Source organism: Natrix helvetica, assembly GCF_964273705.1.
Source record: "Natrix helvetica genome assembly, chromosome: 2".
NCBI classification, from domain to species: domain Eukaryota; kingdom Metazoa; phylum Chordata; class Lepidosauria; order Squamata; family Natricidae; genus Natrix; species Natrix helvetica.
In genome coordinates, this window is record NC_138552.1 from 272,440,693 (window position 1) to 272,729,050 (window position 288,358).

The 288,358-nt window shown below is 42.6% G+C and overlaps 8 protein-coding genes across 17 annotated transcripts in view; 5 read left to right on the plus strand and 3 right to left on the minus strand.

Moving 5' to 3' along the window:
- Nucleotides 1-3,790: 3,790 nt before the first annotated feature.
- Nucleotides 3,791-79,056, plus strand: HIP1 (huntingtin interacting protein 1). Of its 4 annotated transcripts, none has more exons than XM_081941189.1 (31): nt 3,791-4,102; nt 40,844-40,907; nt 41,724-41,866; nt 42,704-42,760; nt 44,669-44,749; nt 47,036-47,112; nt 47,394-47,455; nt 49,009-49,149; nt 50,118-50,175; nt 57,235-57,310; nt 63,773-63,907; nt 64,454-64,551; nt 65,486-65,558; nt 66,231-66,414; nt 67,659-67,747; nt 69,260-69,376; nt 69,534-69,635; nt 69,926-70,120; nt 70,533-70,680; nt 70,855-70,941; nt 71,235-71,342; nt 71,854-71,990; nt 72,202-72,312; nt 72,536-72,594; nt 73,258-73,351; nt 73,847-73,947; nt 74,087-74,192; nt 75,144-75,267; nt 75,518-75,579; nt 75,703-75,814; nt 76,470-79,056. In XM_081941189.1, exons 1-31 carry the CDS (start codon nt 3,914-3,916, stop codon nt 76,478-76,480), a joined length of 3,201 nt encoding a protein of 1,066 aa, XP_081797315.1. In that variant the 5' UTR covers nt 3,791-3,913; the 3' UTR covers nt 76,481-79,056. The 4 variants fall into 4 exon arrangements, with proteins under 4 accessions (XP_081797315.1, XP_081797316.1, XP_081797318.1 ...); XM_081941192.1 differs by having other exon boundaries at nt 3,946-4,098; XM_081941191.1 differs by lacking the exon at nt 3,791-4,102 and adding an exon at nt 29,809-30,102.
- Nucleotides 79,057-83,697: 4,641 nt separating this feature from the next.
- Nucleotides 83,698-106,579, plus strand: LOC309386140 (nuclear envelope pore membrane protein POM 121C-like). The gene is made up of 13 exons (XM_081941195.1): nt 83,698-84,263; nt 86,413-86,628; nt 87,686-87,853; nt 88,923-89,003; nt 92,381-92,555; nt 96,671-96,783; nt 97,862-97,932; nt 98,220-98,344; nt 98,691-98,793; nt 99,381-99,554; nt 101,381-103,096; nt 103,720-103,845; nt 104,220-106,579. The coding sequence occupies exons 1-13, from the start codon at nt 83,833-83,835 to the stop codon at nt 104,312-104,314; spliced, it is 3,594 nt and encodes a 1,197-aa protein (XP_081797321.1). The 5' UTR covers nt 83,698-83,832; the 3' UTR covers nt 104,315-106,579.
- A 420-nt stretch (nt 106,580-106,999) lies between these two features.
- NSUN5 (NOP2/Sun RNA methyltransferase 5) lies at nt 107,000-125,934 on the minus strand. Of its 2 annotated transcripts, none has more exons than XM_081941202.1 (10): nt 125,709-125,934; nt 123,345-123,467; nt 117,846-118,017; nt 116,718-116,826; nt 115,178-115,313; nt 113,579-113,694; nt 111,338-111,516; nt 110,407-110,611; nt 108,634-108,727; nt 107,000-107,192 (listed from the first exon to the last, which is right to left on the minus strand). In XM_081941202.1, the coding sequence occupies exons 1-10, from the start codon at nt 125,832-125,834 to the stop codon at nt 107,166-107,168; spliced, it is 1,287 nt and encodes a 428-aa protein (XP_081797328.1). In that variant the 5' UTR covers nt 125,835-125,934; the 3' UTR covers nt 107,000-107,165. The 2 variants fall into 2 exon arrangements, with proteins under 2 accessions (XP_081797328.1, XP_081797327.1); XM_081941201.1 differs by having other exon boundaries at nt 108,634-108,783; nt 125,709-125,900.
- Nucleotides 125,935-128,117: 2,183 nt separating this feature from the next.
- On the plus strand, nt 128,118-144,552 carry TRIM50 (tripartite motif containing 50). The gene is made up of 8 exons (XM_081940016.1): nt 128,118-128,341; nt 129,824-129,928; nt 130,822-131,347; nt 133,166-133,261; nt 137,891-138,121; nt 141,150-141,172; nt 141,888-142,012; nt 143,858-144,552. Exons 3-8 carry the CDS (start codon nt 130,943-130,945, stop codon nt 144,460-144,462), a joined length of 1,485 nt encoding a protein of 494 aa, XP_081796142.1. The 5' UTR covers nt 128,118-128,341; nt 129,824-129,928; nt 130,822-130,942; the 3' UTR covers nt 144,463-144,552.
- A 4,222-nt stretch (nt 144,553-148,774) lies between these two features.
- FKBP6 (FKBP prolyl isomerase family member 6 (inactive)) lies at nt 148,775-196,603 on the plus strand. Of its 6 annotated transcripts, none has more exons than XM_081941204.1 (9): nt 148,775-148,908; nt 150,454-150,568; nt 152,551-152,640; nt 152,930-153,132; nt 154,700-154,819; nt 156,268-156,462; nt 158,587-158,696; nt 160,169-160,260; nt 195,322-196,602. In XM_081941204.1, exons 2-9 carry the CDS (start codon nt 150,478-150,480, stop codon nt 195,516-195,518), a joined length of 1,098 nt encoding a protein of 365 aa, XP_081797330.1. In that variant the 5' UTR covers nt 148,775-148,908; nt 150,454-150,477; the 3' UTR covers nt 195,519-196,602. The 6 variants fall into 6 exon arrangements, with proteins under 6 accessions (XP_081797330.1, XP_081797329.1, XP_081797332.1 ...); XM_081941203.1 differs by lacking the exon at nt 148,775-148,908 and adding an exon at nt 148,967-149,192 and having other exon boundaries at nt 195,322-196,603; XM_081941206.1 differs by lacking the exons at nt 148,775-148,908; nt 195,322-196,602 and adding exons at nt 148,967-149,192; nt 163,449-163,961.
- Nucleotides 196,604-213,833: 17,230 nt separating this feature from the next.
- On the plus strand, nt 213,834-216,277 carry FZD9 (frizzled class receptor 9). Its single transcript, XM_081945618.1, has one exon. The coding sequence runs from the start codon at nt 213,981-213,983 to the stop codon at nt 215,775-215,777; it is 1,797 nt and encodes a 598-aa protein (XP_081801744.1). The 5' UTR covers nt 213,834-213,980; the 3' UTR covers nt 215,778-216,277.
- Nucleotides 216,278-241,170: 24,893 nt separating this feature from the next.
- BAZ1B (bromodomain adjacent to zinc finger domain 1B) lies at nt 241,171-273,722 on the minus strand. The gene is made up of 19 exons (XM_081941188.1): nt 273,395-273,722; nt 265,283-265,399; nt 263,980-264,124; nt 262,935-263,136; nt 261,965-262,086; nt 261,462-261,659; nt 258,015-259,680; nt 257,025-257,163; nt 256,396-256,550; nt 255,218-255,329; nt 253,222-253,320; nt 252,431-252,605; nt 251,716-251,901; nt 249,193-249,340; nt 248,532-248,679; nt 248,045-248,163; nt 245,318-245,472; nt 243,861-243,964; nt 241,171-243,039 (listed from the first exon to the last, which is right to left on the minus strand). Exons 1-19 carry the CDS (start codon nt 273,508-273,510, stop codon nt 242,670-242,672), a joined length of 4,476 nt encoding a protein of 1,491 aa, XP_081797314.1. The 5' UTR covers nt 273,511-273,722; the 3' UTR covers nt 241,171-242,669.
- A 14,114-nt stretch (nt 273,723-287,836) lies between these two features.
- Nucleotides 287,837-288,358, minus strand: part of LOC309387459 (uncharacterized protein C2orf72 homolog) — a gene marked incomplete at both ends in the record, with an annotated part of 666 nt that continues 144 nt past the window's right edge. Inside the window, one exon of the mRNA XM_081943940.1 lies at nt 287,837-288,358. This exon is cut by the window's right edge and continues 144 nt beyond it. Within this exon, the coding sequence (XP_081800066.1) occupies nt 287,837-288,358 (522 nt within the window).

Consider the following 288,358-nt stretch of genomic DNA (forward strand, 5'->3'; position numbering starts at 1 on the left):
CGCAAAGGGTATCACAAAATCTTGAGACACAGCAACAGTCATAAAAATGAACCAGTTGCCAGACATCTGAATTTTGATCACATGATCATGGAGATGCTGGAAAGTCGTAAGTGTGAAAAATGGTCATAAGACACTTTTTTCCAGTGCCGTTGTAACTTTGAATGGTTACTAAAAGAATTGTTGCAAGTCAAGGACTACCTGTATTAAGATATAAGCTAAGAGCAGCACCAATTGGTCTGGCAGAAAGAAACCTTGCCATCAATACCAGATTGGGAATTTTAAATTATGTGGCAGTGGAAAAATGTATTGGTTGGAGATGCTATCTTTCACAATTGGGGCTAGCTGGCCCTACCATAAAACACAGTGAAGCAGATGCAAATTCCAGAAGGAAACAGAATTGTGCTGGAGAAGAAATCCTATCTTGCTTATTTATTTATATCCTGCCCTTATTATTTTTACAAATGACTCAAGGCAGTAAACATATTGAACACACATTCCTCCTATTTCCCCCACAACTGCCCTGTGGGTGAGTTGTGCTGAGAGACCATGATGGCCCAATGTCACCCAGCTAGCTTTCATGACTAAAGCAGAACTTGAATTCATAGTTTCCTGCTTTCTAACTACATAGATGAAACTGGACCTCCAAGTCTGCTGCCTTCAGCTGCAGTGGGAAAACTGCAGCAGTACTATTAACCCAAACATGCTTTTCAAAAGGCAACTGGACTTTCTTGGGGTTTTTTGTCTCCTGAAAATATTTCATTCTCATCCAAGAAGCTTCTTGAGAACAGTTCTGAAGAAACTTCTTAGAGGAGAAGTGAAACATTTTCAAGAGAAAACAAAATCAAGAAAGTGCAGTTGCCTTTTGAAAAGTACCTTTGGGACAACCATGACCTGGATGATTGAGAATCTCCATAGCAGCACCATTAATTACCTCAGGAAGTCAAATCAAGATGATTTTCCTAAGAGAGAGCCTGTTCAGCCTCCCACCCCTGTGCAGAGTATAAATGTTTCCGTCAGAAACTCAAAACCCACCTGTTCCAGCTAGCCGGCCTGGCCTAATTCCAGCCTTCCCACCTCAGTTTTGGTTTTAAAATTTTATGATTGGTTTTATGGGCTAGTTTTAATTTTTATAAATTGTACAGGGGTTATTTAATTTAATTTTAATTATGTATATTATTGTTTGGATGGGTTTTTTAAATTTATACCTGTACACCGCCCCGAGTCCCTCCGGGGAGAGGGGGCGGTCTAGAAATCTAAATAATAATAATAATAATAATAATAATAATAATAATAATAATAATAATAATAATAATAATAATAATAATAAACAACTAGTTGTTTAGCAATAGGATCATTAGGAATTTTTTACAAGATGCTGCAATCTGGTTTGCATGATCTGCTTAGAAAAAGCCTTGGCTTTTTCTTGCCACTTAAGTGTCACAGATAATCCCTTTCTATCCTCATGGTGCTCATTGTTTTCCTCCTCTTCCTCCTTTCCTATCTACTCTGGAGAAAAAGATCAGACTTTTCCATATAATGTAATTATGCATAATAGTAATAGGCAACATTGCTTCTATGTTGTGGATATCTTCATATTTCCCTTTTCTCAAAAGTGAAAGCTGCTCCCCCAACTGAGATCTAGTTCTGAAGACTCCGATTATAATGATGGGCTATCATATTCAAAGCATACCTCCATTATATTCTAACCCCAGAAGAAAGAAAAGAGTTTTGTAATGGTGAAGGTTGAGATGCAGCCACCTCCACCTATTTATTATGCAACTGGCTTGCAAAATATGCCTTGGGGATAGTAATTTTCATGGATCACTTTTTCTAGCTGACAGCTTGAATGAGGGCCAACACCTAATCTTTAAGAAACAGGTCACAACAAAAAGATGCTTACGTGGCATATTGAAGTTCAAACAATTTAGTTTACATGTTGTAGATCCCGTCTGTGTAGTCAGTCTGATTCTACGATATGTGCTGTGCAAATAAGTACTCCATGGACAGATGAACCATACTTACAGTAAGCATGTTGTGCAAATAAGTCTCTGTGTGAATACTGGCTGCAACTTTTCAGATGCAGATAAACTCCGGATACCATCACTCCCAGACTAAAATTAGGAGAAAATAGTAAGAAATTAGACAATTGTGCCTTGTTGGGTCATTTTTCAGAGATATTTCCTTACCTAAACTGATAATCAGAATGGTTGTAGGCAAGTAAAAATACAATGGGAGCAGGAGCTACTTTTAACTTCCTTTGGGCTTCCTCATTGCCTTTTGCTCCTCAATGGGGGCAAGGGAGTGTTGGAAATCACAATCAAGTAACCGCAGGGATACTGCAACAGCTACAAGTTTGTGGATAAAAAGTGATCTGAACATCTTTGAAATTTCAATCCACGGGTTTTGCCTGATTGAAGGTTACAAACGGACAGGAAGATTTTAACTGTATATAGATAACTCACCTAAACTAATCTGATCTCCATCTCATCTCTGATTACAGGTCTCCCAATACCGTAAGACAAAGACACCAGTAATTCTATTGCCTCTTATAACACTTTGGCATTTTTTAAACTATCTTGCATTACACCTCCTTTTAACTTGGTGATAATTTTCTAGTTTAACATTTTTATTGAGTTGTAAGAAAAAGTAAGTTTTAAGAATGGTAGGGAGGAAAAAGGGGAAGAGAAGTGAGGGTAGTGGGGGAAAGGAAACATTGACTTCTGGCTGTTGCAGTAAAATAAGGCATTAAGATCAAATCATAACTTTTTGTTTTTTCATAATAATATAAACTAGCCATTTCTAAACCCAAAATCAAAGTTCCATTATTTTCTACTTCAAGCACAAAGTTCAGAAGCAATTTTTCTTTAATCAAAATACTCAAATTTGGCCATTTCAGCCAACTCCATCAACTTCTGCAACCATTGTTCCAAACTTGGTGATAATTTTGAACATGGAATTAAACAAGAAAGCAATTCGTGAGTAAAGGTACTCATCACAAATGTTTGAATGTCAGCGTAGCTGCTACTATCTCCACTTCTTTAAAAAGACGTATATGCTTATGTGAGAACTCCAACTTTCTTGAATAGGAAGATTCTCAATCATCCAGATCATGGTTGTCCCAAAGGTGCTTTTCCAAAAGGCAAACTGCACTTCTTTTTTTTCCTTTGAAAACATTTCACTTCTCATCCAAGCTGAAGAACAATAAACACTAGCTGTATCCCCAACATATTTAATCTTAAGTTCTGAATCCAGTTTTTAATAAAGTATTGAATACACTGAATAATAATCTTTCTGGGCACAGTATATTCCATAAACTAACCTAACATGAAAGGAGGTTACACAAACAGTAAATTAGTTTAGGTCAGAGGTCTTGCAACTTGGCAACTTTAAGACTTGTGGACTTCAACTCCCAGAATTCTCCAGCCAGCTCTGGGAGTTGAAGTCCACAAGTCTTAAAAGATGCCAAGTTTGGAGTATGCAAACGCAACAGCCAGATCTCAAAAGAGCCACGGGTAAGGATCTGTGGAACCAACACATCCACCACGCAGCATTTAAAGCGCTCCCTCAGTGGGCAGAGTTGGCGCACGTGCAAAAACCAGGCAGATTCTGCCGTAAACAGCCAATCCAATCCGAGCGGACGCTCCTCTACCACTGCCTGTCTCGCGACAGCATTCCTCCTTGGAGACGAGGCGTAGTGGGAAGGGTGGAGGGAAGAGAGAGGGAGGGAATACGGGAGCGGGAAAGCGAGCAGGGGAAAAAGGGAGAGAAGGGGGCGTGTCCAGAAAGTTCGCTTCTTTGGACCCGAAGCCCAATGAGCGGCGTGGCCCAGTGACTGACAGCCTTTGAAAGCCAACGGGAGGATCGGCATTGGCAGTCCTGTCAGAGCGCAAAGCGGGCCTTCTTCCACGCCGAGATGGAGCGCTCGAGTAGTTCCATCAGACGCGGCTCCAACCCGCTCGCCAAGAGTTTGCGGGGCCGCCGTCGGCTCTCGGCGCCGGTCTCGGCAACAGCCTTGAGCGGCGGAGGTGGCGCGGCCGCGCGGGCTGCTGCCGGAGGGGCCCCGGTGGAGGTTGCCGAGCGCGACGCCTTCGAGAGAGGGCAGGTACCCGGCTGCGGGATAACAGTTGCCGGGGGAAGCGGCGTGGAAGTGGAGGGAAAGTTGCCGGGGGAAGCGGAGTGGGGTGTGCGCGCGCGCGTGTGTGTAGGTGACACAAGGGGGTTCGAAAGGATCAGGGTGCGGTTGGAACTTTTTACCAACTTTTCAGCCACTTTTGTACACTTTCGGGTTTAAATGGCGCGTAACAAACTCACACGGATTTTTAAGTGGAAGGGGACTTAATTTGTCATAAACCGGAATAAAGAAAAAAAAATGAGCTTGGATGAAAATGTTTCAGTATTAACAGCTTCTGTCTTTCAATCCTTCCCTGCCTCTTGAGAAGGGGCGTTTTGCCAGGGTCAGTTTTGGGAGACTGGCTGTCACCCGTCAAAGACCTCCTTCTCCTCCTAACTAAAGAGGGAAGATGGCTAGAAATATGGTGCTAGGGAACTTTTTGATCAAAGAGCGTTTGTTTGTTTTAAAAATTCACATGATTTCCCACCCTCCACACACACACAAACAATTTAAAAAGCAAATAGCCCTAAGGCAGGGGTGTCCAAACTTGGGAACTTTAAGACTTGTGGACTTCAACTCCCAGAATTCCCCAGCCAGCATGGCTGGCTGGGGAATTCTGAGAGTTGAAGTCCACAAGTCTTAAAGTTCCCAAGTTTGGACACCCCTGCCCTAAGGCATTCTAAAAGACTGGAGGGAGAAAGCTTGTACAAGTTGTCTTTGGCTCATGACCACAATTGAGTCCCAGATTTTTGTTGCTAAGTGAGACATTTGTTAAGTGAATTTTGCTTCATTTTACCACTTCTTGCCACAATTAAGTGAATCATTGCAGTTGTTAAATTAGTAACACTGTCTTCCCCCTTGACTTTGCTTGTCAGAAGGTCACAAAATGTGATCACATGACACACACACACACACACACACACACCCCGCAACGGTCATAAATGCAAGACAGTTGCCAAGCATCTGAATGTTGATCACACGATTATGGGGATGCTACAATAGTCATAAGTTTGAAAAATGGTCATAAGTCACTTTTTTCAGTGCCATTGTAACTTCCAACAGTCATTAAATGAAATGATGTAAGTTAAGGGCTACCTCTTAACTCCTTAGTGCAGTGGATTCATTGCATGAAATTAAAGATCAGGGGGCTGGAGAAATGGATGTAACTAAAGAGACCATTTTTAAAAATGGTTTTAATCTATCTAAGAAGGTTAACAGTACAGCATCAACAAAATCACAAGATTTATTTGTGGGCATTAATGGATGTGGCTAGAAATTATAGATTAAAAATAATAGTTGTGTTGTTCAATTCTGAAACAGCACTGTAACTATTCATCTGTTGCTTCAGAAGCTCAAAACAAGGCCTATAATTTCTTGAAAATCAGTACTAGATACTGTTTTGATATGTACTGAATATATACCACCAAGCTAGGCAATGTAATGAACACTAATAAACTTTCATATGCTATAACCAATAATGTTACTTATGAAAATTAGTTGCCAAAATGGTGAAATGTATGCTTTCCGAATTCAGAGCAAACCTCGGTGGGCAAGTTAGGCCAAGGCCAAACCACACAAGAGAATTTTGTAAACCAGAGCACACATGAATACAAGTCTGTATGTGGATGACCTATTTCTGGCTAGAAACAACTGGTAATGATAAAAATAAAAAGATGGATTGTTTATCACAAGACCTTTGCTCTAAGTCTGTTTTAGGTTGAGAGTGTCTTTGTCACATTTTCCAGGTGGCTGGTCACGAGTTCTGGCAGACCAGATTTGGAAAGATAGAGTGGGAGTAGTAGTAGAAGTTACTCTTGTTTTACAGAATAACAAATAATATGACTTATGTCGTCCCCCCCTTATAAGAAACTCTTCAGAGTTTGTGTGTAAAAAAAATTAATTATGAATCAAAACTCACCTTATGCTTTCTATTCTCCTGGTACATAGAGTAGTATGCTAAGTCCTGATGGCATTTATGCTAAAAAGAGGAACCTGATTCAGAAGCGTTGTGCTATAGTTACATGACTTACTTTTCTTGTATTAAATACCTTCACTTTTTGGCTCTTCGGCCTTTGAGCAAAGGAAATAATTAGTGAGAGACCATAGAAAAACTATAGAAACATGTTGCCTTCCTAGAGATTAATTTAAAAAACCTACAACTAAATAAAATTTATAAATAAAGAAACTACAAATAAAAGTTTTTCTATAAGTGTACAGTGGTTAATTGCACACTCCTTTTTTTTGTTTTCTAAGGCTTGATTTCTCTCAACTAAGCAGGTATTCATTTACAGTGCTAACTGTTGTAAAGAGCTGGCAAGAATCTTACTTATACCAGAAAAGTTGTTGCTCATGTCTGCGGTTAATCATTCTAGTTTTCTGATAGAATACTTAATTGTAAAGTTGCAGGATCCGGAATCCCAAACCAGGTGCTCTTTAGATTTATTAGAATACAGTGTTCAGCATCTGGCACTTCTAGCATGGTCTTTGACTGTGCTGGTTGAATGTAGTGATAATCCAATATGAATTAAAGCACCAAGTTACAGAGCATTGTAGTGGCTAAACACCAATTTCTATAACAGCCTTTCTCAATTTAGGAATGTTCTTTGGGAATTCTGGAAATTTTGATCCCAACACACAGAGATTAAATCTTGTGGGAGCCTGTATATTACAGCTTACTGTGATATATGATATTAACTGTTTGGTTGGCAGCGCATCTAACTGCTGGAAACAAGCTGATTTCCTTGGGCATTGATTATTCATCCCAAATAACAAAAATGAGAGGAATTTGATATGTTTGCTGTGACATGTATTCTCTTTATATCTTGTGGTATCATTGCTGTTGTTCAGGGACTGCACAGAGGTGAGCCAACTCTCTTGGCGCCATCTGGGAAGGTAAATTGTGTGTGTGTGTGTGTGTGTGTGTGTGTATGCTCCTGAAGGAGCTCTAAAATAAAATATGAAGTGTGAATTGAGTCTGAAATTCTGACTTCCCCAAACTAAAGAAAGGAGGGATTAATCTGACTGTTATTAATGACTAGAACAAAAACCTAATTGATCGTTCCAGATTATACCATTTATAAGACATTATAATGGGAAAAACTAAAAGGGAATACTGTTGTGTGTGGTTTCTGTTTATATAGGTGCACATATAGTGTGTGGTTGTATTTTGTTTCTGTTTGTACAGGTGCACTGAATTTGTTTGTTTGTTTATTATTTTTATACTCAAGGTGGCCAACATACCTAATACTTAGATCTCCTCATCTTTTCTGTGGGGAATGTAGTGATTTATTAAACATTAGCTGATAACCCGACGTTGTCCGGGTATTTATTTATAGGAGGAAAATGTCCAGACCAAACGTAATTTCTAATGTTGCATTTTCCCGCTTACCAGAGGAAGCCCCCTTCTGCAGTAATGTGAAGCCGTTACCATGGCAACTCTACTGCGCTGTACAGTAGAAGCCATTTTACAGCAGTACAGTAGAAGTCATTTTAAGGCACAACAGACAGTATCTTAATGGAACACACAGCCCAGGGGTGTTAGGGGTGTCTTACCCCCATAGTATTTTTTTCCAGAGAGTAAGTCATCTGTGTACCAAGTTTGGTTGAAATTGCTTGAGGAGTTCCAGAGTTATGCTGGAACACACACACACACACACACACTTATAGAGAGAGATTGTTAGAAATGCAGGGATAAGCAAATTTGTGATCCCGTTGATAATGAGTTGGGTTTGTGTTATTGATGAATGCATCCCAGTACTATAAAAGAGTATCTTATAATATAATATGGTAGAAATATGTAATCATTTTAGACCCAGAAAACCTCATGAATCTGGATGATTTCCTGAATTTGGGTTTTTTTCATTTCATCCTGTACAATATTGTGAAGTCTTGATTGACATTATTGTTCCTAAGCATTTACTGCTCTCTTAGAGAGTTTTGCCAGTCCCATTTACTAGAGGGCTAATCTCAATGAGGAAGCTAGGACATCAGCTATAGTACATGTGAATTGTCTCAGGATACAGCAGATTGAGCACACAGTCTGTTTAAATAGAGAAAGCAAGGGAGAACCTATTACTTCACTGCCTTCATTGCTTCTGAACGGAACAACATGGCATTGCTTTTTCATATTATGAATCACTTCCTTTACTAAGATTTTAGAGCAGAGGACTGAAACAATTTATGATTCATCATGGGCAATAAATTAATGAATTTATTTCTGAATAAATTGGCCGTGGAATCTAATGTTGGGGGAAGTTACAGGAATATAACTTGGCAACCACTTATGTTGTTATTTGGATTCTTTGGGGCTTGTAAATCTCAAGGAAGTCAGCAAGGTGTATAGAAAAATTTGGACTACCTTCCTACTCAACATTTGCTCTGTCTAGTTGCTTAATTTGACCAAGATGAGACTGGCACCTTGAGGAAGGAGACAGATGGATAACATTTACCCAAAAGATTTATGAGATTGTAGATCAGCTTCAAATACTCCATTTACTGGAAAGATTAATGAGAAGGCAACTTCAGACCCAATTGAATGGTATTGATTGTCTGATTGCCAACTGAAAAGGGCCGTTTGAGTGTGTTACTGTCACTTGTTTTATTGTATGGGTGAATGGGAGGACAGCTTTGCTAGTTCATTCTAGTGGCTTTCAGTATGGCATATAGTATCAATGTGGAATTGCTAAGAAATTCAGAATTTTGCAAAATTCTGAAAGTTGGTGAAATTCAACTCAACTCCTCTATTCCAGGAGGCAATCAGCACACTAGCATTTTGTCTAAGTTTAGTAATGAGCCAGATGAGAACAAAGCAGTATTAAATTTGAACATGGAGATATTGTTGGTAAATTTAAAAAAATGCGCTTGGAAATTGAAGTTTTGGCTGTTTGTGGGTGGGGTGCGGATACATGCCCCCAGAAAGAGCAGTTCCATCACCCTAGGAGTTCTTCATCCTCATCTGTCACAGATTCTCAGGTTCATAGTAAGGACGGTATTTGCACCACCTATGTCCCTTTCCTAGACTTGTTGGACTTGCTTGCAATTATCCATATCCAGGCGATATTATGTATCAACTATTGCAATATATATTGCCTTAGTGTCTAAAAGTGTCAATAATTGAAACATGCAGCAGCTACGCTTGTAAGCTTGTATTCCGTTTGGTTTGCCTAGGTAAAGTATTGCATGGGAATTTCTTATTTCTAAGAATAACCTGGTTGCTGAGTTTTATATCAATTGAAATGTCCAGATGCTAAACACAAGCAGTCCTATTTAGAGCAGGTTACTATAGTCAAGCCTAAAATCTAAACTACTTACAAACTGACCAGCCAAGAGATTGCCTTTCCCATTGTGAACTTTCCTGGCTTTCGGTTCTGCAGGAAGGATTACTTAGAAGATACCCCAATTGTTAGACAACCTTATTTTTAGTATGAAGGACTATATTCTTGGCTTTTCTTACATTCCTCCTGGATTATGTAATGTGCACCATGGATGTTGCATCTTTAACTCCAGGTTTTTAATTATAGCCTAATGTTTATACTTTATATTTTACTGTTTCAATATATTGTTAATTTTGTTTGTTCATTAGAATAGAAAGATAAGATACGTAGTACATTGGATATGAAGTTAAAAATAAGAAATCATCTACAAATAAATCATAAGGTATTCATCCAAGATGGCATCTCTATTTAAATAAGGAAATATTAATTGGCCAACAAGGAAATATAGCAAAAGAGAAATGCCTTTAAAAATAGTTGATCAATTGATTAGATTTTGATTAACTAATTTGAATACCACCAAAAAATAATTATGAAGTATGGCAGTGATCTGAATTGGGAATGGGTATACAGATGGCACAGGCTTGCTAAGGGACAGTTAACAACAGTTTTATAAAGGATGAATGGTATTCTCATAGTAGTATTTTCATTTTTTGTGACTTTCACCACATGTTAATATAATGACATAATATAATGTGAAGATAAGCTACTTCATTTAAGGCTTACAGATTCTGAAAACTGAAGTTATAACTTCTGATAAAAAGAACTCCATTATTGTGGCCACTATTGACAGCCATCAATTTGTGTTCAGAAGATAATACATTAAATATTTATTATGCAGAAATAAAGCAGCTTTTAACAAAGAAGAGAGGGATGGGAGGGAAAAAACATCTTAGGGTTTAGTGCTTTTTTCCAGCACAGTTTTCTAGAAAATGGTTGGGGTTATTCTGACTTTTATCTATTTAAAAACAGACCAATAAAATGATTTTGGAGAAGCTAATACTTTACCAGAAGATGGGATTTGTGTTGTAAATGTGTTAAACATGAAGTATTTGTTATCTTTGATATGAAAGAGTGCATTGCTCACTGAGCTTGATGGTTATAGTGCAGAACTATTACAAGCACATACCAAGCGGATTTATAACAGGTCAAATTTTCAGCACACGAAATACACAGAAACGGATCAAACTGTGGCTAAGGCCAGTTTTATATTGAGTACAAACTAAAGGAAATAATTCATCTTGTTAGAGCATTTCATTTAATTTTCTTAGAGGTCTAGTGAGAGGAGAACTCTGTAATTCAAAAATTAGGTTCACACATTATGCTAGAAACCATAATATGATTAGTTCAGCTTTAGCTTTATTGCATACATGTATACCTTTTATCTGAGCACTAAAGGTGGGTGTACTTAGGGTCTCTCCACAATATTATTCTTCAGATATTTGTTGGGCTACAAGAGTATAACAGCTACAGAATCACATAATGAGCTCTGTGGTCAAGTGGTGTCTTGATACAAGTCTAACAATTACAGTTTACAAAACATAATATATTGCTTAGTGTTAAGTGTCTTTATATTCAACAAGCTATGTGTAAACAAAACATGGCTTAACATGATTAATGAACTTCAACCATTAAGCATCACAGTCACTCAAACAAATGTGCTGTTAACAGATTGAGCTGGATAGCATCTACTATCTTGTCAGGTGCCTCACCCCAAACCCCAAAGCAGATGAAAAAGACCAAAATTGAGGCAACAGCACCTCCAAGAATCAATTGATCAACACCTCATAAGAAATATCAGTTCATCAACCAACTCCTCTAAGATCATATGTGATGCAGACTACAAATGCTACAAGACAACACCATCCCCCTCCTTCCCTTTCTAAGGAAGCCTCACAGGGAAATGGAGTGAAACATCTGCTAGGAGCCTGCTTAGTATGTCAGTATTAATCCCTTAAAGTCTGGAGAATTTGACCACAAATTATGTACAGTACAGCAAACCTGGACCATCTTCTGTTCCAGAAATACATAACCTATTGTGTTAAATTGAACTATGCACAATTCATGGTTTTTAACCAGGTTTTTGAAGATGATCTTGAGAGTCCCTTGGCTGAAATGAGAATATTGTAATCATGAAAGAAAGCTACATTGCTATCGTTAATGGAAAAACATGAAAAAAATAAGAACAAGCCTGGAATTTCATGAATTTCTATATGCGGCTCTACAGAATTTTGGATTTCAAAATTGGAGCTTTATTGTGAGATTGGCAGCTGTATAAATGCAATAAGTAAATAAATAATTTTAAGCATGCTGTTGATTACTTATTTTTCAAAATTCAGGGGCATACTGTTTCTCATACAGGATATCCAGAATGCAATTTTTGGACAACTTGTTCAAAAACTGTCATGTTTCTGAAGTCTAGGATGAACAAAGAAAATAAGTAGAAATAACTTTCAGAATGGAGACAGGTATGCAAGCAATAGCATGATACATATGTTTCTTTGTTAAGCATTGAAACTAGGCTGCATTGGCTGGAGTTTGTAGTATTCTGAAATTGGTTTTATACTTCTATATTTGATGCTAAATGTCAAAATTTAAGATGATCCCAATTTTTTTGTGATAGTACATAACTAAACCTGCTTTCTTCAAGGCAGGCAAATGTTCGGTCCTGGTCACACTCATTAATTGAGTGTGTGGTGGTAAACATTGTCCCAATAGAAGACATAGCAAATGCTTCAGACAATTATTGAAAAGTGGTTCTTTCATAATATGATTTCTCCTCTCTTTTCTTCCATTACTCTTTTCCCCCCCAAATAATCATTATATGTGTTTACACTTAACCCCTATAAGTTCTGTATTCAGCCATTTGGAGTTGTTTAGTAGACTCCAAATATATTTTTTCCTTCCTGATTCTTTTTTCATTATTAATGGTTCTGATTTTTATAAATAAAAAACAGTAAGTGAATGCTGCTGATTTATTGTTTAAAGGTCAGATCCTCCTAATCGCTAAGATTTTGTGGGTTGGTAACTGAACAGACAGATTTGCTCCTCATTACATCCTTTATTGTGCAAGTAGCCTAGCTTGTGTTCTGTCCTGTGATTCCAATGAATATGCAGACACACGCTTGGCTGTCTGCCACAACTAATTACATAGATAAAGCCACCCCTTGGCTAGAAGCCTAGAAAGCTATCTTCAAGAAACCAAGATTAAACTTACGGAATGCTTTCTCAACGGCTAGTAAACTGGACTGTTGTTTCCTGCAAAGATTCCCCTCCCGTCGCTCCACCTATGAACTCTTTGGGAGGGGCCACAACCTTAGCCAGCTGTCCCTACTTCCTTCTATGACGTCTTCTCCACAGCTGTTCCTTTCTCCTCTCAGCTCTACACATACGCACATCAGGGACAACCTCCCTTTGTTCCTCCTCACTGCTCCCTGACTCAGATGCCACCTGGTGGCCAACAGGCCTCTCTAGTTCCTGCTCTGTCTCCAAACACCCTCCAGAGTCTTCCTCATCCTCCAGAGCAGTCCCATAATGGTCTGAGCTGTCAGAGTCCACCAACAGCTCAGCTGGCCGCTCCTGGGCCACAACACTTTGACATCTGTCATTTTTTCTTTTAGAGAAAGACCATTGAAGAAAATATGGTGACTAGCACAATGCACTTTGATAAGTAGCATTAAAGAGACTTTCATTTGGAACATTTCTTGTCATAAAACATAAGCTAAAAGCCAATGGCAATCCGGAGCAGCAAAAGCAATATTTGGGAACTATAGGCATCTCTGCTATCACTTTTTTCTTAAAGTTTTTTTCTCAAACATTCAGCTAGACCTTAATAACATTTTTAATGTTTTTATTTTATTTGTTTGATTTAAGCAGTGGAATTCACATGCTGTTGGCATCTGTTTCCTGACAAGTTAATCCTAATGCTTTTGAAGAAAATTAAATATAATTCATGCTTATTTGTTGTAGTCTTTTCTAATACTTTTGTTTTAGAAGCACATTAATCATCTGGAATATTTTTAGCAGGAGTATGACTTTATGAAAAAATAAGAAAGAGAAGAATTCAGATAGGGATATGGTAAAGAGAATATACCCTTTCATTACTCTTTAAAAACAAATTTTGGTAGCTCATGTATGTTCTACTTGCTGTATAGAGAAACAATCTTCATGAGATTAGTGCTTTCTAATTATTTTGAAATGCCTCCCCCCTCCTCCCCTGTAAGCATCATTTTTAGGACACATGTCTGAGGTATGTTCTTTTAAAAAATGCAAGAATTAGTTAATGCTAAATAATACAATACAATACAATAGTAGAGTTGGAAGGGACCTTGGAGGTCTTCTAGTCCAACCCCCTGCCTAGGCAGGAAACCCTATACCGTTTCAGGCAAATGGCTACCCAACATCTTCTTAAAGACTTCCAGTGTTGGGGCATTCACAAGTTCTGGAGGCAAGCTGCTCCACTGATTAATTGTTCTAACTGTCAGGAAATTTCTCCTCAGTTCTAAGTTGCTTCTCTCCTTGATTAGTTTCCACCCATTGCTTCTTGTTCTACCCTCAGGTGCTTTGGAGAATAGTTTGACTCTGTCAGGGGAAAAATGCCCTGGGGAAATCTGAGATCAATGGACCGTGGCTGATTCCCTTCCGCATATCTTTTGAGATATTGAGAAAAATAAAAGTCTTTAAAAGTATTCTAATTAATAAACAAACTTTAATAATAAAATAAAAAAAGTAAATGAAACAGAAATAACTAATGGTTACATTTTGATAATGAAAGCTACGTCTGCCAAGCTGGCAGCCGAACAAAGAAGAAAGGAATTTTGGAATGTGTAACGCGTGCGCAATAAATCACTTTCAGATAACATTTTGTTTTATGACCTGCGCAATAAAGCTTTCTTAGTTTAACTCTTGAATGTCAGTTTAGGCAGTTCAGGCCTAGCAAACTTTTTAACATTGTGACATCCCTTCTTTTGCTAGTCTGGGCTGACGTCATCAAATCATCAATTAAGGCACATCTTCTTTCGCAGATACTCGTGTTGATTTGCGGCGAGTGCTTTGTTAAGCATGTCTGCGATCTGATCATGTGTAGAAACATATTGCAATTTAACAAAACCTTGCTTAACTAATTGCTTTGTGTTTTGATAACGAATGTCAATGTGTCTGGACCTAGAACCTGTAAAATGTGACTCAGAAATATAAACCACAGATACATTATCTTCCATCACGGTGATTGGTCGAATCGGACGTGTCCAGATATCTGTGATCAAAGCATCAAACCACGTTAGAGAATTACAAGCATCTGAAACACAAGCATATTCAGCTTCAGTAGATGAACATGAAACAAAACTCTGTTTTCTCACTTGCCAGTAAACAGGACAACCATTTAGGAACATCATGTAACCAGAAGTGCTTTTGCGTGACTTCTTGTCGCTCGCCCAGTCGGAATCAGCAAAACAAATCAGCTTTGGTTGATCAGTGTGTGTTGGTTCTAGCAATAACTTCATGTGCTTAGTGTGTTTTAGGTATTTCAACAACTTCTTAATGCATGACCAATGAAATTGTGTTGCCTTACCTACGTGTCGTGATAAAAGATTAACACTAAGTGCGATGTCAGGTCTGGTCCAACTACTAATGTATAATAGTGAACCAATGACTGAACGATAAAGTGTTTGATCCTCGAACTCAGGACTTGGTTCATGTGTTAAGTTGTGAAAATCTGTTTGCATGGGTGTCTTTGTTGTGCTAGCATCTTTCATGTTGCAATGATGTAGAATGTGGTCAATTTTCTCTTCTTGTGAAAGACTAAACCCCTTCTGTGTCTTTTCAATTTGAACACCTAAATAAGTGCTAATGTGTCCTAAAGATTTTAGTGTGAAGTATCTCTGCAAACTTTTAGCAAAAAACTCATTTTCTTATTTGGACCAATATAAACAATATCATCAACATAAACAAGAATTATCTCATATGCATTGTTAGATCTTTTTGTGAACACGCATTCATCAGTTTCGGACTTAATAAAGCCCATTGAATTTAGTTTGTCAGTAAGACATAAATACCACATTAAACCTGACTGTTTCAGACCATAAAGACTTTTGTTCAGGAACCAGGTATCCCCTTCTTGCTTTCGGAATCCTGGAGGGCTTCTCACATAGATCTCTTAATCTAGGTCTGCATGTAGATACGCTGTGTCCACATCAAATTGAAAAACTTCTAAACCAAGAATAGTTGCAGTGGTTAAGGCAATTTTTACACTTTCAGTTCTGACTGTTGGTGAGTAAGTGTTTGTGTAGTCCTCAGGATAACGTTGAGCGAAACCCTGAGCTACCAGTCTGGCTTTGTATAAAGACTCACCATTTGGTTTCTTCTTGATTCTGTAGACCCATCGAGTGCCAATGACTTTCTTGTTTGCTGGAGGTTTTGCAGGTGTGAATACATTAAGTTTCTTTAAACTGTCCATTTCATCCTGCATTGCATCATACCACTTGTCTTGTTCTGAATCAGGAAGCTGTTTGATTTGTGTGAATGTCTCAGGAGGAAGAGTAACGTTGCAAATCAAAGGTACTGGTGTTTTTGTCAGTTGCCATGAATAACGTTGTGGAGGGATTCCTTTTGTGGCCCTCTTGGAGCGTCTAGGAGCAACAGACCAGTCTTCTTCTTCTTCTTCATCATCATCCTCGTCCTCACGTTCGTCGCTAGCATCAGCATCCGCGGCTTGCGAAGACGGAACATCAGTTTGTGAAGAACTGGTAGAAGGAATATCTGCCTGCGAATTGCCATCAGGCTGCGTGGCATCTGGAACACCATCTCTAGGAAAATAAACTTCAGGATCATTGGAATGAATCCTGGACCAGTCAATGTCTTCCTCAAAATTAGCAGATTGTGAAATGACAATCACATGTTTAGTATCAATGAATTTGAACCATTTTGAATTATCATCAATACCCATAAATCTTAGTCTCTTTGCTACTGTACCTCCCTTTCTTCTTTGACTTAAGGGAGTGTTCACCATAGCATATGAACCAAAAATGTGGAGGTTCTTGAGATCAGGCTTGTAGCCATACAGCATGTAGAAAGGAGTTTGATTGATTACACTGCTCCAAGTACGGTTGACAATGTAATTTGCATATTTGATTGCTTCACCCCAGTATGCGTTACTGAGATTGGCATCTTCTAGAAGACAACGCATCATGGTTTGTAGAACCCCTTGTCTTCTTTCTACGACTCTGTTATGAGCCGGTGTATATGGAGCAGATGTCTGATGAAGAATTCCATTCTTACGCATCCAGTCCTGGAAACGCTGAGACATGAATTCTGCACCACGGTCACTCTGGATTCTGGCGATGCGAACTTGGTATTGTGTAGAAACAAACACTGCAAAGTCTTTAAAGATCTGAAAGGTCTCAGATTTCTCTCTCATAGGATATACAAATCCATATCTAGAATGATTACCTACAATTGTTAAAAAATACTTTCTGCCACCAAGTGTTGGTGGGAAAGGACCCACTATGTCAGTGTGTACCAAATCAAAAATGCGTGTTGACCGGCGTGTAGCGTGTTTTGGAATTGGAGCCGCCTTGGATTTAGCCTTTTTGCAAACCGCACAATCCAAAAACACCTTACACCCCTTTAGATCCAAACCTTTTGCGAACTCCGGCATCTTTCTAAGAACACGGAAACTGGCATGCCCCAATCTTCTGTGCCACTTGTGAATACACCTGGAATGCAAAGGTTTACCAGTTAGTGAATTCTCAACATTAACAGTTTCATGAGGACCCTCAGGCTTGCTCTGAGCAATCTGTTTTTGTTTTCTCTGTTTGTTGGCTTTAGGAGCCTTTGGCACAGTAACGTTTTCTCTCTCTGGGACAACTCTCTCTGGGTCTACGTTGTGCCTTTTTGGAGTTTGCATACTTGCCTGTGCTTGCCCTTTAGGCTTTGGCTTTAAGTAATAAACACCACCAATCAGCATGGTTTCAGCAACAATATCTCCATCTTTAACTAAGTAACTTGCTTTTTCGAGATGGTGAACCTGGAACTTTAAATCTCTAGACAAGTGACTTTGACTAAGCAAATTACTGGTTGCTGAAGGTATGTAATAAACATCAGGGATGTGTGTATCGAGCTCTTCAATGTAAACAGTTCCTTTTCCCATGACCTTGCAAGTGTGGTTGGTGAAGGAATACAGTTCTCGATACTCGGGCTCTGGTTCGCCCATCTCTGTGAAAAGTTCCCTTCTGTGGGTAACGTGCACAGCTGCTCCACTATCTAAAGTCCACAAAAGACGTCTGTCGAACTTTGGATCAGGTTGTGGAACGTTGGTTATGGCCAGTGTCACAAGTGGAGCTTGTGAATCACGCCTTGGACCACGACGGCCTTGTCTTCCGCCTCTACCTCTGCCTCTGGAATCTGTTCCTCTGGGCTGGTACGTGGCGGGAGCTGGAACTCGTTGGGGACAATCCCGGGTGTCGTGTCCCACACGGTTGCAGGTGTAGCACTTTGGCATCCTTGGAGCGTAGCCTCTTCCTTGGAAGGGACGTCTGGCTGGAGCCTTTGACGCTGGAGGTCGTTGCAGATGTGGTGTAGCTAACCTGATAGCTTCGTCTTCCACTAAAAGTCTGCAAACGTGGTTAACTGTGCGTTGAGCAATAGGCACGTAGTTAATCTTTGCAACAGCATCTTTCCATTCATAATTCAATGAGTTAATGATGATGCTAATCATTTGGATATCATCGATTACATGGCCATTTTGTCTCAATTCACTTCTCATTCTTTTCAGTTTGGTCAAATGTCCACCAATTCGTTCACCAGGTTTCAACTTCGAACCATGGAACTCAGACATGAGCAAACATGAAGATTCAATTGAAACGGGCCTGTAGCAATCTTCCAAAATAGCCCATATTTCTTGGGCAGTTGCATCAGGTGGAAAGATACCTTGGATCTCAATTTCCATTGACATGAGTAAAGTCGTGATTGCTCTGTTTTCGAGGTCTCTCATTGCAGGCGTCCAGGGCTGAGGGGGAGGATTAAAAACCATGGAATGTGTGCCTTCTCTTCGAAGCAAGAGCGCAATTTCACTGACCCAGGCTTTATAATTCTCTCCTGACTCCTTTAATTTGGACTCACCAGTCAAGGGGGTGACTGTGAATACCTGCTGAGGAACAATTTGTTGCTCTGGTTGCAAATCTGGTTGTTGAACCAGGGGATGCTGGGGTTGCATCATTGGCCTTTGCGTGGCAACATCAAATTGGCTTCCTCGAATTCGCCTTTCGCTTTGCCTTTTTCCATCTAGGGAGGATTCAACGCCGCCAGGGGGTGTTGAAGACTTAACCTTTGGAGGCAAAGTTTTGGCTTCTAAAGGACTCATAGCCAATTCTTTAAAATTGTCACGAAGCTGCATCATCTTTTGCTGTAATAATTTTTCTCCGCCAGCAGATGGCAGTGCAGCTTCACTTTTTGGCTGCAGTCGTCTATACGTATGCGGAAGTTCAGTTGACTCAAAAGGACCACGTGACCTCGGTGACGTGTACATGTCTCTTTGTTCTAATTGACCAATGAACTCTGTGGGGTGTGTCTTAGGCTGTTGTTTTGAAGACAAGATGGCGTCCTCAGACATTTTGGGAGTGGGGGAGCTCCCCCTACTTCGCTTTATTTCGTTAAAGCACTCTCTCACCTCCCTAGTATATTTTTCAAACAGCTTTAATCGATATAGATAGCTTTGCATTTCTTGCTCATCATCTGGGGAGATTTCATAAACTTTGCTTTCTGCGTGGGAGGATTTTTTCTCTGCCGGCAGTTGCCGTTTAGACTTTTGCCGTTCATTAATTGTATCTTGATAATGAGGGAGGTTTACTGACCTCAGTCCGTAGATCTTGCCTTCTGTAGCTCCTTCCCCCACATCTGGCTCAGCACCTGAAGAATCTTGCTCCTCTGTGTCTGAGGGAATGGATTCTTTCGAGCGCTTTCCATGTCCGTGTTTTTTTCTTTTCTTTCTCTTCTTTGACATGGCTAATTAGCCTTAGTCGGTTATCTTAAGATAGCGCGAAGAGAAAATACAGCCATAAATTGTAGCCATCTCAGCTTGTATCATCGAACCAAACTCTGCATACCAAGTTGTCAGGGGAAAAATGCCCTGGGGAAATCTGAGATCAATGGACCGTGGCTGATTCCCTTCCGCATATCTTTTGAGATATTGAGAAAAATAAAAGTCTTTAAAAGTATTCTAATTAATAAACAAACTTTAATAATAAAATAAAAAAGTAAATGAAACAGAAATAACTAATGGTTACATTTTGATAATGAAAGCTACGTCTGCCAAGCTGGCAGCCGAACAAAGAAGGAAGGAATTTTGGAATGTGTAACGCGTGCGCAATAAATCACCTTCAGATAACATTTTGTTTTATGACCTGCGCAATAAAGCTTTCTTAGTTTAACTCTTGAATGTCAGTTTAGGCAGTTCAGGCCTAGCAAACTTTTTAACATCGTGACAGACTCCCTCTTCTTTGTGGCAACCTCTGAGATATTGGAACACTGCTATCATGTCTCCCCTAGTCCTTCTTTCTCTTAAGCTAAACATACCCAGTTCCTGCAACCGTTGTTGTTTTAGTCTCCAGTCCCCTAATCATCTTTGTTGCTCTACTCTGTATAAATAAGTGTAACATTAAAAAAAACTAATGGTATTCATTAATGTTTTTATATAATAAGGGCCCCTTAAAGATAATATATGGTATTATGATATAAACAATACATATATAAATAAGTGCTGTTTATATGGCAAGAGAGGATAACTTTTTAAAATTGTAATAGTGAAATGACATTCTAGAGCAGTGTTTCTCAACCTTGTCAACTTGAAGATGTCTGGACTTCAACTCTCAGAATTCCCCAGCCAGCATTCGCTGGCTGGGGAATTCTGGGAGTTGAAGTCCAGATATGTTCAAGTTGACAAGGTTGAGAAACACTGTTCTAGAGGAAGAAAAGGAAGGAGAAACAAGCCACTGGAATAGGCAAAAAACCATCCTGGTTATGCAACCTGCACACAGATTAGTAGGGGCCCTTTGTTGAAGCATTGCCTTAGGAAGAGAATCAGTTTACTAGCAATGGTTGAAATTATGGACTTAGATTGGGAAAATCCAATTATGGAATCTCAATGGGCTATACCAGTCATAGCAAACCTTTTCGGCACTGAGTGCCCAAACCGGAAGGCATGTGCATGAGCATGCGCCAAAGTGTCAGAAACCCTAAGATCAGCTGGCCAGTGCGCATGTGCGTGTTAACCAGCTGTTTTTCAGGTTTCCGGCATGTGCATGCGTGCCAGCCAGCTGCTCTTTGCACACGCCAGAGCACTGGAAACCTGAAGACCAGCTAGCCGGCATGTGCCTCCCTGTTTTTTGGCTTTGTTTTGGGCCGTTTTCAGATCATTTTTGGCCTGAAAAACAGCCTGAAAACAACCAAAAAACAGCCTGACAACGTTTGAAAAACGCTTGAGGTGTGCTACGTGCGCGTGCGCAGTAGGTAAAAAAATGCTGTGCATGCGCAGAAGCAAAAAACAAGGTGGCTGCGCCTACGGCGCCACCAATATAACCCATTCCGGGGCGTGGCCAGCCAAGTTACTACCTACTCTGCTAAACCAGTAGGAACCCACCTCTGAAAGATTGCAGGTAGCTGTTTAAGCTGTAAAATTGATAGCCTATCAAAGCAATAATTTACTCCTAGCTTTAATAGGGTTAATTAATGGGAAAAGATCTATTAAGAGATATAGTCTTGAAAACTAAAGTACCTCCACGTTGGGCACAGCGTGCTTCTAAAATTCAGGTTCAAGTGAACAGTTGCAGAAGAGTGATACATCTCTTTTTCATTTACAAGCACCCCAGAGTTAGTGACCAGTGTGAGAAAATACTGGAGTAAACCTTGTACAACTTAAGTTTTCTAATGTTCTTATTTAAGAGTTTACCAGGCATTAGTTCCCTTAGAAGACCAGCAGGATATTTACATTAACATTTGAAAAACATGCATAATGTATTGAAAAATAAGAATTTTGATATTCATTTTGAAGTACATTATGTGCCTTAATATGTAGACAGGATAAAGTAATTGATGAGCTAGTGCTGCATGATGGATCTGTCAAGTCCGTAATGTCCTCATGAGTAAGAGTTGAGTCTCCCATCTCAGGCCATGTATTCACAAACATGCAGAGGATTTTGCATAGTTTACTAGGGAGTTTTCAAGCAAATAAACAAGTGGCAAAGGAAAGATACATACAAACAAACAAACATGCAGGCACAAGAAATAAATTCCCCCAAAGTCCAACAAGCCAATTTTAGTCCCTCAAGTCTGTCTTTTTAAATTTTTAGGGGTACGCTTTTTAGTTGATCTTAACTTTTATTATTCTGTACAGCTGAATTTAGGTTTAATTCGCTTTTAAGGGTATTTAAGGGTATTTATCTTTTGTATCTATTTTTAATGAGATGCCTATACACCGCCCCGAGTCCCTTCGGAGAGAGGGGGCGGTCTATAAATTTTGAAAATAAATAAATAAATAAATAAGCTTGCCTTGAGAGAGAGTCCAAATCCAAAACAGCAGAGTGGTCAGGCAAAGTCCAAATATCGTAGCAGGGTCATCAGCCGATCTATATACAGAATCACAGTCATAAGATTTCAAGTTAAGACATAAGACACATGGAGTCTAGGTTAACTGAGGATTGTTGCCAATGTTAAGCAAGCTTGACCTTGTTTCTCTTCTTATCTGGAAGCAACCCTGGTGTTGCTCATTTGGAAGGGTGGGGGTCTTTCTTGCAAGGAACCTTTGCTCTGCTCTCATGTCCTCACAGAGAGCCCTTGCACTGTGAGGGGGTGGCAACTCAGACTCCTCATCTTTTGATGCCAGCGGCAGCTGTGTCTCCTGGCTGGGGGGTGCGGGTGCACAGACTCCTGCCTGAAGCTGCTCAGCTGTCAGTTTCCTCATCATAGAGTGCGGTGGCCATGACACTGAAGATCTTCTGGAGTAATAATGATGGTTATATCATGGGTAGACTACAGCATGAGTAGATTAGACATGGTTAGTTGCTGATGTTGCTATTCAGAAAAAGAAAATCTAAAGGAAACAGTGGAAACATGGAAAAACTCAAACAGTGAAAGACTAAATAAGAAAAGAATTTAAGAAAAGAAAAGGACTTTCAATCAGAACATCAGATTCAAGGTACAAAAATAATGAAGTAATAGTATCGATTTCAGAATCAAGACTAATATAGCAAGAAGTCTACTTGAGTACAATACCATTAGCGATCAAATATTATCAATTATACTTTGCCAATAGCTTTTTAAAACAATGATTATTAAGAAGGAAAATATACTTGGATTGCAGAGTTTTGGAACCTGAAAAGAAGTAGGATTTTTGCCAATCCAAGAATTCCTTCAACCCTAACACAATCTTCCAACAACTAAAATGCCTACATGCATGGACATTACCAGGCTGGGTACACAGAAATCAAAGTGGCTATATTATTGACATAAGGAATTGGAAGAGCACATAATCAATACAATATATACTATATATGCATTTTAACAGAATCACAGAGTTGGAAAGGACCTTGGAGGTCTTCCAGTCCAATCTCCTGCTGAAGCAGGAAACCCTGTATACCATTTCAGACCACGTGGCTTTCCAGCCTCTTCTTGAAAACCTTCAGTGTTGGAGCATCCACAACTCTTGTCCTGTTCTGCAAGCTGAAAAACTATCACAAATATTTTAAAAAATAGAAAAGCAAACAGAAAACTACCATCCAATCTATTAATATTAATTTTAGAGTTGTGAATAATGATTCGTTTTCAGTTGCAGACAAAAATAAATTTTCAGGTATGCTTTTGCTACCAGTTGTTCTAGCTTTTGGCAACATTCTGTGATTATATGTTCTTGATGCATAGTGTAGCCTGCTTTTAAACATGTATTTAAGTGGCTGCTTCTTTAGAATTTGGCATTCTACTTGGAAAGTCCTCATGTGGATCATTTTCTCAAGAGTGTATTAATTAGTCCTATAAGATGACCATTTCTTGTTTTCCTTGCTGGTAAGTGTAACAGTACCCTTCTTGTTTAAACTTGTTGTCAAAGAAGGAAGATATTTTTTCCATAAATAAATGTTGGGAAATAAATAAAACAGGAAGGTAATCTTAGGTTCATTCAGAATGTAGTAATAGAAGCAAATTTGGACAAACTAAGCTTTCTTTGTGGAAGAACATCATTTTAAATTCAGGGGAACTTTTTATAGTTAGTATGGGACTAAGAGGAGGCTCTTAGTGAAAGGGAAAGAGTTGCTAAATCCAAGGCTAAAAGGAGGGGGAGTAAAATTGTAATTCACTATTTGCATGCTGTCAAGTGGACTGCAGGCACTGATAGAACAAAGTTTTCTTTATGAGCTGTATTTCAGTATACCTAGTGGGCTTTCAGTAAATTTTCATTCCTAACTATTAGAAGACATTTTTTCCTGTTATCAGCAGCCTCACTACTTGAGTTTTGTTGAGAGGAATGCAAAGTGATACTTAATGAAAAGGATGGTCTGCTTTTAACATTTTGTTACTTCTGTGTGTTTTTGTGCATGCACATAGATTGATAATGAGTTGAGGACTAGCTGTAATCTCTCACATTTGCCTTTCTAGTTCTTCATGAAATATATTGGGAATATTTTGTAAACCTGATTTTAACGAAAGTCACCCAAATGCATTATGCATTTGCAAGGAAAAAATATTCCTGGATCAGACTGCCCATTTAAAATGAAAACATTATAGTTTGTTTTATTTTTCATTCTGTTGTCTCGTGTATAATAGATATTAACTGTAATATAGACAGTGGAGAGGATATTTTTTTTAAAGCAAAAAAAGTCATTTTTAGGAATTGTTTAGTAGTTTTCCCTATTTTTATTGTATAACATGAGCCATCAGAATTGTGAATTTGAAGCATTTTTTTCTGGATTTTGTACTGCTTTTTCATTCTAAATATGCTTTGGATGCAGACATTGGTCTTTGGGTCTTACAAGGAAGGATGTTTTTCCAAGAATTTTATTCTTAGCTGCCAGAAAAATAAATAATCGTGGTTCTGTGTGTTTCATTAGACCTTTCACTCAAATTTCTTGGCATATTCTTAGTTCTTCGTTCATATGAGATGGTTCTTCCTTCTCAATTTTGACTGCAAGAAAGTCTCAACTAAAAAGAAATGCCACGCCTGCTTTTCATTTGAAATTGCCCATCTGTTCCCACATTGACAGAGTGTCTAAGTCCCAGTAGCCAAATCCATTAGCTTGGTTTATCCCTTGTGCCAATATGACCTGTATAAGTCACAAGCAATGTGAATAAACAATTTTGCGCCTGAGTATGATATATTCTGCTCAGAGTTTGAATACTTTTCTGTTTTCTCTTAAGATAGGGTTCCATTAATCCAAACTGATCCTAGTCTCCTAAATCAGTTGCTGTAAAGCCTTGATAAGAATGTGCTATTTTAGTTGTTCCCTTTGGTGTATGGTATGCTAAGAAATGTATATTTTAAGAACAATACTGCAAAGACTTTCGGCTACAGGTAGGTACTACTCTGTACAGATTAACAACAGTTGTTTAAATCCGCAAGGAGGACAGAGAGAAAAGTGGTACCTTTTTTCAGGGCAGTTGAGCTGCAACTGCTGCTTTTTTTTTGGTAAATTCAGCCATGGATGAAATTGCAGAAGGGTAGACCAAATGTCCCTTACATTTGATCTGAAATTATCTGTGTCTAATTTTACACAGCCAGTTCCATCCAGTAATAAGAGAAAGAGGATTCATGTAACAATGGGCAAAATAGATTTTCCAGCTTTTTTTCTTAGCATTTAAGAGAAAGGCAGCAAAGAAAGAACAGTTCTCTCTTCCTTTGCTTCAGCCATTCCATATCCTTCATCATTCCTTAGATTGGAAAGAACCTGGCTACTTAAGAACCTTACCTCCTCAAGGTGAACAAAAAGTCTTCACTGTTATTTCCATATCTCATAACTGACAAAGGGTATCATCAGGGGTGAAATGCTACCAGTTCGGGCCGGTTCGCCCAAACCGGTAGTAAAAAATGCTAGTGGTTCGCAGAACCGGTAGTAAAATATACATTAAAATGTAAAAAAAAAAGTTCCGACAATCGCACGTCGCAGAGCTGATCTTCGGAACTTTTTTTTTAACTTTTTAAGCATTTTTTTTACTACAGGTTCTCTGGAAACGCGGGGGTGGGTGGGGTTCATGTTTGCTCCCAGGCCAAAAACAGGTATGGGGGGTTCTGAGAGAGAGTGAGAGGGAGAGGGAGGGAGGGAAAAAGGAGAGAAAGGAAGGACTACAAACCTGGCACTAGATGCAGCTTCAGGGGATAATCCAGGGCTGGAAGAGACCTGGAGGTCATCTAGTCCAACCCTGCTCCAGCAGGACATTGTTAAAGTTAGTTTCTGTCTTTTGATCCCCTAGTTACATGACTACACAACCACGCCCACCTAGTCACATGACCCCACCAAACCATGCCCACCAAGCCACACCCACAGAACCGGTAGGAAAAAAAATTAGATTTCACCACTGGGTAACATATTGGAATTGGAAGTTTTGAAGATTTGAAAGTTGTTCCTTTTTTTATTTCCCCTTAAGAGATAGTGAGAAGCAAGTATTGTTGTTTGAGAAGAGGTTTTCCTGTAATTTTTTCAGGAAACTCTACAGCGATAAATAGAATGATTTGGGACTGTTTGCACATTCTTATTAGGTCAGTTGCTGACAAGACTAAATCTGTATGATATAGTGAATATTTCAGAGAAGAGATCAATGCATTAATGGCTTATAATTTCAAAAGTAACCTGGCATTTAAGAATCATTCTTCATCATTGTCAGTTTTTCAGAAGGTCGTTCCTTGCCAGCAAAAAGTAAAAATGGAGAGGGAAAGCAGAAGAATTGAGTCAGTCAGAGTTGACTGAATTCTGAATTATGTAGTTGTATATTTTATCAGATAAATCAATTTCCGATTTCTTCTCTCCATAGTTCAAGAACAATTGAAACACAAGTTTTATAGATTTGATAAAATGTACTGCTTTTTCCAATTTTTCCACAAATCATATTGAGAAAAGGGCTCAGTGTTATAATTATGGTAGAATAACTTGCATCTTGCTTTCATTTCCAAACTCATGACAGGAAGTAATTTCCAAGTTCCTAAAAACTGGGTTTATAAATAAACATTTGCATTTTGCTATAAGCTGCGAACAGTTTGAAGCAGCTTATATATCATTTACAGGCAACTATCAGTCCTCCTTATCTGCCAATCAATTTTCATTCAAATAATTGTGCCAGTGGCTTAGAATCTATTACACAGCCTATTCACAAGCTTGATTCCTAAAACTCTGGTGCTGTCTTGCTCCCAGATGTGGTGATGATGCCTAGAGATGTGAAATATGCCTCTTAACACATTTGTTTAACCATGAACACAAAGTTCCACCAGAAAATACAGTAACTCAAGATTTATTTATTTTTTGTATTGGAGAGCTAAGGTAACTAGGTTTTACTTATTTGTCCAGCCCTTTTGATAGTTTGTAAAAAATTAGATAGTTTGTGTTGCACAAACACAATGCTTTTAACATCTGCTGTCCAATCTTAGCCTTTGTGATTTTTATTATTTTTAATAAGTAGTTTTTTATGTGTTATCTGTTTTATAATCTTACTGTATGCTGCCTAAAGTAACATTTTAGGGAGATAGGCTATATAAATTTGATGTACAATTAATTAATTAAACATTGGGATGTTTCTTCATAAAATAAGCCTCCTATATAATGTTTTGAATCAGCCTGTACTGATGAGATTTTTCGTTTCTATTTCTGGAGGAGTTGGCTGTTGGCCAATTGAGATTTAATTGTGAAGGAAATTGCATATCCACCCAAACCCCCATTCAACTTAGCTTGGCGTGGGCACTGTGGAAGCTTTCTGCTCTTGTTCAGTGTTATTTGGACAATTTGTTCCTGTTTCCTGCACATTGTAGCATCCAGCTATGCTTTTTCAATAAAGAAAATTTGAGGTGGGGGGCGTTGTTGAATACCCTAATACTTTAGTTAAAGAATCAAGTTGAGGTTGGCAATCTTTTATGAATATATATATATACTCTGTATTATTCTTTTTCTAGCTGGCTTCAAAGCTGTTGAAGCTTTTTCATTGTTTTAAGCTTATGGAATCATAGTGTGTTTCAACTTTCTCTTCTGACTAGCAAGGACAAAAATATATACTTCTGTCTTCCCTGTGATACACATATTTTTGGTTTTGACTTAGAGATTCATACAATATGCATACATAACAGTCTACATTTTCAAAGGCTTTTCTTTTTTGTAAGGCATCCTCCACCCCCTTTAGCTTTTTATTAACTTGTTCTAGTGACTTGCTGACTATTTCTGCTTGAAATAATTTTCAGGTATTGATGTTGTGGATTGCGTTAATTTAGGCTTTAAAGATTAATTAAAAAATAAGATGCTTGCAGTCAGAATAAGTAAAACCGTGTACTGTAAAAGCATCTATAACAAACGGGTATGTGCTCTGTAGAAGATACCAAAAAACAGAAAATCTTACATTTGTGCGTGTGTGTATGTGTGTGTGTATGAATTGACATATTGTACATATTACAAGTCACTCAAGATTTAAACATCCTTTTGTACATTAACATTAAATTCAAGTAATTTCTGATTTGCAAGGTGGAAATTCTATTTTATTTACAGCTGCAGGATGGTAATAATGGAAATATGTTTTTAAAGAAAGATTTAAAATAGATTGTGTAATTTGCCCCATTGGCAAAGTCTTATTTACTAGATTGTGAGAATAAACGGAGGAAGCAGGCTTACCAAATTTTTTTGGGGGGGGGAGGACGAGGACTAGTTCCTCGATCCAATTTGTTTTTGTTAGAGGTAAAATATTAATCTCAAATCTTCCAGTAGCAATGCTCAGGTATTAAAAATAGCACCCAAAACTTTTTAATAAACAATATTAAAACACATGGAATTGTACTGAATTTGCTTGACACATAACAAAAATCATATTCTTTTTGGCCAGGGTGAGAGCCTGAATCTTTCCTGTCATTTCTAGATATTTGGGGGAGGGTGGGGGGTGGAGAGAATGACTTAGCATTTAATGAGGAAGTAGAAATAAGCAGCCATGTGCAATTTTTGCAAGACTGTTTTTGCAATCAAGTGGGAAATCTGTACAGCTGGGAGCAGGGGAACAACTTTAGGGCATTGAATCTGTCACTGCAGTGCAAAAAAACCTTGCGTTTAGTAATTAGCAGGACTGTAGATCTGAATCATTATGAAAAATTCAGTGGGATAAGAGGAATTAGCCCCTGAGAGTTTTCTTACTGGGAAGACAAGAGTCCTGCTTCTTAATCGCAAGTGCTCCCCCACCCCCCAATTCTGCTCTGTGCTGCTTCAAAATTCTGGCTGCCTATCTTTTTTTCAATTTTCATCCAGTAACTTTGAAGAATCTTTAATACATTTCTGTGTTTAGTCAAACTCAGTTTCCAATGTGTAAAAATCCAATGAGCCTTTTTTTAAAAAAATTGCAACCGTGTAGGACGAAATCGGTGTTGGCACTTAGGGTTTATCTGTTGCAGTTTGTTTTATTCAAATTACACGATCCACATTTCTGTTTTCATCATAAAAGTGAAAGCTTTCGCTGGTGAAGCGAGGACAGCTCTATATTGGGAGTTAGGACGCTGTTCCAAAACAATCATTAGAGCATCCAGACCCAAGGCCTGGTGCAGCTTTGCCCGAGGCTCCCTCCCTTCAGCTTCAGAGGCCGTGGAATTTGATGGGCGCGAGGGGGCGTGTTGGAAAGAGGCGGGAATTACTACTTGACAAGTCAAACATTTCAGCGCCTTTCCTGACAGCAACCGAGGCCGCTCGGCTAATTTACGCGGTTGTGAAAGAAGCTTGTTTGCTGGGAACGGAGCATTGAACGGGACGGGGGAGGGAAAGGGGGGGGGGGTTTAGCCTTCGGACGCTCCGAAACCCAGGAGAGTCGCGCGCGCCGGGTCTCTAAGGGAGTCTTATGCTCAGTGGCCGCCAGCGGCGAAAGCCACCCACCCACCCGTCCCCTTCTCCTTTCCCGCCAGCCAGTGGCCATCCGTTTGTGTGCAAAGTGGTTGAATGTGGCTGAGGCGGCGGCGTTGTTAAACCGGGAGCCGCTCTGGAGATCCCTCCAGGCAGGAAAATCCTGCCTCTCCCCGCGGGCGCAGCAAAAAAAGAAGAAGAGAGGAGAAATCCTCCTCCTCCCTCCTTCCGCCGGGTTTGTGACGGGCCTCGCCCGGCGGTGGCTTCTTCTGCACGGTGCCTTTGTGCCGCCTGAGCATCTGCTCGGAGGAGCCCTCCCTGTCCTTCGAGCGGGGAGGGAGGAGGGAGGCTCTGGCTGGGCGGGAGCGCCAGCGCCTTTTGTCATTCCGAGCACACAGGCAGACGCGTCCTCGCTCGCTCCGGCGCTGCGCCTAGCGAGGCAGTCGCAGTCCAGCCGCCGTGGAGGGTCGCCTCCTGGTCGCCCTCACATCCGCCACCTTCGCGCTGCCTGTCTGGAAGCTCCGGTCCGGAGGGAAGCTCTTGGCAGAGGGACCGAACATGCCTATCTCGGCGCTGCGGTAGGAAGATTACGAGAGAGACCCGCCCCGCCGGCCGGGGAGGCGCGGGGCGGCGGGGCCCGGGCGACAGCAACCCTCCCACCATGGAGGTGGGCAAGATGGTAAGGCTAAAGGCATGGCCCGGGAGAGACGGGCATCCTGTAGCGGTCCCGGAGGACCGGTGGCCAGGGAGCTCAAGATCCATGGCGTTTGAACTGGCCCTGCCTGTGCAGGTGGGTGATCTTGGGATGCTCTCCCAAGTGGGGCACAGGCAGAAGCTCTGAAAAGGAGGCAGGTCAGCTAAGCGGGATGCGGGATTCCTAGCTGAGCCTCCTTTTCATAGAAAGCCTCATATGGTCGCTGAGCGGGTTTTCTCAACCCTCCCCAGCGGTTCCTTCGAGCCCTTGACCAAATCCAGGAAACCCGCTGGAGCGCTCTGCTTTCCGTTCGTTGGCACTGGAGAAAGGAGCTTGTCGCTTCCCTTCCATTTCCCGGAGAGAGTTTGAGGGAGGTGCTTGAGCCAGGGTTGGGATCACTCACCGTTTTTAATTCCACTCCTTCCCTGTAACATTTTTCTCTCGCTAAACGCCAGTCTGTTTTTTCCCCTCTTTATAAAAGAAGGATCCTCTTGGTTGAATAACTTATAATCATTCCTGGCACATCTACTATCATCCTTTCTCATTCTTTTTGCCCATGGACTTTGACTAGAAGGGGGAAAGTATTTATCGATAGATGATAGATAGATAGATAGATAGATAGATAGATAGATAGATAGATAGATAGATAGATAGATAGATAGATAGATAGTAGATAGATAGATGATAGATAGATGATAGATAGATGATAGATAGATGATAGATAGATTGATAGATTGATAGATGATAGATGATAGATGATAGAGGCATGAAGTTTGTAAGAAGTTTGCAGTTTGTTTCTACAGTGGAAGATTGCCTGATGTCTTCGTTTTGAGACACAAGGCTGCTGTGGAAAACAGAGGGAGTATTTTCTTCTCTATATCCCCAAGAGAGCATTTTCTTCTCTATGTCCCCAAGCTAGAACTGAAGTCACGCCAGTGCTGATTTTGGGACACAACATATAAATAGAGGTATTGAGATATCCCTACCCTTCCTAAGAGAAATGGGAGGAGAGTCCTCCTGCAGCTTTCTGCAAGGGTTGGAGCTGCTGTTCCAAAGGCTCCCAGAGACTTCTTGGGTTTGTGGGGGAAAGAGTGGGGGTGGGGCACAGGAATAATTTCCTCTCTTGCAATCATAGCACATAAACCGGAGAAATCATAACTGCTCAAACAACAAAAAGAAGGCAGGTTTTATAGCATTGGGGGCCATTCATGTTGTCCATCACAGTATACATGAATTGTAAAGATTACTGATTGGTGGTTAGTGACATCATACTATTGTGGTAATTAAAACTATACTCCTAATTAATATTTTAAGGATGGCTGGATACTACAGCATGGTGTTGACTAGGCAGAGAGTATCTTGGTTAAAGCCGAATGAAAGTGATTTGCTGGCATGTAGCTTCAATGGATTACCTTGGGTAAAAAAAACCTGATGCATTAAGAAGTGGAGCTAATGGAAAAGCATTGTGCTTCATATTCTACTTGCACATTCTGATATTTTCAAAAGGCAAAAATACTTATTAAATGTAGACGACAGAACTGAATATCTGTTGCTTTCTGGATATTCTGCTGTAGTTCAGTAATGCTTCCTTCTTATTAGCTGTATAATACCGGTAGTAGCAATAGCAACACGATTCTCTTAAAGCAATGATCGTTATTGGAAAGACAAACTCCAGCTGGTCCTCATACTCAATACAATTTTTTAGGTTTATAAAATCTAGGTGCAAGCTGCAAGTTTTGGGATTTTGGAATTCTGATTAAAAAACAGGTGGATCCTATAAGGTGACATCACAACGTAACACAGGAACTTACCTTAGCAACAGAAAGTCACTTGACTAATAGGATGTTGCAATGTGTGAGATCTTTTGCTGTGAAGAAAATATATTTGGCAGAGGGATGCCAGAAAGGTACTTTTCCGTTCCTATGTTTTGATTTAATCTGTATATGGACATAATGAGGAAGATGTCTGTTTTTATTTAATAGCTGGATATTATTTGAAGTAGAGATAATACCTCATTTAGCTGTTCAGGATTTCCTAGTTAGCACCAATCCCTTAAAATCTAAGGAACAAAAATACAGTAGATGGTTGACTTATCAATGTAATTTCCTTAGAGCATCATAACCTTAATCAGAGGGACCTATAGAGTTTAATGGGTGACTGGAAATATCATCCTTTAAATGATCATACTGTGTTTCCCCGAAAATAAGACAGGGTCTTATTTTCTTTCCCCCCCCCCAAAATAAGCACTTAGCCTTATTTTGGGGGAGGTCTTATTATTTTTGAGATGCAGGAGGCGGCGAGCATGGTCACCTTATGGCTGCTGCCATGTTGCAATATTTTTGGGGAGAGCTTATTTTTGGCGGAGGGTTTATATTAGCACATGTGCTGAAAAGCAATAAGCCGCTTATTATTCGGAGAGGTCTTATTTTCGGGGAAACAGGGTAGCTATAATGTTATCGGATTTAGACAAGGCATTTTATTTATGGCCACCCAATATGTGTAACTCCAGGCAGCATACCAGCCAGAGGTGGGTTGCTCCTGATTTGGCCCGGATTAGGCGAACTGGTCCTGGCAGTGGCGGGAGGCTCCGCCCACCCACCCGGACGCTTCTGTGCATATGCAGAAGTTTCTGCGCTTGCGTAGAAACGTCACGCGCAAGCACGAGCGAACCAGTAGCACCAGGATTTGCAACCCACCTCTGATACCAGCCACAATTTAAAATCTGAAACAAAAAAACCCAGCCCGCTCTCCCCTGCAGCTGTGACAGACAAAATGGAGCAAGCTACTTGATCTGCTTTGTGTCAGTTCAGGGCCCCGAAGCCCACTGACAGAATCTTGTCTTCAGGGCTCTTCAGAAAAGTAGCAAGGGAGAGGAGCAATCTTACCCCCTTGGGGAATGGTGGTCTGAAAGAAGGGAGTCAATACAGAGAAGGCTCTTTTTCTTGGTCCTACCAGTTGTACTTCATTAATAGGTGGAACTTGCAATATGCCCTATCCTCCCATTCGTGTGGGCCAGGTAGATCTAACTAGGAAGAGGCGGTCCTTCAGATAACCTGGCCCCAAGCCTTCTAAGGCTTTAAGGGTGTTAACTAGCATCTCGAATTATACAGTATGTGGAAGCAAATCAGCAATCAATGCAGCTCCTGCAGAAGAGATAACACATGCACAAATTTAGGCTTGTGCAAAACTGTGCAGCTTGCTGCATTTGTGAGCCAATTGAAGTTTCCAAATGTTCTTCAAGAGCAGCCCTGTGTAGAGCACATTACAATAATCCACACAGGAGATGACCAGAGCATGAATGACTATGAGAAGGGCCCATTGATCCAGGAATGTATGTAAGTGGCACATAACATGTCAGGGTTGACAATTTTAATCCTTCATTCTATGATAATTTTAATCGTTCATTCTATGCTCAATAGCATCATTTAGTACCATTATTCAGAGGTTGATACTAAGTCTTCAGATTAGGAGCCCTGAACCTCAAAGATAGAAATAAATATGGGAGATGCTTTCTCTAATTGTATATTTTTTTTCTTAAATTTACCTGGGTGAAGCAGGATATAAACTGTTGGTATTAGAAAAAAAACTGGTATAAGGCTAGAATTATTTTTTTCTTTAATGTAGTAATAGAAAAGTAAAAGGAAGAGCAAAAATAGTATAATACATATATAAAAAACAGCTCAGTTTTAAACACAGTATTGGACCTTAATCACATGGAGTAATATTGATTAGTCCTTCCATTTGATCAATAAAGGACCAATTTATAAATAGAAAGTGAATCCATATCATTAACCCAGCATTTTAAATATAAGGTAGTACTGTCCATCAGATAGGGAGACTTCCATCCTGACATCCTTCCTAGATCTGCCCATACTTGTCAAATAATCCTAGTCTTCAACCCTTTTGAAGAATTTTGTTGACAGAATTGGGGGGAGGAGCCAAGAGGAAATGAATTATCCAGATTTCTTTGAATCAGAATTTAGGCCTGGGCATGAGATGGAGACTGTATTGACTTTTTAGTGACCTTCAGTACATTATTTCCTACCAGGATGGGGACTATGACTTACAGTAGTTCTACACCATGGGCTATTGCAGTCAACAGTTATGGGGCAGTAGAAATTGGCATGTATATATGATGCAGTTATTTTTAATATTTAATTAACATTGTCACTAGGGGAGATCATTTTTTGGTTCAGAATATATTATTGAATAACCATCAATATGGCTATGATTCCCAGTTGTATCTAAGTCAAGGCAATGATGCAATTGAAATATTGTTCTGATGTCTCAATACTTTTGGGATCTGGATGGGATAAAATTGCTGAATTTAAATTCAAGCAAGACAGAGTTGCTGTTTGTTCACCAATGTGTTTTCTCTGCTCCCAAGTTTATTATTATATAAATCTTTTTAAAGGAAGCTGGGGAAAAACTTTGTTCAAAAAGCCATAATGATAACTCCAAAGCATATAGAAGCAAAAAAAAAATCAATATCTATGTCTTATATTACTCAGGTCCAAGACCTTTTCCTGTTTTCATACATTTCACAGCATCTATTATTTCCTCAAGAGAAAAAAATGCAGCCACATAAATTACTTACTTAATCTTTGGAACAGTTATTTTAAAACAAACAAACAAACAATCTCTCCGGTAACCTTCAACTCAGTATTAAAAAGTTAAAGTTACAATTGAATAATTTTTTAGATCAGTATCATTAGATGATGTGTTCTGAGGCCTGGTAATACTAGAGATAAGATTACTTTGTTGCTGTTTAAGTTAGGAAACTAATAATTTACTAGGGCTTTTCACTTCCTCCAAATATCTTTGCTTACTCCAATTCAGTGAATATTCTACAGCATATACACAAAGGAATGAAGTTCTAGTATAGGAAACATAAACTTTCCAGTGTTCTAGTATATCTTTCATATATGTCAAAAGTTTCTTAATTTCTTACAGTTCATTTTCCTCAATAAATTGTTTGACTGAGAAAATAATGAAGCAATGTGTTATTGAATGTATTAAGAAAAACAATCACAGGTGAAAGTAACTACCTCAGAGAAAGAAAAATAGTAGTAATTAAAACATTTATGCTAGGTTTTGAACAAGCAACCTGCTGTTTATAAGATAAGCGTTATAACTATTGTGTTCTTATGGCAGTCCTGGTAAAAGTAGCTCAGGAACATGCATGGTAACAAATACCACTGATACAGTTGAGGATGCATTCCTGCTTCTGTAAAGTAGGCAATGAACTGCTGGGTTTAGTCCAAAATGAAATAAAATGCATCGACCAAAACAGACAGGAGTGCTTGAGGCAAGGTGATGGTTGTGATGGGGGACACTTTAAAACTGCAGTGGGAAAGCCCAGGGATTGCATTTGGAACAGGAAGGATAAGTCTAGAGCAGTGTCCATTTCTGTTCTTCAAGGATCATTGCTTGCCCATCCTTTCAATGAGGCAATTGGGATTCAATCTTCTATTTTCAGAGCTAAATATTTCCAGTTCTTTCCGCCTCCTATATTAACCATGTAAGACCTACTTTGTGTCTGGATAAATTGCATTGGATTAAATGGTTAATTTGTACTTCAAACAGGTGCTATTCACTTTCCGTGGTGCTGCAGCAGGATCAGGAGCATTTCTAAAAGGGAGAAAGTGAAAGATTGATGTCTAAAAATTATACTTAGGGAGTTGGTGCATCTTTGAGATGACTTGGAAGCTGTGTTTGGTTTCTTTGTGTTCGTTAAATCTGCTTTTCTTCCTGCAGTGCAGACATTTCATTACCAGGCTTGGTAACATCATTGGGACATAAGAATGTAAAGTTTGGTGGCTATTTATCTATGGTAAACTATCCCTCTGTGATGTGAGCTAAGCCTGAATGAAAGAGGAGATCCTGAGGATGTGGGCCTCTTCCATCTGGCAAAGACTGGAGGTGCCTGGAAATGAGGGTGGATTGTGTACACAAAGAGCTCCATACTTATCAACCTTACTGTCTGGCACATGATGGATATTTATTCCATTACTCCAGTTTAGTTTAAACGGTATGAGTAAAATATTCGGATTTTCACGTCTGCTTTTATATTTAAGTTTTTTTTAAATGTCCCTTTTAGATTATTTTATTGAGATACAATGTCCGTCCTGGAAATATTTTTTTTACAAAAAAATAATTGCCAAAGAATTTGCTTTTACTGTCTTTTATAATCAGATCTGGAACATAATAAACACTTTTCCATATATTAATACCATAACATCTGGATCCATGCTGGCATTTTTTCCCTTCTTTTTCTGTCAGTTACATTGTAAGCTGGACCAGAAATATTCAGGCTGGATGATTGGGCAAGTACTGTATGGTCTATGTGTCTGTGCCCTAAATGAATTATTGTGTGGGCAAGCATTATTATTTGAGAGTACAATGACATGTAATCTAAGGCTTCAGGGGTACTTATATCCTCTCCTTTTTCAGCCTATGGACAATTCTCCTACCCTACTCAAAAAATCAGTAGTCATTTCCCATCAATTTGACGCAGGAAACATAAGATACCATGCATATAAAAGCATCCAAATGGGTAAAATACTCTTCCTCTCATTATAGCTCTCAAGCACTCTCAATAATGTTAATATTGCCTCCAAATGGTTTCCTACATCACATTAGAAAGTTGGAAGAATAGAGAAGCATCCAGTTAGCTTATCGTGCATTTCCACTGCATTGCTCTTAACCACCCAGTTATTAACCAAGCTGTCAAATCAAAATTCAAATTTTTAATTTGTTAGCCGCTCCCTCTCCACAAGGGACTCGGGGCTTGACAGCTTGTGTGCCAGCCAGATTTGGCATTGGAGAGAAAAATTCTTCCTTTTGCAGGATTGGAATTTCCACCTGTTCTTTGATGAAAGCCATGTTATAATTTAAGTGTGCCTTCTATCAGTTCGCTTGGACAGTTGGAAAGATGGCAGAAAGGATTTGGATTATGCTGAAATGAAACCTGGAAGTAGAACCAAGCTAGAACTGAAGAACAGTCCTCTACATCTGAGGTTCCACAGTCTTTATTCTTAATAGTTTAGGTACTCTGTATTCTATAAAAGGAAGCAGTGTTCACTGTTTATTGTCTCTGAACTTAAATGTAATCTGCAGGTTCCCCCTTTCTATTTCTGAGTCTACAGATATCCTCAGAAGATGTAATTAGCTGACCCAAGATTGTCTACTTCTAAAGCCAGTCACTTACGAATTTAATCTTTGTGTAGAGCCAGTAGTAAATGTATCCTTCCTTAAGATAACTATGATTTTCAGCTTAGAGATCATGAGCATGGATTGGAAAGTAAGCCATCCAATGCTGCTGTGGACAACTTTTTGGTGGCTGAGACAGATTCCTTTTTCATCTGGCAGCCAAATTACTGTGGGTAGGAAATGGTTTGGTGATGCAGATGGTTGGGTTTAGCCTTCTCAATGCTATTTGTATCGGGAAATCAGGAGGAAATTGCACTCAGTTTATTTCTGCTTTGCCACTGAATTTTCAGGGGTTTCAGAGCATTAAAAAAGGGGGGGTTGGCTTTTCATGAGAATCCCCTCTAGGATTCAGGAGTGACCTTATATTTGGGTTCAGAGTTGCGTCTCAAATTATACACACGTTACGTCTAGAAACTCAAAAAGATTTAAACCAAACAAGGTTTTTCCCCCAAGATCTTATAATTAATAATAGCAACGCTTCAAGATGTTTCTGTGAAAAGAAAGAGGCAAAGTGCTGGCATTGTGACAGCAGAGATTTCCATATTTGTGTTATACTAGGATCTTTTATATGGCTTTTCTCTGTTTGGCGGGGGAGGGGTGGAATAATTGAAGAGAAGTAGGAATATCCAGTGTTTGTTTTTCTATTGCTATCTAGCTGGTGAAGGGGAGGGCACTTGTGTGTGTCACCTCGCACACAACATTGTGCATGTTGCAGCTGATAAATTACCTTTTTTGGAACCTGTTCCATACAGAGTTGTTGAAACAAGAAGTGCTAAAGAATGAAGTTCTTTTGGCTGAAGATTGACCATTTCCCTCCTTTGTGAGTTATGGAAGCTTTCAACCCTGAGAATGTCCAGTTCTGTATACAAATCTAGGAAAGAGAAGGCTGGCTCTTCAGCTGGTACAGCAGGAAGGAAATGAGGCTTCAAAATTCGCCCTTGCACCCCATAGTTCCTCCTCCAGTTGAGTCAGAGAAATCTTATTCACAATTCTGCAGCTGTGATTAGAATTCCTCCAAAGGAAAGCTTTTTCAAAGTTGCATTTACAGTATTGGCTGTCGACTTGGTTCGCCAATGCAGCTTCCTTTTTCCTTCCTTCCTTCCTTCCCTCCCCCTCCAATTGATAATGTTCCTTTGTAAGATGTCAGGGGAGGTTTAAATACTTCATAACAAGGCAAAGGATCAAGATCTCTGTGGTTTTAAAAAGAGAACTTGATGACTTTCCAAAAAAATATTTCGTCTGAGTTTAAATCTAGACTCCACTTGGGAGAGCCAGGAAAAAAAAAACATTCTTAGCTTCCTAAGAGGCAGGATCCGGTTCTCAAACATTGCAAATGCCCAAGGGAACGTTTCAGATTCCCTGCATAAGCACAGTGGCCCAGCATTAGGAGGGCTTTCGTTAAATGTTTTAGTTTTTCAGTGGTTAGATGCTAAAATAAGAAAGATTTCTATAATGTTCACTTTGGATTTCTGAGTCATGACTATTTTCTTCCTATGTCAGAATCCTAGAAGTTTGTTAAAAATGGGAAGTTACCCTCCATTCCATTTACTTGGTTGTAAATTAATCCATTATTAATCTTTCCACTTCTTCTTTGGTTTATAACCACCTATGCTGTCGGTCACATGTTCAAATCATTTTTGAATATCCCAAAACAAAAGATTGCATCTCCCAGTGTCACAACAGGACATGATGGTCCTGATATCCTATCTTTGTCATTTTCTGAGGCCTTTTGCTTTGGGCCATTCAGAATAGATTCTCCGTACTGTAGTTTATAGCACAGGAGGTAGTGAGTAAAGACATTTTAAAGGGATTTTAAGTGTTGTAGCAATAAAAGGATGCAAATTGAGGAGAACCCTGTTATGCACAAGGATACTGTTAATGTTTTCTGCCTTTTTGTCTCCTGAGTTATACATACCTTAAAGGGGCATTTTCACTATGGAAATCTGATTTAGGATGTACTGTGTATTGTCTATGTTTTCCTTAAATGTCAGGAAACTATGCCATTGTTTTTTTAAATCATTCTTTTGTAAGCAACTGCTTAGGATCTATAAAATAGATCTGGTTGTGCTCTTGCTACTTCTGCTCACCAACTATGACATAAATGATTGAACAGTCTGTTTTGATCCAACTTAGAAGCAGCAGATATCAAGGCTTGGGAATCCATTTGACCCTAGACTACACCCTACTGATCTGTGAATTAATCTACTGTGAAACAATAGATATCCAACGTGACAGTATGATGTTTAAAACAATGTATTTTTTTACAAAGGATGAAAGCAAGCTCCAGTTCCTTTTATGATATCCAAATATGGAGGAAAGTAATGGACAATGCTGAGTCATTTGGGGTGACAGCCTTAGTTCTCTTTGACAGGATACAAAGATGGCAAAACATATAATTACTCCTGTGTTTATCTCCATCGAGAGACCTCACAAATAGGAGAGCTGTTTTCTAATTGTTGAAATTACTTGTTTTTTTTCTAGGCGCTATATACACTAGTGAAAAATACCCTTTCATTCCATATTTGTAAAATATTAAGCCACTTTAAAGTGAGGTGATTCTGAGATTATCCAAGATTTCTTTTCTTGGTGGAAACAGTTACCAATGAATTAAAAAAAACATCAAAATAAGGTTACAGTATTTTATAAAGGCAGTTTAAATTTCTTTGGAACTGCTTTCAATTGTATCTGAGCCCAAACCTGCTGGCTTACATATAAGCAAAATTGAGAGACTTTCTCTCATATCTCGGCATAGTTCTCTTTTCACCCAATTCCTTGCTTTCTAGTGGCAGTTTTCAGCACATCATTGGACTACCAGTAAGTAAGCAGGTCTTCCTACATATTATAGCATATAAACAGACGAGTGCAATCTACTATGTGGTTCTTCCACTTAAATATGCCATAAATATGAAGTTGGTGTCAATTGGTTGTCATGTTGCATCCCCAAAATATTAGTATTTATTCATCAGTTTTGAACCGAACACAGCTAACTTTATCTTTTTTACAAATGGAAAATATGGCCTATAAATTAACAAAGTTGGAACAGTTAGAGCAGGGGTGTCCAAACTTGGCAACTTTAAGACTTGTGGACTTCAACTCCTAGAATTCCCCAGCCAGCATGGCTGGCTGGGGAATTCTGGGAGTTGAAGTCCACAAGTCTTAAAGTTGCCAAGTTTGGACACCCCTGAGTTAGAGCAATAATTACTATCGCCCTGACAAATATTTGCCTCTATGCTCTTGCACCAGCCAAGATGGGCTGATTTTGCCTTCTTCCAGCCTAGGAATTCTTTTTTTTTACTCTGACTGGAATCTTTGCGTTGTTCTAAATCTAAACAAACATTTCTTGGCACTTGCTATATATGGCAGCCTGCAGTTGCTTCCCCAAAATGTGTCCAGGAATTTGCAGATTATGGAGGGCTTGATGTGAGGATGGGTTTCTGTCTCAATATGATCATATTCTCTCTTACTAACATTTGTCCCCTCTTCCTTCTCTCTCTCTCTCCTCTCTCTTTTAAAGACTGTCAGCATCAACAAGGCCATTAATGCTCAGGAAGTTGCTGTCAAAGAGAAACATGCCAGAAATATCCTTTTAAAAATTAGAGCTCTGGAAAAAGGATGCTGAAGCTGGAAAGGTGGGATATACCTGGCTAGAGTCAAATTCCATCATGATGTGCCTGTGACAGACTGGGATGAAATACCTGCATTATAGTTTGAAAAGGACTTGCTCCTAATTTTTCTTTGTAGAAAAGTACATTCTGTGACAGTGTGCCCCCAACCCCCCAACACACCCGAAAAAGAATATGTGAGCAAGGTTTGAGTTTTAAGACAAGTACACGTTTAAAACGAGTACAAAATTTTTCTCCGAGATTCTTAGCTTGAGTATAGCAAATCTTTACCCTGAGAAGTCATCAGTTCCTGGAATAGCTGAGATATTTTCTCATATCTGGAAGGATAATTGACAACTCCTAATGAAAGAAACTCCAGCTTGGTATGGATGACATAATAACTACAATAGATCAGAGCTTTTGTATCTTCAGGCTAGTTTCCCATCTGGAGTTCTGTAATTCTTATCATGTTGCTGGAGAATGAAAGAAAAGGATATATCTGTGGATTCAGTCCAGTAATATTAAGATAGATCTGGTAGAACTTGATTTTCCAGGCCTCACTTCCATCCTGCTCATTGACACTCTTTCTTCACGTTATTCTATACCAGGGGTGTCCAAACTTGGGAACTTTAAGACTTGTGGACTTCAACTCCCAGAATTCCCCAGCCAGCATGGCTGGCTGGGGAATTCTGAGAGTTGAAGTCCACAAGTCTTAAAGTTCCCAAGTTTGGACACCCCTGTTCTATACCCTTTGTGCTGCTTTTCTCTCATTTTCCTTAGCTTGTCTCTCACCATGCATCCTGGGAACACACCACGAAAAAGGAGCCCACACCTTCTGGTCTGTTGTAAACCGCCTACCCCTTTCCAGCAATGCTGTCCTGTGCTGGAAGTTTTGCCATGTCTTCCACAAGCTTCTCCGTGATGGACACCCAAATGTAAGGAGATATCCTTTTTTTTTCTCTAAAATTTTTGGTTTTTTTTTTTAGTAAGATGAAATAAGTAGCATATCTCAATATAATGTCACCAATAAAATCCTAAATAAACCTGGTAAAATCTAAAATGTGTAATAGAAATGTCTTTAAAAGATAGTAAGGGCACCTTTAGATCAAATAGGAGGAATATAATGATTAATTTTTGAACTTGTTTGTTATAGAATACGTTCAGATTTAATATAATAATTTCTTAATGTAAAGAGCCATATTGTTTTAACAGCTTGTTTTGTTCCACACAAACCTCATTTTTCAATTCTTGAGACTTCACTTTATGACAGTTGCAAATACTAATACAATAAAGACATAATGTTTAATCATGGTTAATGCTAACTAATGTTTGTTGTTTTACTCCAGATTATAGTTCTAAATTCCAAATCCAACAAAAAGAACATTATTTAACACATTGAACAAAACTATCCCTGATGATACCAGGAAACATCTGTACAATGAAAAGTACAAAGCTGGTGTTCTGGTTATTTTCCTATGTGCCAATTAAACATTTAAACATACCCATTATTGCAAGATCTAAAACCACTTTCCATTTTATAAGTTATAGCCAATCCTTAATAGTAGCTCAGATGTGGGTATATAATAGGCATATAATAGTTCTTGAAGCAAAGCCAACCACATTCTTCTCTCTACATGCCCTCCCCTTTTCTTTCAGTTGACAATACTAGACAGTCGATTAACCTCTTAGATTCATTTTTTTTTTCTGGTGGTTCTGTTGACCTGGAGGCATTTGAGAGCTGCTCAAATAGCCTACTTCCCTTCTTTTTGCAGGTCTTGAAGGATTCCGTGAGATACAAGAGTGAGCTCAGTGATATGAGCCGCATGTGGGTAAGTATTATTTGTGCCTACAAAGAACTGCTTCTCTTAGTAATAAACTTACCTTTCAAGTTCTTTTTCATTTTGAAATCAGGAGAACACAGAGTTGTTTTAAGCCATTTGGGTAATGTAATGTATTTTCTGAAAATTTAGGCTAGAGAAAGTCCACAGATCTGTGAGCTGAATTTAGACAAATGTGGCAAACTTTGGCCATGTTGAGGATGGAAGATATGGCATTTTTTGGTGTGTTTGTTTTGCTATCTTTTTTGTTGAATCCATACCGAATGGGAAGCAGTATTTGCATTGCATGTACTAGCTGCTAATAGTTTCCTAACTTTACTGGTCTGCTTAGCTTTTTCTTGCTGGCCAGTTTCTTGATTGTTTAGTAGCTCTGAAGAAATGCTAACTCGGCTGAAGGAAGGGACTACACCAGTGCTTCTCAAATAGTGGGGCGGGCCCCCTAGGGGGGGGCGCGAGGCTCCGTAAAGGGGGGCTCAGCTCAAATTATTTTATATATTTTTGTTTTGCAGGTTAAAGTTTTTTTTAATATTGTGTTCCTTTAAATCCTGTGCTCCTTTAAATCTTTTCTGCTACAGTTAATAAAGCTATTCTTTGTTGTAAATTGATCCACATTTCTTTCTTTTTTTATTCTCTTATACGTTAATAAGGATACAGTGTTATGCAGAGGTGTACTTATAACAATTTTATAGACAAATGATACTATTTACAGTCGCCCGGGGCGCGCGAAATGTTTTCTTCTTCCTAGGGGGGGCATGACAGAAAATAATTGAGAAGCACTGGACTACACATAAGAGTGTGTGTGTTTTCCTTTAAGGGACACTGAAATCTTAGGATTGAATAAATTTTGTTAATTTTTTTAACATTTAGAAAGAAATGGATTAATTTATTATTAACTGTAATAAAAAAACAAACTGATACTCAAAACCTCTCTTCCCCTCCCTGCTCTTAGCAGATGTGTTAGAGGTCTCTGTTTGTGCCAATTTAGCATGTAGACTTTTCTCAAGCGTTGGAAGTGATAATTGCCTTCTGGATATTAGCTGCAGCACTATTTCACAGGTTTTTATTTTTATACCTAAATAGGATACTATATGGAGAATTTTTAAAATGTATAGCTTTATTTTAAAATATACTGTTGTAGCTTTAACAGCTATTTGCACAAGAATTTGATGGGTGAAAGGTAGCTAAGTGGAGAATATGTGTATCTTTTTCCTCTGAAAAGGGGGAAAGTATAAATACGGAGGAAATTGACTCATTGATGGCAGCAGTAGACCCCCTGCTTCTGAGTTTCCCCCCAAATGCTGGTAGTTTGTAAGGTTCTTAAAAAAACTATTTCTGCATGGCTGATAACTCCCTATTACAATAAGAGTGTTTTGGTAGATATGGATATGGCCTAATCAGCACAACATTTGTGGAGATCAGTGATAGACACTGTCAATGATGCCGTACCAGCGTGGATAAGAGAAGAAAAAGTAAAATATACATTTAATATATGTGTCCTGAAATAATGGTCAAGGTGGTTATGATACATTTTACACAAAGGGCTATGAACTACGTTCTCCCCAGTTTAAAATATTGTGCAAGTAAAGCTATTAAGACAGAGTTCTCCAGCCTTTCCGGCTTTGCAGATCATTGGGGGTTGGGGGGGGGGGGTTCTGCACGAGGGGTGCACAAGCTCATGCTGCTCCATTTGCACGAGTGGCAGGCAAGTGCATCCACCACTCATGTAAGTGGAGCACATACATTGACCTGCTGCTTGTTCAAGTGGGGATGCACACGGGCTTGCTCACTGCTTCAGCCGCCCGGTTTTAAATTTTCCCTGGCCCAGTAATGGGGCTGGGGGTTGGGGACCCCTTTATTAAGAGATTAATCCAGCCTTGTTACTTAATTTTTTTTCCTTAGGGCCATTTGAGTGAGGGTTACGGGCAATTATGTAGCATCTACCTCAAATTGCTGAGAACCAAGATGGAATTCCACACAAAAGTAAGTTTTTCTTTATTGCTTCCGCACTTATCTTGGAGAACAGGGTACCTCACCATTTTCTTTTTCTCTGCAAAGCCCTTTGGAGAGCTATAGAGACCATGGGATAAACAGTAGCCTGAACTTGGTGTCCAAACTAGGTTAGAAGTAGGAGCAACTTCCCTGATGAAAACCATAGAGTTAAACTAATTTATAAATAAGATTCCAGAGTTTTTAAGAGCATATCATAGGCTTTATGTGTATCATTCATTTTGAAGAAAACAGAATATTCTGGAATATGTCTGTGTAATTTGTAGCCCTGGTTGCTTTTATTGAAGGATATGGTAATCGGTACTCTTTTGACTGCTCTGAAGATTTGTAGTACAGTACTAATTTATTGATCCCATAGATCAGGGGTGTCCAAACTGGGGAACTTTAAGACTTGTGGACTTCAACTCCCAGAATTCCCCAGCCAGCCATGCTGTTTGGACACCCCTGCCATAGATAATGTGCTAGACTAGAGACAGTAATTTTTAAAAATGTTATTTTAAAAAAGATTAAAATGAACACACACAAACACATATACCCCGATATAAGGAGGGTGGAGTACACAGGATTAAAAAGCATAAAAGACACACCAAAGTCTAATTTAAAATTTAAAAAAGCCATAAAAATATAAAATGTATATAAAAGTCTAAAGAAGAGTCTAAAAAATCTAGGGGGAGAGGTAGGAACGTTAGATGGATTTAGGGCAGGGGTGTCCAAACTTGGGAACTTTAAGACTTGTGGACTTCAACTCCCAGAATTCCCCAGCCAGCATGGCTGGCTGGGGAATTCTGGAAGTTGAAGTCCACAAGTCTTAAAGTTCCCAAGTTTGGACACCCCTGCCGTAGATAATGTGCTAGACTAGAGAGAACTGTCTACTACATTCTAAATCTTGTTTTTTAATCTGATGGTTGTTTTTACAGTATACTCCAGCATCTGATACAGGCTGGTCTTGCTAGCATTTTAATATCAGAATTGTCTAATCAATATCTCTGCCTGCTTGAGCAGGATTTCTTCTTTCACAGACAGAGAAACTTTCCCCCAAATTTCTCACCGTAGTATTGCCTATTCTCATGATTAATACAGCCAAATATATTTCCCCCTATATATCTTAGAGGAAGATATGGATCAGTCATTTCAGATTCTCTGATCTGTAAGCGTTGTGACTCCAGGTATGTGAATTTAGATTCAGAATGGTTGATTGTAGGAGGATAAAGAGGACTATGATACATCCATGTGTATGTGTATTCCTTTCTAAATAAAGCACATATGAGTGAGTTATGCATAGCAATGTGTTTGGATCTCCCCCCCCCCATACACACACACACACACACACACACACACATTATCTGTCTCTTATCATTGGTATATGGTCCTCTTAATGTTATCCTATAGGTTTTCCTCCACTTCTTAACTTGCATTGTAGTTTATATTATGATTAGCTCCAGGCCATCCCAAGGCTGTATCACATTTGGGAGTGGAGATGGCAGCAGGTATTTATAGAATGGAATGTGGCTATTTGGAATAGGAAGCTTGGATTGTATGAGCATCTTCATGAAGGCAGGCCTCTGATTTATAAGCCTTTCATAGGCTAGCAAAGTGCAGTTCACATGTTTGTGTGAGAGAAGGTAATTCCCTCTTGTGGTTGGAGGATCCCTGTGAATAGAAGAACAGTAATGAATTACTGCTTTTGAATCTCTGGCAAAGCCCCAACATATCCAGCTGCCTGGATTATTTAATTCTTTTGAGATTCTGTTTCCTTAAAGCCTGCATTGTAGGCGAGTCTTTGGTGTCACCGTTCCCTTGTTTCTTTTGGAGTTGCTGTTTATGATTCCCTATCATTAAGAAATGTGCTTTTTTGTCTCCTCTGCATTCCAAAATGAGATTCAATTTAAGAAGAGTGAGGGAAGGAGATATATATGCTTCTTCTATATATAAAGCCTTATACTGTAAACCAGTGTTTCTCAAACTTGGCGACTTTAAGTCCTGTGGACTTCAACTCCCAGAATTCCCCAGCCAGCTATGCTGGCTGGGGGATTCTGGGAGTTGAAGTCCACAGGACTTAAAGTCACCAAGTTTGAGAAACACTGCTGTAAACTGATTAAATTGCCAGGCAGAGTTTTTCTCATCCCAATCATCCTCTTTGCTTTTGGGGCACCGGAACTCAGATGAATCTGAAACAGTAATATGCAGGAGCATATTATCCAGGCCTGCCTTGATCCAGAGCCTTAGTACTGTTCTTAATCTTTGTTTCCTTTTATGTAGAATCCCAGATTCCCTGGAAACCTCCAGATGTCAGACAGACAGCTTGATGAGACGGGCGAGAATGATGTGAATAACTTGTAAGTGCTACTTGGTGGTGCGAATTATGGGGCAGTTGTGGATTTAAGAAAGCACAATCCGTTTGTGGGGTTCTTTCTCAGGCAAACCAGAAAGGTTAAAAATCAGGTTGTATGCAGCACCTGTGGGCTCTTCCAGAGGTTTCCTTCTCAATATTGTTGGATTGCTGTGTAGAATATTGTTAGTTCTCTCTTGGAGAACAAAGCCACAAAGTGATTCTGCCAAGTTGAACCTTCGTTATATTTTGTAGGAGTCTCTATTCAGTCTCTTCTTTCCATTTTAGTTTCCAGCTCACAGTGGAAATGTTTGACTATTTGGAATGTGAACTCAACCTATTTCAGACAGGTAACGTTTCACAGAGGACAACAATTTTAAATATTATAGCAAGATACTTTCCAGAAATTGTTTGTTCACTCTTTGTAAATTCTTACACACACACATTTTAATCTCTCTAATGGGGATTATGTCTTATAAGAAATTATCCTAAACTTTCTTCTGTTCCAGTGTAAATAAACAAGCCATTCAGTTGATGGTAGAGAAAACCGAGGTTAGGAAACTAATTATGTTACATATGAACCCCAATTCCCAGCATCCACAACAAGATGATCAATTCTGAGTTATCCTGAGAAATTTAGGGGCATTGAGAGGGTTGTGAATTCATCATCCTGACTAATATGAAAAAAAAATCATGTTTCTGCTCATTGGTTAAATGTAACCTAAACAATAAAATCCATATATCATGAGGCTAGGCAGTTGGATTATACAGGCATCTTGTTTGGCTTTTTTCCACATAACCCAAAGTCTTTTTCAGCTGCAGATATTTGTGATGCTTCTGTGCTTGTTCTGCAGATAAGCCTAGCATCAAAAAGAGAATATTTTAAGTTCATTAAACTGAAGGAAAAACTGTAACATCAGTGTTTCATAATTTTGTACACTCCAGAATAAGAGGAGTAAATACGTCCTTTCCAGATGTCTTAAGACTATCAAGTAGGCTTCAGGCCGGGAAAAGGGTCCTTCCCCTGCTTCTCTGTCTCCTCCTGCTACTAAGATGGGTACCTTGCATATCTTGGTTCATGACACAGAATTTGCCTACTTCTGATGTGTGGCCACTATCTGTCCCTTTCCTCATTCGTTCACTCTCTTGAGCAACAACAGTTGCTGCAAATTACTTAGCACTCGGAATCTCACGGAACAGACTTTTGCTCTCTGCTACTATAGGCAGTGAACCGTGAAAGATGTTTTAATAATGTATAATTCTTGACTTTAACTGTTTAGGAATTAAATCAGTTCTTCAGTTTTTAATGTCAGTAAATCCTTGCTCTTGGTTGACATTTTTAAAAGCTCTTTCTGCTCATTGCTTGCACCCTCCTCGTGCTGCATAATTTCCAGGCCCTCGTGTGATAAATTTTTTTTTGTATTCTCATTTTTTGCTTTCCTTGTCATATACATTCAGTTCTAGGGCAGATTGGGTGGCCCAGGGTCAATGACTTCCATGAACCTGTTTGTGTACCCCAAGTTTATAATTGAGACTGATGTACTTTGCCTTGGAGAGCTTTGACAGCTAAAACAAGTGTCCTTAACATTTGCAGAGAGGTAAAGCAGCCCTAAGATCTCTAGCTGTTTCCCCCTCCCTCCAACACCCTAAGTCAATTTTTCCCTTGTTTTTAACTTCACCTTAAACTTTTACTCTCTTTTTTGGGAGCAATTTCCTTCAAATTTAACTTTGTTAACTTTTATTATTACTACTCTGTAGATTCTGTGGCCCTCTTTAGAATATTGTTATTTATGGCATTTCTGGAGGGGTTCTCCCCCCCCCACCCATGTGATTAGAACATGAATGTATCCACCCTGTCAAAATAATTGAAATAATCCATGGTGCTGGTATGGTTCCCCTTCAGTGTTCAGTTCCTTGGATATGTCTCGCTCTGTGTCGGTCACAGCTGCCGGGCAGTGCCGCTTGGCCCCTCTGATTCAGGTCATTCTAGACTGCAGCCACCTCTATGACTACACAGTAAAATTGCTGTTCAAGTTACACTCCTGTAAGTACAAATTTATCTATCCCTTTTTGTCCTGAATTCCATCACCACTTTCATTCTTTTTAGCTACTGTAATTAGGATGACCAGGACACTCTCCATCTGATCACCTACAAGGTGGTATTACTATACAGTAAAAAATGTCCTTAATTCATCATATTTTGGTTTTGTTTTAATTTTCAAATTGTTTCACAAACATGTTTTAGAAATACGGTCTCACCTGAGATAGGCCAGTATTATTGTTTTCATATTGGATTTGTTTCTTTACTTTTTTAAAAATTTCAGTGAGGGCAGAGGAAAGGTGATAAAGTAAGATATATAATTAAATATGATGTGAATCATTCATTCAATCATTCTGAGTGTCCTAGAACATGAGTTATAATAGGTGACAGTGATGGTTTTTACCATATGCAGTATATCACAGAATAAACTGAGAGACCCTCGATCTGTGCTTAAGAGAAAGGGTTTTAAAGGCAGAGGATGTAAAGATCCGTTGTAGCATCGTGCAACCTGAAAAGATAGGCATTGTGTGTGTGTGTGTGTGTGTGTGTGTGTGTATGTGTGTATGTGTTGTATTTGTGCTGATAAATAAATAAAGGGAGACTAGTATAGATCTATTTCAAGCTATTTAGCTCTCATCAGCTAGCCATACCCTTACTGGGATTTGAACCTGGGCTGTGTTACATATTAGGCAGATTTGTTAGCCACTAAGCCACAGGCTCTCCTCCTTATCAGCTGAGCCAGGGAAATAGGTATGTATTTGTGTTACAACCCAGGGGTTGTAACACAAATACATATGTTTCCCCTCAGTGTTCAGTTCCTTGGATGTTTCTTGCTCTGTGTCGGTCACAGCTGCTGGGGCAGTGCCACCTGGCCCCTCTGATTCTCTTGTTTGCATGTCCAAACAGATATGGCTAGCTGAGCCATCCAAATATTCTGCTGTTCACTCTTTTTCTTAATATCTTTTCTCGAGGTCTCCCAGCTGATACACTCCAAGGCCACAGAGACCGTTTCCTGGAGCAGTTCAAAAAGTGAGTGGGGGGGGGAGTTGTTTGTTGAGATGAGGAGGGAATAGGAAATATGTCTGTAGGAAAGTGGTTACTATGCATTTAAATTCAGTAGGCTGTTTATACTCAGCCCGCTGAATATAAATAGTCAGATGTTCTGCCTGATTGTTGAATATGACACAGTTCTCAACTTTGCAGGAGGCAAGGTGTTAGAAGGAGTGAATTTGGGGAAAATATTATGTGAAAAGTAGAACTAAACATAGAATCAGAACTAAAACACAGCATTTTTCCATTTCAAGATAATTCCTGCTCTTGCTTCAGCTACCCTACCAATCCAAAAGATTGGATAAATTGAATAAAGAATTATCTAGCAATCCATTACCGGTACTCCTCAGTTTACAACCACAATTGAGCTGAAAATTTCTGTTACTAAGTGATACAGTTGTTAAATGAGTTTTGCCCAGAGGTGGTATTCAGCAGATTCTGACCAGTTCTGGAGAACCAGTAGTGGACATTTTGAGTAATTCGGAGAACCGGTAAATACCACCTCTGACTGGCCCCACCTCCCATCTATTCTCTGCCTCCTGAGTCCCAGATGATCAGGAGAAAATGGAGATTTTATAGTATCCTTCCCCTGGAGTGGAGTGGGAATGGAGATTTTACAGTATCCTTCTCCTGCCACGCCCACCAACCCATGCCATGCCCACCAAGCCACATCCACAGAACCGGTAGTAAAAAAAACTTGAATCCCACCACTGGTTTTGCCCCATTTTGTTTGTTGCCAGAACTGTTAATTGAATCACTGCAGTTGCTAAGATAATAACACGGTTGTTAAGTGAATCTGATTTCCCATTGACTTTGCTTGCCCGAAGGTTGCAAAAAGTTATCACATGACCACAGTCACTGCAACCATTGTAAATATGTCAGTTGATCACATGGACATGGGGATGCAGCAACGGTTTTAAGTGTGAAAAACAGTCATAAGTCACCTTTTTTTAGTGCTGTTGAACTGTAGTAAGTCGAGGACTACCTGCGTTTTCTATGCTACACACACTCTGGCCACTGGATTTGAAGTTTCTAAACAGATTTCTACTTTCTGATGCTATAAATCTTTGAGTATAAACAAACTGATGTTTTGAACCATTGATGTTAACAATGGTCCTTAACAAATTGATGTTTTGAAACCACACAAGATCTGATTTATACTCATGATATTATCTATATTTGGTTATTGAGTGTAAAGTGGTATTGAGTTCACTTTTTTTATCACAAAGTTTCCAGGGATCTCCTGCTGCAGTTATGCACTCTCATTAGTAACTGGAGAGAATTTTCCCCCTACTCCTAGCTCCTGAGTCCAACTTACACGTTGTACAGCAGCTGCAATAAAGCTATTCTTCCCCATAGAGGTTCAGCATCCTGTTCCTAAAACTGTTCCAATCTCTTTTCATATCTGCATTATTTAATACTTACGTCCCCTCCCTCCCCCAACAGGGCAGAGTAATGTGCAGTCTTGGTCATAGCCAAGTACTATCTGGATGAAAAATTGCTGTGTGCTGCCCTACCACCTTTGTAAATCACAAGGACGTTGACATTCCCTCCACAGCAATTTCAGATTTATTGATTTATTTTGGCAGACCATAAAAATGTATATAAATAGAATTGTGAGCTATGTTGCGTACAAGTGTCCCATATAAATAACTAAATAATATGTACAAAAAAATAGAGGTCGTAGAAAGGAAGGCTTATTTCTTTCTGTGTGCTATGGTAAGGAGATTTTTATTTTTCAAGACCAGTGGCAATGCAGGGAGAGGACACCAAATTTAAAAATATTTTACTTTCTTCTATTGGTCAGCTAGAAGGAAAAAGGGAGAGCACTCATTGGATCATGTTCCCTGTGATCATTCAATTTACAAGTAAAGAGGTCTGTAAAGGGGGCGTGCATAAGCGCACCAGCGTGCCTACCGTCCCTGTCCTACTGTCCCCCATTTCTCTGTATTTACTTCCTTTGTTCATGTTTATGTTGATACCTATGCTTGTTATCTTGCACATGTTTGGCAAACAAACAAAATAAAATAAAATAAATAAGTACCACAAACATTGATAAATGTTCAGCGTAGTTTATTGTTAGGACGATGTTGACTATGCATTTAATTTCAAATTGCCTCGTGAGGGAATGAGTTGTGTAAATTCTGGTGGTGTGGATGTGCTCTTTCATAGCACTATCTCACTGGTGTCAAACTCGATTGTGTCACGTGACGTATCGCATATCGTATTTTTTTTTGCCTTTGCAGAGCAGGGGGTGGGCATGGCTTATGCGCCACCAATCCGACCTGCTGGCCGCCAGTTTGACAGGCCTGTCACTATCTGATTAAGGAATCTCCTTTGAACTGTCTTCAGAAGGAATCAGCCCTGTCAAAATAGACTGCATACTAGTTCCCAGTTGTGCTAGTCCCCTGATCAACACTACTTCTCATTTTGATTGTATTTCTGTTTTCTCCTCATTCAGCTCCTTGCAGCCATCAAATCAACAGTTAGGACTTTTTATTTTCTATTAACAAATGTGTGCCTTGAAGTTATATCTTTATTTTCGTCATTGACCAGCATATAGAGAGTGGGATACAAACAGTAATTTTTAAAAATGTTATTTTAAAAAAGATTAAAATGTACACACACAAACACGTATACCCCGATATAAGGAGGGTGGAGTACACAGGATTAAAAAGCATAAAAGACACACCAAAGTCTAATTTAAAATTTAAAAAAGCCATAAAAATATAAAATGTATATAAAAGTCTAAAGAAGAGTCTAAAAAAATCTAGGGGGAGAGGTAGGAACGTTAGATGGATTTAGGGCAGGGGTGTCCAAACTTGGGAACTTTAAGACTTGTGGACTTCAACTCCCAGAATTCCCCAGCCAGCACTGGCTGGGGAATTCTGGGAGTTGAAGTCCACAAGTCTTAAAGTTCCCAAGTTTGGACACCCCTGATTTGGGGGAACATAAAAGTTAATATGCAGCAAACTCAATCTGTCACAATACAAAGCACTTTTAAATAAATGCTCGTTAAGATCAGTTTATGACACAGGCTTCCTCTGATGGATTTTAAGCATTGCTGTGCAAAACTTGGCAATATTATATGTTGTAGCAGGATTAATACTATCTCTTCAAGCAGCCGGTGGGTATAGCATTCTCCTGTTTGTCCTGGGTTCTCCCTCCCCTTACAGCAGTGCTTCTCAATTATTTTCTGTCATGCCCCCCCTAGGAAGAAGAAAACATTTCGCGCCCCCCCCCCGCGCGACTGTAAATAGTATAATTTGTCTATAAAATTGTTATAAGTACACCTCTGCATAACATAGCACACCGGTCTTTCCTCGTCTCCCACCGTAGTCACATGCTTCCTTTCCTCTTTCCCTCTTACTTGTCTATCCTTCCTTCCACCCTCCCTTCCTCCTTCCCTTCCTTCCTGCCTCCCTTCCAGTTCCCTCCTTCCTCTTTCCCCCTGCCTGCCTGCCTTCTTTCCTCTTTCCCTATCCTCCTATCCTTCCTTTCTCCCTCCTTCCCTGCCTCCCTTCCAGTTCCATTCTTCCCTCCTTCCTTCTGCCTCCTTCCTGCCTGCTTGCCTTCTTTCCTCTTTCCCTCTTGCTTGTCTATCCTTCCTTCCACCCTCCCTTCCTCCTTCCCTTCCTTCCTGCCTCCCTTCCAGTTCCCTCCTTCCTCTTTCCCCCTGCCTGCCTGCCTTCTTTCCTCTTTCCCTATCCTCCTATCCTTCCTTTCTCCCTCCCTCCTTCCCTGCCTCCCTTCCAGTTCCATTCTTCCCTCCTTCCTTCTGCCTCCTTCCTGCCTGCTTGCCTTCTTTCCTCTTTCCCTCTTGCTTGTCTATCCTTACTCCCTCCTCCCTTTCTTCCCTCCCTCCCTGCCAGCAGCTCCTCCAGCATCCCAGCTGGAAGCAGCAGCACAACAGTCGCCGTTACCAGGGGCGAAGGGGTGGCGGTGGCAAGATCGGGCGACCGCCGCCCCTTTGTCCCTTCCCCAACAGCGGCTGTTGCGCTTCCGCTTCCAGACGGAATGCTGGCGGTGGAGCTGCTGGCGGGGAGGCGAGCTACCTGCATAAAGACGCCGCCGAGGGCATGGCAGAATATATCCCGGCTTGAAGTGGCAGCGCTGGGGACTGCTCAGAGACTCATCAGAGCCGCGGGCTGGAGCTGTGCAAAAAGTCTGCTTGGGCTGGGGGGGGGAGGGAGGGAAGCCTGGGACAGCCATGCTTCCCTCCCTCCCACCCCCGCCCGAGCAAGCTTCTTGCACAGCTCCAGCCCGCGGCTCCAATGAAAATCCACAGCCCGAAGTGCTGCCACTTCCAGGCGGGATATATTATGCCTCGCCCACGACGACGCCGTTGCACCCAGATGGAAAGGGAGCCTTCGCGCCCCCCTTTATGGAGCCTCGCACCCCCCCAGGGGGGCGCGCCTCACTATTTGAGAACCGCTGCCTTACAGTGATGATGAGGGGAGGTAGTACAAATCAATTTTGACTCCTGGCAATAGCCCTAAAGTGCTTGCAGGTTTTTTGGCAAGGTTTTTTGAAGTAGTCATTTCTTTCTTCCTAGAACTGAGTGAAAGTCACTGACCCAAGGTCACTCAGTGGGTTTTGTGCCTGTCAGGAACTCATACCGTGGTTTCTAGCTTAGTGCTTTAACCCCCCTTATGGCTTCCCCCCCCCCCTTATTTTTATAGGATTTTAATAAAAATCAGAAATTGTATGCTTATTTTGTGGTTTCACTTTCTTGACACCCTCTTTATGGTTCTAGGTTATCTGGATATGTCTTGGAGACCTGACCTTTTTTTCATTTCTTATACGTGTCCTTTTTTCTTTCAATATTATTTTTGGCTGCTTCTTTCCTTATTTTTCCCCTTAATGGGATTATTTTCAATTATGCTTCTAGTCTAGTGTGTTTAGAACTTCTCATACACCTTGAACTCTTTCATATTTAGTTTCTCTAATTCTACTTGTGACTGCTGTTTTTATTAAAGTCCACATTTTCCTATACTTCTTTTTAGTTCTACTAAAAATCAAGAACTCCAGCATTACATGGTAACTTTCCTACATTATTTCTGTTACTTCCGTGTTAGCATAAAGACAAATATAGCTGATACTTCATTTTCCGAAATAGAAAATGATTAACAAGGCAACTCAGGAATTTCCTGGAGGGACAAACTTGGCAGTGTGTTTCCCAACTGGTCAAAATAATTAAAATCTTTTAGCACTACTGCGTTATATATTTTTGAAAGATTTTCAAAATGATCATTGAAAGGCTTCCTCCACACCTTATCCTTAACTGGGCATACTTGTATGATAGCAATTGCTTGATTCATTCCCCACTTATTTTAACCTAGATACTCCCTCCAATGCTGCCATATAAATTTACTTGGATGTTTAAGCTGGACAAGTCAAGGGTTTATTTTAATTATTTCTGTTCCTTTTGAAACAAATAGTATCCTTTAACTCTATTTGAATTGTGGGCTCATCCCTCTAGGATTTGCCAATGACAACTCTTTAATTTCTTTAATTAAAGAAATTAATTTCTCTAACTAATTAAATTAATGCTTTAATTTTTAAACTATATGCTTTTGTTCCTTTATGGTTGAGTAAGCCAATGCTGAGAAAGGCACTGGTCACCAAGAAATAGTGGCTCTTGCTTATATTTGGAATTTTTCATTCCTATGCTAAGCTTGCCAGGGCTTTCCCAACCGAGCAAGGCCTTGGGTTCAAATTTATGTTGAAAGAAGAACCCAAGATAAACACTATTGGTGGATTTGTAAACAAAATTATCCAGGGTATATGGACAATGATCTCCTACTGTTGTTGATTGCAACAGCTGACATTCAAGCTATAGTTCCTTTTAATTTACTTGAATATCATTAGGTGATTTTAGTGATAATATGAAAGAGGGACAGTAATATCTATTTATATCATATGCTATAGTATTTATGTTTATACCACATGAAAGTAAGAACAATTAATGAATAGAACAGTTTGCCTCCCAAAGTTGTGGGTTCTCCATCGCTGGATGTCTTCAAGAAAAGATTGGACGGCCACTTGTCTAGCATGAAATACGTTCTCCTGTCTTGGGCTTGAGGGTGGACTAGAAGATCTCCAAGATCCCTTCCAGTCCTATGATTTTGTGATTCTATTTATTGATATATGCATGTACATATTCAATTTATATGGTCGCACACATTTCAAACAAGAGTTTTTGGAGGACCTCATAATAATTTTTAAAAAGCAAAACAGAACAAAACATGCAAAATAAATAGGTGGAAACTGAAATAAGAATAACAGTCATAGATGCAAATACAACACCAAAAACTCCACAAAGTCTAACATACATTGTTATGTAGATTATGGGTTCAATTCATTTTTTCATTGGCTACTTTCTAAATGATCTTGAATCTAGTACCAAAACCCCCCAGAAATTTGGATTCAGTTTAAATAAATACAAAATTCTATCAGTAGGACAACATTGGGCCCCAGTGTTGTTATTTGCTGAGTACGATGAGTTGTCTTGCGAATCTAAATATTACTGAAGACACACCTGTTCCGACTGGCTGGTTTGGCATAATTTACAACGTCTACCCCCCCCTGGCATATACTTTTTACTGGCTTTTAGAGGGATAGTGTATAAATTGTATGATATTTTAAATTTTATATTGTTTATTTATTAGCTGTACAGTTTTGGTCTATTTTATCCTCCTCCTATGCATACATGTATTTTATTTGGTGTTTTTTAATACGGACTGTACACCGCCCCGAGTCCCTTTCGGGAGAGGAGGCGGTATATAAGTGCTAATAATAAATAATAAATAAATAATAATTACAGTGAGTGATAGGATGGGTCAATATGCCTCTACTGCAATTGCTTTGCATTGTCATTTCTACATTGCTGCTATTTGATGTCTCTTCTCTGACCTTGAATGACCATCCTGATTCTGGATTGCCATTTCATTTTGCTTCCCTCTGAGTCTGACAGACTGCCCAGATGATCGTTTAAAGTTTGCTAGACTTTAATATATCTTTCCTTAAATTTTGCAGACTGAAGGATCTCTTCTATCGCTCCAGCAACCTGCAATATTTCAAAAGGCTGATTCAGATCCCACAGCTGCCTGAGGTGAGGATCCATGACTTTCTGTGAATGTCATCCATAGAGTTGATGTTCTCACTTTTGTTCATAGTATTTATGCTGTTAGATATTAACATATATCGGGATAAGTCTTCCCTCTGGTCCGCTCCTACAGCGGGAAACAGGTATCCCTCTGATTGGTCGAGGGGCGTGCCCAATCCCTATAAAAGGGGAACCCTCCGACTACCAAACAAGCTGGATCACTATTACTACTAATAAAGAGCTGTTAAGTCACTTCGTGTCCGCAGTCTGCCTCTCGTTGCCCCGATCCAACATTGGCGACGAAGGTGGGATCGAGAGACAGATAGGACGAAGAACGCTACCTCCAGAATCTCCGGATTTGATCCAGCCCAGGAATTCGGCAGCAATTCCGACAGCCATCTCAGATCACCGCAGCGCGGCAAATTCAAACAGAGAAGATGGCGATGCATGCTCCCCCCGCTCCTTTCGACCCAGCAAACGACGAATGGGAAGCCTTCATGATTCGTTTCGAGTGTTTCCTCGAAGCGAACGAATACACGGGGATCACTGATGCGAGGAAGAAAAACATCTTCCTCGGCTACTGCGGAAAAGAAGTCTTCAATACGGCCAGAGACCTCACCGCGCCTACTCCAATACAAGCAGTATCATGGACAACGTTGCAACAGACTCTGCAAACTCACTACGCGCCAAAACCTTCCCGCCATGTCTGCCGCAAAGAATTCAACATGAGGACTCAGAAGGCGGGAGAATCCATTAATCAATATGTTGCAGCCCTACGAAAAGCAGCAGCTCACTGCGAATACAGGGATCTGGAAGAACACATCTTAGAGCAACTCATCTGTGGGTTAAGAGACATTTCGCTGCAAAAGAAGCTGTTGGCAAACCCGAATTTAACCCTACAGACAGCGTTAAACGAAGCAAGAGCATCAGAATCAGCGGAGAAATCATCTGTAACCATACAACGAGGGGCCAACATAAACCAGCCAGCAGCAAGACAAACCAGAGTGCACTACGAGGACGCAAGCCCTGACTACGAGAATCCCGAGTTCGAGGACAGTCACCTGATGCAGAGCAGTCACTTGAGGCCTGGGGGGAGACCCGGATCCCGTTTGCCGCCCTGCGCAAGTTGCGGAGGAAATCACCCCAGGTCTACTTGTAGGTTCAGGAACGTTGTTTGTTCGCATTGCAACAAACTTGGGCACATCGCACGAGTGTGCCGGAGCGGAGTCCCTGCCTCACGGCAGCCACCCATGTACCGCCAACAGAAGCCCAACCCAGGGGCTTGGCGAAATCAAAAAGGGCGCCCAGAGAGAAATCCACAAGTGTTTACCCAGAGAGAACATTTCCAAAGAGCTGAACGAGCGTATCCCCAGAGAGATTACTCACAAGGAGTTGAGCGAGCGTATCCCCAGAGAGAATACACACAAAGAGCTGAACGAGCGTTCTATCAAGACGCTCAACGAGAGTATTTTCAGGATGTAGACGATGAGATAGAGTTGACCCAGAGAGAGGAGTTGCGAACGTATCTCACCACAATACATCAAGTCCGCCCTAAGCGGCCCAAAAGGCTGAGAGTCACAGTCCTCTTGGAGGGCTCACCCTGCGAGCTAGAAGTCGACACAGGATCGACCCTGACGATCATTTCATGGGCATCCATGAAACAGGCTATCCCTAGCCTCAGAAAGAGCCAACTACACGCTCCAGACGTCCTGCTACGAGACTACCAGGGGAACCAAGTCCCCATCGTGGGCCAAGGCACGTTCCACATCTGTTTCAAGGACATCGAAGCCCAGCTGCCCGTGACCATCGCCAGCGCGCCATTGCAGAACCTTCTGGGGCTTGATTGGTTTGAAGCCCTGGGGTTAGAAGTCACCGGGATCAACGCCGTAAGAAACAGCAGCGCTGAACAGATTTTTAAGGAATTCGAGGATGTGTTCAGCCCCGGTCTTGGTAAGTATGTGGGTAAACCAATATCATTCAATTTAGACCCTAAAGTGGCGCCAATCCGACTTAAACCGAGACGAGTGCCTTTTGCACTCCGCCCTAAAATAGACAAAGAGATAGATAAGTTAGTGGAGCAAGGAATCCTTGAGCCGGTAGATCACGCGCGCTGGGAAACGCCCATCGTGACCCCAGTCAAGCCAGACGGATCAGTCCGCATCTGCGCGGACTATAAGTGCACAATTAATGTCGCGCTACAACAGAGCGCATATCCTGTGCCAGTAGTACAGCACTTATTGCACTCGTTGGGGCCAGGAAAGGTATTTGCAAAGTTAGACATGGCACAAGCTTACCAGCAACTGCCAGTTGATAGCGCCACAGCGGAGGCCCAAACGATAGTGACGCATAGAGGAGCATTCAAATGCAACCGGCTACAATTCGGCGTTAGCATTGCCCCAGGATTGTTCCAGAGCGTCATGGAACGACTGTTGCAAGGGATACCAGGAGTCGTCCCCTATTTTGACGACATCTTGGTGTCAGCTGCAAACGAGGAGCAATTAAACAAAAGAGTCAGATCTGTTTTGGCCAGAATCAGAGAAAAGGGTCTCCGCCTTAAAAAAGAAAAATGCCAAATTAACGTGCCTAGCGTAGAATTCCTGGGTTATAGAATCGATGGTCAGGGAATACACCCCACTTCAAAGAAAATTAAGGCGATCCAGGACGCCCCCACACCACGAAATCAGACCGAGTTGCAGGCCTTCCTCGGATTACTTAACTTCTACAGCGTTTTTCTGAGACAGAAGGCGACCGTTGCTGAGCCACTACACCGTCTACTCCAGAGGAACGCACCATGGAAATGGGGACGATCCGAAGCTGCAGCTTTCGCCGGAGTAAAGCGTCTACTCACCACTGACTCATTGCTTGTTCAATACAGCCAGACCCTACCGCTGGTATTGACCTGCGACGCATCACCTTTCGGAGTTGGAGCAGTCCTCAGCCACAGGATGCCCGACGGAAAAGAAGCACCCATCGCGTTCTACTCCAGAACTCTTTCATCGGCCGAAAGAAATTACAGCCAAATGGACAGGGAAGCGCTGGCTGCCGTCGCGGGAGTAAAGCGTTTCCACGAATACCTCTACGGCCGCGATTTTGAACTGATCACAGATCATAAACCGCTGTTGGGACTTTTGGCGGGAAACCGCCCCACTCCGGTCTCCCTTTCTCCTCGCATGACCAGGTGGACTGTTTTCCTGGCTGCATATTCATACAAATTGATACATCGACCGGGCTCCACTCTTGGACACGCAGACGCACTCAGTCGTTGCCCATTACCTGACATTCTGCCAGACCCCACTCCAGAAGTACCGGTATTGCTCATTGACTGTTTGGATTCGGGACCGGTTTCTTCCTACGATGTTGCAAGGTTCTCCTCTAAAGACAATGTAATAAAGCAAGTTCAAACTTGGGTTTGGAGGGGGTGGCCAAAGGGAAATGTGGGCCCGGAATTCAAAATGTTTTGGTCGAAACGAGACGAGCTCTCAGTACTACAAGGATGTTTGTTGTGGGGGGATCGAGTTGTTATTCCGTATGCTTTACGTAAAAATGTATTAGATGCTTTACATATGGGTCATCCGGGGATTGTTAGAATGAAGGCGTTAGCAAGAAGTTACGTGTGGTGGCCAAACATGGACAAAGAAATAGAGGAGTGGGTGGCCACTTGTGACCCATGCCAGGAATCGAGACCAGCACCCCCGGAAGCGCCCGCCACAGAATGGGAGAAACCCAAGGCACCCTGGTCGCGAATACACATCGACTTCGCAGGGCCATTCCAAGGTCAGACTTTCCTTATAGTTGTAGATGCATACTCAAAGTGGCTAGATGTAGTCCTAATGACTTCAACCACGGCAGAGGCAGTCATAAAGGTTCTACGGCGACTCTTCGCCACCCATGGCCTGCCAGATCTCCTCGTATCCGATAACGGGCCCCAATTCACGGCCATGCACTTTGAAACATTTTTAGCAGGGTTGGGAATCCGGCATGCCCTCATCGCGCCATTCCATCCAGCATCAAACGGACAGGCGGAGAGAATGGTGCGATTCGCAAAAGAGGCCCTCGCCAGGATGGGTCCAGGTGATTGGCAAACACGCATTGACCATTACCTCCTCATTCAACACATTACCCCGAGCGCAACGACGGGTAGGAGCCCCGCTGAACTACTCATGGGCCGTCGCCTACGGTCTCACCTAGACCGGCTCCACCCGAATTACTCTGCCACGGCTCCCCCAGACTCTACAAGTAAGGTCCAGTCTTTCAGAGTAGGGGATTCAGTATATGCTCACAACTACACGGGGGGAACATTATGGATGCCGGCAAAGGTCATAGGCATCACGGGTCCACGATCATATTTGCTAGAGCTAGAAGATGGGCGGAATTGGAAAAGGCACATCGATCAACTGCGGGGTCGCCTAACACACTCCAACCTTAGAAATGAAGACGAAAGTTTCCTGTCTACGGAAAGTCAGCCACAAGAAAACCCCAGCATAGGAAACAACGACGCCGGCGAGCCAAGCGTGGAACAAGACTACACACACGTAGCAGAGCAACCCCCAGACAGCGCAGCTGAACAAACTCCTGAACACCCGAGCAACGAAGGCACAAGACCTCCAGAACGGGAAATAGAAAAAGCACCCGATCCTGCAACTACTTCAAACCAACCCGCACCCAGTCCTGCAACCACTTCAAGCCAACCCGAACTACGACGTTCCTCCCGAGCAAGACAAACACCCACCTACCTAAAGGATTATGTTACCTACCGCAACGTCCCATCTAGGAGGGGAGGGGTGTTAGATATTAACATATATCGGGATAAGTCTTCCCTCTGGTCCGCTCCTACAGCGGGAAACAGGTATCCCTCTGATTGGTCGAGGGGCGTGCCCAATCCCTATAAAAGGGGAACCCTCCGACTACCAAACAAGCTGGATCACTATTACTACTAATAAAGAGCTGTTAAGTCACTTCGTGTCCGCAGTCTGCCTCTCGTTGCCCCGATCCAACATATGCTGAGGCTGCTTCAGCTATGACTTAAGGGAATTGTATGTCATAACTGAACTATGACAGTTGGAAGTATGAATAACAGAATAAAAGGGATCTTGGAGGTTTTCTAGTCCAATCCCTTGCTCAAGCAGGAGAACCTATACCATTATAGACAAATGACTGTCCCAATTTCTTCTTTAAAAACTCCTGTAATTGAGCTCCCACAATTGCTGAAGGCCAGCCATTCCACTGGTTAATTGTTCTCAGTGTCAGGAAATTTCTCCTTAGTTCAAGCAGTTCTTCGTTTTCCTTTTGTTCCTTCCTGTGGCTAATGTTGCAGTAGAACTTAAATGCAAGTGAGGTTGCTCTCTAGATATAATTTGTAATCCACAGATGTATTGAAAATGACAGATGAATAAAAGATGAACAGTAAAATCTCAGCTGAAAAGAAAAAAATAGTATCAACTGAAAGTTAAAAAATGAAATATTAGCTTGTCTTTAATGTAAAAAAATTATAGAAAATTAGTAATTTGCAATAATACCGAAGAGGTTCTTTCCTGTGTAGTCTTCATACTTTGTAATCCACAGAAGAAAGTGGAGTGATAATTGCAGATAAATAGAATCTGCAGTGTCTTATTGTAGTTTAGGGCACAGTTTAACAATCCTCATAAATCAGTTTATAATCTCATAGATTTGCAGTCTTGCTTTATGGTTAGTGTTTAATTTAAGCAGACCCTTGTAGTGTAAACAAAGTTTGGAATAAATGATCATTCAGTTTTCTCAGGATCATTCAATATATATAAAATTCATATTCAGGCCATTCAGGATTATTTAATTCATATAAAATACAGTTCAGAGATAATAATCCTTATAGATCCTTATAAATATGCAGCACTTGTGGTTGGAGAGAAAAAAACACCTTTGCAAACAGATTTGCACCTAATTCATTTGCAATTATATCTTTGAAAGTATGCACAGTTAATGGTAAAAAGAATTATCCGGTTAATATTGAAGAATTAAAAAGAATACTGTTTATATAGAGAAAAGAAGAGATAATAAATGCTGTGATTTGTCTCCTCTCTCTCTCTTCAACATGACCATGGGGAGGGCACCTCTCTTCCCACAGAGTGCTGACAGTCACACTACTCAGCTGAACTCACCAGAGTAAAGTTTTGCATCTAAGTAAAACTTTGTTTCCCACAAAAATCATCTTTTCTCTCCAAGCCCAGTCTTTTCTCTATTCACTCATTTTCTTGTAGGTACAATTCTATGCTTGCTTGAGGGTTTTTTTTTTTTTTGAGGCTTTTGAAGAGATTATTTCTGGTTATCGGTGGAGAGAGAGGTTGTTACTCCTCTGCTCCCCATTCCAAGTAGTCCTTGGAATGCCAACATGAGCAATGAGCAATAACCTTGGGCACTACAGTACTGACTTACCATATGCGCTAAGCTTCTTTAATGCAACAGTTCTGTATCATTCTTTGTTCCATGCACTAGAATCCCCCCAACTTTCTGCGGGCCTCAGCGCTCTCTGAACACATCAGCCCTGTTGTTGTCATCCCATTGGAAGCTTCATCCCCAGACAGTGAACCCATCATGGATCTTGTTGAGATGGAAACTTCCTCACAGCAGGTGAGCGGAAAGGCAGAGTTCCTTTGAAGAATAGAAAATCTAGGCCCATTCTGGCTATGATGATGTGGAATAGTATTTCAGTTTAGCAAACTCTGTCATTATTCAGCCTTTGCTTGTCTTGTTAAGAGATTTTCAAGAGTTGGAAAATCAGTGCTAAGACTTTTTTTCTAGGCTTTTCTGCTTTGGGTAATTGATGGAAAGCTGTTTTCTATGAAATAGAAAGATCTGATTACTCTCTCAAGAAATTGGGGGCAAGCAGAATAGAGAAATCAAGTGGATTTGAATGGTTTTCCTGGTGTCAAAATAACAGGGAGATTATCTTCCATGTCCCTGATTTAAAAACTATGCCTGCTCTCCATTATCTGTAAATTGAGCTCCTACATATGCTGGAGTATCAATAATTGTTGTTTCCTTTCTTTCTTTCTGATTAGTCACTCTACTGAAAATTCCCTGATTTAAGTCAAGGCCCACTTTCCCTGGGTTGGGATAGTGTGCAAGGCAAAATTATCTTTTCATGAAGCTAACTGCTTCCATCTTATCTTTCAGAGTCTCTTTGACAACAAGTTTGATGACATATTTGGCAGTTCTTTCAGCAATGATCCCTTTAACTTTAACAGCCAGAATGGGATGACCAAGGATGACAAGTGAGTGATTATTCATTTCTTACTATGCCCTTTATTGATTTAGAACGAAACTTTACTTTCATTATTGCTGAACAGATGCTTTTTTCATATACATAGTGCAATGAAACACCCCAAATAGCTTACCAGGAAGTATCTTCATAATCTATGCTTTATGTATGGGACAGTAACAATTGCAAGATCTCCTTTTGGGATGGGAGTAGAGTAATTTCTAAATGTAATTGCACATACGTTCTCTGTTCCTCTCTGCAGCATGCGAAAGTGGAATATGTTTCTAAAATACAAACTAGTAACATAGAAATTTGTTTTGTTTTGTTTTTGTTTGTTTTGTTTTTATTGGATTTATATGCCGCCCTTCTCCCAAAGGACTCAGGGCGGCATACAACATTAAAAAACACACATCCCAAAAGTTAAAAAGAAATGAAATACATATCTAAAAAAAAAAGTTTTGAGTTTATGTTTTCTTGCTTCAGAATGTGGATTTTTTTTCTTCTGCACAGTATTCTTGGCACTGGCCATGCTCTAAATCCCCCACACAAATGGCATTATGGTGAAAATAATAACATCATAGCCAAGCAGCCGTAAACTTTATTGCCTTTGATAGAGAACTTAATGTGTTTATTTCGAAGCATCAAGAACCTCTTCTTAAAATATGGTGGTGTAGTGGTTAGAATGCAGTACTGCAGGCTACATCTGCAGTTCAGTTCAGATCTCATCGGCTCAAGGTTGACTCAGCCTTCCGTCCTTCTGAGATCTGTGAAACTGCTTAGAGAGGTCTGTAAAGTCTATGAAGTGGTATACAAGTCTAAGTGTTATTGCTATTAATTCCGCTCCTTTTTTCATCTGCATGTGGTCATGAGGTCTCACTTTGCTTTCCTCCCATCCAATGTAAAAGTATTTATATCCAAATTGCACAAGTGTTTCTCCCTCCTTCCAGGGACCGGTTAATTGAACAGATGCACAGAGAAATCGATGCCCTTAAGGATGAGCTCAAGAACTTCAAAGCTGAGGTAAATTTAAAGTCTATTACTACAGGGATGTTTTTTCTAAGCCCAAATACAGAAACTCACATTCGCTTTGGACTCTAGTCGGGAGGTGAAAGTATGTAGGAAAACCAGAAAAACACAAAATCCCAGGAGATGCAGAAAAGAAGGATCTGCTATCCTTTGCTTTAATATCCAGAAAGAAGTCATAAAGCATTCCAGAAATGCAAAATGCTCCTTAAGCAAGAACTGAAGATAGACTTTCATTTTTGCTGTCATAATAGCAATCAGAAGCAAGGGCTCGGTATTTCCTTTTAACCTTCTCTGCTCTGAATTATATTAGGCCAGGATGAATTAATCCATAGGCATGCAGGCTAAGAATATAAGAATACAGTCAGACCTCCCTCACAGACCATTGTTCCAAGGCAGTAACCAGAAATATTGGTAGCATTTACCTTCTTTCTATTTGTCTGTCCTGCCAACCTTTTTACAACAAAGTTTTAGAGTTGCTCGTTTTAAAAACGAATGGTGCCAGAGTCCAGAGTCAAGGACCAAGCTTCAACTTGATATCCAGTCTCAATTGATTTGTTGTGGTGGGTGCTTAACTCTGCATAGCCAGAATAGCGTTTGCTTCAATACTGATGAGGTTTTCTCAGTGATCTTTCTGTTTCACCCTCTCTTTAAACATGGTACCTGCAGAGTCACCGCCTGGTGATGCAGCTGAAGGGACGTATCAGTGAGCTGGAAGCTGAGCTGGACGAGCAGAAGCACCTAAAGCAGCAGGCACTGGATGAGAGTGACTTCTTGCACACAGAACTGGATGAATGGAAAAAGAGGCACGAGGACACAGAGAAAGCCCAGCGAAGCCTGACAGAGATTGAGAGTAAGCTTTGAAAATAATTATAGAGGGATAGAATCAAGATCACGTGAAGTGTTAATACCACTTTATAATGCCTTGGTAAGGCCACACTTGGAATACTGCATTCAGTTTTGGTCACCACTATGTAGAAAAGATGTGGAGACTCTAGAAAGAGTGCAGAGAAGAGCAACAAAGATGATTAGGGGACTGGAGACTAAAACATATGAAGAACGGTTGCAGGAACTGGGTATGTCTAGCTTAAGAGAAAGAAGGACTAGGGGAGACATGATAGCAGTGTTCCATATCTCAGAGGTTGCCACAAAGAAGAGGGAGTCAAACTATTCTCCAAAGCACCTGAGGGTAGAACAAGAAGCAATGGGTGGAAACTAATCAAGGAGAGGAGCAACTTAGAATTGAGGAGAAATTTCCTGACAGTTAGAACAATTAATCAGTGGAACAGCTTGCCTCCAGAAGTTGTGAATGCCCCAACACTGGAAGTCTTTGAGAAGATGTTGGATAGCCATCTGTCTGAAACGGTATAGGGTTTCCTGCCTAGGCAGAGGGTTGGACTACAAGACCTCCAAGGTCCCTTCCAACTCTACTATTGTATTGTATTGTATTGTAATTTGACAACTGGGGCCTTTTTTTCATCAGTGACAGAAAGACTGCAGTTTAGGCATCATTCACAAATTGCAGATATGTGGCCTCCTCACCAGAACAGTCATTTTACTAGAAAGCAGTTAAAATTAGTTTCCTATAGAAGCCACATAGACCGTGATAGCAAACTGATACATATTTTGGCTGTAATTTTTAAGGAACATTGCAGAATGTACTAGAGTAGGCAGACTAATAATCTGTCAGCCTCCTTAACAAATACTGTAATAAGCTGGCTGCCTGGCCTCAGTTTATAGAAGCAGGACTTGTATTTGGATTGAAAATCCCATAATAACCACCCAGAGAAGAGTTTAATCAGTCCCCAGTTTTCTTTGGGCTATCCAGATGTGGCACTCAAACTGTACTGAGGCAGGGCTTCAGTTTTAGAATTGATCTTCCAGTTTAGAATTGGATCACGGGAGAGAGGAGGGTTATTCAGATATTCCTTTGGCAGAGGGGCTGAAGGAAAAAGGGCCCAGTCCTCCCTAGTTTTGGGCTGACGTGAGAGCTGCACTGGAGGGAGGTGGTTGACTCAGCTTGTGTTATGAAGTGATCCTCCCTCCCTCCCTCCTTCCTTTCAGTCACCGGCCAGGTCCTGTGTGTTTCTGTTATAGGGAAAGCACAAACCACAGAGCAACGCTATGTGAAGCTAAAGGAAAAGTACAGTGAGCTGGTGCAGAATCATGCGGACCTCCTGCGCAAGGTAATGCTGTCTTACTTCCCTCCATTGTTCAATGCTAAGAGAAAACTAGGGGTCATCTTGCCTGGCTCTGCACGTTGAAATAGGATTATTCACTGATTGCAAAGCAAAAAGCCTTTGGAATGAGTTAAGGCTAAACCCTTATTAACAGTTGACATACTGGCACAAAGAGATTTGAGACTGTCTGGGTCAGCTATATGCTTCTTTGCCATCCTCTGTAGAAATATACACTAAGTCATATATTTTTCATTCACTTAGACCAGTTAGATTCGGGCAACGAGAGAACAGACTCCGGACACGTAGTGACTTAACAGCTCTTTATTAGTAGTAGTAGTGATCCAGCTTGCTCTGTGGTCTGAGGGTTCCCCTTTTATAGGGATCAGGTACGCCTCTCGACCAATCAGAGCGATCCCTGTTTCCTGCCGTAGCGGCGGACCTGAGAGGAGACTTGCCGCGATATATGTTAATATCTAACACCAGGGGTCAGCAAACTGCGGCTCTGGAGCTGCATGTGGCTCTTCCCTCCCTCTGCTGCGGCTCCGTCACCGGTCGGCGCCTCAATTTTGAGAGGAGCTTCCGGGGCAGGGAGGGGGGGAAGCACAGTGTGCCAGGAGAAGACTCTATGGCAAGGGGAGGGTTTTCCAGTTGTCTCCACAATTGATAGGGCTTTCGGTTATGACAGGTAGAGGAAAAAGTACGCCGCGCTAGGAGGAGACTCTATGGTGGGGGAACTGAACTTCCAGTCAGCTTCAGAATTGAACAGGGGGCTTCTGGTTAGGAAACTCCCAGTGGCTCCCAGTGTTTTCTGTGGGAAACGGGTCCAAATGGCTCTTTGAGTGTTTAGGTTTGCCGACCCCTGACTTAGACAACCAATTACAATTTTAATTAAATCTGTTTAAGGTAGTCTAGAAAAGTAACAGTCAGGCAAAGATGGAAAGAGGGAGGAATATATTTTTCAACTGGGCTAAGTAAACTTATTTGGTGTGCCTGCCATTTGGAAGAGATCTGCAAAATTTTCCAAGTATTAATCAGAAATTAAAAGGACTCAAGAAAAAAGCTTTGTTGAATAACTAGGCTTCTCCAGGAATCTTCAGTGTAACACACCTGCTCCAGCCAGAAGACTTGCTAGAATTCCAAAAAATAAAACCTTTTACGTGAGGAGGCAAGGAGAAATTCATTTGTTTTCTGCCTTTATTATTTTTATAAATAACTCAAGCAATGAACATGCATAATACTCCTTCCTCCTCCTATTTTTCTCATAACAACAAACCTGTGAGGTCAGTTGAATTAAGAGGAAATGATGGGATCAAAGTCATCCAGCTGGCTTTGATTACCTAGGCAGGCCTATAACTGATGGTATCCCAGTTTCTAACCTGATGCCTTAACTACTAGACCAAACTGGACACTCCCTTCAGAGTGTCCCATAAGGTAGGAGGACTCCACTTTATTAGGACAATGATGGCCAGTGGCTAAAACCTCCCTTTTTCCCCCTTGCCTTCCTGTTCTGTCCTTTAGAATGCTGAAGTCACCAAGCAGGTGACTGTGGCAAGACAGGTCCAAAGTGACACAGAGCGTGACAAGAAAGAGCTTGAGGACTCCTTTCAGCGGTTGAGTGAGCAAGCCCAGCGAAAGGTAAGGAGATGCCAAGAGAAGTAGCAGGATCGTCATTTTCATTGAAAGAGAAATGACATTTAGGGTGACAGTGGTAGGAATATCAGAGAATGGTAGAGGGGGCTGTTTGAGAAGAGCACACAATCATTTTTTGATGCTCCTATCATTTTCTCTGTAGACACAGGAACAGGCAGAGATCTTGGAAACATTGAAGAGAGAGCTCATTGCCAGCAAACAGGAGCTTCAATGTCTCCAGAGCACTGTTGATTCCACTGCACAGGTGGGTCTTTCCTTACTCTTCTGTGATAAGTATAGCCGTAAAAGAGCAAGACCCCAGCAACCATCTGAAGAGTAGAAATGATCAGAAACAAAAACCAGAGGCATGTGGAATGAAATAGAAAATTAGATCACTCAGTTGGAGAGAGAGGACCAAACGCAAATAGCCAATGGCATCCTTGGAACTAAATAGGGTTACAGCTGCCATTTTGTATGCTTTCTTTGGAACTGGTATGTACTCAAAGGGAAAAGAAGATTCCACTTCTCCTCCACTCTCTTCCCTTGCCTGTCTAGTCTGAAGAAGAGCACACCACTCATCTGGCTGTCCTGAAGCAAGAGAAAGACCTTCTCACAGAGACCATGGCTCAGCGTGATCAGCAGATGGCAGCTTTGGAAGCTGAAGTGCAGCAGTTACAGGCTACCCTTGAAAAGGAAAAGGAATACAGCAGTAAGACAATCCAGGAGTTGCAGAACCGCTTGGGGGAAACAGTAAGTTGGCTGTGATTGCATGGATAGTATATTACTGGAAGAACCAGCTTTCCTTCAAACCATGGAAGATCTGAAATGTTCTCACCCTCTTCTCAGTTGGGATTTTAGGTTCTTTCCAGACCCAGGAGAGAAAATGGTCACCAATGTTTTCTTCAACATTCTAACCTTTCAGTGATTTTTCTGACTAATTGAGCCTTGGTTTTGAAATGCACCAATATTTTAGTCCCGTTTCCTATTGTGAAGTGAGTGGAATGTGCATTCCAGGCCATATAATTTTAAATGCAATTGTATAATTTTACCTCTTCTATGAGCCTCACCAACCACAACCCATTTAATTTGCAAACTGTCCCAACAGACGATACATGTGGTTCACTGATACTTTGTATCACTGTGTCTCTTCATTTGCTCTTAGGAAGGGAACACACAGGCTCTTCAGCAGGAGCTCCTGGACAAACAGTTCGTGCTCCTTCAGTGTGCTGTGAAAGAGGCTGAACAGATAGTACAGGATGCTCTCAATCAACTCGAAGATCCCACTCATATCAGTAGCACAAGCTCTGCAGGTTAGCAGGCAGGGTTAAATGGCGTGTAGAGCCAGTTGCTGTTTCCTTCATTACTAAATGTCTGGTTTTTAATTTAAAAATGGATATAGTTGTGTGTATATATCACATCAAATTGTGCTTCAAGTCGCACTTCTTAGAAGAGCTTATGTAATGTATGCTTTTGTTGTTGCATAGATTACCTTTTATCAAGGACCCGTGCAGCATCTGAATGTGTGAAGCGGCTACAGGAAGCATGCAGCCAATACCTTTCTGACCAGTCAGGTGAGACATTCATAACTACACCAGTTTGACAGCCAGTGTACATATCAAGCATGCAGATAGAAAGCCCTGACAACATAGACAATTGATGCATTCCTGGATTTTTAGACTCTTTTGTCTGTAACATTTTGAAAATGGAAAATAGAAAAAAAAACATACATCACAGAGGCATTAAAAAGCCTAGGTGAGCCTAAGTATCACCCTTCATGCGTTTCACCCTTATCCATTTTGGCTCAGAAGGTTCAGGGTTTTGTTAACATTCCCTTAATTTGCGTGCTCTCTTTTTTTGGACCTAGATGTGAGCAGTTTGTTATCATGTGTGCCTCTTTTTGCTCACCTGATTGGTGATGCCATTCTGCAGGCTAGTGCCACATCGCACACTGCCCCCATGGAATCCGCTGATTGTGAGTATTCATGGCAGAGGGCCTGATTATTGAAGGGGTCATCTGTCTTCCATTGTTTCTTATACAGGCCTGTCAAACTCAGTAGACTTGGCATGCTTCAGGTTTTTCCATTAAGCAGTTTTGCCTGATAGAACCTGGAAAACATTCCTTCTCTGTCACAGCACCTGCCTTCTGGAACATCTCTTTTGAGAAACATTTGGTCCCCACCCTGGCCATGTTCAAAAGAACTCGGAAAGCATGGCTCTTTGAGTGGTGGGTCCTGTGTGTTATATTGTTTTTGAATGGATGTTCTTCCAGATGTTGTGTTTTTAATTATATATCAGACATGATTTACTGTATGCTAGCCAGTCATCGTAGACTGGGGAGATACAGACACACTTGCTGATTGCATGCTTACTTGCATGCATGTAGATACACACATATCCATATCTATGTATATCAGGGGGGAGAGAGATATAACCACCTTCTAGGTCATACCAGTGAGAATAATCCTTTCCTTGCATGCTTCCAGTGCTGTTGGAGACCAGCAAGCAATGTGGGAATGAGACCTTGCACTACCTGGGAATGCTGAAAGATAAAGCTACCTTGGGAAGTGCTGATTGCGCTGCTGTCAGGAATTGTCTCAACCAGATCACTTCAATTGGACAGGTGGGATACCCCATGGCATAAGGAAGAATGAGAAGCGGGATTCCTTGTCTGATCCAGGGGCAGCTATCCAGACGAGTGAGCCTACCGTATTAGCCACTGAAAAGAAATCTCTCTTTGGGGAGTTTTGAGCTCCTCTTTTGCTACAGAAGAAGATTCATGTGAAGACAGGGGGAACAGGAGGATCAGTTGTGCATTTTCTTTCAATCTGCAGGATCTGCGGCCCAAAGGCCTGGATGTTGAAGAAGAGAAACTGGGGGATCTAGTCGATGAAGAGATGGCAGCAACGGCAGCAGCCGTGGAGATAGCAGCTTCCAGGATTGAGGTGAGATGCAGAAATGTTAGATGCTCACTCTGCCCCATCCCCTTATGTGAAATTACTTTAGAAAGGGAATTTTTAGATTGAGAAATTAGAGTTTATTTGCAGTTCCATGTCCTGGAAGAATGGGTTCTGGAGTTAAGGTTTAAATGGAAATGATTTTCCATTGTTTGAGATATTGGATGTGTTAATCTGAACTCTGACCCGCTCCTCCCCCTTGTTAAAACAGGAGATGCTGAACAAATCACGAGCAAGGGACAGAGGAGTCAAGTTTGAGGTCAATGAGAGGTTGGTATTAAAGGCTGGCACTGATGCCTTCAGATACTAGGTACCTCCTGCAGCTTATAAAGAAGTTTGAACCTGGTGAATTTAAATGCTGGGGAAATTATGGGGGAGAGGGAGAATGGCAACATCTGTCATGCAATTTCCCCACACATGGCATTGACAGTATTTGAAAACTAGATTGAATTGCTTTGTCCATTTAGCATCACTTATTCCAGTGCTTGTATAATGGATTGCAGACCCACATGTGCCCTTGCAGCCTCCTCCTCATATTATCATTGGGACACCAAGGAAATGTCAAACAAACGACAGCTGTGTGTGTCTCCCTTGCCAAACTCTAGCAGCTTTGAATCTCTATCAGAATGGGAGAGAAGGACTAATGCAGACTTCCTATAGGTTAAAGCAGAGACTTTTTAAAACATCACTGACTCATTTCCCACTCACATACACACAGCTTTACCAATTGCATTTTTTAGGATACAAAATTCTAGAAGGGAAAGATAAGCCTCCCGTAGTCACTCTAGTTGAAGTATGGAAACTGTGTTAATTGCATTACTAAAGTGATGCAAAAAAAAGTGCACAAAGCCATCAGAAAAATGCTTTTGGGAATCCTACAGGGGGATTACTCTGTTTGTCTTCTCCTGCTATCATTGGTTTTATATCTTGCAGGATTTTGGGGTCCTGCACAGACTTAATGCAGGCCATTCACGTTTTGGTGTTGGCTTCCAAGGACCTCCAACAAGAGATTGTGGAGAGTGGAAGGGTGAGTCTGTACCAGTCTTGTAACAGGGTAACTTTCACTTCCCACCTGCTGTGCTCTACTGTCACCACAACATATTTCTATGAAAAAAAGATACCAGCAATTATGGTGGTGTTGATTAAAGGTAAGATAGGCAAACATACAAATTCTCGCTTAAAGACAGAGCTAATGAAACCTTCTGCTCTTAATTCATTTATTGAATCATGTAATAAGATTGGGTGGCAGATTTAATATTTATTAATATTTTAATTTATATTAGACTTTTTATCCCATCTGTATTTGGTCAACACAAGGTGGCACACCTATCAAATACTTACATTTTTCCCCACAACATCATCCCTGTGAGATGGGTGGGGTTGAGAGACAGTCACTGGCCCAAAGTACTTGTCTGAGGGAGGGCAGCCTCCTCTTTTCTAGCCCAGCTCCTTAGCCACTAAACTGGTTGGCTCTCTATATTTCACTTACAACACTTAGATGTGATTCCATTTTTTTCTGCAGGGAGCAGCATCCCCCAAAGAATTCTATGCCAGAAATTCCCGTTGGACAGAGGGCCTGATTTCTGCTTCCAAGGCTGTAGGCTGGGGAGCAACAGTGATGGTGTAAGTTTCTGCAGCATGGCCCCAGCCAATTGTGGCATTGTCATGTTACCGCACAAACATCTGTGCAGTGTTGCTTTGAATCATGGCTAGAAGAGTTAGAAGAAAAGGATTTACTCTCCAATTGTATTTGTCTCCATAGAGATGCTGCTGACCTTGTAATTCAAGGGAACGGGAAGTTTGAAGAACTCATGGTTTGTTCGCATGAAATTGCAGCAAGCACAGCTCAGCTTGTTGCTGCTTCAAAGGTAGGCTTTTTCACAGAGATACCCCATGGAATTTGGGGTTAGGGGATGCAATTAATGACTATATATAGTAATGAGATTTTCATGGGTGAAGGAATCATTTCGTGAACATCAAAGGACATTTAGCCTGGGAGCAAACAATTCCTTTAGTATGCAATAGTTTCTCTTTTTTAAAAAACCTATTGTTAGAAACAAATTGAAGAAGTTTGGTTCTGATAGTTTCTTGGCTTATGGTCTTATAATTCCATGCCAATCTTTTATGGAGTAGCCTTCCATTCTCTAGTTGTGATGACCAACCTCCAGAACTTCCATTAATGGTTATAATGACTGAGACATTCTGGGAGTAGAAACCCACATGTTCCGGATGTTGCTTCCTGACAGTTAGAACAATTAATCAGTGGAACATCTTGCCTCCAGAAGTTGTGAATGCCCCAACACTGGAAGTCTTTAAGAAGATGTTGGATAGCCATTTGTCTGAAATGGTATAGGGTTTCCTGCCTAGGCAGGGGGTTGGACTAGAAGACCTCCAAGGTCCCTTCCAACTCTGCTATTGTATTGTATTGCCAAAATTGAAGTTAATTGCTGAATAAAAACTGCATTAGAGTTCTCTGGAAACACATTTTGGGTTTCTTGAAAACATGGAATTTGAAATAGATAGATGAAAAATGAGAAAAAGTGGGGTGGACAGAAGCATTTTTTTGTTATTTTGTTTTAGATAATGGTATTGCCATAATATCACTCCATTTGCTTGTGATTAGTTATTGAATATTCTTTCCAATACCTCCCTGTCTCACATCTTTGTCTGCTAGAGTTTTTTGGTTTTTTTTAATAGGTTTTGAAGTTTCCTGTGAAGACACATATTATGGAATGACTATTTTTTATCCCATTTGTACCATATAAGTTGTATTTTCTTACCTGGAAAGAATTATCTGAATCTCCAATTTGGTCTCACAGGTAAAAGCAGACAAAGACAGTGTAAATCTCAGCAAGCTTCAGATTGCCTCTCGAGGAGTCAATCAAGCAACAGCCAGAGTAGTGGCTTCCACTAAGTCAGGAAAATCACAAATACAGGAGAAAGGTAATATTCTTTACTGCACAAGTGGATGACAAAAGTCCCTTTCCTTTCTTGAGAAGTAATTGTGTAAGGGTGAGTGGTAAAAGATCTCTGGCTAAATAGAATTACTTTTCATATTCATCCAGTGGCTTATGGTCCATTGGCACAATTATGCATGCCAGCTATGTGACAAGAAACCTCAGCCAATTGAGTGAGGGAAGGGCTGGGGAACGGCACCTTTTAATGAGAATAATAGTGAGATATTCCCCTACAGATAGCATGGACTTCTCTGACATGACACTAACACAGATCAAACGGCAAGAAATGGACTCTCAGGTAAAGTGGGGAAGTAACAGAGAAGGAAGAAGGCTTGGCCAATTGGAGAAGAGACAAGATAACAGTATAGGAAGGGATCAGAAAAGGGCCTGGTGCTATGGAAAGTAATATCTTTCCTGCTAGGTCCGAGTCTTGGAACTGGAGAGCCAACTGCAGAAGGAACGCCAGCACCTGGGTGAGCTCCGTAAGAAGCACTACGAGCTGGGAGGCGTAGCTGAGGGTTGGGATGAGAATGGTAAGTAAGATCTGACAGCTGTCTCCCTGACTGGGTGATTCACAAGCTCATGTATTGAATTTGGGGCTCCAGAAACAAGGCTTCGTTTACTGCTTCAGCCGCAAGCTTTCTTCTCCAGTTGCAATGTTTTAGCTGTTCTTGCAATTCTTATCTTCTCTGGTATTGTGGAAATTAAGAGGAAAAGGAACATTATTGACATTTCTCCCTTAACTCTTTGAACACTTTGAGATGACACAGACCAGTGATCCAGAAGTAATTCATTCCAATCCGAAACATCTCCTAATTCCAAGACCATAACAAAAGGAGCAAGTTAACAGGCATGGGGACTGAGTCCTTGAACGTGGCCTAGAAACATGGGATGAAATAAAGTCAGACTTTCATTTGTCTAAGCTAAAGCTGGGGAAGTAGATTGTGACTGAATGGTAGGATTCTTTGCCTACATAAGTAAAGACGATGATTTCAGGACTACAGGTTCTGAATAAGGACTTTCATGGGAAACTGTATAAATGACGCCCTTCTAACTGCACACTTCGGGTTTGCAATCCTTCCATAAATATTTCAGTTCCCTTTGCTCACAAAGAGACTTGAAACCTATGTGAAGACCTGCCCCCTTTCTGATAGATCTGAAATGATCATTGTTCCTCTTGTTCTTCAGGAGCAGATTAGGATCTCTGAGAAAGCAGGCAGAGAAGAAGACCCTTCCGTTGGTGTGACTACTTCTGAATATGAATGATGAACTCATTTGAATATACCACAAAGCCTGCGCTCATCAACAATGCATTCATACTTGGGGCTGGCCCTGCAGGGCCCTCTGTTGACTAAGAAGAGAGCCGCAAAGCTGTGGGGGAGAAAAATAGTTTCCTAGCCACAACAGTATCCATAGCATTGCCCTGCCATAGCCATAAAACACACATCCTGCATCCATATGTATGTTACAGCATTTCTGCAGAGTTGGGTTTCCTCTTGCCTCTTCCCAGGTCACTTCCTTATATTTTGCACAGCCTCTGTTTTGTTAACTTTGGCTCTACACCAGACCAGGGATAGTGCTGATCTTGCTGCTCATTCTCTTTGCTTGCCTTTTCTCAGACCCAGGAAGGTGGCAGGAGGTTGGTTGAAAGACTGAGTCTACCCATACACATAAAGGTACCAGTCTCTCTGAGGGCCACTTCAGTCTCTACAGAAGAGGGATTTATGTGACCTGGTCTGCCACATCTCAGGAACTGCGACCTTCTCCATTTCTCATTCTGCTGCCCCATCCTGCCTTGCTCCAACAAAGTGGGACACTGTCCACTGCCTCAGAGTAGTTCACTGTGCTTTGAGCAGCAATAAACAACTGAGAATCTAGAAGTAGGAATTGCTAGTGGGGAAGGGAGGCTGCAGGGGTCCAAGGAACTGACTTTATATTTGACTATTGTTCGGGGCACCAGCTGTTAGTCCACATACCAGCCAGTTCGCCTTTTAACCACCTGTACTCCATGAGCAAAGCGAAAGCTGCCTAGAGCCAGATGACTTCAGCACAGCTTGTTAGCTTTCCTTCAACCATCTAAGAAATGACCAGTAGTACGAGGGCAGCTGTGCCACCTGGAAGGTGAACTGGATTCTTTTATAGATGATGTGGTTTCTCTTCCCACTGCCTTCTATACCACTGCCTTCCATGACAGCTGTCTCAGGCACCTCATGATCACTGTGAGCCTCTAAGGAAAGAAAAAGCAGAAGAAAGAAGAATAATGATGCTGTTGCCTATAAATTGGATATTTCCTTTCATTCTTGCTTTTGCTGTATAGGGAAGGGCCTGAGGACTAAGCTCTTCCACCAGCATCAGGCAAAATGCTATACCAAAGGAAGTCCTGAGGGAAGAACATCTGTAGTCTGGCATTAGATTAGTAAAAACTGTCTTAGTGGTTTTCAGATAGGGAACATTTTATTTACTCCCATCATACTTGTGTGGACTAGTACCATTGTCAGCCAGACAATAGAAAAACGAGCAGCAAAACCTATACTGTCTCCTAAGCGAAGCAAGACTGCTGAGGGAACAATCAAACCAAGTCTGCTCCATATCTCGGATGGGGCAATCAGCCTGAAGCCATGTATCTTTCTGGTGTTTTGGGTAGGGCTGCCCTACACCTGATTTCTGCAAGCTAGCTGATGTATGTCAGACATACGGGTGGGAGCCTTCAGGATGTGATCCAAGTAGAATAATTTGGCTAACTCGTGTTGCCTAAAATGTCTCCGAAGTGGTGCTTATGTTTAGCAGGTGCTGCCTAGGGGCCTGGTTTTTTTTTTTTTTTTTGAAAGTTCAACATTAGAAGAAGCCATGAGAAGGCTACTGAGTCTGGTGTCAGCCATTTTATGGAGACTAGAGGCCGTTTTGTCTTTGCCTTCAACTAGAGAAGCTCATAAATCTGGTTCCTGAATGAGCTGCCATGGCCTTTGGCATACCTAACTTCTTGCCAACCTCTTAACTCTGTCTCCCAACTCAGATAAGCGTATCTATTGCACACTGCCATTTGGGGAGGGGCCAAAAAGACCTAGGGCTTCTTCTCTTCTTTCTCAAAGGGTCTGTCTTCTCTTCTCCCCCCCCCCTAAAAAAAAAGTTCCTAAAAGCACTGCATAGGCCAACCAGCCTATCAAATACTGGTGCCTGTTATGCCCCAGGTCGCCTTGCCATATGGCTGGCAGCCCAAATACCAAATAGCACTTCTCCCACCGCCAGCTTGAATGAGGCCAATCAGCTGCCTGTCTGCCTCGCTCCAAAACATCAGGTACTATCCTGTTGCCACAGCACATGAGGCATTTCCTATGGCGCTGAAATGTCCTTGCTCAGCCTTTCCAGGGACATCCCTTCAACATCTGGTGCCCTCCCCAACTACCTCAGGTTTTCAGGCTGACTGGCCATGCATGTGGAGGACAAAAAGGAAGAAAACTAAGAGTGATTTAATGTGAGACTTGGATAAGAACGGTTTTGTTGTGGTAGAAAAGTGATTTCCTCAGTGCTTGCTCTTGGTTTTTTTTTTTTTTTTAACTTTTCCTAAATTGAGCAGGTGGTAGTGAACAAACTTCCATTGGAACAGTTTTCCTTAAAGTGACAAAAAATGCTACCTTGGGCCCAATCTCCAACAACTGACCGGGGCAGCCAGTTCTTTTCTTTCCAAGAAAACTTTTAATTATTGTATTAAATACATTTTTCTTTGTATAATATGTTACATGTGTGTGTTCAATTTTTAAATAAATATTTCAATCCACTCGTATTGGGTTTTAACTTTTGGAAGTGTTAAGAATTGCAGTTCTGTCTTTAGTATACTTTTTAACTAACTTATGAATCCTGCAAAATGCCAAAAGCAACCAAATTTAAATTGGCTGAACCAGGATACCATATAGATCAGAAAGGCACAAGTTGAAGGTCACACATTGCCCTGTAAAATCTTAGCCATAGTTTTTCAGTTTATCCAATTGCATTTTTAATGTAATAGGTGGAAGAAATGACTAAATAGATTTCAGACATACATTTAATTGTTATTACATATTATCAAATGTTTTTGTTCTGACCCACCGATTTTCAAGGTTGACCTTCAATACATTACTCAAAAACCAAGGGCAACCTCTAGCCTATAAAAAGTTGTATTCATCTGAGAAAGCGAGAGTTTCTCATTGCAGATTGCAATGCCTATACCTAAACATTTATATTGACTTTGTGCAATTGGGGTCAGAATTATGTAAATTCATAGCAGCTAATTTTGTTCTCCTATGTTATAGCATGATGGAAAGCCAGCACCCATTATAATCCCCTGGATACCTTATCCTTGACTGTGAAAAGTGAAGTGCAAAAGCATTGCCTGACTACCAGAATAGAAATAGCTTGTACAGCTTTAAAATATTGATTCAAGTTGTGTGTGGTTCAGATGAGGAACTGAACCTTGCTCTTGGGCTAAGATGAATGCAAAAAGATTGTAGAGAAACAATGAATTCTTCATTTTCTATTTTCACAGGAGAATAATGGGGGCACACCCAATTCTCTGGAAGGGATCAGATGCAGTGGTGAAATTCAATTTTTTTACTATCAGTTCTTTGGGTATGGCTTGGTTGGCATGGCAGGGGAAGGATACTGCAAAATCTCCATTCCCTCCCCACTCTGGGGCCAGCCAGAGGTGGTATTTGCCAGTTCCCCGAACTACTCAAAATTTCCACTACCGTTTCTCCAGAACCTGCTGAATGTCACCCCTGATCAGATGAAATGAGCCATATAGGGGTGATGAGAAGTGGTAAGCTTTATTGACACACTGATCTTCAACAAAGCCATCCAGAGTAGCCCCACAGTGAGATGAGCGGCAAATACATTCAACAAATAAAGCACCAGGTTCCAGTGGTATCCACCCAAGGACCTTAAGCTGAGATTGTGGACTTTCTAATTAAAATATGCATCCTGTCTCTATGCTCAGCCTCTGTAGCTGAAGACTGGAAGGTGGCCAACATAGCATCAACTTTTAAGAGCTCAAGGAAAAATCCAGAAAATTATAGGCCTGTCAGGGAATATCCCTCCCAGGGAAGATTGCTATTAAAGGTAAAATTGTAAAACATTTGGAGGCAGGTTTTGCTCAAGGGTACCAGATATGGTTTTATTAAAGGGAAGCTTCTGCCTAATTATAATATTAAAATTTTTTGAGGGTGTTAATAAACGTGTGGGTAGGAGTTTGACTTCCCAGTAAATTTAATAGCCATGCAATAAAAAGACAGCTTCTCTTGTGAATAAGCAACTGGCTAAAGAATACAAAATAATAGGAATAAATGAAAATTTAAATGGAGGATGTAAGTAATGAGGTCTTCCCAGGGTTCTGTCCCAGGACTTGCTTTTTAACCTGTGTAAATAATCTGGAATTAGGCATGACTAGCAGAATGTTCACAGTAGTAAAAGTAAAAGACAGCAAGCAACTCCAAGGGATCTCTGCATATTGGGCATCAAAATGGCAGATGTCATTCAACACTGCAAGTATATAGTGATCCATACAGGTGCAAAAAATACTAATTATTCATAAAACTAATGAGGTCAGAGGTAGCAGTGACTGATGAGGAAAGTAATGGTAAACCAGTGAAGGTAACAACACTACATTTGCTGTAAAAAAAAAAGGCCAAGAGTATGTTAAATAATAAAATATCACAATGCTCTTATAGCAGGGGTGTCCAAACTTGAGAACTTTAAGACTTGTGGACTTCAACTCCCAGAATTCCCCAGCCAGCCATGCTGGCTGGGGAATTCTGGGAGTTGAAGTCCACAAGTCTTAAAGTTCCCAAGTTTGGACACCCCTGTCTTATAGAAATCAATGGTAAGATTATATCTGGAATACTGTGTGCAATTCAGGTTGCCAGGCATAAAAAGACGGTTCAGAGAAGGACAACAAAGCAGGGGCTGGCTGCAGGAGGACACTGCTTATCCTCATATTTTACTTCCTGCTACTCTTTCTGAAATGCCTACTAGTTGTCAAGTCTAAATGAAACTCAGTCCTAAGACAGCCAGGTCCTTGCTCAACTGACAAATGTCCATTTATTTGCCACAATTCAGTTATATGCTAGAGAATTTCAGCTCTCTAAGCTTTTTATGCCATTTTATTACAAATAAAAATGGTTGTTTCTATTTAAGGGCAGGAATATAATTGTCTCTGTATCCCAATTCTTAAGAAGGCCAACAGGGAAAAAATGAAAACAATTCCTTCTACTTAACTATGCTTTTTCAATTAAAAAAAAACCTGAAATTCAAAATGCAAAACAAAAGTTCCTCAAAGAGGGAGATCTTCGCATCCTTCTTCAGAATTTAAACTTGGTTTCCTCATAGTGTCGCGATGTACCATGGCTTGCACAATTCTGATTTCTGTAGAGGTATAGACCCATCATGACCAGTGATGGGGTTCAAAATTTTTTACTACCGGTTCTGTGGGCATGGCTTGGTGGGCAGGGCATGATATTTGAATACCTTTTCCAAGGATTTTGTGCTCTCCCAAGGACTAGTCTGTTGTGTATTTCTTACCTTCTTGTTCCTTTGCCATTGATGGTTGATCTTAAAATGCAGAAGCTATCCACCACTTCAATATCTTCATTGTCAGTCTAAGGCAGACTGTCCTACCTGTAGTCATTAGTTCAGCCTTTATATTTTAGTTCCTTTTTTTTTACTTTGCTCCATGACTTTCATTATGAGGGCTTGCAGACCCTTTATATTTTTAGCTATCAGGGTTGTCTTTTGATGTCATCAGCTGTCATCAGCAAAGCATTAGGGTTTCTTCCTCCAACTATGCTCATCTTCTTCCAATCCAGCTTCGCTTAATATATATTTTGAATATAAGTTGAATAAGCAAGAGGAGACTATACAACCTTTCTCCTTTGCCAAAGTGAAGTCAGGTCTTTCCCCCTATGTCCTGTCCGTACTGGGGCTTCCTGATCTATATCTGTTTCTCATAAGGACAATGAAATATTCTGGGATTCCCAATTTTCTGAGCACTTTTCACAGTTTTAATATGATTGATACATTATTCTTGGGCTTTCCCAATTATCAAGTGTGCCTCAATAGCAATGTCTCGTGCTCCTTGGCGTTTTCTCAAACCAGTTTTGAACATTTTGCATGCTGAACCTTTACACATTACTTTTCTTTGAGAATTCTTGAATTGCTGTCAGAGTGCCTTTCATATCAATAAATTCTCAAAAACGTCAACTTTGCGAACTTTTAATAAAGTGCTACAGCAATATCATAAACTGCTCTTTATACTAAGGTAAAGCGCCATCAGCAGGTATACAAGAGTATTCCCCATCGAAAATAAGTGAGAGATAGAAGAGGTACATCAGCACTCCTTGATGATGGTGTTACCTAGTTAGGGTAATGAAACGTCTGGAGAGAAAACAAAGCTCAGAGAGCAGCAAGGATCCCCTCAAAAGAGATTCTGCTTGTGCAGTCCATTTTAGGGTGACATGAATGGTTCCTTCCCTTCAGAAGTCCCAAAGGTGCTTTTTTCAGAAGACAACTGGGCTTTCTTGTTTTTTTCTTTTGAAGATGTTTCACTTCTTATCCAAGAAGCTTCTTCATGACGGGATGATGGGGAATGGAAGGATTCATATTTCTTGCAGACAGCTGGTCATCTGCATCCTTCTAGAGCAGGGGAATTCTGGGAATTGAAGTCCACAAGTCTTAAAGTTCCCAAGTTTGGACACCCCTGTTCTAGAGGGTCCCTGAAGCTCTTGAAGGTTTATCTGTGTCCTCAGGGTCACCAAACGGCCAAGTGCTTCAACAACCCTGTTAGTTGCAAAATTGTGTCCGACCCATTAGGACCCTATGGACAACGTTTCTCCAGGTCTCCTATCCTCTGGAGTCCATTTAAGCTCACGCCCACTGCTTCGGTGGCTTTGGTGACTCCATCCAGCCACCTCATTCTCTGTGGTCCCCTTCTTCTTTTGCCCTCAAATCTTTCCCAACATTGGGCTCTAAAAGGATGCAAAGGACCAGCTGTCTGCAAGGAATATAAATCCTTCCATTCTCCACCATCCTGCCAGAGCTGAAGAAGCTTCTTGGATGAGAAGCGAAACGTCTTCAAAAGAGAAAACAATAAAGTCCAGTTGCCGCCTTGAAAAAAGCACCTTCGGGACAACCATGACCTGGATGACTGAGAATCTCCACACAGACTTCTCTTCAGAAGGAAATGGGAGGAAAGAGAAGCCGCCTTTTGGACAGTTAGCTGGTTCAGACATCAGTCAGTGAACGCTCTCCCCCCCCCCACTCCTCCCTCCCTCCCTTCAAGGTCTCTCTCGCTCTCTACGCCGCCCGCAACCGCCTCTCCCCGCTCCCCGTCTACGAGACGCCCCGCCTCCAGGAGCCACGCCCCCTTTCTCTTCGCGCTAATTCCTTCAACCTCCAAGGCCACGCCCACGCCCAGCTCGCCTGCCCGGCTGCCCGTCGCTCGCTCTCCTTTCGGCGCGCGGTGCATGCCGGGCAAGGGAAGGGGAACCGTGAGAGGAAAGGAGGGGAGGCAGCCGTCGCGGCCTCGATGTCTCGGGGCGGCTCGGCGCCCGGCTGGGGCTGGTGGCCTCCGTCGCGGCGGCGGGGGCGGCAACAGCAACGGGCCAGGAAAAGGGTGGGCGCCGGCTCCGGCTTCCCAGAAGGAGCCTGGGCCTTTCCCGTGGCGGTGCTGGCGGTGGCGGGACTGGCGGCGGCGTCGCTCTCTTTGCTGGTGCTCGTGTTGGGCCTCTCCGGGGCTGCGCTCTCCCTGATCGTGGCGGCGGCGGCCGCGGGATCCTGGATAGTGTCCTCGGGATTAGGCGGCGGCGGCAAGGACCGGAGGGGGACCCCCTTGCTGACCCACCGTATCTCCTTTGCCCCCAAGAGCAGCGAAAGGGTCCTGGCCAACGGGGGCCCCTCCATGAGCTACTCCTCGCCCGGGCTGCTCGTGCCCGAAAGGAGGCGGGGGCTTGTTTGCGGGTAAGGGAATTCATTGTACTGGAGCCCCTCGGCCTTTCCGCCTTTTTCTTTCTTTCTTTCTTTCTTTCTTTCTTTCTTTCCTTCTTTCCTTCCTTCTTTCTTTCTTTCTTTCTTTCTTTTTTCTTTCTTTCTCAGACGAGCCCTGCTGGGGTTTTGCATTGCAATCTGTGCATGCTCGTGTGTGCCTTTGCTGCCGGAATGGAGCAGCCTTGCCCGGGTTCTTTGGGTCCTCCATTCACTAAGGCTGCACTATTATTACTATTAGTCTTCTCGCCGTTCCTATCACCCATCTCCTCCCACTTATGACTGCAGGACTGTAACTTTGTTGCTTGTCTCCTTACGATTTATATTGATATTGATTGTTTCCTGATTGCTTATTTGTACCCTATAACTATCATTAAGTCTTGTACCTTATGATTTGTGACAAATGTATCATTTCTTTTATGTACACTGAGACCATATGCACCAAAGACAAATTCCTTGTGCGTCCAATCACACTTGGCCAATAAAGAATTCTATTCTATTCTACTCTACTCTATTCTAGCCCCAGCCCTATTCTATTCCTATTCTATTCCTATTACTATTCTATTAGGGAAGAAGAGCATAAACTTGACCCAATAGATGCTTCTCCTTCCTTTGGGTACCTGGCAATATTCCCGTAACATCGCTTACACTTCCTTCAAACTTGGTTTAGGGAACCACTGGAGAAAATCAGGCTAGAACGATCTGCTTCTCTTCTCCCCATCTGCTTCTACCCAGTATGGGAAAATATGGCTGTGTACATTCAAACTGCATGCACATATTTGCCCAGCTCTTATTTGAGTGGGTATGTGTATATACAAATATAAATACACACACAAACATACATACACAGAATTCTTACAGCATATTTTGGACCAGCCAGTTGAGCTTAGTATTTGAACCTCTCATATACAGAACGAGTCGAGTCGTTTCTTCTATAGAAGTTGGATTACTTTTTGCTGTTTCTACCCAGCATTCTTTTTGTTCTTTCTGCTTTGTATCTTCTCCCATTTTATGGGCTTCCTGTAATTAATGGGTTGTTGGGTTTATGTGTGGTTGTTGTTTTTTTGTTTTTTGTAATTGTTACAATTTCATTTGGTCCCCCAGATTAGAGCCAGGTTTTCATCCTATCCTTTCCCCTTTACTGAGGCTCTTTTCCTTCCTCTCGGTACACGTTTCATTCTGTTTGTCAGAGATGGTTGCTGTTTTGGCTGACCTTGGTTTTAGGGAAATGAAAAGCAGAGATTTGGAAAGATGGGGTGCTTTACACTGCCTGGGGATAAAGAGGAATAATTTAATCGTAGCTTCTTCATCGTACTATGAATGTTTTATCTCTCAGTTCATTCCAATATTAAGCTTAGATTGATTTCACCGCGTTCTCCAAGATGCTCTTTTGTCCTTTTCCCTCATCCACTACCGTTGCCTTATGAGAGCTCTTGTCAGTATCTTCTTCCATCTCTGCTCTGGGTTTCCCTGGTTCCCTTGCTGCCGCATGTGTCTCTGACATGTTTGCTACCTTTCTCATATTGCATTCAGACAGATGTGATGGAAGGGAGAGTGCTGGAAGTCTAAGTGGATCTTGCTAGTAACTAAGAATCAAGGTTTTTCTCAAGGTTGTAAACAAGGCTGAATGTATTAACTGAGGTAAACAGCTATATTATGTGGGCACGACAGATGTTCTGTCCTTATTGTAAATCAGTATTCTCCGGTGATTCAGTTTTCACTTAAATTGGATAATTAGATAAAAAATTCAACTGAAAAATAAATAAATTAATTCCATGGCTGAAGTTTGCTGCAAACCATTTTGAATACATCATGATCTCACTTTCTAAATTTATTGATCTTCATGCTGAGAATAGTGTGATAGATTTTCTATTTGCACTTTAAAATAACTTTATGAACTGATGGGAAGTGATATTGCCGAATGAGGAAATAGGACTTAAAGCATTTTGATTTTCTGTGTCTATCCTTTGCTGACAAGAGTAAGAAATGAATATAATGGATATAAAGGATGCTGTATATTTGGTCAGGTGTATTTGCTGCTGGCATTTTATACAGAAACAGTCTTGCTGCTTATATCATTTCTCCATTTTCTTTGATTACATGTTTTATTCTCTATTCTTTCTAGGGATCACCTGAGTCCATCAACTCGTTTTATGCTGAGTCCTCGGAGGCGCTATCCTATCCAGCAAGCCCAATATGCTACGTTGGGAACTCTGCCTTCAATTTGCTGGGATGAGTATCGGCGGAAAAACAGGCTGTCCATTCACCATTCTAGCATGGCCCACAGCCCTGTAACAGTGAAGATTGCTCGGCCAGAAAGCAGCATTGGCCGTTCTCCGCTGTGAGTTTGCTTCAGTAATTGCTTTTGGGTAGTTTTTAAGTTTCCAGGCTTGACTGAGAAAGGGTCTTCTCTTGGAGTGATCTCATTTCTCATTTCTCTTCCTGATTTATAGTGTTATATGTAAATGTTGTGGAAAGCCTGGCAATCTCTTAAGCTATTTCCTTGTGGCCCAGTTACTTAGGACACATCTTGGTTAGCTGATTGGTGGAACTGACTGAGCTATTCCTCTTCCTGTCCTCAGCCTCCATAATTTTTGGCCCTATAATGACTTCTTAACCACTCATCATATTGCTTTAGAAGTGTTTTGTGAGGTCACAAGTAAATCCTGAAGTAATGTGAACAGGCTGCCTATATTCAGCCAGTTTTCAACCTGAATCCCATTGGATAGGTCCTGTGGGCATGAGGAATGGGTAACTTAGTTTACAGAATTTACAGAATAACAGAGTTGGAAGGGATCTTGGAGGTCTTCCAGTCCATCCCCCTGCTTAAGCAGGAGACCCTAAACCATTTCAGACAAATGGTTGCCCAGTCTCTTCTCAAAAACCTCCAGTTTTTGGAGCACCTACAACTTCTGGTGACAAGTTGTTCCACTGATTAATTGTTCTCACTGTCCGGAAATTTCTCCTTAGTTCTAGATTGCTTCTCTCCTTGATGAGTTTCCATGAGTTGCTTCTGGTCCTGCCTTCAGATGCTTTGGGGAATGGGTTGACTACCTCATCCTTGTAGCAGCCCCTCAAATATTGGAAGGCTGTTACCATGTCACCCCCAGTCCTTCTCTTCATTAGACTAGGCCACCATCCCTTTAATGCTTGTGGACTTCAATTTCCAGAATTCCTCAGACAGAATTCTGGGAGTTGAAGTCCACCAGTCTTAAAGTTGCCAACTTTGGAGATTTCTGGATTAGATGTTTCCAGTTCTTTCAATCGTTCACGATATGTTTTGGTGAATCCCACCTAATCTTCAACCACCATGCTCTACCAGGCTAAGTTCCTGGGGCATCATATGGACAGTAAGAGGAAATTCGTATTATTGTGACCACTGTCATTTCATCTGACAGGTTGGAGCAGTTGGTTTCTCCTGTGGCTTTCTCTTCAGCATCTAATACTATCCTGGATCCATGTGCAAAAGAAACTGTCTTGAATGCTCTCAAAGAGAGCCGGAAGAGAGCTGTGGAGGAAGAAGAAGAGGACCAGAACTTCCCAAATGGTCAGGAGAACAAGAAGAGGTAATTACTAATGGTCTCCTTCTGCACACTGCAGAACAAGACTCCAGAAAGTTAGCACAGTAGTTAAACGCTTTGGTTAAAGTTGAGTGGAACTCAACATTAATATGAACAAAACACTTTCTGAGATGGATCAAAGCAATACACAGGGGCATGTTTTAGTATTTTAATCCTCAGATCAAGACAAGTATTCTTCTATACTCCTTGTAAAAGTTTTGCATGAGAGGTCTTGTAGGGTCTACACTGCAGCAACCAGGTAACAGATTTGCAGCAAACATAGTTTTGTATGTAAACAAATTGCGACCAGGACTTGTTCTACGGAGCCACAGGGCTTAGAAGAATCAGAATGCTTGCGCCAATACTTCTTCCAATTCCTTCTGTAAATTACTATCAGATTACCTCACACTTTATTTGACTTCAAATACTTTGTGACCATATTGCCACCATGCTAATAATTGAAAAATCTGACAAAGGCAGACAGGAATGAATATACAAAATGTGCACCTTATTATGATTTGAGACATCTAATATCAAACGTTCTCTGTAACAAACATCTGGACCAATCATTTTGGCCCATGTTTTTGCAGATATTCTTCTTTATTAGGAAACCAACCAGTTATTTTGGACACAGGTAACTTATTTTCAGAAATTGCAGTTTTATTTCTTGATCTTTTGATATCTTAGGACATTTATATAAAGCCAATGATTTGTTTTGTAGACTTCATACGAACTATTTTCAATAAGACAACTATACTCGGAGAATTTTTTCCCTGCGATGAAAGGTACATGCCATAATGAGTACTGGAACTGCTACCTTTGCTCATGGCATTTTAAGTTTGAAAACAACTTAAATATTTAAAGTATTAAATAACTTTTCCAAATTGAAATCTCTGATTCATCTTTGAAAAATTGCCAAAATGTGTTTTTCCTGTGATCAGCCTCCCTATTGATAGAATTGAACTTCATTATAGTGAACTAGTTGAACCAGAGATCTTTGGGAATGAGGTCGACAGAATACGTTCTTGTTCCCACCTGAAATCATTCTTTTAATCTTTTTTTTTATTCCTTGCAGGCGCCATGATAGTACTGGAAGTGGTCATTCTGCATTTGAGCCCTTGGTGGCCAATGGGGCACCTGCATCTCTTGTGCCCAAGTAAGTGCCAGGAGCTTTGCTGAGAATTGAGAAATGTTTTCCTTTTATAGTGCTAACAAATGATCCTATATATATTCTTGGAGGATATATTTAAACCCTTTTCTCCCCATATGTTACTTCTCCTGCCAGTTGAAGGATTCATTTATAGTGTGCGTGTGTGATTCAGTTAAATAAATTAGAGAGGAAGCAGACACTTTTAGGAAAGGTGGTAGAGAAAATGGTGACATTGCAACTCCAGAGGATCTGGGAAACGGATTATCTGGATCCTTTCAGTCAGGTTGCAGGCCTAGATACAGGACTGAAACTGTATTGGTCGCACTCCTGGATGATCCCTGATGGGATGGAGATGGTGCTTCCATCTTTATTCTTCTTGACCTTTCAGCTGCTTTTGATACCATCAACCATGGTGTCCTTCTGGGCCAACTTGAGGAGTTGTGGTTGAACAGCACCATTTTGTGCTGGTTCACCTCCTTCCTTCAGGGCTGGTCCCAGTTGTAGGTGTTAATGGGGAGTGAGAAGTTCAACTCATGGGCCCTCCTTTATGAAGTGCTACAGGGTTTGGTGCTCTCCACTCCTTATCAACATCTACATGAAACCGTTGGGTGAGATGATCTATCTCCATGGGGTGAGGTATTACCAATATACTGATGATACCCAGTCATATATCTCCATCCTGGGTGAATTGAGTGTTGCAGTGGACATTGTTTTACAATGGCTAGAAGCCATTAGGAGGATCTGGATGGGGAAACGGCAGATTTCAGCCTAACCCTGGTAAGTCCGAGTGGCTGCAGGTAGGCCTCTCTGTACCCAGGAGTTTATCATCTTTGGTCTTGGATGAGATTGTACTATCCCAGACAGACCTGGTGCATAATGTGGGACTCATGGCTCATGCTTGAAGAGCTGGTGACCATGGCTGGAAAGGTCTTTGCCCGACTCCATGTTGTGTGCCAGTTACGCCTTTTCCTGGACAGGGAGTCTCTATCTCTGGTCGTGCCCTGATTGAACTATTGCAATGCACTCTAAATGGAGCTCCCTCTGAAAAGTATCTGGAAGCTTCAGCTGGCACAGAATGCAGCTGTCAGCGTTCCAAGTAATGTACCCATAGAAAACAAAACTCAGAGGCAGGCAAAGAACAGTTTATTGGATACTTCATATTGGCTCAACTTATGGAAGCCGACTCTGGAATTTCCTGCAGCTTTCACCTAATTAAAAGTAAAAGTTTCCCCTTTCCCCCCCAAGTCACTGGTCATGTTGTCCAATCCAGGTGCTGGCCGGTTGCTGGGTTAGTTGCTCCTCCTCTGGCCAGCCACCTGTGAGAATGTCTTTTGTTCCTACAGGAAAACTTTATTGTTTTGCCTACAAAACCTCATCTAACTTATTTCCCCCCTTCCTCCATTGTGTGGTAACCCTGAGGCCTCCAAGATGGCTTCAGCCAGGTTCACTTCAGGGTTGACAGCAACTGCACGAGCCATACTGGGTGCCTGAAAAAGAGGACATATAAACACCCTTGCTCTGCGAACTGCACTGGGTACCATTTTGCTTCTGGGTCCACTTCAAGGCCTTAGTTATCATCTATAAACTCTGCATGGCATAGGACCAATCTCATCAGTTCATCCCATTCAATCAGGCAGGCAGAGAAGGTATTCTACAGACCCCGTCAGTGAAAGAATTTTGACTGGTAGAGTCTAGGAAGAGAGCCTTATCTGCCATTGCCCCTGATTTATGGAGCATCCTGCTCTCAGAGATGAGGAAAGACCCCAAACTCTTGGCCTTCTACAAAGGGATCAAAACTCTGCAAACTTGCGTGGGGGGCACTGAGGACCACGCAACCATGGGACTGGCTAGTATCTCGAGACCCCCTCCCTCCTATAATAAACCAATAATTTTAAAAGGCAATCTTAGGTTTGATTTTTAATTTTAATGTTAAGTTTTCTATGTCTTTTTACTTGCCAGTTATATTACATTGTATACCACCCAGAGTCCCTCTTTGGGGGAGATTGGGGGAGTTTAGAAACATGAAAGATAAATACTGTATTTTTCAAAGTATAAGGTGCTCCTTTTTCCCTCAAAAAAGAGGCTGAAAATCTGGGTGTGTCTTATACATCGAATACAGCATTTTTTGCATCCCGAAGCCCCACCCCCTTCACCAAAATGGCCGTGCAGAGCCTTTTAGGGGCTTTCAGAGAGCACCTGGGGGCAGAAATGAGCAAAAAACAGCCCGGTTTTTTTTGACGCCCAGCCCCCAGCAGCACTCTATAAGCCTCCATAAGGCTATGCATGCAATATTTTTTGATGAAAAACGGGCTGTTTTTTGCTTGTTTCCCCCCCCCCCCCCCAGCACTCTGCAAGCCCTCCCAAGGCTATTCTTGCCTTTAAAAAAAAAGGGCCATTTTCATGAAAAACGGGCTGTTTGGGGGAGGTTTGCAGAGTGCAAAAACTTTTTTTTTCCTTTTGGAAAGCTCTTTAACTGATTGATGAGAATTACATTGATCAAGTGCTGTGCCAGCAGAAACAAAGTCTTAGGTGCTGCAGATTGTCAGTGATTTCCTTCTCCAGCACATGGATAAATACACCTGGAAACATCTACCTACCTACTCTCTCCCTACTTACCTACTATATTTCTCTCTATCTCTCTCTCTCTATTTCTCTCTCTCTCTATCCCTCTACCTACCAACCTACCTACTCTCTCTCTCTCTCTCCCTACCTATCTACTGTATTTCTCTTCCCCTCTCTCTGTTTCTCTCTCTATATCTCTTTATCTACCTACCTAACTACTCTTTCTCTCTCCCTCCACACCTACTGTATTTCTCTTTCTTTTTCTCCCTCTCTATCCCTCTATCTATCTACCCATTTTTTTTAAAAATTTGACTCTTCAAAACCTTGGTGCATCTTATACTCTGAAAAATACGGTATATAAATAAGATTTTAAGTGCCTGGCTAAAGAGATGTAGCTTCACAGATCTTTCAAAGGTAGGAGTGTGAGCTGAGCACTTTTCTAGAAAATATATAAAACATATAAAAATATATCTGTGAAAGATAAAATATATAAATAAGATTTTAAATACCTGGCTAAAGAGATATAGCTTCACTGAGCTCTTGGGAGAGTGCAATCTGTACTTTGAAGTTATAGAAGAGAATGTGATTTCTTTTGAGTTGGATAAATGGGCCTCTGAAAGCTGGAATATAATTCTAAGGGCTTTTTCCTGGAGACATTTTTTTTTAGATTTGGGCTCTGCTGGAAATGTATTTTGTAGTCTTTATGCTTGAAAACCAAAAGAAGCAAGAAAAGTTTCTTCATTACACTTTGGAAGCTGTGCTTCTGCAAAATGCATCTAATTATCTTGCAGCAAACCTATAACCGCTGTCTCTTTTCCTAGGCCTGGCTCTCTGAAGCGGGGACTTATTCCTTCCCACTGCCTAGAAGATTGCTCCTCTAAGAGATCGCGCACTTCTTCCCTCAGTTCTGTGAATAGTCTGTCTGTGAGTGGTATACCAAGCTCTATCCGCAATGCTATTGCCAGCTCATACAGCTCCACCAGAGGTCTCTCACAGGTACATTGTTTGATGATTAACTCCTTTTTTTTTTTTTTTAGATAAATGTTTATTTATTTTTCTTTAAAAAGACAAGACAACACATAAGGTACAAGAGCAGGGAAGTAAAAAAAAAAACACATTTTCATCAAGCATGTCGTTTGGTTACAAGTTTTTGTGCGATGGTTTTTACAATTAAGGATGCGTTCACTAATTATCCATTAAATATAGTTAAATATTTCATTGAGCATTGCATGTTCAAGTTACCATAGTATTCTTTCTTTTATGACAACCCTTATTTCTTTATCTCTACAATTATGTACTAGGTAGCAATAGGTCTTTATAAAATTGTATCACCATTCTCTCAAAGATAAAAGTGGAGATTAAGTCAAAGAAAAAAAGAAACTCATTACTTCATATAAGACATTTCTATTTTCCATTAATCTTAAAGTTTCCAATCATCCTCAACTCCAAATTTAATTTCCCATTATTATTTGTCAATCCATGTAGTCATTAAATATTTTAATCTATATTCACATCCATTGTTCATTACATCATCATTATTCCATTTTATATTATAAAATAGTCACCAGCCATAATCATACCTAACGATTTAAATCATCTCACTCTTATATATTAAATACATTATTATTCTTATCTCGTATAAGTAAATGGTCTATTTCATAATAAAGGCTTAATATGTATAGAAAGAGAAAAAAAAAAGAAAGAAAAAAGAGAGAGATTTTTTCAAAACATTAAGTATAACTTTCTATTATTATTACATATAAGATAGGGTAAAGAAAAAGAAAAGATTCACTTCCAAGTTTTTTTTATCCAACCATTGATAAAACAAGTCCCATACTTTATAAAATTGCTCATCCTCTAATTCTCTAATTTCAAATGTAAGTTTACTCATTTCTGCACAGTTCATTATCTTCCGAACAATTTCCTCCTCTGTTGGTACTTTCTCATTTTTCCAGTATTTAGCAAATACAATTCTAGCAGCTGTTAAGACATTTATGATCAAATATTTCAAGTCTTTATTGTATGTTTCTGGTATTATTCCCAATAAGAAAAGTTCTGGTTTCAAGTCTATATGTTTATGTATCATTTTCTCCAACCACATGTGTATTTTAGTCCAGTATCTCTTAGCTTCAGGACAAGTCCACCACATGTGGTAATATGTGCCCGGTGTATGTTGACATTTCCAGCATTTTTCAGACTTATTCTTCGACATTCTTGCTATTCTCGATGGGGATAAATGCCACCTATAAAACATCTTATACAAATTTTCTTTATATGCAGTTGACATTGTCATTTTATAATTTTGAGTCCACAATTTTTGCCATTTTTCTAAATCAATCCCATGTCCAAAGTTTTTTCCCCAGGCTAACATAGTTCCTTTCACTTGTTCTTCATATAATTTCACCTCTAATAAATAATCATAAAAAATTTTAATTAATTTTTCATCGTTACCTGTTAAAATTTTATCTAATTCAGTCAGTTTATCATAAAAACCCTCATTTTTTCGATCTTCATTGTATCTAGAATGTATTTGCACATATGAGTACCAATTGAGTTCAATACCTTCTTGTTTCAATTCTTGTATAGATTTAAGCTCACCCTCTGCATTCAATAATTCAGCATATCTAACTGCTTCTTCCCTTTTAAATATTATTGGATATGAAAAGGCTTCAATAGTTGATATCCAGACTGGAATTTTCAAGTAGTGCGACCTCTTAACCTTCTGCCAGTTTAATAACAGAGCCTCTCTTATAGAATGGTCTCTAAAGTAACCATGTTTTTTAGTTCCTTTATACCATAAGTATGCATGCCATCCCAACAGCAAGTCATGACCTTCTAGATTCAAAAGCCTATCATTTCTTAGCATTATCCATTCCTTGATCCACATCAGACTAGCTGCCTGATAGTATAACTCCCAATCAGGTAAACCCCACCCTCCCCTTGATTTGGAATCTTGTAACAATTTACATTTTATTCTTGCTTTTTTCCCTTGCCATATAAATTTCAACACTATTTTATTTAATTCTTCAAAATATCCTTTCCCCAACTTAATTGGAATAGTCTGAAACAGGTATAACAGTCTAGGTAAGATATTCATTTTAATTGTTGCGATTCTACCAATCATTGATAATTGAAGATTCTTCCATTTCGCCAAGTCTGTTACAATTTGTTGCTTCAATTTAATATAATTATCTTCTTTGAGAGTGCTGCACTTGGCTGTTAGGTGAATCCCCAAATATTTAACTTTATTTGTGATTTGCATTTCCAAATTTTCCGCCAATTCTTCTTTTTGTTTTCGGGGTATATTTTTTGTTAAAATCTTTGTTTTGTCTTTGTTTATTTTTAAACCTGCAACTTTTCCATACGCCTCGATTTCTCCTATCAGTTTAGGTGCAGATTGAAATGGCTCCTCAAGGATGAAGACTAAGTCGTCAGCAAATGCTTGCAACTTGTATTCTTCCTTTTTAATGGTCATTCCCTTTATTTCTTCCTCTTCTCTAATCTTTCTATTTAGTACTTCTAATGTTAAAACAAAAAGCAGTGGTGACAGTGGACAGCCTTGTCTCGTACCTCTTTTAATTTCAATTGGATCCGTCAGCTCTCCATTTATCATTATCTTGGCTGATGATTAACTCCTTTAATGCATGAGATACTATAGGTATTTCCCAGAACAAAGATGTGATGAGAACTTGCTATTCTCTTCTCTTGAACAAAACTTGATTAATCTGCACACAAATATTAGTCTCTCTGTGTTCTCAAATTAGAAGAATAAATACAGTGATAAAGGGATTTTACTCTTAAAATGTAAAAAAATGACTGCAGATCAGTGAAGTTTAGTTTGCCAGTTTTCATAAATTATTGTAAAATGATCTATGAATACAATCAAACATTTTTATGGGATCTGATATGGAGTATGAATGGAAGTTATCAGAAGAGGGTCTGGAGTTGCCTTCTTATTTGGTGGATTTATCAGAGGTGGACAAACCTTGCTACTGATTTATATGCTGAAAGTTACACTACTCCATTAAACCCTTTCACCCAGTCTGATAATGGTTATCCAGGGTGTTTACTAAGAGCCTAATGACTTTGACAGTCCCAGTTGACAGCTGAATCTGCAGGACACATATGAATATCCATACCTGAATAATATCTTCACCACATATCCATCCAAATAATAAAATTGGAGTATGTGCAGCCTCTCATGAATTGTTCAAAGGCCCTTGATATACTACCTACCAGTCATTGCAGAAAGTTATCAGGGATCTCACAGGCAACAGACAGAATTAGAAGAGCCCGTTAGAATCAAACAGCCAGAAAATCTGGCAATGTAGCTGACAGTTCCACAAAACCTGAAGGTAGCCAGCTGCTATGACTACACTCCGGCAAACTCATCAGGGGAGTAAGTCTAACTTTCTCCTCAAAACAAACAAGCAACTGAATGCTGATCTATCCAGGCAGAGACCACCAAGAGACTGAAACAAGGAGATAAGTTGAGTTGGGGAACCTAATAAGAGCAACAATATTACAGTAACCAGTGGGTAGGGTTTTAAGAATAAAAACAGCATGCCACTTTTATTCTTTTCCATTGTTGTTGTTGTTGTTGTTGTTATTATTATGTGGTTAATCTTTGGTGAGATTCACAGCCTTTGGGGCTGGTTGGTAGCTCAACAGCTCAAGTTCTAACCAAGGACCAACTGTTAAGGTAACGTTGGAGGATATAAGCTGTTGTTGTTATTATTATTATTGTTATTATTATTATTATGGTTTTTGGTTTTTTTAATAAAAAGTTTTTTATTTTGAAAGGGGAGAATAAAAAACTTTTTATAAAAAAACAAAACAAAATAATAATAATAAAAAAGAACAAAAATGGCTTGAGGAATTCCTAAGCAAGTTTATTATAACTGTATAGGTTTTAGATGGCAGCATTTAATCATGGAAAATTCTTTTTGCCATTCACCTCCTGTTTAAGTTGATTTCAAAAAGGATTACATTAATTTGATTTTCTGTATATATAAATGTTCTGCTTTAAACCTACCAAAAATAAGGTATTGAAAAGATTGTTCTTGTTTTTTTAATACGTAGTACTTCATGCTTTATTTTCTCTCCTTTAGCTATGGAAGAGAACGGGACCAAGTTCCTCTCCTCTTTCCAGCCCAGCATCCTCTCGGTCTCAAACACCTGAAAGGCCTAACAAGAAAGCAAGATATCCCAGCTCCAACATCACGTGAGTGCAGCTTTTCTTTACCGTTTTGATATTCCTTAGACTTAACGGTTATCAGTAGCTGGAAGGCTCAAGTATGACGCAATTCTTTTGAGTCCTCTTTCTGATAGATACTGTTGTTTCCATAAACTTGCCTTTTTTTTGTGCTTTCAAACCAATGTTGACTTCTGGCTGCCTGCAGAAATCCATGCAATTTTCTTGGCAAGATTTAAAAGTGGTTTGACAGTGCCTGCTTGCTAGGGCTGAGAGTGTGTGACTGGCCCAAGGTATCCAGTTCAATTCATGCCTAAAACAGGACTCAAACTCAGAGTTTCTCAGTTTCTAGCCTGATGCTTTAACCACTACATCTGCAGTCGGCTCTCTCTAAATATATCTACAGCATATGATTCCTCCCTTCTCTTGTTTAATTGGCAAAGTTAACCAAGACATCTTTCCTGCATTTAAACATCTCGTGAAGGTCAGTTTTCTTCAAGAAAGGGAAGGTTTTTGCATGTGGTTTTTAATAGGCAAGATCCTGTCTGGGCTTTTATGGGGGAGGAGGGTTTATTTATTGAAAAGAGAACTGACTATTAAATAGAAAGTATTTTCCATGACATTTTACCAAACCACATTTCTGAACTTTACCTAACCCAGGGGTGTCCAAACTGGGGAATTCTGGGAGTTGAAGTCCACAAGTCTTAAAGTTCCCAAGTTTGGACACCCCTGACCTAACCATTAGATAAATTGAAAGGGTTAGCAGTGATTGAGGATGTGCAATGATTTGGGTTGTTGTCTTGCAATCTGTTGCTTGACATTTTTTGTTACTAGGGGGTCTTCAGAGCAACACACTCGGGTGACTGCTTTCATAAGATGCCTGCTTGCATTACCCCGAGAATCTCCTCAAACCAACATCCAAAGGGCAGATGGCCAGCTACTGTCCATAAAATGAATGACAATAGTATATGGGAGGAAGAATGGTAGGGATGAGGGAAGCAGATCTTCCCCCTACCTCTGACTGTCCCTCTGCAAATCTTCGAGCCAGAAGTTCAAAAGAAGAATTGCTTAAGCATTCTCTTTCACTTGCTTTCTCCTGTTGCTACAGTGAAGAAGAGCCTCAGAAATCCAACTCGCAAATGGCTGTGACAGCAGACAAAGAGACACAGGAAGAGAAGAGTAAGTTCTGGGGATGGGATGGGCCAAGAAAGATTGGAGGGAGAAATAGAGGGGCAACTTTGAGTCTGGGGTGTGAAGGGAGGATCCTAAAACAAAAAATAGGTAAATGAAAATTACATTGCCAGCAAGGCGGGAGAATGCCTCTGTTTTGGCTTTTTTGAAGCCTTTATGTTCATTTTTTTAAGCCTTCAAAGGTGTTGTGTTTAGACATGGATCATTACTACTGCAGAAGCCTGAGCGGCTTCTGATTGGGTAGCCACATGCATAACGTATCAACTTGGTCTCAGTTTCAGAATCACCCTTGAAGAATAAATGCAACTATGTGAGTTCACCATCGTCCTCAGGAAGCAACGGCAAGCGGAAGCGGAAGATTCAGCTACTTTCAGCTCATCATGGAGATAATTTTGCCTTGGTATGACTCTTCAGTGACTTCTTTCTTTCCCTCCTCCTTTTTTCCAGGAATAAGAAACGTGCACTTAGTTGAGTTGGCGTACGGAAGACATCATATGGCAGGTGATAAAGTATCCAGCCAAGAAGACAAGATAGTTAGATTGAGTTTTTGACTTTAGTCAAACACGCCACATGGCTTGATGCCTGAGAAAAAAATGGGAAGTAAAGTAAAGCCATGTAATCTTTAGGTTTATTTATACATTCCCAGAGCTAAGGGAAGAACACCTCTGTCTTTTGTTTGGTGCTATTTATGAAAGTGCTGTTTTGCGCCTTCAGAACAAATGATTAAGATCTTGTTTTCTTGGCAGCCTCCACCACCTCAGCTAGGCTATACAGTCACCCCAGAAGACTTGGATGCAGAGAAGAAAGCAACACTACAGTGGTTCAACAAAGCCTTAGAAGAAAACATTGGTAGGTGTTCTCATTGTCTGCCCCAGGTTGCCCTTTGGGAGTCTGCCCACCCAAATAAGAGATTTATACAAACTAAACAGGAGGCGCAATGGCTCAGTGGTTAAAGACACAGAGCTTGACAGCTGGAGAGCTGACAACCTGGGTTCAGAGACCCAACGAAGTGAACTCCTGTTACTTGCCCCAGCTCTTGCCCATCCAGCAGTTTGAAAGCATGCAAATCCCAAGTAGATGAATAGGGACAACTTTGGTGGGAAGGTAACAGGGTTCCGTGCATCTCTGGCATATAGCCATGCTGGCCACATGACCACGGAATTTGTCTTTGGACAACACTGGCTCCCTCGTCCAAGAAACAGGTGAGCACCGTGCCCTAAAATAGGTCACGACCGATCGGGAAATCTTTACCTTTACAAACGAAAAGTGGGTAATGATAGTGGCTCTCCGTGCAGGTCTCAAAATGTCTTCTTTCCTTGTTCTGTTGGTTCTTGCTAGTCACAGATTCATTGGTTGGCTTTAATGTCAGCAGATGCTAGATGGTGGATTCTAGTGACTTTGAAATTGCCAGAAAGCTGTGATGGTTTTCCCAACAGATTCCGCCCCAAGCCCACCCGTGGAGACCACCTCTTCATCCCAAACTTTGAACTTTCCCCTGATCTCCACCAAACCAACGCCTGTGTCATTGCCCGTCTCTACTGCTGCAACCAATCCCCTTCTGGAGAGCTTGAAGAACATGCAAGAAGGAAAGAGCTCTTCAGCACAAGCAGGTGAGCAATTTCAGAAGGAAAGGGGCATTCATTGCCTGCCTTTGGAGACCATTTGAGTCCTATAAAAGGCCTGTGCTCTGAAACTTGTGGGTCTGAAGCTGTTCTTCGGTATTTGGCAGCTTCCTATAGAATTGTATGTTGATGAACGAATGCAAGGGGATGAGGACTAAGAGTCCTGTAAATAATCTAGGCCTAATCTGATGACTCTCGAGAGGGTTAGGATTAGAGTTTTGATTTATGTTCATTAAAATATGGGGTGGTTAAAACGTTTATTCTGAACAAGTGCCAGAATATAGAATCTTGCTTCCCTCTCTTCCTTTACAAAGAGCCAGAAGCAGGCTGAACTTCATAGCCTTAAATCTTATCTTAATAAAAAAAAAAACAAATGATCCCACAAATTCATGAATTCCTTGTATTTATAATGGAGGAACTATTCAGCTAACATACTTGACTGACAGGGCTGTTCCTTTCTCCTCTTTAGCCAAAGTGAAAAGGCAGTTTAAGATGACAAGTATGCATTTTTCCATACAGGAAAAAATGCTTGTTCCTCACCACCTTCATAAGGAAAAATGTTCTCTTTCTTTTAAAATATTTTCTCCAGTTATTAAGAGAAAAGGACTAGAGATCTTCTCGCCCACCAAAGTTTCTGGAGACCAGAATGCCGTCTTGACCTGAGCTCAGTTCTCCACTCAGATGTTGGAGATACTGTTACACTTCAGGCCTGGCAAATTGCCAGCTTTGAAGCAGCGCTTTCTACTTTTGAGAAAGTCCCTCCTCCGGGGACCTATTCAGTCCATTCACTGGTTTTCTTTTAAATGACTGGAATATATTCTTTTTGGGAGACATTGAGAGCAATGAGGGGTCCTTGGTGCTCTCTGATCTTCTTGCAGACATTTCATCACCCAAACTAGGTAAACACCAAGACGCCACCTAGTTGGGTAATGAAACATCTGCAAGAAAGCAAAGAAGCTCAGAGAGTACCAAGGACCCCTCATTTCAATCCTGAGCTACAAATAATCTCTCTTATTGGTACATTTAGAGCAGGGGTATCCAAACTTGGGAACTTTAAGACTTGTGGACTTCAACTCCCAGAATTCCCCAGCCAGCTGGCTGGGGAATTCTGGGAGTTGAAGTCCACAAGTCTTAAAGTTCCCAAGTTTGGACACCCCTGATTTAGAGTAATTTGGAAAATCCTTAAATAATGTTTTTAATGTTCAGTTTTATAGCCTTTTAATCAGATTTTTATCTATTATTTCTTTCTGCTTATTATCTGAAGAATTTCTAATTAGATATAACCCTGCTAAGCTAGTTCCTGAATGCCAAACAGCTGACGGTTACAGACCATTTTCTAGAGATTAACAAACAAAATGGCCTACGTCCCACAAGAGAGGATAAGATAGATTGTGAAATGTTTATCATGCAGCCTAAAGAAATGTACTCCACACGCCCTCCACGCTGGACAATAAATCTGGAATATTTTTGGCATTTTTGATATATCCAGAGATTTAATTCTTTGAGAAATTTAATTCTTGAGTTAATTCTTGAGTTTAATTCTTTAATTCTCCCCTGGTTGTAGTGACAGGTTCGATTGTTTGACAGGGTTAAAGAGTGGAAATATATCCCCCTTTTTCTCTCGTCTATAAAAAAGCGAAACAAATTCTGTTCTGCAATAAATACAGAAAAGGAGGAGAGAAATTAACATTTTTGTATCCCAGATTATCTGGTGTAAATAAATAAGTTTTCTTAATGGTTTACTGTGGAACAGTTTCTCCTAACTGCACTGATGTACTGCTTTTTCCCTTCTTCCCCCCCCCCCCCCCCCCCAGCCAAGACCGTTCCAGGGACTGCAGGGAGCCCTCAGCTGCCAGCTTTCTCTGCCTCACTGGATTTGAGCTCCTCTGTGACAGTGACATCCCCTAAGCCTCTGGCTCCCAACGTACCTGTTTCCCTCTCCACTGCTCCTCCTCCTCCTCCTCCAGGCGCTTCCCTGCCCATCAGTAGCGCAGGCAGTTTGGTGACAGCTTCTTCTGAACCGGGCCACACTCCAGCCAGGCCCTCGTCTTCTCCAAAGCCCAGCATCCTCTTTGGGATCCTCACCAGTCCTCCAGCTGACAAGCCCCCAGCTGCAACCACGCCATCGTCTTCTGCGCCCTGCACGGCGCCTGTGTTCAAGCCAGTTTTTGGCAGCCCAGCAAAAAGTGAGACCTTTAGCTTCTCCACAAGTGGCACCACTGTGGTTTCTGCCGCCGGGCAACCTGTGCCTTCTTTGGCACCTCCTGTTGTTCCCAGTGGCATATTCAAACCCATCTTTGGATCACTGTCCACACCAGCAACTGCTGTCCTGCCTACAACCACTTCATCGTCTCCCTTCACATTCAGCCAGGCCCCTCAGCCAGCAGCATCGTCCGGCCTCCCTGCCATCAACGCCTCGAGCAGTTTAGGGCTCCCTGTTCTCCCAGAGGCCCCCGTTACCACCTCGGTGTCACCCCCTGGAACAGCAAGCGTGACATTTGTCTCCATGAGTAAACCTGTGTTCAGTTTTGGGCCGGGCATCCCATCCTCTGCCACTGCCCCCAACAACAGCAGCAGCAGCAATAGCATTCCCACCACTGCTGTCTCCACGCCGGCATCCCAGCCCTTGCTATTTGGGGCTGCCCCCAATGCCAGCACAGCTGCCATGCCCCTTTTCCAGTTTGGCAAGCAAGCTGCTCCCCCAGGCGCCACTGTCAATCTCTTGGCGCCCTCCAGCACCGCTAACTCAGCTCCCGCTGTTACTGCTGCTGCCACCGCTGCCACCACGGCCAATACTGGTTTCAGCATTTTTAGCGGCGGCAGCAGCAGTTCCACGCAGGCTTCTTCAGCACCATCGGCCACCACACAACCTCCACTGACGTTTGGATCTTGCACCTCTGCGTTCAGCAGTACCTTTGGGGCTGCCTCCAAACCACCCCCTCCATACCCTGCAGTTACAAGCCAGCTGGCTTTTGATTCGGGTGTCTCCGAGGGCCAGCAGGCAGCTCTCAAGCCTCCGGCAACCCGGCCCCTGAACTTTGGGACGCCCTTCAGCTTCAGTGGCTCAGTAGCCCAACCTGCAGCCCAGCCAGCCTTTGGCAGCTCCACGCAGGCCCCTTTTGGAGGGGCTGGCCCCATGGCGTCTTTTGGAGCCAAAAGTACTTCCCAGCCAGCCTTTGGAGTCGCATCGTCCATCTTTTCTTTTGGGACACCCACCACATCCAGCACTCAGACTACAAGCAGCAGCAGCGGGAGCTCTGTGTTTGGAAGTTCAGCCCCGGCTCCGTTCACCTTTGGGGCATCGAATCCCCCGGGCGTAGCAGGCAGCGCTTTTGGCATTGGCGCCAGTGCTGCAGGCACAGGAGTGTCCACGGTCGGGTTCGGTTTCGGGAGCGGGCAGAGCGGAGCTGCAGAGGGAGTGACACCCTTTGGAACTTCCTTGGCACAAAACCCTCTGGGTGCCCAGAACCAAAACTCTGCCTTTGCTTTCAGCATCCCAAGTACACCTGAGAGCAAGCCAGCATTCGGAGGTGAGTGTCCCCTTTGCTTGGCCTCTTTCTTGCTCAGTGCTCCTACTTATTCTTCCGGGGGTGGGGGGGGGGTGTTTGCTGGTGTGGTTTTTTTTTTCTTTCTAGTTTTGCTATTGGGCTATTTTGATTCTGGGACGTGGTCTAGAAGTCCTACCTTGATATTTGAAGCCATTGAGAGTAGGAAAATTCGTATTTCAGCTCAGGAGGACGCATGCAGAGATTTTTCAGCTCTGACCAGATTCTGTTTCCATTCTGTCTCCTAAATCCAAGTCTCATTTCCTTCCGCTCTGTTTGTTTCCCTGCGCTCACTAGAACAAACATTGCTTCAGGTGCATGATGAGACTTGAGCCCAATTTAGGTGGCCATTTCTGGGCCGAGGATACCTGTATCCTTGGCTGATTTTGGGAGGGAAGTACACTGGAAGAGAGGGGAGAGGGCTGACAACACTCCTTTGGTGTTCTTGTATTGGGATAAAACAATAATCTTTTGTGTAAAACATTCAGAGAAAGTGGTTCCTGTCATTCAAGTGTGCCTGACGGTCTCAGGCAGGGATTGGTGATCTTGTTTTCCATAATGTGACTTCATTCTCTAACAGACACTTTACTTTGCTATTTGGTGACTAGGAACTCCCACGCCTACATTTGGACAAAGTACACCTACCCCAGGTGGCGGCACAGTAGGGAGCTGCAACCTTTCCTTTGGAACACCCATCACCCCCACCTTTGGAGGAGGGACACCTACTGCTTTTGGTAAGGATTTGGAAGTGGATGGGCAGGGGGTCCATTCCGTTACAAGTCCTTTTGCAACACTTAGAATGCAGGGATCAGGCAGTAAAATAGTTAAATCACTGCAAACAATTTTTCTGTTTGTTTTCTGGATCTGGGGATGAGAGGATTTTTAAAAAAATGCATTATTAATACAAGGAAGGATTAACATCATATAGTTCTAAATCCAAAATATATTATAGATGTGGATGGCACATTCTTCGAAAGAGGCCAGAGATTAAAAATCACTCATGAGTAGCAAGTTATGCAACCCCACAAGTTACTGGGCGTGCTTTCTATGCCCAAACAGCCTCTGTGAAAAGGCTGAAGGGAGACTTTTTCCTTTTCTGTCCCTCCAGGGCCGGCAACAGGCACCTTCTCCATTGGAGCAGGATCCAAGACAGGAACTCGCCAACGGCTGCAGGCCCGGAGGCAGCACACACGTAAAAAGTAACCGGGAGCAGCTTCCTGCCTGGACTTCAACTCCCAGTTGATCTGCTGACAGATCCTCCTCATACCGTACTACCCAAGGAAGACTTATTCAGCTGGACTGTCCTGGGAGTCTCTTTTCTATAACAATCCCAGGAAGCTATTCTGGATCAAAGAGTGATTTTTACCCCTTCAAACGGGATAGGAGAAACTTAAGCCCTTTTTACTTGAACAGTCTATGGCTGAGTCTGGATGAAAAATTTGTACATATCCTCTATTTTCCCTTCTCCCGGTGGACCTCTCCCATTAATCTTCCCTTTTTTCCCTTTGCTCTTAACTTCATTCCTTTTTGGCTGCTTAGCGAAGGGAGGTAGGGTGTCGGGGAAAGTATTTGGCTTGCAGCCATAGAAACATTTCTGATTGAAACCAACTGTTAGCCCCCATCCTCAGTTTCTTCTTTCTTTGGAAGCCTTTTCCAGAGAATCTTCAGGGCTTCCCTTGGATCAAAATTCACATCAAAACACGGTCCCCAGTAAAGACCCCTCTGTCCCATTGGGATAGCCACCCTGTCTCGCCAAAGCTTTTTGGCTTCGTGTGGTTTTAGCTCCTAGTTGGGACGTTCAATCATCGTGAACAGCAGAGATGTGGTTGGATAGCATCATGAAATGGAGAAACGTCTTGGTATCAGAGGTCCAGGGGGAATCTCCCTCACCGGATCTGCTTCTTCCATGACTGTTTGGTGAAGAAGACAGTGCCATTCACCCTTACAGCTTTTCATTTAGGCAGCCTTTCCTTTCCCTCTGCCCTCCTCTCTCTCCTCCCCTTCAAATGTCTGTGTTTTGCTCACAGTATGTTTGTGTTCTTTTTTTATTGCTCTGTGAATTGAGTTTGGAGGAAGAAATGAATTGTGTGTGTGGCGGCATGTTGGTAATGCCGGACTTGTAAACATTTTTCAGGGTACCTGTCTCCAACGGAGACGAACCCTGCCTAATTGGGTGTGGACAGTCACTGCATGGTTACGTGTGCTGAATGAAGCGCGAAGACTTCAACTTTGGAAGGCTGGAAGTGCCACCTTGAGTCGGGACCCAAGGCCTTCCGAGGAAGACCTGCCTCCCTGATGCTTGGTGGCTCCAGGACCTTGTGAAAAGTCCTCGTTCTGTGCTGAGCCTTGGAGTAGGGAGGGAAATGTGTTTCTAAGGTGGAAGAGTAAAATCATAAGCCCTGTGGGGCTCTGGCTGAAATCTGATTTTCTTTTTCTTTTCTTTTTTTCCAACTTCAAAAGAGCTTGAGTCACAGCAGTCAGCCGTTGCGGGAGACAAAGCAGCTCGGCAACAAAAACGGTTCTCCTCAGCCAGTTTTGTTCTTGGAAGTCAGGCCAGCTGCCAGTGGTGTGAATGTGTGCGTGAGCCTGCCTAATTCTAAATTTAAAAAAAAAATATTTAAACATTTTTTAACAAAGTGAAACTTTATTTTTATATTTAAGCTAAATTGCCTTTAAATTCCTTCAAGCTTGGTTCATAGAGGTGTGAAAGTACAAAGTTGTTCATTAGCAATTTTGCCTGTGTGCCGTTACGAGACAACAGGGCTTATAGGGAAGGTGGGGGGGGGCATCTGCTTTCTTGCCAAACCCCCCCCCCTCCTTTGGGCTTCACAGGTCAGTGTTTCATGTGTTTGTTGAATAATGTGAGTGTGGCTCCGTCTGTTCCATGACGCTTGAGAGCTCTTGCACGCTTAAGTGGGGCTGGGAAAGTGAATCTGGTATCGGTGCTTGTCATTTGGAAGGAAGGCAGGTGATGTGTGGCTTGTAAGAGAGCGGCCACTTCAGTGACTGCTTGAGACAGTGACTAACTTTGTTGGGGGGAAAGGGCCATCTTCAAGAATCCCATCCAGTTAATATTGACTGGTTAACTAATATTCTTAATAATAACGGCTCATATTTCATCTCTCTACGTAGGGCAGTGGAAGAAGGGCTGGGTGGGTTAGTCCTCTGCCAGCAATGTGGGGAGGTGTTTGCTTAGAGCCCCCAGTCTTCAATGAACCAGTCATTTCTCCAGCTGGGAAGCAGCTGCCCCCCACCCCCATCCATCCCTATAAAGGTGGAGCACCTTTTGTTACCGAGATATTGCTGTGTGTGAATGAAATGAAGTACGTAAAAATAAAAAGAATGGGCTGGCTTTTTTAAAAAGTTGCAATGGAGACTTGGATCATTCCTGTCAAGGGTTTTAGTGTGACTGTGCAATTTTTTTTTCCTTGCTTATGTTGATTTAAAATAAAACTGCTTGAGCCAGAATGTTTTTTACTCTGTTTTCTTTTGGCCAAATAGCCTCCTGGAGTGGCTTGACAGATCAATAAAAGATGCTAGTCTCTGTTCCTGTGGTTTTCACTTTCCTTTCATACCCGTTTCCTATAAACATTGAAAAGGGCCCCCTTCCCACAGGATGGGGGTGAACATTTCCAGCTCAATTTCTCTCAAGACCTCCATACAGGTGGTCTTCCATAGATACACACACACACACCCCACCCCACCCCCCACTCCAAGGTAATTACAGTTCCGGTGGCTCCCCAGAGTCCTGACTGCATTTTCGGCACTCGGCGGCTGCCCCGCATTTATGGGTATTGCAATAACCTGCAGTCACATGATCTTGGTTTACAATATTTTTGGCCGAACCTGATATTCTGCAAGTTCCCATTTCAGTATGTCCACACTGACTTGACTGAAAAGTTGACTTTTATTTCCATCCAAGTTCTTTTCTCTTGCAAACTCCATTGATAAAGACCAGTAAGCCGCGGAAGAATTTCACTTATTTGGAAGAGCCGTTTGTTTCTTCTTTTTTCGTTTTCTGGTTGCTGGATTGGGATTTGTTTCTAATTTACTGTCAGCCTCCGGAAGCAGCACTGCAGAACTACAAGCAAAACCCACAAAGAACAGAAAGCTATTTCCTATCAATCAAAACGCAATCGTGACATAAATATCTGAAACATAGTAAGACTTGATTCAAAGGGTGCAAAACCATCAAGCAAAATAACAGAACTCTGGAGATAGAAGTTATGCAGAGTAGGAGTAACATGAGGGGAGTCTCTGGCCATGCAAATTGAACTTTAGTGCAGAGACGATGTGAAATTACACCCAGGACTCTCCCAGGACTGAGTGGGAAGAAAGGCAGATGGATGTTGGCTCCCTATTTCTAGAAATAAAATCTTGTTTCCAGCCTGGAACATTTGACAGTCTTGTATTATATGGAAATTACTGTTTTTTCCTAACAAGATGTGCTTTGACAGAATCACCTCTGCACCTGGAAAAAAACCCCTCCATTTCTATGTGTGCTGTTTCTGACTGACCCGTTCAAGATTGGCACAAGGCTTATTGGGCCCCATAATGCAGGTTTTTAAACAGGTACATTGAAGCTTATCTCAATAGTGAAAAGTAGGATCCCGTTGCCAGGGTTGAGGGCAGAGAGCCACAAACCTCATAGGTTTGACCTCCAGAATCATTTTAAGACATTCTGAAAGGTGGGAATCATGCCTTTTTTGTTAATAACACAGAAATATAGAGCATAAGGGACACGGTGGCTCAGTGGCTAAGACGGTGAGCTTGTCGATCAGGAAGGTCAGCAATTGGGCAGTTTAAATCCCTAGTGCGCGTAACCAAGTGAGCTCCCGTTACTTGTTCCAGCTTCTGCCAATCTAGCAGTTCGGAAGCATGTAAAAATGCAAGTAGAAAAATAGGGACCACTTTGGTGGGAAGGTAACATGTAGTCATGCCAGCCACATGACCACATCTTCGAACAGCGCTGGCTGTTGAAACAGATGAGTGCTGCCCTTTAAGAGTCGGGAACGACTAGCACATATGTGCGAGGGGAAACTGTACCTTTACCTTATAGACTATAGGGAACATATATAGAGTATTTATGCTATATAGCATACAGGTAATCCTTAACTTACAACCCCAATTGAGCCAAAATTTCTGTTGCTAAGCAAGACAGCGTGAGTTGTGCCCGATTTTGCGACTTTTGCCACAGTTGTAAAACAAATGAAAAACAATTGTTAAGTGAATCACGCAGTTGCTAAATGAATCTTGCTTCCCCCATTGACTTGGCTTGCCAGAAGCCAGCTGGGTAAATGACAAACGGTGACCCCAGGACAGTACAACTGTCATAAATACATGCCAGATGCCAAGCACCCAAATTTTGATCACATGACCATGGGGATGCTGCAATAGTGTGAGAAAACTGGTCCTGAATCGTTTTTGTCCATGCTGTTGTTAATGTCTAACGGTCACTACGCAAACAGCTGTAAGTCAAGGACTGCCTGTACAACACACACACTCGCAGAGCATTCTTTCACCTTGCTGCACATGCTTTGTGCTTCCTTTCCAACACTGCTACAAAGAACCCATTGGTCAGTGTTTCTTCTGGCGACGCTCGGAGAAAGCACTTGGCTTCAGGAAAAACAGGTAAGCCACGAGGGGTCCAGGATGGCAGGACTTCTACCAACCTCCAAGGAAGAAAAGCAGAGAAGGCCTTTCAGAAATCAGTGCTTCCCTGTCCTTTCTATGTGGCTGCCTTACTATCTTGCAGCCACACACGGGAAGTAAACTTCCATCTTTCAAAATTGTCTAATCAGCAGCACGGTGGCAGCTAACTCAGTGATGGTTAACCTTTTTGGCACCGAGTACCGAAATTAGAGCGTGCAAGTGCCGGGGCACCGGAACCCAGAAGAGAGCAGCTGGCCGGTGCGCATGCGTGTGGCAGCCAGCTGCTCTTCCAGGTTCTGGCGTGTGTATGCACACCAGACAGCTTCTCTCTTCCAGATTCTGGTACGCATATGCCAGAACCCGGAAGAGCAGTTGGCCACGGTGCACGTGCCCACAGAGGGATCTGGGTGCCACCTCTGAAACGCGTGCCATAGGTTTGCCATCACGGATCTAACACCCTGGTTGATCTCCAAAAGCTAAGCAGGGTCAGATCTTGTTATTACCAGGAAATACCAGGTAGCCTCTAGACTGGGAAATCAAACAACCATCCTAGAAAATGGCCACAGCAAAACCACTGCTCGGAATATCCCCGAAGTCGCCAGGAATTGTGTTTAACTAAGAAGCTTTGGTTCTTAATGGCTATGAAAATGGAAAAATGTCGTTCCTGTCCCCAATGGCTCCAACCCTAACAGAGAAGATAAAGAGATTGCTGCTTTCAAATGTATTTGTCATGAATTGCCAACAAGATGAAAGCACAGGAGAGATCCCGTTAGTTTGATTATGTTTGGAACATGAAACAAATGTGGATCTACACTCCAGGAGGGCATCACGTATGAAGAGGATGAGCTATCTTGATTTCCAAGGGACTTCTAGCTTTATACAGTCCTTTCCTCCAGCAATCCTTAAATAACAAGGAAGACAATTATGGAGATTCTCAGTCATCCAATACAATAGCAGAGTTGGAAGGGGCCTTGGAGGTCTTCTAGTCCAACCCCCTGCCTAGGCAGGAAACCCTATACTGTTTCAGACAGATGGCTATCCAGCATCTTCTTAAAGACTTCCAGTGTTGGGGCATTCACAACTTCTGGAGGCAAGCTGTTCTACTGATTAATTGTTCTGTCAGGAAGTTTCTCCTCCGTTCTAAGTTGCTTCTCTCCTTGATTAGTTTCCACCCATTGCTTCTTGTTCTACCCTCAGGTGCCTTGGAGAATAGTTTGACTCCCTCTTCTTTGTGGCAACCCCCGAGATAGTGGCACACTGCTATCATGTCTCCCCTAGACCTTCTTTTCATTAAACTAAACATACCCAGTTCCTGCAACCGTTCTTCATATGTTTTAGCCTCCAGTCCCCTAATCGTCTTTGTTGCTCTTCTCTGCACTCTTTCTAGAGTCTCAGCATCTTTTTTACACCGTGGCGACCAAAATGTCATGGTTGTCCCAAGGGTGCTTTTTTTCAAGAGGCAACTGCACTTTCTGGTTTTTCTTTGAAGACGCTTTGCTTCTCATCCAAGAAGCTTCTTCAACTAAGTCCAGTTGCCTCTTGAAAAAAAGCACCTTTGGGACTAGCAAGGAACCATCCCACTTTGCAGCCCAAACTCTACCAGCTGCAGGAAGGCAGAGCCCGATTTATCCACCTTCTTATACCTGAAGGCGCTTCCCTCCTGCTCCAACACATCCTGCACCACATCTTCGTTCTCTTCTTTGTGCACCGAGCACGTGGAATAAACCAGCCGTTGAAGGGCAGGGAACTGCAATGCATGTGCCAGCATTTTTCGCTGGAACCCAGCAAGCGCCTGCAGTCGCATAGGCAGGGAGGTGCTTTCCTCCTCTGCCAGGCGGTTGACCATACCTGCAACAGAAACAGACATCACACGCACCATTAGCTGTTGAAACCTGGCCTCTAGGGAGTCAGCACACTGGCAAATACGTATTGGGCTCTCAGTTTTGATACCTACCTAAAAGTACCTGTCTTTACTTAGCTGGAGAGATAGAAATTTGGCTCTGGAACCGTATCGTTCCATTTTTAAAATTTACTTGTAAATCTATGTATACAAACCCAGGTCAGCTCCGTTCTATCACGCTTAATCTGGAAACATCACCATTATATCTGAGAGTCAAATCATAAATGGCCCTCTTCCTAAAAACTATTTCCAACTGTTCGAATTAGCTGTCAGCTTCCCATCTTGGATAAAAAGGCACAACGTATGGCTTTTAGGATACTTATTCACTGTTCCAAATCCAGGCTGCAGAAAAATATAGCAATAGCACTTATATACGGCTTCAGAGTGTTTTAGAGCCCTCTCTAAGTGGTTTAGCATATTGCCCCCAACAATCTGGGGTCTCATTTTACCCACCTCGGAAGGATGGAAGGCTGAGTCAACCTTCAGCCTGGTGAGATTCGATCTGCCAAATTGCAGGCAGGTAGCAATCAGCAGAAGTAGCCTGCAGGACTGCACTCTAACCACTGTGCCACTGCGGCTCTTTGATATACCTTGATGCTCTCTCATCCATTTTCCTAATAAGCTTGTATTTAATGTAAGTCCCAGCTGGAAATCCACCTCCACCCTTCATTCACCTGAGCCACTGCATGAAGGATCCAAGAGAATGTATCTCACTTTGCTGTACTTGGAGTCAGTGGGATCTGTTGTTAAGAAGTCTTGGTGTGCCAGCTCATGGCAGGTCACCCCTGCCCGTACCAACATAGTGCTCATGGTGGCCAGCCGCTTGGCATCCAGATCAAAGGCAAAGATCCGCCTGCATTTCAAGAGACAGAAGGATGTTTTGAGTGGTCATGGGCACATGAGCATAAAATCAGATACCTCCATGGGAGAGAAAGGTGAAAAACAATAACTTCACCACAAGCAGCCCTTCCTCTCCAAGGTTTATCCAAAACTTAAGTCATCTGCAGGATCTATTTTCTCCAACCTGGCTTCTTGGAATTTTTGCTTTCTAATTGGAAGAATCAAATGAGATCTACCTCATCCTGAGATCCACAAAGACTGGAAGCTTACTACTTCAAAGTTCATCCTTCTGTCTGGAGGGTGCCCAGTGGCTATATTACAAAAGATAATAGTAGTTTTGCAGCTAATTGTTACTTTTGTCATTAAACTGCTGAAAATACTCAACTGGAAAATACTCAACTGGCTGGGTTCACACACAGTATTAATCCACAATCTGCAATGACTGCATTCATGCAACATACTAAGCCAATTAAAAACAAAATTCATATTACATTTTAGAATGATTTGTGTGAATTCAACTACAGTGACAAACCCCTCTAGAATACAAAAGTAAACTTTCTAGAAAAGTTGAGGCCACAGTAAAAGAAAATTGAAGACGATGTTAAATTTAAACAACTTTCTTAGCAAACCCAGACTTGAATTAATGCTCTTGATGTGTCATTTATAAACAAGTAAAGTGTTATGTGTTATTTGGTGCATTTTTAAAACCTCTAGCAAAATCCAGTGATTTTCTCACAAACATATGAATATTACAAAACAAGCGTTTCATCCAGTACTTTAAGAGGCAGGTAAGACAGATAATTTTTTTGTTTAAGAATTTCTTGGGGGGAGGCCGTTTTGCATAACTATGATTATTTACATGAATTAAACTGTGATCATAGTCTAATACTAAGCAAACAACTGCAAATTGTGGAGCAACCTATTTAGCCAAGCAGAGTTATCTCAGGGCTTCTCACCTAAAACCAAAAAATTAAATTACGAATGGACATTGCAAATTTGGGAGTAAAGAAAAAATACTGTAATATTTATGACAGTATGCCATAGTTTCTACAAAAATCACTAGCATATTTCAGATAATAATGTAAATTTCAACATAATTAGAAATAGTTGAATATCATTTAAAGAATACAGAGAAATTGTCCTTTCTCATACCAGTCAACCACAAGTGTTTCTTTTGTGTAAAAAAAAAATCAACTTGCAACTGGGATGAAATTTACCATATTTTTTGGAGTATAAGACACACCAAAGTATAAGACACACCAAGGTTTTGAAGAGGCAAATTAAAAAAAAAAGTTTTTGCACTCTACAGACCTCCCAAAAACGGCCCGTTTTCGTGAAAATGGGCCCATTTCCCCCCCCCACACACAAAAAGGGCATGAATAGCCATTAGGAGGCCTGTAGAGTGCTCGAGGGGTGGGGGAATGAGCAAAAATGGTCCATTTTTCGTGGAAACAGCCTGGGTTTTGTCAAATAAAGGGCACAAACAGCCTTTAAGAGGCTTGTAGAGTGCTCCTGGCGGGTGGGGGGGGGGGCAAAATTGAGCAAAAAATGGCTCATTTTTCGCCCATTTCTGTCATCCCCAGCCCCCCAGGAGCACTCTACAAGCTTCCTAAAGGCTATGCACGGCCATTTTGGTGAAGGGGGTGGGGTTTCAGAGGCAAAAAATGCTGTATTCAGTGTATAAGACACGCCCAGATTTTCAGCCTCTTTTTTGAGGGAAAAAGGTGTGTCTTATACTCTGAAAAATACGGTAATGTTAAGCAGCACCAGAGGGAGTAACCTTCAATTCACCAATTAGACCTGCAAAATTGACTAGATGAGAGGAGAAAATGGGGGGGCTGGAGGGGGGGGCGCTTGCTAATATCATGCAAACCTAGAGAACAGATGCTCCCAAAATCTATTCCAGATCTTTCTGGGAGCCTAATGCAAATGCTACTTCGGCTAAATTATCCTCATCACCCGGATCTTTGTAGAAATGACTGTTGTGCTGTGAATTGCCACAGAGGATCCTGTAGCCTACAATATTTCCTAAAACATTTCCATAAATAAATGGTATTGCCCTTCCTTTCCCTTACCCTTTGTTCTTCATGATGGCAGCCAGCTGGCTGGTTTTGTTGCCAGGAGCAGCACAGGCATCAATCACCTGGGACCCTGGGGTGGGGTTCAGGACCAAGGCAGGGAGGCAGCTGGCCTAGGGTTAAAATACACACCCCTGAGATAAATGCAGACTTATCCACATATGGCAGGCCCACCACCCTCTTTCCATATTCCCCATCCTCAATAGCAGCTTCTCAAACATATTGTCAAGAAACATTTATCGCCCACTACATTCACGCCTGTAGTTTAACAAAAAAATCTCGGCCTCGCTTTGGCAAGTAAACAGCCTATTAAGGCGAAGCTGACATGTACTGTATGTATTTCACCTGGAGAATTTACGACAAAATGAAAAGTGATAAGTTATTGCAAGAGAGCGATAGCAATAGCACTTAGACTTATATAACGCTCAACAGTGCTTTTAGAATAGAATAGAATAGATTAGAATAGAATAGAATCAGAGTTTAAAGGGATCTTTGAGGTCTTCTAGTCCAACCCTCTGCTCAGGCAGGAAACCCTATACCATTCAGACAAATGGTTGTCCAATCTCTTCTTTAAAACTTCCAGTGTTGGAGCATTCACAACTTCTGGAGGCAAGCTGTTCCACTGATTAATTGTTCTAACTGTCAGGAAGTTTCTCCTCAGTTCTAAGTTGCATCTCTCCTTGATTAGTTTCCACCCATTGCTTCTTGTCCTGCCTTCAGGTGCCTTGGAGAATAGTTTGACTCCCTCTTCTTTGTGGCAACCCCTGAGATATTGGAACACTGCTATCATGTCTCCCCTAGTCCTTCTTTTCATTAAACTAGACATAACCAGTTCCTGCAACCGTTCTTCATATGTTTTAGTCTCCAGTCCCCTAATCATCTTTGTTGCTCTTCTCTGCACTCTTTCTAGAGTCTCCACATCTTTTTTACATTGTGGCGCCCAAAACTGAATGCAGTCTTCCAAGTGTGGCCTTACCAAGGTATTATAAAGTGGTACTAACACTTCACGTGATCTTGATTCTATCCCTCTGTTGATGCAGCCTAGAACTGTGTTGGCTTTTTTGGCAGCTGCTGCACACTGCTGGCTCATATTTAAATGGTTGTCCACTAGGAGTCCAAGTTCCCTCTCACAGTTACTACTATTGAGCAAGGTACCACCTATACTGTACCTGTGCATTTTGTTTTCGTAGAACCTTAGTTTTTTCACCATTGAATTTCATTTGGTTAGATAGTGTCCAATGTTCAAGTTTTATAGCCCTCTCTAAGTGGTTTACAGAGTTAGCCTATTGCCCTCAACAATCTGGGTCCTCATTTTACCCACCTCAGAAGGATGGAAGGCTGAGTCAACCTAGAGCTGGGATTCGAACTGCCAAGATGAAATAGGAACCATTTCAAAACCGTAGTATAAAGCCTAAAAGCCTGAAACCGGCCAGAAGCTGCACTTGGAAGGAAGAGAGAGGCCATCAAAGAGTCTGACTGTGTTGGGCAACTTCATCAAGGCAGGTCAGCTGCCAGCTAAGCAGATCCACCAGCCCTTCCCTCTGGTCCAGGTGGAGAAGTCCTCAGGCCACTGTGTCCTATCCAAGCCTCACTCACCTTGTCCTGGAGAATGATGTGCCCAGCCTGATAGAGCTGGTTTTCATGAAGGTCTGTCTGAGGAGGGAAGATCAGCAGGTCACGAAGATGGAGGTCCAGCAGGAATTTCTTCCTGGATAAGATTGCTTCCTCCATACTGAAAATGATAGTAATAAAGATGGAAAGCTGTTGCTTCTTCCCCAAGCTTAAAAAACTTCTCTCCTCCCAGATGTGCAGAGCCAGAGAGCAGGGGAGAGAGAGACTTGGACAAACGGATGCACAATAACAAGCACAAATGTACCTGGTCTATTTTTGTACTATGAGGATGAAACTATCTCCCCACCAGACTCCAAATCTTTCTTCCTCTTTCAATCCGGCCCAAAAAAGAGTAAGGGGGGCAACTTCAGCATCTTATGTTACCCTTACTCATTTTAACTATAGCTACTATAACTATAGTAATCACAAGCTACTTTTAAAACAAGTCTTCTTATCCCAACGGTCATACCATAGGCAAGGAGACAACATAGATATGCCTGTGTAGTAATTGAGGCAAATTTGGCTTGAAGGAGATTTACCGTCCATGCAGATTGTCAGTCATCCAGGTTGCAGTTGTCCCAAAAGTGCTTTTTTCAAGAGGCCACCGGACGTTCTTTTTTTTCTCGGAAGATGTTTCGCTTCTCATCCAAGAAGCTTCTTCAGCTCTTGGATGAGAAGCAAAACATCTTCAAAGAAAAACAAGGAAGTCCGGTGGCCTCTTGAAAAAAGCACTTTTGGGACAACTGCAACCTGGATGACTGACAATCTGCATGGACGGTAAATCTCCTTCAAGCCAAATTTGCCTCAATTACTACACAGGCATATCTATGTTGTCTCCTTGCCTATGGTATGACCGTGATGTGCCACTGCCTACTTTTGGGTTGTTTCTCAAAACCCCTCTAGCCCAGGGGTGTCGAACTGGATTTCTTCGCGGGCTGGATCAGCATTGTAGTTCTGACCAGAATGGGGGGGGGGGGGGGGAGATGGGACTGACACCTCCTGCAGCACCTTGCCAGCCAAAGTCGGGCAGAGGGGGCACACACACTCCATTTTGGCCAGCAGAGTGCTGCAGGAGGCTGTCCAGGCCAAAAGCAAGGCACGGGGGGGGGCCACATGCACCACCGCCCCCCACGCTCTATTTTGGCTGCCAGAGTCACCGCAGGCCTGTCCTTTGCCTATTTCCAGGCCGTTTTTGCGGGGTACATTTAAGCATCGCAGGGGCCAGATCCAGCCCACAGGCCTTGAGTCTGACACACCTGCTCTAGCGTAAAAGTCCTCGCATTTCCTGGTTGTGTGTCTCATCCATTGTAACCAGGCTGGACTCTACTTAGGTTGTTTTTTTACGATAAACTGCAGATATGCCAGAATGAAAATGGATGCTTTCAGTCTTCTCCTTGTGGCTGCACATGAGAGAAGGAAAGTGAGCAATTGGGATTCCCGAAAAGTTTGCAACACTACAGTCTGCAGACAGAGAGCCTGCCTGTTCCTGAGATATGGAGCAGAAGTTGGAGGAGACTAAACTAACCGGGCTGCTTTGCCCTGGTAAGAGTAGCCCTGGCGCTTGAAGTAATCAACGACATCATCCACACATGTCTTCAATAAATTCACTCGGACATAGCGCGGCATCTGAAGTGCTGGGGAAAAAAAAGAGACAGGGATCTTCTTAAATCTTCTTTAAAGAGAAAGAGTGCAGAGAAGAGCAACAAAGATGATTAGGGGACTGGAGACTAAAACATATGAAGAACGGTTGCAGGAACTGGATATGTTTAGCTTAAGAGAAAGAAGGACTAGGAGAGACATGATAGCAGTGTTCCAATATCTCAGGGGTTGCCACAAAGAAGAGGGAGTCAAACTATTCTCCAAGGCACCTGAGGGTAGAACAAGAAGCAATGGGTGGAAACTAATCAAGGAGAGAAACAACTTAGAACTGAGGAGAAATTTCCTGACAGTTAGAACAATTAATCAGTGGAACAGCTTGCCTCCAGAAGTTGTGAATGCCCCAACACTGGAAGTCTTTAAGAAGATGTTGGATAGCCATCTGTCTGAAACGGTATAGGGTTTCCTGCCTAGGCAGGGGGTTGGACTAGAAGACCTCCAAGGTCCCTTCCAACTCTACTATTGTATTATTGTATTGTAAATCAAGTTCCTGGGTTTTCCATAATGTGTAACTGCTTTGTCTTTTGTATCCATTTTGATCCTGCAAGAACATCATCTCAAATAGCCAGAATAGAGATTGTGAGAAAACTGTCCATAGGCATTGCCCTGGTTCACACATTATTCTTAGTTTGTTTCATCATGGCCTGAGTAAGCTCCAGTTCTCTGGAGTTCAGTCAGCACAGTAACTCATAAATCATATTTTATGAACCATAATGGTTGGTTCACACAACACATGAAGCCAAACCAAATACGTCTCATGGTGATTTAACATAATACGCCAATCCAACTTCGGCTGGCTGACTAGCTGTCCTTTGTTGCAGACAGACAGCATTGAAGCCTGCACAACTGCTGCCAAGAGACAATTTGGCCAAACACTTTAGACAGACTTTCCAAAAGCTGCAGTTTTTATTCCTATTTTTTCAGTTGCAGCTGACGTAACACTGCCGTCTATTTAAATTCGACCCTCTGACCTCTTCCAAAAACTCTAAGCACCTACCTTTGTCAGAGTCTCCAGCTGGTGGCAGAAGATCTTCATTGCAGCTCACTTTTTTCTGGACCTTCAAGCGGGCAAGCTCAGCCTGGAGACGCGCATGATGCTTCAATACCAGGGCCTTCCCACGTCCTCCACCATGAAGTCCCTTGCCAATGAGTAAGTCATATACCAACACCTAAGAAAGGAGAGGAGCAGGAGAAAATAGCTTGGATCTGAGCCTAAGAGTGGAACATCTGGCTCTGCATCCAGCTGGAGTGGATTGAGATGTCAGCTGTCGTGTATCCAGGAAAGCTTTTTTAAGAAGATGCATAGGCCACACCTGGACAGCATCAGCAAGGAAGTAAGAACAGTAAGACAGAATGAAAGGCGGCAATGAAAGGCACATCTAACATTGTTTGAGTCATGGATATATTTACCGTATTTTTCACACTATAAGACACACCGGTGTACAAGACACACCAAGATTTCAAAGAGGTAAGTAAGAAAAAAAAGTTTTTGTCCTCCCTGGACCCCAGGAGCACTCTGCAGGCTTCAGCGGGGCTTGAGGAAGGCAAAAAACAGCCAGAAATTAGGGCTTTTTTGCAAAAACAGGCATTTTTGCCTTCCCCCAGCCCTGCTGAAGCCTGCAGAGTGCTTCTGGGGGCTGGGGGAAGGCAAAAACGCCTCAGTTTTTGTGAAAAATGGCACATTTTTTGCAAAAAATGGGATGCGGGGGCGGGGTTTCGGGAAGTCAAAAATGGCTGTATTCAGTTTATAAGATGCACCAATATTGGTGCATCTGGTGGGGGTAGAAGGTGTATCTTATACTCTGAAAAATACGGTACTTGTCATAGTTAAATGGTACTTTTTCTCCACAAGCTCAAGACATATTACCGTATTTCCCCCGAAAATACAACATGTCCTGAAACTAAGGCCATGCCAGATTTTCGCGGTGGGTAAAAATATAAACCCTCCCCTGAAAATAAGCCCTAGTGAAGGGGTGGGTTTAGCCAGAACAGGGGGCAGCCCTTCCCTTCCCCGGTCACCTCAGGGCTTCTTGGCCCCTTAATCAGATCAGCTGGGCCGCTCCATTCACAAAACAGCTGATTTGCGGGTGCCACTGAGGCCTCTGCCTCCAGCAAACGCCGGTCGCTTTTGCAGCCAATTGCGGCGGCAAAAGAAGCCGGAGGCCAAGCAACGCACCCCAAATGCCTCATGCCCGCCTTACATAACAGCGACAGTCACAGCTCGCAATTCTGTCCACGGAACAGGAAAAGAAGGCATGGAAATCAATACACCTGGGCCATTGGAAGAAGCCCTGTTTGGAGACGCCGCTGCTGATGTGCAGGAAATCCCCCCCACACCTGCAGATCGTCCTTTTAAAGAAGAGTTTCACCAGGATGAAGGCGACACAAACACTGCCTTCAGCCACCTCTTCGTCCTGGTGAAACTCCTCTTTGAAAGCACGATCTGCAGGTTGGGGGGGGGGGATTTTCTGCACTTCGGCAGCAGTGTCTCCTCGCAGGGCTTCTTCCGATGTCCCAAGTGTATGGATTTTCATGCCTATTAGAGATTGTTTCTCACCTGCATATTCACATTGAAGGCTCGAAACCCCATGGGGCGTTTTTGCAAACCGCTTGAAAATGGGGAGGGGGTATTTTGTCTCTTATCCTGTTTTCAGTCTGTGCTGACCTTCAGAACAGGGTGAGAGGCAGGAATATCCCCCTCCACATTTTCAAGCCGTTCGCAAAAATGCCCCATTTCGAGCCTTCAGCATATTCCAGGATTGCAGCATTGAAGGATCGGAATGGGGAATTTTTACTAGCGGCTTGAAAATGTGGAGGGGAGATTTTATTTTCTCTTACCCTGTTCTGAAGCTCAGCACAGACTCAGAACAGGATAAGAAGCAAATTCCCCCCCACCCCTTTTCCTGGCAATCGTTCTTTCCTTGGGATCTCAGCGCAGACACACATCCCCCAAATGCTCTATCCGAAGCCTTCTCTGCATCTGTGCAGAGTTCCCAAGGAAAGGATGGTGTGTGGGTGGGTGAGATCGATCCCTACCCCCCGCCCCCCAAGGCAGTCACGTCCCTCCACTAACCTGCTTTCCTGCTCCATTCTCCACTGCCACATGCAGGGCAAGAAAAGTAGTTTGTGGGACTACTTCCAACTTCGCAGGATCTTTTTTTTTCTTTTTTGCGAGAACTTGGAAGGTATTTTCTTGTATTTTTTTTTACCATAGGCACACAGCCTACTTTTCTTGTCCTGGACGTGGAGTGGAGAATGGAGCTGGAAAGCAAGTTAGTGAAGGGATGTGGCTGCCTTGGAGGGGGAGAGTGTGTGTGTTTGTGTGTTTTTGTTTGTTCTGCCAGGAAGAGGCCCCGAGGGCCCCCCCCCCCACGAGGCCAGAGCAGCACAGTCAGCTGTTCGGCGGCCAGCAAGCAGGGCAGGCGAAGGCCAGGATGCAAGGAGAACTTGGGTCATTGTGGCCACAGGCAAGCAGTGGTGGGACGGAGAGGGTGGGGCTGGTGGGCTTGCTGCTTCCTGCACCTGAAAAATAATAAGACCTCCCCGAAAATAAGGCCAACCCCTTATTTGGAGAGTCAAAAGAAAATAAGACCCTGTCTTATTTTCGGGGAAACACGTTATATGGGCATTTATCTTGAATATCATCATTGAGTTATCTGTATTTTCAAATTGCAAGCTGATCTGAGAAAGAAAGATGGGTCCAATGACTTTCTATGGCTGAGGGAGGAACTGAAGCTTCAATCCTAATCCAACACTTTTTACCACTATACTGCACTGATTATTCTACCCATTGCAACGATCTCCTCGTAATATGAACAACACATTTAAAAAACAGACGAATGAAATTGGGTTACAGGAATCCCTACAAATTCCTGAAAAATGCTTGAGGAAAGAAAGAAAGAAAGAAAGAAAGAAAGAAAGAAAGAAAGAAAGAAAGAAAGAAAGAAAGAAAGAAAGAGGGAGGGAGGGAGGGAGGGAGGGAGGGAGGGAGGGAGGGAGGGAGGAAGGAAGGAAGGAAGGAAGGAAGGAAGGAAGGAAGGAAGAAAGAAAGAATACAGAATAGAATGCAGAATAATAGGGAAGGGACCTTGAAAGTCTTCTTTTCCAACCCCCCTGCTCAAAGAGGTGACCCTATGCCTGGGATGGCGAACCTGTGGCATGGATGCCAGAGGTGACTAGCAGAGCCCTTTGTGAGCACACGCGCTATCACCAGCTGCTTTTCTGCACACGCCGGCCAGCTGATCTTTGCATGTGCCAGAGCCCTGGAAACATTGGGTTTCCAGCGCTCTGGCACACGTTAAGACCGGCTGGCTGGCTGGCATGCCTGCATGTGCCAGAAACCAGAAGACTAGGTGGCCAGCATGTGTATGCGCAACGGCCAGCTGATCTTCAGGTTTCCAGGGCTCCAGCATGTGCAAAGACCAGATGGTGCGTTAGAAACCAGTTTCCGGGGTTTCAGGATGTCAAGTTTCTTTGGACACTTGGTGCCAAAAAGGTTCACCATCACTGCCTTTGCCATTCCAGACAAATGGCTATCCAATTTCTTCTTTAAAATAGATGGAGTATTTAAAACATCTACCGCCGGGATGGCGAACCTATGGCACGAGGCCTTGCCCTGCCAGCTGGCCAGCTGAGTTCAGTCTTTTTTAAAGCCATTTTTCACACACACACCCCAGGCTCCAGAGGCTTTATAGGAGTCTGGGGAGGGCGAAAAAAGCCTCCCCTGCCCACCCCGGAGGCCCTCTGGAGGCTTCAGGACCTTGCCTGAAGCCTTCGGAGTGCAAAAAAATGGCCCTACGGGCAAACCGGAAGTTCGGGAACTGACTTCCTGTTTGCTCGTGGGGTCGTTTTTAGTCCTCTGGAGCCTTTAGGGAAGCCTCCTGAAGGTCCCCGAAGACTCCGGAGGACTAAAACCACCCTACGAACAAAACGGAAGTCACTTCTGCTTTGCTCGTAGGGTTGTTTTTTGCCCTCCAGAGGCTTCAGGGAAGCCTCCTGAAGGTCCCTGAAGCCTCCGGAGGGCCTCCGGGTGAGCGGGGGAGGCTATTTTCACCCTCCCCAGGCTCCTATAAAGCCTCTGGAGCCTGGGGAGGTCGAAAAAAGCATGCAAAAAATGGGGGGAGTGCCTCTAATGCGCGTATGCGCACTGGGGGGGTCGCGCATTACATTATGGGTGCAGCACGCTCACGCACGACTCTCCTGCACTCCCCCCACTTATGGCATACGAGCCAAAAAAGGTTCGCCATCGTTGGTCTAGAGCAGTGGTCGGCAAGCCGCGGCTCGCGAGCCACATATGGCTCTTTACACATTTTAATGCGGCTCTTCTGTGTGCCAGGCACCCGCTCCCCTCCCTCCTCTCGGGCACTTCAAAACAAGCGCCCCTTTCCCTTGTTTCTTTTCGACCCACAATGATTAGGGAGGATCCTGAAGTTGGGCGGGGACGAGAAGCGAGGAGGGAGAAAAAGAAACGGAGGCTAAGGAGCTTCCCCCTGCCCCCTCCCAGCAAAAATCTAACCGGGGAGCCGGGCGGGCAGTAGCAAATTAGCTGATCACGCCGCATGATCGGCTAATTTGCTACAGCCCGCCCGGCTCCCCAGTTAGATTTTTGCTGGGAGGGGGCGGGGGGGAAGCTCCTTAGCCTCCGTTTCTTTTTCTCCCTCCTTGCTTCTTGGGGCTCCACCAATGGGGGAGCAAGGCCCGCCTAGCGCCAGGCTTTGGGCTAACACAGAGGTCTGCAAAGTTGGCTGTTTTAAGACTGGTGGACTTCAATTCTCAGAATTCTGGGAGTTGAAGTCCACCAGTCTTAAGAGCCAATTTTGCAGATCCCTGGGCTAATATGATTGATGCCCTTGGTGGACTTCAGTTCTCAGAATTCTGGGAGTTGAAGTCCACAAGTCTTCAAGCTGTCAGGTTTGAAGACCCCTTGGGGTTTTTTTCCTAAAGGGTTAGGGATGCAAGGATCTTGTAACTTGACAGCTTTAAGACTTGCGTGCTTCAAATGCCAGAGTTTATTGAAACTAAAAACAGTGTACCATCCTATGTATTTTCGGTTTTAAAAATGTGGCTCTCAAAATAAATTTCAATCGTGGTTTTGGCGAGATTTGGCTCAGTTGAAAAAAAAGGTTGCCCACCACTGGTCTAGAGGCAAGAGAGATCAGTGAAAGAGAAAAAAAAAACAAATAACTGACATTGTCTGCTTTTTCTACATTCCACCCCATTCACATTGTTGGACTTTCCCTTATCTCGTTGTTCCACTCTCCATTTCCAAAGGCCTTATCAGGTACCAGAAAAGGGGCCTGCTGTCGTACATTCCCCCAAATCTGTCCACATGAGCAGCCCGGGGTTGAAGTCACCTACAAGCTACTGATTGTGCATTTCCAATCATATAATGATCTATGCATTTACCAAACCCAAAACAACTCCAGGTAAGGAGTTGTAGATTGTATTTTAAAAAATGGCTTCAACCTTCTCCTAAGGAATGGTCACACCTGTTCACCTTGGCCAGATGGGGCTGCAGTTTTTTTTCAGCGCGGAACAAACCAGCAGCTTCTATGATGGAATCCAGTACGGAAGAATAGCGACGTGTTTCTGAAACGAGTGCATAGAGCAGCCGTGTATTCTGCAAAAGGAAGGAATGTTGTTGATGGAATGAGGATTGATAACGATACTAAGCAAACAATGCCAACAAATCTGGAAAATCATACAGTAGACAACATATTGGAGCAGGCCAGTTTACCTACCAAAACCATAGTTTGTGGAAACTATCACACAGTATCTTTAGTTTCACATGCTGACAAAAATAAACTGTGAAAGTATGGAATGCCCTTAGCAAAATGGGAATCCCAAACCATTGGGAAAGCCACAGCCCAGATGAAACATTGTAGAAAAGTCTGACTCCAGGTCAGCAAAGGAGTGAGATGATGTTATATACTCTCTCCTTATTTATTCATTCTATATGCTAAGCATATGGGGTGGGGTGGGGGGAGATGATGTTTAAAATGGGAAGAAAAAATATCAATGACTTGCACTATGCTGATACTACTACTCTGATACCTGACAATGCAAATGTCAGACCTGGAAGCCATCTTTTACATTGGGCCTTCAGGCCTGCCATATTTCCTACTGTGGGAAAATGGGAGGGAGGATTATACAGAATGTGGGTGATATATAGTCAAAATAACATTCTTTACTGAGAGAGTCAAGGCCAGCTGCGATAATGCAACTGGGAGGATCATGTGACGGACATGTGGGTGCTGGGCAGGGACTTGAACTTTTATTTGGGTGGGGAAAACCTGGAAGCTTTCAGATTTGGGTTTTCCCAGAGGTGCCAATATGACATCTCTAATAAAATGGAACTTTGAGGAAACTCAAGCCTCGGAGTCTTCTTTCGTTAGGGGGGTTTCTTGGAACCCTGACATTAAATAGTCTGCAACCTTTTGTAAGGAAAATCAGTGAAAGTGAAAAAAACAGGATTAACGTTATTTATTTTTTTAACCTTTCACATTTCTGAACTCCCCATCTCCCTCAAAGATTAATATAAAGAAGATGAGGACAATTAAATATAAAGAAGATGAGGAGAATTAAATATAAAGAAGACAAAACTCATGTCAACAGGTACAGCAACCAGAACCTAGTTGGCAATGAAGATAGTAAAGTGGTAGATAGATAGTTCTGCTTTTTAGGATCACTCAATAGCAAAGGAACAAGCCAGTCAGTCAAGAAATGAACCACGGACTAGCACATGGTACAGCAGCCATGAAGACCTTAAAAAGATATTCAGATGCTGTGATTTGTCAAAATCTAGAAAGATCAGAATAGTGCAAGTGAAAGTTGGACTTTGAAAAAACAAGACAGAAAGAGTATTGACACTTTTGAATTTTGGTGCTGGACAAAATTCTGAAAAATACCATAGATAGCCAGGAACAACAAAAAACAAAGCATCACTGAACAAATCAACCCAGAATTCTCACATGAGGTATAATAACCAGGCTCAAATTATATTTTGGACACATTATGCCGAGCCCTTTTTGAGAAGAAGCAGCCTATTAGACACAAATTATGGATTCAATGGTATGTTGATGCGTACACAATTAGAAGACCCGATCATCCACCTGGCTCTTCAGAGTCCCTATTAACTGGCATATATTTAATCACATGAAATTATGAATGCAATTGTCTTTTAAAACAAGGGTTGAAATTGTGCAATGTTTTTAATCAAAAAGAAACTACCGTACTTCAGCCTGTAAGTATTATGGGTAGTAAATATTTTATTCCGAGTATTGTGCAAATTTGGGGAAATGGATTAATTCCATAAAGTAAACTGTGGTTGAGTTAGCCATAGTAAATGAGTGTTTGTCAAAACACAGCAGCATCTGATCTTTTCTGTACTATGATTAAACAGGGCTGGACTGGTTTACATCTGGAATGGGAGACTACCAAGGAATTACAGGTTTGTAGACGATGCAGAGAAGCTGAAAATACCCTGGAAGAGTTCAATGCAAACTACGGTACATCTGTACTGGGCCAAGAAACTGCATAACATTACCAAGTGCCGAGTTTGATTCGAGGACATTGTTAACCTGCGATAGGCATATTATTGTATATCCAACGCATTTTTGCATCATCTGTCCTCGTTTTGAGCAGAAGAAAATTTGTTTTTAAATGACACCCAAAATATTCATTGAACTCCTTCAAAGGACTCTTCCTAAAACAGACACACACGTACACACGAAGCTAACTGTCGTCCTGCAGTGTCTGTAGCTTGTAATACAAAGATAGTCTATCCTCACACGTGGAGGATCTATCCCCCCCCCCCATTATTATTTTTAACTCTTAAGTTGTGCAAAGACCGTCAACTTGCCGGGAAGTGACTGCCATAGACGAGGGTCTTAAGGGAACCTTCCCGACGCTCCAGTTTTGCCAGGATAGAAGCGGCAACACCATAAAGACCAAACGCCGCGCCGTTTCCCTGCTTGCGCTGCCGCATCTTCCCCGGGTTGTTTGGATCCGGACTCTGGGAGCCTCCGGCGCGCACGCGTTCAACAAAGAAATGAACTGCGCGTGCGTAACGCAGGGGAGGTTTTCGTTAGAGCTACGCTACCGTAGTTTTTACGTCGTCTTTACGTAGAACATAAAAAACAAGGGTAAGCTTAAAGCAGGGGTCCCCAAACTTGGCATCTTTAAGACTTGTGGACTTCAATTCCCAGAATTCTCAAATTCTGGGAGTTGAAGTCCACAAGTCTAAGTTGCCAAGTTTGAAGACTTCTGCCTTAAAGAAACGCTGAGTGAAAGACAAATCAATTCGGAGAACCGTCCCGAGTTCTCTCACTTCTGCCGACTGGGACTGGGGAATTCTGGGAGTTGAAGTCCAACGAGTCTTAAAAGTTGCCAAGTTTGGAAATCCCCCAATGAAAGGCTATCAGAACTGGTTACAACAGGGGTGTCCAAACTTGGGAACTTGCTGGGGAATTCTGGGAGTTGAAGTCCACAAGTCTTAAAGTTGCCAAGTTTGGACACCCCTGTCCTACATGATTAAAGTCTTATTTAAGGATATAAAAGCATTTCTATGAAGCAGTGGTGGGTTTCAAAATTTTTTACAACCTATTCTGTAGGTGTGGCCTGTTTTGTGGGAGTGGCTCAGTGGTCATGTGACCGGGTGGGAGTGGCCAAGTTAGAAAATGTGGTGAAACTCACTTAACAACGCTCTTGCTTAGCAACCAAAATTTTGAGCTCAATTGTGATAATAAGTTCTCTTCTTTTGCTTTCTTTCTTTCTCTCTTACTTTATTCCTTCCTTCCCTCTTTTTCTTGTGTCTCTCTCTCCCTTTCTTTCTTTCCTTCCTTTCTTTATCTTGCTTCCTTCCTTTCTTGTGTCTCTCCCTCCCTCTTTCTTTCCTTGCTCTTCCTCTTTCTTCCTTCCTTCCTTCCTTCTTTCTTGTCTCTCTCTCTCCCCCACTTATTTTCTTTCTTTCTTTCTTTCTCTTCCTTCCTTCCTTCTTTCTTGTCTCTCTCTCCAACTTTCTTTCCTTTCTTTCTTTTCCTTCCTTCCTTTTTTCTTTCTTGTGTCTCTCTCCCCCACTTTCTTTCTCTTCCTTCCTTCCTTCCCTCTCTCTCCAACTTCCTTCCTTCCTTTCTTTCCTTTCTTTTTCTTTTCCTTCTTTCTTGTCTGTCTCCAACTTTCTTTCCTTTCTTTCTTTTTCTTCCTTCATTCCTTCCTTTTCTTGTGTATCTCCCTCTCTTTCTTTCCTTCCTTTCTCTTCTTCTTCCTTCCTTCCTTCTTTCTTGTGTCTCTCTCACCCTTCCTTTCTCTCTCTTTCTTCTTTCCTTCCTTTGCTCCTTCCTTCTTTCTTGTGTCTCCCTCTCTCCAACTTTTCTTTCTATTTCTCTCTCTCTCTATCTCGCACACACACACACACACACCATTTCCCTCATGTCTGCCACTGACAACTCTCAAAGAGAAGAAGTGTAAGGACTCCTGCCTTGGGAAGGGGTTGGACTAGATTACCTCCATGTTCCATTGCATCCCTCTATGTTTTCTGTCCCATTTAGTCACAAACAGCCCAATTCACGTTGAAGTTGGTCACAAACTCCACTCATCCCATGTGCGCCCTGGTCCTACCCAAGGAGACAAGCTGTAGGGCAGATGGAAAGGGGGGAGTCTGTGGCTCCACATCTCTCGATCTTCTTCCCTGCCTCAGTTCTGGACATCTGGCTCAACTGACCATCCCGCCTCTCCGGGGCTTTGCCTTTCTCTGGCAGGCGAGCGGGGGCTGTGCCGGGGTCGTCTGCCCTGGAGCTGCAGGCAAAGGAGGGCTGGTGCTCAGGCCAGCCAAGATTGGCGGGACTTGGCTTCCCCCACGCCCCGACTCGGGGTGCCGAAACTTTGGTCCTTTTTTGTTGGGGGGGGGGGATATTAATGAATGTACATATTGCAAATGTAAATCTAAAGAAAGTTCATTAAAGTCCTTCATCATTCATAAAGTCCTTCAAAGTCATTCAGTATGGCTTTTCAGTGTCAAATTTCAGAAATATGATGAGGACTAAGAAAGGGCATATGTATATCTACATATATTATGGGAATAGGACAAGGAAATCTGTTCTACAAGGTGAACATTCAAGGAAAAGACCTGTGTGGGTTTGTTTATCTCCAATTTTCCAACAATACATTGGTCATTCAGCAATGTAGCTGGGAGTTGCCTCTACAAGTGCCAAGGATAAGCAAGTGACTGAAAAGGGGGCTGGTACTGCATTTGTTTTCTGGAGATCTTTGTCTGAACAGAGGGCCATCAACTCCAGAAGCTCTCTTTTTGAAAGAATTAAAGGCAGAGACACTTTTCTTGTCACTTTTGGCGGAGAAGTCCAAAATCTGCCATAGTAAAAGAATTATCCAACTGGACCCTTTAATGTAATGTACAGCGTTTTGTCTAGAAATACTCTGATTACAAGAGAAGGGAGGTGGTAGAAAACTAAAAGAAGAGCAACTCAACTGTGAAAGGTAGGAACATTTTGACTACTTTAATGGATTTAGAAAATATGGAAATTAAGTAAGATGTGATTTATGGATGAAGATGGATCATAATTCTTTTTCCTAGAAGAATTTGACTGAAATTTCAGCAAAAACTTCCTACAGGTAATAGATTCAGACCACTGTCCTGAACCGTTATCTAAAGTTAGATATCCTTGAATATTGGTCTGTACAATATAAAGAGGCAGTGAGACTTGCTAGGAATTATGATGCATATAACAAAACATATGTTTTGTGCCATGTGCTTTGAGCATTCAATAGTTAATATAAATAGAAAGGGTGGGATGCCTTGATAGAAAGATTATGAGCAGATCTGATCTATGTGAGTGTTGGGTTGTTGTTTTTTTGTCATCTTGGAACCCCTTGGAAGGTATCTTCTTCAACTTCCACTCCTCATGGTACATTAAAGCAGCAGTTACACCACCTCAACCTTCTTGGCACCAGGGACCGGTTTCATTGAAGACAATTTTTCCACAGACTGAGAGGGATGCTTTTACTTTTGTTCACTCACCTACTGCTCACCTCCAGCTGTGTGGCCTGGTTCCTAACAGGCCACGGACAAGTACCGGTCCATGGCACGGGGTTGAGGATGCCTGCAATAAAATGTTGAATAGCTATTTTCCTTCTTGATAATAATTTTTTCTTAATATATTGAAGTTGGTCACATTTATTTTCAGTTTAGTTTGTTCCAAGAACTGTTTTCAGTGCCAGTGGCTCTTGTGAAACAAGGTTTCATAAATAGAAACATTTGTGCATGCGTCCGTGCGTTCGTGCATGTGTGTGTGTGTGTGAATCTGTAGAGAGCAAATGTAATACAAACAGCTTCCAAAGATGTCTGTGGCTTGGTGCAAAGGACACATGCATGATTCATAGAACTGAATTTGGTCATCAACAAAACATACGCAATTTAAAACATGACCTCCTTCTAGTACCTGATATATCTGTTATGCAAAAGTACCTTATTCCTCTCCAATATTCCTTTCCAGACCTTTATACTCCCAGATTGTGTTCCAAAGTTCATTGTAACAGCGTTGCTAAAAAAGCATTAAGAGTTGTAAATTTAATTTTGCGAAGGTTTTTTTCTGGAAACATCGTATTGCTAATTAGAGCTTATAAAACTTACGCTAGACCAATCTTAAGAGTATTGTTCAACTGTCTGGAATCCCTACCATATATCTGACATCAGTACAATTGAGCAGGTTCAGAAGTATTTCATGAGAAAAAGTTTGCACTCTTCTGTACAAAATAAAATTCCCTATGCTACTAGGCTCGAAATTCTTGGTTTGGATAACTTAGAACTGCGTCGCTTGAATACAAAATGATGCGTAGTAATGCTTTACCTGTAAATTACTTTGTTTGTTTTAATCCGCAATAATACGCGTGCTAACAACTGCTTTAAACTCAATGTAAATCATTCTAAACTTGATTGTAATAATGTGATTTCTGTAATAGAGTTGTCGAAGTCTGGAATGCTCTACCCGATCCAGTTGTCTCAGCCACAAATTTTCAGTTTCAGTTGCAAATTGACTTCCGTGGACCTTACTTCATACTTAAGTGGTCAGTAGAGGGGACGTGCATAAGTGCCTATCGTCCCTGTCATTGTATTTTTCTTTTATTCTTCTTCTCGTTTTTGTTTGACAAAATCTAATAAATAAATAAATAAATATTTTGGGCTGCAATTTAAATGTCCTAAATAAACCATACATTTATCAACAATATAAGCAAAACCTATGCCATTACAGGTAGTCCTCGACTTACAACAATTTGTGTTGTAAGTTACAATAAATAGTGACTTATGACTGTTTTTCCCACTTATGACCATTGCAACATCCCAATGGTCACGTGATTTACCTTCAGATGATTGACAACTGACTCATATTTATGACGGTTGCAGTGTTCAAGAGTCATTTTGTGACCTTCTGACAAGCAAAGTCAATGGAGAACCCAGATTCCCATACGGTAACAACCATGTTACTAATTTAACAACTGCAATGATTTGCTTAACAAATGTGGCAAGAAAAGTTCTAAAATGGGACAAATTCACTTAACAACAGAAATTTTGGGCTCAGTTGTGGTCATAAGTTGAGGACTGCCTGTATTTTATCAACTCTATAGCAAAATTTCTCAGAATACACAGGCATTCGTCTTTGGCAACTATGGTAGCAGTAGCTGATGAGCCCCCAAAATAATTCTTTTAATGTTTCCAAAATGAAGAAGCAAAGGAGGCCAGAAGTTGTTTTGTTCCTCTTAATAGCTATGGAATAGCAGTTACCTGAACGTTACGCTTTCAGCTTTCTTCCTCCCAAAATCTTTGACATCCAGAAGTTCTCAAAGTTCCTTAAACTTAGTTTGTTATTACTTTCCTCAGTGTATGTTCTAGGATACCTTTTTCTTCCTGTGCCCTAAGACTGCATTAATCTCTTTATCCTTCCTTTCATGGCCTATTGCAGGAGATAAGAAGGAAGAACTACTCTTAACTTCTCCTCAGCTGCATCCTTCATCTGGTGTCTGTTCCCTCTGGGCATTCGTCTTCCAGGATTAAGACAAGGAAAGAAGGAAGAAATCAGCCAAATGGCCCGGAAATTGAGCATTGATCAACTTGAGGACCAGTTGATATGCCCCATTTGCTTAGAGTTCTTCAAAGAGCCTTTGATGCTACAGTGTGGACACTCTTACTGCAAGTCCTGTGTAGTATCTCTCTCAGGTGATCTGGAGAAGCAGATCCTTTGCCCAGTATGCCGAAAGGCTGTGGACTATAGTAGATCGCCACCCAATGTCAACTTGGCTCGAATCATTGAGGCCATTCATACCATAGGCAACTCAGAGGATAACGAAAAGTCTTGCCCTGACCACCACAATCCCCTCAGCCTTTTCTGTGAGCAAGACCAGGAAGTGATTTGTGGCCTCTGCGGCACCATTGGCACCCATCAGCAGCATAAAGTCATGCCGATCTCTACAGTGTACAGCAGGATGAAGGCAAGTGCTTGGAATGTGTATGACTGCACGGATGAAGTGAAGGCTTTTAGACCAGTGGTAGCTAAACTTTTTTCCCATCGTGTGCCAAAAGCGGGGGGAGCGCAGGGGGGTTGTGCTCGGACGTGCCCACACCCATAATGCTATGCACGTTGACCCCCCCCGTGCATGCACGTGTGACCCCCCCCCCACCGTCCCTCCCCTGCTTTTGGCACGCAATGGACCAACTTTTCACCCTCCACAGGCTCCAGAGGCTTTCTAGGAGCCTGGGGTGGGCAAAAACAGCCTCCCCCATCCTTCTGGAGGCCCTCCGGAGGATTCAGGAGGCTTTCCTGAAGCCTCCGGAGGGTGAAAAACGGCTAACGCGCAAACCGGAAGTCCGTTCCGGAACTTCCATTTGCACATTAGGTTGTTTTTTGCCCTCCGGAGGGTGAAAAACAGCTGGAAAAAAAGGCTGAAGTCAGCTGGCCAGGGCGTGCAGGCACACTGAAGCTGACAGGGCAATGCCTTGCGTGCCCTAACAAATGGCTCTGCATGCCACCTGTAGCACGCGTGCTATAGGTTAGCCATCACGTGCTTAGACCATAGGTAGAACTGAGACGACTGGCAATTTTGGGTGGGACACCTTGTGTGTGTTGATTAATGGATTAGGTGAATCTTGGTGTGATCCAAAGAAATTTTCACGTAATTAAGGGAAAGTTCTTTGTATAATTAATGGAGCACATGAATTCCAGTAAAAACAGGTGTAGCTATTATGAGGCAGAAATCTATACTTTCCTCAACAGATTTTTTGTAGCTCTCACACCATATATTCTAAGACCCTCTCTGTGTGAGTAATGTTTTCAAAGGGTGGGCATTATATAAGTGTTGGGATCATGGGTGATAGTACCCTGTGATCAAGGGCAGCAATAGAAAACAATGGATTACACTGTTACATTGAGGGTGATTCACAGAAATGTGACTGTAAAAACTAGGTGCAGCACTCCCAGTGCCTATGAGTGCCTGGTATTGAGTGAGATAAGAGATAAAACTTCCTTTCTTTTAAATGTAAGCTATGAAAAAAGGAGCCACTGAGTCAGATGAAACATTCCCTTGCAGAATTCATATTCTATAATAAGGCATTATAGTTTCACGGTAAAAAGATTAGTTGTGGATGTTTGAATATTAAATATATCCCAAAGCCTGCATATACAGTTTGAAGGATCTGATGACCCTAGCTCAGGGGTATCAAACTCAAGGCTGGATCTGGCCCACGGGATCCTTAGATCTAGCCCACGCCGCCCCCCCTGGATACAGCAAAGGACCGGCCCGCGGTGCCTTTGCCAGCAAAAACAGAGCTCGGGAGGGCCGCGTGCTCTGTTTTCACTGGCAGAGGATTGCAGGAGACTGTCCCAGCTGAAAATGGAGCTCGGGTCACCACAGGTGCCCCCGACACAAGTGATATCAAGCTGACCATGCCCACCCTGGCCATGGCCACCCCAGCTGTCCGAGGTCAAGCACAACCCTGATGCGGCCCTCAATGAAATCATGTTTGACATCCCTGCCCTAGACTGTGAGCCTCTGGGGATTTGATGATAGTCATTAATAAGATGACTCAAAATCATAGTGGAAGGTTACTTCATGTGATCTTTTTCAAATCTGAATGTCTCCTAATAGCTACCGTAATTGAGCAGTCACATTTCTTTTGCCCTTCCTTCTGAGCTTTAACAAGCATTTGGCAGTTATCATTGAAAATATATATATCAAAACGGATAAACTTAGTTTTGTTTCTCTTACATCTTTTCCCCCACCAGTTTAGCTAATGCAATTCTGCTTTTTCAGGAGGAACTCTCCATGTTGATAACAGATGTGCAACAGCAGAAGAGAAACCTTGAGGAACATGTCAGCAAATTGATGAATAACAAAACTCGCATTACGGTGAGTTTAGGCAGGCAGATCACATTATGCCAGTGACTTTCTTGGCTGCCTTTCTTTTCATCCAACTTCTATGCATCACTGAGGGTGTAATGTTATAAGGTTTTATTTCCTTTGTACATTTGTGACTGATTCCCAGATCGGTCTGGACAACTATTTGGCCAAGTTCTTGCAGTTTTCTTGGCAAGGATTTTCAGTAGTGGCTTGCCATTCCTTTCTTCCTAGGGCTAAGAGAAAGTGAATGGTACAAAGTCACCCTTCTGGCTTTGTGCCCAAGGCAGGATTAGAACTCATGGCCTCCCAGTTTCTAGTCTGATGCCTTAACTACCATGCCTAACTGATTCATAATACTATTATTACAATAAATAAGCACATTGAGGGGAAGGTATGGATTTTTCAATTAATTTTAGTTTTCTAGTGATTATCTGCTGTACATTCTTGAGTGTCTGGGGATGAGTAAGGTACCTTTGGCAGTTGTCGTGTTTACCTCAATTAAGAGGGGTGAATCTTGCTAAAATTTCAAATGCGAAATTACCAGACATTTTTCTGTTGCTCCATTACTTAGACCACCAGGCCCCAACCTTTCTGGCTCTGTAGACCGGCGGTGCCAGCGGTGGTGTGGTGGTGAGGGGATGATTTCACGCACCTGCATTTCACTTGCAGAAATGCAGCTTCATGAACTCGCCTGCCACTTGCACGGCCCGGTTCCCAACAAGCTACAGCCGGGATGGCAAACCTATGGCACACGTGCCACAGGTGGCACACGGAGCCATTTGTCAGGGCAGGCGAGGCGTTGCCCTGTCAGCTGGCCAGCGTGCATGTGTGCCCTGGCCAGCTGAGTTCAGCCTTTTTTAAAGCAGTTTTTCGCCCTCCCCAGGCTCCAGAGGCTTTATAGGAGCCTGAGGAGGGTGAAAAGAGCCTCCACCCCACCCTGTCGGAGGCCCTCCGTAGGCTTCAGGAGCTTCCCTGAAGCCTCCGGAGTGCAAAAAACCGGCCCTATGGGCAAACTGGAAGTTCGGGAAGTGACTTCCGGTTTGCTCATAGGGTCGTTTTTAGTCCTCCAGAGCCTTCAGGGAAGCCTCCTGAAGGTCCCTGAAGCCTCTAGAGGGCCTCTGGGGGGCAGGGGAGGCTGTTTCCGCTCTCCCCAGGCTCCTATAAAGCCTCTGGAGGCTGGGGAGGGCGAAAAAAGCATACAAAAATGGGGGGGAGTGTTTCTCATGTGCGCACCGGGGGGGATCGCGCATTGCATTATAGGTGCGGCACGTCTGCACACAACCCCCCTGTGCTCCCCTCATTTATGGCACGTGAACCAAAAAAGGTTCGCCATTGCTGAGCTACAGCATGGTGCCTGGCCACAGTTAGGAGAGTGGGGTGATTTAGACAGTAGCCAATTTGGTATAGTGGATCAGGCTAGAATCCTGGGAGACTGTGAGTTCTAGTCTTGTCTTAAGTACAAAGGCACCTGTGTGACCTTGGCTAGTCATGCTTTCTTAGCTTAGGAAGTATGCAACGGCAAACCACTTCTGAAATGCTACCAGTAAAATTGTAGAGATTTGCCCAGGCAATCACCAGGAGTCAAGATTGATTCAAAAGTACCAAAACGCCCATCTTCCACTGTTGCTTAACTGTTCATTTTAGGTTTTTGACACAAAACACCCTGAATCCCCAAACAAAAAAAGGTGAAATAACCCTTACGTATATCCAGCACTTTACTAAATTCTGAAACTTATCCTCCTATTGCTAACACTTCCCAGGAATGGGAGGCGGGGGGGGGCGGACCCTAAATATTTATGGTATAATATTCAATATGATTCAATGCATATTGTCTTTTTTCTTTAGTTCCTACATTCAGCTAAATCTCAGGGCTGAATGGTGAATTACATGAAAGAACAAAATATAATTGTTAGTTTTTCTGAGGAAGGCCAAGTCAAGAGGATAGGCTTAATATAGTATAATAATTTCAAACTAATCAAGTAACAGGAAAAGCCAAAGCTTTCAGGTGAAAAAAGGAATAGTTTAGTAAGTTGACCAGCATCTTTGCCAGCAGAATTCTAGATCGACTTAAAAGAAAATACCTCCCAGGAAATTAGCTCACAATAAAGTCACCCTTGGAATTCTTTTCAAAGCACCTGACATTTTGTGTCAATATTGATTTTGTTGGGTTAGTGGCAGTAGTAAGGTGCTTTTCAGTTCCTAATCTTGCTCTTGAGAACATTAGGTCACATCTGAAAAATTCTAAATAAGTGTACCACCAGCCACTATAGACATACGGTAGAATGACCAATCAGGTAGTCGCTTTACTTGTCACAAAAATTCCCTGGAAATAGCCATCTGAATTATAGCCCACCGTGGAGAGGATCCCAGAAGCAATTCTATAGAATAAAATAGCTAAGTTGCTACATATTACATTTCATCCAACAGGCAATATTTGGAAATGATTACGTGCTTTCACATAATTCCAGGAAATTCCGATAAGTAATCTGTATTGAAGTAAAGAAGTCAATATTTAGAAACTCTATATTTAGAAACAATACTCAAATGTTTTTGCATGCTTCTTGTTCCTACCTCTATGAAAGTGACTTAGTTATGGTTTCTATCTATTTTTTTTGCTTATAGTCAGATGTGCTATTCCTTTGCCTTTCACTGATGAATGAGCTCTTCTAATACAGGTAGTCCTTAATGGACCCTCTCCAAAGTTCCAATGGTAAACCCCCCCCCCCATGGTCACATGATCAGGTGCTCAGCAAGCAGTTTGCATTTATGGCAATTTTCAGTGTCTTGCAGTCACATGACATTTTACCATGTTTTCCCCCGAAACCTGGCATTTGCTTCCAGTTTTTGACAAAAACAGCCCATAGCAAACAATGGATTCAATTTACGACCATAGCATTCACTTTGTGACTGCAGCATTCAATATCTCAGGGGTTGCCACAAAGAAGAGGGAGTCAAACTATTCTCCAAGGCACCTGAGGGTAGAACAAGAAGCAATGGGTGGAAACTAATCAAGGAGAGAAGCAACTTAGAACTGAGGAGAAACTTCCTGACAGTTAGAACAATTAATCAGTGGAACAGCTTGCCTCCAGAAGTTGTGAATGCCCCAACACTGGAAGTCTTTAAGAAGATGTTGGATAGCCATTTGTCTGGAACGGTATAGGGTTTCCTGCCTAGGCAGGGGGTTGGACTAGAAGACCTCCAAGGTCCCTTCCAACTCTACTATTGTATTGTATTGTATTGTATTGTATTTTACAACTGCAGCATCTGCTTAACGATCACTGCAAAAAAGTTCATAAAATCAGTTCAGCCACATGGGTGACCCACTTTACGACTGCCAAGGGCAGGCTCCATTATAGTTGGAAGATGAGGACTACCTGTACATGTAATCTACCTCTCACATTCATTTCTATCACCAATTACTGATCGTTAATTTAGTTTGGCAGGCAACTCCAGATTCGTAGATGGGAAACACATTATGCCAAGCTGTGACTAATTTAATAATAATTTGTTTAATAAATGCGCAATTCACCAACCCATAAATCATGTGTTAAAAATAATAGTTGAAATATGCTAGGTCAAAAATTAACCAGCCACATTGTGGTTTATACTGCAACATTTGGACTCAATAATAGAGTATTCAGAAATAGGAAAACATTAGGTTGTGTTTCCATTCAGTCTTTTCTGGCCAAAAGATTAGCTCATTGGTCCTTGCGTCCCTTTTTAATGCAAACTGTGTAGCATAAGTTAAGCATTTTAGGCTGCATGGAAAAAGGAGCACAAATTGTTCCTGTAAGGAATTACAAATCCAATCTAGTCCCATAATCCAATTAATAATTGTTGAGGGGAGGAAGAATATTGAACAGGTATATAACAGGTATGTAAAAGAGGGAAATACTACTGCATCAAATTCTTTAGTTTGCAAATTGAACTTACTGTCAGGCCTGAAGCTATCTTTTCTTTTGGATCTTTGGCCTGCCACACTTTTTCTTACTCTACTATGTCTTTTCTATTGTGGGAAAATGGAAGGGGGATTGTAAGGAGTTACATACTATGTAGCCATAACAAAATTCTTTCTAGAAAGCCAAGGTCATCCTTTGTCTTTGCACCTCTGTACCTGACCGGAATTGGATGGGTGGAACTGCCAACATGGCAGTGGGAGATTGGACCATATGATGGACTTATGGATCTGGGGACAAAATCTTGAACTTTCAGCTAGGTGGGGAAAACCAGGAAGCTTTCAGATTTGGGTTTTCCCAGATGTGCCAACATGGCTCTCTTAATAAATTGGAACTTCGAGCAATACTTTGCCTTGGACTCTGATTTACATTTGGATGCTATTTGGAGCCCTGACACTTATCTCAGGATCAACGTATCTCACATTAGTTTGACATGGATGACTGATTTTGTCCTATTTCTGCCCATTAGAGTTATCATAGCTGATAGCTGCAAAGCAATTGGCTCCTGAGATAAGATTGCAAGGCGGGAGTGGCTGACAGCCTTAGATATTACATTGAGCTGGTCATCAGATTTCTCACATTTTAGTATTGTAATAATGCCCACTCCAACCCCACATGGGCCCAACTCAAACTAAGTCTTGCGTTGTTCTGGTGATACTTGTCATATTTTGTCCCAACACAGAATGAATCTGATGTCTTCATGTGGGTAGTCAGAAAGCAGTTCCAGGATCTGCATAGGTGTATCAATGAAGAGAAGGCCAGATTCCTGGGTCAGATAGAAAGGAAAACAACCCGTATCGTTGACTCTATTGAGGTTCAGCTGAAGCAGAGAGCAGACACCCTTCAGAAGCTAAAGGAGCTGGAGAATTCCCTGGAGAAATTCAACAATGAAGACCAACTGAATTTCATGCAGGTATGGTTCTCTATCTGCTAGCCGTAAATAACCAGGGACATGCTAAGGCAGTGGTGGGCAACCTTTTTTTTCAACTGAGCCAAATCTCGCCAAAACCACGATTGAAATTTATTTTGAGAGCCACATTTTTAAAACCGAAAATACATAGGATGGTACACTGTTTTTAGTTTCAATAAACTCTGGCATTTGAAGCACGCAAGTCTTAAAGCTGTCAAGTTGCAAGACCCTTGCACCCCTAACCCTTTAGAAAAAAAAACCCAGGGTCTTCAAACCTGACAGCTTGAAGACTTGTGGACTTCAACTCCCAGAATTCTGAGAATTGAAGTCCACCAAGGGCATCAATCATATTAGCCCAGGGATCTGCAAAATTGGCTCTTAAGACTGGTGGACTTCAACTCCCAGAATTCTGAGAATTGAAGTCCACCAGTCTTAAAACAGCCAACTTTGCAGACCTCTGTGTTAGCCCAAAGCCTGGCGCTGGGCGGGCCTTGCTCCCTCATTGGTGGAGCCCCAAGAAGCGAGGAGGGAGAAAAAGAGACGGAGGCCAAGGAGCTTCTCCCCCCCCCCCCGCAAAAATCTTATCAGGGAGCCGTCGGGCAGTAGCAAATTAGCTGATCACGCGGCATGCGTGGAAAGCGAGGTTTGACCGGGTGGGGCAGTGAAACTCCAGGGCTAATTCCCCATGAGAACTGTTGCCTCTGAAGCGATATTTTCCTCCAATATTTTGAAACTTTAAGCGCCCCTTTCCCTTTTTTCTTTTCAACCCACAATGATTAGGGAGGATCCTGAAGTTGGGCGGGGCTGAGAAGCGAGGAGGCAGAAAAAGAAACGGAGGCCAAGGAGCTTCCCCCCCGCCCCCTCCCAGCAAAAATCTAACCGGGGAGCCGGGCGAGCAGTAGCAAATTAGCCGATCACGCCGCGTGGGCAATAGCAAATTAACCGATCACGCGCCGTGATCGGCTAATTTGCTACTGCCCACCCGGCTTCCCGGTTAGATTTTTGCTGGGAGGGGGCGGGGGGGAAGCTCCTTGGCCTCCGTTTCTTTTTCTGCCTCCTCGCTTCTCAGCCCCGCCCAACTTCAGGATCCTCCCTAATCATTGTGGGTCAAAAAGAAAAAAGGGAAAGGGGCGCTTGTTTTGAAGTGCCCGAGAGGAGGGAGGGGAGCGGGCGCCCGGCACACAGAAGAGCCGCATTGAAAGGTGTAAAGAGCCGCATGTGGCTCGCGAGCCGCGGCTTGCTGACCACTGTGCTAAGGTATGCTGCCAGCAGCAGAAAATCAAAATTGCTAAAGACCCCTACTCAGAAATACGAAGCAGAAAGACGCATATTGGAATCTGAGGAACTTAAGAGAGATTTAGCAATTTGCACCTATTAAGAGTCCAAATTTACGTCAGTTTGTTGGAGTGTAAAGGTCTAGGCATAGGGAAGTGTTCTGACCCCCCTCCGTCCGGTAATGAACGCCGACACAGGCTTAGCTGTTTGCCACACTTTATTTACAGTACTATAATCTTGTTGGCTGAAAGCCCAAACACAATTCACAGGCAAGATGTTGGCAGCAACCCAGACTCCAACAGATACAGACAAGAGCTTCTCCAGCTTGTTACAAACGGAAACACAAGGCAGATCAGACAAGGTGTTCTCCAGATTACTATGAACAGTTGTGTCCTGCAAAAAGCCTCCTCCCAAAGTCTCCTCTTATATACGCTCTTGGTATGAGCCAAGCCACAACCACCTGTGCTTGATTATCTCTTAGGAGCTTGTCTCCGAAGCAGCTGTTGCCTTCCTTTCTCCACCCATCTTAATCTTGCGTCAGGGACAAACTCCCTTTGATCTTTCCCACTGCTCCATGCCTCAGGCGCCTCCTGGTGGCCAACCAGCCTCTCTGGTCCCTGCTCTGAGTCTGAACCCTGCCCAGGGTCCTCCATCTCTTCCATACCCGACTCATAGGGTTTATCGCTATCTGAGTCCTCAGCAACTCCAACAGATCCTGCTGGGTCACAACAGGGAAGAATAGTGTTGCCTATTAGGAGACTAAATCTATGGATGATTGAACTACAGGTACAGGTAGCCCTCGACTTACAATAGTTCATTTAGTGACCATTGGAAGTTACAACAGCACTGTAAAAAGTAACTTATGATCATTTTTCATACTTATGACAATTGCAACATCCCCGTGGTCACATGATCAAAATCCAGACACTTGGGAACTGCCTCATATTTATGACGGTTGTAGTATCCCAGGGCCGTGTGAGCACCTTTTGCAACCTTCTGACAAGCAAAGTCAAGGGGGAAGCCAGGTTCCCCATTTAACAACTGTGTTACTAACTTGATGACGACAGTGATTCATTTAACAAATGTGACAAGAAATGTGATAAAATGGGGCAAAACTCGCTTAACATATTGCACACTTAGCGACATAAATTCTGGAGTCAATTGTGGTCGTAAGTCGAGAACTACCTATGAAGGGCCCAACAGCCCTAGTAGCAGAGCAATGATGCAGAGTAGGCAGGCGTACATCACACAGGTCACACAGATTAAGGATGGGATTTTTCATTTTCCTCAGGCTTGGTAGAAGAATTTGGGGGTTTACTGTTTTATACTTTATATGAAACCTACTTTAAGTTTCATAGATTTCCTTCTTTAAAATGGCAGAGAACTCTACTGTTCACTTTTGCAATTATGGTTAGAGCAATCAATTATAGCTGATATTAAAAAGGCTGTCCAGGGTCCAGTCTTGATCTGAGTAGGCATAATTTGAGATAGTCATGAAAGTTTTAGGTGCTTCTTTACAGCCAATATTTTGAAAAGTACATGCAAATGAGGGCCTGTAGTTCTGTTGCAGTTAAGGAATGTATACAGTAAGTATGCAAGAATTCCAAGATTTACAGGAATAAATATGGATTGCAATTGCTCAGAGAAATCAATTTATTTATTTATTTTCTCCCATCTTCCTCCCCTCCAGACAGTCTTCAGTATACATTTAAATAGCACAAGTGCACTAAATCTGTCTACATCTATCTCTTTACAGAAATATGGATCTCTTCCCTCCAGGTATGTAAAATAAGAGTGTATGAAAGAGAAACAAGAGTCATTCTAAGATGTGTTGTAAAGAAAATGCTTTTACAGAAAAAGTGTCAAGGAAGAGTTGAGCAGATACACTTGTTAGCTTTTTCAAAATTCTTATTAAGAAGCATGGTAACAGAAGCCATGCTTTTTTTAAAGCAAAATATGTGTACAACATTTCACATTCTCAGCAAAGAATACCGAGACATTTCAGCAATTCCAATGTGCTGAAGTGTATTTACTCAAAAATAAGCAATGCCATGTTCACCAAAATTTAATGAGACAGATGTGCAATGGATTTCAAGCTCTTGCAAAGCTGATGGCTGTGAAATTATGAGAAATTGAAGAAGCCTTAATATTATTAATTTCCAGACTCCTTAATTCCAGAGCATATGGCTTCCAGACAAAAAGTGATTTTATGAAGTAATCTTTAGGCTTCAAGACTGGAGAGGTATTTCCCAGATCTTCTAGACAGGATTCTTCAGATATGTGCTTTCTGTCTTCAAAATTATATATTCGCTCCTGGATGTTCTCATACATACACACCTTCCTGTGGAAAGATAAAGTAACTGCTTTTATGTTCTGAGTTCTTGCTCAGAATTTTCAATCCCACCCATTAAGATAGGAACTGAATATTTTAAAAGAAGATTTTTGAAGTATTTTAGATTGGGAAAAATATTAATGGAAATTAATACGTATCCAGGTCTGAACTTCCCTATCAGCACCCAGCTGAAGGCATGTACAGTGCGGTTTCTTTTAAGCCTGACTTCCACCAAGAGGATATAAAGATGATGGTGTGGAAGCGTCTGCTCCGTAAAGTCCTTCCAGGTATGGCTGCTGTTGGAGGAGAGGAAGAGGGGAGGCCGTTTCATGACCACTTCCACATACAGTACTTAAAACATTTGTGAATCTGCATCTTCATCATGCATTACTGCTTTTCAGATATCAGAATTAAGAGGAATGGTAGACTATAACCAGTGGTGGGTTTCCAATATTTTTTAGAACCTCTTCTGTAGGTGTGGCCTGCTTTGTAGGAGTGGCTTGCCGGCCATGTGACTGGGTGGGAGTGGCTTGCCAGCCATGTGACCAAGTGGGAGTGGCTTGGCAGTCATGTGACTGGGTGGGTGTGGCCAAATTGTAAAATGTGGTGAAACTCACTTAACAACGCTCTTGCTTAGCAACCAAAATGCTGACTCAGAAACTCTGGCATTTGAAGCACGCAAGTCTTAAAGCTGTCAAGTTACAAGACCCTTGCACCCCTAACCCTTTAGAAAAAAATACCCCCAGGAGTGTTCAAACTTGACAGCTTTAAGACTTGTGGACTTCAACTCCCAGAATTCATCCTCCAGTCATGTTGGCTCAGGAACTCTGGCATTGAAGTGTGCAAGTCTTAAAGCTGTCAAGTTACAAGATCCTTGCACCCCTAACCCTTTAGAAAAAAAAAACCCATGGGTGTTCAAACTTGACAGCTTTAAGACTTTAAGATTTAGATAGGACTCTTAGAAGTGGGCGGGGCGATTGATGAGCCAGCCAATTAGTGAATGGCAGGTGGGGCAAGCGTGGTGCGGACGGGCAGAGGGAGGGAGCTGGAACTGGTTCTAAATGGCATGGTAGATTTGTGGAACCTCTTCTATAGAAGAGGTTAGAACTGGCAGGAACCCACCCCTGACTACAACTTAATATAAATGTGTATTATTACATAGTACATTAAATACATAGGTTGGGTGAATGTAATAATTGATTCGTTTTATTTGTATTAGAATGTATGACACCCAGGTGCCACACTGTTCACACACTGATTTGATTTTTAAAAAAATAAAATAAAAATCTTGAAGAACTGAAGCTTCTTGGATGAGAAGTGAAATGTCTTAAAAGAAGAAAAAAACAAAAACCAGAAAGTCCAGTTGCCTCTTGAAAAAAAGCACTTTTGGGACAACCATGACCGGGATGACTGAGGATCTCCATAGACATTTATTGGGGATGATTTTACTGTTTTTAAAATGCTTTTTTATTACTTCAATTGTTTTTATACTTCTGCTGCAGAGTCATCAATTAAGAGGGGTGGTTATAGAAACTGAATTAAAACTAAATAAATAAAAATGGTTCTGATTGGGGGGAAAAAAAGAATTAAGAGGAATGGGGTTGAGACTGTAAAGCTAACAAATGGCAATGGATTTTGAGAGTGCTATATAGGTTTCCTGAGTTCTGCAATCACTTGTCTGTTATGAAAAATTGAGGCTCATTCATATACTTTATTCTACTGAGACCAGTGCTGGATTATGACTGGTACGCTCGGTACGAGCGTACTGGTCCCTGCCGGGAGCACCGGGTACCGTTTCAGTACGGTGCTCCGGAGGGCCCACCCACCCTCACTGGTATTTGAGCTCTTTGGTGCTTCCGCGCACGGAGCATACGGCATCTATGCGAAGCTCCGCCGAGCAGGAGTGTTGCGGAGGTTTTGCGGAGCGTCGCAGGCGGTAAGTATGCTGCGTGTGTTTATGTGATGGACGCTGGGCCCCGTTGCATCATACCAGTTGCAATGGGATCCGGAACCCACCACTGATTGAGGCCTATTCTGTTCATATAAAGGAGGAGGCCTGATCACTTCAGCTGATCTTTCTGAATATTACCAAGGGTTCCTCAAAGAACTTTGATTTTTACTCCTTCTCATAGCTCCAGAAACGCTGAAGCTGGACCCGGTGAGTGCTCATCCTATGCTCGAGCTGTCCAAGGAGAATACCATGGTGAAATACGGCCTGTGCTTCCAACGGCGAGACAGCAATCCTGAACGCTTTGACTACAGCAACTGTATCCTGGCTAATAAGGGCTTCTCCTGGGGAAAGCATTACTGGGAGATTATTGTGGGCTCCAAGAGTCACTGGCGCCTGGGCATCATCAAGGGCACAGTCAACCGCAAAGGCAAACTGAGTAAGAGTCCAGAAAATGGGGTGTGGCTCATTGGCTTAAAAGAGGGCAAAGTATATGAGGCCTTCAATACCAGCAGACTGGTTTTGCCAATTTCAGCCCGACCCCAACGAATTGGGGTCTATCTGCACTATGAGAAGGGAGAACTAACCTTCTACAATGCTGACAGCCCAGATGAGCTGATACCAATCTATACTTTCCAAGCAGAATTCCAAGGCAAGCTCTATCCCATTTTGGACATGTGTTGGCATGAGCGGGGTATCCATAACAACTTACCCATTATAGTACCTACTCCCAAAATGCTGCAGACTCAGGATGACTGCACCAATCCTGATGAGCCCACCAAGTTATAATAGGAAGTTTCCATTTGCTCCTATTGCAGTGATGGTGAACCTATGGCACGGATGCCAGAGGTGGCACACAGAGCCCTTTCTGCAGGCACGCAAACCATTGTAAAGCTGCTCTTCTGGTTTCCGGTGCGCACATGCACAGTTGGTCTTCGTGGGTGCCGGAGCACCGGAAAACAGCCTGAAAATGCCCCCTAAAACAACCCAAAAAGAAACCAGACCGTTTTTCAGGCCATTTTTCATATTGTTTTCAGGCCATTTTTAAGATCAAAACCAGCCCCCAAAAACGGCCTGAAAATGACTCAAAAAATGGTCATGCGCGTGCCGGCTACCTGGTTTTCAGGTTTTCAGTTCTCCAGGGCATGTGAAGACCAGCTGGCCAGCGTACATTCACATGCCGAAACCCGCCCCGGCTGACTAGTCTTTTGAGTTTCCGGCATTGTGGGCAGGGGCAAGCACATGCACACACATGCACGCAAGTTCCAGTTTGGGCACTCGGTGCCGAAAAGGTTCGCCATCACTGTCCTATTGTGTCAAGTTACCGGGCTCCAGGCCATCTTTATGGAAGCAATAAATGCAAACCTAACTGAATAGAACTCATTCAGTGTAAATAATTTCTAGAGACTTGCTTCAGGACTCTGTTTTGTTTTTAGTGCACCTGACTATGTTAAGGGCACCCTGGCTTTAAGGGGCCAAATCGAGACTACATATTTTTTTTCAATTTATTACAGTTATAGACCAGAGACCAGAGTCTCTGGGCTGGACTACCTATAAAGCAACAGAGCGAACTCCATGCCAAAACATAGACAACGGCATCTATACTTTCCACTGTTTAAGGGTAGTTAAGTCCAAAAGGTTTAATCCAAAATTACAAGAGCTCAGTTGAAATGAACACTATATTTTCATTGTTTTCAGTGGGTTTTTGCAGAATAACTTCCTTGTGATGCATTGTTTGTGGCCTAGGGAGGAGTTCCACTGGCATTCTAGGAAATGATACTTAGACTCTATTGCTTGGAACAAACATTTCACTTTGCCTCTAGGCTGCTTCTGGGAAGCCTGCCAGGCAATTGATTTCAAAGGGCCACTTTTTTCCCTCTTTCTGCTTTTCAATCTCCTTTTTTTCCTCCACTGTTACCCATTTTAGCAAGTTTTACAAATCTGAAAGGCTAAATATGTTGGATTTTCTAGACAGTACTAGTTTACTGTTATTTAAATTAAAATGTCCAAATTAATATTTCTATTGTAGAGTTTCAAGTAAGACCATAATGAATGTAGTAAAGAAATATTTCACCAACATTGTAAAATAACTGCAAGCCAATACTTAGCACTATCACTATGCAAATATAACTAAAGGGTTGAGGTATTCATTAATTTGTATCTGTACATATTAATGCATTAAATTTGTTTACTGTGATTTTTTTTTCAATTTTAGCACCTGCTTATTATGTCTCACCTCTTCTCTTTGCTTTTAATGGTTTCTATTTGCTTTTAGTGGTTTAAAAGCCAATACTGTTTTTTAATATTTTATACTGAATAAAGTAATTTTACAATCTTTTTACTGTAGAAATATACTTTCATGTTTTGCAATACAAAATTAGAAGTTATAGAATTTCATTACAAGTTGTTTTAAGGCCTGGGTTTTCTATATTGTGAAATATAGAAAGGTAAGAAGGTGCAGAACAGGTGCAAGACTATAAACAAAGTAAAAGTATCAGGTAACAAAAAGGGTAAGTTTAGTTAAATCTACTTTATGCCAACTAATTTTCCCCTTATGTACATTTATTTGAAAACTAGCTGATAACCCGGCGCTGCCCAAGTATTTATTTATCCCAACCCGCCTTCCATAAACATCAACACAATTTCTAAGGTTGGTTTTCTCCCCTTATCAGAGGGAGCCCCCTTGTGAAGTACTGTGAAGCTGTTACCATTGCAACTCCACAGTGCTGTACAGTAGAAGCCATTTTACGGCAATACGGTAGAATCCATTTTAAAGCACAACAGGCTGTATCTTAACAGAAAATACACCCGAGGGGTGTTAGGTGTGTCTTACCCCCACAGTATTTGTTTCCAGAGAATAAGTAATCTGTGTACCAAGTTTAGTTGAAATTGCTCAAGGTGTTCCAGAGTTATGCTGGAACACACACACACACACACACACAGCGCCATTTATATATATATATTTAGATTACACAATTTTTCCTAAATTCATCTCTGGATGTTCCATTACATTTATTATAATGACATGCAACGATCACCAAAAATTCCTGCTTTCAGACATACGCACAGCAACTTTTTTGTGTGTGCCTTTGAGTCAGTTTGAGACTCCTGGTGACTGCTTGGACCAGTCTCTACAATTTTCTTGGCAAGGTTTCAAAAGTGGTTTGCCATTGCCTCCTTCTTAGGGCTGAGAGCATGTATTTCAGGGGTGTCCAAACTTGGGAACTTTAAGACTTGTGGACTTCAACTCCCAGAATTCCCCAGCCAGCCATGGTATAGTATCCCAGGCTAGAAAGCAGGAGTGTGATTTCTAGTCCCACCTAAAGCACAGAGTCAGCAAGGCGACCTTGGATCAATTACATCAGGGGTGTCCAAACTTGGGAACTTTAAGACTTGTGGACTTCAACTCCCAGAATTCCCCAGCCAGCATGGCTCCTAGCCTCAACATGTCCGGGCCCAGCTCTCCCTGCAGCAGCCGCCGCCTGCTGGAGGCGGAACAGGTGCTCGCACAACCCCCTTTTCCAGCCGGGCAGAGCTCCATGCACTGACCTAGCGGGTATCTCTAATGTGCCAAGCCGCGGAAGCTGGGGAGCGGGCAGAGCGCCACGTGGCTTGCTGCCTTAGTGATACCCCCTAGGTCAGTGAATGACGCTCTGCCCGGCTGGAGAGGGTGGTTGCTGAGCAGTTGCTTGTGAGCTTGGTCACCTCATGGCTGCTTCGCCCCTGAGGTTGTGCCCGGCTCTTCGGGAGCCAGTTCGCAAAGGAGTAGCCGCCCGGCAACTCCCTCCTCCGGCCAGGCAGAACGCCACTCCCCAACCTAGCGGTATCCCGAAGGCACCAAGCAATGTGAGTGCCTTTCTCCCCCCCACCCCCGGCTCCTGTGGCTTGGCACCTTCAGGATACCGCTATGTCAGTGAGCGGTGCTCTGCCTGGCCGGAGGGGGTGGGTTGTCCAGGGGGTTTATTTTCGGGGGTGGGCTTATATTTTTGCCCATGCAAAAAATGTGGCAAGGCTTTAGTTTCAGGACAGGTCATATTTTCGGTGAAACGCGGTAGTTGTTTGTGGCTTAGCATGTTTAATTAGTTTATGGCACAACTGCATTAGCTGTTGTTAATAGCAATTCATATATATCGCTTCATAGTGCTGTACAGTCCTCTCTAAGTGGGTTTTCAGAGTCAGCATATTTCCCCCAACAATCTGGATCTTCATTTTATTGACCTCAGAAGGATGGAAGGCTGAGTCAACTTGGAGCCGGTCAGAATCGAACTCCTGAAATCAGCAGTGAGTTAGCCCTGCAGTACTGCATTCTAATCACTTCACCACATGGCTCTTTAATGCAGCCAGTGTCACCTCTCTCTTGACATTTTACACGTTTACTTCCACATTAGCACATGGCATATATTCTGTCTTCCTTGTCTTTGCTTTCTTGTGCTTTTGAAAATAACCTTGGAGAGGTTTTTCAAACTCCAAAGGTTGTGTTTTGTAAAAAGAAAATAAGACCCTGTTATATTTTGGGGGAAACACGGTAAGTTTGTGTTACGCACATTGCACCTTAAGTGTGCAACATTTTGCAAGTACAATCATTAAACTATCCGAGATCAAAATCTCTGGCATCAAAATCCATATCCAAGATCAAAAAAAGATTAGAGTATTATGACAATCAAACCCCCTTATATTTTTATCCTGCTCTTCCCTGAAGTTTACAAACACAATATAAAGCCCTCAGTTCTTCACATAGTTTCATCTGGCAGTTTTCTAGAACAGAATAACAGCCTCGGAAGGGACCTTGGAGGTCTTCTAGTCCAACCCCCTGCTTAAGCAGGAAACCCTATACCGTTTCAGACAAATGGCTATCCAACATCTTCTTAAAGACTTCCAGTGTTGGGGCATTCACAACTTCTGGAGGCAAGCTGTTCCACTGATTAATTGTTCTAACTGTCAGGAAGTTTCTCCTCAGTTCTAAGTTGCTTCTCTCCTTGATTAGTTTCCACCCATTGCTTCTTGTTCTACCCTCAGGTGCCTTGGAAAATAGTTTGACTCCCTCTGCTTTGTGGCAGCCCCTTTTCTGCTCGTAATTTAACGCATTAAACTCTCCAGACGTCCCTCTAACCGGGACTATATGATAAACAGGACGTTTGCAACACAAGAAGAAGCCGGGTCTGACAGTTAATTGCTGCAAAGTCCCAGTTTGTAGGATACTACAGCTAACCCCCTAATTACCGATAAGCCCTCAAAGTAAAAGCAAGCGGGCGGCGCAGCTGCGCTTGTAAGACCGCGCCCGGTGGGTGGCTTGAGATCTCGACTCTTCCGATTGATCGAGGGCTGCAAAGATTCGGAGGGACGCCCTTCGCATTTGCTCTGGCGGTTAAGGCGGGAAAGGGGCAGGCCTCAGGGAGACCCAACTGCTCCAACTGCTGCTTTGGAAAGCCATGGAGATGAGGCGAAGCGGCGAGCGATATTGGCAGGAGAATGGGAGCAGCCCGCGAGGAGGAGGAGGCACCGGGGTGGGAGATATCGGGGTGAGGCGAAGGAAGGGGCTTCTTTGGTGTCGTCCGGCCCCTTTCCTCACGGCTGGCGCCACCCTCGCAGCTCCCGCGTTTGGACGAAGTCGCGAAGGAAGAAGGGCGGCTTATGCCTGACCCGTTACTTCTTGCTTTGACTGGGATGGAGGCCCACTAAAAGTGATCTGGAAAATGGAACCCGATAGTCCAGAGGTTCTCAAACTTGGCAACTTTAAGACTTGTGGATTTCAACTCCCAGAATTCTCCAGCTGGAGAATTCTGGGAGTTGAAAATCCACAAGTCTTAAAGTTGCAAAGTTTGGGGACCCTCTGCGATAGTTGCTTTGTGCCAGTCTACTACACCTATATACAACTCGCTAGCTGGCCTTGAAGCGTTTTTTTGGGGGGGCGGGTAGCCCAAATCTGGTTGATTTATCTCAAGTCACATCATTTTGGGGAAACTCCTGGGATTGAACCCTGGGACTTTGTTATGTTTTGCTGGCCCTTCTTTGCTCTAAATTATTTTATCTGACTATCTCATACCAAATATCTATGGGCAGGTAAAATTGGTTTCTTGGACTGTTCAGAATGGGTTTTTTCACATATTAAAATACCTAGAGTTTCCAAATACTGTAGTACTAATTCGTAACCAAAATTTACAAACCATAGTTAGTGTGCTCTTTGCCTCCTAAGCAAAAAAATGAACTAATGACAGTAAAGTTAATATATGAGTTGGCCAATGTTTCTCCTTCCTTCACCCAAATTCAAGGGAATGTGCTTTATATCAAAATATGTAAACTCAACTTTTTGGTTATACTTCTTGATAATTTAAATAAGTAGTTTTATTGCAATTTACTATTTAAGCCAAATGCAAAATATACAGTATAGCAATGATAAAATTTTACATGATTGGCTCAATAAGTAAAATAGGTTTTATTATTACTAATTAGAGATTAAATTATTAGGAATTTAGCTAAAACACTCTGAAAGTAGTCTGTTTCCTCAATCAAAAGGGTTATTAAACCTCAATTCCAATTCAAGAAAATAGGAATTATATAGTAAATGTTCTAAACAATCGTTGTCTGCAGTTTATTCTGATATTTTATGTACCTTCAAACAGCTTATACAAAGGCAATCATTTAGCAAATATTTTGTTAAGTTCACTTTATTAGTAAGTTCATTAAAGGCTAACTATCATGCAAAGCTCTTTCAGGATGTATTTGGTTTTGCAAAAGAGATTAATATTATGCTTAGCATATTCTTATGTTCATTGTTCCAAGTCTTACCAGTGGTTGGGTCACCGTATGCAGAATATTACCAATGACAGAGGAGTGTTGAAAGAAATAATCCGAAATGGCTCTGGTGAGACAGTCCCTCCTGATTCATCAGTATTAGGTAAAGTAGTTGTATTGATTTGTTGTGGTTTTAGGGTCTATCGAATATGGATATTGTATGGTATCTATTTTTCCTTATTTAATTCAAAGCTGGGGAAGGAAAATTAAAAGATCAGATTTTTAATTAGCAAATGAATCATGTGTTAAATTAATATTTGTACCATATGTTCTGAAAAAATATGCAAATGATCTTCATTAATTATATTATTATGCTTCCAAGAGGTTCTTATGGCTGCAATGTGCTTTAGATTCAAATGTAAAAAAAAAAAGCCAGAATATTCACATAGCACCTGTGTAATGGTACAGGTAAGCTAATAATAAAGTATATGTGCTTTTGTAGAGAACATTATAGGGGGGTTAATTTACTAAATGTGTTTGAGAAGGTGTTTGGCAGCAGTCTGACTGAAATAGTATGAGAAGTGATAACAAGTAAAATTGAGGTGTGACTTTACAGCATGCAGTCCAGATTTTTAATTGCTCAGCCGGAATGTGGGAAGAAAAGTTTATTGAATTAATGTAAGTTTATAATAAAGCTAATACCCTTCATTATGGACTATTTTGCTTTAATATGGAATTTCAGTTGCTGATTAACAATATATAAGGCAAGTAAACCATACAAGAACAATAAAGGAATGCTTAGTAAATGATTTCACATTGAGTAGAAAGTAGGTAAATTAGTTGTCTTAGTTGTTTACAGATTTATAGATATATAAGGAATGCTTGTGATAGTGTGTTATCAGATGGAACCAATGATCTACAGCAAATATTAGATTGCATGATGCAGTGAAGAGTATGGATCTGAAAAATAATACATCAAAGATTACTGTTTGAGAGCCAGTTTGGTGGGATAGTTAAAGTGCTAGCCTAGAAATCAGGAGATTGTGGATTCTAGTCCTGCCTTAGACATGAAAGCCAGCTGAGTTACTTGGGACAGTCACTCTCTCTTAGCCTAACCCACCTCATAGGGTTGTTGTTATAGGAAAAATAGGACAAAGTAGTATTACATATATTTGCTCCTTTGAGTTACTTACAAAGTTTTAAAGGAAGGATACACAATTACAATTCTATACAGTAATTGTAATTGACAAGGAAAGCTGAATGAATATTCCATTTCATATAGTCTATGACCCCAAAACTATAATAAATGTATGGGCAAAAAACCCTATAATAAAATATGAATTAGTATCCCTTGGTAAAATGTTTAATAAAAGAGGAAAAATGAATGAAGAATTTTACAAACAAATGGTCATAGGACGGTGCTGATTAGTGAATGTATGTGTGGAATAAAGTAAAAATGACAGTATATACTTGTTTCTGCCTATATGCATATATGGAAATAAGCATATGAAGAAACAAAAGATGACTGCGTGGGAATGGAATACTTATGAAGTGTGTGTAGAAAAAGCTGCAGATGTGAGGTTAAGAATAAATGGGTACTGAATGAATGTGAATGAAATACAAAATAGAGTAGCAGGTACTTTGAAGTGGTTTGGTCATATAAAGAGAACTAAAGAGGTTGAAATCACAAAACAAATATAAAGAAAGGGGAAGATCAAGAAAGTTGTGGTTGGATGGAGTTGATGAGATTAACAAAAGTGTCAAGTTTAAAGAACAAGATATAGTATATGAAGTATGTGTGGATATGGTAGAAGCAAGATGGTTTGCAAGAATATAAAGTTTTGGAGAAGTATAATGAGTATTAGTATAAAAGATGTTTTTCCCCTTTTTTATGTCTTTAAGTTCTTTTTCTTTGTTTTAATATTTCTGCATTTTGCATAACACCGTATTCTGTATTCCAAAAGGAAAAAGTGTAATGGATAATATGTTCCTTGATTAAGGAATTTAATACAATGCCAAGCATCAAGAAACTTCAAAGAAAACATAGCAAAACTATTCCTAAGAACATTTATGCCGATGAAATTAATATGTTCAATGTTTCTCAATGAAATTTATTTTGTCTCCTCTGATTCTGATTTTTTTCAGTGAAATTTTCAGGGTATTTAGAACACACGGACAGACCCTTTGATACAAATTGGTTCAAGAAAAACCCCAAACTCATGAAACTTGGTGAAGGTGAGTGAAAGATACATAATTTAGTGGATATAAATATAATTTGAATTTAATTAATAAATGCTTACATAGATATCTGATCTAATGCATTGTAACTCTTTATCCTCAGTGTGATCTCCATTGTCATGTATTGAATTATTTCCTGTTACTTGAACCAATTAGTTTGCCACATGCTCTTTTGCCATTTCTGTATTTTCTGCATGTTTCTTCTTTCTTCTGCAATCAGTTCAAAAAAAACAGTAATACAGTACGGAAATTCTGGAAATAAGGATTTTCTGTTTTGCTTTCCTAGATATTACTCTGAGGGGTTTGGAAGTTGGATTACTCACAATGAGAAAAGGAGAGTTGGCAAGATTTCTCTTCAAGCCAAATTATGCTTTTGGAACTTTGGGTTGCCCTCCTTTGATTCCCCCCAATTCCACAGTCTTGTTTGAAGTTGAGCTTTTGGACTTTTTGGACTCGGCAGAATCAGATAAGTTCTTTGACCTGTCTCCTGTGAGTATAAATTTATATCTAATAGTCTGTATTAGTATCATTCAATTACATCTTCTGAAATTAGAGGTTTTGAACTATAATTTGTACAGTCCTTGTGAAAATACCGTGTTTCCCCGAAAATATGACCTGTCCTGAAACTAAAGCCTTGCCACATTTTTCACGTGGGCAAAAATATAAGCCCACCCCTGAAAATAAGGCCCCTGGACAATCCCCCCCCCTCCAGCCAGGCAAAGCACTACTCACCGACCTAGCGGTATCCCAAGCTGCAAGAACAAGGTGGGGGGCAAAGGCGCTCGCATTGCTTGGTGCTTTCGGGGTACTACTAGGTCGGTCAGCAGCACTGTGCCCAGCTGAAGAGGGGGGGTTGCCAGGCAGCTGCTCTCTTGCGAGCAGGCTCCCAAAGAGCCGGGCACAGACTCAGGGTCTAATAGTTGTATTGCACTGTCGCAGCAGCAACACAGCAGCCATAAGGTGACCATGCTCGCGAGCAGCCGCCCGGCAACCCCCCCTTTCCTGTCGGGCACAGCGCTGCTGACCGATCTAGCGGTACCCAGAAGGCACCAAGCAAGGTGAGCCCCTGTTCGCCGCCCTCCGCCTCCCACAGCTCGGCACCTTCAGAATGCCCCTAGGTGAGTGAATGGGGCTCTGCATGGCTGGAGAGGGGGTTTGCGCGAGTGGCTTTTCCGCTCCCCCCTCACGTGACTCGCAGGCTCACAATGCCCTTGGCTATCTCTACAGTACCTGCAGAGCCAGGACATCTCCGCTGCTGGCGCCGCCTGCCGCTTAGGGGGGGGGTTGGCTTTCAAAGCACGGAGGATGGATGTCGCTCTGGGAGTACGCTCTATGGTTGTGGGCTGCAGCAATGTTTTTTGCTTCTGCACATGCGCAGAACAATTTTAGTTCAAGTTGACCCCGGCCACACCCACCCAGCCCCCCCGAGGTCAAACACAACCGTGATGCGGCCCTTGATGAAATCGAGGTTGGCACCCCTGTTCTAAGATGAATGTTACTAATTAAGCTGCATTTTTATATCTTGTTTATAGGATAAAATATCACATATGCTTATACATTTTCTTCTATCCCCTATTGTAGTTTTTTTTTTTTTTTTGCTTTTTCTTCCCTTAAAATAGTTGTGCTTTCCAGCCTTATTCATGGCAGATATCACTCATGATTAAATTTACACTCTAACTTATAAATGTCAAACAATAAAAAAGGCAAATTAATGCAAGTCAAATCAGTTAGCAATGATGCCTTAACAAAAAAGGATATATTTTTGTATTTTCCTAAATTTTGGAAGAATGGGCCAAATATACCTTGCTTGGTAGAGAGTATTCCATAGTCTGGATAAAACCTCTCCTATGTCCACAATATCACTGAGCTTCTGGTAATGGGAAATAATTAAAAAGGTCCCTAAAAACTGGGCAGATTTGTAATAGGAGAGGCAGTCTCAAATAATGTAGGGCTTTAAAGAACTAACTTGTGTAGGATTCCAGCATAACAATTTTAGCTTAAACTTATAACTATTGGGGATAGTTTCTCTAACTAGAATGTTGTTTCTCTGCATAAGGAGCAACAGGATCGATTTCCACTGGAAAAAATTATAAAGGTAGCAGAAACAGAACGTGAATTTGGCAATTACCTCTTCCGTCAGACACGTTTCATGGATGCCAAGGAGAGGTACAGGCGGGTAAGTAGCATTCGTGGAGTAGGGGAGTGAAACACAAACTACGTCTAGAAATTTAAAATTGTATCCTGCACAACAATCATCTCTTCCTATCCACACCAAAATATGAATAATTTTAAGCCTATGCAGTTCCTAGGCTGCATCGACAGAGGGATAGCATCAAAGTCACAAGAAGTGCTCCATGCAGCACAAGGGAGGCCACCTTTGGGCGACAGCGTTCTGGTTGCCATGACACAAAAAAGATAACGAGGCTCTAGGAAGAGGGCAGAGAATAGCAACAAAGATGATAAAGCAGGACTCTCAAACTCACGGTCTGTGGGCCGGATGCGTCACACTCTGGCTATGTCCACGCCTGTTTTAGCAAAGGGGGGGAAAGTCACGATACATCACGTGACACTGCCGTGACAATGCGAGTTTGACATTCCTGGTCTAGAGGCTAAACTGTATGATGAAACAGTTAAGAGAACCAGGCATGTCTAGCCTTACAAAGAGAACGATCAGGGGTAACAAGATAACTGTCTTACAGCATTTGAGGGGCAGTCCCAGGAGGAAGGGGTCGACTTACTATCCAAAGCACCTGAGGGCAGGACTTGAATCAATGGATGGAAGCTCATTAAAAAGAGATCCAATCTGGAACTAAGGAGAACTTTCCTGACAGTAAGAACAATTAAATAGTGAAACAGCTTGCCTCCCAAAGTTTTGGCTACTCCTTTGCTGAAGGTCTTCAAGAAAAGATTGGACAGCAATTTGGGAACAAAAAGTGGGGGAGGGGGGTTGAGCTAGAAGACCTGCAAGGTTGCTTCTAGCCCTATGATTCTATATACCTACGCTCTAGAAAATGCTGTTATCTGGAAGTTCTAAGAAGCCTTTATCAGACTTTATATATGTTATCTTGCAATTAACATGGTTCTGTCGTGGTCTTTTAGAAATACAAAACTCTGTGAAAAATCACATTAATTGGAGTCAGTATTTATTAAATATTGGTAACATTGACTAGAATCTGAAAAAAATGTTTTTGGTTTGGCCACTGGTGAATGTTCCAACGTCTTTTTTCCAAAGTTAATAAGATTGGGGAACAGCTACACAGAAGAAACAAGAAGATTATCATTTAAAAGGGCCTGTGTGGTATAGTTAAGATGGTTTGAAGAGAGCTCTCATTCTAGTGTATAAACCCACTGGGTGATTGGACCGTTCATTCTTTCTTAGCCCAACCAACCTGATAGAGTGCTTGTGAAAATGAAAAAAAAAATAGTGGGATCCTCTTGGCTCCTTAATAGAAGGTAGGATAAAACCCTTAATTAATAATAGATAAACATTTATTTGAATTGCCTCTCAAGTCAGCATTCATGCTACCCAACACATATGGCAGTCCCTAACAAGAGCATTCCCAGCATTTCTCTATCACAGATCTTTTCTCTGATTAATTTCATTGTTTTATTTCTACTCACCAGGCCTCTTCAGTACTTAATCGTATATGTGCCAAGGAGACTGAAAAAGACAAAGTTGATGCTGCCAGGCTTCTGGTCTTCCTGAACTTATCTTTTGTTTGCTTGAAGTTGGAACGCCCAGATCGAGCCCTCGCCTATGGTGAAAAAGCCTTAGAGCTAGATAGAAAAAATGCTAAAGCCCTCTTCAGATGTGGCCAGGTAAGGAAGGGGGGGGGGGGGGTCCTGTCCCATTTTGCATGTCTTGCAGAATTCTGAGGTGCTTTTTTTTATTAAGTCAGACTAGCTTTGCTTCCTGCTTAGAAATTGTTAGGGTGGGTTTGGGTAATGGAAACCATGAACTAAGCCTATCATTTGCTAAGAGTGTATTAAAATGTTTCAGCTTCTTCCATCATCATCTTACAGCAGGGGTGTCCAAACTCGGCAACTTTAAGACTTGTGGACTTCAACTCCCAGAATTCTGGGAGTTGAAGTCCACAAGTCTTAAAGTTGCCAAGTTTGGACACCCCTGTCTTACAGTAATTATTTGGTGTTTCATATAATAAATCGACTATAAAGACCACTGAAATTGGCACAACAATCCTCATTTTACCTTTAGTGAAAATAGGTTGTGAAAAGTTTCCCAGATTTATTCACCATGAGATACTTAAGCAGTGTCAGGGAATGCCATCAATATATGAAGAGATTTAAAGTAAATAATTTTAACAGTAAAACAATTTTATGGAGAATCTATTTTATTCTTTACAAATTACATTCTAGTATGTGATGTATAATTACTTCTGCTTTTCTTATACAAAAATCTGAATTATGTTAATATCTTTGCTTTTCTGTTTCTAATATAGTTAAAATCTGTTGACAGGAAGCCAAACAAAAGTAGTTAGGCAATAATTTAAATTACATATCTTTATATTATAATAACACAATGTTAAATCCATGTTTTAAAATGGGTACTTATATGGAGACCATGGATGCTAAGTGACTGCAGATCTGTGCTTTGCTTTTGAATGTAACCTATTTGACATAGGTAAACAAATGGTTTGAAAAAAGTTTTCTAGGCTAGAGGAGATGGGAGGAGATAATCTCACTAATTTGACTTTGACAGATTGTTGCATTGTGTCTGGCTATGTACTATTTTATGATAAGTTTCCCTTCTCCACACTGCCTAGCTGTCATTCTTTATGTGTCTGCAACATGCTCTCAAAACTGATGTGAATAATAGTCCTAGACCTAGAACAGGGGTGTTCAAACTTGGAAACTTTAAGACTTGTGGACTTCAACTCAACAACTTCAAGCCATGTTGGTTGGGGAATTCTGGGAGTTGAAGTCCACAAGTCTTAAAGTTCCCAAGTTTGGACACCCCTGACCGAGAGTGTCCATTGTATGAACTTATCATTGTGTGCAAGACTTCTTGTTTACAGTCAATAAGGCAGGATTGCAAATACCATAGTTCTAGCTTGCTATGTGAACCTGGCCAAAAAATAAATCCTTTACCCTGTGTTACTCTTTAAGAGAAGTGATTGAACTACATTTCTACATTTTTCTACATTTAGGCAACAAAAACGGAATGCACAGGTACAGTATAGATGATACCTTGCTCAGTAGTAGTGAAAGGGATCTTGGAGTCCTAGTGGACAACCATTTAAATATGAGCCAGCAGTGTGCAGCAGCTGCCAAAAAAGCCAACACAGTTCTAGGCTGCATCAACAGGAGGGATAGAATCAAGATCACGTGAAGTGTTAATACCACTTTATAATGCCTTGGTAAGGCCACACTTGGAATACTGCATTCAGTTTTGGTCGCCACGATGTAAAAAAGATGTGGAGACTCTAGAAAGAGTGCAGAGAAGAGCAACAAAGATGATTAGGGGACTGGAGACTAAAACATATGAAGAACGGTTGCAGGAACTGGGTATGTTTAGCTTAAGAGAAAGAAGGACTAGGGGAGACATGATAGCAGTGTTCCAATATCTCAGGGATTGCCACAAAGAAGAGGGAGTCAAACTATTCTCCAAGGCACCTGAGGGTAGAACAAGAAGCAATGGGTGGAAACTAATCAAGGAGAGAAGCAACTTAGAACTGAGGAGAAATTTCCTGACAGTTAGAACAATTAATCAGTGGAACAGCTTGCCTCCAGAAGTTGTGAATGCCCCAACACTGGAAGTCTTTAAGAAGATGTTGGATAGCTATTTGTCTGAAATAGTATAGGGTTTCCTGCCTAGGCAGGGGGTTGGACTAGAAGACCTCCAAGGTCCCTTCCAACTCTACTATTGTATTGTATTGTAACTGCAATTGCAATTTATGTGCATTCTGTATTCTTAATTTCCAGGCATGCCTTTACTTGACAGAGTATGAGAGAGCCCGAGAGTTTCTGATCAAAGCTCAGAAAGAACAGCCCTTCAACCAAGATATTAACAATGAATTGAAAAAGCTGGCCAGGTGATAAAGCATTTACTTGAGTGCTATATTTTTGTAACGAATTAGCTGAATTGGATACTCATTCACTTACCACTTGGATTCACGGTAATGGTTCAAATTTATTCATTGTAGCTATTCAATCCTCAATATTCTTTTAATGATTAAATTATATTGAACTGAATAAGTGAGCATACCAAATAGGCAGAAATAGCATTAGTTTGCTACAAAGTACAGGTGGTACTCAACTTACAACCATAAGTGAACCCACAGTTACAGTCATAAGTTGTGGCCGTTGTTAAACAAGTTACCGATTTTATGGCCTTTTTGTGGTGGTTATGAAGCAAACCCTTTTTTTAAACCAATGAACATTTTTGCTAGATAGCAGAAAAAAAAAGACTGAAAATTGTAGTCACAAGCCAGGCTGTGCAAATGACCATAAATGTGAGCCAGTTACTGAGCACTTAAAATGCGATCACATGGCTGCAGAGTGATGTGTGGCCATCAGAACTTTGAATCCAAGTCATAGGTTGCTCGGGGAGGTCCATCATAACTTCAAATAATCATTAAGTGACCAGTTGTTAAATGAGGACTACTTGTAGGTTAAATTTGTTCAGATGATGAAGCCTATTGAGACATTGATCAAATGCCAATAAAAATCTGTTTCAGTTGTCCAGAGCTTAGAAACACTGCTCTTAGGATATGGGAAAGTTTCCCCATCTCTTTGAAGCTCCCTGTTTGTTTCTTTACATGATTTCCCTCTCTGTTCTTTGCTAAGTGCAGGTTCACTTGGTTTTTTCCAGATACCTACAAGTGGAAAAATGCCTTTATTTGGACAGACTAAAATCCATTTTCCCCTAATACTAGACAGGACACTTTAATGCTAGCTATCCTTCTAGCATTTCAACAGAATGCCTAGAAGGAGAATTTCACTGGTTCTTTCAGCTAAAGGCATTTGCAAACCTACTCACAAGAGAACAGGCATGGTTTTGGTTGGCTTTTGACACAACTAGATTCTTTGTTTAGCAAATATTTTGCTTCTATTTTACAACCGTTAAGTGTCTTCTGGAATTTCATGCTTTTAAAGGGTCATTTATCAAGTGATCATTTTATTGGCTACTAGAAATGTATTATACAATTTAAATGATGCACAACATATTCAGCTGTTAAAGTATTTAAATTAAATTTGATATAAACAATAAAGATATATGATAACAATAACAGAGATACTAAATTTCATTAAATGATGTTCATTATATTCAGCTGGAAATCTCTGTTGTGACTCCTGATGAGTATTGCACTGTAGTCTGTTTGATTTTAAGGTTCATTAAACTAAGCGCAAAACCTGACCAGTTGCAGTTCTTGATGTTATTAGCCACGCTTACAGATTTCTCTAGTTCCAGAGTAAACATGTTTAGACTGTTTCAAAATATCTGCTTTTTAAAAACAAAAATGGATGGCACTCCAGCACTGAAACAATTTGCTTTAACTTGCAGCTGTTACAGCGATTACATGGCGAAAGAGAAGGAGATGTGCTGTAAGATGTTTGCTCCACTGAATTCTCATTCATCAAAAGCAAGCTTGGAAGGTAATGAGATTGCTTGGAGAGTTGGAGATATTGGTCTTTATGTGATTTGGGTTGCATCTTGAAGACGTACTCTCCTTTGCATACACACACCTGTTTATGCATGACAATTGCATAGATCAGACAGTGCCTTGCTCTTTGACAAGAGCATGCCCTTCATTTACTCTGCAGCTACTCAACTATTAGACATAAATGTTGTTTTGCTATCAAATCCCTATCCCACCCACCTGCCATTCTATGGCTGAAGTGTTAATCAACCCTACATAAAGAGTCCAAAATGTTTTCATTTTTTAATAGTTTCTTCAAATATCTAGGATAATTGGCAGCTGTACATTCTTGCTGGTAGTAATATTAGCCATGGCAATTTCCATAGTTTGCTATAACTAAATCCCACTTTAGACTAAGCTTGTAAACTAGGTTAGGCATACAGGTCAGTCATTGACCTTAGTTTGAACATTTTGGTTACTGTTTTTTAACTGTGACAGTTTAAGCAATAATTCTAACACCTAAATTCTCTATTTGGAATTTGATAGTGAAAGTAGAGCGAAGGCAAAGATAGTGCTAATCTTTTTTATTTAGAGGCTTGTTGTCTAAGTAAAATAATGTTTTACATTTGAGCCTGACTCCTAGATCCTTTTTGATGGTACAATTGTTGGGTGGGAATGAAAAAGATGAATTGATCAAATGATTCTCAGAATGGATGCAGGCTTTCTTCCATGCTGTTTTCTTTTTAATCAGTTGAATGTAAAGAAGACGTTACATGTGAACCATTCAAATGAAATGGCAAGATTTCAATATTGAAATTCAACTTCATTTAGAAGTCCCAGCACATAACATTTTGGAAGAAATGAAAAGTGAGGTTATACATTTCAGCTTTTTTTTCCTATTGAAATGGCAAATGCTACATGAGCGGTTTTATACCAAGTATGCAACAATGCATTTGGTTTGCATTTCTCAGATATTTTGAAAACCGTCATCCAGCTAAAGAACTGTGAACAAACTAGTACTAAGAAGTTTAAAAGGAAAATTGAACTGTCTGGATCTCAAAGACAAAATAGAACAGTATTTGAGGGAAGACTGCAACCCTGTAGTCCTTTAAGTTTAAAAAGCAGTTTATTCAGGAACATGGAATAAAGACCACGTACTCAGTAGCAGAGGTTGTATTCTAACGGTTTGGACCGGTTCACCGGAACCGGTAGCTCTGACTTCAAGCCGAGAGCGAACTGGTTCTCTGTTTCTGTGGAAGTGGGCCCACCCACCTGCCCCTGCGTTATACAAACCTTTATTTCTGCTTCTGAAGCCCAGCTGATCAGGGGCGGCAGATTGAATTGCTGCTCCTCAGCTGTTTTCCTTGCTCGTTTCCTTGTTTCCAATGCGGAAGTTCAATTTTCTCTTAAACTGCACACCCAGGCACATCGAGCTGGTAGTGAAAACCGGTAGGATCCCACCCCTGCTCTGTAGGACAGCACCCAACCTACTCTCCTGCCCATTTTTCCTTCTCACAGAATTTGAGGTACACATTTGCCTATTTGATAAGTAAAGGTTGAAAATAAAGCATGAAAACTGAGAGACAAGCCAAAACATCTTCTGGACCTCTCCATTATGTTACCCCTGATCTTTGCCACCTGGACGAGCACAAAAAAGTGTGCAAACCTTTCCCCCCCTCACTCTCTTGGGTACCATGTGAAAGAAATTTGGACTAAGATTTATGCCTATAAAGGTGGAATATAAACAGTCATTGCTGTCTGCTTGCTCCTCTTTTTCTTGTGGTATAATGTGGGACTGGCCATAAAAGACACAACCATCACTTCATTTTTTCAGTTGTTACTGAGTTCTATCTATAGGCAACTCAGAAAAGTCTGGTCGGAACTTTTTCTTGCTGGGTTGAGAGAACAAACAAAAGACATTGAAACTGCTTGTGGAATTAATTGCAATCTTCACATTCTGCCTTCATGCCTTTCTTTTTTGCTGCAAGGATTGGGCCCCTGAAGGTTGGTCCTCATCTGTCCTCTCCCTCTGAAATATTCTGCTACCCTAGGCATCTCGTGTATTAATGGGTGAGATTTCAAGTAATGAGAGATGCAGGGGGAAGAAAAAGAATAATTATTTGCTTATTCAACCTCCCCAGGTGTTGCAAAAAAATGACTGCAGTGAACAAGTTTGTATATTCCTTTACTCCTTTTCAGTGGATGGAATGAAAGCGTTGACTTGATGGGCTTATTTGCTACCATTATATATTTGGGAGGAAGAGAAGTGATATCCTTCATGACTAATTTTATCTATCTAGTACTGGAAAGATAGTAAGAAATGACAAAGGCATTTGTTTATAAACGCGGATATAGGGATTAGTAAGAGCAGAGGTAGGAATAGCCTTCTCTGTAACTTGCATGGTCATTTCCAGACTGTTCTAACCTTGCATCCTTTCCTTGATTGGGTACAGTATTAGTATAGTAGAGTATTAACTATGCTATTCATTGTTTGATTATCTCCTCTCATCCAGTTCCTTACCTTTCCTTCAAAATAAAAGTATAATTAGACCTTCAATGCAGTGATTTAACTTAACTTAACTTTATTGGATTTCTAGACTGCCCCTCTCTCAAAAGAGACTCGGGGCGGTGTACAGTCATATTAAAATAGTTAAACAGTAAATATACATGTTATAAGTATAAAATAAATAAATTAAACATGGGACTGGAGGAGGTAGTAGAAGTTCCCTGTACAATTTAGTTAAGTTAGAAATTTTTTTAAAAAAAAATTTAAAAAGTTAAAAACATTAACCTTAAAAGCTATCCCAAATAAAATATCCGCCAGGAGGTAAGAGTAGAACTATAAATGGGCCAGGCTGGCTAATCGGAACAGGTGAGTCTTAAGTTTTTGTCGGAAGGAGCGGAAGTCGATAGTAGTTCTAATATCGGGGGGGAGGTCATTCCAGAGGGTTGGGCCCATCACAGAGAAGGCTCTACTCCTAGGCGCTGCCCGTTGGCATTGCTTGGTGGACGGCACCCGGAGGAGTCCCTCCCTGTGTGAGCGAATTGGTCGCAGGGAAGTATGTGGTAGAATTTAAAGGCATGGGGTCTTGGTAACTTATTAATTTACAAAATTTCTAAAACATCGTGATAAAGTATCATTTCTATAGTTTGACAACAAAATAAATTCACTGAGATTAAGTCATTATATGTTGGTAATTTCAGAATCTGGCTGTGCAGAAGAAAGCTGAACTTAAAACAGAAGGAAAACCATTTCATTTTACCTATGATGTGTATCTTTTTTCTATATTTTTTTAAATATATGGAATATTTCATTTGAAATATTCAAAACAATGTGAACTACATGGTTTTATATGCAAATAAGCACCATGTTTGTATAAGGGATACCCTTATGCAACACATTATGTTGAAAAGAAGTCTCATTATAAAAGGAACTCTGTCTCCATTGAAACATATTGATAACTGATTACTTGGAGAGAAACTTATTTTTTCTATAATTTCCTGCTCTATAGGATTAGGTTCCTTAGGAACATGTAAGGTTGAAACAATTATGTGTTATGATTGTTTGAGAATGCTCTTAAAGAGTGATATTCATAAGTTAGAAAAATAAATATGTCTTGAGAGAAAGTTCCGGCATGTTTGGTGTCTATTCATTACCCAAATTCTTTTGGTGCAAAGCATAGCAATACAAAGGCTCTTATTTTTGCTTTACAAAAACAGTTTAAGGGGTTTTTCCTACGGCTTGAAATGGTATGTCAGTAATTGATCATTAATTTATTTCTTGGATTTCTAAACCGCCCCCTCTCCCAGAAAGGGACTTAATAGTTGCTATTCTATGGGATGGATTGGTAAAGGTAAAGGTTTCCCTCGCACATATGTGCTAGTCATTCCCAACTCTAGGGGGCGGTGCTCATCTCGGTTTCAAAGCCAAAGAGCCAGTGTTTTCCAAAGACATCTCTGTGGTCACGTGGCTGGCATGACTAAACACCGAAGGCACACGGAAGCTCTGTTACCTTCCCACCAAAGTGGTCCCTATTTTTCTACTTGCATCTTTACGTGCTTTCAAACTGCTAGGTTGACAGAAGCTGGGATGAGTAATGGGAGCTCACTCTGTTACGCAGCACTAGGGATTCAAACCACTGAACTACTGACCTTTCTTGTCAACAAGCTCAGCATCTTAGCCACTGAGCCACCGCGTCCTCACGTGGGATACTATTTATTATTATTTTTGTGAAGCTGCCTAGAATGGGGCATGTTAGAAATATAATGCATAAATAAAATTTAATAATATATAACATCACAGATTTTTCTAGCTATTCAAGCTTGGTGACTGACATGAACTCGTATATTAGCCTTGGTGGCACTGTGGTTATAATGCAGTATTGCAAGCTAATTCTGCGGACTGACGACTGCCACCAATTCGGCAGTTTGAATTTCACCAGCTGAAGGTTGATTCAGCCTTCCATCCTTCCAAGGTCAATAAAATGGGGATCCATATTGTTCGGGGCAATATGCTGACTCTGAAAACTGCTTAGAGAAGGCTATAAAGCCCTATGGGACAGTATATAAGTCTAAGTGCTATTGCTATTAGTGCTGTTGCTATATACAGTACTAGTATTCTATTGTGTTGTACTGGCAAAATGCAGTCATTTTAAAATGTATTTAAAAAGAACAATGGGTGGGCATTAAATATACTTTGCTTTGAGCAGAATTGTAGGCACACTGTAAAAGCAGTGTGAAAATTAGGGGCAGCAGGGGGCAGCAAATCCCTTCCTAATTTGGTTTTACAATTATAATTTATCTTTGCTCTAATATATATTCTCAAATATATTTACTTCCACACAAACTTCCACACTACAAAATGCTGAATATATTTCTGTGAATTTGTATCTATGAATATATCATTGAAACATACATGTGAAACTCGAAAAATTAGAATATCGTGCAAAAGTTCATTTATTTCAGTAATGCAACTTAAAAGGTGAAACTAATATATGAGCTAAGACTCACATGCAAAGCAAGATAGTTCAAGCCGTGATTTGTCATAATTGTGCTGATTATGCATACAGCTCATAAAAACCCCAAATCCACAATCTCAGAAAATTAGAATATTACATACAATCAATAAAACAAGGATTGTACATAGAACAATATCGGACCTCTGAAAAGTATAAGCATGCATATGTACACAGTACTTGGTTTGGGCCCCTTTTGCAGCAATTACTGCCTCAATGCGGGCGTGGCATGGAAGCTATCAGCCTGTGGCACTGCTGAGGTGTTATGGAAGACCAGGATGCTTCAATAGCGGCCTTCAGCTCTTCTGCATTATTCGGTCTCATGTCTCTCATCTTTCTCTTGGCAATGACCCATAGATTCTCTATGGGGTTCAGGTCAGGTGAGTTTGCTGGCCAATCAAGCACAGTAATCCCACGGCCATTGAACCAGGTTTTGGTGCTTTTGGCAGTGGGCAGATGCCAAGTCCTGTTGGAAAATGAAGTCAGCATCCCCATAAAGCTCATCTGCGGAAGGAAGCATGAAGTGGTCCAAAGTCCACTTTTCTGATGAGAGCAACTTTTGCATCTAATTTGAAAACCAAGGACCCAGAGTATGGAGGAAGAATGGAGAGGCACACACTGCAAGATGCGTGAAGTCCAGTGTGAAGTTTCCACAGTCTGTGTTGATTTGGGGAGCCACGTCATCTGCTGGTGTTGGTCCACTGTGCTTCATTAAGTCCAGGGTCAACGCAGCCGTCTACCAGGAGATTTTGGAGCACTTCATGCTTCCTTCCGCAGACGAGCTTTATGGGGATGCTGATTTCATTTTCCAGCAGGACTTGGCACCTGCCCACACTGCCAAAAGCAACAAAACCTGGTTCAATGACCGTGGGATTATTGTGCTTGATTAGCCAGCAAACTGATCTATTTTTGCTTTGCTGTTTTTATCCTTGGAATTTCCACTGAGAGCTTTTGGGACACATCCTTTTCTCCTATTGTACTTAATTTATTTATTAGATAGCTGCCCATCTCATGTATGTGGCTGTGAATTCTTCATAGTAATTAAAACAATAAAACCAAAAAATACAAACTCAGCAAACATTCAACCATATTTAAAACTTCAATCTATCCAGCTCAAAGTATATTTCTTACTTTGAAGTTTTTAAATCATACTTTAGTCCTCACCCCAATCAACATGAGCTTCAATTCTGTTTTATTTCTGCATGGAAGCTGCTTCATTAAAATTACATTTCTAACATCTACAGAACGGATACCACATTTTCTCTGGGTGAATTTATATGGTTGTTGGAAGAATATGTCATGTATATGAAGTTTTTTGAATGTCTGAGGCTAAGTTTGGGAAATTTAGATCAGAGGCGTGTAATGGCTCAGCGATTAAAGAAACTGGAAAGGTGACAGCTCGGGTTTGGGATCCGAGCACTGTGTGACAAGAGTGAGCTCCCATTACTTGCCTCAGCTCCTGCCAACCTAGCAGTTCAAAAGCATGCAAATGCGAGTAGATAAATAGGTATCACTTTGGTGGGAAGGTAGCAGTGTTCTGTGCGCCTCAGCATATAGTCATGCTGGCCACATGACCACATACGACACTGGCTCCCTCAATTCCCTCAGAAACAGAGATGAGCACTGCCCCCTAGAGCCATGATGGTGAACCGATGGCAAGGCGGTCCATATCTGCTGGCACATGATCCGTCAGCTCCAGCATGCATACACGTGCCACCCAGCTGATTTTCAGCCTTCCAGAGGGCCGGGAGAGGCCATTTTCACTGTGCCCAGGCTCCAGGAAAGCCTCCAGAGCCTGGGGAGGGTGAAAAATGGGCCTAACGGGCCAACTGGAAGTTCAGAAACAATCCGTTTCCAGCTTCTGGAGGACCCGGGGAGGCTTTTTTTGCCCTCCCCAGGCTTCAGGAAAGCCTTCAGAGCCTGGGGAGTGCAAGAAATGGGCCCAATGGACGAACCGGAAGTTCAGAAATGATCCGCTTCCAGGGGGCCAGGGGAGGCCGTTTTTGCCCTCCCCAGGCTCCAGGAAAGCCTCTGGAGCCTGGGGAAGGCGAAAAACAGGCCCAACAGGCCAACTGAATTTCCTGGAGCCTGGGGAAAGCAAAAACCCATGCGTGCATGCGTGGGGATCACGCATGCATGCGCAGATGGGCAGGGAGTATTGCATTGCTACCACAAAGGCACGCACAATTTTGGCACGTGTTTACGGAAAGGTTTGCTGTCACTGCCCTAGAGTCAGATATGACTAGACAGGTGAGTCCTTTTTTTTAAAGGAAAGATTAAAAAAAAAACTTCACTCGGTTCAATTAGCTGTGGAATTGGCCACCAGAAAATACATCCTGAAGAAACTAATAGAGACAGTCATAGAACAGCTTCCTTAAACTTTGCGAGCTGGAGAACTGGCGATATTTATTGATTTATTTTCTATCCTGTCTTTATTTTTCACAAATTACTTAAGATGGCAAACATATCCAATGCAACTTTCTCCTATTTTCCCCACAATAATAATCCTAAAAAAATGAGAGAAAGTAAATATCTCAGCTCCAAAAGGGGGGAAGAATTACCCAAGAAGCCACAAATGTGTTTAAGGGCAAAGTCCTTAAACAGAATATAAAGGCAACCGTTTTGTGAGCCCTTGGAAAAGCATCCTATTACAAGAGTTAGTGTGGGTTTGTTGCAAACAAATCATGCCAAACTTAACTTAGCTCCTTTGATAGGGTTATTAGGTTTGGGGAGATCAAGGGAATGCTGCAGACATAATATATCTCAACAAAGCTTTGACAGAATATCTCCTATTCTTAACAGAAAGGTAAATATAGATTAAAAGATATTATTGTTAGAGGGACTCACAATTGGCAGTAGGGCTACTCAAAGCATTCATTAATGTCTCAACTTCAGCTTGGAGGAAAATATTGAGAGCAGTGAGTTGAAATGAAAAGGATGAAATTTCACAGCAAGGTAAAGTTCTGCATCTGGGAATAAAAACAGGTGAAAACATAGAATGGGGAACATGTAAAAGAGATCTGAGTGGTTGACCACAAGATAAACATCTGCTAGCAGCGTAGTGCAGATTTTAGAAGCAAATGGGTTCCCCCCCTCCCTCAATATGTGTGCTATTCTCCCTGAATCCAACTATATTCGATGTGTATCCTATTACTAGGTGAGCAGGAAAGGTGGGGGGAAGTGGGACGAAGGAACAAGAAAGGAAACTTCTATCACAATTCAAGGCTGGTACTAATAAACAAGTCTTCATTTCCTTCAAAAGAAACTAACACAACCAAGTAAGAGAAAGTACAAGACCAGAACAAAGGGAACGCTCATGAGATTCAGCAAAAGAGATCATGATCTCCATACTGTATAAAAAATAGATTGTGATGTGAAAAGGCAGAGATTCTCCCACAAAGCAAGCTTTGGAAACTTCAACCTCCCTTTCATCTACTTGACCAACTGAGAAGGGTGATCTCCCTTTATCTTCTCTCTACTTTTCTTTATGGAATGAATTGTGTGTATATGAATAGGCATGCGTGTATACATATGCTGCTGCTGCTTTGTGTAATCTTGAAAGTCTTGACTAAAATCCTATATATTTTGTCACACTTAACAAACACATAAAATCCCAATCATAGAAAATAATTGCCCCATTCTGGTTTTTTTCTTCCCGTCTCCACTTGGAATATTGTCAGCAATTTGGGGGTGCTATTGTTCAGAAAGGACATTGACGAATAGGAGTGGATTGGATTGGATTGGATTTATTGGATTTATATGCCGCCCTTCTCCCAAGGACTCAGGGCGGCGTACAGCATTAAAAAACACATAGTACAAAAGTTAAAAGGAAATTAGAAACAGTCCAAAAAAACAAACCCAATGTATATAACACTCACATGTTAAAAATTAAATAAAATTAACAGGCCAGTGAGTTTAGCATGCAGAGAAGACCAGCAAAGATGATAAAGGATCTGGAGATTAACTCATATGATGAATGGTTGAGGTAGTTAAGTCTGTTTAGCCTATCAAAGAGAAAGATTGGGTGGGATACGATAACTGTATATCCAATACTTGAGGGGTTGTCCCAGAGAAGAGAGGGCTCCTGCATTGAGCAGGAGGGTTGGATTAGAAGGCCTCTGCGGTCCCTTTCAGTACTATAATTCTGTGTTCTAGAGGAGAGTTAAGATGATAAAGGGTCTAGAAAGTAAATAATTCATTAATTAAATTACTAAAGAATTTGATATGCTTAATCTTCAGAAGAGGTCATTGATAGCCATCCTCAATTCTTGGTTCACATAGAACAGGGGTGTCCAAACTTGGGAACTTGAAGACTTGTGGACTTCAACTCCCAGAATTCCCCAGCCAGCCATGCTGGCTGGGGAATTCTGGGAGTTGAAGTCCACAAGTCTTCAAGTTCCCAAGTTTGGACACCCCTGACATAGAAGAAGGATTGCCCCAAAGAGCGAGGCTAGGTGAACTACAGAGAAATAGATTCAAGGTGAGTATCAGGAGGAATTTCCTGACAGCTGTCAAGCAGTGGAACATGTTTCCTCAGGAAATGGCATGAGTAGGGATCAGATGCTTCCTAGGGTGTCTTCCAGCCGTTAAGATCCATACTATCTAAATGGTATATATAGTCCACCTTCCTTTAAAGTGCTCAGAGGCAGATGCTACTTTGAGGAGAGGGGAAGTGTCTCAATTGTTAGAACAATATATATTCTGCATGAAAGCCAATGTGGTTAAGGTATCAGGCTAGAAACTAGGAGATTGTGATTTCCAGTCCTACCTTAAGCACAACACCAGTTGGATGACCTTGGGCCAGTCAGCTTCCCTCAACTCTAGGAAGGAGGCCATGGCAAACTACTTCTAAAAAAAACTGGTGTCAAAGCAGGCAAGAAAACTGCAGGGACTTCTATCCAGGCATTCTCCAAGAATAAAATATGATTTAATTGAAGGAAAACGTATTCTACGTGGTGTTTTCAGTGACATTTACTTCCTGGTGGTCAACATATATGCTAGCCACCACCTAGCAAAGCTTTCAAGCGGAAAGAGCTGTGATGGTGCAGTGATTAGAGTGCCGTACTGCAAGCTACTTCTGCTGCCTACCGGCTGCCTGCTAATTGGGCAGTTCAAATCTCACCAGGCTCAAGGTTGACTCAGCCTTCCATCCTTCCAAGGTGGGTAAAATGAGGACCCAGATTGTTGGGGGCAATATGCTGTAAGGCGCTTAGGGAGGGCTGTAAAGCACTGTAAAGCTTAAGTCTAAGTGCTATTGCTATTTCCCACAAAGTTAGTGTATTTTAATCATCTTGGTTATATGAATGCCTTTAGGTCAAACTCTATTTCATTGAGGGTTGCATCAGAGTTGTGTTTGACCTTGGGGGTCAGGGTGGGCGTGGCCAACTCAACACCACTCATGTTGGGGTGCATGTGGTTGCCCGAGCACTCTGCGAGCGAAAACAGGCTCCCAAGCTCCATTTTTGGCTGAAACAGCCTCCTGCAACCTTCTGCCAGTGAAAACGGAGCTCGGGAGCTGTCCCAAGCTCCGTTTTCACTTGCAGAGGCCCCGCAGGACGGTTCTTCGCTGTTTCCAGGGCAGACCCATGGGCCAGATGTAAGCACCTTGCGGGCTGAATCCAGGCCTTGAGTTTGACACCTTTGCCTTAAGTAACAAAAGGCACCTATGTTGTGATGGTAACTTACTTTCTGCCAGTGGTGAAATCTAATTTTTTTTGCCACCAGCTCTGTGGGCGTGGCTTGGTGGGGGATCATGTGACTGGGTGGACGTGGCCATCTTTTTTTCACTTTTGAAAGCATTTTTTTCCTGCTGGTTTCGGGGGAACAGGCAGGAAAAAAATGCTTTAAAAAGCGGGGGGCGGGGGGGAAGCTTCCAACGATCAATCCTCGGAAGCTTTTTTTTTTACTACCGGTTCGGAGAACCAACAACAATCATCCCTACCAGTTCGGCCGAATTGGGCTGAACCGGGAGGATTTCACCCCTGCTTTCTGCCCTCACCTTTCATTGAGTTGGTAGTGGGGATCAATGAAGGTGGTTTGGGTCTGATCCTGCCCAATGGCTAAATTCTTATGAAAGCCTGGTTCCCCATCACAACGTAATGAAATCAAGGAGGTGGCCTTTAGCTTCTAACGGAAGCCAATTCTCCCAGCTGTTTCAATCTTTCCACCTTTATTGCTTCTGAACAGAAAGCCTCGGGCCCATTTTCTCTGCATGGCTGCTGCTTTGGTGTTCTAGGCAGCCCAAAATTAAGGCAAGTGAAGAAGTGAAGAGGGCGACCTTCTCTGGAATTCTGCTTTGTGCTGGAGTTCCAGCTGAAGTACTGTGAAGATGCCGGCTGGCAGCTTTTAGCCTTCCTGAGTTTTTCTTTTTGGGAGGAGGTATGGGAGGAAGAAGGGAAGATGTGAGCCTGGTTCAAATGTTCTTCTATGCCTGCTTTTGAGTTTGTGTTGGCAAAGACGGAGGAATGAATGCTGATTTAACTGGCAGTTGTTGTTCTGTGGCCAGGCATTATGAAAAGGGTTTCTGTCTCTTCTGGGTTAATGCTGAATGTTTTTCTTCTTAATATACTGTTCAGTTCATTATTAGCTGAAAGAAACTATTTTTTAAACTTTATTTTTAAAAAAAGAGCTCCCTTTTTTCCTTCTCCCAGTTCTCCAAAAATATATAAAAGTCCCTTCATAATTCTGGGAGCCGGGAAGTCCTGTGGACAGGAAGTGAGAAACCTGATGGTTGGTGTGATTTATACAGACATTCTTTTCTTCCCCAGTGAGCTGGAACAGAGGGCCAATGTGTCAGTTTGCGGCTGGCTGGCTGCATCTATTGTTGCTCCTTTTGTCCAGTCTAGCAAGCAAGCCACTTTGGTTTCAAATTGATGAAGGAGGTGTTCTTTGAGCAAGGAATTCAGACAAGAGTCCTGAAGTCAGCTTCCTAGTATGGCCACCTTGTTCTGGTCTCATGTTCTGGAACCTTCCCCTGTTTTTGCACCCAAGGAGACCTCTTTTCTTGACCCGCGAAAACAGTGGTGGGTGGCTGTGTTACTATTGCTGCCTTGACTTTCTTTGGCACAGCTTTTCTGCTGATCACAGACATCTTCAAGAAGTTCTTGTTCTTTACAGGAATTACTCACCCCAATCTTTCTGTCCTTGTCAGGGCCCTTTTTTCCCTCTGCCTCAGCAGTATTTAGGAGGAAACGAATGTCCTGAAATTCTTCCTTGTTAACCTTATTGAAAGAAATTATGAATCTCAGTTGATGGGAAAAAATGACAGCACATTATTGGCCTACAGGGAATCCAGGGATCAGCACTTGGAATAAACTGGGCCAATGTCTCTGACAAGACCTCTCAAAATCCTTGGAGAATCACTGAGGTTGGAAAAGTCTGTGATAAACATCCAGTAGGAAATGGGGCAACATACACATGTGAATTAGTGTCCAGCAGACTCCTTACTTGACCTATCCGCTTACTTGACTATTTTTTTCAGAAACTTTTCCTTAAAGGAGGCAGCTAAGAAGCCACAAAAGCCCAGGCTCTTGTTTCAGGCTTATCCTGCATTCTGATCTCATCTTTCTTCTTTGATTTCTACAAAAGTTGGTCAGTAAACAGTGTCTCCCATGGCACTGTTTTGTCCCTAAAATGCTGCACTAATTTCCATCTGGCCGAGTTTGTAAGCTGACTGATCAGGAGCTGAAGTACAACAAGGAAAAAAAGCTTCATACTTCTGCAATTAGAAATCCACCACCACCATTTTTCCAACTAATTATAACTACAAGAACCCCTTGACTTCTAAGACTTCAGAATGCTAGTCACATACTCTCAAAAAATGTTAAGGAAGAAAGGACCTAAAGACCAAGTTTTAATTTCCAAAGTCATATCTCAAAAGCCAGCCTTCTGAACATATGGAATATGCATAACTCAGGCATGTTCAGTTCCAAAAGATTGCCCAGGAAAAACTCTGCGATAATGATAGTGATTGTGAATGATTGTGATTTCAGAATCACAGAAACAATTCTGTGATTGCATCTTCTTGGAGAGGAATGTAAACACAGCAATCCTCCCACAGAGAGTACCTGAAAAAGAACTAAAAGCCAATATCATGTTCCCTTCTACCATGTAATCTCTGTTCTAAAATTAAAGAATGATCCATAGATCAGACTTGTGACTCTGCATTAGTAGTGCCAGCTCACTGTTACTGATGATTACTGACAGCCTGCAGACAAGCGAAGGGTAGATGATTCCACTCATCCTTTAAAAACAAGCTAGTTGGATAAGCGAGCCTAAAATATTTCCAAACTAGTTTAGTTCAATACTTTTGCACGTGTTTGCAAAAAGAACCCTTTGTCAGGAAACGGCAGCCTAGTTTATGATTCACTTTCTTGGCAATTGATCAGTTCCATAGTTTGGCACTCTTGGTTTTGCTCTGAGCTGTCATATATGTAAATTGGGTTTTATTTTAACATCACTGGCTGCTATGAGGTGCTATGAAAGTAATGCCTCTGATGGGATGCCCTTTGTGGTGAATTAAGGATCTTGAGGATACAGTTGTCATTGTTTGCCCTTGGTTAGTGTTTTGCAACCTTGGTGTCAGGGTTGCAAGTAACACCCCTAAGGAAAGAAGACTCTGAGGCTTGAGTTTCCTCAAAGTTCCATTTTATTAGAGATGTCATATTGGCAACATCTGGGAAAACCCGAATCTGAAAGCTTCCAGGTTTTCCCCATTCAAGTGAAAGTTCAAGTCCCTGTCCTGCATCCAGATGTCCATCATATGGCCCAATCAGGCACCGTCCCAACTGGAGATGCCTGCCAGTCACACCACTCCAAGTGCAGGACATGGTGTCCTTGACTCTTTGAGAAAGGAATGTTATTTAGACTACCATATTTTTCAGATTATAAGACGCACACACACCCCTAAAAGAGCATGGAAATGTTAGTGCATCTTATACTGAAGCCCCACCCCTGCATCCCATTTTGGCAAAAAATGGGCCATTTTTCGCAGAAATGAAGGTGTTTTTGCTTTCTCCCAGCTCCCAGCAGCACTCTGCAAGCTTTAGCAGGGCTGGGAAAGGTAAAAATGCCCTCATTTTTGTGAAAAATGACCCACTTTCTGCCCATTTTTCACAAAAACTGTGTTTTTGCCTTCCCCCAGCCCTGCTGAAGCCTGCAGAATGTTCCTGGGGGCTGGGGAGGACAAAAACTTTTTTCCCCTTACTTACCCCTTCAAAAGCTTGATGCTTCTTATACACCGGTGTGTCTTATAGTCTGAAAAATACGGTATATATCTCCAATACTCCATATAATCCCCCTCCCATTTTCCCACAGCTGAAAATGTGGCAAGCCTGAAGGCCCAATGTAAAAGATGGCTTCCAGGTCTGATACTTGGTGGCTTTCAGATGTGTAGACTTCAACTTTCAGAATATTGTAGGTTACAGAGATCTTCAGTGTTTTCATCCTTAAGAGAGAGAACCTTTTTAAGTGCATAATAGAATAATAGAGTACACTTTCAGGCTCTTACCAAAATCAGACTTTATGAGATACTTCGTAGATACAGAAAGATTGGGGAATAATTGATCATCTTCTACATCTTGCAGTGCGGGTCATTTTTTCAGTGGCCTGAGCCTTTTCTGCTCTGTGCTGGTACTTTTCCTTGCTTATATTCTGTACTGTATGATATTTCTTGACTGAAAGGCCATATTTTCATGACTTCGCTCTTTAATGGATTTTTGTTTCTATATATGATCCCTTGAGCCATCTTTATGTTACGTTGCAGTTGCAGTGTTATGTAGGCATCGTTAGTCTTCAATGGGGTTGCAGTGTTGCCCCATGCAACACTGATGTACAACCTATGGGCTTTCTTGGACTCACAGCACCTGCTCAAGGAGTAGGTGGCAACTGCGGCCAATAGAGCTTTTGTGCAGGTTCAGCTTGTGCACCAATTCCTTCCATTCCTGAATTGGAAAAGTCTTCATACGTTAGACATACCTTAATTTGGGTTATTCTAAAGCAATCTGCATAGGCTTCCGTTGAAGATCATTCAGAATCCACAGTTGGTCTAGACTCTAGAACATAGCAGAGAAGTGGACAGTGGTGGGTGGGTTGTGGTTAGTGCACATGTCCTGCTGCTTCACGAGCTGCACCAGTTGCCCTTTGACTTCTATTTAAGATGCCAGCTACCACCTATGAAGCCCTGAATGGCCTAAAGCTGACTACTTGAGGGACCACCAGACTCCATGTTGTTCCACTTGTCCAGTCAGGTCAGCTAGAGTGGGCATGCTCTAGGTCAGTGATGGCTAACCTTTTTTTTTTATTAACAAGTTTTGTTGGTTTTACAAATTTTTTCAAGGAAAAAGGGTATAGAAAATTTTGACAGCTACATCGTGCGAGGGAGAGCAGTCCCCGCAAATCTCGCAACTTTTACAAAAAAGAATAGAAAAGCATCAACATTTGAATAGATATTAGCAGTTTTAGATTTAACACTAAGTCATCAATATATTTCAATCGTTTTTTTGTATCACTTCCGTAAAGGTACATTATAACAATAATTGCAATAATGATTAAAATCACTTTTGTGACCTGAGTCTTCTAGTTGTTGCATCCTCCCCCCCCCCCCCCCCCGGTCTACTGGCAGAGCCTCATATGGCTAACCTTTTTGTCCTTGTGTGCTAAAAGCATGCCCGCACCCATAATGCAATGTGCACGTGACTCCCCCCTGCGCATGCACACACCTATCTCCCTGCCCCACATGGATGTGCGCACAATACCCCACACGCCGTTTTGGGCCTAGTAGGCCTCCCTGCAGCCTCCTGGGACTAAAAATGGGTCACGGGAGGGAACTGCACCCTCTTGCATGCGTACGCGACCCCCACACACACACATGCATGTGCGTCTTCCACATCCTCCCTGTGCATGAGTGGCAGAGACTCAAAAATCAGCTGGCCGGCAGGAGGCATGCACGCATGTGTGGTGCAGCTGACCTGGGGCAATGGCTCCTGTGCCCGCAGAGAGGGCTCTGCATGCCACCTGTGGCACACGTACCATAGGTTCGCCATCACGGCTCTAGATCTTGCCCACTAATAACAATAGCATTTAGACTTAAATATACCACTTCATAGTGTTTTACAGCCCTCCCTAAGCATAAGCTTAGAGTCAGCATATTGCCCCCAACAACCTGGGTCCTCATTTCACTGACCTGGGAAGAATGGAAGGCTGAGTCAACCTTGAGCCGGTGAGAATCGAATTGCTGGCACTCAACAGAATTAGCCTGCAATACTGCATTCTAAACACTACACCACCATGGCTCTTAGATAATCCTAAGTAGGATTCAGTGGTGGGTTTCCAAAAATTTTAGAACCTCTTCTGTAGGTGTGGGCTGTTTTGTGGGAGTGGCTTGCTGGCCATGTGACCGGGTGGGAGTGGCTTGCTGGCCATGTGACGGGGTGGGAGTGGCTCGCCGGCCATGTGACTGGGTGGGACTGGCTTGCCAGCCATGTGACTGGGTGGGCATGGCCAACTTGTAAAATGTGATGAAACTCACTTAACAACGCTCTTGCTTAGCAACCAAAATGTTGACTCAGAAACTCTGGCATTTGAAGCACGGAAGTCTTAAAGCTGTCAAGTTACAAGACCCTTGCACCCCTAACCCTTTAGAAAAAAAAACCCAGGGGTGTTCAAACTTGATAGCTTTAAGACTTGTGGACTTCAACTCCCAGAATTCCTCCTCCAGTCATGTTGGCTCAGGAACTCTGGCATTGAAGCACGCAAGTCTTAAAGCTGTCAAGTTACAAGACCCTTGGACCCCCAACCCTTTAGACAAAAAACCCCCAGGGGTGTTCAAACTTGACAGTTTTAAGGCTTGTGGACTTCAACTCCCAGAATTCCTCCTCTCGCTCGTCATCTTGATGATGTGCGGACGGGCGGGGGGAGGGAGCTGGAACCGGTTCTAAACGGCACTGTAGATTTGTGGAACCTCTTCTATAGAAGAGGTGAGAACTGGCAGGAACCCACCGCTGGTAGGGTTGTCATACAGACCTAGGAAGCATGACTTCTCTGCAATGAGTCTCATCTTGTAGATTGACAACCCCAGAGAGATTCATACCCTCCCACCCTTCTAACCTTTCATAAACTGCTTAAGACCTGATTGTTCTTCCAGCCCCTGGTCTACCATGGGAGGCAAGCCGCTTTGGTTGCTTATCACATGCTAGGCCAGGGGTGTCCAAACTTGGCAACTTTAAGACTTGTGGACTTCAACTTCCAGAATTCCCCAGCCAGCTGGAAGTTGAAGTCCACAAGTCTTAAAGTTGCCAAGTTTGGACACCCCTGTGCTAGGCGTTTGGTTCCAGTTAGCCGTTATCTTCGTCCTCTTGATATACTTTGTTTTATTTTCATTGTTTATCTGCAAGCCGCCCACCGTCACTATGGCGACAGGCAGCCCTGAAGGTGAAATTGTAAATAAATAAATGAAGCCCATCTTTGTCTTTCCCATAACCTACGGACACATGCGCAGGGCCAGTCCTCCCAAAAGCAAAAGCTACATTGTTATTACCTTCCCTATGCTTGACGCCACTTCTGGCAGCCCACCAGAGCTTGGAACTTTGAACCTGAACGAGAGTAAACAAACCACACTGAAGACGGTCAGGCTGCTCTCCATCTGGTGGACATTTTCCAGAGGTATAAACTGGATTAGTGTTTTGCAGAAAAATCAAGAGGCTTGTGGCACCTTAAAAGACTAAGAAATTTACTTTGGCAGAACTCTGTGGTCCAGGAAAGCATGGTCCACGGTAAATCTCATGTGGCTGTACTAACTCCATTCCTGGCGTTTGACTTCTCCAGAAGCTTGTTGTCTTCATAGCTTGCTCTGCTGCTTTGCTCAAACTTTGGCAGAGGGGAGGTAAACATGGCAGAAAGCCAGATTCCTGCAAACCTAGGTCATATTGTCTACAAGCAATTACACCCACCTTCTTGCCCAGTTGCAATTATGTTCCACATTGGGGAGGGAGGGGGGCGAGCTTCTCTCCACAGCTAAAGATCAAACACAGAACATCCAAATACTACTTATTTTGGATTGAGGGGTGCAACTCATGCATATTTTACACAGAATATAATTGGAGGTATCTTCCATTTTCACAAAATCTATTTTTAATGAGGCTTTCTTTTTTTATTTCTTTCTGATGTCACTGCCTGAACCCCCAAAATTGTCAAGTTTTCTTTAAAAACATACTCTTTTTCCTTACAAGGTAGAGAGCAGGATTACCAACCAAACAGGCAATAATATTTTGGTTTAGCGTATTTTAAAAAATCACTATGAATTCACTTGTGGCCCACATCGATGAATTAATTTGGGGGTGGTCATAGCGATGGCCGAAGAGGGGAAATTCTCTGCATTTTTAGGACGTTAAATAAAACAGAAAACGATCTCTCTGAAAATTGTTTCCTACCTCCTATAAAGTGAGACTTTGTGTCTGCTGAGATAGCAAAAGTTGCTCTCCTAGCTTAAGTGTCAGGCCTGCAAGCCATCTTTTCTTTTTGGACTTCTGGCCTGCCACACTTTCTACTGTGGGAAAATGGGAGGGGGTATTATAAGGAGTTGGGCGATATGTAGACATAATAACATTCTTCTTAGAAAATCAAGGTCATCCTTTGTCTCTGCACCTGGCCGGAACTGGATGGGTGGACTCTATCTCCGTGGCAGTGGAAGATTGGACTATGTGATGAACTTATGGGTGTTGGGGCAGGATCTTGAATTTTCAACTGGGTGGGAAAACCTGGGAGCTTTCAGATTCGGGTTTTCCCAGATGTGCCAACATAGTTCTTTTAATAAATTGCAACTCTGAGGAACTTCTAGCCTTGGAGTGTTATTTGATTGAGGATGCTATTTGGAATCCTGACATTAAGTCTCTCTAAGTTCATGCTTGAAAGGGATGGGAAACTCAAAGATCCCACATCCAGTGAAGCCTCCCATTCTCCACTGACCACACCTTGAAAGGGCCAATGCCCCCAATTAACCTAAAGGCCCTTATTTCACATCATAATTTTTCATATTTCAAAAATGCAATTCTTGAGGTAATGTGCAATTTTTAAATATAAAAAAAATGTAGACTGCAATGCCCCCAAACAGTACAATCACCTTAAACAGGCATGATTTAAATAAAAACGAAAATTAACTCATTAAAGAGAAAAACCATGTTACTCATTTTTATTCTGCTTCCTGTTAGTAAATGGCATAGTAGGAATATACAATTAAAATTAAATCCCCATTTAATGGGACAAATGGTCACAGCCAACTTGCTGCGTCCGTCTTGCCATTGCCAATTTGCCGCGGGACAACACGCTGTGGCACAATTTAACAGTTCTATTTATTTAGAATAAAAATTATTTTAATTTTTGCCATGCACGTTTCATTCCGTCCCTCCTTTTGCATTCTTTCCCGAATGATTCTATTCCACTATTTCTTTGATATTAGTGTAACTCTTGTCTCGCAGCAAGTTGTCCTGTAGCGAGATGGCCGTGGTGAGTTGTCCTACAGCGAATTGGCTATGGTGAGTTGGTCGTGATGAGTTTGCCGTGGCGAGTTGGCCGCATTGAATTGTCATAGACCCTTTAGAACCAAAGGGGAATTAGCTCACTGCAGTAACCCTGAACAGCAGAAAAAGGAAGCAGAGCATCTATACAGTATCTCACAATGAAAGTCACCTTGACTCTCACTAAGTGTTGTATCTTTTTATTCTTGATGAATGTATTTTATTCTCGTTATGTACACTGACAGCATATGCACCAAAGACAGATTCCTTGTGTGTCCAATCACACTTGGCCAATGAAGAATTCTGTTCAAATCTATTTATCAAAAGTGCCTGACCACTTAACCCAATATAGCACAACCAAGACAAGCCCTAAAAAGAATATCACTGCCATACATCAAAACATCTCAGAAACCACCAACAGACTGCTACAACCACATGGAATCAGTGTAGCACACAAGCCAACTAAAGCCCTTCAAAACACCCTAAGTAAATCAAAAGACCCAGCAGAAAAAACAGGAGTCATCTACAACATATAGTCTAACGACCGTAATAGGAAAAACAGGCAGAAGACTGGCAAAATGCATCCATGAACACCAAATAGAAATCAGAAGACATGATGAAAACTCTTTAATGTCACAACACATGGACAGACTTAACCATAGTTTCAACTGAGAAACTGACCATCCTAGACCAAGCCAAATCCAGAAATGCTAGGGAATTGTTAAAACTCTGGCACTCTGACAAATTAGACACTTACACATAAGCAAGATCTACATGCTACGCAAAAGAAACAACCAACAAGCCAAACAAGGAACAAAACACACCAAAACACCTCCCTCCCCAGATGAGGATAGATTAACTCCAACATCAGGCTGCCAGTCAAGTAAGCAATAACCCAACTGATGAACTGCCAAACAAGCCAAGAGTAGACAGCCCAACCGAGGAATCTCTAAGACCACCCCCATGCCAATACCGACAGAAGAACCCACTAGAATATAAAATGAAAGCAAACCTTACTCCCATTGATGATGTTACCTAGTTTGGGTCATGAAACAACTGCAAGAAAACACGCAAGCTTAGAAACCCTTCTAGTTGATATCCGTTGACATCTTAAAAGCAGGCAGGAGTTCTTGTCAATCCCAGGAATGATATGTAGGGTTGTTCTTGAGGCTGACAGTAGTCAGAGTAATTATTTAAATTATTGTTTGCGTATAGACAGAAACATGCTAGACCAGTGATGGCAAATCTCTTTCTCCTCGGGTGCTAAAAGTATGTGTGCGCATGCTATCGCGCGCACTCACATGCTGGCCCCCATAATTTAATGCCCTCCATGCCGTGCCCCCTGCGCATGCGCAGGAGAAATATCCCCCCCGCTGCCCCATGCATGTGCTCACGGCTTTCTTGGAGCCTGGGGAGGGTGAAAAATGGCCCAACACACAAAACAAAAGTTTGGGAACGGACTTCCGGTTTGTGCATTGGGCAGTTTTTTGCATTCAGGAGGCTTCCCTGAAGCCTCCGGATTGTGGAAAATGGCCACAAATCAAGGCCGAAAATCAGCTGGCCAGCGCATGCATGCACACTGGAGCTGACAGGGCAACGCCTTGCGTGCCCTCGGAAATTGCTCCGTGTGACACCTGTGGCATGCGTGCCATAGGTTCGCCAACACAGTGCTAGACTAAAGCACCTGACTACATAAACTATACATATATTCTGTGAACTGCTAGAGTTAGGGTTAGCCATCTTAAACTTCTTCCAGCCTGCCAGACCTTCCAAGCTCCCCTACCTCTTTGCCGTCTGGGAAGCAGGCTCTCCTTTCTGGGACTCTAGACTACATTCCGACACAGTTCCATTCAGAAGACCACACGAAATGCTGAACTTTGGTAGCATAGTCTGTAAATCATTTTTCTTTCCATCATCCTGACTTATGTCCGAGCAGAAGGAAACTCAGGCAAAATCTGTGCCCTAATGTGTATTTCCTGTGTGTGTGGTTTTGGGAGGAGACCAGAGTTAGCTTGTATATTCTTACTTAGATTGTTGGTTTATTGCTTCCTCATTTTGGGTCTTCTTCCTACAGCGTAGACGATTAGCCAGAGACTTTGTGCCTTGTTCTTAGCCAGCATTGAGTCAATGCTTTCTAAACCTCAATCCTTATACGTAGCAAAAAGAGCTTGCTTTCAAAAGTGCACGAGTGTCTGTAAGCTTGAGTGTGGCATAATGGCCAGTGCAGAAAATGGAATGAGTTAATAGAGAGAAATTAACTCTCACAATATATGTTTGTTTTCAAAGAAAATAAATAGCCATCTAGATTCTAAACTTTGTCCATTCTGAAAATAATCAGCTGGATTGCTGAGTGTCAGACAAACTGACAAGTATCTATTTGTCCTAAAAACTAAAATTTAAAAAATCTCTTCCTCCAAAGTTCTTCTTCCATCTCAAGTATTCTGAGCTGGATTACCCTATCTGTTTAACCCTGGGATTACTGACAGCTGAGATTTTAGCAAAGTATATCACAATTTATTTGCAAATCAGTTGTGGTTTAACAAAGCTTTCTGCTTTGATAATTGCAAGGCCTATTAGGGCTGGCTGCATTGTAGCAATATCCTTATGAAATACCACCTAGTTCCTTTGCAGAGTGACAAGGAGACGAACGGTCTGTGGAATATTTCATCCCTTTCCTTTTAATTGTCTTGGAGAAGTACTTTAAAAATCTTTATAGAAAGCGGGCTGGTTTTTTAAAAAAATGATCCTGAGATCTTAAAATCAGAGGACATGTCACTTGGTTTTAAAATCCAATGGGACATAATGAGATGAGCAGGTGAACAAGCTTTCTCAGGCAAGTGAAAGAAGAGATATAATAAGGATATAGGAGAGGTTCAACAATGAGAACAGAAAGCCTTCTGTAGTTGAAAATGTAGCAGAATAGAAAAAAAACGTGATATTGTTCTCCATTGAAGATACAGATATTTAATAAGAAAGCAAGATTTTGATCACTACATACTGCATAACATTTGGGAATAGCCAAGGGCATAAAGATGGCTGTAATACATAGTAGGCAGATCTATGTCACATGTAGGAGGATTTTCTCCCTCCTCACTCTGAATTTTGGAAAGGAGTCTGTTAAATGTATTTGAACTACGCCCTGTTTTCCACTCAAAGTGTCAAGAAACTGTCATTAATTTTGGCAGTTACAGACTTTGAGGATGATGGGGAGGACAACCCTGTGCCATAAAGATTGTGTCTGGGGATTGAATGCAGTTCTAGGGAATCAAATTGCCTGCTCTTAATGAAAATAAAAGATTTAACCTGGTTAAATACATAATAACTTCAAACTTTGTGCACTCTATGATAAATTTGTTTAGTTTCAATTTTGCTTAATTTTTTGGCCTATTCTATGTCTCTGGTTCTTTTGTTACCTAACTGTCTAGTGTATTTTGTGAATTCAGAACGTGGATTAACAATTCAGTGACCAACTATGGCCAAGGAAGAGTATTTTCTATTTATTTATCTCATATGGTGTAAGAGAATACAGCATTAGTGCATAACATTCACAAAAAACAGCATATAACATGTGTAATCAAAATACAAAACACCAGCACAGTCAATTATTTTAAAAATACACAATAAGAATGATGAATAAAATGATGAATAAAATTAAATAGTGCATGAGCAGTTACTAGAATGGCTAAGCCTATTGGAAGAGTACTGAATAAAGAAGAAACAATTTCACAACCAGTGTGAACCCATTGTGGACAGACAAACTTTGTGGGTACAAGGCTACTGAAATGTAGAACTGTCATGGGTCCTGCTGGCCCAGGAAGCTTCTTGACCATAACTGGTCTACTTATCCCTGCTGAGATCCTTCAGTCTTTCCATCCGTTATAAGTATAGTATAAGTATAATCTTTATTGTCATTGTACTTAAATACAACGAAATTGGTTTTAACCTCACTGGTGCAAAATTATAACAGAAACGAAAAAAGAAAGAAAACTAGCGTGTGCATGGAGTGATTGTGGTTGTATTTAAAAGTCTCACAGCCCAAGGATAGAAACTATCTTTAAACCTGTTTCTTCGGCTGGCTATACTTTGATGTGTTCTGCCTGATGGTAGAAGTGCAAAGAGACACTGACCAGGGTGTGAATCATCTCTGAGTATCTTCCTTACTCTGCTGAAGCAGCGAGATCTGGTTATCCCAACCAGGCTATTTTATAAGAAGGTTCAGTCGGAAGATCTTGGTTTTCTATGCCGAGGAGGCTCCAAAATGTCCCGTGTTTCTCTATTTATTTACGTTCGTTGGGAATGTAATAAAACTCATTCAGGAAATGGATCTGATTCCATGAAATTCTCTGCAGCCTGCTGCTAGGAAAACTGAACAAGGAGCCACTTTGTGTGAGAAGAAGGTTTGCTGCCAGGGCCAGCCTCTGGATGGCTGGGGGATTGGCAATGCGAAGGTAGGCAAAGAAAGAAGAATCTGTGCTGAATTCCACCCCAGACTCAGTTGCCTTTGCATTCTTTTTTTCAATCTCACAAACACACATTCCTACCTTACTCTCTCATCCCTGGGATAAAAGAAATATATGGATATTTTGCTCAGGAATCTAGCCTTCGGAGGTGACAAGTATCTGCATAGCATCCTAGGGAAATTTAGCAAACAGTTGCCCTACAAGAGGCGAATAGAACTCATAGATGAGTCAGAGGGTATTCTAGCAGGCAACCCTTAATGGAAATCCCTCCCCTTATCCCCACTGCCCCCAGTTGTGGTATTCTGTCTGAGCCCAAGTTGCCATTTCTGAATTTGTGTCTCTTTCCAATGCATCTGTATGGATCTTTGCGAATGAGAGATGGTCTTCCAAAACCAGCAATGTAGCAATTGCAGCAAGTCTACCTCGTCATTCTTCCTGCGGTCCTTTTTTAAGGGGGAAAATGAATACGGTGCAATTGGCTAGCTTTTTGCCGATGAGAGTCTGAAGGCATCTCAAGTGTAGTACAAATGAAGAGCGTCTACCTTGAAAATTATAAAGGTACAAAAATACTGTAATTGGCAGAGTAAATCAAAGTGAAGGGTTGAATGTACAATGTCTTCAGCAGTTGTCTAAAGCATGGGTCCTCAAACTACAGGCTGCGGGCTGCATATGGCCCACTGAAGCCATTAAGCCCGCGCAGGACCACAAGGCTGCCCCACCCACCCTTCGGCCAAGCCCATGTCTTACCTTCACGAGCCCCACGGGCTGGAACTGAAAGGTAAGGGCAACAATTTTGGCCTAGAGAACGTTTATGGAGGTGTGTGGGGGGGGTGAAAAACGGGGCACACGGAGGCCAAAAAACTAGCGAAAACAGTCCATCTTTCACTTCCCCGCCTCCAGAACATAGATAAAGAGAGAGAGAGATAGACCGACAGAGACAGACAGAAAGACAGACAGATTTCTCAAGCTCTTTGGGGCTGAGAAGAATTGCTGCAAAACTGAGTTTCCTGAAGTGAACCACTAGACTCCTAAACAACTGAAAAAACGATCTAGTAAAAAGAAAAGGCAACCAAAAGAGCAACATGCAAACCAATTAAACACCCCCAGAAGCAAAACAAATTAGAGTTTAATTTGTGTGCCTTGTTCAATAGACTGTTAAATTGGCCATGCCTACCTAGACTCCTGACCTAGCCATGACCACCCAATCACATGACCACCTAGCCACGCCCACCCAGCCGGTCCAGCCCCCCAACAGTCTGAGGGACCATAAATTGGCCCCCTGTTTAAAAAGTTTGAGGACCCCTGGTCTAAAGCAAAGGATGGACAATCTTTCAGATATTTGACTCTAATGCTCATCAGGTTTGGCCAGGAGTGGAACACTGCTGCTAGTCCACAGGTTTATTGCTCTGATCCTAAAGTTGTAGGAGAGGAGCCCAACTGAAGCTTCCCAAGGAAAGGCAATGGAGAGGAGCATATCAATCCTGATTAACAGACATAGACTGTTGTTAACACACATTCCTGCTGTTCTTGAGATAACCACAGTAAGAAACATTGATTCCCATCTGTATTGGTCACATTCCTTTTTCTCTACTAAGCCAGCATCCTATGACTTGATTTAACGAGTTATGCTCATGGGTTTTCTGCTTGTGGTCTTTGTATCTTCCCAACATGGCCTAGTTTTACTCCCCAGTCTTTGGATTCCCAGAGCATATTTCTGACCATGTTGGTTTTTACTCCTGGCTCTTCACTTTGACCTTGGAAGTCAGGATGAAGCCACACAACCCAAGAATCATGTTGTGCGATCATGTTTTTTTCCCCTCCTGCCAAGTAATCTTATTGAGTTTCCTAATAAGGTTGGATTAAAAGGCAATTTTCTGCCCCATGGACAGTGTTAGGGATGTAACCCTAGGCTTGGCTTGGCAATGTATATAAGCTATGATTACTTTACTGTTACTTTAAATGTTAGACAGATGTAATTGGTTTGTTACCTCAAGCAGCTATAAGAGGCTAGAATGGTTGTTAGATCTCTCTCTCTCTCTCTCTCTGTTTTGTTAGAAGCTGATCAGGTGTATTTTGAGGTATTGTGGTTTGCTATTGTTAGCCACTTTGTGTGCTAGACTGAATATTGATAACTGACTGACTGACTGAACTGTGTATGACTTGGACTGTTAACTGGACTCTGAATACTTCTATATTTCTACATAGTAAACTACTATATTTTTATATTATTCAGTATCCCTGTATGCTGGTTTGTGCATGTTAATCCATATCACTCTCATTATGCTTCTCTGCATACTCGCTCTTCTAATGGGGAGCTTAATTACTTAACAGACAGTTCCGTATTTGCACCTAACCCTGACCTCAACATGCCCTGAGAATATATTCTCTCTGCTATGTTCCCATGACTTTCCCTTCAACTTCTCTCCAGCCTATGAATGAGACAGACTTAACTTATCCTTAGCTGCATCGTTGTTAAAATAGTGTTTTTTATCCCAATACTGTCTAAAGGCAGCCTCAAGATAGGTAAAATCTTTTGGCCTGTCATCTATTACCTATTGGCACAGGTGTCAAACTCACTGTGTCACGTTACCATTACATGACGTTTCGTGACATTTCCCCCCATTCACGGAGTTGGGGTGGGTGTGGTCTGCGTATGACGCATCCTTCCCGCGATCCGCCTGTTTGACACCCCTGCGCTTAATGCAATGTTTCTCAACCTCAGCAACTTTAAGATATGACTTCAACTCCCAGAATTCCCCAGTCCCTGCATATTAAAACTGCTGAGGTGAGGAGACAGTGTCCTCAGGTGGCTGCAGTGAATTTTATCAGAGGCAATAGAGATAAAACTGTATTGAACCATGGGAACAGAAAGCAGTTTTCTGCTGATTCACAGATCAATGAAGAGCACCAACTCAACTCCTGGCAATAAATTGGGAGAGCCAGAAACAGAAACTTGGTCACTGAGTGAAGCAGTTGTCTCACTTAATGTCTGCTTTATTCAAAGATTGAGATTCTGGGCCCAACTGTGGTCATACATGCAGGGTTATCTGTATTTCAGTTTTCCTTTACCTTACAGACCGCAAAGTGACTTTTCATCATTGTTGTAACTACTAATTATTGCTAAATGAGGCAGTTACTAAGTAAGGACTACTTGTGCTGCATAAAATGTGCCATATCTTCACTACACCACACCATGAAACCTCCTAATTGTCATTCCATAAAATAAGATTTATAATGGAAAATTTTAAGGATTAAAACCAGGCAGGGGTGAGTTGTGGTAGAACTCCAGTTTAAACTGGTATCAGTTTTGGGAGTACTCTATAAGGAAGGTGAGGGTGGCTCCATATCAACATAGCAGGCAGGGACATCTTCAGGGAGATGCAAACATTTAAGATGACCTGGGTGTAAAATGTGCCTGCCTATGAAAATGGCAGGATTTTGCATGGTTGCAACCACCATCTTTGGTCTCCCCTAATGGGAGTTGACAAAAAAGGGACGTGGTGACTCAGTAGCTAAGTGATGAAAGAAATGTCCTTCTGGGTTCGGTTCCAAGTGGGGGAAAAGACACTGGAGACACGGAGGCTGCTTGGAAAGATGGTTTTAATGGTGGACAGGACCGCATGGCCTGAGTCCTGAATAGAAAAGGTGATCACATGCTTCAATGTTGGTGGAGAAGAAGAGAAGGGCTGATGGAGGGGCTTGCTAGGCTTTTTATAACCTGTTCAGTCCCACCTCTCTGTTTCCTGTTCCTGTGTAAGAAATGTATTCTGATTGGCTGTCAGACTCACATGGGCCCATGCAAGGGCAACCCTCTAGGCTGAGTTTTGAATCCAGGTTTGGTTGAATTCTCAGATGCCATGTGGTCAGTTGAGTAAAGGCTTATATTATCATGCCTTCATTCCCATCCCCCTGGAGCTGAAGGGGAGAACTCTTTATTATGTAAAGAAGCTTGGCCTTCTTAATGGCCCATTGATAAAGTGAGGATGGGCAGGAAGCTGCAGGAATTTACTTAGTTTTTAAAATGTGTTTCTCCCTTTTTCACATCCAGGAAAATGTAATATTCTGCTTTATCAATATTTCCTAGGATATTTCATTTTTCTGGGAGAGGGCTGGGTGATAACTTCCTACATAAGACACTGAGCTTGTCAATTAGACAGATCGGCGATTTGAATCTCTATCTCTATGGACTGTACACCGCCCCGAGTCCCTTCTGGGAGAGGGGGCGGTCTAGAAGCACCAAATATAAACAAAATAAATAAATAGCGCCACGTAACGGAGTGAGCTCCCGTTACTTCTCCCAGCTTCTGCCAATCTAGCAATTTGAAAGCATGTAAAAATGCAAGTAGAAAAATAGGAACCACCTTTGGTGGGAAGATATCAGCGTTCCATGTGCCTTCGGCACTTAGGTATGCCGGCCACATGACCATGGAGACATCTTCGGACAGTGCTGGCTCTTCGGCTTTGAAACGGAGATGAGCACCGCCCCCCTAGAGTCGGGAACGACTAGCACATATGTGCAAGGGGAATCTTTACCCTTACCTTTTAATGGGAGGGGAATGAAATTAACATACCCCTGCTATCCTTGAGTGAATTGCTCTGTAAATAGCAGGCAGGCAGAGTTCCTTGACAGAGGAATCTTTTCAATTGAGCTTTCCTTGGAAAATGCATGGTGATACGATATCCAGCATGATTTTTTTCCCCTAGCCACATAGTACAATCGACCTTTCAGGTGAAGCCTGAGCAGCCAGGGAAGCAAAATACCACACTTTCCATAAAGCTGGAGAGAGAAACAACAAAGGTGGAGCCTAAGCTATGCTGCGGAGGGCAAAGAACTGGGTCTCCTGTCCAACCCACGTAGAGTTCCCCACAGTGAAATTCAGGTGACCACAAAGGATTGTGTGCTCTTGGTTTGGTTCACTCCTTCCACAAAGTTTTCCAGCATGTGGTGGGTGTCGGGAGGGGGGGGGAGCTTTGCACAGAAATGGCACACATTGATCTTCCTGCCCAATTTAGCTCTCACATCTGCTGGAATGCCCAAAGCCAGAAGGAAACACAGAGGAACTTCACAACACAACCCTCGGAGTGGTTGTGAATCAGCAAGGTGTAAGGCGGAGGACATCCCAAGGGGAGAGATCCTGAGATATCAGCCAAGGGTCAAGTTTACAGACACAAACCACAAATGGTACTTTTGTGTGGAGAGAAAAGGACCATCCTGTAGTCCAGAGGTGGGGAAATATGGCCCCTTTATGACTTGTGGACTTCAACTCCCAGAATTTCTCTGCCAGAATAGCTGGCGCAGGAATTCTGGGAGTTGAAGTCCACAAGTCATAAAAGGACCATAGTTCCCCACCCCTGCTGTAATCTCTAGAGGCGGCAAATAAGGAGTCTGGCCTTGTCAATCCGAAGGGATAGGTTTCCTTTTTCCAGCCTGGAATTTCAAACTGGAAGGGATACATAAAAGGATGCCAGCCTCTGGGCTCACTTACTCTGAAGAACCATGAAAGGGATGCTGAGGGCCCAAACCTGGACCCTTTGCACTGACTTGAGGAAGTTCCAGAGATGGTTGCTTTGAAGGATTCCAAGAAAAATGAAGAAGCAATTCCATGAGGTAACTTGGTAGACTCCAATTAAAGAAAAGTCACACCTCAATGCTGAGATAGAAGCACAAGAGAGAGAAAGTATAGGCAAAAAAAGCTTTCTAGCTCATTCAGAGAATTAGGGGTCAAATGGGAATCTTCTGCTTCATTTTGTACCTCTGATTTCATCCTCCAACTCCTTTTTAACCATCCCATCATATCACCGCACAGGTTTTTCTCGTTTTGCTCCAGCCTTGATCTGAAGGATTGGAGAGTTCTTCCCTTCGTGTCTGAAGCTCAGTGGCTAAGATGCTGAGCTTGTCGATCAGAAGGTCAGCAGTTCAGCGGTTCGAATCCCTAGTGCCGCATAACAGAGTGAGCTCCTGTTACTTGTCCCAGCCTCTGCCAACCTAGCAGTTTGAAAGCATATAAAAATGCAAGTAGAAAAATAGGGACCACCTTTGGTGGGAAGGTAACAGTGTTCCGTGTGTCTTCGACGTTTAGTCATGCCGGCCACATGACAACGGAGACATCTTCAGACTGCGTTGGCTCTTTGGCTTTGAAACAGAGATGGGTACTGTGCCCTAGAGTCAGTAACAACTAGCATATAAAGGTTCCCCTCACATATGTGTGAGGGGAACCTTTACCCTTCACCTTCATGTCTATCAGCCGTGCTGCCTGCCTAATTTCTGGGAAGAAAAACATTGCAAGTTTCAAAAAGTATCCTCCTGGGATTAGATTTCCTTCCCACTACCTTGACAGTGTAGAAAAACCACTGAGCTTGATCTGGCCGCTAATGAGGGCAGTCTTGTTTATTTGTTTGTTTGGTTTCTATAGCCACCCAACTCAGCCAAGTGACTCTGATATTCATAGTTGGTGGAGCTGCGTTGGCCTTACCTTAAGCTCCTGCAGCTAAGGTCTGGCTGGAGTGTCATTCAGAGAGAATATTCTAGTCAGGAATGGAATAAAGTCTTCCCCCTTCCTTCTTTAGTCTGCTTGCTCAATCCTTCCAGAATCTTCAGACATCACTAAAGTGATATGGAAATTGAAAGACTTCAAAAGAGGAAGAATACAGAAAAACTGAGCCTTGAACTCCAAAGTTGGCCTTGAATAGTCCAATGCTATGCACCTGGAATTTAAAAAAAAAAAAAGATTGGCAACCCACCTTCTCATAGGTTCCAATAAGGTAACTCACATGCAGGCTGACCAATCAGCAATAGCTACCTTTGAGTTTTATTCAGTCTCCTGCCTCTCTCTGCAGATTCCAGAGGTGAGGATATATTTTTTTAAAAACTTTATTTGTATTTTATGGTTTACAATAGAGTTTATGGTAAAATGGCTGTCTCAAGCTTTGTAATTGGCTAATGATAGCATTTTATCCCAGTGGTGAAATTCATTTTTTTTTTACTACCGGTTCTGTGGCCGTGGCTTCGTGGGCATGGCAGGAGAAGGATACTGTAAAATCTCCATTCCCATCCCACTTCAGGGGAAGTATACTGCAAAATCTCTATGCTCACCCCACTCTGGGGCCAGTCAGAGGTGGCATTTTCCGGTTCTCCTAACTACTCAAAATTTCCGCTACCAGTTCTCCAGCACCTGTCAGAACCTGCTGGATTTCACCCCCGTTTTATCCCTTCAATATCTCAGTTCTCTTCTCAAAACCCTGAAAATTTTCCCTGTTTGGAAACAAGGAGGAGGTTTATCTGAGTTTACAAACCCATCTGCTAGGTGTTACCTGAATGTGGTTAAGCATATTACAGAAACCCAGCCACTGTGATCTCTCCCTAACTAATCAGAGATCATGAAGCCTTCTTTCCTAATACTTGGATTTAAAGAGTCACCTACATACTCCAGCCCAGCAATCCTGTATACACCAGTGCTAAAATCTAGGAGCAGGGCTTCTGGATTATAATGGGGTGGGGGTGGGGGTGGGGGTGGGGAGAAACTACCTCTTGTTTTTCCTGTGGCTACAAAAAGCATGGCATGAAGCTCATGATCCAGTAAATCAAAGGTCTGCATTGAATTTGGGATTAAGTTGGTCAAAGTTTTAATTTACAATATGCAGCTGCACAGGAGAGGTGAGTCAATTGGCTGCAGTTACATAAAGGGGGTATTGGGTTTTTTCTTTTTTTCTTTATGGTTCCCTGATACAACCACCTCCTCCCCTTCCCTTCCCTTTGGTTTTAACAAACAAAACTCTTCCCTACAGTTAAGTAAACCTCACACATTAGGGAAACCGATTTTTAACCCGGAATTCTTAACCCTTCCTTGTACCAATTCCATGTAGTGATTGGATGTATATCTAGTCAATTGCCCGAAATGAAACTGTTATTCATGTATTCAGCTACCCTTCTCCATTGTTCATCCTAATAAAATGTGATGCTGCGATTTATGGAAATTGCAGTCCCGAATGTTTGCAGACTGTCAGTTTGGGGAAAGCCGTGTAGTTGACAGTAATGATAATTACGTGGCCCTAAAGCTTTAGGGATTGGCATATCTGCCCACCTTCTCCCTCCTTTCTCGTCTACCCTCCTTCTAAAGGCCTGTTGGCTCCACGTGCCGTGTTGCCTCTAGTATCCCTTTGAAACTTGATGCCTTGGGCCTTTTGCTCCATCTATTTCTGTAAAATTCCAGAGGAAGATAAATTTATCTCCCAAGGATCCATTTGAACGAACTCTTTATCCTTGGCTGTTGAGCTTCTGTCTGAATGAAGATTCATGGTGAGCTGATGCACGGAGCACAGGCTGGAACCGGAGCTGGCAAATATGGCAAGGTGGGCTCCATATCTTCAATTTTGGGGTTTGGGTAGCATAAAGATCGCTATAGAGCAGTGTTTCTCAAACTTGGCGACTTTAAGTCCTGTGGACTTCAACTCCCAGAATCCCCCAGCCAGCATAGCTGGCTGGGGAATTCTGGGAGTTGAAGTCCACAGGACTTAAAGTCGCCAAGTTTGAGAAACACTGCTATAGAGTCTTAGATTGGAAATGGCTTGAGCAGGACACTCTTCCTTGCTATCTCTTTCCATGAACCAAGATGGTTCAATACAGTCTTCCATGTGAGGACTTCTCTCAAATGCTCACCATGATGGACATTTTTTTTTACTTAAGAGGGAGTGGTTTCAACCAAGCTTTAGCTTTAGGTCAATATCCATAAAAGTTGTCAGACATGGCAGGACAGCTGGAAAGCAGGTGCTTTTTGTTCATGTTTCCACTAGCAATCCTTATTATTACCCAGTCCTTGAGATACTTGTTGGTATCATGATACATTGTTCTGAGTCTCATAGAGGTTCTAGTTGAGTAACCAAACTTATTGTTGCTATTGGTGGATGGGAATATTTTAAGATGCTAAGTGACTGGTAAATAGCCAACGGCACAAATGTTCTTCACTCCTAAGATACATCTTGAGAACATCACCTTTGTGTAAATTGTAGGAATTGCAAAGGAATGTATAACTGGCCTTGGGAAAGGTATGAGAGAATCAGGAAAGAAGCGAGATATTATGAGTGCATATTATGAGATTTTAGTTCTGAGACAGAAGGCAGCAGAAGAAAGAAACTAAAAATAACCCCACTTTCATTATAATAATACAATAGTAGAGTTGGAAGGGACCTTGGAGGTCTTCTAGTCCAACCCCCTGCCTAGGCAGGAAACCCTATACCGTTTCAGACAAATAGCTATCCAACATCTTCTTAAAGACTTCCAGTGTTGGGGCATTCACAACTTCTGGAGGCAAGCTGTTCCACTGATTAATTGTTCTCACTGTCAGGAAATTTCTCCTCAGTTCTAAGTTGCTTCTCTCCTTGATTAGTTTCCACCCATTGCTTCTTGTTCTACCCTCAGGATATTATAATAATATGGGACAGTGAGAAACTTGGACAGGCTTTCAAGGTTCGATTATTCTACCTCACTACTCCCGTATATTCCTGGTTTCCCTGTTGTGACTGTTTTGGCTGACCTCAAAGAGTTGACAGCTATCTTGAAAGCTTTTTTTTACCAGCTCTCCTTTCCGGAGATGCCTGCTATCAATTGGCATTGTCTGCTGGGTAAGCAAAAGGAGATAAGCGTAGAATGGATAACATATTCTCAGATTTGAACAAGGCGCTACAAATGGAAAACAGGAAATAATATGGTCAGTGTTTTTTTCAACATAGAAAAGATGAAGAAAAACTACAAGAGCAAAAATGAAGGAGCACCATAGCAAAGTGAATTTTAGGGAGTTGATTTTTAATCAACTGCAAATATTGTAATGCACAAAACTTCTTCTTGTTGGAAAAACGATGTAATATGATCAGCTAAAATAGTTTTAGTGTCAAAAACTATGACCCCTAACATTAACATTATTGATATTTTTTTATCAAACTTTCACCATGCCAGCTAATATAAAAAGCCTTTTTATTCCCTAACTTGCAATATAGTTCTGAGTAACAGCCCTGAGTGGACTTGAATGAAAAATGTTATTTCCTCACTTGTACACCAATGGTCTTATCAATGGTTAAATAATGCTATTCTATAAGAACCTTTAACCACTAATAAGGACATTACTGTTGAGCAGAGGGGAAATCTTAGGAAATCAGAAGTGGGAAGCAGAACTGAAAAACAAAAGATGAAAAATTTCACTTGGAGTATGTTTCTAACCAAGGGATTAAAGGCTGAACTTTGTTAGTTTTAACCTTTGTTTTTTGTTCCCTGCCTCTGCACTGGAAGGTCAGGGGGTTACGGAAACTTCCTATCTTTTGATTTCTCCCCATTGGTCTGACAAAAATATAATCCTGGATTGGTTAATGACATGGCAAGGAAGGGTAGGGGACAGAAAAACCTTCAAAACAATTATTTGAGAGTCTGACATGTTTTCAAGCATTATGGGGCACCAGACAACCCAACGGCTTGGGAAGGTCATCCATGGCAGCTCAACTTCACATTTCATATCATCTTTCAATTTTCCTCTTGTGTTTCAGCATAACTACCCTTCTTTGCACCTTCAGCAGGCAGAAACAACACAATTTGTCTTGGGGTGAAACAAGGTTGTTTTGAACAAAAGGACTATTCTTGTTTAATTTAATAGCTCTTAAGGTAAAGGTAAAGGTTCCCCTCGCACATATGTGCTAGTCGTTCCCTAGGACTAGGGGTTGGTGCTCATCTCCGTTTCAAAGCCGAAGAGCCAGTGCTGTCCGAAGACGTTTCTGTGGTCATGTGGCTGGCATGACTAGATGCCAAAGGCGCACAGAGCATTGTTACCTTCCCACCAAAGGTGGTTCCTATTTTTCTACTTGCATTTTTACATGCTTTCGAACTGCTAGGTTGGCAGAAGCTGGGACAAGTAATGGGAACTTACTCCATTACATGGTGCTAGGGATTCGAACCGCCAAACTGCCGACCTTTCTGATAGACAAGCTCACTGTCTTAGCTACTGAGACACCCTAAAGGACTACTCCTGTTTAATTTAATAGTTCTTACAGCCTTCTATTTCATACCTGGACCCAAAAATGAAACCTGAATAATATTTTCCTTCCTTTCCAGCTTTTGATACATCCTGGAGATGGTCTACCTTTGTCTTAAAACAATTCCTCTGCTTGGGATCAGCATTCTTTTGCTACCAGCTCAGCTTCCCATTCCTTCAGCTAAATGAGAGGCAGGCAGATGTACATGGCTGCCTCAGAGTTTCACTGGTGGTGGAGGAGTGTTTTTCTTTGTCCATTTGTTTAACTGACTGCTAGGTTGCCTCAAGCACAATGGCACCTCTGGACGTCTTACAAGATAAAAGTATTAAATTCAACAGCAAAGGAAAAGAGAAAAAGAGACTTGTTCTGACCTAGGTTTCCCAAGAGCATGAAGCAAACTCCTGGTCCTGACAAAAATCCCCTTTATTAATTTACTGTGAATTCTGCTCATTCACATCCAACGAAGTCTTTCAAGGGAGGATTTACAGCCACAAACCTTACCTGGTTTAGAGAGCTGACAGGCCGATATCTGCAAAACTTGGCAAGGAGTCTCGGAGAGTCACAAGACAATTAAGTGAATTAAATGTCTCCTGCAAACTCCACTCCCCTTTCGCTCCTCTTTTATTTACATTGGGTGGGGTCTTTTCCCAAGTCGACCCCTGTTCTTTAACTGTTCCCTTCGTCTGGCAACTCTGTGCATGCACACACTGCGAACAGGCTCCAGCTGTTTGTCTGCCTCACTGATGTCTGACTCTGAAGGCAGCTGATAACTGGCATATGGTCCTGGCCCCCTCTCTGCCTCCGACACAGAGCCCTCATAAGAGCCTTCCCCAGACTCCAGGACTGGCCCATGTTCCTCCCCATCCTCCTCACTGTCCAGATCTGTTGCAAGCTCCTCTGGCTACTGTCTGGCTACAACAAGTCTACTGGAGTTGGGCAGCCAATATATTAAATAATAATAATATTAATATTATTTTTTTTAAAAGCAAATTGGAACCAATAACCATAATGTTGGGAAAAAACAGCAGGACTAGTTACAACCCATAGAAAGCATACAGCAAGGAGCAGGTTCCAAAGCACCTGGCCAAGGGCCTGCTGAAAAAGCCAGGATATCATGCCTTCGTGAGAATCCAATGGCTGTTGTAGGTGAAGAAGGAGAGAATATCGTCTTTTGCTTTTTTACTCCAATGTATGGTATGTCTCAGTGCCTCTGAAGGTCGATTTGCCTAATCAAATTGCCTCAAAAAAGGTATAAAATTATATCTGTAATACATACATTTGTAATATTTTAGATTTTTAGATTTCATATTTTTATCTCTTTATCAAAATGTGAATGTAAATGTGCATCCAACTAAAACAAAATACATAATTGACTCAATTGAACTGTGGGGGCATGAACAATTTCTTGAAGACACGGGAGCATCCCCAGGCTGCTGAAGGAATAGCAATCACAATAGCTCTTAGACCAGGGGTGTCCAAACTTGGGAACTTTAAGACTTGTGGACTTCAACTCCCAGAATTCCCCAGCCAGCCATGCTGGCTGGGGAATTCTGGGAGTTGAAGTCCACAAGTCTTAAAGTTCCCAAGTTTGGACACCCCTGTCTTAAACGTATATGCCACTCCAGAGTGCTTTAGCTAAGCTGTTTACAGAGTCAGCCTATTGCTCCACAACAATCTGGGTCCTCATTTTACTGACCTTGGAAGGATGGAAGGCAAAGTCAATTTTGACCCGGTGAGATTCAAGCTCCTGGTTGTGGACCGGGGGGTGGATTGCTGCCGGTTTTACTACCAGTTCACAACCCGCATGCAACATTCACACACGCGCTAGATATGCGCTGTGCGTGTGTCCTGTTCAATGTAAATGTTTCTTTGCGCATGCGCAGAACAATTTACAGTGAACTGCACACGTGCAGTCACTAAAATCCAAAATGGCGGCAGCGAGGGAACCGGTTCAGGGGCGTGGCAGTCCTGAGTCACTGCCAGTTCTGCAACCCAGGCCTGAATTCCACTACCGCAGGGGTGTCCAAACTTGGGAACTTTAAGGCTTGTGGACTTCAACTCCCAGAATTCCCCAGCCAGCATGGCTGGCTGGGGAATTCTGGGAGTTGAAGTCCACAAGTCTTAAAGTTCCCTAGTTTGGACACCCCTGCACTACCGGTTCAGCCGAACCGGGAGCAACCCACCTTTGTTGTAGACCAAAATAGTCTGCAGTACTGTGTTCTAACCACGGTGACACCATAGAAACTCTTGTCATTTCTTCCTCCATGTTAAATATAGTGTTTTCCCACTTACGACATCTCAAGTAATACTGCCTGCTTGGCTACTATACACTGTAGTGGGGACATCCTCTCCCTAAGGTCATTATTCTGGATCTCAGTGAACACTTTTTTACAAGTCCACTGAAGAAAGGATGAACCGTGAGTGCCTTTTTTAAACTACAGGTTGTCTTCCTTTTGCAACTCCATCATGATTGTTGAGTAAAACATCACATGGCTCCGTTGGATTTACAAATGTCAGTTCCACTGTAGTCGTTAAGCAACTCACCATAGGTTGTTAAAAGCAATGTTACGTGATTGGGACTTGCAATTACTGCTGGCTTCTCCCTTGATTTTGCTCGTTGAAAGCCAAGTGTGAAGATTGTGAATAGTGATTCTGTGACTGTCATTAGTTTGGTTTAAAACCAACGGTAATATTAGTTTTTCAGTGGTATTGTAAGTTTGAATGATCACTAAACAGGGAAGTTGTTAACCAAGGACTAGCTGTATGGAAAAAATGGACAAGAGTTCTTTTCAGTTTTCCTTCTAACCCAAGTGACAAGAAAGCTGCAACTGTTGTTTTTTTTGTCTCTGCATTTCTGGTGTCTTTTTGACTTTTTATCGGTCCACTGAACTATGCCCCAAATAGGAAAGTATTTAGTACAAGGGGGAATCAACATAAAGGCCTGTTAGTGGAAACCACATGTCCCTGAAGATAATCCACAGACAGGAAAGTAATTGGTGCTTGCTTTCCCAGCATTGGGCAATTGCGGTAGAATAGCAGGACTTTTTACCAAGCAGGGCCCTGGGAAATTCAGTCTGGACAAAGCTTTAGACCAGGGGTGTGAAACTCACACCGTCATGGTGGCATCACATGACATATCGCGACTCCCCCCCTTTGCTAAACCAGGCATGGGTGTAGCCAGAGCGTGACACATCTGGCTCGCAGGCCATGAGTTTGACAGTCCTACTTTAGACCATCAGTAGGGTCCCAATGGAGGAAAGGGAATTTAGAATGCAGAATAACAGAGTTAGAAAGAACCTTGGAAGTCTTCTAGTCTAACCCCTTGCTCAAGCAGGAGACCCAATATCATTTTAGACCAATGGCTGTCCAGCCTCTGTTTAAAAGCCTCCAGTGACAGAGCATCCACAACTTTTGAAGGCAAGTCATTCCATTGCTTTATTGTTCACACTGTCAGGAAATTTCTTTTTAGTTCTAGGATGGTCTTCTTGATTAGCTTCCTACATTGCTTCTTGTCCTGCCTTCAGGTGCTTTGGAAAATAGGTTGACCCCAGAGGTGGGATTCAAAAGTTTTACTACCAGTTCTGTGGGTGTGGCTTGGTGGGCGTCGCATGGCTTGGTGGGTATGGCTTGGTGAGCATGGCAGGGGAAGGATACTGCAAAATCCCCATTTCCTCCCGATCAGCTGGGACTTGGGAGGCAGAGAATAGTTGGAGACGGGGCCAGTCAGAGGTGGTATTTACCGGTTCTCTGAACTACTCAAAATTTCTGCTACCAGTTCTCCAGAACTGGTCAGAACCTGCTGAATACCACCTCTGGTTGACTCCCTCTTCTTTGTGGCAGCCCCTCAAATGTTAGAACGCTGCTGTTGTGCCACCTCTAGTCCTTTTTCCCCACTAAACTAGCTTTGATTTAGGCACCAGAATCAAACACCTTAAGACTGTTCTATGAGAAAGCCCCAAACTTCTTCCTCCCTCCTTCCCCTCATCCCACATTTCCAAGTTTGAGAAATGGAGGAAACCAATAGCTGCAAGGATGCCAGGAACCACAGTCTCCCGGCTTCCCAAGATACAAGTTTTCCTGTGTTTGCTCCTTCTGTCCCGAACAAGTTCTGGGCAGGCTTTCCACTGGAGTTGTATGCCTCTTTCTTCTGGCTATTGATACTGGATCTCCTTTGAGGACCATAAAGAAAGGCAATTCAGCCTTTCACCAAGAAAACATGTTTTTGTTTCCAGAAAAAGCTTTTAGGCAAAGATTGCTGATGTGCAAGAATTCTGGATATTGAAATCTATATGTCTAGAGAGCCGCCAGGTTGGGAAATGCTGTTTTACGGAAACTGTATTACCTTTGAAGAAACGTTTTCTACTTGTCCCACATATTATGAAGGGTGGTAATGTAGCATAGAGGGACTTGGTGGCTCAGTGGCTAAGATGCTGAGCTTGTCAATCAGAAAGGTTGGCAGTTCAGCGGTTCGAATCCCTAGTGCCACATAACGCAGTGAGCTGCTGTTACTTGTCCCAGCTTCTGCCAACCTAGCAGTCCGAAAGCATGTAAAAATGCAAGTAGAAAAATAGGAACCACCTTTGATGGGAAGGTAACAATGCTCTGTGCGCCTTTGGCGTCTAGTCATGCCGGTCACATGACCACGGAGCCGTCTTCGGACAGTGCTGGCTCTTCAGCTTTGAAACGGAGAGGAGCACCACCCCCAGAGTTGGGAACGACTAGCACATATGTGCAAGAGGAACCTTTACCTTAATGTGGCATAAGAATGAATTAGACAATCCTATTGGCTGGACATCTTGACTCAACAAAGGAGGCCTGACTGATTGCTTTTGGTAATAGGGTACTAAATAGATAAGCCCTGGGCCAGTAAGTCTTACCACAAAGTAAAAATGTTAATTGAAGGTAAAGGTTCCCCTGCACATGCGTACTAGTCATTTCTGCCTCTAGGGGGCGGTGCTCATCTCCGTTTCAAAGCCAAAGAGCCAGCGCTGTCCGAAGATATCTCCGTGGTCATGTGGCTGGGATGACTAAACACCGAAGGCGCACGGAACGCTGTTAGCTTCCCACCAAGGGTGATTCCTATTTTTTCTACTTGCATTTTTATGTGCTTTCGAACTGCTAGATTGGCAAAGGCTGGGACAAGTAACAGGAGCTCACTCCGTTACGTGGTGCTAGGGATTTGAACCACTGAACTGCCACTGAGCCACCACGTCCCTCAAAAATGTTATTCCCATTAAAAATATTAATTGCTAGTCCCTTGAACTGAGAGGTTCATAGCAGCTAACAGTAAAGTAGAAGCAGGAATGTTTCTTTGAAGGCAACATAAACAGAAAAATGTGAAATGCAAAGGAAAATGGATTGGTGGTAATAGACAAGCAGGGTTTCAGGATCTTTTATACTGGAGAGGAGGAAAGTCTACTTTTCTAGTATTAACTGTCCTCCCAATTTGGATCAAGAAGCCAACTTTCCCCCACCCCCTCTTGCTGTCTCACTCCTTCATGCAGCTTTCTGTCATTCCTTCTGATAATTACTCTAATCTCAGTTTCCTCTCACCCAAAAAAGAAGGCAGAAACAGAGATCTTGATGGCTTCCAAAGCACCTGAAAGGCCGGATAAGGAATAATGGATGGAAAATGACCAAGGAGAGATTCAACCTAGAAATAAGGAGGAACTTTCTGACAGTGAGAACCATCAACCAATGGAACAGAATTTGCCTTCGGAAGTTGTGGGAGCTTCATCACTTGAGACTTTCAAGAAGAGATTAGACTTTGTCATAAATGGTGTAGGGTCTCCTGTTTGAGCGGGGGGGGCTAGATGACCTATAAGGTCCCTTCCAACTCTGTTAATCTGTTAAATCTTCCAACACTTGTACCACTCGAAGGTTCGGCTGCTACAGAAAGCAGAAACAACACCTGGAGCCAGGCTTATAGATAAGACAAACTTTTTTCCTGGCTTCTTCTACTCGATATAGTTTGTGAAGGAGATCAAACCAAAGGTGTTGCTTGTGAATGAAGCCTCGTGCCCTGCGTATCCTGCCTGATACCCTGCTGGTGTGTTTAAAAGCAGCTCTTGGCTCTAAAAGCCACATATTACTCTTGGCGAAGACTTGATGTTGCCAGCCAACAGCAACAGTTTTACATATTTAAATAAAATTAAATTAAAAGACATGGGTTTTTTTTTTAGATTTGTGTCCTGTCCAGTTCTCCCTCCACGCAAGTCCTTGGCTCTTCTTTGCTACTAACTCTTTCCTTCCTGGCTTTCTCTGAAGAGGGAGCATCCTCAGTGGAATGGCTGTGTTGGTTGATTGGTTGTTTCTGCCTGCATTTGTGTCAGAAGCACCTAGAAAGCCAACTGAAAGGTGCTTCTGGTTTGACAGGATTTGCCTCAGGGTTCTCTGCCTGGTTGCTGGGTGGGCGTGGCCATGGTGGGTGAGGCCTAGTTGGCCTCCTGCACCATGGTATGGGGGGGGGGGGAGAGTTGCCCTTCCCAGGCTCCGGAGGCTTTCCTCGAGCCGGAGGGTGAAAACGGCCTCCCCAGGCTCCGGAGGCTCTCTGGAGACCGGAAACAGTCCTGTTCCCAAACTTCCAGTAGACCCATTTTCCCCCCTCTTTGAGCTTCCATGCGCATCCTGCACTTACCTGCATCCAAAATGGGCCACGTGGGGACTCCTGGGAGAGGAGGGGTAGGGTAGGTGGGGCCAACCAGTAGTGGGATTTGGGGGTTCTTTGAACTGCACAGAATCTTAGCTAGAAGTTCTCCCGAACCCCTAGCAGCCTACCCCTGATTTGCCTCTGATAACACCTTTGCCCAGGAGATGCCCAATTGCCAAAGTAATCCAATCGGGCCTTTGGAGAGGCTCCTTTCATAACTCCTTGGTTGGTTGCTGAAGGAGCTGCAATAGTTGAATTAGACAAATTCGCCCGTGTTCAGAATTTTTCTACAGTGAATGTGTTTTATTGTCACCATAGTAAAATATCCATATAAAGGTTTGGTTCATTGTTACGAATGGGGTTGCAACCAGGAAAGGCAAAGGAGTAAACTGAAGATGAGCTCCAAAGAACGGGCTGTATCCTTTTCTTAACGCAGCAAAAACCTGTTTTCCAGCTGTGAACAGTCCGTTGGCCATCTGTGGTACACCAAGAAAAGCTGGATGGGTTGCATCAAGTGAACTGGACAGAGAAACCAAAAAGCAGGCAGGACCATCCAAGGCCAGCCATTCCCTTCACTCCCAAATAGAATAAACCTAAACTGATATGTGGTTAAAAGACAGAGAGAGGGGAACAATGTTTGACTGCCTAATTCTGATGGCAGACTGCACTATCAAATTTCATTGGTGAATCACATGGTCAGATTTCAGCACAGAAAGGGACACAGCTGGAAGGTGTCCCTTTCTATTTGAACTGGAAAACAGAGAGCCCCTTGTCCAGAATCCATCCAGCCTAGCTCTGGCTACTAGAACTGGCAGTGCATCTCAAGATCCCATGACAAGTGATCTCTCCATCCCATTGATTCAAGGTTCATTTTGACTAGAGATGGTGGGAATGTGTTTGGCCACTGGGCAGTTGGAGCTGGGCTTGCTTTATTTGTCAGATTATCAAGATGTTTTGGATAGACATTCTCAAGACACATATAAAAGCAAGTTCATCTCAGCTGGCTGCAAGCGAGGGAATCAGTCCAAAATCTATATTAAGGCAATATATTTCTCAGTCCAATTTAGGTTTACAAAATTATGTGAAGACTTTCAACTTGTAAAAAATATTGGGATTGTGACATCTGTATTTCCTACCTTTTTCTCTAGGCACTTGAGGCAACGTCCATGGGGGGTGGGGGGTGTTTGTCTACCATTATTTTATTCCCATAGGAACAACTATGTTATAGTTTTCTTTCTGCGCCAACATAGAAAGCTCAAACTTCCCAAAGAGCTGCTGATTCTGTTCTAGAGAGGAATTATTGAGTCTGTCATCTGCACCTCCATAACTGTCCGGTTTGGTTCTACAACCCAACAAGACAGACACAGACTTCAGAGGATAATTAGATCTACACAAAAAAAAACAATTGTTACCAACCTGCCTTCCGTTGAGGACCTGAATACTGCACGAGTCAAAAAGAGGGCTGTGAAAATATTTACAGACCCCTCGCATCCTGGACATAAATTGTTTCAACTTCTGCCCTCAAAACGACACTATAGGGCATTGCACACCAGAACAACTAGACACAAGGACAGTTTTTTCCTGAATGCCATCACTCTGCTTAACCACTAATTCCCACAACACTGTCAAATAATTTACTAAGACTGTTTTACTATTATTATTCTCTTCCTTCCTAGTATCTATTTCTTCCCACTTATGACTATAACCATGTTGCTTGTATCTTTCAATTTACATTGTTTTTGTTTCCTAGTACGATTTGATAGCTTATTAGTAATCTTGACTATCATTAAGTGTTGTATCTTTCTATTCTTGACGAATGTATTTGATTCTCCTTATGTACACTGAGTGCATATGCACCAAAGAGAAATTCCTTGTGTGTCCAATCACACTTGGCCAATAAAAAATTATATCCTAGTTGGGCTAATGAAGAGGGCTCAAGGACACCCAGTGGGCTCCTCTTCAAAACTCTACTCACAGCCACTTATGTTTTTGTTTATTTTAAAATAAACTCTACATAGGGCGCCCTTGGAGAATACTTTGAGGCTTTAGCTTGAGCAAAGTGTGATGGCACTGGGTGTTATGGGTGCTGATCATTCAGCATGTGACACCTCTATGAGCTACATTGGCTACCAGAATATCTCTAGGTGCAACTCAAGGTTCTGGTGGATTATCTTTAAAACCCTTCATGGCTTGGGGCTGAGTTACTTACCAGACCACCTTACCCAGCAGCATCAACCCATCCTACTGGATCTGGATAGAGAGACATGGTCTGGATCCTATCTGCGAAGGGATATCATCTGTCGGGACTCAGAAAGGCAGCCTTTTCTGCCATGGTGCCCACCCCCTGGACATACTTCCCCCAGAAATTAGATTGGCCCCCACCCTGCTGGCTTTTCGCAAGGCACTGAAAGCCAGACTTGGCTGCTGAGCTTGGGCCCTGATCGCATAGAGGAGTCCACATTATCGCTTATTTGAGTATTTATGAGTTTTCTCAGCTGCAATTTTAATGATTTTCTTGTTGGTTTTAATTCTGGTTGCTTTTTATTGTTTCTATTCTGGTTAACTGTAATCCACCCAGAAATAAATAAATAGCCATACCCTTACTGGGTTTTGAACTTGGCCTGTTTTTACATGTTAGGCAGTTATATTAACCTCTAAGCCGCAAGCTTTCCTCCCTTATCTGCTGAGCCAGGGGAACGATTAAGTGTTTTATTTCTTTTGTCAAATCACCTGGTATGCCAAAATATATCATATATATGTATGTGTGTGTGTATGTATGTGTGTGTGTGTGTGTTGCATTTGTGCTGATAAATAAATAAAGGGAGACTAGTATAGATCTATTTCAAGCTACTTAGCTTTCATCAGCTAGCCATACTCTTACTGGGAATTGAACCTGGGCTGTATTACATATTAGGCAGTTGTATTAGCCACTAAGCCACAGGCTCTCCTTCTTTATCATTTATGTGACACAATACATACATACATACATACATACATACATACATACATACATACATACATACATACACACACAAACACACACACACACACATATATACATATACATATACATATTTTCGTAGATTTTCATGGGTGTAGGTATGCTGGTCTTGTTGTATTCGGGTCTTTTCCTGTGTAAGATTGAGATTGTCTTGGCAACGTTTCAGCGAGGTCTCACTCGCCATCTTCAGGCTGGGTTTTGGGCTTAAAGTTTGATCGGAGCTGCCGTCTCTCTATAAATCTTGGTGGGGGTGTGTGGAGTGCTGGCTTTGTTTCAGTAAGTGGAATGATTGGTTGTGTGGTTGTATCGTGATTGGTAGATCGGTGCTGATTGGTGCTGGCTGTGTGTCTGTTGTTTCGTGTTGTAATGGCCTGGGTGGTGGGTGTGGCTCGTTTGTTAACTAGGGCAGGTTTCCAGATGTCTGGTAGGCGGGAGGTATCGTCACGTTTATTCATGTTGTGGGGGTGTTTCTCTATTTCAATAGCTTCCATAATTATTCTCTTGTTGAAGTGTTCTGTTTTGGAGATTAACTGGTTCCTTCAAAATTAATTTCATATCTTGTAGCTTTAAGAGGGAGGAAGTTTTTTCTTACTGTGTTCTTGTGTTCTGCGATGCTGCATTTATTCTCCTGTTCGTTTGTCCTATGTACTGTATGTTGCAGGGCAGATTTTGCATGGTATTTCGTAGACTCCTTGATTTTCTAGCTGGATTTTGTCTTTGGGGTTTCTTAAGATGTTGGCATACTAAACCACAAAATAAAAGAACAAAAACTCCAGGTTAACCAGCATATATTAACTAAACTAGCATACTTAACCAGAATCAGTGGGTTTGAGTTCATTTATCATTCATCTTAAATCACTACACACACACACACACACACACTATTAGGTGGCAAAATGCCATTGGCAAATCTGAGCGAAGGATTGTTAATATGCTTAATTGTATCAGGAAAAGATCTAAGAGATGAATTATACATAATGCTAAATTTAATGACTTGTGTTAACTCTGTTTTATTGTGGCTTAGGAGTGTGTGAATTCAGCCTGACAAGTTAGTGTCTGGTTCAAAGGATTCTGTAAACTCAGCAAATGCTTTAATTCAATCAGGTTCATTTGCAAGAATTCATCTACATCTGTTTTCCAGCTCTAGGTGTGATGACTGAGTCTGTCTTCAATCATGTCTGTTCCTTTCTGCTCAAATTGTTTATTTCAAAAAGCACATTTGTTTCCATCTCATGTTTCCTAAGTCAATGGATTCCTGTAAAATCACAACTTGACTGTGGCAGAAATGGGCAACCAGTAAACCGTCAATCATCTTCCAGCTCCTAAAGCTACAGCCTGCAATCTACCCAGCTTCAGCAACAAAACAGTAGCTGACTTCACAGGTTTCGCTAAGCCAGAATGTGACTTCTTCCCTGAAATGTACACAATTTTAATTACTAAACTATAGCTTGTACCATACATTTTTTCCCAAACTTGTCAAGTTTAAGATGTGTGGACTTAAAACTCCCAGAATTCTCCAGCTAGCAGGCTGGGGGATTCTAGAAACTAAGATTCATACACCTTAGAGTTCACAAGTTCAAAAAATACTGCTCTTTAAAGCTTTAAACTTTAGAGCAGGGTAGCTGATAAAATTCACCTATTTTCAGGACAGCCACTTTCAATGGGGGAAACTGTTCTTTAAGTTCCAGATGGCAGCTGCCTGTAGGCCAGTGGTGAGATTCAAATAATTTAACAACCGTTCTCTGCCCTAATGATTTCTTTCAACAACCAGTTCACCAAACTGCTCAGAAAGTTAACAACTGCTTCTCCCGAAGTGGTGCGGACTGGCTGAATGGCACCACTGCTGTAGAGAAACCTTTAAAGATGCTCCAGCTTTATAGCTTTCCTTTATCCATCTTTAGGGCAAGGCAAAAGGTACATTTGTAAAGTTATGCTGAGGCAAAGGAACTTTCATGAAAGAACCCATTTGTTATTCTGACTGATGAATATGAGAAGCATCACTGGAAGCTTTCAAGAAGAGACTGGACGGCCATCTGTCAAAAATGGTGCAGGCCAGGCTCTCCTGCTGGAGCGCGCCGGGGGGGGGGGTTGGACTAGATGACCTACAAGGTCTCTTCTAACTCTGTTATTCTGTTATTTCAGAGCAGTAATGAAGGCAAGATGTTGTAAGGGGAAACACAATCTGCATAGACAGCTGTGGTTGTTAGGTGGTTTTTCTTTCAGACTTAGGAACAAATGACCATTTGGTTTTATTTGGGCAATTTCTCTTATTTCTAACATTGTGGAACAGGAATTCTCTGACTATATCCATGACCCACCCATAGTGCATTTATTATTAAATCAACATTTATCTAGTCACCCATCACACATACTGACTCTGGCTGGCATGCACATCGTAGCAACAGCCCAGAGTGGTAAACAGTGGTCTTATTTTAATTGCTGCCCATTGGAAAACCAATGTTTCCTAACGTGGTGCTATCCGGATGTGTTAGGGCTGCATGTACCCAAACCAACCTGGTTGCAAATTTTGGGATTTTCAGGAGTGTATCAGGCTGAGGAAGAATGATATGATTGTCAACTCCTTTGTGCTGGTCAGCTAACGAGATACTTTGTTCCAGAGATTTCGCAAGGGCTTTGCTAGCAAAAATGGGCTCAAAACATAACACAATGGATCCTGCTTGCTTTTGGATTTTAAATTATAAGAATGGTGCTATAAAAATAATTGTGCTTCACAGACTGTCATTAATTGAGCCATGGATTTTTTTAAAAAAGAAAATCACCAGAACAAACCAACTTGAACTAAATACACCTTACATTTATTGAATTATCAAATCTAAGTGGGGAGAGGGGAGAAGATCAGTTCTGGCCAAGCGATCGCTGGGTGGCTCTTTCTCCCCATTCTCTTTGTGGTTCATGTGTCTTGTTGGAGACCCTGTGCTCACAGCTACTTAAAGAAGGTCAGGTAAGGAACAGTTAATAGCCCATTTTTCCCCCTTTCTTTGCATTTGCGCTATGCTGTCTGCTTGTAAATGCAGCCTGACAGTCAGTCACCAGGGGTGTCAAACTCAAGGCCTGTGGGCTGGATCCAGCCCGCAGGGTACTTAAATTTGGCCCGTGGGGCTGGCCCATGCTGCCTCTGGCAGCCAAAATGGGGCACAGGTGGGCTGCGTGCAGCCCCTCCCCCCGTGTCCCGTTTTCAGCCTGGACGGCCTCCTGTAACACTTTTCTGGCCAAAATGGGGCATGGGGGGGGGGCACACAAAGTGGTGCAGGAGGCCATCCAGGCTGAAAACGGGACGGGGCATGGCATGGCTGCACACACACACTCCGCACTGTTTTGCCCAGCAGGCTGCTGCTGGAGGTGTCTGTCCCATCTCCGCCCAACTTGGCTGACCCATGTAGGAGAACTACAATGCTGATCTGGTCCTCGAAGAAATCCAGTTTGGCATTAGAGTCTAATGATTAGACTGACAAATATTTCTCCAGGGAAAGATGCAGACAAGGAACTATGCCAGAATGTGGCTGGACTCACATTTGGGCACTGAAGTATTCTTTTAAAGCTAACCTCTAAATACTCACTGACAGAAAAAACATCAGTAATTAAAGAGTTGGGCTGACTTATATTAGGTTGATCTGTGCACTTAATAATATTTCTGCGTCCAGAGGCAATGAGTTCCATAGATAGATTATGCTTTAATGTATTTTTTTTTATTGAACAGTAGAGTAGGCTAGGCTAAAACAGTACCTGTGGTTTAGCACGTTGTGAAAATCAGGCTACAATGTTAAGGCATAATAGACTTTATTTGGGAACCTTTTTAAACACGGCCATTATGAGGAGTCAGACAAACTGGAACTGAACCTAGGCTCAAGATTTAATGCGATGTGGACTTCCGGTTCCGGCGGCTACGGCGACGGGCAAGTCCTTTGCCCGCTCCCGCTCTCCCGGTGGGCTTCCCCCGCTTCTGGGGGGGCACAGGACACCCCGGAGAGGCGTCCTGCCGAGGGAGTGGCTCGCGGAGGGCCCTGGCATCGGCGGCGGCTGGTGGGGGCTTCTCCGCTTCGCTCTAGGAACCGGGGAGCAGTTTCGGAGGGCGCGCCTGCGTCTCGCTCCATGCCGACCGGACAACGCACTATTGAAGGAAGCAGCGGCAGTATGGTGAGAGGCTTCCTTTCTTCATTCCCTTTCTTTTGAACTGATGGACTTTTCAGCTACTTTAAAAATTAAACTTTCGGATCCTTGCTGGAGGTGCGGCTAGAGGGAGGGGGATTTCCCCCCCCCCCTTGGACAAGCGGCTTGAGAAGATTTTGCTTTCGCTCCCAGGGGAAGGAGGAGGGGGGAGAGCCAACTAATGATGCCTCACCCCTGTAAAAGTGACTTTCATCGGACTTAGTTCCAGAATTTATGGGTGAACTGAGAATTTTCTGAACTTTTAAAACTTTGTTATGCCTCTGAGCCCAAAGCTGGCAGGGCAAGATGGCACGCTTCCGGTGTCTTCATGAATTGTGAAACCTGACTCCACCTTTAAAATTCAGGCTTCCGGTCTTTGTCTCCGTGTCACCCAGAAGAATCTCTTGTGGATTGCTACTTCCTGAACCCTCTGGAGAGAAAAATTTTCTCTATTGCTAGACTGACTAAAGAAACTCCCATCTGTTTGGATCTTCTGCCTCCTGGACTCATCTGCCTGCTCTACTTCTCCAGCTGTCCAGTCTCTACACTGACTGATCTCTCTGTTTTATAAACTATGTCTCCAAAAAGACCACCACCTGGAAAACCTGGCTTTGCTACCTCTGCACCGACATCTGCAACATCCAGTCCTGCCACACAGTCAAAGATTACAGAACTGATGCAACCTAAGAGTACAGAGATGGATTTGCAACAAATGCTTCAGCAACTCATACAGGGCCAGGAAGAAATTAAGAAACAATTAAAGGAAATGAAGGAAGAAATTAAAGAGAATCAAGTCCAAATTTATAAGAACTCACAGAGACTGGACCTTGTGGAGGGTGGGGTGGCGGAGGCGAGGGGGGGGGGTAGAAGCTCTGCAGAAGGGTAACAAAGAACTTGATATCCAACAAATGAAAGCAGAATTTGAGAGAATGTCCTTTTATCTTAGATTTCAAAATGTTATAGAAGCAGATGGGGAAAATATAAGGGACATTATGACTAATATCCTAGCTGAATATATACACAAAGATAAACAACAGATGGAATGGGAGATAGACCTGGTCTATAGAGTGAATTCAGCATATGCCAGAACACACAATGTACCCAGGGAGGTCCATATCAAATTTCTTAGGAAAAGCACAAGAGACATAATTCTGGGTGTACAAAGGGGGCAAGCATTGACATATCACGACAGGGAGATAACCATCTTGAAGCAGACCCAAAAAAAAATTAGGGAGAAAAGGAAAAACTATTCGCAATTGGCGAATAAATTATACCAGAAAGGGGTGTGGTTTAGATGGTTGATGCCTGAAGGGATGCTGATATTCTGGGAGGAGACAAGAATCAGAATTAATACACCCATAGAGGCTCAGGCCTTTATGGAAAAAAATAAAGCGAACCTAGAAAAAACAGAAGACTCTTCAACGGTCACACAGGACACGGGAGGGGCCGGAGCTCTGCCAGTGGGGGGAGAAGGGGCAACACCAAGAAAGCTCAGATCACAAAAATGAATAAGAAAATCACATTGTTATAAACAGACCGAAAGTAATAATGAAATTATATCTAGACTATATATCATAATATATAAGCTGATTTGAAATTTTTTTTTTAGAATTAATATGCTGATTTTATATGAATTTGTACTAATGTTTTATACATAGATGTATCTTATGAGTTTGGAGGGAGGGGGCGTCTGCCACACTTGCAACTGCCAACATTTGTATACCATTCCACCTACCCTTTTCCTTATAAATGTCTTAAAAAACCAATAAAATTTTCTGAAAAAAAAAAAGATTTAATGCGATGTAAGAATTCAGCCTTAACATTCTTTCAATGTCTCTTGTCAGAAAAGCCTGAAAGGAGCAATACAGATCCCTGAAATTAAGAGACTCATCTACATGGGCTGTAGCCACAGGGGTCCTTGATGTAAGAAGAGGAAGCCATCGAGTGGGTGGAGCCTTTGCCTTGGGGAAAGCAGCATCTGCCAAATAACACTGCCCAGTTTTTTCCAATGTGTCACCCCCTCCCCCACCTCTACCACTGAAAGACAAGTTACCGAGAACAGTTGGCGGGCAAGTGATCAAGGCAATTGCCTAGAGCTGGGAGAAGTTTCCCTTTTTAGTAAGAATATTTGCATTATAGAGGAGAGAGTGGCTAGTGGCAGGTTGGTGATTAAATATTCTGTTTATTATCTTCTTTTTTTTCCTGAGCAGATCTGCACATCCCCATTCCTTGTCTACACGTGCTGCATACATAATCATTCTGGGCACTTAACAGAGAACATTTCATCTTCAAAGCGGTTTCTAAAGATTCCCTAATGCATTAAACATGCCCACCCCTTCCCTCTCATTTAAAGACGGAAGGTAGCTCTGCTTCAGATTTTGAGCTACAGGTCTCAGATCAACCTTTGCATGGAGAGAATTGACGGGGTTTTTTTTTTTCCCTCTCTCTTTTTTTTTAAAGGTCTGGATGAAAAAAAGAAGGTACCCCTTTGACTGCATCTTGAGCTTCAAAAGTTCCCAGGAGAATCCTGCAGTCATTGGAAGAATGTGTTAATGGTAATATGCAAAAGCAAAGACTTGGGATAGAAAACACTGTGTGGAAGGAAGCGTTTCCATCCATACAAAAAAAAAAGGGCTCATGCAAGTGTCATCTATAAGGCTACATCCACACAAAATACTTCCCAAAAGCAGCTATAACAGTACAGCTAGTTAGCTAGTTTTGACCTTATTTGTTTATTTTTTGTGGCTTAATATAGTCTGTAAATTCAAGCCACTTGATTAATTAAATGTATTAATGTATGTTGAATCACACAAGTCAAGGCAATGACTTAATTCAGAAAGAGCTTAAACATTGGTGCTCAGGTTAAGATCACATTAGAATTACTTCCCCCTATGGGCATGTCCTGGGAAGGGAAAGGGGGGGCGGGGGAAGGTGATGCCTCACATTAAATCATTGTATACCAGTAAAGTAGATGACATATTGCCCATTATTTGTCTCGTGGTGCGAATTATATAATTCATCTTATCTGCATATTGCCCCTCCACCCATTAATTCACCTGAGACCAACTGTTTTACTTCATTGGGATGGGAGAAGTTTTGAAGGCCCCACAGAGCAGATCTTTCTCGCTCTCTGCCTTCTATAATCATGTCCCCAGTCCTTCATTCCCACTGGACTTCTTCTGAGTCATCTGGGTAGGACCAACTAAGGCAGCTTGAATTGCTGAACTGTGGCTCTAGTAGATGAGCACAGTCTCCTCCCAATTAATGGAACAAGCTTTAAAGTGGCTTTGGACTGCCCGCAAGTAGTTATTCTCCCTCAGTGTTTTAACAGATCTGTTGCAGGCTGCAGTCACCATTAGCCTGATTTGACTGAATGTGACTTACAGGAAGTAAGAGTTATACCAATAACATATAGCATAATGTGGGATGAGAAGCCGAAGATTCCCTGGGTGTGAATTATATTAAATGGACGAGTATTATAACTTATTTGGCAGGGGACAACTGCTATTAGAGATTTTATAAGGGTAGGGACAACCCCCTGGCCTAGGGAGAATATTATGACAGTGTAAACTTTTTAATTTTTTATTTTGGTGTCTCTGAATCAGTGTTGGCTCCTAGAGATTGTCTGGACTAGTGCCTACAATGTTGACATTTCAGAAGCAGTTTGCCATTGCCTGTTTCCTAGGGAGGAGAGTGAGTGGCAGGACCAAGATCGTCCAGTTGGACTAGAATTTAGCACTCCTGGTTTTAGGCTAATGTTTTAACCACTACAAGAAACTGGCTCTCCTTGTAAACTTTTTCAGCTTAGCTTTCCATTTCTTCAGGAGCTTAGGTTAGTGTTTTTTTCCCCAATGTCTGCAAATTTTAAGATGTGCGGACTTCAACTCCCAAAATTCCCCAACCATCTATGCTGACTGGGGAAATCTGGAAGTTGAAGTCCACACATCTTTTTCAGTTGCCTCCTGAAAAAAAAAACCCACCTTTGAGACAACCGTTACCTGGATGACTGAGAATCTCATCCATCTTAAAATTCCTGACGTTGAGAAACACCTTTAAGACTAGCACATCTTCTGCAACCTACTACTACAACAGAAGAAGAACCAAACTCACGGTACTATTAAAGCCTCGATCAGGGCAAAAAAAAAAGCGAAAGGAGAGGATTTTCACCAAGCCGGACTGGGAAACTTCACCCGGCAACTTTAGCGCCCAAGGCTTGAGCACGACCGCGAGGGAAGCCAGGGCAGGCGGCCCTTCTTTGCGCCAAGAAAACCAGCCCTGCACCGCCTCTCAGGCGCCTCCGCCCGTTCAGTGTCCACAGGTGGAGGTCCCGCCGAGCGAAACCCCTAAGGAAGCTCGCCAGAATGCCGCCCTTTCCGGCTCCCGAAAGAATAGCCCGTCTCTTCGGCCCTCGCCAAAAGCTCCGGCGGTCTCCTCAGCATAGCCAGTTGGGAGCCGGTGCAGGGCAAGGCGACGCTCCCCGGCGGCGGGCATCTCTCGCGCCCTTACGCGCCTCTGACTGACTGCCCGGCAGCACTTGGGCGATCACAACTCCGCGCTTCGGAGGAGGCGGGGGAGCGGGTGAGGGGAGCCGTCGGAGCGCAGCAAAGCGCGTTGGAGCGCGGCGCCTGGGCTGGAAGCCGCACCGCTGCGAGGGCGGCGCGCTCCAACTTCCCTCGCCCAACCGGCCGGCTCGGCGCCCTTCCCCTCGCTCTGCGCCGCCCTATGCGGGGTGTGTCCCGCCGGCGCCGGGCCCGCCTCTCGGGGGTTTAGGCGGGCTGCAACAGTGGCGCCCGCGAGCAAAGCGCCGGCCTCGGCAGGAGAGATGCGTGGGGAGCTGCCGCCGCTGGGCTACCACTCGCGCGCCATGCGGCGCAGGAGGCGCAGCTAGCGGCAGCGATCCGGAGCGAGGAGCGCAGTGAGCATGGCCGCGCCTGTCCTCCGCGCCGGGCTGCTGCTGCTGCTGCTGCGGGCGATTGCGGCGCTGCTCTGCCAGCTGGTGGTGGCCGGCTCGACGCTGGAACTGCTGGGCGGCGGCGGCGTTTACGAGGCGGAGCGTGGTCGGGGCGGGCGGTGCCAGGCCATCGAGATCCCCATGTGCCAGGGCATCGGCTACAACCTGACCCGCATGCCCAACCTGTTGGGCCACGAGCACCAGCGCGAGGCCGCACTCAAGCTGGAAGAGTTTGCCCCGCTGGTAGCCTACGGCTGCCACGGCCACCTGCGCTTCTTCCTCTGCTCGCTCTATGCGCCCATGTGCACCGACCAGGTATCCAGCAGCATCCCAGCCTGCCGACCGATGTGCGAACAGGCGCGACAGCGCTGTGCACCCATCATGGAGCACTTCCACTTTGGTTGGCCTGATGCCCTGGACTGCTCTCGCTTGCCTACCAAGAATGACCCGCACGCCCTGTGCATGGAGGCACCCGAAAACGCCACCACGGCTGAGCCTCACCGAGGTCAGGGCATGCTACCCGTGGCCCCACGTCCTGCCCGACCTTCTGGGGATGGCCCCGGTGAGAGCCGACCGGGCAGCAGTGCTTCCTGTGAGAACTCCGACAAGTTCCAGTACGTCGGCAAGAGCCTGTCGTGTGCCCCCCGCTGCTCCCCTGGAGTTGATGTCTTCTGGTCACGGCAAGACAAGGACTTTGCTTTCATCTGGATGGCTGTCTGGGCCACGCTCTGCTTCGTCTCCACTGCCTTCACCGTCCTTACCTTCCTCCTGGAGCCCCACCGCTTCCAATACCCCGAGCGGCCCATCATCTTCCTCTCCATGTGCTACAACGTCTATTCGGTGGCCTTCATCATCCGCTCAGTAGCCGGTGCTGAGAACATTGCCTGTGACCGGGAGAACGGGGAGCTGTACATCATCCAAGAGGGGCTGGAGAGCACCGGATGCACCATTGTGTTCCTCATTCTGTACTACTTTGGCATGGCCAGCTCCCTCTGGTGGGTCATCTTGACTTTGACTTGGTTCCTGGCTGCTGGCAAGAAGTGGGGCCACGAAGCCATTGAGGCCCACAGCAGCTACTTCCACATGGCAGCCTGGGGGATCCCCGCTATGAAGACCATTGTCATCCTCACCATGCGGAAGGTGGCGGGGGACGAGCTCACTGGGCTCTGCTATGTGGGCAGCATGGACGTCAATGCCCTGACAGGGTTCATCCTCATCCCGCTCTCCTGCTACTTGGTCATTGGCACCTCCTTCATCCTTACGGGCTTTGTGGCTCTCTTCCACATCCGCAAAATCATGAAGACCGGCGGCACAAATACTGAGAAACTGGAGAAGCTCATGGTGAAGATCGGGGTTTTCTCCATCCTCTACACTGTCCCGGCCACCTGTGTCATCGTCTGTTACTTCTACGAACGTCTGAATATGGATTACTGGAACCTGCAGGCCTTGGAGCACAGCTGCTTGCCTTTTCCAGGCCATCGAAGCGTGGACTGTTCCTTGGATGCCTCGGTGCCCACAATGGCCATCTTCATGCTGAAGATTTTCATGTCCTTGGCGGTGGGCATCACCAGCGGCGTTTGGGTGTGGAGCTCCAAGACTCTGCAGACCTGGCAGAGTCTGTGCAACAGGAAACTGGGGATGAGGACTAGGGGGAAACCATGTAGCGGGGTGACCTGCACCGGAGCGCACTGCCATTACAAAGCTCCAGCTGTTATGCTGCACATGACCAAGACAGACCCTTACCTGGACAACCCGACACACGTCTGAAGTTGGACCAGCCCTAGAGAGGCACCTCTGGGCAGTAGAAGCATCAGGGAACAGCACGGTGCCGTGGATCTGCCTAATGCCTAAGCAGGTTTCAGCAGACGGCATGGAGCTAAAGTGTGGGTTGGGTGGGGGCTGGAAGAGGAGGGAAGATTGCAAATGTGGCTGGGGAGGGGCATTGGCAGATTTTGAGGGCATCTTCACCCTACTTGCTTGGGACCCCCAAGGAATGCCCAGAAAAAAGACTTGCTCACTCGTCTCTCTCAGCCTCTTTCTCAAGTAATGTTTTCCCCCCCTTAGTGTTACGGTTTAGGTGTCTCTGTTTGCCAAAATCCAGCAACTACTTTAACGTTTTCTTTTGGGAGAGAATTTGTCCACAAAGTTATTTAATTCTGTAATTTATTTTAATTTGTTGTTGTTTTTTTAAAGTAAATTCACTAGTTGAAAGTAATAGAAGAGGAAAGAGAAAAGAGACCCAATAAACTCTGGCTGTGTTATTTCAATGGAGGTTGGTGCTGTTTGCAGAAATTCAAGAGGCTTTGGAAACAGCTGTCACAAAAGAAGGGGAGCCAGGGAAGAGGAAAACATTCAGGCACAGCCGCTCTCCCGTCTGAAAGTCTACGCAGGAGGGAGGGGGAGGGAAGGAAGGGAGAAAGGGGTGAGCCTCCCCCCTTTTCCGATGTCCTGCAGGATGAGTTGGGGCTACAAAAGTACTTACTAGAGCCAAAACTGGCCTCCTGAAAGTTTCCTGCCCGGGGGTGGGGTGGGGTGGGGTGGGGGGAGAGTTGGTTTCAAGCAGATGAAGCCAAGAGGCAGGAGGGCTCTCGACATATTTTTAGTCCAGCTGGAGAGTGACACAGCAGAGCTGGCCGTGCCAAGGCTATACAAGGCATCGCGCAACCAGCCCCCTCTTCGCACCCCCACTCGCTGCCAATATGCTGACCTTCAGCTCATTCTACGGTTGAAATCCAGGCAGGCAGCTGCTTGGGGTTTGGGAGACTCTTGTGCGGTGACAGTCCTCTTTCTGTGGCTAAGGGTTTGGCCAATCAAGCTTCTCTTTTGCCTGCTGGAGACTCGGGTACAGGAGCCCTGACTTTTTTACAGGGTCTGGAAGGCTGGAAATTATTATTATTATTCATGGATTAGGAAGGCAGGGAAAAGCATCGATCCAAGAAGCCGTTGTCTCTCCCAATGCTGCCCACCTGTGCAAAGCTCTGGGTGATCTCACTAAATTCTTCCTCTTTTGGGACGGGTGGAACTGATTAGGGCAAGAACCCAAAGCTGTGGGGTTAAGGTTAGGCTGGCAGCAGAGTATCTCAGGGTGCTGTGTTGTAGCTACTAGGGCAAAGCTACTACTCAGAATGGCTCTAGGCCAGGGGTCTCCAACCGTGACAACTTTTAAGACTTGGGGACTTCAACTCCCAGAGTTCCTCAACTGGCTGAGGAACTCTGGGAGTTGAAGTCCACAAGTCTTAAAAGTTGCCAAGGTTGGAGACCCCTGTGCTAGGCCAGTGATGGTGAACCTTTTCGGCGCCGAGTGCCCAAACCAGAATGTGCATGCACCTGCGTGTCTGCACCAGAAACTTGAAGGCCAGCTGGCCATGCACGTATGCCTGTTTTGGGGGCTGTTTTTGGCCCGAAAAATGGTCGGTTTTGGGGGTATTTTTTGGCCCCTTTTCAAGTCGTTTTGGTCATTTTCTGACCATTTTCCGGGCAATTTTGGCCTGAAAACAGCCCCAAAAAGGACCAAATCCAGGCAGGTTTCGGAGCATTTCTTGAACTGTTTTCTGACTGAAAACAGTCCCAAAAACGACTGAAAAAAGGCCAAAAATGCCAAAAGAGAGCCATAAACGTCCCCAAAATAGGCTGGTTTTCAGGCATTTCTGGCGCCATTTTCAGGCCGTTTTCCAAATCTCCGGTGCCTACAAACATCAGCTGGCAACGGTGTGCGTGCCCACCGAGAGGGCTCTGCGTGCCACAGCGTTCGCCATCAAGGCTCTAGGCCAGTGTTTCTCAAACTTGGCGACTTTAAGTCCTGTGGACTTCAACTCCCAGAATCCCCCAGCCAGCATAGCTGGCTGGGGAATTCTGGGAGTTGAAGTCCACAGGACTTAAAGTCGCCAAGTTTGAGAAACACTGCTCTAGGCCATCTCTGGGACCGATGGGGTCATGTTTGTGAATCTCCTTTGCTGAGTGGTATGTTTAGAATGACGGGGCTGCTCTTGGAGTTGGCTGAGGGACCCTGGTGGAAAAAGAAGCAGGGAGCTCGCCTGAGGGAACCTGGGTTGTCTGAGGTCGGTCCTTCAGGCACTCCCAGCAGCCGTGCCATCCAGAAGCTGGATTAAATCACACAGCCATGCTGGGGAACGAGGACACCATTCTAGCCCCATTTGACCTCCAATCTAGATCAAAGAGTCAAGAATGAAGCCTGTGATGGAAGAAGCTGGGTGTGTTTAGCCTTGGGAATCCAAGATAAGCTAGTACAGGTAGTCCTCAACTTACAACAGTTCATTGTAATGAGCTGTGGTGGCGCAGTGGTTAGAATGCAGTACTGCAGGCTACTTCTGCTGGCTGCCAGCAGTTTGGCCGATCGAATCTCACCAAGCTCAAGGTTACCTCAGCCTTCCATCCTTCTGAGGTGAGTAAAATGGGGGCCCAGATTGTTGGAGGCAATTGGCTGATTCTAAATCAGGCTAAAAATCAATGGTTTTTTTTTAAATCAGATTTTTTTTATTTAAATCGGATTTAAAAAAATTTTTTAATCAAATTTATTTTAATAAAATGCTTTTTGAGTAAAAATCTAAAGATAGTTTTCTATTTAATGCACATTAATACTTTAGTTTATTCAGCACGAAATGGAGCGTAGTTATGTAGCATGAAAACGTATATTGGGACTGTTGGTGAGTCAACAATGGGTCAGATGACAGTTGCTCTTTAAAAATTATGGTTTAAACCGAGTTGATTTAAATCAGGCCATCTTACTAGTGATTTAAATCATGATTTAAATAGAGTTGATTTAAATCAAATCCGCCCTGCTCTAAACCACTTAAAGAGGTCTGTAAAGCACTGTGAAGCGGTATATAAGTCTAAATCAGGGGTGTCCAAACTTGGGAACTTTAAGACTTGTGGACTTCAACTCCCAGAATTCCCCAGCCAGCATGGCTGGCTGGGGAATTCTGGGAATTGAAGTCCACAAGTCTTAAAGTTCCCAAGTTTGGACACCCCTGGTCTAAATCAAGGGTTCCCAAACTTTACTATACCCCACACTCCTAGAACACTGCTGATACATTCTTGCACCCCTTACAAAAGTAAATAATATGCATATAATTATGCATATACACTATAATTTTGAAAATTCTAAGCCCAAGTTTTTGCACCCCTTGGAATATTGTCTCACACCCCCAGTTGGGAACTCTTGGTCTAAGTGCTAGGGCTGTTGCTATTTATTCACTGTTCAAAGTTACAAGGGCTCTGGTGAAAAGAAAGACTTACGACTGTTTTTCACAAAGCCGTTGCAGCAGCCAAATGATCACATGATCAAAATTAAGACGCTTGGCAACTGATTCATATTTATGACGGATGCGGCGTCCCAGAGTCATGCGTTTTTTACCTTCTGCAACCTTCCGACAAGCCAAATCAAAGGGGAACAACAAACGTGTTACTAACGTAACAACTTGCACTGATTCCCTTAACAACTGCGGCAAGAAAGGTGGCATATTGGGGCAAAGTTCGCTTAACAAATGTCTTGCTTAGCAACGGAAATTTTGGACTCAAAACGTGGTCCTAAGCCGAGGACTACCTGTACTTTTCCAGCACCTGAAAGAAAGAAAGAGAAAGAAAGAAAGAAAGAAAGAAAGAAAGAAAGAAAGAAAGAAAGAAAGAAAGAAAGAAAAAAAGAAAGAAAGAAGAAGGGGTGGGTCATGAAAGAATAGTTCCCAGTGCAGGAAGGTCATTTTTGATTGACTATTATTTTTAAACAATCTGTTTGTGGAACAGCGGTAGATTCCCCTTCGCTAGATTTATTTAAGCCCATCGGTCAAAATGCTTCCATTTGGATTCCTGCATTGAGCAAGGTGTTGGTTTCGAGAGGGTCCCTGCTTCTCCGAGTTGACAAAGCCCCTCTCCAGAGAGAGGCGTTTTTCCCCTCGCTGCTTGCCAGGAAAGAACAGCCCACCGCAGGCCACAGCAGCCTGTACCACTTCCATGCACACACACACACATCCCAGGACCAGTAAATAGCACAGACATGGACAATCCACACCCTTCCCCAGAGAACAGTTGGCCACTTGCCCAGATGGAGCCAGTTGCTGAAGGGGGGGGGGACGGGGACCGTTTGCCAGCCATGCGGGACGAGGAAGACTGAAAGCAGGCCTCTGGCGGGCAGCTGCTGATTTTGGCACGCCTGCCTCCCCCCTCCGGGCCTGCCAGGAGCCAGCCTTCCTGGGATGAATAATCCTTTCCAGCCTCCCCCACCCCCTTCCAGGTGATTTGAACGGGTGCCTCACGCACTGACACCCAAAGACCCAATGGCCTGAGGAGGGTTCGGGCGGGGGAGGGGGAAGGGAAGGTAGGGGAAGCAACATTTGGCATCTGGCGATGTGGATCCTTCAACCACCACCAGCTCCGCAGGGCTTTTGATGCTGCCCTCCACACCCACACCCATTCCGTGGGGAAGAGACTTGCAGTGGGTGGGTGAGAGAGAGAGAGAGGCGAGGGAATAATGTCAGGCTCTGTTTCCACGTCCTTTTGTCAAAATGTTTTTATTTATTTACTCATATCAGCCACCCTCGATATGGTCCTTTGGAGAAAATCTTAAGTCTTCAACTAGATGAGAGAGAAGAGACTTATTCAGGGGTGCAGAAAGGCAGATTCCGGTCTATAGATGCAGAAGTCTAATAAAAGCCTAAAATTTCCAAAACGAATCCCATCATTCCAGAGTCTCCAGCACAAACAAGGATGGTACGGCTGCGTTCACACATAATAGAGCGAGTAAAGGTTCCAGAGGCTGCACTTGCACAACGGGTTCACTTTACTTAAAGGTTCTTTGTGGTTTAGCCCTTTGCACAAAAGGATTGAGCGTAATCTATATCACAGAAATGCTTATTTACATACAATACAATAGTAGAGTTGGAAGGGACCTTGGAGGTCTTCTAGTCCAACCCACTGCCTAGGCAGGAAACCCTATACCGTTTCAGACAAATGGCTATCCAACATCTTCTTAAAGACTTCCAGTGTTGGAGCATTCACAACTTCTGGAGGCAAGCCGTCCACTGATTAATTGTTCTAACTGTCAGGAAATTTCTCCTCAGTTCTAAGTTGCTTCTCTCCTTGATTAGTTTCCACCCATTGCTTCTTGTTCTACCCTCAGGTGCCTTGGAAAATAGTTTGACTCCCTCTTCTTTGTGGCAACCCCTGAGATATTGGAACACTGCTATCATGTCTCCCCTAGTCCTTCTTTCTATTAAACTAGACATACCCAGTTCCTGCAACCGTTCCTCATATGTTTTAGTCTCCAGTCCACATCATACTTTATAGAAGCAGGGCTGAGCAACAGGGCACTAATGAGTTCCAGTGTAAGTTCAGACACTTCTGTTGGCATCTGCCAGCTCCCTACACCAAGGAGAGAAGCAACCTAGAACTAAGGAGAAAATTCCCAATGGTGAGAACAATAAACCAGTAGAATGGCTTGCCTTCAAAAGCTGTGGGTGCTCCAGGCTTTCAAAAAAAAACACACCAAACAACCATTTGTCTGAAATGGTATGAGCTGGGGGGTGGGTGGACTAGAAGACCTCCAATGTCCCTTCGAACTCTGTTATTCTATGTTCTATGCGTGTGAGTGCAATGTGTTATCCGGTGTGGCATATTTATTCTCTCTTCCTTGGCTTTGCCTAAGAAATGTGTACATTGCAGTAGCAAAGATGCAAACATGGGCAGGATCATCCCCAGAGACTCTGGGCTGGGGTTTATTTATTTAACTGGGATTACATACAATTCCGGTCACTGCCAATGCTGAGTTTCCCATCGGAGTGATTTCAGTCCTTGTTCTTTCTCAGGATGGCAGAGAAGGATGAGCGCTGGGTTCTGAGTTCACAAGAGCTATTTGACTACTCAGGACTTTCAGACGTTACGGTGACCTGAGGATATGAGCCAGCAGTGTGCAGCAGCTGCCAAAAAAGCCAACACAGCCCTAGGCTGCATCAACAGAGAGATAGAATCAAGATCACGTGAAGTGTAATACCACTTTATAATGCCTTGGTAAGGCCACACTTGGAATGCTGCATTCAGTTTTGGTTGCCACAATGTAAAAAAGATTTGGAGACTCTAGAAAGAGTGCAGAGAAGAGCAGCAAAGATGATTAGGGGACTGGAGACTAAAACATATGAAGAACGGTTGCAGGAACAGGGTATGTTTAGCTTAAGAGAAAGAAGGACTAGGAGAGACGTGATAGCATTGTTCCAATATCTCAGGGGTTGCCACAAAGAAGAGGGAGTCAAACTATTTTCCAAGGCACCTGAGGGTAGAACAAGAAGCAATGGGTGGAAACTAATCAAGGAGAGAAGCAACCTTAGAACTAAGGAGAAACTTCCTGACAGTTAGAACAATTAATCAGTAGAACAGCTTGCCTCCAGAGGTTGTGAATGCCCCAACACTGGAAGCCTTTAAGAAGATGTTGGATAGCCATTTGTCTGGAACGGTATAGGGTTTCCTGCCTAGGCAGGGGGTTGGACTAGAAGACCTCCAAGGTCCCTTCCAACTCTACTATTGTATTGTATTGTATTGTATTGTATTGTATTGATACATGCAGATCATTCACCAGTATAACGATGGGAGAATCCTTCCTGTGGGGGGGGGGTCCAAAAAAGATTTTACCTCTGTGTCAAAGAACCCGCTTCCAACAGATAAATGCAGGCCTAAGTCACCAAACCCATGATGTCATAAACTGATTGGTTTAGTTTCGAATTAAGCTGGTTTGCAAACCCATCCATTGTGGTTTGCAGATCATGGCTTAGGCTGTTGTGTGACTCTTACACGTTGTATTGACTCGGGGTGTTTAATGGATGTGTGTCATATGAACCCAGCACATGGGCTTATTCAATAAACCATGGTTAAACAAATCGTGGTCTGGCTCTAGCACAACGACTGAACTCAGTCCCAGTTTTCCTGGGCTTTCCTGGCAGCAAAGCTTAAATGAGAAGCTGGGCAAGCTAATTTAATTCCCCCCCCCCTTCCCTTAAAAAAATTGTAGTTCTGCTCCTCTGATTGCCCACCCAGTACTGGACAATCACTTGCAACTTGAGGATGACAAACCAGACTATCATTGATGACAATGAAGATGACTGTGACAAAACCCCACTTTGGTGTGTGATGCGGGCTTAGCTCCCCAAGGGCTGCCTCCCAGATCTGGACTGGTTCCCCCCACTCTACCACAAAGTGGTCGTCTGGATTTTTGCCACCCTACATTAGGGTGTTATCTTTGCCCCCTTGCTTTCTTGCTGGGGGCTATAATAACGCAGATATCCCGAGGCTCAAAGATGTTCCTAACCAAGCGAACTTGGGCTGGGCTCTTTTGTCCTCCACTCTCCTTGGCAACAGGTGTGTGGGTGGAGGGAGAGGTTTTCATGCAACAGGGGAGCAGCAAGTCAAAAAAGATGCAGTCGGCGTGTTTGTGAGACCTGACGCTGGCAGAGGGGACCTTCTGAAAAAATCTGGGGGAATTGCCTTTCAAAAGGCTCGGCAATGCCTGCAGCCCTCTCTGGTTTTGCCCTTGGGGTGAGGGCCACTAATATTATGCATGGGCTTCCCTGCCTTTTGTCCCTTTCAGTGAGTCATCAGATGGGGATTCCCACGGTTTTTCAACCTTGGCAACATACCTGGGAAATTCTGGGAATAGAAGTCCACACATCCTAACGTTGGCAAGGTTGAGTAGTACTGATCTAGTCCTCAAGTGGGCGAAAGTGAAGCACAATACGATTGTTATTATTCCCAGGTCTCTCTCTATAGGGGTCATCACGAGCTCAGATGTGGGCTTTCCAGAGACGCCTCTAAGTGAGATGGTGAGAAACATCGCCACTAAGATGAGGCTAGAATTGCTTGGATTAGAGTTAGAAACCCCACTTCCCTCACCTTAGCCACCAGAGGCAGCTCCTAATACAGTGATGCCCACACCGGAACACATGTGCATGCCAGAGCGTCAGAAACCTGAAAACCAGCTGGCTGGTGCACATGCCAACCAGCTGGTCTTTGAGTTTCCAGCACGTGCAAGTGTGCCTGCCAGCTGGCCTTTACGCACGCCAGCGCACCGGAAACCCAAAGACCAGCTGGCCAGCTCACATATGCCTGGTTTTGGGGCATTTTTTTTGCTGTTTTGGGGGGCGTTTTCTGGCTGGTTTTGATCATATTTCGGGCCATTTTCTGGGCCATTTTTTAGGGCATTTTCTGGTGCTCCGGTGCTTGCAAAGACCAGCATTCTGGAAACCCTGATGCTGTGCATGCCCACAGAAAAGGCTCTGTGTGCCATCTCTGGCATGCGTGCCACAGGTTTGCCATCATGGTGCTAATAGTTCTTTGTCAGGGAAATGCCTCCGCACAACCTACGAATCCCATGCTTTCATCCCCATTGCAGTTTCCAAATTCTCCCACGACTGCGACTTACAGAACTCCCAAAAGATGGGAGATCAAGATTGCCTAGTTTGCAATGTTTCTTGATCAAGACTGGCTGGGGAATTCTGGGAGTTGAGGTCTGCATATCTTAAAAGTGGTCATGACTGAGAAACACTGGCCTACGAGCCATGGTGGCACAGTGGTTAGAGTGCAGTAGATGTGGGTAAAATGAGGACCCAGATTGTTGGGGCAATATACTGACTCTTTAAACCGCTTAGAGAGGGCTGTAAAACACTGTAAAGCGGTATATAGGTCTAAATGCTATTGCTAAGTGCTATTGCCAAAGAGATGGGAGCCTGGATTCTCAAATACTCGTTCTTCTCGTCCTTAACACTGAGCTTAAATTCCAATGGATGCTGAGTCCAGCATCTCCCACTTCATCCTCTGTGCTCACACCACCCTTTTTACTTCAAGATCTAAGTCCACCTTGTACTTTTGCACACCTTGCTCTAGCCATTGGTCTTGCCGGCTACTTTCATCTGTCACTCCGTTTTTTAATGTTTTTATGGTGTTTTCAGGAAAGGAGAAGGTGGGTTTGCTGTAACATCTGCCTCTTGCTCTCTCCCCTTGGGGAACTGACATGCTCAAACCTGCTCTGTCAGAAACGCTTCTTCCTTTACAAGTAATCCAGCCCACCAGTATTGCTCTCGCACTCAGGGAGGGCCTCACTTTGAAGGTGTGGCAAAAGAGAGGTGACGACTACTCAGTGACTACGTTTGGACAAATTGTAAAACCTGGGCAGTGAATTAACTATGTTCTGGATTCACACAATACACTGAATTCTACTCTAATCAAGGGTTTATAAACTGGCTGGGTTTATCTACCACAATAATGTGGAGCCTCTAGAAAGAGTGCAGAGAAGAGCAACAAAGATGATTCGGGGACTGGAGGCTAAAACATACAATACAATACAATACAATACAATACAATACAATACAATACAATACAATACAATAGTAGAGTTGGAAGGGACCTTGGAGGTTTTCTAGTCCAGCCCCCTGCCTAGGCAGGAAACCCTATACCATTTCAGACAGATGGCTATCCAACATCTTCTTAAAGACTTCCAGTGTTGGGGCATTCACAACTTCTGGAGGCAAGCTGTTCCACTGGTTAATTGTTCTAACTGTCAGGAAATTTCTCCTCAGTTCTAAGTTGCTTCTCTCCTTGATTAGTTTCCACCCATTGCTTCTTGTTCTGCCCTCAGGTGCCTTGGAGAATAGCTTGACTCCCTCTTCTTTGTGGCAACCCCTGAGATATTGGAACACTGCTATCATGTCTCCCCTAGTCCTTCTTTCTCTTAAGCTAGACATACCCAGTTCCTGCAACCGTTCTTCATATGTTTTAGTCTCCAGTCCCCTGGATATATAAAGAACGGTTGCAGGAACTGGGTATGTCTAGTTTAATGAAAATAAGGACTAGGGGAGACATGATAGCAGTGTTCCAATATCTATGGTGTCATAAGGAATGGGGTGTATGTGTCATCCTAAGCATCTGAGGGCAGAACAAGAAGGAAACTAATCGAGGAGAGAAACAACCTAGAACTAAGGAGAAATTTCCTGACAGTGAGAGCAATTACAGTGGAACAGCTTCCCTCCAGAGGTTGGTGGGTGCTCCAGCACAGGACGTTTTTAAGAAGAGGTTGGGCAACCATGCGTTTGAAATGGTATAAAGCTTCCTGCTTGAGTAGGGGGTTGGAGTAGAAGACCTCTCAGATCCCTTCCAACTTTATTATTATGTTATTCTATTATCCACAAAAAACCCCAAAGACAAAAAAAGAATCAAGGTTAATGCTAAACATTTAACATGTTTTAGCAGCTCTTGTTTTTTTGTTGAACTGCTCGAGCTGGTGATGAGACAACAGCAAGGATGTCCACAGGGCAAACAAACAAAAATAAATATAGATAGCGGGCAGTTTCATTCAATTTTTACCTGCTTCGCTGGGTGGATCATTGATCGCAGTCATATGGCTGCCATCCTGACCTTTGGGGTTTTTTTTTAACCAAAACCTGTGGTCACACCTGGGAGGCAGGTAGAGGCAGCCTTCTAGAGCTGAGAGATGGAGGTGATGTGGAAGAGGGTGGGCCAAAGACAATAGTGTTGTTGGGTTTGTACCCGTTTTGTTCTTCTGCTCTTGCCCACATCACAGTTGGAGGGGATTCCAGGGGAAAAACATTCTTGAAAGCTCGAAACTTATAAATTCAGCACCATTCAGGGGTGGGATTCTACTGGTTCAGACCCGTTTGGGCGAACCGGTAGCTCCAACTTTGAAGTGGGCTTGGCCACCTGCCCCTGCCCTATAGTATATTTCCTTTTCCAAAGCCCAGCTGATCGGCGCAGCAAAGTGGATTGCCATGCCTCCCGTTTTCCTCGCCTGCAGTGATGGCGGAAGGTGAGTTTTCTGTAAACTGCGCATGTATGCACAACACACTGTTGGAAGGAATGTCCTTCAGGGTTCATTTCCAAGTGGGGAAAAAGACACTGGAAACATGGAGGCTTCTTGGAAAGATGGTTTAATGGTGGACAGGGTCACATGGCTTGAGGTCCTGGGGAAAAAGGTGATCACATGCTTCCAGATGTTGGGAAAAGAAGAAGAAGAAGAAGAAGAAGAAGAAGAAGAAGAAGAAGAAGAAGAAGAGGAGGAGGAGGAGGAGGAGGAGGAGGAGGAGGAGGAGGAGGAGGAGGAGGAGGAGGAGGAGGAGGAGGAGGAAGAGGAGGAGGAGGAGGAGGAGGGGGAGGAGGAGGAGGAGAAGGAGGAGAAGAGGAGGAGGTGGAGGAGGAGGAGGAGACGAAGAGGAGGAGGAGGAGGAGAAGAAGAGGAGGAGGAGGAGAAGAGGAGGAGGAGGAGGAGGAGGAGGAGAAGAAGAAGAAGAAGAAGAGGAGGAGGAGGAAGAGGAGGAGGAGGAGGAGGAGGAGGAGGAGGGGAGGAGGAGGAGGAGAGGAGGAGGAGGAGGAGAAGAGGAGGAGAAGAAGAAGAGGAGGAGGAGGAGGAGGAGGAGGAGGAGGGGAGGAGGAGGAGGAGGAGAAGAAGAGGAGGAGGAGGAGGAGGAGAAGAGGAGGAGGTGGAGGAGGAGGAGGAGACGAAGAGGAGGAGGAGGAGGAGAAGAAGAGGAGGAGGAGGAGAAGAGGAGGAGGAGGAGGAGGAGAAGAAGAAGAAGAAGAAGAGGAGGAGGAGGAAGAGGAGGAGGAGGAGGAGGAGGAGGAGGAGGGGAGGAGGAGGAGGAGAGGAGGAGGAGGAGAAGAGGAGGAGAAGAAGAAGAGGAGGAGGAGGAGGAGGAGAAGAAGAGGAGGAGGAGGAGGAGGAGGAGAAGAGGAGGAGGAGGAGGAGGAGGAGGAGAAGAAGAAGAGGAGGAGGAGGAGGGGGAGAAGAGGAGGAGGAGGAGGAGGAGGGGGAGAAGAAGAGGAGGAGGAGGAGGAGGAGGAGGAGAAGAGGAGGAGGAGGAGGAGGAGAAGAAGAAGAAGAAGAAGAAGAAGAAGAAGAAGAAGAAGAAGAAGAAGAAGAAGAAGAAGAAGAAGAAGAAGAAGAAGAGGCTTGCTGAGAGTTCCTGAGTATTTTTATACTCTCTGTTTGGCCTCCCCTCTCAGTTTACTGTTCCTGTGTAAGAAATATATTCTGATTGGTTGTCAGACTCCCATGGGGCAACTCTCTAGGCCCGTGATGGCAAACCTATGGCACGCGGAGCCATTTGTCAGGGCACGTCAGGCGTTGCCCTGTCAGCTGGCCAGCTGACTTCTCCCTCCTTTTGATGCCATTTTTCGCCCTCCGAAGGCTTCCTTGAGGCCTCTGGAGTGTGAAAAACCGCCCCTACGGGCAAACCGGAACTTCAAGAACATACTTCCAGGTTGCTTGTAGGGCCGGTTTTAGCCCTCCGGAGTGTTCAGGAGCCTTCAGGAGGCTTCCCTGAAGGCTCCGGAGGGCTAAAACCGGCCCTACAAGCAACCCAGAAGGGCCTCTGGGGGGCGGGGGAGGCTGTTTTTGCCCCCCCCTGCTCCTATAAAGCCTCTGGAGCCTGGGGAGGGCAAAAAAAGCACGCCAAAAATGGGGGGGCAGCAATGGTCATGGGTGCATGCACACTGGGGTGGTGCGCAAAGCATTATGGGTGTGGCACGTCCACGCACGACCTCCCTGCACTCCCCCCTGCTTTTGGCACGCGAGCCAAAAAAGGTTCACCATCACTGCTCTAGGCTGTATTTTGAGTCCAGGTTTGGTTGAAGATTGCTTCTTCCCAGGTGCCCTGTGGTGAGATGGGTAAAGAGCTAATACTATCATGCCTTAATCCCATCACCCTGGAGCTGAAGGGGGTATCTTTGTTATGTAGAATAGACTGGCACAGGCTTTTTAAATGGCCCATTGACAAAGGTGGGGGCTATTAAGAGTGAGTCAGTTTCTCACCTAAAAACACGTTTCTCCATTTCATATCCAGGGAAATATAATATTCTGCCTTTTCAATATTTCCCAGGATATTTCATTTTCCTAGGAGAGGGGTGGGTGCTAACTTCCTACAACACAAAGTGCACATTCACCGGTTGTTAAACCAGTAGGATGCCACCCCTGGCACCACCCACATCTTGCTTGCAGCCCTGACTTGTATTTTGTTCAGCAAGAGAGTTCTTATATCACACTCTGCATTAAGTTGGGCTTCCTTTTGTATCAAGGAAAATCCATTGTCTGCAGCAGAGAAATTATGCCCAAAGCCTTTAGCTCAGGACAACTTTCCTTGGTTTAATAAAGTCCCGTGTCCCCACCACCACCCCCAGGCACAAAGCAGGCAGCTCAGCCTATTCCCGTCTATCTGAGAGGTCATCCTGAGCCCAGTTTGAAGCTTCTGTCAGTCAAGCTCTAAAAGGAACCAATTTTTTAAATTTTATTTATTTGCTGTTAAAGGTCAGATTTTTTTTTAAGGCTGCACTTTAAACTGATGCCAAATTCAGCACTTGTGCAGGTTTCGGTCGGTGTGTTTGGCACTGCTGGTGGTTATAATTAACTCCTTAGTGGTTTGGATCTCACACATCTAAGGAAAGGAAACAACATCAAATGCAAAGGAATAGGGGACAGCTGTTGGCGTGGTATAGTCAAAAGAGCCCAGCCATCATGGTGTAATCAAAGCTCTGGTGCTAACTGTTAGATTGGGTAATGGATAGGCACACATAGGCTAACAGAAACAACAGCTCTTTATTAAGTACAAGTGAGAACAATCCAGCGAAGGTTGAGTCTGACAGCAACTCTTTTATAGGGAGCTGACAGACCCTTCGACCAATGAGATTAAGCCTCTGTTCCCGGTGGAACAGAGGACCTTGGTGGAAACCACTATAGTTGAATCTAGTATGTAACACCCCTCTCTCTTAGATGGAATAATCCTACTCGTTACGTAGTCGCGCAGGTAGGTGGGTTTTTGGGTAGACCTGCCAGACCTGCGCAGTTCAGTCGGAGGGTGTTCTTTGGACAGGTCGGATGGACCTGTTTGCTCCGCAGCTCCGCTTGGTGGAAACTCCTGGAACCTTTCACAGGCCGCAGCTGGAGCTTCTAGAGCCGGTTTGCTTGGAGCTCGCTGCGGGCCTGCAACACAACCAGATGTTTCCCGGTACCCTCGGGCTTGAGCTGCCTGTGGAAGAAGTGAGTGTTTGCTCCGTTTGGGTAAGGCTTTGGCTAACTTGTGCAGGAGTTACCTCTGGTTGTCTAAGAATAGAGTTGGAGAGGCGGCCACGGAGTTGGTCAATGTGCCTTCTCCAATTCCGACCGTCCTCGAGCTCTTACAAGATAAGAGCGAGGCCCGGTGATGCCTATCACTGTGGCAGGAATCCATAGAGTTCCCCCGGCAGAGGATGGTGGAAACCACAATAGTTGAATCTAGTATGTAACACCAACAAAGCTTGTGTGTGTTTGTGTGTGTGTTTAATGTGTGTTGCAACAGACGTTTAAAATGGGCTGAACTTCAATTGCACAGTTGTAGCTATCATTGTAACTTTTTGGATCATGCCTTGTAGACACCCCCGGTAAGAAATATCTGGCTCAACTGTAGATTAAAAAGGACCTTAAAATTATAGCTGATCACAGATAGGCTGGCAGCTGTGGTGGGATTCAGCCAGTTCGCACCACTTTGGGAGAACCGGTTGATTAACTTTCTGAGCAGTTTGGTGAACTGGTTGTTGGAAAAAATCATTAGGACAGAGAACTGGTTGTTAAATTCTTTGAATCCCACCACTGGCCAGAGGACTGGAAAAGAGCTGATGTGGTTCCCATCTTCAAAAAAGGGAAAAAATTAGATCCAGGAAACTACAGACCTATCAGCCTGACCTCAATACCAGGAAAGATTCTGGAAAAAATAATCAAGCAACAAATTTGCGAACACCTAGAAGCCAACAAAGTAATAGCCAAAAGCCAACATGGATTTGTCAAAAACAGATCATGCCAGACTAATCTTATTGCATTCTTTGATAATGTGACAAAATTAGTGGACCAGAGGAATGCCGTTGATATAGTTTACTTGGACTTCAGTAAGGCTTTTGATAAGGTAGACCATAACCTACTACTAGATAAAGTAATGGGGCGGCGCCTAGGAGCAGAGCCTTCTCTGTGGCGGGCCCAGCCCTGTGGAATGACCTCCCCCCGGATATTAGGACCACTACTGACCTCCGCTCCTTCCGTGTAAAGCTCAAGACCCACCTATTCCAAATAGCCGGCCTGGCTCAATCATAATTTCATAACGCTCCTGATGGGTTTTTTAATTCAGTAATTTTATTTAATGGGATTTTAAATTGTGTTTTTTAATTGTCTTTCACTTATGAGTCTACCTCCTCCATGCACATGTATATGTCTTTGTTCTTTATGTATGTATGTTTGTCTTTATCTGTATTTTATCTGTTTTGATTGTACGCCGCCCCGAGTCCTTCGGGAGAGGGTTGCTGCTAATCAAATAAAATTATTATTATTATTATTATTATTATTATTATTATTATTATTATTATTATTATTATTATTATTATTATTATTATTATTATTATTATTAAGTAGAAGAATGTGGGTTAGACAGCATCACCACCAGATGGATTCGTAACTGGCTGACCAACCGCACTCAACGTGTAGTCCTCAATGGAACTGCATCTACATGGAGGGAAGTATGCAGTGGAGTACCCCAAGGCTCTGTTTTAGGCCCAGGACTCTTCAACATCTTCATCAATGATTTGGATGAGGGAATAAATGGGGAACTCATCAAATTTGCAGATGACACCAAGCTGGCAGGAATAGCCAACACTCCAGAAGATAGGCTAAAGATACAGAAGGATCTTGACAAACTTGAACATTGGGCACTATCTAATAAAATGAAATTCAATGGTGAAAAGAGTAAGGTTCTACATTTAGGCAACAAAAACGGAATGCACAGGTACAGTATAGATGATACCTTGCTCAGTAGTAGCAACTGTGAAAGGGATCTTGGAGTCCTAGTGGACAACCATTTAACTATGAGCCAGCAGTATGCAGCAGCTGCCAAAAAAGCCAACACAGCCCTAGGCTGCATCAACAGAGGGATAGAATCAAGATCACGTGAAGTGCTAATACCACTTTATAATGCCTTGGTAAGGCCACACTTGGAATATTGCATTCAGTTCTGGTCGCCACGATGTAAAAAAGATGTGGAGACTCTAGAAAGAGTGCAGAGAAGAGCAACAAAGATGATTAGGGGACTGGAGACTAAAACATATGAAGAACGGTTGCAGGAACTGGGTATGTTTAGTTTAATGAAAGAAGGACTAGGGGAGACATGATAGCTGTGTTCCAATATCTCAGGGGTTGCCACAAAGAAGAGGGAGTCAAACTATTATCCAAGGCACCTGAGGGTAGAACAAGAAGCAATGGGTGGAAACTAATCAAGGAGAGAAGCAACTTAGAAGAGAGGAGAAACTTCCTGACAGTTAGAACAATTAATCAGTGGAACAGCTTGCCTCCAGAAGTTGTGAATGCCCCAACACTGGAAGTCTTTAAGAAGATGTTGGATAACCATTTGTCTGAAACGGTATAGGGTTTCCTGGGTTTCCCGGTATAGGCAGGGGGTTGGACTAGAAGACCTCCAAGGTCCCTTCCAACTCTACTATTGTATTGTATTGTATTGTATTGGCCAGCAGCGTGAACGTATTTTGAAAAAAGACTCCATGGTTTGGGTCAAGGGTATCTGAAGGACTACCTCTCCCCAGTTACATCTATCTGGCCCACCAGAGTGAGAAGGCAGGTTATGTTGTGGGTCCTGGCTATTAGGAAGTACATCTAATGGGTACATAAGTATATCTAATGAGACCAAGGAAAATGGCCCCTTCTCTGTGGAACATCATCCCCCAGGAGTTAAGATTGGCTCCCATCTTGATACTTTCCCGGAACTACCGTATTCCCCTGTTTATCAAAGCCTGAATTGGTCCAGGCCTTTCCTGGTAAGTAAAACAAAGCAACCACAGAGCTCAGTCAGAAAATGGGATGGCATCAACACCGGCTTTCTCTTAACTATGTTCTGTGCCACCCTTCAAGCCAAAGACAACTTCACAGAGCCCGGGAAAGCCATCAAACACAATCAAAAGGACCCAAGAATGAAGAGCCCTCCCTGATTTCACTCTCCCCACTACTAACCCCAAACGTGCAGTATATAAAGGTCCCTGGAAATGCTACTACAAGTTGAGGAATTACACAATGAGGCAGCGGCTATCCTGCCCAGTAGTGGGTTTCTATTTTTTTTACTACCGGTTCGCTTGTGTGCACACGCATGGGATGCTTCTGAGCATGTGCAGCAGCGTCCAGGCGGGTGGTTGGAGCCTCCCACCGCCACCACTACCAGTTTGCCCGATCCGGGCTGAACCGGCAGAAACTCACCTCTGACCCTGCCTCAATCCAAAGAAGGCCTCCTGCTTGACCTCCAACTCACCATTGTTGTAACTGCTTTCATATGAAACTGCTTTCTGTTCAGGGATGGGCTTCCAACATTTTAGCAAGGGGCTCTCTGCCCGGTTGCTGGGTGGGCGTGGCCATGGTGGGCGTGGCCTAGTCGGCCTCCTGCACCACAGCGGGGTGTGTTTGTTTTTGCCTCCCTGGGCTCCGGAGGCTTTCCTCAAGTCTCCAGGAGGGCAAAAATGGCCTCCCCAGGCTCCAGAGGCCTTCTGGAGGCCAGAAATGGGCCCGTTTCAACCCTTCCTGAACTTCCGGTTGGCCCGTTTTTCACCCTCCTTGAGCCTCCATGCACGGCCTGTACTTACCGGCATCCAAAACGGGCTGCAGGGGGACTCCTGGGAGGGAAGGGGTGGGCATGGCCAGCCAGGAGTGAGATTTGGGTCTTCTCCAAACTGCACAGAATCTTAGCTAGAGGTTATCCCGAACCCCTGTGAACCCCCAGCAGCCATCTTTTCCCTAATCATGTCTGCCTCCTGTCCCTGGGGCTGTATCAGAGGGGGAGGCTTCAGCTGCCCACCCTCACCCCCTGCTCTTCATTTCAGGTAGCGGCTACCGTAGTAGCCAGGCCAAAGGGAGGAAGCTGCCAAGGAGGAAGGCACGCTGCCCTTGCTTCTTCCGCCCTCTTCTGATAAACATACCAGAGAAGCATTTCTCAGTCTCAGCAGTTTTAAAATAGGTGAACTTTAACACCCAGAAATCCCCAGCAATCCTGGCAGTTGAAGTCCACCCATCTTAAAAGTTGCTGAGGTTGAGAAAAAATGCTCTGGTATGTTTATCAGCAGAGGGTGGAAGAGGTTTAAAGCAACGTAGTCCCCTGGTGATCTGAGGGCCAAAACCAGGACTTGAAACAACTCAGAGGGAGATGGATGACCATGCAAAAAGGAAGCTCCAAACTGGAGTTGGGGAAGAATTAGCTGTTTGCAAGGTGAACAGGCTTAGATTCAGAGTCAAAATGTCAAAATGGGGTAACCTACTGCATGACAGATCTGCATTTGGTGAGAGAAAACGATGCAACTTTTGTACTCTGGTTTCTGTTAGGAGCAAAGTGCTGCATTTTGCAACAGGACATCACTGTGGCCAATTCACAAGTGCCGAAATGTGCACAACTGTGGCAAGACACATGACTCGGCAAACAGGAGAACAAACGGATGGGTTCACACAAAGCGTCAAATCCGTTAATTCAGGAAGCAAGCTCAGTCATTGGGTTCACATACTTCATTGAAGTATAAACATGTGGGTTTGCGCAATGTGCTTAAGCCACAACCAGTAAAACTAAGGTTGGCACGAGCCCAGCTTAGCAGGCTGTGTGAATGCAGCTGCTGGTCCCTCCAGGTTAAGGGAGTTGCATGAAGCCATGGGTAAGAACAGATGCTGGCTGCTCCCACCTAAAGGGCCTGAAAGATTATGGAGAAAATGAAGGGAGAAGAAATGGACAGGACACATACATACACACCACAGATAATTAGAAGGTATATGGTCATGAGCTTTAATCCACTCCGTTTGGTCAACACACCACACATAACAAGAGATCCTTACAGTATGCTAAAGTAGCGGGGTTGGGGGGTTGGGCAGGCAATTGTCCATGGGGGTGGGAGAGGTATTAGAGGATATTTCTAGTAAGCAGATTCCCTGGAAAAGTAGAGCATAGGAATGTTGGAAGAAATATCCATCTGGTTGAGTTCCAAGTGAGGAGAAAGACACTGGAAACATGGAGGCTGATTGAAAAGATGGTTTATTGAGGGACAGGACCACATGGGTTTGAGGTCCTGAGCAGCTGACCACTTGGAGTGGAGAGTGAGTGTTATTTATCCCTCTCTTGGGCCTTGCCCTTGAGTTTCCTGTTCCTGTGGCAAGGACATGTATTCTATTGGTTGTTGTCAGACTCTCATGGGGCTATGCAGAGATCATAGCTGAAGTTGTCTGAGGTAAATTTGGTTGAACCTTGCTGGGTGATTAGGAATTTTTGAAATACAGTGAGCCCTGCTGCTAGATGGGTAGAGGGCTAATCCTATTATGTCCTGAGGGGTCATGTCTTAATCCCATCACCCTGGAGCTGGAGGTCTTTTGTTTTGTAGATAGGCTGCCCCAGTCTTTCTTAATGTGCACCAAAATATCTGCTGGGGACAAGGAGCTGGGTTTCTGTTACCTTTAAGATTTTTATTTCTCTTTTAGGGGAAACATTTTATCCCACCCTTTTAATATTTCCTGAAATATTTCATTCTTCAAGGAGAGGTGGGTGCTAACTTTCTACAGGAAGTTATAATGTTTGGAAAGTGAGACACAGCTAATGTTATCATCTTGGATAATTGTTAATGAGTAACAGAATTGTGCCATCTGAATTCTGATTTTGTGTGGCAGGTCTGGGCCCTCTTCACAACTGCCCTAAGTACAGCCTGCCATTTGAAATCAGAACAGAGAGGAGCAGAGGAAATGAGCTCCCAAACAAGGCACATTTGCAAAGCGTTTTTTTTTTCTTTTGCTCCTTTGCTTTTTTGGCAAGTTGACACAGTCTCTAAGGCAAAGTAGTTATAACCAGGAAGGTTATAATCATTGTGGTCAGTGCCTTAATTTTTCTAGGTAATGTCACCATTACGTGCAGAAATCTATGAGCTTGTCCTAAGGCTGCCTCTATAAATCTTGACTGGTTTAGAGGATGACCTCAGAACAAAGTCTTTGAAGAAGGAGAAAAGAAAGAAAGAAAGAATGAAAGGTGCCAAAACCAATGATTGGAAGAAGTAATAAATCAGTGCAAGCAAGGACTGCTTTGTGACAGTTTCCCCCACCCCCTTCCTTTGTATCCAGGAACAAATCAGCAAGCATAACACAAACGCACCAGGAACTTTGGCTGCATAAATGGGCGCTCTGCAGATTTGGAAGGTGGGATTTGGTCACCTTTGAGTGTCCACTCATTGAGTGCTTATAATCACTCTGGGTTGAACAATGGAGTAACTTTTCCTCATCCAAAGTGGTAGCTACATAATTGCGCCCGCTTGATCCTGTGGTGGAAAAGCTATTCGTTTCCTCCTCTTCATCCGGTATTTATTAATCTTCCAGTGCTTGCATATTTCAGTATAAAAAGGACTTCTGTTCATTTGTATAACATCACTATGAGATTCTTGGATTTCAGTTTTGTGGTGTAATCTAGAATGAGTTTGAATTGGTGACTCCCGAAGAAGCAGGCAGGATTCTCTGCACTGTTTAAGTTTAGCCACCTGTTTATTGGATCTGGCTTCTCTGGTAATTAAAGCAGCCAGAGAGATGCCCTATAATTGGATCCATACTGAGATATCATTCTCACTGAGAGGGGCTGTGGGGTCTTCGGCCAAGGAGGCAGTGCTGCTCCCCCTCCTCAAAAGGCAAGTTTTGGACCCAAAATTATCCAGGTCCAATTCAGTTGAGTCTCAATCCAGGACTCAGAACAGCTTTGGTTGCACTGATTAATGATCTGTGGTGGCACCAGGATGGAGGTGGTATATCCACCTTTTGCTCCACAGTGGCCTTTGATACCATTGGCCCACAGGATATTTCTGGAGTGTGAGTTGAGATTGGGAGCCCTGTTTTATCATTCCTTCCTTCCTTTCCAGCACACTTCTCGATGCAATTCAAGATGGTGGTTATTACCTGTAAAGCCCCATATGGCATAAGGCCTGATATTTGTAGCACCATTTATCTCCCATACTTCTTGCCCAGCTGGTATATGCTGGAAGTGTTAGCATGTTCCAGGTTCCTTCAATTAAGCAATGATGTTTAATAAAACGTCTATCAGGATTCAGGAAGTGTGCCTTCCCTGCTCTCTGGAATGAGTTCCCCCTTAAATTAATGTTGCTGGCACTTTGTTGACATGTCATAAAGGCCTTGAAGACCTGTTTGTTCTTCTCGGCCTTGGCTTAAATTGGAGCCTCTTATTGGATATTTGTTGTGTATATGTTTCTGCATAGTGACCACAACCCATCTTGTTTTGATCTGAATTTTATTTTTATTGTGAGCCATCTAGAAGGCAGGTAGGTCTAAATTGAGTTAAATAGATAATAGTATATTTCAACTTTGAGATGTGGACAACTATGCAATTTTCTTGGTACAATATAAGTTGTATATATACAATTTTGTTTCCCTTGATATCCCACTTCAGTCAACAGCCCGATTGCAGTTCCCTATCCAAATGCTACACCATGCCAACCTTGTTCAGCTTTCTAGATCAGCCATGGTATATTAGTCCAGAGTTCACTGCAGTATTTACCAACCTTGGCAACATGAAGACTGTGGACTTCAATTCCCAGAATTATCTCCAAGCTGCCAAGGTTCAGAAATGCTGGTTTACAGAAATGAACCTGGGAGGAAGTGACTCACCTCTGGTAATGTAGCAAGCTTGAATACTCATAGTTTGTGTCATAAGGAAAATAGATTTAAGTAGAATATCCATGTGCTTACAACAAGCAGAAGGTGGTGGACAATCCTTGCAAAATTATGTCCATTGTATCAGAAAGAATTGGAAGGAACTGAATGGTTTAATAATAGATGAATTATAGGAAGATCTCACTTTATCCAAGAGCCTGAAATAATGATTGTAGTTACCGTATCTATTTCCTTCTTCCCCCAGAAAATCACCTGGTCACAACTTTCAACTCCTGTATATTATAACATATTGTGCAAACGCCGAAAAATGGTTAATTCAATAACCAGGTTATATAAGTTGCATAAGCACAACCAAGATGTAGAACAGTTCTGTTGTGGTCTCTGTGCCCACTTTAGGCAAAAATGTTACCATGCAATCAACAAAGCACTTTTGAGTGATAATACAGTTCCATGAATGTTAACTTTACCTAGGAGACTTGATTTTAAAGTTTCTACTTTATAGAAAGTGAATATGCTAAGATCCAGGTCTTTATATTGTCACCCTTGGCATATAAAGATCAGGCACAAGCATCATTCCTATTATACCTCTTTCATGGTAAGACAAGCCCCACCGAAAGAGACAGAACCCAAATACCCTTAGATTTCACTTGGCAGACCATATAAGCAATGGAGGTTGATGCTGCTGGCCGGAGTGAAAGGGAGTGGCCATCTCTATCTGCACCTGTTGGCAGCATTTATGATATATTTGTGCTGCAGGAATCACCAGCAAACTTCAGAAAGCAACTGAGATTACAGCTTAATGCACTTGTATTCCTGGGACTGTGTTGCTTTCTTGCAGTCTTTCAAAGTATTACCGGTAGTTCCCCAGGAGAGCTAAGAAAATTGGATGACTATTTGAAACCCTCTGCTGGTCCACCCTATCAAAAAAAAAGGGTCAAGTCCCAAACAACTCTATAAAAACTATATAGCCATCCAGAACTCTGGGATGGTCTCCATTTTCCGAGGCAAGGTTTTAAGAGGAATGTTTCCAAGACAACTTCGTATGGAAAAGGCTTTGTTACAAGCATCTGCTTTTGCATGTAAAATCTTCAAGTCTATGAAGTCTTCTATTTAAATTCTTGGGAGCGTGCCTGCTAATAACACAAGGGTGCTAACGGCATCTGCCAAGGACCCATCTAGTCCAGTTGTTAATGCTACCCAGTTACAACCTGACACATAAAAGAAGCTCTCAAATGCACCAGTAGGAAGAAACCAGTCCTTTTCTCCAGCAGCTAGTGATTTAAGACAGAGATCTCCAACCTTGGCAACTTTATGACTTGTGGACTTCAAGTCCCAGAATTCCTCAGCCAGGGGGCTGAGGAATTCTGGGAATTGAAGTCCACAAGTCGTAAAGTTGCCAAGGTTGGAGACCTCCGATTTAAGGGATGGTTCCCATAATTCACAAGATTACATATAGATATGATTACCTACAGCCTCCCCGCTCCTCCTATCCCCCCAATTGCCGAGTTCCCTTTTAAAATTATTTTGGATAGTGAACACCATATTTTGATGGCCATAACTTTATTATTGTGCCCCTTGCATTTGATTATTTTAATGAATCACTCTTTTTACTTTAGAAAATAACTAATTGCCATTTCCGTAAGTGCATATCCCCTTATAGCCCCAATTCCCACAATATTTCTTTTAATGCATGATTTTGATTTCCTTTAATAATAATAATAAAAATCTTTTCCAGCTACTCAATATCCAATTTAGGGTAAGAGGGCCGGAATTATATTCACTATTTGCAGCATTTCCATTGATGTATTAGGATCTTACATCAATCGCTTTATTTTTAATTCCTGTTGTAATGATTTCAAGCCTGGAATTTGACTTTTACATTCAAGCCACACATAGGGTGGGCATTTTCTTTCAACTATCGACCCCAATTTGAAAGTTTCTTTCTGTCCAATTGCTGCCAGCCCAAAACTCACTTATGTTTTAAAAAATTGGCTTTTTAAAGCCACATGTGTAATTTGCATGTTTACATTAAACTGCATGGCCACTTTTGAGGCTATTTCATCCAGAAATCCTTCCTATATTTCTTACATGTGCTTTCTAGCCTCCAACCAAGTATTTTGCGCTAGCTCGGCCCTCTGCAGAGTTTGCCATGTCCCCACCTTTTTTGCTTTAATCTGACAATTTTAGTAAAGCTTTGCTGACCTGAGCTGATAAGTGAACGTAGATAGCCTTCTCATTTATTTCTACCATGTCTGCCCAGGCCTGCCTTTGCAGGGAAATAGCTAGTAATTTAAGCCAGCATTCAAAGGCTATAATTCTGTTGCTCAGGATGTAGAAAGCGGCATGGAGGAACAGGCCAAATTCAGTCGCTTGAGACCGAGAATCAGCAAATTAAACTTTTTTTAACGGGGAAAACACTGCATTTCTGGGAACCATCTTGGTGGCTGCTGGCAAATAATTTGGCATATGATAAAATGACATTTCCTTTCTTTCTTCTTTCAAGAGCGGGGCATCAGAATTTCACTTTACTGGAGTCGCAGGATAAAGATATCTAAGGTATCAACTCAGTAGAATAAAAGGCGAATGTTAATATAAATTGGGGAAATATTTACATAAGGCATCAAGTGACAGGAAGAACCCTTGGTTGTGCTGCCCCCTGCTGGACCTTTTGGATGAAATATGGACTGTAAGGTGTTCTAATTTTGTACCATTAAGAGTCAACATGCTGTCAATTCTTCCCTAGGTTCAACAGTCTGCTTTATTCTCAGAGCGTTCAGCCAAACACTGCTTGCTAATAATGTGTTTGAAGCCGGTGCTTGTGGGATCAATGTATCTATTGCTTTACTTGTAGTTCATCTGAGACAAGGACATGCAGTATCCTTAGAACTGGGGTTTTGCTACATGGAGTGCTGTAATGTACTTGCATATAATGGCAGTTACATATAAGCTAAAGGTTAGTCTTCTAGGGCAGTGTTTCCCAACCTTGGCAACTTGAAGATGTCTGGACTTCAACTCCCGGAATTCCCCAGCCAGCGAATGCTGGCTGGGGAATTCTGGGAGTTGAAGTCCAGACATCTTCAAGTTGCCAAGGTTGGGAAACACTGTTCTAGGGCAACGAGCTCTATAGAGCTACTATGGCCCACTATAGGTTTAGGAGAACCTCCCACATTTAACATATGTGCTGGCAATGACAGCCCAACGTTGTTGTTGTTAGTCGCGAAGTCATGTCCGACCCATCGTGACCCCATGGACAACTTTCCTCCAGGATTTCAGGTTAGATGTCCAAATAACTAAAATGCATTTACCTGAATACTGGAAGCTTCAGCTTTGCCAGATTTAGAATTCTCCTATCCAGAAATGTACAATAAGTTAAAAAAAAAAGTTATAGAAGACCCTCAACCTTTAAGTCTTCAGGCTAGCAAGGATCTGAACCTTCAAGCAGGCAGAAAAACAAAATTCGGTTTTTGTATTTCCAATTTATTACAAGTACAGCCCTTAGCAGATCCCCCCCTCCCCCCAAACAACTTTAAAAAAAAAATTAGTCCAAAAATGTCCCATTGTGTAGAAGTTGGGAAAACAACAAAGTAATAGATCGCATTGATCGATGTTGGCAGCAAAAAGGGGCCTTGGAGACCTGATGATGCTCTTGTGGTAGGAACAATTCAAAAGCGTTAATCCAAAAGACAAGGATATAATGCCAGGCTATGATTATTAGGTATCACATACTCCTTGCTCCAGCAAAGAGAAGCCGGAGAGACAGGATTCATTTCAAAGAATGAAAACTCCATCTTCTCACAGCCCCACGGCTTCCAATACAAAGCTAAAAATAATAATAATAATAATAATGTATGTCTTGAAATGACAGAAAGCCGAACAGAAATCCTCAACTGAACAAAATCTTCATGAGGTAGCCCAGGCTTCCAAGGGACCCCTTCCACAGACCCCTGTCTCTGGCTGGGCCATTAGTGTGCAAGGTCAGGCTCTCTTTCGGCCTGATCTGGAACCCAGCAATGGAAGGTGAAGACGAGACAGGTTAGAGACAATATGACTATAAAAGGAGACAAGAGCAAGTCTACAGAGTGTACAATCCTGACGGATTTTCCTGGGTCTGCTCCAACTACTTTCTCTAAGAAAAAAACGAGTGAGTTATAGAGGGGAGGAATATAAAGCAAACACATCCTCATATAAACTGTACAATGCACATCAAAGTCAAGGCGACTTTATCTTACACGGTGTTTGTTTTTATACAAGATCACTGCTGGACAGGAGAATCTTTCCTTAACTAGAAAAAAGATTTATAAAGTTAGAACCAGTGTCTTTCCCCTAAACTCTTGGGTTTTATGACACTGTTTGTTCTTGCGCACCTGGCGCCAGGAAGTGCTGTGAGGAGGAAACAACTCTCCCTGCTGCCCACATCGAGAGGCTGGAGAACGATAAGCACCCCAAAAGCTGGCCTGCATAAAGATGCTGGTGAAAGGTGACTGGCTAAGAAAGGTAAGTGCTTCCCCGTTTTAAAAGGTGGCTTCCTCGGGGGGGAGATGGAGAGGGCTTGTGGGGTAGGAAGTTATAAATACACACGTGGCACTGGCAGCTCATTTCTCCCACTTGCCCTTAGGACAAAGAGGAAGGAATTGGGAGGAAGATGGCAGCTCTCCTTCAGAGAAAACCTGCACCATCCTCAGCTGTAAGCGGTTCCATCCACTCATCCCCACGTCCCCTCATGCCTCCTTAATTTGCACAAACTATGTGCATAGTTGAGGAATCAGAAATCCAACTTTTCTGTTGACAGCTGGTTGATTAGTTGCTGACAGCAATTAGAACAAGCCCACGGGAAAGCTGGTGAGAGGAATGGGGTGGGGGAGGACAGTGTGAAGCCGAGCAGCTTTCACCTCTGAACTCCATCAGGGCAGCGGATCCTGCTGAGACCTGCTCTGAGTGTGTCCCATCCGGGCCCTTCATTTTCTCCTCCTGCGCCGCCTTGTGTACTCCAGGGCCTCAGGATCGCTGTCCCCATCGGCTTCCCCGAATTCCTGAACGGGCTGGACCAAGGATCGCTTGTGTTTCCTGCGCATGTACGTGTGGCCAGGCAGATGTTTGTGTAACATGTCTATCAAACATTGTTCTGTCTTCTCCAGGCAGGTAAGGACATGGCTGCCGTTCTGGTTGTATTGCTCAGCATTGGCAAAGACCTGCTTCATATCAGAGAGAAAATCCTGCACAGACCGGTAGTTGCCACAGGAGCACTTGCTCTGCATTGTCTGGAAGTCCATGGGGTTGCTGATCACTTCAAAATAATCTTCTGCCTCTTCTGTGGTTACTGGCTCCCTGACAAAGTAATGCCAAAGGTTAGTTAGGGCATCATCTATGACAGCGATGGCGAACCTTTTTTGGCTTGCGTGCCACAAGAGGGGAGGGAGCACAGGGGGTCATGTGCGGGCATGCCGCAACCCATAATGCAATGCGTGACCCCCCAGTGCGCATGCGCGCACAACGCGCAACCCCCCCATTTTACATGCTTTTTTTCGCCCTCCCCAGGCTCCAGAGGCTTTATAGGAGCCGGGGGAAGGCAAAAAGAGCCTCCCACGCCCCCCCGGAGGCCCTCCGGAGGCTTCAGGGACCGTCCGGAGGCTTCCCTGAAGCCTTCGGAACGCTTAAAACGACCCTCCGAGCATTTAAAATGGCTTTTAAAAAGGTGAATTCAGCACTTTCTAAAGCACTTTCTTTAATCCATTATTCCCAATCAAATTGCATGGATGCAAAAAGGCCCTTCCTGTTTGCCAGAGTACCCACGCAAATGATTATTCTAAATCAAGTATCAAGCCAGGATGCTATGATTCAGGGCAGACTGTTTTACGTTGGAAATTTTAAGATATGTGGATGCTGGTTGGGGTATTTTAGGAATTAAAGCGTACACATTTTAAAGTCTCCCAAGTGTGAAAAACATAGGATCCACTTTCTTGAGTTGGAGGGGAGGCTGTTAAGAGTGATCCGTGTTTCTTTCAACTGCCCTGTAGCACAAAATAGGCAGAAGACACGGACCACAAACTGGAGGGAGGAGTAGTGAAGAGGCTCTCTGATGCTCTTTATCCCTGTTTGTGCATACACAGGCAGGAGTGGGGACCTGCCATTTGTTCCTGAGGCCTCACCTGAAAGGCCAGCTGAACCGGTACTTGATAAGTTTATTTAGGATTTCCTCGCATTTTTGCAGTTCCAGGGCCTGCCTGCGAGACATCTTCTTTGTCTGAAGCACCTGTGTTACAAAGACAGTCAGAAAGGAAACACAGAACAGCCCAGATCCAAACCATACAAGTATTGATCTTTTCATGATGTAGGGCAGAACCCCCATGAAGTAAAATATGTCTGGTGAGAAGAGCCTATTGCTGGCAATCTGCCCAGGAGCTCCTAGCTGGGGAGAGCAGTCTGTCTATGGGAAGCTTGGCAAAGCTTCCTACTAAAAAACAGGGCGGGGGTGGAAACAGCGGAGAAACCATTCTACAAAGACTTTCAAGACTTGCTATCCTACCAGCAGTAAGCATGAAACAAACCAGGCAGCTGCTGCAGCTTTGATGGGGCAGCCAAAGAATACCTCCATCCTAGTTTGAGTTTCAGGTTTGGAGCCCTAATCAGAAAACCAACAGGAGACCCGCCCAGTGATTATTTGGGGCAGCAAGCTTCCTCAAAGGGCTTTCAGGTAGTCAAGGAAGGGCGCCAGCAAACAAGGCGCTGGTGGGTGGGAGCTTGTAGTGCACAGCATGCAGCGGAACAGGGAAGCAACCTGAAGAACTGGGATAGCAATGTTCCTGTCACCAAATACCAGTATAGGAAGGACAAAAGCAAGGCCCCTGGGCCAGCTCCTTGCCCTCCTGGCACAGGCGGCCTCCTCTTAAGTGTCACAATTGAGGGGAGAAAAATTACCTCCTTGGCATCATTGCAGGGGAAATATGCACAAGAGAGAAAAAGCAAGAGACAGCATTTATGCTAAACTGTATCTTGGCAAGAAGTTATAAACTTGCGTTTCTAGATTTCAAATACAAAAGGAGGCAAATATGACCCATACTAGATACCACAAACCACTCTGTACAGCATAGCATCTCCCAAGGGGAAGATGTTAATTCCTCCATTTTTGTGGGGCTAGGTTCTATTGCTGCAGCTTCAGCCATCCAAGACTTCAGGAGACGGGTAGGGGAGAATAATTCTCAAATGAAGGCCCAATGCTTTCTTCTTTTAAATGTCAAGTGAAATGTAAGATAGCTGAATTAATTTTTGGCAGGCAGGCTGCACAGGCAACAAATGTCCTTAAGAGCTGCCTTGGAAGTGATGTGGTGTTTTGCATTGCCAGCATACCAATGAGCTTCCAGGCCTCATCACTTCCTAGAGACTCACGGCTATTTAAAAGCTTTTAAACACTAATCAAGTAAGGAAGGAGGGGTAGAAGCAGGTAAACTTGGGAGGGAGGGGGAGAGACAGACAGACAGACATCAGTTAGCTGCTTAACACTGTATACAAGGAAGAGCTTCTTTGGTAAAGGAAGGCAGGATGGATATAGAGACACCTGTTCTGCTTTTAACTGCTAAAATGTTATCTAGAGATCGGTAGCTCTTACCAGCTCATCTATGTCAGTTTCAGTGACAGATGCAGTTTGCTGTCGGGACGCTCGAGTGGCATGGAGTGTTCGCTTCTTGCCTTGGTGCCTGCCCCGTTTTGGAGGATCTGCTGCTATGCCACCTTGCTTCCCCTTGGCTGCTTTCCTGGGTCTTACTGTAAATTAGAGAGAGGGTGGAATGATTTAATACTGGAAGAGTGGCAGAAAGGTAATGGGATGCAACCAGTCATTGTGGCCAGGAAAGATTCCAAGCTACTCCTAAGGCATTGCCTGCTATTTCCAGATACTCTGATTACCAGGAATAAGGGTTGCTAATTAATAGGAAACAAACGACCAGTTTTTAAAAAAACCACTATAAAAGCTATTTGAGCACTAGTGGGTCATTTTTCTCTTTCATTCTCCTAAGACAGAAACACATGTAATCAATTTTAAGTTTTTTTCATTCCTGATTAAAAAATGTACTTGCGATCCCTATACAGCAGGACCTCGGGTGCTGACCGTAATCCGTTCCAGGACTTTCCTCGGCACCTGATTTGGTCATAACCAGAAGCAAGCCAAACTGCGCATGCAATGCTGTGGCAGGGGAAATCGCCGTGGCTGTGTTTATTCGGCATCCAAGAATATATTCATGACATGAATAAAACATTTAGCGGATTTTTCGGTCGGCACCCAAATTGTTCGTGGTCTGAGCCATCCGGGACCTGAGGTCCCACTGTTATCAAGGATTTTTAAAAATACACAATTCAGTTAAAATAATTACATGGTCTAAAGCATTTTCAACTGTTGGGCTATCCCTCTGCTTCCCTCCCCCTTTTTCCATTCCTGCTCATCCTGACTCGACTCAAAAGGCTCCGCTGTTGACAATGCAAAAGCAGCTCTCTAATTCAGCTGGCTCCTTGATCAGACCTCAATGCTAGAAGCCAAGAACAGGTTTACAGGATGCCCCAGAGACTCTGCTTTCATTTCTCTGCTGATCATATGTTCACCAGAAAAGAGTGATTGGCTGAACTAAGTATCATTCCAAGCATTCATAAGTGGCCCACACAGTGGGTTAAGGCAGCTGCTAAGCCCCCTCAGCAGCATGTACTGAGTATTGGATTTCTCCTGCCAGCTGACAAGGAGACAGTTTGAACAATAGAACTTCATTGCAGCAAATACTCTTGCTGACTATTTCATGTCAAGCGGCGGATGCTGGGTGTCCCCCTCCCCCCCCAAGTAATGAAGGAGAATCAACCTTCACAGCAAGTTTTCAATCCACAGCAGAAAAGACACTTAATAGGGTACAATTTTCATTCATCACTGTCCAATACAGCAGTTATTTCTGTTACGGACACCATCTGTTTAAGGGTTGCTTCCCCTTATGTTGAGAGAGCAACATGTGCTAAATATCTGGCAGTCCAACATTCTCTATAAGAATACTTTGGATCAACGCTGTACCAAGGATTAAACAGTACTCTGCCAAAATGAAAGATTTCTCCATCATGACCTTTCCCAATTAAATGCCTCATAAAGCTGTGGCTGTGGTACAGGCTTTATTTTTAGTGACAGTGGCACTCACCTGGGCCTGGCCAGGCCGGCAGGAAGGAGCCTGAACAAACTTCAAAAGCAGACATAAATACTTGTAATAGATGAGCATTCTTTCAAGATTGGAAAAGGCTCCACAAAAATCTAGACAGCAATTATAAGCAGAAGCTCACATGCTGACAGCTTTGAATGGGAACCAGGTGCCACCAGAGTAAGGACCACTGTCCCTCAGACATCAGTAGAGTCTGTTTCTTTAGGTCTCTTTCTCCTGGGCTTCATTTCTTAACCAGGAAATAATTATGACCTACCTATGAAACTGTTACAGGAAGCAGTAAGGGCTGAACCCCAGAGTACAAGTACTTCAGAGTGATCAGTATTAAGACTTAAGTAAGACTTAAGCTTTTTTCACAGGTATCTGGATGCAGCAGACAGTTTTATTTTTGCGTGAGGCATAGTTCTGCCATACACATTAAGAGATAAATTTTGATATGAAAAATATTCTTTTTGACTTTCAGAGTTCCCTGCCAACAAGGAATATTACAAAAACATTGACCTGTCTAGATAATTACTGCAATGCCATAATATAGTGGTGGCATTTCTGAACCTCTTGTAAGGCCTGCATGTTGTCACAGGATTCGGATTTCGTGTGCCACTGACCTGAAAATTACCTTGGGCTTGCTTTATCCATCTATTTCTCTCTCTCTCTCTCTCTCTCTCTCTCTCAATCTCAGAAAAAGACTGGAAAGATTCTGGATCCACAGAGTAAGTCCATTTTGATCAAGGACACTCTGCAACGATCCAATTACAGTTTAAGTTTGGCAATAACAAAATGCTGATTTCATGATTCCCAGAAATTTGAGCCTTTATAACTATTCTAGTTTTAGGTGCCACCAGCCAAATGTTAAGGCGGCTCTACAATTTAATGTCTGAAGTTGTGGTAGATTTACTGCAATTACACACTGCCTTAAAAGACAAAGTGCCCACTGTTCACTTTTTTCAAGCAATGTGGAACTATCACAAATCAGAAAACTGACCCAGAAACAGTCAGCAGCACCTTCCTAGCTCAGAACTGTTAGTAAGACACACATTGACTGCAGTTTAGAGTGGGAAACAGGAAAGATTCTCTCAGTCAAACGAACAGGATAGGAACATGTCCAATCCCTCAGGGAAGACCTCTTGCCTTTTCATTTCAGTGTAACGTACATTTTAATCCAGCAACCTCATAGCCTTCTTCCTCTTCTTCCTCCCCATCATCATCATCTTCCTCAGATTCATCTTCATCAGTTTCACTCTCCTCTTCAACTGAGTCTTCAGCATAGTTTCTAGAGGAAAGATTTGATAGTCAAAATCCTGCTTTCCCCACAAAGCCATTCCACAGGACTGTACTTTGTCCCCAGCAGGCTTCATGTTTGCATTCCATGTTATATCTAGTGAAGACAGGCTGGCCTAAGCAGCAGCCAAAACAACAAATGCACTCAACTGACAGAATATGAATATAACACACACACACACACCAATGCCTGTTTATTTTATATAGCTATAATGTAATGTCCAAAATAGCTAGGAATGGCATACAAATCCTGCAACACCCAGTTCAGTGAACCTAATATAGAGTAAGAGGATATGGGCAAATATGTTCAGATGAAGTGCCTTTCTGTTAAAGGCACTCTGCAAACCGAAGAATTCTTACCTGCCCCGAGAGCTCCGCCTGGCCATTGAGGGCTGGCAAGCAGGGCACTGCCATTCTCCTTCTGGGATATCATAGAGGGCTGGTCTCAGGCAAAACAGGTGGAAAGCTTTGTTGCATTCATCACACAGGATGAGTTTGTCATCCTCACCTGAGGGAACAGGGCAAAAACAATCTGGTAATTCAAAGAAGAGTAACAAACAAGCAAGTGTGTTGGAGAACAGCCTTTGACAGGATTGTCCTTGGTAGATGGCTATAGCTCAATTCTTTGGAAATCTGCCCATCTACTAAAAAAAGAAAAGAAAAAAAGCTGAGATAGTTAAAAGGTATCCTGGTGAAGCAGCGATTGCAGGTAAAAACTCACCAGTTTACTCACTATAGGAGGCATTTTGTATTGCACAGTTACACAATGTTTTCAAAACTCCAAATAGAATATTGGATCAAGTAGTCAAAAAAGCTTCCTATCCCAATGTATACTGTACACTAAGCTCCTTGAGGGACAAAAACATAATGAAAACCTGTAAAAAATAGAATAGTGGGTAACCTATATCTTTTTCTGGGGGTCTGGGAGGGCAATCACTTTATGTATTCACAGGATATTTTCCTTTCAAGGCTTTGACAATATTAGAAGTCTTGCAGTTGATTCAAAGTCTGAAATACCCACCTTTCTTGCGACACACTTTGCATCTAGCATTTTCGGCAGACATGTCCCACTTGATGCAAGCATCCAACATACCAAGCAGCACATGCATACGTGAGAAGGTTTGTGCCTCACGGATTGCCACTTTCCATTTCTCCACAGCTGAAGCAATCTAGGGGGTAAAACAAGGACCTTAGGGCCAAACTCCCAGCAATTGGAAGGCGTTTTGTGATCATTCCCTAGAATTCACAGCAGCTATCTTTTAGGCACTACTAAAAATTCTTCTCCCCCAGAGCCTCAGAAGCTCATAACTCTTGTTCAACTTCACATGGCCAGCTTGAAACCAGCTGCATTCTTGACTTTGAAATCTGAACTAAATTCTTGCCCATCAAAGAGAAACAAACAGTAGAACTTTAGCTGTTAACTCTAGGGACAGCTGGGGAGGTAAGGACTTGCTAGGCTGCCCTCTAGTGGAGACCTCGGACAAGATACTGTATATGACAACATATATATAACAGCACTATAACAAAGGGGGGTAAAACATGATGGACAAGCAGCATCAGTGGCCACCAGGGTCAAATAAAGATGCTCAAACACAAGGATCTTTTGAATAACTATGCTCAGGGGCTAATTGCTTTGCAGTTCTACCACAAGCAAAGAACATGGAAATGAGCAAATTCAAATAAACTTCCAAATAATGGCTATTTAGAGGATACACAGCCCTCTCTAGAGATATAAACCTGTTACTGCATTAAATAGAAAACATGGACAAATCTTAGGGCACCTGAATTAATAATCTCCTAGTAAAGGGAACTGAATGTCAGAAGAAACGGCTGAGCTCTGCTGTTAATAGCAGTTCAGGAGCCAAATAAAACCATCTATTTCTGCAGAGTTGCACATTCCCCTCCCACTGAATCCAAGGAAATGCCGAGTAAACCGGACGGCTAAGAAAACAAAATTTCACACCAGTCTAGAATTCCCTCCTCATTGCTCATTGGGATAGACCTGGATTGAGAAGTAGCCAGGATTATAGTCTTTTTTCCCTTGGAATGCTCAGAATGCTTGCTTCTCAGACACATTAGCTTTCCAAAGACCTACTCCTAGAGATTTGGTGCTATCATACTGGGCCAAAGAAAACTTGAAGCTCTTGGCAGCTTTTGCCTCCCCAAACTGGAAAAAGAATCAATGCACTCAGGATGACTTTCCTATAAAATAAGGGTCAGTGGTATCCCCCTAGGACAGTGATGGTGAACCTTTTCTGCACCAAGTGCCTTAAAAATCATGCGGAAACATCGCGTGTGTATACGTGCGCTTGTTAGGGCTGTGTTCCAGAAAAGCCGAACTTCCAGGTTCTGGCGCGTATGCACATCAGCTGGCTGGTGCACATAGTTTTTTGGCACTGCCACATATGCGAAGGACAGCTGATCCTCGCGCGAACATGCATGTCAGAAACCTAGAAGACAAACAGGCAAGGCTGTGCGTGCCGAGCAACATGGCTTTGGGTTCCACTTTGGGCACACGTTACCATAGGTTCGCCATCACAGCCCTAGGATCTCAGTATCAATCTGAAGGTTTCAGTATTTTAGGCTTAGGGGAGAGAGGAACAAGGAAAGCAAGACTTGGGTGAATAGCCAGAAGGCAAATACATTCAAAAGTAAGGTAAGGGACCACTTAATGGGGCAGTGCAAATTCACTAGCCCACAGAGAAGCAATTTATAATGTCCTGTACTCTACCATGTGCGTCAGACATTAAAGGACAAAAAAACAAACAAACCCATATGCAGCCATGGAACTACAATGAAAAAGGCAGCGAAGTCAGTAACATTTTGTCCCTCAGGCCTGGCTGCATTGATTCTTCCTAATCTACAGTATAGCCTCCATTCTCTTGGCAGCAAGACAATGCATTTGGTCATATAAACATCAGTCACAACACTGGCCAAGTTAAGGGAAGAGGAGAAGCAGATGACAACTTACAAGTCAGACAACTATACAATAGCAAACAACAGCCAAAAAGAAGCAGCTGTTCTCAATGTACACTTCTAGAATAAAAATAATCAGGAGTCACTTCCGGTTCCTGCAGGCGACGGACGCGCTGTCCGCCGCTCGTCTCCTCGGTGGGCTCCGTAAGGAGCACAGGGGGCCTTGGAGGGGTCTCCTGCCGCAGGGCGGCTCACTGGAATCCCCCAGACTCGGTGGCAGCCGTGGGGGTGTTTTTCAGCCTCGCCCCAGGAGCTGGGGAGCGGAGGGGGGGCATGGTACAGCTTCTTAGGCAAGAATGACAGCCTTTCATGAATTATAGGCTTTGAGTCTTTTTGTAGCAGACTCTAAGGACAGCCAGCATTTAAGGGGTTCTTTTTTAAAGTGCGAAGGGAGAAGATGCAGCCTCTCTTAAACCTCACTGTAGAAAGTAAGGCCCTGCCATGAAGTAACACCAATAACTCAAGCTCCAACAGCCTACATCTGTAGCAACAACTTCACGCAATCTGTTCAGGCATTGTTGCCTTTTCAGTCTAGAGATGTTTAGCTTATATCTACAATAATCAAGACCTTGGCTTCTTCTGCTACTCTCTTCTCTTCATCAACTTCCTCAGCCTTGGCAACAGCATCTTCTCCTTGATGTTTCCTTCTCTTCTGTTTGGGAGCCATGAAGCCTTGCAGAAACTTCTTGATGACACTGGCCTGCAGAGCAATCACACACTCCCCAAAATCTTTTAGGCTCTCCAATGAACAGACCTAAGAAGAGAAACATTGCTATTATTTATTTGTAGCATTTGCAGGACTTTCCATTTCTTATCCATATACTTCTGCTTCCATTTGTCAGATGAGAAAATGCCCGCTTAAGCAAATAGGTCTACAGTATTCTAGGCAAAACTCTAATTATAAAACAAGTAAAAAACAGCACTTTAGAACTCTTAAATGGCACCCAGCATACTTTAGATACTACTCTACTACAGTGTTTTATCCATTTTAATCCCAACTTTGCTAAATAACATGTCAACCTTCCACAGAACATGAGTATATTATCCATTTCAAGTGCTATTTCAATCTTCTACTTCCTTGAATGCCACTAAACAAATAGTTGTAAAGTGAGAACTACCTGTATTTAAAATAAAACACTCCAGAAGAGTTTCATAGCAAAGTGGCACATTTTAAGGGATGTTCAGAATTCAAGATCTGGAGTTAATAAGGCATTCACTATAGTTTAGATTTGGACACTCTGTTCAAATATTCCCCATGTGTCTACATCAGTACCACCACTCACCCTGGCTTCAAATTCTCCCTCACTGATGTATCCCAGACCTCCTTTCTGCAACCGCGTGGCAACTTCAATAAGATCACTGCGCAAGAAGTTTAGCAATTCCTGGCTGCCATCACACGACTTCAGACCAGGGTTCTGCTTCCGAGCCAAATGAATGGAATGCAAGATATCTTGATACCTGAGGAGGAGATAACTTAGTGGATAACTTCTACCTTCATGAGTAGGGTGGAAACAATTAAGAGATGTAGACTGTAAGTTCTGCAAAATGCTATAAGCTGAAAATTTATAGCTCATCCAAACTGCAAGCACGGTGTAACCAAAGTACTGCTTGGTCTAGAAATCAAATGCTGATGCTTAGGAATGCTAAATGTTTTTGCAGCCTTGCAAAAGGTTATTTTATACTAGTGCTTCAGTTAAATTGTTTATTCAAGCTTGCTAAAAAGTATGAAATGTCTTTTGGAAAGCAGAAGCTAATCCTTTTGTACAGCTATGGCTTTTTAAAAAGTTCTGGAAAAACTTAATCTGCACTTGAAGCATCATTATGAAACTTCTCAAATCTTTTGCCCATAAGCAAACATTACCCCAAAACAATAACAATCAGCTCTCCTGTAAACTATTTCTTCTTCCAAACTGTCATTATGTGGGCTGCTGGCATTGAAGTGGCAAAGCCATAGAATTTCACTAACAGACAAAGGCAAAAATCATTTATTGAACAATTTCAGAAATCCATTGTATTTTCAGTATGCGTATACAAGTGCCATGTAGTTTTGCAGCAAGTGAAGAGGAAGCCTCACCTGATCTGTAACTGATCTTTCAACTGGCTCTCTCTTATCCCATGGGAATGCAAGCAGGCTAGCAGTTCGTCCAACTCTTTCAGACTGTCACAGAGAAACCTGGAAGACAGGATAACTTGTTCAATACTCTCCGTGACGGTAATACAATAAAAGACACCTCGAACTACAAATGTTTCAACCATGCCAGATAAATTACTAATCCATCTCACTATTTCAGACCAACTATTTATTTAGGCACTTATGAGGTTTTCTATATTATCAAAAAAAAATCTGCATCTGTTTTAAGGATACGATGGTTTATGCACATGTAACGTTTTATAATACTAAAGTCTTACAAAATACTGCAATGAATTTAGCTGGGTTACAGGTAATCCTTGACTTATAACCATTCATTCAATGACTGTTTGAAATTATGGCAATTTTAAATAAAGGGACTGCCAACCCATTTTATACCCATGTCCCCATGGTCATGGGATCAAAATCCTGGCATTTGGCAGCCTGCTCACACTTATGACCACAGAAGTACTGCAACTCCCCCACTCACCTATCTCTCCCTCATCTATGCATATATGCCAGTTTCATGCTCCCACTGCTGACAAAGCAGACTAGGCCTGGCCACTGGGTCATATGGCCTCACAAAACAAAAAACCCAAATAAATGCACAAAGCAGCTTAAAGGGACGAAAGTGCATCAATCACTAAGTGATGCAGTCATGCAACATCGCACTTTATAACTGCATCATTTAGTAAGCAAAATTCCATTCCCAATTTATGATCGTAAATCGAGGGCTACCTGTACTATTTTAGATATGTAGTTTAGCATTTTAATGACCTTCGGAAGTAAAATTAAGAATCACATAACTCAGCATTTGGACACCTATTTCATTGGACAAATTATACTATTCCTGCCCCCTACTGGTAAACAAATGCATAGCTCTGGAGAAATGAGGACTTCAAAGAAGCAGGCAACAAAATGTTCTGCAAGCAGGACTGGATCTTTGGCACTCTTCAAAATAAAAGTTCGTGATCTACATTTTGAAAAAATTCTGAATCAACAATTGTTTAAACCAAACATTCTAATTAAAGATTTTTAGATTTCAATTCTATGACACAACACTCACAAATCAGAATATAGAATGAGAGAGTTGGATGGGACCTTGGAGGTTTTCTAGCCTAACCCCCTGCTCAAGCGGTAGACCCCATGCCTCTCTGGGCAAATGGCTGTCCAATCTTGTTTTAAAAACCTCCAGTAATGGAGCACCCACAACATCTGGAGGCAAGCTGTCCTACTGATTAATTGTTCTCACGGACAGGAAATTTCTCTTTAATTCTAGTTTGAATCTTTGTTATGCTTCCATCTGTTACAAATTCAATGCATGATTAGCTGTTTTCAAAAGTTTCTAAAACAATTAAATGGTAATGGCCACTGAAACTATAGGTAGTTCTTGACTTACAACCAATCGATTAACAACCATTCGAAATTACAACAGGCCCAGAATGGTTGCTTTACATACAGCCTGTAAACCATTTCTGCCCATTATAAAATGTTGTGCCACAGATCCCTGGCCCATACAACCATGACTTTACCACCACTTGCAGTGCTCTGCGATCATGCGACCATAATTTATGCTTTTTTTTGCCAGTTTCCGACAAAAATTACCCATTCATAAAAAATACTATATACAGTAGATGGATGTGTGTAATTCCAGATTTGGAAGGACAAAAACAGTATGGGGAAGTATAGTGAATGGAGTTATTCCTTTTTCTTGATTAATTCCTTTTCATTATTAAATTTTACTATTTTCTGTTCTGCATAATGATCCATTACTCCGAAAGGAAATAATGTAAACATGTGTATAGCCATCCAGAACATTCCGAATACTTCTCCAAAAATCTAAATACCCAAATTTCAATCGTGAATAGATGGCATGAGAATAGAAATATATCAAATATTATTCCCCACCCATTTTTTTTTGTTGATAGGTATAGGGACTCACCACAGGTTCTGTCCCTGTTTTGGTACTGATGTCTCAACAGGTATTTCTGGAATATGCAGGATCCCTTGTGGGGTGTTCAAAACACTGCCTTCCACCAAGTTTTCCTGTGTGTCTGTAAACATTGTAAGCATAAGTAACAAAACAGTTTTATTTGCATGGTTTCCATCGCTACTTTATAAAACAAAGCCTCACAACACCTAATTAAGCTATTTTGTAACCATCCAGGGAAGGCATAGATGTTTAAATGCACAGCTTTATTATGTTAGTGCACTTTTTAACATTGCACGTTCCTTTAATTGGAATTATAGGAAGCAAACTACATTTAATAATATCTTAACAAATAACTCCATTTATAAGAATTAAGATATTAAAAATTACACCATGCATCCCATTGTTTTCCAATTTTACTACTTCTGGCCAGTTGAAAAATATATTTTAGCTATCTATAAAGTGTGTAAAATTTAAACGATATGCTTCTTCATTTTGTTACTAAATTTAAATCAAATTCCAATTGCTGCAATTTTGTCCAGAAAACCTGCATCATTATACCAATGGCTGAACAGGTAATTCATGGGAAGTAAAAATACTGGAGGTGTGTACATGCACATGTGGAAAACACGTAAATTAGTATTTTCCTTAAAAAAATACATAATGCTAAGCAGAAGGTCATACGGAAATGATGCAAGAGACACAGTATACCTGCATTTCACAAGATACTGTAGTGCAATGTCTACAGGGCAATCTGGCTTGCTTTTTTTGGGCAGGAGGTAACAGACTGCAACATGATTTACTTCACCATTTTATCTGAAGTCCCTGGATTATAGCACTCCTTTCCATATAAATCCTACCATAAAGATAAATTGACTGAACAAAAGGATCCTAATGAAAAGCATTATCTAGTCAAAAATATTTAGTGATTATTTTAAGGAACATAGCAGTTGTTGAATATGTTAAATATAAATATTTAATATTTGAAATGTAAATACAATAAATGGTGTCTATGTAGCTGAATGAAAAGGTTTTAATTCCCTATGATACGAACATGGTTCCACCAAATTGGACTAATCCAAAAGAAAGACAAATCACCTAATAAAGGGATTTTATATTTGATATTCACAACAGCAGTACAGGCATTTCACTTGTTTCACCTATACAAAATGAGAAGTAATCAAGATTACCTTGCTGGTAATCTTCCTCCTCCTCCTCTTCTTCTTCCTCCTCCTCTTCTTCCTCCTCCTCCTCACTTGGAGGCGTAAAAGTATAATCGATACCATCATGCACCCAACCCTTCTCTATGAATAAGCCAGGAACTTCATCGGAGAAGAGCCAATACCTAAAATAAAGAGATTGTATTAGATGTGAGGGAGCAAAGCAGTTTTCTACATCCAACCCTCAGAAACAAGTCCAAATGCCAGTAAACATTCCTGGCTGCTCAAAGTGGAAAGCAAAGTTTAAATACGTAACACTCTTAATGAAGAAAAATAGGAGTACTTCAAACTTCCTAGAAAGCCAATGTGGTGCAGCAGCTAAGATACTGGGCTAGTCCAGGGGAAATGATACAGCAAGGTGGAGATATCTGAGCAGACAGGCTCTGTGTATTAAGATGCAGCTATCTGTGCCCTATAATTGTGATTACATCTGAGTAAATCAGGTCCTTCGTCTAATGTTAATAAAAATGATACAAGACCAGTAATCGACAGAGGAAGGAACCAGTCTAAAACCAGTTCCTGGCATCTTCAGTTAAGTCCTGATATAGGGAATTAAATCACAGTCCTCATAATCCACAAAGATATTCTTCCGTTCCTACCTGTTGTGATTACGGTCTGTGCCTATCGGTGTCCTGCGCATGACCAGCTTTGCTTTGGCAATGCCATCTTGAAAGGCTTTTTCCGCTGCAGCTTTATGCTTGCGAATTCTTTCCTCCTCTGCTTCTTTTTCAAGTTTTACTAGCGGAGCAGCAGAAAAAAACTGTATTAATCCCCCATAGCATTAAACTTGCTTTATTTTTTTCTTAAACCAAATACTTAGTTCCGACCGTTACAATGTCCCTGCTGTCACGATTATCATTTCTGACATTCCCTATTGGCTTCCCTTAAGCAAAGTCAATGGGAAGCCAGAAGGAAGTCAGAAGTTGGGGTCAAATGAGGTCCTCACTTAACAATAGCAAGAATTGCTGTTGTACATCAATGTAGTCATGTAACATGCAATGACCAATTCTGACCAAAACCTCCCTCAAATTGCTACTGATTCCCAGTGATTACATAGAAGCTCCTGGAAAAAATGCAGGCATGCCAGTGCCTTGATTTTTCACAGGCTATTTATCTAGGGATTTTCAGGTCGTCTCCCATCTAACTAGCAGTTACAATCTGCTCAGGATTTGAGTTTAGTAACTGCTAAAGAAATTGGCAAAAAATAGCAACAGACTACACAATATTCCATTCCTTCCATATTTTCAGAGAGATGGCATTGAGACTACCCTCCTGTATTGAAATGGATCGATAGCCCCTGTAATATTGAAATACAAACTAGTTGTTAACTGTGTGTTATTCCTGGCCCAGATAGCTTTTATGGACTCAGATGAACATCTGAATAAATAGTTCAGATCTTCCTGTTTCTCTATCAAATGTAGCACAGGTATGCACAAAGACAAAAACAGAAGATATATTTATCTGTTAGCAAACTTCCTTTCTCTACAGCAGATTAGAGATTAGAGTCCTTCGCCTGGCAGTTATAAATATTAGTAGCTCAATGGAAATTAATCCTCCCACCCCAACCAAAAAGCTACTCTTTTAATTACCTCGCATTTCCATTTCCTGCTGCTCTTTCTCTTTCTTGGCCTGGATTGCCATAAGCCTCCTGCTTTTGACGGTGCTGATCATGTCTTCTGCTTCTATATCCATACGTTGCTCTGATTTGACTGTTTTCTCTGGTTCCCCTTTCTTCTTTTCGCCCTTCCCCAAACCATTTTCCTCTTTGCCATTCTCTTTGTTCTTGGCCACCATCTCTTTCCGTTTTTGCTTTTCTGCCCTCTTCTTATCATTCTCCTCTTTCAGCATTGCCAGCCGTTCCTTCCACAATTCAGCTGACATCTGCTGCTTTGCTTCCACGTGATCCTGCACTGAATAGGTCATCAAAATCCGATGGCAAAGAGCTGTGAGGATTTGCAGTTTCTCCTCGGGGGTCAGCTCAAAGAACTCCGTTACCTCCAATTTCTCCAGGAATTCATCCTGTACTTCATTGTCTTCAAAAGCTGCCAAGTCTTTGTTCTCTTCTGCATTCTCCGAAGCTTCACTTTCCTCCTGTATATCTGACTTGCGCAGACAAAGGCGAACTAATTCAGAGACAGAGTGCAAAGTGAGGGGAATCTCAGACAGTTTCATCCCCAGCTCCAAGTAGTCTTCCGCAATCTCGTCTTGCAGCAAAGTCTGGAGAAGAATGACCAAAATTCTGTTCAAGTACAGAAAACCCCCTTTTTCAGCACAAAGAGCTTCCATAAGAGAAACAGCAGTGATGGGATACTGAGCATCTGGGAGCAGTAGCCCCGAGTAACAACTCAGAAACTCCACAACCATAGCCACATCCCCAAAGAGGGTATTAGGGAGTCCTTCTGGAGTATCCACCAGCTTAAAAGCAGGCATGTTGTTGCCTTTGATATCCTGGTCCTCATATCGCTTCTGCTTCTCTAGCCTCTCCATCATTTCCTTTTCCCGACGCTCTTTGGCTTTCTCCTTCAGTTTCTCCTTCAGCTTCTCCCGTTTCTTCTTCATGTATTCTTTGCGCTGATCCTCTGTCATGGAAGCCCAGTTTTTCCGGTGCTCTAGCAGTTCATAACGCTTTTGCACTATGCCTCGCAGCTCCTCAGGAAGACGCGCACGATCCTCACTAGACAGCAACCGAGCAGTTTTTGAAATTATGCAGGAAAGGGCACTCTTCTTGTCCTCGCGGTCTTTGTTCTCTCTATAGTAAGCAATGAGGTGAAGTGCAGCAGGTGGAAGATGTTTCGGAGGTTTATTGGAAGACCTGGGACTTCCAGCTGAGCTTCTTGGTGCTCTTGGGAGTTTGGAAGTACCTTTAGTCATGTCTAGAAGTGTCATCTGTTTCATTTTCATCTTGGGATCTTTTTTGGGAGATCTTGATTTTCCAGATTTCTGCCCATTCAACACCTTTTTATTTTTCTGTTTTGGATCCAATGATTTCCCAAGCCTCTTCTTATTGAAAGTGCCAAGTTTTCCAGGCACCATAATATTCATCATCTCCTCCAGCTCCTCTGTAGACAGTTTTGAGGTTTTGAAGTTCTTAATGTTCAGCGAACAGCCCACAATTGATTTATTTAACTGCACACTGCACCAAAGTGAGGGATTCAGCCCCTGTCCTGTAGAAGAACCATCTGATTTGGGCTTCTTGGGTTTTCTATCAGGTGAGGAAGTGCTCTTCTTCTTTGTTGAAGGATTGAGAGTCAAATACTGAAATCAAAGCAATGCAAAATGTAAAGAATCTGCATTTAAAATTGAACATGGATGTTGCTTGCACTAGGGATAATCTACCCCAAATGTGCGTAAGCCAAAAATACAAAATAAACAGAGAGCTCTTAACTGACTACACCGTATACCTTCTCTATAAACATTCAGTAGCAAAGAAATCTACTAGTGTTCCAATTGTTTCAGATGGGAGGCCCTTTGAAATGTTTTATCAAAAGTCCTTTGAAACATTGGTACAGCCCTAGTCTCTATTCTTACAAAAAATTAAATACAAATTGTTAAATGACATTTTCAGAAATGTCTACAATCTGAGGCTTAGAATGAATGGAAGGACCATTCGATCTTGCTGAAGGAGTTGGGCCTCCCACTTATTTTTAACACTAAAAAAGAATGGTCTATTCTGCAGCAAGACATCCAGGCAGTAGCTCAAGACTTGTGGGATGCTACAAAATTCAGGCAGTTTGCTGTTGAATCAGGACATCATTAAGAGGGCATTTCTATAGAAAGAGGAAAATTGAGATTTCTGAATTATGAGCTTGATTTCTCTCCTGCAAGAATACGGCAACACAAGAACCTCAAACATGGATCTCATTAGACATAATGTCTAATGTACTCAGGCTTCCTACCTCCCTGCCTTCAAACTTTTACTTCAAAATTATGTGGGAAATATATATATTTCAAAATGTTATATCAGGTGCCAGCAATATTTTTAATTCCCAGAACACATCAATACTTCATATTCTTAAAAAGAAAAATGGGTTAATTGTTCTCTACTACATACATTATTCTGAAACATATCCTAACACTTAATACAAAGTCAACGATGGAATAAACACCTGTGAGCTAAAGGTGATGGGTGGCAAGAAATCTAAATGATGCTTGCTGTTCCTTTACTTTCTTTCCTTTTCCCCGCTTTGGTTTGTGGTACAGGAAACTGGGATATTTAGTAATGGTTTGAAGAATTAAAAACGATTCAGATGTGAATTTTCAAAATATAAGCTCAACAAAATAACTGAAGCCTTGATTTCCACCTCTATGTTGAATTTAAGGTTTTCTGAGCAAAGTTAACTTTATCTTCTCTATGTTTCATTGTTGGGTATACAGGTAGTCATAGATTTATGACCATTCATTTGGTGACTGTTCGGTTACAACAGTGATGAAAAAAAGTCACTTGCAACCAGTCCTACACTTACAACTATCACAGTATCCCTGCAGCTATGTGATGAAAATTCAGGCACTTGGCAACAAAAGCTGCAGTATTCTGGAGTCACGTGATCACTATTTGCAACTTTCCCAGGGGGCTTCCAACAAACAAAGTGAATGAGGGAGGCCAGATCCATTTAACGATCTCAGTAAAAAGGTCATAAATTCATTTAATGATTGCACTGCTTAGCAATGGAAATTCCAACCCCAATTGTGATTGTTAAGTCGAAGACTGCCTGTATCTGTATAGGAGTCATTAGACAATGGACAAGTGCCCAACCCCGCATCTTAACCAATTCTGGCATAACATATTCTTTAAATTCCAAATGTATTCAACAAGGGTAAGCATCCCAGTAAAAGGCAATGAATATATATTTCAGAATCATTATTTCAGCGCCTGATTACAAACAATGACACTCTCTTCTGAAAAAAGGCAGGAGGCGGCAAATTTCACTTTGATATTGCCTTATTTTCAATACAGGCCTAAGAATAAATATCCATGTGAAAATGACTCCTATTTTTCATCATCACACAACTCAGACAGATCTTGCCTTATTTCTCACTTTATGTGGGTCAAGCAAGAAGTCACTGAACTTGCTGGGAAGGGAATACTTCTTCACCAACTCATCTTCAACTACCCATGGAGCATTCTCGCCTGTTCCAGCACGAAGTGCATTATGCCGAATGAAATATCGCAGAATCTCTTTGTTTGGTGGACGTTCTGTTCGAATCAAGCTGTCTGCTGGCACATTGTTAATGATCTTGAAAGATAAAAACAAATGTTTCAGACAGGGTTTTAAACTGATGGTACGGAAACAATAAATAAGTAGTAGTTTAGAACAGATCCCAGTAAGTCACTGAAAGTTTAACACTTATCTTAAATGATACATATATTGTAATAACAGAAAGTTTGTAAGCATATATATATTAACTATATGTATATCTGTGTGTATGCATGCACACGCACACACACAATATTTAAATATAGTTTATGAGAGTTATGTTAACTGCTTCTTAAAATGTTGAGAGAGGAGTGGCTACCAGGCAAACTTAACAATCTGCTCACCTTGTCTTCATTCTGCAACTTGACATCATATTTGTGGGGTAAGAATTTTGGAGGAACCCATTTCCTTTCTTCTTTTTTCAGAGAAGTAGGAAGCTTCCGAGGAGATCGGCGTGCCCGGTCACCTGCCCAATGAAGAAAGAAAGCAAAAACATTAGTTCTGTGCTTTAACAGTTTTGTGTTTCTGCCTGCACCACTGTGTTTTAGAAAAATACTTTCACTAATGTTGCTGTAATGTAAATGTATATGAATATGTTAGATCAGGAGTCCCCAACCTTTGGGTTGTGGCCCATTAGTTTGAAACCAGGTGGCTGAAACGGTTGGCAAGCGCGCACACATCCCCATTTGCATGACTAGAGGGTGAGCACGCATGCCCATGCTCCATTTGCATGCATGCCCCTCCCACAAATGGGGCTGATCATGCTTTCCAGCTGCTCACACAGAACCATCTCCCCACCACCCCTGGTCCACAAAGTCAGAAAGGTTGGAGAACTCTGTGTTACATCATTAAACTGTGGTGTGACAGTGTATCCTGTGTATGCTCTTGAGTGATATTAACACTGAGCTTTGAGATAGTGTACGTTTAAAAATCTTTTCTACAGCACAAACATTTCAAATTTTATTTTACTGACACACAGGCAACTCAAAAGTTTCCTGCATAATTCTAAACAGATAAAGTTACGGCTTATCATAAACACATGGGACCATAAAAAGTAGATGCTTGATAGCAAGAAGTAAGTAATATATGTGGTACTGCTGGATTAGCACACGTTAAAATTATTTATTAGATTTTTGTCCTGCCATTACTTTATAAATAACTCAAGGCAGCAAACGTATATATTTTGGAAACTGATTCTCTCCAGATCAAGACTGTTTTTAGAAGTCATCTATTGACCATACATGCAATTTTGCAGTTTACTCCTAAATAAGACTTAAAGCTGGTTCCTTTCATTTAAGTCCATGGCTTACTTACTCAGACTCTCTCTTCTGCTGTCATCTTCTTTCAATGCTGGCTCCTTTTGATTTTCCTGTACAACCTGGCTAGTATTCTCTTTGTCACTGGATGGGGAATCACAGGCTGCATCTGTCTTCTTCTCAGTAACCTCATCTTCTGCTACTTTCTCCAATGGATGTATTTTTACCACCTTGACATGTAGTACTTTTTCTTTTCCAACCTGAAAAAAAAGGCAATTTGGAACTAGGAAGAGAATTATTTTCCACACTCAGTAATAATTTGTGAAATGAATTGAACTTTAGGTGATGTGATTGGTTAAATACAATAATAAGAGAAACTCTTTGAAGTATCCCTAATCCTTTAGTATTTTGATTTTCAATGTATTCAGAGTTTCATCTAAATTATATTCATAGATTTCATAGAAATCATGGGCAAGCAATACACAAAACAGTGTACTAGGCCATGTCCCCACACTGAATCAGTATTAACCATCTTTATTGGAAAAAAATGAATTCCTAGGAAAGTCCAATGAAAATCAGATGTCTGATGGGTGTTTAATATCGATTGTCACCAAAGCAGCCTGCCTGTAATGACATAGGTTTATGAAGTGAAACATCTCTTCTTCATGTGTCTGATAAAATGATAATTGTGAAGCTGGAAAGAGCTATAAAACCAATACCTAATCATTACCCTCCCTGAAAAATGAGAAAAGCAATCACGATTGGAAGAAATTGACAATTTTAACGGGATTAAACTTTTGCATCCATTGTAACCCTTCAATGCCTTGCCTGTAAAACATGCCAAAATGTTTGCCTCAGGATTCTAAGAGACTGTAAAGGCCACAAAAGGATGCTTAGAGTTCTAGAGCAAGATTGGTCACAAGTTCATCTATGCATATCCTGTTAGGAACTCACCATACCCTCCATTTTTTTAAAAAAAAGAAGATCGTCATGTCTAAAACGGAAATCAGCTATGATAGGGATAGAGCAACTATCATATTTCTGATGTGACATCATTATTTTGACATCTGTTTCTGAGAGATGAATTTATACTTGGTCCTTACCTCAAAATCACACTCTTCTTCAACCGCGAATTTTGTCATAATCTCCAGCCAGGAAGTGTCCACCAGTTTTTCTAAAGAGATTGTATTATGGTGGACCATTTCCAGAACAGGTTTTTCATACCAGACTGGAAATTCCTCTTTCAAACTGAAAAGACAAATAGAAAATGATATATGATAAAATAGCAACTTAAAGAATCAACTTCAGCTAGAGAAATTGCAACATTCAAAAGACAATTCCCAGAAACTGCTACTATCATTTGCCTACCAATATGATTGTATCAATAGTCTTATCTTAATCCTCTACTTAAAAGCAGTTAGTTAGGATTTAAGCATATCTCTAATTTGAGTGAATAGACATTAGGAAATTGTATATTACTGAAATTAATTAGGCAAGCATGACCATCTGCACTGACTATATAAGGACAGAACACTGCAGACTATTGGAAAATTAGGAGGATGGATACATATTTCTGCGCATTGGTAAAACATGTATCCATCCTCCATAGACAGATCATAATTGTGTAACAAAATCTGTTTACCAGCAATGAGAGCCAGTTTGATCTAGTGGTTAAGGCACTAGATTAGAAACCAAGAACTTTGCACAATCCACCTCACAGGGTTACTATTTTAGGGGAACTAGGAAGAGAAAGCATAAGGTATCTTCACTACTTTGAATTACTTCTGTATTGAATTTCTGGTCTGTCTTTACAACTGCAAATATGTGAAATTACAGCTAATGCCATCCCATATTTGATTTTTTTCTATATAATTTTTGAGGGGGGCAACATTCCTACTACATACCAGCAATATGACTTGTATTCAACATGTCATCAAAACATACTAATACTTTTTCCCCTGATTCTCAATGGAAAAATGCCTTAAACAAATATACAACTGTAGTATACCAAAAGTGCACTGGTTAGCATGAATGCATGATTCATTGCCAGAACGTTTTTGGACTTTATGCATATAATGGATTACATTCTGTATTTTTATGCAGCACATCTATATTTGTTTTCAATTATGCTATTTAATTAGACCAGAGTTTTTGAGAAAGGCCAGTGAGAACTGCAACATACAAAATGTAATGAGAAAAAAAAATCACAGTCAGGCAATACCCAATAAGAAATATTTTCTTTAGAGTTTAGATATCCTTAGCTGAAGAAAAGCTTTTTCTTTTTTTGAGACATGACTCATTCCAAGTATTTTCACAGGAAGCTCACTATTTGTCAAAAGTCCATCCCCCACTTTCATTCTTCAGGTTCTGTCCCTAACAGCAAAAGCATTTTGCATTGCTACTTACAGCTCAGCAACTTCCTGTTCCTCTTCCCAGGCCTCTTTGTGTGTCAGTTGACTACTCCCAGTACTTTTACAGGTCCATATTCGTTGGTTGTATTTCTCTAGCCGTGCTTCATACTCTCTGAAGGAGCAACAGCTCAGGAAAATAAGGTGCACTTAGTTTTTAAACTATTGGATTAAATCAGTATTTTTTATCATTTACACACATAGACTGATTGACACATTATGATAAACAGTTACTAAATAAAGGTTTTATGATTAATATTTTACCATCTGAATAATTTAACTATAATATTTGGATTGGGCATCATGCATAATTCTCTCCTTAGTACTATTTTTTTGTTTCATAATATAAAAGGGGCTGCAAATATAGTACTACTGTTCATCTTACTCAGGATTTCATCGTCATCAGAAAACACAGCCTCAGTAGCATGTATATTTTAATATGTATTTTACTTACTGATATTTTCTAAATACATTTCTAAAACACATTTCATATACCAATAAATACTATCCCAAATCAGATACCACCGTCAAATGATTTTTAAATTACAAGGGATCAAGTTTTCAGAAAATGGAACCACATTATCAGCTGCAAACAGCTACTTTTTATGCCTCATCTCTTCCCTGCATTACAGAAAAATTTAAAGTTGCCTAGGTAAAGTACACTTACTCAGTGGCAATATTATTTGGGAACACTAAATAATATATAATTGAGAGTGTATTGGTTAAATCATCAGGCTAAAAACTGGGGGACTGCATTCTACCATGTTTCCCCAAAAATAAGACAGGGTCTTATTTTTCTTTGATCCCCCCCAAATTTTGCTTGAGACTTATTATCGGAGGGGGGGGGGGCTTATTGGTTTGGAGTTGCTGGGTGGCTGCTCTCTTGCGAGCGTGAGCCCAAAGAGCCGGGCACAGTCTCAGGGGCAAACGGCTGTGTTACGCTGTCGCAGCAGCACAACAAAGCCGTCATGAGATGACCACGCTCATGAGCAGCCGCCCAGCAATGCCCCTTTCCAGCCGGGCAGAGCACCACTCACCGACCCAGTAATATCCCAAAGGCGCTAAGCCACGTGGCGCTCTGCCCGGCTGGAAAGAGAGGTTGCACGAACACTTGTTCTGCCTCCAGCTCGCGTGCCTCCCTGCCTCACCATGCCCAACTCTCCCTGCAGGGCTGGGCCAGGGCGCCGCTGCTGCCACCACCATGCTCCAGGCAGAACAAGTGCTCGCGCAACCTCTTTTTCCAGCCGGGCAGAGCACCACGCGGCTTAGCGCCTTTGAGGTATTACTGGGTCGGTGAGTGGTGCTCTGCCCGGCTGGAAAGGGGCATTGCCAGGCGACTGCTCGTGAGAGCAGCTGCCCGGCAACCTCCCGCTCCAGCTGGGCACAGCACCACCCACCAACCTAGCGGTATCCCAAAGGCGCTAAGCCGCATGGCGCTCTGCCCGGCTGGAAAAAGAGGTTGCGTGAGCACTTGTTCTGCCTCCAGCTCGCTTGCCTCCTTGCCTCACCATGCCCAACTCCGTGAACGCCTTTGCCTCCACTCACCCCGGCTCCTGCAGCTTTGCGCTTTCGGGATATTGCTAGGTTGGTGAGTGGAGCTCTGCCTGGTTGGAGGGGTGTATGTGTCCAGGGGGCTTATTATTAGGGGAGGGCGGATATTTTTGACTACAGGAAAAATATGGCGTGCTCTTATTATCAGGACATGTCATAATTTCGGGGAAACACGGTAGTCCCAACCTTAGGCACAAAGCCAACTAGGTGATCATGGGCAAATCACTCTCTTTCACCCTCAGGAAGCAGGCAACAACAAACCACTTCCTAAATCTTGCCAAGAAAACTATAAGGGCTAATCCAAGCAGTTCGCAGGAATCAATACTGATATGCAGAAAAAAAAGGGGGGAAATATATGTAGCCAAGCTAGCAGACTGCTTCATATCCAGTTCACACCAGAGAAGGTTCTGTCTTTTAATTACTTATTTTCTTCATAGATTTTAATTATTAGGTCATTTAAATCATAAAGGTATTTCAATGGTTGTTGACCATCAAACAAAACTGAAACCATATTTTAATAGATATTTTCAACTGTACTTTGAAATTAAATAGTAGAAGCCACAGCAATTCCAACTTGGGCATCACAAAAAAAGTATGATCTTAAATTTGGAAATGGAAAATCTTAATACATAAAAGAAACTGAAAAAAGGAATACTATGAAGCAACATTTTTATTGCCATGTTGGAGCAATGGTTATTTTATACACGTAAACTCAGTAAATACTCATGTATTAATGAGAAATACTACATGTTTGGGATAAATCTAATTAAAATGTTATTATGTACTAAGCAGCAGCCAAATTATCAAAATATACAGCATACATAGTATAGTTCTATTCCTATCAAGAAAACAGATTAATCCAACCCTAGCTGAATTTCCTACTCAATTCTATAAGCAAACACTTCTACCGTGATTTGCTACAGAATGTAAGTGCTAAAAAAGAAAAGAAAAGGAAGCTGGCACAAATAGCCAGGTTTTCCATTCTATGAATTTGAAATATGGTTCACCAGGCAAGATACTGTTCCCCTTAAGAACAGGCATGTCCAACCCACAGTTCATAGGCCACAGGCGACTATGGACAACTAGTATAGGTACTCTCCTCAGTTTATAACCATAATTGAGCACAAAATTTCCATCGCTAAGCAAGATAGTTGTTAAGTTTCTCCTATTTTATTACCTTTCTTGCTACAGTTAAGTGAATCACTGCAATTGTTAAATAGCTTCCCCTTTGACTTTGCTTGTCAAAAGGTAGTAAAAGGTGATCACGTGACTCTGGGACACTAACTATCACAAATACCGTATTTTTCAGCGTATAAGACACACCTTTTTTCCCCTCAAAAAAGAGGCTGTGCGTCTTACACATCAAATACAGCATTGTTTGCCTCTTGAAGCCCCGCCTCCTTCACCAAAATGGCCTTGCATACCCTTATGGGGGCTTTCAGAGAGCTCCTGGGGCTGGGGAGGGCAGAAATGAGCAAACAACAGGCCATTTTTGCCCCCCAGCCCCCAGCAGCACTCTATAAGCCTCCATAAGGCTATGCATGCAATTATTTTGACAAAAAACGGGCCCTTTTTCACGAAAAATGGGCCATTTTCTGCTCATTTTTGCCTCCCCGGGCACTCTGCAAGCCCCCTCCAAGGCTATTCATGCCTTTAAAAAAAAGTGGGCCTGTTTTTGCAGAAAACGGGCCATTTTTGGGAGATTTGCAAGTGCAAAAACTTTTTTTTTTCCTTTTGGAAAGCTCTTTAACTGATTGATGAGAATTACATTGATCAAGTGCTGTGCCAGCAGAAACAAAGTCTTAGGTGCTGCAGATTGTCAGTGATTTCCTTCTCCAGCACATGGATAAATACACCTGGAAACATCTACCTACCTACCCTCTCCCTACCTACCTACTGTATTTCTCTCTATCTCTCTCTTTCTACCTACCAACCTACCTACTCTCTCTCTCCCTATCTACTGTATTTCTCTTCCCCTCTTTCTATTTCTCTCTCTCTCTCTATCTACCAAACTACTCTTTCTCTCTCCCTACCTACCTACTGTATTTTTCTCTCTTTTTCTCCCTCTCTATCCCTCTACCTACCCACTTTTTAAAAAATTTGACTCTTCAAAACCTTGGTGCGTCTTATACTGAAAAATACGGTACATGCTGGTTGCCAAGCAGCCAAATTTAGATCATGTGACCACAGGATGCTGCAAAGGTTGTGCAAAAGGAACCAGGTGGCAATATAAAAAGGAAGAATTCATTAGCATTATTCCCCATCAACATACAAATACATTCTACTTCCAACTTCCTAAAACCGACTCAGTGTGAAAAAGACCATAAAAGCTCAAAAATTTAAAAGGTTTACAGGGTTTTCTTTCCTTCAAATATTTATGCATTATTTAGCTTTTAAAAAACTATTCTTATAGACTTACAATTTAAAAAATGGGTAATTAATCAACTCTCCAAAAGTAAGTACGTTTTTCTGCATTTGTTCAAAATTGTATCACAACTCCCCCCCTTTGCTAAACCGGGGATGGGTGTGGCCAGTGTGTGATGCATCCAGCCCGCAGGCTGCAAGTTTGACACCTCTGATCTATGGTGTATCAAATTAACATCACACACATCACTCTTCTGTCTCATATACCTCAACCATTTTCATGTTATTGCACTGCTCCACACCAAGAACGTGGAGATTCAAAAAGAGATTGCAGACAGAAGCTGTCTTTTACTGTGGTTTCAAAACATCCACCTTCAATCAACTTCTGATTACTAGACTTCTGAATTTTCTTGAAGCTGACATAGAGAATGTATTACAAATAACCCAGCCCTGTGCCATGAATGGCTTTACAGCTAACAAGTAGCACGGTTGTACTGAGATGTACCCAGAGCTGCTAATACTTCTGCATTAGACCATCTGACACTTCTGAATACTCTTCAAAGGTAGCTCCGTATTGTCTGTTGCAATAATTCACTTGGGAGTGATCAAGACATGACTGACCATGAACAGGTTCTTTTAATTCAAAAAAGGATGGCACTTTTTCCTAATCTACGAGTGTGCAAAAGCCCTTCTGCCTATGGCTGCTTCTGGTTGAAGAGGGCTGTACAGCACTCAGAAGCGGTATATAACTCTAAGTGCTATTGCTACTTGCTCTTCAAACCAGAGCTTCAAGTCAAGGAGAACCTTATTTGTGCACTGGTTCTACAGGGGATAGTGCAGCAACCTCCAGATGCTAAGAAAAGGTATCAGCACTACTTGGTTGGCCTGAGGCAGAGTTGTATAACTGAGTTTTATCAACATCAACTACACTTTTCCATCACAGTAAGCATTTAATGACAGATTGCTGACAGTTAACATGATTCCAATGAAATTTCTAAATGACCAAATACTATCATCTTTTGCATATACCGTATTTTTTGGAGTATAAGATGCACCTTTTCCGCCCCTAAAAGAGCATGGAAATGTTGGTGCATCTTATACACCAAATACAGATATTTTTGGCCTCCCGAAGCCCTGCCACCGCATCCCATTTTTTTGTGAAAAATGGGCTGTTTTTCACCAAAACATGGGCGTGTTTGCCTTCCCCCATAAGCATTCTGCAGACTTCAGCAGGGCTGGGGGAAGGAAAAAATGCCTCTGTTTTGGTGAAAACGGGGGCGTTTTCCCCTTCCCCCAGCCATGCTGAAGCCTACAGAGTGCTCCTGGGGGCCGGAGAGGACAAAAACTTTTTTTTCTTATTTACCTCTTCAAAATCTTGGTGCGTCTTATACACCACTGCATTTTATAGTCTGAAAAATATGGTATAGTCACCAGGAGTAAATCCTGACACCTACCGGTAACTAAATTTTGGACAGTTGCAATTAAGGACATAACTAATTATCCAAAACTGGATTGTGGTAAATTGTGAACTCAAATGTCAAAAGGTTTCTCTTGTTCCCAAACTTACTTTCTGTCTTTTTCAGGCAGATAGAATTTAAACATATTTCAAAGTAGCATTTGTTTTGTTTCCAATACCATGTAATATCAATTAATATTAACTAGATTGCAAACAGAAAATCCAATAAATTATGCGAGTCCATTTCCTCTACCACTGAATCTCTAAAGGTAAAGTATCTATCACAATATTATAAGTAGATTCGCTTTCAAAAATGCCTGGTGATCAGAAATGAGCCAAGGCTGTTCTGACAGATGGGGTAGAGGGAGAAAAGGTTTTGTTAAGAGGAAGGGGCTCTCTTGGGTACAAGACAAAGAAGAAACGCTGAAGGGGAACAACAAAGCATTGCACCTTTAAGGACACTAAATGTAATCGATCTCATTGAGATTTTTAAAAGATAAAATATAAATTTATTTGCACAGAAATATTAGCAGTCTGTCCTGAAAATAAAGCAGTCTGAGATAAATTATATAAGGAAAGAAACTGGTATCCACTAGACCTAATAAGATATTTCAAGTACAGCCCACCTCCTTGACAATGTCGCTTGCTTACAGACCATGAACATCTTCAGTCTACCATATACAAAATGAGGTAAATACCAAAAGTACTATCATCCTGAATCACAGAATATTAAACAGAATACTAAAATGCTTACTTGCGTGCTAATCAATTTTTACTCCAGAAAAGTTGCTAACTGGTGTGCTTTGATGCAAACCGTCTATTAAAAGTCTTAGATATTCAGGGTAAATCTATTTTAAAAGCATGAACAGTCATTGCAAAAAATTGTTAGAAATGGGAAAACTACGAAATAAAATATGTACTTATTCATCAGACAAGTCAAGATTCTGTAAACAAACGCTATAAACAAACTCTTTACAAACTTTATAAACTGGGCTAGGTAAAGTCCAGCTTTTGGCTACCTCATTCTCCTTCAGCCAAGTTCTTGAATACACGCAGTGTTGAAAAATATATTGGAACATCACCAAAACAGGTCTTCCTTAGGCATCAGAAAATATGGCAGTTATACTGACAGCTGAAGTGGCCATATATAACAACTGCTTAGAAAACATACTATAGTATTACCACTTCATTTAGTTGCAAACAAACTTCTGTTTAATCTTTAAACACATGCTACAGTGAACAGGGCATATGAAAGCAGTACTAACCTTTCTTTATCCAGAATTTCTAAAATATAGAAATGCAAACCTTTGGAAATTGGATGCAAGAAGTGTTATTTTATCATCCGGGTTAAGTTGCTGTGTAGAGCCATCAAAGACAGGGACATCAATGTCTGCTGTGATGGTAAGTTAATTTATGCACTAACTCATCACAAAATATTAACAAGTACTATAATCTTTCTTGAAGTGTCTTTCAATCAAGCAAATTCTAGGTTTTAATTATGGAAAGATAATTTTCTGGTAAGCCCTCAAGTAAGACAAGTTGGCAATACAGATAGCTGTCGACTTACTACAATAGGTGAACCCAAAATTTCTGTTAAGACATTTGTTAAGTGAGTTTTGCCCCATATTATGACCTTTCTTGCCTCAGTTGTTGATACACTGCAAGGGAATCTGGCTTCCCCCTCGACTTTGCTTTCAGAATATAGCAGTGATCATGTGACCTCATACTGCAAGCAATGGTCATAAATATGAACCAGTTGCCAAGCATCTGAATGTTGATCGCATGATCATGGAGATGCTGTAATAGTCACAAGTGTGAAAAGCGGTCATAAGCCACTTTTTTCAGTGCCGTTGTAACTTTGAAAAGTCACTAAACAAACTGCTGTAAGTCGAGGACTACCTGTATACATAGTATAAGTTTCTGTTCTATTTGAGCCAGTTGGTCAAATTTAATGTTAACACATTAGAAAGTTGTTAAGAGAGGCAAGGGGTGATGAACCTTCGCTGATTTGAACCTTTTACTCGTATGGTTCAGAAACACATCTTGTGAAGAGTAACGTTCTACTTTTAGCAACCTTTTAGGAGCACCTACAAAACAGTCCTTGCCCTGCTTAAGATCAAGACGCCTACCGAATTGTTTCCTGCCTGGGACAGCCCAAATGCCTTCAGAGACTACAAGCTTTACCCGAAAGTGAAAATCTTCCTCTGGTATCCACGCCCTCTCAAGCTTGCCTTCGAAGTTAACTGCTCCCCAACAGGCAAAGCATCCAGTCCAAACTTACGCACCCAAGGAGAATAACTTAGAACCTTTTCAGACCAAAATAAAAAATAAAAAATAAGGGTTCCCACCCTCCTCCTCTCTTTCTTCCCAATCCCGACAGTTACTGACATCCACAGATAACTTCTTCTGCCGGCCCCGCTGCACTCTCAGCATAGGGAGCGACGTTGTCCTGCCCTGCTCCATCTTGCGTCCGAGAAGAAAAAGATGCCGAGAAGTGGAGGGGGGGGGGGAAATAAAAAGAGAAAAAGGGAACAAAGAGAGTCAAGAAAGCAAACCAAGCCCTTCGGCCGTCCTACATTTCCGATCCGACTTTAAGTCGCCAGGACAAGAGAAGAAAAAGAGAGCAACTCCTGCACTGCCTCTCACCCATCCCCCCCCCCACATACACACGGCACCGTGACTGAAAAACAAAAAGTCCCCCCTCCCTCCCGCCGCCTCGCCACCGTCCAAATCGGATACTCGGTGGAGCGGAAGGCCTCCTGCGTGTGGGCAATGACGAAGCGCTCTCCTGGCGGCTCCCCCGTCGGCAGAGGCTTAGCCAGAGGGAAAGGCTTGCGGCCCAGCAGCGGCGCCATCACCGAGGCGAGGAAGGAGAAGTCGGGTCCAGAAGGGAGCAAGCGCTGGAAAAATGGCGGGAGAATCCCCTCTTTGCTTCCGCGCGGGAGGGCGAAGCCGGCAAGCCCCCTCAGCCTCTGTCGCTCGCCCCCTCCCTTCTTCACGCTCTCTGTGCGCGCGCAAATCAAACCCCCCTCCACCTCCGATCTATGTATGTTTCTTTTTTAACACGGCCCACTTTTTTTCCCCGGTCCCCGTCTCCTCCCGCGAGCGGGGATTGGTGGATTGCTGAACAGCGCGCCACTTCAATTGGCTAGAGGCGGCGACGCTCAAACAAGCGATCTTTTTTTTAATTTTATTTTTAAGGTTAGGTTGCGGTGCGCGCGCGCGCGCGGGGCAAGAAAATAGAAAAGGTCGCGTTATGTAAGCGCAAGAAAGGAGCGCGGCCGTCCCGCCGCCATTTTTGGTCGCCGTTATTATGTCCCGCCTTTCTCGGCCAATAGGAGCTTATCGCTTCGTCCGGGAATTGGCGAGAGGGAGAGGGAGGGGGGAAGCGCTCTCCGAAGGCTTTTGTCTGGACGGCTGAAATGCAGCTACGCCTTAAAGGAGCAGCGCCCTTAGAAATATCCCCGAGGAATCATGGGGAATGAATGAATCGGATTACCTGTATTGTTTTCCGCACTCTGGAAGGGGTAGATTCTTCGATCCAAGCTCAGTTTGGCTTGTTTCCATTGGTTGAAGCCCAGATCCCAAACGTTAATTAAAACATAAAGAGTATTTGCAGAGTCTGAGCCCCAGAACTTCATCGTGGTCAGCCGTTCAGTCGTATCCCACCCACGGCCACTCCATCGATCAGCGCCCGCCATGGCCATCCCTGCGTCATGCTTTACAGTGTCTAGCTCCTTCTCCTCCTCCCGCTGGCCATTCCCAGCATGAACTGGAATAGTAGGTCCATTTTTTCCAGGCCAGAGTCTAGTTGGCCAGCATAATAGGCTTATACTGTTCACCATCACCATGGTGAGGTTCTTTTAGGCTTTGGGGGAAGGGGGGGAACCTACTCATGCTTAATTTCCCCTAAAAGTCCCATTTTCACACTCTAGACTGTTGGAAGAAATGTCCTTCTGGGTTCGCCTCCAAGTGAGGAAAAATACACTGGAGGCATGGAGGCTGCTTACAAAGATGATTTAATGTTTTAATGGAGGACAAGACCGCATGGCTGGAGGTCCTGGGGAAAAAGGTGATCACATGCTTCCAGGTATTGGGTGAAAAAGAAGAAAAGGGAAGAAGGGTCGAAGAAGGGCTTGCAGGGCTTTTTATAATCTGTTCGGCCCCACCTGTTTCCTGTTCCTGTGTAAGAAATGTATTCTGATTGGTTTCAGACTCACATGGGCCCATGCAAGGGCAATCCTCTAGGCCAGTGGTCGGCAAGCCGCGGCTCGCGAGCCACATGCGGCTCTTTACACATTTTAATGCGGCTCTTCTGTGTGCCGGGCGCCCGCTCCCCTCCCTCCCACTGTTCCCTCTAAGGTGCGTGGCTGCGCACCCGCGCGCCTGCGCAGGTGGCAAGAAAACACCGCGCAGCAGTTTCCAACTGCCACGCAGTGCTTTCTGCTGTCACAGGCGCCGTAGGCTGGGGAGGTCCTTTGCAGACGGCTAGAACTGGCCGCCCGCAAAGGACCTCCCCGGACTTGTTTTGGTGAGCGCGGGGCGACTGACGCCAGGAAAGCAAGCCCGGGGAGGAGGTCCTTTGTGGGTGGCCAATCCTAGCTGCTTGCGCCTGGCGCTGCAGCTAAAGTATAGCCCCTGCCGCTACAGGTTTTAAGGAGGAAGACATGGGGGGGGGAGTGACTCGCTAACAAGCTGTACTTTCGCTTTATCTCCTTCGGCCTTAATCTGTTTAAATCGCCCTTGGTATTGGGGGGGGGGGGGAGAAGACACAGAAGATATTGCATTTCAATGACACTTTGTGGCAAGGACACGTGTTAGTTGCTCCCTTTCAGCCTCAAAACGACTCCGAAAGCGGCAAGTGGGGAACAGCAGCAACTTCCCTCTTCCAACAGCGCCCCCCTCTGGGAAAGTGGCTTTTGTCGGTTGCCTTTTGAGCGGCCAATCCTAGCTGCTTGCGCCCGGCGCTGCAGCTAAAGTAAAGCCCCTGCCGCTACCGGAATATCTGCTGCCTCCTCCTCCTCCTCTAACAGCACCCGACGCTGCAGCAGAGGTGAAGCCGCCAAAGCTCCCGCCGGCACCCCCGCCTATGGCAGTGGCGCCTCCCCCTCCGTTCGGAGCACCTGAGTTGGGCCCCGCGTTACCCTGCCCCCTCCTCCTCTGCTATGCTTTTGAGGAGCCATGAGGCCACGGGAGCCAGTAGGAAGGCGGCGGGGGGGGGGGCAGGAGCAGGGAAAAAAGGCCTCATGGCTTCTCAAAAGCATGGCGGCGGCGAAGGCAGCAGGGGTAACGCGGTGCTCCGAGTGGAGGGGGGCGCCAGCGGGAGCTTTGGCGGCTTCACTCCAAATGTAGTGGTGCTGTTGGAGGAGGAGGAGGAGGCAGCTGTTGTTCTTGTGGCGGCAGGGGCTCGTCGTCGACATCTTCAGCAGCAGCCCTGCCCCCTGTGAAAAAAGCCGAAGATGGATCCACGCAGATGACGTCGCCGCAACATGACTGGAGGAGGAATTCTGGGAGTTGAAGTCCACAAGTCTTCAAGCTGTCAGGTTTGAAGACCCTGGGTTTTTTCTTTTTTCTAAAGGGTTAGGGGTGCAAGGGTCTTGCAACTTGACAGCTTTAAGACTTGCATGCTTCAATGCCAGAGTTCCTGAGCCAACATGACTGGAGGAGGAATTCTGGGAGTTGAAGTCCACAAGTTTTCAAGCTGTCAGGTTTGAAGACCCTGGGTTTTTTTTTCTAAAGGGTTAGGGATGCAAGGATCTTGTAACTTGACAGCTTTAAGACTTGCATGCTTCAGTGCCAGAGTTCCTGAGCCAACATGACTGGAGGAGGAATTCTGGGAGTTGAACTCCACAAGTCTTAAAGCTGTCAGCTTTGAAGACCCCTGGTTTTTTTTTTCTAAAGGGTTAGGGATGCAAGGATCTTGTAACTTGACAGCTTTAAGACTTGCATGCTTCAGTGCCAGAGTTCCTGAGCCAACATGACTGGAGGAGGAATTCTGGGAGTTGAACTCCACAAGTCTTCAAGCTGTCAGGTTTGAAGACCCTGGGTTTTTTTTTCTAAAGGGTTAGGGATGCAAGGATCTTGTAACTTGACAGCTTTAAGACTTGCATGCTTCAGTGCCAGAGTTCCTGAGCCAACATGACTGGAGGAGGAATTCTGGGAGTTGAACTCCACAAGTCTTAAAGCTGTCAGGTTTGAAGACCCCTGGTTTTTTTTTTTTTCTAAAGGGTTAGGGATGCAAGGATCTTGTAACTTGACAGCTTTAAGACTTGCGTGCTTCAAATGCCAGAGTTTATTGAAACTAAAAACAGTGTACCATCCTATGTATTTTCGATTTTAAAAATGTGGCTCTCAAAATAAATTTCAATCGTGGTTTTGGCGAGATTTGGCTCAGTTGATAAAAAAAGGTTGCCCACCACTGCTCTAGGCTGAGTTTTGAATCCAGGTTTTGTTGAGTTCAGATGCCATGTGGTCAGTTGCGTAAAGGCTTATATTACCATGCCTTCATTCCCATCCCCCTGGAGCTGAAGGGGAGAAGTCTTTTATTATGTAAAGTGGACTAGCTCGGGCTTTAATGGCTCATGGACAAAAGGTGGGGGCAGGAAGCTGCAGGGAGAGTTACCTTGTCTTTTTGAAACATGTTTCTTTTCACATCCAGAGAAATATTCTGCCTTTTCAATATTTCCTAGGATATTTCATTTTTTCTGGGAGAGGGCTGGGTGATAACTTCCTACAAGACTTATGGATTATTTAGACTATGTGGCTTTCTCTCCTCCAGGTATTGAGAAGCAGCGATCCACCTTATGTCTCTTTGGTAGCCCAAGCCTTCATCATTCCTCATCTCTTTCAATGCTTGATTTATGTAGTGTAATGAATGCAGTGACTCTTGGCCTGCTGGATTGTTATAATCATTTTAATTTTGTTACCATCAGTTTCTTTTTTTTAAAAAAGTGCTTGCAATTGGAATGTGTTTTTACAGCACTCCTTTGTTTAGGGTACCAATCAGGGCCCCCCTTCAGAAGTTGTGGGTGCTCCGTCCATCCACCCATAAGGAGAGATTGGACAACCATTTGTCTGAAATGGTATAGGGCTGTGATGGCAAACCTATAGCACGTGTGTCACGCGAAGCCATATTTGGTGGCACGCCAGCTATCAGCTCCGGTGCGCATGTGTGTGCTGGCCAGCTGATTTTTCGCCATTCCGGAGGGCCAGGGGAGGCCGTTTTCGCCCTCCCCAGGCTTCAGGAAAGCCTCCGGTGGCTGGGGAAGGCGAAAAATAGCCCCAATGGCCCAACAGGAAGTTTGGAAACGATTCGTTTCAGGCTTTCAGAGGGGGCCCGGGGGTGGGGGCTGTTTTCGCCCTCCCCAGGCTTCAGGAAAGTGCATGTGCAGGTAGGTGGGGAGACTGAGTGGGGGCGCGCGCAACTTTGGCATGCCATAAGAAAAAAGTTTGCCATCACTGGTATAGGGTTTCTTGCTTAAGCAGGGGGTTGGTCTAAGAAGGCCTCCAAGGTCCCTTCCCACTCTTGTTACCGGTGTTCTTTTGTTTTTGCTCCCTGGATTTTAGCCTAATGTTAATTGTAAAAATACAAAATAACTGGGTAGCTGCATTACAGTACAATAGTGAACCTTAATACGAAGCTGTGGCTTTTGCCAACATTTGTGGCATCCACTAGCAACCCTGCTTGATCTCTGATACCAGTGTTTCTCAACTTTGGCAACTTTATGGTATGTGAACTTCAATTCCCAGCCAACCTTACCGACTGGGGAATTCTGGGAGTTGAAGTCCAAACATCTTAAAAGTTGCCAAGGTTGAGAAACACTGTTTTATACTTCAATTTTTTTTAGCAGGCTTTGCAAGTATTTAATCCCATAGTTGTCTAAAGCCATGCAAAGTCAAAACAACAATGATGAACGCTGTTGTACAAATGTTTGAAACATGCTTTCAAAATTCCAATTGATCTACTTTGTCCCACAAATTGGGGACTGTGCTAAAATCATAGATATTTTGGGATCACATCAGGTGACAAAAGCAGGCCACAGCAACCTAATTTATCTGGGGGAAAAGGCAATGCAAAGGTAATGCACATCATGCAAAAGTAATCCACATGAATTTCCTGATGAAAATAGAACAGCCTGAACATTCCAAATATATTTTAAAAATATGAATACAAGCAAATATGTTTTCAAATTTTACAAGGTTTTAAGTAGGAGGGCCAAATTCTTCAGACATTTAATTTTCTCTGATGTATGCAGCAGTCCTTTTTAAATGCATTTTTACAGTAATCTCAGACACTACCAGTGACCTCTTTACCCCAGCTTGAAAACAATAGATATGGCAATTAAATACATCCCATTTATTTATTTATTTATTTATTTATTTATTTATTATTTATTTATTTATTTATTTATTTATTTATTTATTTATTTATTTATAGTATATGTCCTGATCTATCCGCATAGCTCACAATAACAATTTAGATACAGATATATTTATTTTATATGGCACATGTTTTCACTCGAAGAGCCTTGAATAGCTTATAAAAGAACCATAAGTCTTAAGTTGCATGATCAAAATAAAACCACCCACGCACTGAAACAATGAAAACACATTTTCATATTAAAAGCCATTTTTGCTGATTTCTTCCAAAGAAGCCAATGATAAAAGTTTAAATATGCATAGAGAAATGGAGAAAACCAGCAAACTTGTGGACTGTGTATTTATTACCATCATTATAATCATCATATTTGTATGCTGCCTGACTTGGAAAAAGTGACATGCAATCTGTCCTTGAAGTTACAACTGTTATACCATTCCTGAAGTCCAATGATTGTAATTTGGGGGTTTGGCAACTAGCTCACATTTATGACAGTTGCAGTAATCTTGCAGTTATGTGATCACAATTAGCGACCTCAGATGACTTCTAAGAAGCAAAGTCATTTTGGAAAGCCAGATTTGCTTAATAACCATGATGATTTGCTTAATGACCACAGTAAAAATGGTTGTAACATTGTCACACGATAGCTCGTTTACCAACTTCATGACTTAGCAACTGAAAATCTAGTTGTAGCCATAAGAGGAGAAGTATTTGTATGCTATTGTCCATATAGCTCTCTCATACCACCCTGTACAATTAGCTCTTGGTGATTCCCTGAATGGAAATTCCAGTTCTACCCAACTTCTTTTCCCAGCAAAAGCTGCCATCAATTGCCATACAGAATGTGTATTGAGGCAGTGCTTGCACAGGAAGTCCTCAACTTACAACCATGGTTGAACCCAAAATGTATGCTGTTAAGTGACAAATTTAAGTGAGTTTTGCCCCATTTTAAGACTTTCCTTGCCACATTTGTTAAGTGAATTACTTCAGCTGTTAAATTAGTAACACAGTTAAATGAATGTGGTTTCCTCATTGACTTTGCTTGTCAGAAGGTCACAAAAAGCAATCATATGACTCACTTCTAGACACTTCATTTTTAACAATTTTAACTTACTTTTGCCAAAGGAATAGCAATACCAATGTGCTGAACACTAGATGGCAGCAAAAGGCATGGGGCATACTATATTGAGTTTGGCTGAATAATCAGAGAAGATTCTCGCCCCCGCTCCCCAGGGCCCCTATCATCTTGGTTTTTAATTTTTAATTTCTCTATTCAATTATCTAATTTTAAGTGGGTTTTTTTTAGCACTTTTAAAACTTTTTATTATATTGTGAGTCACCCAAAATCACTGTTATCAGTGCAATGGGCAGCATAGAAATGTAAAGAAATAAGGTAAAATAAATTAAAGGTTTGGAGTCTTCTGCCTTTTCTCCACTGATAGCTTGAGGCAGATTTGTGCAGTCCAGCTGCAGCCCTTAGATAAGAGCCTTTAGATTTAAGTACATGTTTCATTTTAATCCCATCACAATCTACCTGATTCTTAGCGCCTTACAAGTAGAAACACGTATCTATACACACCAGAAAAAAGTGTACAGAACATCCAATTAATGTCATCGAAGAACCAAAGTTCAAGAAAGGCTTCTGGTTGCATCTCTTGTTTCAAAAGGCTGTAACTACATTCTGTTGTAGTCCCTTTAAAACAGAGTCCCCCAACCTTTCTGAGTTGATGTCCCGGAGGAGGGAAGGGGCAGTTGTCTTTATGTGTGTATGCGGCGATGCTAGTGTGAATGGGGTGGGATGCACACGTGCCAGCCACTCACATGGCCCGGTGGCCAACAGGCCACGGCCCACAGGTTAGGGACCCCTGCTTTAAAGCGCAGAAAATAAAGTACTAGCCACCTTTGCACCCCCAAATAATAATGCATAATACTCATAGAGCCCACCAATCAGGAAAAAGGGAGCAGTTTCACAGCAAATCTGATGAGCCAACTGAGCCCAACAGATCATAGACCCTAACAGGGTCCTTCCAAGGTTCCTTCACCAGTACTCCAGATTGTGTTGTGGGAGATCTTGTGCTGGGATAGGCGGGCAAACATCACTTCAGCACCAGAATATCTAAAGTTGGCCCAGGCTTCCTCAGAGATAGACTTAACTTTAACTTTAACTTTATTCAATTTCTAGACCGCCCCCCCCTCAAAAGAGACTCGGGGCGGTGTACAGTCATATTAAAATAATTGAACAATAATAATATACATGGTATAAATACAAAATAAATAAATTAAATATAAGACTGGAGGAGGTAGTAATGATTCACTGTACAATTTAGTTAAGTTAGATTAAAATTATAAAAAATTATAAAAACATTTACCCTAAAAACTATCCCCAATAAAATATCCGCCAGGAGGTAAGAGTAGAACTATAAGTGGGCCAGGCCGGCTAATCGGAACAGGTGAGTCTTAAGTTTTTGTCGGAAGGAGCGGAAGTCGGTAGTAGTTCTAATATCGGGGGGGGGGAGGTCATTCCAGAGGGTTGGGCCCATCACAGAGAAGGCTCTACTCCTAGGCGCCGCCCGTTGGCATTGCTTGGTGGATGGCACCCGGAGGAGTCCCTCCCTGTGAGAGCGAATTGGTCGCAGGGATGTATGTGGTAGGATGCGATCCCGACTGGTTCTCAGAAGGAAATGCAAAAATTAATAATAATAATAATAATAATACCAGGTTGCTTTAAGTAGTGTTGTGCTTGACTGTGAGTAATATTCAAAGCACAATCAGTTCTTCCAAATTATTTTCAAAGTGTCCGCAATCCTAATCCCGTAATATGTAATAACAGTTTTTAGGAGTCTTTGGGGACTAATAGGATAAATTTCCCAGTTAAAGAGTAATAAAACAACTGATACTTACACACACAGTGTGACATGCTGTTGTTTTATTTTTGCAGGACAGCTTAGAATCCAGATGAATTCAGGATCTGAAGGAAAACAACAAACCACAGCTTCATGTTTTCACAAATATAGCAAAAGCATTAGCCAAAACCACATTGATGTACTTCATCATTAATTCAGTCAGACTTCAAAGTGTGTATCCTACATTGCAAAATATTTCCTAGGTCCAAAAATGCCGGTTATTCATTAAAATTTCAATAGTTTTCTTGCAAACATTAAGAGAATATATGCAATTGGCATGTTGTAAAAATATTTTTGTTTCCATTTTTCAATAATAACCCCAGTAATGTTAACAACAATATAATAGGCCCATATTATCCCAAAATTTCAAATGGGACCAACCAGTCATGGTTCACGAAGCCCTTTCATAGACCAATAGCAGATTTGGAAAAAAAAATCTTCCTAATAAAGTCATTTGTTAGAATTACTTCTCACACAGAGAGGAATGAGGTATCAGAACAGTGAACTGATATAAACTTTGTTTTAAAAGAGGCAAGCTGCCACCCTCTGTATGGAAAGTATGAACAGAAACAGAGAATTCTGCTTTTCTACATTGTCTATATTTGGTGTAGTAGTTGTTAAGGAATCTGTTTAGAAAGTGGGAGACTGCCAGTTCCTGTCCTGCCTTAGGCACAAAAACCAGCTGGGTGACTCTGGGCCAGTCACTCTCTCAGCCCCAGAAAGGAGACAATGGCAAACCACTACTGAGACCTTGCCAAAAAAAAACCTACAGGAATTAGTCAAGTCAAAGATAACCCCTCTCAAAAAAAATTCCGCTCTATATAAAGGAATCTCAGCTGAAAGAAGGATACACTAGTTTCTGAAATTCTTACATTGTAGTCTATCTAAATCTCCCCCCAATAAGTATTATTAATAAGAGCTCTTAGATATTTGTTTTTTGGTTTAACTGTTTTCAGCAAAGACTGCAAGGAGGGATGTCCGTACATGTATTTCTGCCTTATTTAAAACTACGACAACTATTTTTAAAAAAAAACATAAGACTTGCATTGAACAATAGATACGGGTTTTAGATTTATGGAATATGTAAAAATGTTGGTATATTGCACCATTTGAACCCCGATTAAAAATGCAAGCATGATTTTTGCTTAGAATCCAACATTATTTTTCCTAACATCTCGAAATAAGTAGTGGGAAAGGGCTTGGAGGACACTCCAGTCCTTCTATTCAAGCTGTGTCCAGAAGATGATGCAGGGGAACTATTGTTTGACATCTAGGATATTAACCTATAATGATCCTCAAGAGTTCTACCTTTGCTACCTGTGGTATCTAATATTTAATCTATGTATATTAACATAAAAGAAAAGCACTGGAGGAAATCATTAGAAGCTTGAAGATGGGGGGTATCAGATGCTGATGAGCCAGAGATCTAAGTGCTCCTTACTATATAATTCCAAGGAAGTGTTAGTTCTGTTCATTGTTGTCTAATCTAGGTTATACACTCAACACGGACAAACAAACAAACCAATCCAAACACAGGGAGGCAGACAAACAAACAAACAAACCTATCCAAACAAACAGGGAGGCGATACCAGAAAGGAGAAAAATACACAGGTGTATGGTGAATTGAACTGGAGATGGGAATGTGCTCCCAGAATGTACTTGCCAGAAACCTCTCACCTTTACAAAAAGTAAAGTACAAAAAGTACTTTGCTTGATTCCTTTTTCCCCCAACTCAATATTAACTAAATATAAAACAAAACAAAACAAAACAAAACAAAACACAGCAGGCAGTTGGATTAGATGACCTCCAAGTCCCTTCCAACTCAATTATTCTGTAATTCTTGGGAACAAATCTCACTATGTTCCTTTCTACCCAGAGTCTCTCCACTCCAGGAACATCGAGGCAAATCACTTTTCTGCATCCTTATTTAATATACATGCTCTTAAGTCTCAGAAACATAAAAAGCAACCAATTGGGGTAATATTCTGCATACAGGAAACCCACTACTAAACTCATAAATATGATGAATGTATTCTCAACAACTATATACATTGCATGAAAAGGGTACAGTAGTTGACTGTAATGGTATGTGGGAATGACATTGGGAGACAGAAGAAAGAACCACAGATTAGACAGCTATTATGCAAAAGGTATCTGAACCCACAGAAACAGAAGGGATGTGGGAAGCATTTCAAAAGGAGCCTTCTCTAGTGTTCCAGGGAGTAAAAGTAAAGGCGGGAGGGAAGAAATATTATTTGACTTGCAAGAATCTGTTAATGTAATATTATAAAAAAGATGGAACTAGTATTCATTGTTAGGCTGCTTCTTGTCTGGACTACCCAAAGGGTTAATAAAGAGAAGCCAAATAAATGGATTGAGGCTACACTTATAGCAATAGCACTTAGACTTATATACCACTTCACAGTGCTTTACAGCCCTCTCTAAATGGTTTACAGAGTCAGCCTATTGCCCCCAACAATCTGGGTCCTCATTTTACCCACCTCGGAAGGATGGAAGGCTGAGTCAGCCTTGAGCCTGGTGAGATTCGATCTGCCAAACTGCTGGCAGCCGGTGATCAGCAGAAGTAGCCTCCAGTACTGCACTCTAACCACTGCGCCACCGCAGCTCATCCTAAAAACATTATGTTTTTCTTGACCATAAGGTCAAAAGCTATGCACGCTCACCTCAAAGGAAAGGAAGCAGATCTGCAGGAATCATGTCAGGTGGGATCATGCCTTGTTGGTAGAGGTACCATCCTGCAGCAGCTGCCATGCCGATGATGCACACAGTCGCCAAAATTCCTCTGATGACGATGACAGTCCAGGAAGAACCTGCAACGGGTAGTAGTAGGGGATCCTTAGTGACCTCCTCCGGCAAACCTGCACAGGAATTCTCTGGTTAACTGAATTGAGCTGATGGATGTTGAACTTGACAGCATTTAAAGAAACGGGTATAGGACAGTACATAAGTCCCAATGGGGAGGTGTGGTAGACTGAATGCCAAAAGATGCAAATTGGCATGCTAGGAATGAAGCTGGCTTCGATGGAAACAGTAGTTCCCAGATTAATAAGAGCTCTTGTTTGTTTGTTTATTTTGCCTCCCATGTCCCCTACAAGGTGACTTTTACATTAACAAATCTCAGCTACTTTGATGGTATTACTCACCTATCAATTACTGCACATTGGAAAAGCAGGAGGAAAAAGACTAGATCACTGATGGTGAACCTTTTGGGGCTCAGTATGTTAAAGATTCAGAAAATACCTAACTTGAGCCTGCTGGTGTGTCATATATATATACAATACACATATACACATACACAAGAGAAATGATTATCCCCCCCCCCCAACAAAAAAGAATAGTTGTTGGGTGTTGGTGTAGGCCAGGGGTGTCCAAACTTGGAAACTTTAAGACTTGTGGACTTCAACTCCCAGAATTCCCCAGCCAGCCATGCTGGCTGGGGAATTCTGGGAGTTGAAGTCCTCAAGTCTTAAAGTTCTCAAGTTTGGACACCCCTGGTGTAGGCTGACATGTCATCAATATGCCTGTCATAGGTTTGTCATCAGTGGACTAGAATGAAATCCCATATAGGTTGCGCTTGCTGCATTGAATAGGTCTTCTATTGTAGCTGTTTTCATTTTGTTTGCAATAAAGGTTGATAATGGCCTCAGAGATCAGGTGTTGTTTGGATCTTTTTGCCATTTTTGTTTTTTTAAAATCATTAATCCAAATTAGGCAATGTATCCATTTTGCCAATGAAGGGAAATTGCATCTATTTATACCAACTGAGGGTTTGGCTTATCATAAGAGTACAGCTGCTGAAAATCCTTCCAAACTTTTTCTGATTTTGGAGATTTTGAATAAACACCACCAAGATGTTTACAAGTTCATCTGTGCAACCCTAAGGATCAGCAAGGTCACTTTTTAAGTGTGTACGCACACATATGCATATACAAATATAGTTCATATCACACTACCGTGTTCCCCCTAAAATAAGGATCTTATTTTCTTTTGACCCCCCAAAATAAGCATTTGGTCTTATTTTTGGGGAGGTCTTATTATTTTTGAGGTGCAGGAGGTAGCGAGCGTGGTCACCTCATGGCTGCCGCTGTTGCGCAATATTTTTCTGGGGAGGGCTTATTTTAGCGCATGCGCTCAAAAGCCTGATTGGTCTTATTATACAGGGAGGTCTTATTTTCAGAGAAAGAGGGTAGGGTTTGTTGGACAAGACTTATCAGTTTGGTTCACATATAAGATGAAAGCATAGATCAGATTTTACAAGCTACGTATGCTGGATTCACATACCTTGCTAGGACAAAACAAAGAAACTCCATTATGTCTTATCCCATTACTCTTAGTCCAAAAGAGCCGTCAAAGCTGTTAACAGGGTTTCCAAGCTAAAAGACTGCAAACGATTCTTGCCAGGCCTCATACAGCTGAGATGCCAGTTAAGATTCCCCCCTTGCTGCATATGCTATGGCCATGGATCGCTGTGGTTCCCCGGGACCATCCCAGATCACATCATTCATACTTTGTGGCTAACCACCGAAAATTATGCATACTTTAAAAATAGCAACAAGTAGAATACATCAGTTAGATTGCTGATAGACAATCTTAATTTAAAGCGAGGAGACAAAAATACAAGCTCCTCTGCCTCTTCTACGGACATCAAGGTGTTACTGTCCTATCTCTTGAAGCACTAGGACAGCAGTCTCCAACCTTTTGGGCATCAAGGACCGGTTCTGTGGAGAGAGGTTTGTCGCGGATAGGAGGGGGCATGGTTTCGTGTGCTGCCTGCATCCTGCGGATGGGGCTTCACTTGTTTGCACTGGTTTCTGGCATGCCTGTTCTGACCGAGGTTTGCCAAGAGCATGAGACAAACTCCTTGTCCCGGCAAAAAACCCTTTTATTAATTTGCTGCGAATTCTGCTCATTCACATCTGGCAAAGTCTTTCAAAGGAGGATTTACAGTCACAGACCTTATCTGACATAGGGAGCTGCCAGGCTGATATCTGCAAAACCTGGCAAGGAGTCTCGGAGAGTCAGGAACCAATTAATGGAACTAACTGTCTCCTGCAAACTCCACTCCCCTTTTGCTCCTCTTTTATTTCCTCTGGGAGGGGCCATTCATCATCCACATGTGTCCTTACTCCCAAGTCAACCCCTGTTCTTTAGTTGTTCCCATCTTCTGGCAACGCTGCGCATGCGCACACTGGAAACAGGCTCCAGCTGTTCATCTGCCTCACTGATATCTGCCTCTGAAGGCAGCTGATAACTGGCATACAGTCCTGGCCCCCTCTCTGCCTCCGACACAGATCGCTCATCAGAGCCTTCCCCAGACTCCAGGACTGGCCCATGTTCCTCCCCAACCTCCTCACTGTCTGAACATGAGACATGATAGCAGTGTTCCAACATCTCAGGGGTTGCCACAAAGAAGAGGGAGTCAAACTATTTTCCAAGGCACCTGAGGGTAGAACAAGAAGCAATGGGTGGAAACTAATCAAGGAGAGAAGCAACTTAGAATTGAAGAGAAACTTCCTGACAGTTAGAACAATTAATCAGTGGAACAGCTTGCCTCCAGAACTTGTGAATGCCCCAACACTGGAAGTCTTTAAGAAGATGTTGGAGAACCATTTGTTTGAAACGGTATAGGGTTTCCTGCCTAGGCAAGGGGTTGGACTAGAAGACCTCCAAGGTCCCTTCCAACTCTGCTATTGTATTGTATTGTATTGTATTGTATTGTATTGTATTGAATCTGCTACAAGCTCTGTTGTGGCTGCTGGTGGGTCACAACAATGTCACAGACCAGTGCCGGTTCATGGACCAGAGGTTAGGGACCCCTGCATTAGGAGACCAAAAATAAAAGCATACCCACCGAGAAAAAAAAGTAGCCCATTCTTAGTCTAGTCTAGTCTCCCACCTCTGCTCAGGGCTTCCGAAGCACGACAAGCTGCCTTCATGATGGCCAAGTTACCCCGGGGATAACCTGGGACATAGACCTCTGCTTCTATCTCCACGTCTTCCAATTCCAATGGTGCTGCCTGATCCTGATTTTCTTTGGCAGCCGGCTGTTTGCCCCGTTTCTGTGGTGAAGCCTTTGGGAAGATGCCCCGCAACAGTCGAAGCAGATGGACACGGGCTTCCTCGGCCTCCCCTCTCTTGGGTTCCATAATGATTCCTACTAGGGCGCAGGGGGATTTCTGGACGTATTTCTTCACCTGCTGCAAAACTTTCCGCAGTTCGGTCTCCTTGCCCTTTATGCAGGAGGCACGGCACAGAAAGAAGATGAGCTGGCATTGCTTGCCACCAAAAGGGCAGGTGACACCAGGCTCTTTCAAAGCATCGGCAGGGTGGACTGAGTGACAGGAGGAAGAGAACATGTCCTTAACAAAAGAGGCCATCATCTTATGGATGTCCCTGCCTTC

Excerpts from the sequence above, each read along its gene's own strand:
- NSUN5 (XM_081941201.1), bottom strand. The coding sequence starts at position 125,834 with ATGCGGCAGCGCAAGCAGGGAAACGGCGCGGCGTTTGGTCTTTATGGT. Across the intron at positions 110,612-111,337 it reads TCCTTCATGCAGTGGCTCAG|GTATGGTCAACCGCCTGGCA; the intron begins GTGAATGAAGGG and ends TTTCTGTTGCAG. Across the intron at positions 108,784-110,406 it reads CAGGAGGGAAGCGCCTTCAG|GTTGGTAGAAGTCCTGCCAT; the intron begins GTATAAGAAGGT and ends TCTTCCTTGGAG.
- LOC309386140 (XM_081941195.1), top strand. The coding sequence starts at position 83,833 with ATGTCTCGGGGCGGCTCGGCGCCCGGCTGGGGCTGGTGGCCTCCGTCG. Across the intron at positions 86,629-87,685 it reads AGCATTGGCCGTTCTCCGCT|GTTGGAGCAGTTGGTTTCTC; the intron begins GTGAGTTTGCTT and ends TTCATCTGACAG. Across the intron at positions 98,794-99,380 it reads AGCCTTAGAAGAAAACATTG|ATTCCGCCCCAAGCCCACCC; the intron begins GTAGGTGTTCTC and ends TTTTCCCAACAG.
- FKBP6 (XM_081941203.1), top strand. The coding sequence starts at position 149,103 with ATGGAGATGAGGCGAAGCGGCGAGCGATATTGGCAGGAGAATGGGAGC. Across the intron at positions 156,463-158,586 it reads CCCTCTTCAGATGTGGCCAG|GCATGCCTTTACTTGACAGA; the intron begins GTAAGGAAGGGG and ends CTTAATTTCCAG. Across the intron at positions 160,261-195,321 it reads ATCAAAAGCAAGCTTGGAAG|CTTTTGATACATCCTGGAGA; the intron begins GTAATGAGATTG and ends CTTCCTTTCCAG.
- TRIM50 (XM_081940016.1), top strand. The coding sequence starts at position 130,943 with ATGGCCCGGAAATTGAGCATTGATCAACTTGAGGACCAGTTGATATGC. Across the intron at positions 131,348-133,165 it reads CAGTGTACAGCAGGATGAAG|GAGGAACTCTCCATGTTGAT; the intron begins GCAAGTGCTTGG and ends CTGCTTTTTCAG. Across the intron at positions 142,013-143,857 it reads GCTCCGTAAAGTCCTTCCAG|CTCCAGAAACGCTGAAGCTG; the intron begins GTATGGCTGCTG and ends TCCTTCTCATAG.
- FZD9 (XM_081945618.1), top strand. The coding sequence starts at position 213,981 with ATGGCCGCGCCTGTCCTCCGCGCCGGGCTGCTGCTGCTGCTGCTGCGG.
- HIP1 (XM_081941189.1), top strand. The coding sequence starts at position 3,914 with ATGGAGCGCTCGAGTAGTTCCATCAGACGCGGCTCCAACCCGCTCGCC. Across the intron at positions 50,176-57,234 it reads TTCCTGGAGCAGTTCAAAAA|ACTGAAGGATCTCTTCTATC; the intron begins GTGAGTGGGGGG and ends TAAATTTTGCAG. Across the intron at positions 72,313-72,535 it reads TAGCAGCTTCCAGGATTGAG|GAGATGCTGAACAAATCACG; the intron begins GTGAGATGCAGA and ends TTGTTAAAACAG.
- BAZ1B (XM_081941188.1), bottom strand. The coding sequence starts at position 273,510 with ATGGCGCCGCTGCTGGGCCGCAAGCCTTTCCCTCTGGCTAAGCCTCTG. Across the intron at positions 243,965-245,317 it reads AAACTGACATAGATGAGCTG|GTGCTTCAGACAAAGAAGAT; the intron begins GTAAGAGCTACC and ends TTTGTAACACAG. Across the intron at positions 243,040-243,860 it reads CGGTTCAGCTGGCCTTTCAG|GGAGCCAGTAACCACAGAAG; the intron begins GTGAGGCCTCAG and ends TTACTTTGTCAG.